Source organism: Pseudorasbora parva, chromosome 21, assembly GCF_024679245.1.
Source record: "Pseudorasbora parva isolate DD20220531a chromosome 21, ASM2467924v1, whole genome shotgun sequence".
In the NCBI taxonomy this organism is placed as follows: Eukaryota; Metazoa; Chordata; class Actinopteri; order Cypriniformes; family Gobionidae; genus Pseudorasbora; species Pseudorasbora parva.
The window spans coordinates 22,546,452-22,834,809 of NC_090192.1; the positions used below are offsets into that span (position 1 = coordinate 22,546,452).

A 288,358-nucleotide genomic window follows, 5' to 3' on the forward strand; every position below is an offset into this window, starting at 1 on the left:
GTTACTCTCATTCAGGGTTCGATGATGAATGGGTATGGACTACAGCTGTGTTCTCTAGATCATTCAGACCACCTGAGGTTATCTCTGGAGTCATCCAATCTCACACACACACAAACTTTAAGACAGTGGACGAGACAGATAAAGATGGTGTGTGTCTGCATGAGAGAGAGAAAAAAAGTGGTGAGAGGTTTCTTTAAAGGAATAGCTCACCCAAAAAAAAATGAAAATTCTGTCATCATTTACTCACCCTTATTTGATTCCAAATGACTTTCTTCCATGGAACAGAAAGATGGAAGATTCATTCAGGTCAGCCTTGTGAGTTAGATCCAAGGATTCATTGAAAAGATCCAATTGAAGAATGATTCGTTCACTAAGTGCAATTGCAACACTGTCATTATGCTGTGTATTTTTAGAAGAAAATATGGTTAAAAATATTAATTACCAATTCTGACATTTGGCTAATGTTTGGTCAGGCTTCTGAATGGAATTGGAAAAACCATCCTGGCTCTGGTGAAAACCAAACTTCTTCGTCCATCTCAGTTCACTCAGAAGGGCTTTAGGGAGTTGTGCAATACATTACAACTTTAATCAAAAGTGTCAGCTCACTTACGTAGGAGTGCTGGTGGAGTCAAAGTTGTTAGCGCTTTCTAGCTCACTGACAGCTCTGCTAGTTGAACAGTGACAGGCGGCAGCTCCCGGAGACAGAGCCCCGAAGCCATGCGTCACAGTAGTTTCCGCAGCACAAGGCCAGCAGTCTCAGAACTAAGGTTCAGGCCAGGGCAGAGTTAATGACAACAGAAGTTATCACACTGTCCTTCACTTCGAAAACTGCACCAATAGTAGTATAAACATATCATCTGGTAGTTGTGTTTAGCTATGTGGTAACTGGTTCAGTCCAGTCATTAACAACAAACAAGCTACAAGTGTGTGTAACCAGCTTCAGGAAGTCAAGCTGGTTTTTGAAACATGGTACCTGGTTGAGTAGCCACAAGCTATGTGTCCATCCAAAGTTGCGAATGTAACAAAATCATAAAACATTTGCGAATAAAGCAATGTTTCCATCCAGTGAGAACATAATCGTCACTTTCTGATAAACTACCGCTAAAATCACGAAGAAACACAGGAAAAGCCACCATATAAATAATCATTTTCGTATAATAAATTGTTTCTTAATAAACTTGTAGTCTTGCTTTCAGAGGCAGATGCTGCTGTTTGTAAGACAGTTCTAATAAGGAAATAAACCGAGCATCTTTGACAACAGACTTCTGAATGACCAAAACAGCATTACGATTTTTCCACTGGTTAGTACAGTTATGCATCAATTAGTACAGTTTGATTAGTTACTTCGCAAAAGTCAAGATTTTTTTTTCATGCGCATTAAAAAAAGGAATTCGGTAAATGTATTTCCATCGTAGTCCATGCGCATGTTTTCATATCGGATAGAACATTTATCACACTCAAACGAGTGCATACATTTTTTATCCGCATATTTAGAATGTATGCGAATCTTGCTGTTTCCATGCAGCATTTTTTTTTTTAAATAGGTGGATGGAAATATAGCTAATGATCAGCTTGGACAAGCTAGAAATTAACCATGCTTCATAACAGGAGCTTAAGATGGATTTCAGGGTCATTTACAGTAGGATGTATTTTATTAAACGCAAAAATAATAATGCAAGCAAGCATCCTAAACTATTTAACTTAAAACGGTTCTTTGGCAGAAAAGTGAAAATGGAAAATGTTCAGCAATCAAGTCCTAAATAACCCAGGCTAAACTAACAGTGTTGGGGAAAGTTACTTGTTGGAAAGTAATGTGTTATACAAACCCGATTCCAAAAAAGTTGTGACACTGTATAAATTGTGAATAAAAAAGGAATGCAATAATTTACAAATCTCATAAACTTATATTTTATTCACAATCGAATATAGTTGTTGAAAGTGAAACATTTTGAAATGTCATGCCAAATATTGGCCGATTTTGGATATTATGAGAGCTACACATTCAAAAAAAGTTGGGACAGGTAGCAATAAGAGGCCAGAAAGGTTAAATGTAAGGAACAGCTGGAGGATGAATTTGCAACTTATTAGGTCAAGGCAATATGATTGGGTATAAAGAAAGCCTCTCAGATTGGCAGTGCCTTTCAGAAGGCAAGATGGGCAGAGGATCACCAATTCCCCCAATGCTGTGCCGAAAAATAGTGGAGTAATATCAGAAAGGAGTTTCTTAGAGAAAAATTGCAAATACTTCTAAGTTATCATCATCTACAGTGCATAATATCATCGAAAGATTCGGAGAATCTGGAACAATCTCTGTGAGTAAGTCAAGGCTGGAAAACCATGCTGGATGCCTGTGATCTTCAGGCCCTTAGACAGCACTGCATCACATACAGGAATGCTACTGTAATGGAAATCACAACATGGGCTCAGGAATACTTCCAGAAAACATTGTCGGTGAACACAATCCATCGTGCTATTCGCTGTTGCTGGCTAAAACTCTATAGGTCAAAAAAGAAGCCATATCTAAACATGATCCAGAAGCGCAGGCATTTTCTCTGAGCCAGGGCTAATTTAAAATGGACTGTGGCAAAGTGGAAAACTGTTCTGTGGTCAGATGAATCAAAATTTGAAGTTCTTTTTGGAAAACTGGGATGCCATGTCATCCGGACTAACACATTTACAAGGACAACCCAAGTTTTTAGAAGCACTCGTTCAGAAGCCTGCATCTCTGATGGTATGGGGTTGCATGAGTGTGTGTGCAATGGGCAGCTTACACATCTGGAAAGGCACCATCAATGCTGAAAGGTATATGCAAGTTCTTGAATAACAAATGCTCACATCCAGACGTCGTCTCTTTCAGGGAAAAACGTGCACTTTCCAACATGACAATGCCAGACCACATACTGCATCAATTACAACATAATGGCTGCGTAGAAGAAGGACCCGATATTGAAATGGCCAGCCTGCAGTCCAGATCTTTCACCCACAGAAAACATTTGGGGCATCATAAAGAGGAAGATGCGACAAAGAAGACCTAAGATAGTTGAGCAACTAGAAGCCTGTATTAGACAAAATGGGACAAATTTCCTATTCCTAAACTTGAGCAACTTGTCTCCTCAGTCCCCAGAGGTTTGCAGACTGTTATAAAAAGAAGGAGGGATGCCACACAGTGGTAAACATGGCCATGTCCCAACTTTCTTAAGATGTGTTGATGCCATGAAATTTAAAATCAACTTATTTTTCCCTTAAAATGGTACATTTTCTCAGTTTAAACGTTGGATATGTCATCTATGCTGTATTCTGAATAAAATATTGAAAATTGAAACGTTTTGTTTTTATTCACAAATTGTACAGTGTCCCAACTTTTTTGGAATTGGGTTTGTAACATTGCATTACTCCCTAAAAAAGAGTTACTAATTACAGTTACTTTCTATGAAAAGAGTTGTGTTACTTTTTCTCACCTGGGCTGGGTTTGCTTTTTGTTTTTATAATAACAGAAGAACAAAAGTTCTATTTTTGGCAAATGTAAAGGCCCTTTCACACCAAAAGTGAAATGAATAAGCCTCACGCTGAAGGAAATGCAAATAGACGTCTGTACAGCTCAAACAAATCTTTCAACTGTGCTGCCATTCTGCATCGCAGAAGAAAAGGACACAGGATAAAAACATTCAACACTTACTTGAGCAATAAAAACAAAAAAGTGTAACCAATGTAATGTATATTAAAATTAAGTCATTTTTGCTTATTAGTATGGCTGAATTGGATAATTGAGGGCAGCAGAAAAGACATTGGCTAAAAAAGTGAGATTCAATATATAAAGTATACAGCTCTGAAAGAAAAGAAAAAAAGAAAAAAAACAACATTATTTCTCAATGTTAAGTGGGCTCTCTTTTTTTTGTACTGTGTACTAGGTACTAGGTGGCCTAAACTACTACTACTAATATTTAAAAATAAAAAAATTGATACAATGCATTTATTATGTACATACATGTTTTTACATTGTACTTACATTAAAAAAAATACCTGCATGTAATTAATTTCTGTAGTTACATTTACACTCACCTTAAGGATTATTAGGAACACCTGTTCAATTTCTCATTAATGCAAATATCTAATCAACCAATCACATGGCAGTTGCTTCAATGCATTTATGGGTGTGGTCCTGGTCAAGACAATCTCCTGAACTCCAAACTGAATGTCAGAATGGGAAAGAAAGGTGATTTAAGCAATTTTGATCGTGGTATGTTTGTTGGTGCCAGACGGGCCGGTCTGAGTATTTCCCAATCTGCTCAGTTACTGGGATTTTCACGCACAACCATTTCTAGGATTTACAGAGAATGGAGTGAAAAGGGAAAAATATCCAGTATGTGGCAGTCCTGTGGGCAAAAATGCCTCGTTGATGCTAGAGGTCAGAGGAGAATGGGCCAACTGATTCAAGCTGATAGAAGAGCAACTTTGACTGAAATAACCACTCGTTACAACCGAGGTATGCAGCGAAGCATTTGTGAAGCCACAACACTCACAACCTTGAGGCGGATGGGCAACAACATCTGAAGACCCCACCGGGTACCACCCATCTCCACTACAAATAGGAAAAAGAGGCTACAATTTGCACAAGCTCACCAAAATTGGACAGTTGAAGACTGGAAAAATATTGCCTGGTCTGATGAATCTCAATTTCTGTTGAGACATTCAGATGGTACAGTCAGCATTTAGCATAAACAGAATGAGAACATGGATCCATCATGCCTTGTTACCACTGTGCAGGCTGGTGGTGGTGGTGTAATGGTGTGGGGGATGTTTTCTTGGCACACTTTAGGCCCCTTAGTGCCAATTGGGCATCATTTAAATGCCACGGCCTACCTGAGCATTGTTTCTGACCATGTCCATCCCTTTATGACCACCACGTGCCCATCCTCTGATGGCTACTTCCAGCAGGATAATGCACCATGTCACAAAGCTTGAATCATTTCAAATTGGTTTCTTGAACATGACAATGAGTTCACTGTACTAAAATGGCCCCCACAGTCACCAGATCTCAACCCAATAGAGCATCTTTGGGATGTGGTGGAACGGGAGCTTCGTGCCCTGGATGTGCATCCCACAAATCTCCATCAATTGCAAGATGCTATCCTATCAATATGGGCCAACATTTCTAAAGAATGCTTTCAGCACCTTGTCGAATCAATGCCACGTAGAATTAAGGCAGTTCTGAAGGCAAAAGGGGTCAAACACAGTATTCCTAATAATCCTTTAGGTGAGTGTATATAATTACACTGTTGACACTTCTCTTACACCTAACCCTACCCTTAAACTTACCTATACCACAACACCTGTCCCTAACTTTACCCTTAAACTAACCGACACCTGCCCATAAGTTTATCTGTATCCCACCTCAATATCAGCAAAAGTTATTTGCAATACAATATGGACTGGACTGCATTTATATAGCGCTTTTATCCAAAGCGCTTTACATTTTTGCCTCACATTCACCCATTCATACACCGACAGCGATGTCAGCCATGTAAGGCGCCATCCAGCTCGTCGGGAGCAGCTGGGGTTAGGTGTCTTGCTCATGGACACTTCGACACTTGGTCAGGTGGAACCGGGGATTGAACCACCAACCTTCTGGTTTGTAGACAACCTACATGAACCACTGAGCCACTGCCGCCAATATGAACACAATAAGTACATTGTACCTAATTTTGAATGTAAGTACGTAGTAGTTAAGGCCACCAAATATAAAGTGGGACCAGTTGAAAAAAAGTTATCTTATTACATAACTTGTATTTGTAATGTGTTACACCCAACACTGATAGTAAAATAGTTTACCATGTACACATGCAGTACATACAATACATACTTGTAACAATGTTCGTATAGGAGGAAGGAAGAGGACACGGGGGTCGGCAGGACTGTTGATGCTCTTTATTTTCAAACTTAAATCACAACGTGCACACTTCAGCGTGTGTCTGTTTCTCATATGCTCAGTCTCAGTTTCACTTCCGGGTCACGCACTTCCGGGTTCTGGATAACTCAGTGGGTCGCATCAACAGTCCGACTCTCTCTCTCCCTGGTCTCCGGTTCCGCTGGTGTTTTATCCCGTCTCCGCGCTCATTACTGGAACAAGAGACAGGTGTTATTAATCTGCGTCCAACCCACTCACTTACCGCTCGTCCCGCGGCCCTCTCTCCCGCTGCAGACCTCGCTGAACCACGCCCCCCTTGCCACATACCCCCACCGCCCGACTCAGGCCGGGGAGCCGTCCGGCCTGCAGCCCCCCCCATTTCTGGAGAGGAAATCGGCCACAGCCATCTGAGCACCCGGCCTGTGGACCACCTTGAACTTAAACGGCTGAAGAGCCAGATACCAACGGGTGATCCGCGCGTTGGTATCCTTCATGCGGTGGAGCCATTGGAGAGGAGCGTGGTCCGAACAGAGAGTGAACTCCCGCCCCAGGAGGTAATAGCGGAGAGTGAGAACGGCCCATCTGATGGCCAAACACTCCTTTTCTATGGTGCTGTACTTAGCTTCCCTCTTGGAGAGCTTACGGCTAATGTACAGCACCGGCCGCTCTCCCCCCTCCACCTCCTGGGCCAGGACTGCGCCCAGCCCCCTGTCCGACGCGTCAGTCTGCAACAAGAAAGGGAGAGAAAAGTCAGGGGAGTGTAAAAGCGGCCCGCCACATAGAGCAGCCTTTACTTGGGTAAAAGCCTGTTGACACTGCTCCGTCCACTGGACCGTATCTGGTAGCCCCTTTCTAGTAAGATCAGTCAAAGGGCTGGTGAGGTCCGAATAATTTGGTATAAACCGTCTATAATATCCCGCCAGCCCCAAGAACTGTCTTACCTCCTTTTTGGTCTTGGGTCTCGGACAGGTTGCAATTGCGGCAGTCTTATCAATTTGGGGACGCACCTGCCCATGACCCAAGTGGAAGCCCAGATACCTTACTTCCACCCGCCCAATCGCACACTTCTTCGGATTGGCCGTGAGCCCCGCTCTCCTCAGCGACCTCAGGACCGCCCTCACATGCTGCATATGCCGCTGCCAATCGTGACTATAAATCACTATGTCATCCAGGTACGCAGCAGCATATGCAGCATGGGGACGCAAAATCCTATCCATGAGTCGCTGGAAGGTTGCGGGCGCCCCGAACAAGCCGAAAGGAAGCGTGACAAATTGGTGTAATCCAAACGGCGTGGTGAAAGCTGTTTTTTCTTTGGACAATGGAGACAAGGGGATCTGCCAATAGCCCTTTGTTAAGTCCAGTGTCGAATAAAATCGAGCCGTGCCTAACCGATCAAGCAACTCATCAACCCGCGGCATTGGATACGCGTCGAATTTCGACACAGCGTTCACCTTGCGGTAGTCCACACAGAACCTGACCGAGCCGTCTGTTTTGGGGACCAAAACTATCGGGCTCGCCCAGTCACTGTTGGACTCCTCGATTACTCCCATGTCGAGCATTGCGCCTAATTCGTCCTGAACTACTTTTTTCTTGTGTTCAGGCAAGCGATACGGCCGGCTGCGAACTACCACGCCCGGCTCGGTCTCGATATGGTGCTGAATCAAGTCGGTACGTCCCGGTAGGGGCGAGAACACGTCAGCGAACTCCGCCTGCAATTTCGATAAATCAGCGAGTTGTAACGGTGAGAGGTGATCTCCCCCAGGGGCCAACGCGACTGATTGCGCCTTAATGCTCGCCTCTGGCCCGAGATCATCCTCTCCCCCGATCACCGTTGCCAACAACACCGATTCCACCTCATTCCATTTTTTTAGCAGATTGAGGTGGTATATTTGACGTGCCCCGTTCCTATCGGATCGTATCACTTCATAATCGAGCTCTCCTATCTGCCGTGCGACCTCAAACGGCCCCTGCCACTTTGACATTAATTTTGAGCTCGACGTTGGGAGTAGGACGAGCACTTTCTCTCCCGGTGTGAATTTGCGTAGTTTAGTACCCCTGTTATATGACCGGCTCTGGCGGTCCTGGGCTTGCAACAAATTCTCCCTAGATAGCCGCCCCAATGTGTGGAGTTTTGTTCGCAAGTCCATGACGTACTGAATTTCGTTTTTGGCCAACGAAGGCCCCTCCTCCCAAGTTTCTCGTAGGACGTCCAGCACCCCCCGTGGCTGTCGACCGTAGAGAAGCTCGAAGGGGGAAAACCCCGTGGAGGCTTGCGGGACCTCGCGCACAGCAAATAAGAGGGGTTCTAACCACCGATCCCAATTTTTGGCGTCTTCCTGTACGAATTTACGGATCATGGATTTAAGAGTGCGATTAAATCGTTCGACCAAGCCGTCTGTTTGTGGGTGATAGACGCTGGTTCGAATGGATTTAATGCCCAGTAATCCGTACAATTCGCTTAACGTGCGTGACATAAACGCCGTGCCTTGATCAGTGAGGATTTCTTTCGGAATCCCCACCCGGGAGATTAAACGAAACAGTGCGTCCGCAACACTCTTCGCCGAGATGTTGCGGAGAGCCACTGCTTCCGGATATCGTGTTGCGTAGTCCACGATAACTAGCGCAAAACGATGTCCGCGTGCGGATCGCTCTAATGGCCCGATGAGGTCCATCGCAATTCTCTCGAAGGGGACCTGCATTAATGGAAGGGGGCGCAATGGCGCTTTTGGGGCGGCCAGTGGATTCACCAACTGACATTCCGGACAAGACGCGCACCACCTGCGCACATTGTCATGAATGCCTGGCCAAAAAAATCGGGTCATTAAACGATTCAGCGTAGCCGCCTGTCCCAGGTGGCCCGCCATTGGGTTAGAATGAGCCGCCTGGAAAAGCATTTCCCGGCGGCTCTTTGGGACTAACAGCTGGGTTGTATCTAGCTTTGTCTGAGTGTCTTGGGTCACTCGATACAACCGATCCTTAATTATGGCAAAATATGGATACGAGACAGGCAAGGCAGGTTGGAGAGACTGACCGTCAATCGATCGGACCTGTTGGAAGGCATTTTTGAGGGTCTCATCTTGTGACTGCTCCAGCGGAAAGTCATCGCGGTCCGAGAGAATCAGTCTCTCGATCCCGCTCGGTTCCGCTGCAGCCGTCCTCAAGGGTCCCGTCTCAGTCTCCCCAAGCTGCACTCGCGCCGCCCCCCTCCTCGCCTTCTTCTCCCAAGCGGCATCCGCGCATAACGACCCCAATAACGCCGAAAAGGCGGGCCAATTTGTCCCCAGAATTAGCGGATGCCGGAGGTGTGGACTAACCGCCACCTCTACACTATGCTTTTTCCCCCGAAATTGTATCGTGACCGGGACAACCGGGTATTCCACCACATCCCCGTGCACACACCGCACCTTAACCACGCGGCTTGTATCCAATGCCCCAGGCTGCATCAGGCTTTGATGGATCGAGGTTTGGTTACATCCTGAATCCACCAAGGCCTGATATGTACCCCCCTTGATACTCACAGGAATTTGGTACTCTCCTGCCTGATCGGGGGTGGTCCGCTGGACGTCCGGGATCCGGATCATTGTTCCGATGTCCATCATCGGACATCGGTCCACAAAATGATCCGGATCGCCGCACCCCCAGCAGGCCAGCCCAGGCCTACCCGCCGCCCCGGCGGCGGGGAGTGGGTTGGAGGATGAGCGCGGAAAGGGGGCGGAACCAGAGCCATTGTCACTACCAGCCCCCAGCGGCCCCGCCCCCCTGGGCGGGACCCGCGAACTCCCAGACGGTCCAAGGCCCATCCCACCCCGGCCTCTGGGGGGGACGCGAGGAGGGCCTGGAGGGCGGGACCTGGGGAGAGGGACAGGTCGAGAGAGAGAGAGAGAGGGGGGAGAGAGAGAGGGAGAAGTTAATGGGGGTTCGCCGACCCCCGGGCACGCCACCAGGTGGTCCTCCGCCAAGTTGATGGCCGTCTCCAGCGACGTGGGCCGGTGGCACTGGACCCACTCGGCGGTCTTCCTGGGGAGCCGAGTGATAAACTGCTCCAGCACCACCAGATCGACAACATGGTCCACGTCGCTGCCGCCGGCCAGAAGCCATCTGCGGCACTCGTCCCGGAGCTGTTGGGCCAATGCGAAGGGTCGACCGGACTCACCCCACTCCAGGGAGCGGAAACGCTGTCGGTGTTGTTCTGGGGTCCGGCCGACCCGCTGAAGTATGGCCCTCTTCAGGTCGTCGTAGTCCAGGAGGTTCGCGACCGGTAGTTGTTGCGCGGCCGCCTGGGCTTCGCCGGATAGAAGGGGGATGAGGCGCACCGGCCACTGTGCCCGGGGCCACCCGCAGGCCTCCACGGCCTTCTGGAATAGATCCACGAAGGCCTCCGGGTCGTCGTCCGGCCCCATCTTCTGGAGGGGCACGTGAACCGGTGCGCTGGCCCGCCCAGCGGCCTCGGCGCGAACCTCCCGGTCCATCCAGCTCCGGAACCGCTCGCGGTCCTCTTGCTGGCCTTGGACGATCGCCTCGAAGCGGCGCTCCTGTTCGGTCCGAAGGTCCAGCAATGCCTGATGGTGTTCCTGGTGGAGGACCGCGAGGGAGTTGATGATATCCGCAAATGGCGAGGCGGAGGGCGTTGTCATGGCGGCGGCGCTGTCCTGCTTCCTTCCCGGGTTTCGGCACCAGTGTAACAATGTTCGTATAGGAGGAAGGAAGAGGACACGGGGGTCGGCAGGACTGTTGATGCTCTTTATTTTCAAACTCAAATCACAACGTGCACACTTCAGCGTGTGTCTGTTTCTCATATGCTCAGTCTCAGTTTCACTTCCGGGTCACGCACTTCCGGGTTCCAGATAACTCAGTGGGTCGCATCAACAGTCCGACTCTCTCTCTCCCTGGTCTCCGGTTCCGCTGGTGTTTTATCCCGTCTCCGCGCTCATTACTGGAACAAGAGACAGGTGTTATTAATCTGCGTCCAACCCACTCACTTACCGCTCGTCCCGCGGCCCTCTCTCCCGCTGCAGACCTCGCTGAACCACGCCCCCCTTGCCACAATACTATACAAACAATTTTCGAGTTAGTTTCATCTAACTCAGAGTTTTTGTCCGGAACAGTGTTTTTGCTGGGAAGCCCTATCCCCTGTAACATCTCACTTGTCAATATCATATTAATTGTGTAAAATCCGAATAGCTTTCTTCATTGGAAAAGATTTAAACAATGTTTTTCATGCTCGTTCAATGAACCATAAACAAAGTTAGGGTAGGTAATTTCGGAGAGGTTAGTTATAGCAAGCTAGTTTTGAAAGCATACGATTTCACTCTAAGATCCCAGAGTCACTGACTGCTGAAGATTCATTTCGGCCTTGATAGTGTTGACATATAAAGGCCTGAGTCGGAGGACATATGAACAGCTCTATGTAGAAAGTCACGGGTTATCATCTCGCTTCAGCACAGCATAAGCTCATTGTTGTGGTTCAGGAGGATCTGTAAAAGGTGCTCTCAAAGGTTTTTGTGGTGCTCTGTGACTGTCTGTCTAGAACCCTGTGTAGCCTGGCAAAGCGCCTACACCGAATGCGAGCGGCTCAATGCAATGCAATGCGACAAGAGACAATATAACCCATTAGAATCTGTGATGTTGTCTACTCTGAATGAGGCGGAGCAAATCCCTGACAGTAAACTGATTCCATTTATGAAGTACCCGAAGCACTCGCGATACTTCTCATAGAGAAGACAAATGGATTTGCAATGGTCACTTTGTCATGTCCTGTGTAGACAGCTTCTAGCAGTCGTATCCGGTGTCGATGCGGTGTTATTGAGCGCGCTGATGACTTGTGATGTCTGTGCAAGCGGGGTGTGCAAATGTATGGAAATACTTATGTTGAGAGGCAAGTTAGGACATCCTATCATTGCATTCTGACATTTTTTTGTTCCTGAGACTTCCACAGAAGATATACAGTACATGTTTTATTATTAAAACCACTTTTATTATTGATTGCTATAAGGATGTGAAAAGATTTCAACCAGTATAACAAAAAGTGTTAATAAAACCAATTGCCTACCCTATCTTTAATGCACATGCACCTATGGAACAGTAATTAGGACAATTAAAGTCAGTTCCAATAACTGAGACCTTTCTACTGACTCTGAGGGTGTGTTAATACTTGTAGTTTGGTTTGCTTGGTTCGGAACAAAAAAAAAAAAACTCAGATTGGTATTTATAATCACTGAACCAGAAGATACCGTACCTAAAGGTATAGGGATATTAGTCAAAACAGCTCTGCTGCATAGAGACACAGTTCTGATGCCTATACATCACGACTATGATGAGAGAGAAAGAACTTTTCCGTGAGCATTCTCTCCTTTTTAGGGCCTCACCTTCTTGTTTTCAGTTTGTTTACATGTCTCTGATCCGTGTTGCATTCATATATCATTCAAACCGCACCAGAGTTCATCTGGAAGCGGACTTAGACCCATCTTTTCAGCTGACTCTTGTTTGGTACGCATTGTTGGGTGCGCACCGGGTTCGGACAGCAGCGTTCATACATGCTTAAATTAACCGAACTAACAGATTAATCGCACCAAACATTAACCAAACATGCCAAACACCCTGAAAAACACCTGGAGGCATGAGGACTGCAGATGTGGCCAGAGCAATAAAGTACAATGTCCATAATGTAAGATTATACTTAAGACAGAACTTAAGACAGTGCTACATTGAGAACAGCTGATCGTCCTTGCAGTGCCAAACCACGTCTAAACTATGTCCCCCCAGATGTGTTTGAGTACCTTGGTGGAAGAGTGGAGTAACATCTCACAGCAAGAACTGGAACTGATAAGACGCACTGTAGAACTTAAAGCAGCTAATGGATACATCAGAAACTGAGTGCTAGCCTAAAAATCTAGACGCACCCTAGCGGCAGCAAATCTAAACTGCCACGAGTATCGTCTAGTAACTTTCAATACACTTCTGAGCTGTAAAAACCAAACTCTGGTCAGGCCAATCGCATCGTGTATAGAGTCGGTGGGCGGGGCTTAAAGGGTTAGTTCACCCCAAAATGAAATCTCTTTCATTAATGACTCACCCCAATGTCGTTCCACACCCATAAGACCTCTGTTCATCCTCGGAACACAGTTTAAGATATTTTAGATTTAGTCCGAGGGCTTTCTGTCCTTTGAATGTAAGTGTATGCCCACTTTCTGTCCACGCCCAGAAGGTAATGAAAACATCATCAAAGTAGTCCATATGTGAATCGAAACTTTATTGGCCTTACAAATGTACAAGTACACTTGTAATGACAATAAACTTTCTATTCACATATGGACTACTTTGATGATGTTTTCATCATATATATGTATATGTATTCATCACAATATGTGACATCAGTTGGTTAGTTAGACTCTTTTGAAGCTTCGACAATACATTTTGGTCCAAAAAAAAAAAAAGACTTTATTCAGCATTGAATGAGACTGTTGGCCTATAGCTCTACTGTCTGGAAGCTGTTGTGACTTATGTGTCCACAGTTATATATCATGGTTTTTATTTGTATTACTTTCACATGCTTGTAACTACTGTCCTCTCAGGGTGCTTCTAAAGTTAGCTATGTAGCTAGCATTTGCAGCTTGCAGTTGATTCTGCTCACAAAGTTCAATTCCCTGAAATAAACAACATAAAATAATATCTGTTATTCAATCGTTATATTAGGCAATGGGGCGGCACATCCCGTGAAAAATTCACAGAAACAGACACCCCACAACGCATTAATCAATGACAATGACACATTTGCAGCAGTGCGTTGTGTTCTGGTGCAACGCCGCTTGCTAGCAAAGATACATGGGGTGTCATTAAGGACAGAGCAGAAAAGAGAAAGAAAACAGGTTTGAACATTTTCAAGGGTAACTTTTTTCTTAATCTGAAAAGCCCAGAGCAGTTGAAATGCCAATCAAAATTGTGGCGGGAAAAAACCCAAACTGTTGACGGAGCTTGTGTTCTTGTTCTGACAGAATGAATGAGGAAAAGCCCCATCCTCAGGCTAACAACTTACTTTCTTTCTTTCTCTTTCTTTCTTTCTTTCTTTCTTTCTTTCTTTCTTTCTTTCTTTCTTTCTTTCTTTCTTTCTTTCTTTCTTTCTTTCTTTCTTTCACTCTCAAGGATTTTTTTAAGCTAGTGGAAAATGAGCTCAAGTCATAATAAGGCAACAGACCAAAATTAAAGCAGCATATAATTAAACTGAAATAGATACAACTTGGAATATTTGATAAAATTCCAAATATGATTCTGAAAATTCAAGTGATACTTTCCATAAATACTGTAATGTTCCACACGTCTCTGAAACGGATAATATACTGTATGGTCAACTTGTATTGCTCATTGGGAAATTGTAAATTAATCAACTGTAGACTTATATTACTGACATTCAAATTAGAGGCATTTGTTAAATTACACAAATGTTCCATCATTCAATAGAGAAATTGATTATGACAGGGTGATTCTCTCTCTAATCCTCCTCCTCCCCATTTCTCTCTCTCCGAGCCTTTCTTTGGTCATCCAGCCTAAGGCACACATGCTTTCCATACATTTGACACAAAAAGGTATGTGTTATTTTCCAAAACTCTCCTACTTCCTGTCTTAAAATGTCAAGTATGAGTTGAGGAAGGGCAGAGATTCATACCTAATAATACAGAGGATCTTTTAAAGTGCTGTTGATCTTGACCGACGTTTGGGATTTGAATAAGCCATGACTTTAATCTCTTGTTGAGTCAAATTCAAAGTAGTGATGAAGCTCGTGCTGCTCAGACAGGCACAGATGCTTTATGGGAGTGATCACTAAAGTAACATACATCTAAGGTGTGATGAGACATGAGTGTACTAACTTAATTTTTGAAGCTTTATATTCGAATGAGCAGCCTAAATGTCAAGATCTCTCGTATAAAACACATCTTAGTGTATCTCCAAGCAGCTCTCCGAAGGAGCAGAAGCTGGACAGGAATGTGTGGTGAATGTTCCCTGACCTGTCTGGGGCCTGGGGTAGCAGGCCAGAGCTGTGGCCTTGTAATGAACTCAAACACAGCTTTAACAAGGCATCAACCTCAAGAGCTCCAGGGGTCGGATGTCACAAACTCACAAGTTCAAAGAGTTTCTTATTTCTTCTGCCTCTGGACAAAAACAGAACACTCAGCAGTGTGCTCATAGACAGGTGCCTCATCTCCAACTTATTTTGGAGAATATGGTGAATGCATGAGACCTGAAAAACATTTGGAGAATGACAATAAAATATGCTTTGTCTAGTACGGAGCCCCGCATATGACGTGGAGTAAAAAATATGTATATCGTGCCCATGAATGAAAAAATCGTTCCCACAACTTACTTATACACGTTTTACTAATTAATTCCCTCGTTTTAAGTAAATTGTGTGCAGGATATAATCATTTGTTCCCTTTGTCTTATTAATTCGTGGTCATGTTGTAATAATTAATTCCGTTGTTTTAGGCCCTAAAACGAGAGACAAATTCTTAATCCATGGCCATGATATTATTTATATATATATATATATATATATATATATATATATATATATATATATATATATATATATATATATATATATGCTCAATAGTCTAGCTTCTTTTATTTGTTTGGCGAGCAAAACAAACAAGGGAAACAAAGGGATAGTTAATCCAAAAATGCAAATTATGTTCTGAAAATTCATAATTTACTCATCCTAATAATGATTCAAACATGCATGACTTACTTTTTTCTATGGAACAGAAAAGGAAACATTTTGAAAAATGGCCTGGTTGCTCTTTTCCATCCTATAACTACAATAGATGGGAACTGAAGTTTCAAAAGAACACAATGAAATCATATATTAAAATTGCTCCTATGATGCATGTTCTATTTAAGTCTTTAGAAGACTTATAGCACATTAATCACAATAGCTAATTTTACAAGATACACAATAATCTTAACTGCGATGACCACATTACTCAGTGAGTTCTCAAGAATCAAATCATTATGATTCACAAGCTATTCTTATAAACTGGAGCGACTGATTCAATACAAAAGAAAGCTTTTTTTAAAGTCACCATGTAATCAAAATTGACACATTATTTGGAATATTGCACTATTTATGATAGAGGATTTATCAGTGCACTTAAAAAAATCCACATGTCCTTAATCATTAATCAAAGTATCTTCCCCTCGCTCTTGCAACGACATCTCTTCTCTGATGTTTACTTGCACTAGAGCGGGAAAGCCTGTCACTCACATGACATCACAGCAATAGCAAACCATAATGATCCAATCAGTTCCTGATGGATCAGGGGGGAAAAAAAGCCCCGTCCTGCTAATTTTTCTTGTTCGAGAAGCAGTTTCACTTAACCTGACAAGCCAGACCCACATCAAGATGTTTGGTCTGGGAACTCACCATTGACAGGGCTCAATCCGAGGGGCAGGATAAACGGTTGTCTTTCAAACTCCCTCTGCACACGATAGGATAGCGCTTCACCAACCAGAGCAACGAAGGTGAAGCGGAGCTTGTTGATAGATGAAACATTCGCCGTATCCGGTCAGCAAAACTCCAAACACATCTTCCCTTTTTAAGAATGACTTCAGTGGCGTTTTTTGTTCTTTTCTCAGAGAAAAGCTTAAAGGGGGGGTGAAATGCTGTTTCATGCATACTGAGCTTTTTACTCTGTTAAAGACTTGGATTCCCATCCTAAACATAGACAAAGTTTCAAAAACTAATGTTGGACGTTTGATGGAGTATTTCTGTGTTAAAAATACTCCTTCCGGTTTCTCACAAGTTTCGGCGAGTTTTTTTCGAGTATGGCTCGACTTGACGTTAAATAGAGCGGAAGGTCCTTGTATGGGCTGTACGGGCTCTTCTCCCGGTAGGGTGCGCGCGCGCGTAACTAGAGGGAGAGAGAGGAAATGCACGCCGTAAACACTCAGGTGCAGATCCAGTTGTCCGTGAACACTTATGACGCGCCGCGCTCCACTTTATTCCTATGGGTGACGACTTCAACGCTTCAGCACAGCATTCCGGGAAGGCAGCGCTGCATTTGAACCGATTTGAACGCAGAAATGACGGGAAGCTTCAAGGCATCGCTTCAGTCGCGTCGCAAAGTGGATTTCCACGGTCACTGCTGTCACAGGACTTCACCAAATCATACCAAAGAAGTGTGTTTTTGACAGAGCGGTCCCAGCGATAAAGTTCAGTCCTGCTTTGGAAGCAGCCGGTGAGTAAATCAACTTCAAATGTCTCTGCTGTTGGCTACCGTCGCATGAGTAAACATCAGTAAACGATACGATCGCGTGCTTCGTCATTCAAATGCGCTAACGGTTACTCCATTGTTGTTCTGTATAACACTAGTCTGACTCTGACGTGCAAAACCGTTTTGCTTGCTACCTCTAAGGTCTAGTCACATACAATAGTCCATAAACCGAATCATGTCCTCATAAACTGCGCGTAAAGACACACAAAGGCCCCTAAATACAGTACATACCACAAAGACGGACATCCTGATGTTGCCGTTTCTCCTGTTCAATTTATTTCAGCCTCAGATTTGATTGTGGATCATTATCTGTTTTAGCTGAGATAGATGGGTTTCTCCACGCTTGAGGACGTCACCGCTTTGGGTGTGCTGGTCATTCTTTAGCTCCGCCCACACGATACGCCTCCAGGCGCTCGGTTTTTTCCGGAAAGACTCGGTACAGCCCATATTTCTTTTATAAATATGATAAAACGAAAGACTTTTCGGAGATATGAAGGATGCAATACTACTCTACAGGTACTCAAGATTGACATGAGATTGACTGGAACTGAGTGTTTCACCCCCCCTTTAACTCCAAGTCTTCCAGAGTCGCGGTCAAAGCTGATTCGAAAGACCGCCGTTCTCCAGTTTCTGTGTTTACTAGAAGCACGCAAACGCAACTTGGCCGTCGTCATTATGGCCCCGCCCACCGACTCTATACACGATGTGATTGGCCTGGCAAGAGTTAGGAGAATACAGCTCAGAAGGGTATTGAGAGTTGCTAGACGACACTCGCGGACAGATTTGCTGCCGCTAGGGTACGTCTAGATTTCTAGGCTAAGTTTCACTCAGATATACATCACAATATGAAGAAAAGGCTATTGCAACTTCCGTCTCATGCCAGCTTCAAGTCAGTAACATAAAAAAAGTAGATGATTACCCCTTAACTGCTAGTTGGTCAGACTAGTTTTTAAGACTAAGGCCGCATGTCTACCAAAGCGTTTTTATCCAGCTGAAAACGCCTTGCTGTGGGCACTTGAGAGCGTTTTGGCAGCGCTGCATTTTTTTTCAGATGAGACTCTTTGCTTGTTATGATATGGAATATCCGCGGAAGTGTTACTAGTATCACATTTCACAGATCGTTTTTTCTGTATTGATTCTATATAAAAATGCTGATACAATGTAAAATATTTGCTCTGGCTGCTTGTTTTCTTCTGTCCTGTTGACCTTGTACAAGCAGAATGAGGTGGTTGGTCCGTGTTGCATTTGTCCCGCCCCTCCTCCACACTGATTGGACAGCTGGGTGAAGAGTGACAGTGAGCGCTGCATTTTATTCAAAGTTGAACATTCTTCAAGTCTCGGCAACCAGTAAAAAACACAGAACGTTCAGCGCTTGTGTGTGAAAAATGTGGCGCTCCCATTGAAAACAATTAAAAATGCCAGCCAGCTACGTGAAAAAAAAACGTCTTAAACATAGTGGCTATGATTACGCAATTGGCCACAGATATCGTTACTTCATTCATAAACAATGCCAAGGAAAGCTGGGGCGAAAGATTTTCAGTAAATAATAACTTAAATTTCATTTTGTTCCTCACACAAAACTGGCTTCTTAAGACTTCAAATATGGTAAATGTGGCACAAACAGTCTACTTATTATGTTTTTTTGTGTGAAATCTGTTAGATTTCAGTCCCTCCATTGAAAACGTTAAAGTAATCATATTATCATTCACAAATAGACTTTGATCTACTCGTATGCATAGAGCACATATAATATGGTAACCAGTGGAACAAATGCTTGTTTGTTGCGTGAGAACCAGTAATGTATGTTCTTATGTGTTATACATGTACATTTGCAAAAGTAAGAAAAAACAGTAGAAAACAAAAAATACTGGTCCTTTTCTGCGAAAACATTATCCATTAAGTTTCTGGACATTTCCTTTAACTCTAAAACACAATACAATGCAATGCATAATTCAAAATATGGAAAAAACAATCTATATAGAAAATTCCTTCATTCCTCCAACACATTTAAATTGATATGTGAATAAGAGTCTAAATTAAATATAAAAATGACTTTATTTATTATCTTAACAACCCCAGTCTTAGTTCACGTCACATAACACTGAAAAAAGATTTTCAAGAGACTTAATGTTTGGGTGGGTATCCCTTTAATCTTAAGCCAATGGCAAAACAAACTCTCTCTTTTTTTGTGTAGAGAGGAATCCCCGCACTTCATAATCCTTGTAGCTGTGATTTGCAATGGCCCATTAATGCTTGCGTCATTATTTTCATCTTGCACCACCCACCCAGCAGCACAGAAAGTGAGCGAGAACACCTGAAGGCTAGAGGAGGCCCTAAACCTGCTCAGACAAGCACCTGCTAGACCCTAAAGCTTCACTGTGTCTCCTTGCAGTAGCAGATTCCAGCAGACAAATTAGCAACTCATATCAACCCTATGTTTGTTTTCCCCGCTCGGTTGTGTCGCCGCACCCTTCTTTCCTCAAAACGGTTTTGGTGTGTATTTAAGCGTTCGTGATCCCTCGACACTGACTCGTTCCTGTTCTCATCCACTTCAGAGTCAATGGTGCACATCACAACCAAAAAAACCACAGATCACTAAGGACGTGGAGCATGCGATGAAAGCACGCTCGGGTCTGTAAAGCATGTGGTTTCGTGATTAACTAAAATCAAACACATCCACATCTAATTAGGAGTCTACCTGATACATAGACACTGTAGAGGGCTGAGAAAGGCTGATCCACAATTCAGCATGACACGCACACACCAACACACTAATCATCCACATGGGTGAGAGATTAATGGACAGCTTCACTGCAAGCAAATGTGTAATTATACCACTTACTCACTCAGCAAACATAGCAGAAAACAGGCTCGGCTTCCAGTAAGCTGCTATGTAAGGGGCTGGGGTTTCTGTCAAACACTTAATCAGAAAACAATCATCTAAACTGATAGGATTAATACATGGTGGAGTAAATGAATGACATTGACATACTATAAAACATGTCATACTGTAACCATGGCTTCTTGGATAAAAAACAGTGGAGCTTACATTAATAAATACAAATACTTATGTCATTCCAAATGCAGGGTCTTCCTTACGTGAGACACAAAAGATATATATTTAATTGTTTTTGTTTTTTGTCCATTCATTGAAAGTAAATGGGGTCCAAATGTTGTTTTGGATCCTATTGATTTTCATTGTGTGGTCAAAAACATAAGGTTGTGTCCAAGAGAAGAAAAAAAGAAGTCATAACGGTTTGGTACGACATGAGGGTGAGCAAAATATGACAACTTTCTTTTTGGGGTGAATTTAATTACATATAAAAAATGAATTCTGTTAAAAAATCTATCTAATTAAAATCTTAAAAACACATGAAATGTATAAGTAATGTATTAAATATATATTAAAGGGGTGGTAAAACACATTCTTTCAAAGGCTTGATTGTTTGCTGGCCCAGTGTGTTGTGATTCGCTAACCGCCTAGTGCACCGGTAGTCTGTAAAGACGGCAGATCTATAGTGATCGCTACTGAATGGCACCTTTTGTATTTTTAGCAACGATTATAGCCAAATATCTGTCGCAAGAACTATTAACCCAAAAAGAACACTAAACATTGGCTTTACTATAGTAGCCAAATCAAACACAGATCATGTTCAGCATGCCTGTAGATAAACAAGCATGTAGATAAGAACAAGCACGCTAATACGAATAATTTACACTAATTCCAAGCAAGTAAGCTGTTGAGATTTAAAAAAAAGTTTGTAACGTTAGGTGTTTGTCGGATAACGTTAAGTATGAATGAGCATTTAACAAACTGGTTTGCAGAGCCAAACAGCATTGTCATTTGTTTACTTCTTGCTACAATGTACAATTAACAATAAAGACTATTACAGGAAAACACGTACACAAAAAATAAATCATACTTACATGTTGTGGCCCATAAACAGCTTCTGTTTTTAAAGTTGGAACTGCTCCATCTTTCAGGACAAGCCGTTTTGCGAATCCTGCATTGAACTCGCGACTATTGTGGAAGCTTTCCTCCGTAAAATGTGCAGCACAGAGCGAGATTTGGGTAATAATTTTGAGGGACAGAGTTAAAAATCAATTTTAACCATTGATCCCTAACTCCCCGGTCCCTAGGAAGGCTGAACAAAGTGGACCTATCCGGATGAAAATAACAGCTTTTCAACGGCATTGCGGCAACAACACTCCAGCCTACTATTCCACAACAACTCTTCTCCACAGCAATAAAAAATGGCCTCAACCCCCTTATTTAATATTCTCGGAGGAGGGGTTTATGTAAATATTGGGGCTGGTGATGTCAGCAAACCTGGAGGAATGTCTGTAGTCCCTACCGGCCATTTGCTGTAGTCGTTAGAAATTGATTTTTAAAAAAAGCAAATATCTCCCTTTGCTTTAAACTTCGAATGTTGTAATTTTGCAGATGTTGTTTATGCTCAAACAGCAACATTACACGCTAGCTAAAGTTTTACCCCATTACCACCCCTTTAAATATATTTTTTAAAAAGTGTTGCAACAGATCAGAAATACAGGAGAAAATATTGTGTGTGGCCTTTGACAAAAAAAAGGTTGAGTACCACTGCTTTAGGGGATGTGTTTGACAATTTCCCACAGATAATGGTAGAATGGAATATTATATAACAGAGAGACATGTAATGTTTCACCTACATACGGACAAACAAAAAAAACCTCAGCGTTATGACGTCAACCCTTATGACAAAGTTGACGGTGCCGTGACTCACCCATGTGATGCATCAAAGGCAGCAAGACAACGCAAATTATCTCAATGCAAGGCTCTCGGCTCCTCTGATACAAAAACTCACCTCTCACACCTACTCTGATACCTGGCAGCCCGTTAACATCTCCCAGCTCTGTGTTCACGGTTTCACACAACATCAAACGGAGAGAATGTACGACTGGAGCGAGGGAGGAGAGCTAAAGAAAAGCAGAGAAGCCTCTGAGGGGGATTTTTCTCTCCTGACTTCAATGATGCGGCTTTTGTGTGCGAGGGGTGCAGCAGTACACTCATCTGTCAGAGAGATTGGCGCTGTGATAGGGTTGCACCCCGCAGGGGGCCTGAGGTCATCATAAGCGGCTGATCTCTAATAGGTGTGATCCTCCACTGGCCCGAAGGGGGAACCAGGTAAACCTTTGGCCCACAAGACAGCTAGCATCTATGCCAACTCTGCCAGGCAGCATATCTCATCATAAAAGCATGGAATACTGTCTTTGCACACTCAGGGCAGCTGTATAACTTAATAGGGATGGAAAAAATACAAAAGACATATATATTATTATATATACTATATATAATTATAGTTCTTCTATTGGGACCCCCATTTATGATCAGTTAAAGGGTTTTCTTGTGTGAAGACTTGAAACTAATTGAAAGTCAGCATGAAAGTAAAATATACACCAATGCAATCTGATGGCAATTCATAGCTATTTTACGTTTTGGGAAATTGTTAGGTAATTAATATTATGTATGTGATAATTCGTGTGATATACTATATTTTACATGTGCATGAACTTCAATGAAATCCTATTCTTAATCCGTAGGGTTTAATATGGAGTGGGCCCACCCTTTGCCGCTATAACAGCTTCAACTCTTCTGAGAAGGCTTTCCACAAGGTTTAGTAGTGTGTTTATGGGAGTTATTGACCCTTCTTCTAGAAGCACATTGTGTAATCTAATCTTTGCGAGGTCAGGCACCGATGTTGGACGAGAAGACCTGGCTCACAGTCTCCACTCTAATTCATCCCAAAGGTGTTCTATCGGGTTGAGGTCAGGACTCTGTGTAGGCCAGTCAAGTTCCTCCACACCAAACTCGCTCATCCATGTCTTTATTGACCTTGCTTTGTGCACTGGTGTGCAGTCATGCTGGAAATGGAAGGGGCCATCCCCAAACTGTTCCCACAAAGTTGGTAGGATGAAATAGTCCAAAATGTCTTGGTATGCTAAAGCATTAAGAGTTCCTTTCACAGGAACTGTGGCCCTACCCAAACCCTGAAAAACAACCCCACACCAGACTTGGTGGGTCCCCCCTCCACCAAACTTTACACTTGGTACAATGCAGTCAGGCAAAAACATTTCTCCTGGTAACAACGAAACCCAGACTCATCCATCAGATTGCCAGACAGAGAGGCGCGATTGGTCACTCCAGATAACATGTCTCAACTGGTCTAGAGTCCAGTGCAGTCGTGCTTTACATCACTGCATCCAAAGCTTTGCATTGCATTTGTTGATGTAAGGCTTGGATGCGGCTGTTTGGCCATGGAAAATCATTCCATGAAGCTCTCTATGCACTGTTCTAATCTGAGCTCATCTGAATGCCACATAAAGTTTGGAAGTCTGTACCTATTGACTCTGCAGAAAGTTGGTGACTTCTGCGCACTGTGCGCCTCAGCATGAGCTGTCCCTGCTCTGTGATTTTACGTGGTCTACCACTTCATGGTTGAGTTGCTGTTGTTCCCAATTGCTTTCACTTTGTTATAATACCCCTAACTGTTGACCGTAGAATATTTAGTAGTGAGGAAGTTGAATGGACTTATTGCACAGGTGGCAAAATATCACGGTACCACACTTGAATTCACTGAGCTCTTGAGAGCAACCCATTCTTTCACAAATGTTTGTAGAAGCATCTGCATGCCTAGGTTCTGGATTTTATACACCTTTGGTCATGGAAGTGATTGGAACACCTGAATTCAATGGTTTGGAAGTGTGTTCCAATACTTTTGGCAATATAGTGTATATTCTTACAGTTAATTTTTTTTATCTAACAATTCTTAATTTACATGTCAAACGCGACCTTCCGGTGAAACAACAGACTTCATCATTTTGACTACATAAACCTGCCTGTCTATTATAATTAACAGCAAAGTTAGACCTGTTCTATAAAATCAATGACCAATTCATAAAAAAACAGGATTTTTGATAATCAGATGTGTCACAATACGGGGGGGGGAAAGTGCTACTTCCTTTTTATTAATAACTTTAATCATGAGGGGTCTTAAACGGCATATTGTTTTATAAATTGGTGGCCACCGAATATAATAAAAGACAGCTGTTCAAAAATGTTCAAAATATAATTTGATTTAATAAAAATCTGCTGTTCATTATCCTAGCTGTAGACTTTTAAGGCTGGCAGGTACTTAGCGCATTAAAGAATGGCACTGGCTCATCCGATCAGAAGTAATAGTCTGAACTTTTGTATTATACATGTTTAAATTATTTTTACAGAATGCGACACAGGAGTCAGCAGGTTCAGAGGTTCATGCAGATATGTTTTATAGCATTGTCTGTGAGAAAATGAGAACAGAACTGCTAATAGATTCCTCTGCTGTACAACTGAATCTTTTCCAGACATTGACAGGATTTACAACACTGAATATTTGACTTATTACAGCTCCAGTCAGAGCGTGTGTGTTCTGCATATGTTATCGAACAGACAGATCACACGCACAGTTTTTAAATATGCAATAATCAGCAAAGAGAGTAAAGGTTACACCTATTATTAAAGTATGCTTCTCAACACAAGGGCGTAATTACAATTGTGTGATTTTATTCTTATATTAGACAGAGAAAGATGGCAATTCAATGAATTATCAGTGTGCAAGTACAATCGTATCTAAATAACTAATAGATTGGGCCTGATTCCATGAAGTGTTCATGAAATCGTTGCCTTACCCACTGTTTGGAGCAGAAGGAAATCTCTGCGGAATCTGCTGTCAGCTCAGCTACTGCACACAACCACACACATGAATACACGCACAACAGCCAAATATCTAATGACACAGACACACACACAAAAAGATTTGGGTTAAAAACTGGATCGGCAAAGACATAAATATCTTAAGCTTTCACTATTTTCCACACAGAGAAAAAAACCCACCTCTTGCAGGGATATAACTGATAATCTATGAGATGGTATAATAACTATAATAATAACTGACTAGATCACTACTTTCCAAAACTAACATTCAATCTACATATAATACTAAACTAACATGCAAACTGTACAAACCATAATAATGGTGTGACAAAAAAATACACATTAAGTCAAAGATTAGATTACGTAATTCCTCTGACTTTCCTCCAGTAGAAGACTTTGTCATGTGTCCAGACGTGGCTCTAATCTTCGCACTTATGTTTCAGGTCCCTGGCCCTTGGGCAGCAGTACTCATCCATAGGATCACAACCCATCCTGTGTGGCTCCATACCTGGCCTGGTGCCAAAACAACTGCGCTTCTGCCGCAATTACATTGAGATCATGCCCAGTGTAGCGGAGGGAGTCAAACTGGGAATCCAGGAATGTCAGCACCAGTTCCGTGGCCGCAGGTGGAACTGCACCACTATCAAGGACAATCTAGCCATATTTGGACCAGTACTTGATAAAGGTATGCGTTAACAGCACACATAAAGTATTTAAATTGCCATTACAGAGAATAATAACTTTCTTTCTACATACCAAAACTGTTTTTAGTCTAGGTGTATTTGCTTTGAGGTCAACCATATGCTAGTAGTGTACTCCTAAAAGTTGCAGCAGGCTAGTAGCAAACCATGGTTTAGTGGCAAGTGAACTTAAAAAAAAATATTATTGTTGATGATATTATGGAGTAATACCGAAAGAAGTAATACCGCAAGACTTTATTGGGCTTACAATGTTTTAAATAATGTAATCATAAATAGACGATTACTCTACTTTAGTTCACTCGATTTACAACTACACATACAATAAAAACAAAACCATATGAGAGCATGCTAGAATGTGTAACAAACTCTCCCAATGCAAGTAAATGTCCTAAAATAGTCGGCAAAACAAGTAAATTAAAGTCATAGTTTAAATTTTGAATTTTTTAGGGTAACACTTTAGAATACTGATCCATCATTAATGAATAACTATATAGTAATACGTGAGTAATGCAGTATTACTACTATTAACTAACAAGAAACTTTGATTAATAAATGAGTTAGTAATAGGGCTAAGTCCAACGTTGTAGTTCACTATTAACTAAATCAATAACTACTATTTGTTTCATACCTCAAAGATAACTACTATATACACAGGCTCATAATTAATGTGAATTATGCATTATGTATAATTCATTCTAAAATGAAGTTCATGGTGATTCAGGTATTATTAAATCTAATTACTTATTATTTGGATCTGTTTTCATGATAACTTTCCAATAATTACTGAAGTCATTGTAAACTTTTGACATTTTTGAAAGGTTTTCGATAGTAATGAGTCAAGTGTTAATACATACTTCTATAATAATTGAAATTAAACATTTTTGCTAGCCTGGATGCCAGCCGAACTTAGCCCCGCCCACAAAATTTTTAGGTCAGTCAAATTCTGACTAGAATTGAATATGACCACATCAGGCCACATTTTTGCATTAATTCACAGAAATTCAAATTGGCTAACTGAAAAATTTAGATGTGATCAGTCACTAGAAAATTTTCAATTAGAGACCTGATTTTTTTTTTTCTGATTTTCTGGGCGGTTAAGATGCTAAAGCAGTTATCCGCAGTGCAGGACCTGGGCAGGAGCAGGCAGTATGTGAAGGAGAGACAGGGAGAGAGGGAGAGAGAGAGAAAGAGAAGGGAGGCCAAATGAGATTACAAGCAATAGAAAAGGGCTAGAGGGTTCACTTCGACCCCTACTGTGCATGAAGGCCAGTATGAGCCATCCCTGTGTGCCTCTTACCGCCCGGCTCCCACGGACGCCCCATTCACACGCCCTTTTGACTGTGTCATGAAAGCAGGCTGAAAGGGAATCTCCCATCCTTCCCCATCATGGAGGAAGAGAGGTGGAAGGCAGGGGGAACTCAAGAGGGGGATAAGGAGAGGATGAAGGAGATGGACAGTATGAGGTGAAGATAAGGAAGAAGGTTCTCTGCTTGCGTTCAGATTGGCCTGATGGGTGCTAACTGGATTTTTTTAATGCTTTGGAATATTTTTGGCATAGTGGCTGGTATGAGATGTATGTGTGTTTTGTGTATGTGTGACACAGGAGGTGGGGGGCGCTCCTTTTTGGGAATGCCAGCCCCTGCTCTGGGCAGCGCTGAACTGGGCTATGGGGTGCGGGGTGCTGGGCCCTTTTGTGTGGGTAATACGGTGTGACAACACAGAGACAAAGGCGGATTCATGGACCCAGCAGGTAGCGGGAGCTGCGCTCTTCTTGGCCCTTGGCCAGGGCTCCTGGGGCCCAGAGCTCACAGTTCTCTGTTGTGGTGAACCCAGCTGGGCCTGCCAGAACCAACTGGGCCTCCTTCTGGCAGCAAACCCAGAGAGGTGCGCGCCCAAACACAACCTTTATTAAAAAAGGACTGTTTGTCTATGTGTGCGGACATGAACTTCCTGCAAGAATAAAACAAGAATACCAGGGGTGAGATGAGTCTGCAAATTCATGAGAAACAGCTAGACAGCAATGGACGTCCGTAGTGTCTTAAAGACCCTGTGAAATTGCTTGATGAACACAGTTTTCTGTCCTGTGCCCATGCATTTCCTGTTGAAACAGGAAGTTTGGGTGGGACAAATTCAGATTTATCCTCAATAGCCTACGGTTTTAGTTATGTAAATTGCGAACCATAATTTGCTACTTGCTAATCAGAGACATTCTCATTCTAGAGAGAGAGAGATCTGATTAGACAAAAATATGTGTAGATGACATCCTGCACAATATTTTTCTGGAAGAGAAAGTATATTTATAAATGTGTATATATGCTAAATGCTAATTTTGTTGACTTTCAGGAGCATACTAGCATATACAGTAGTGTTATGTCCAAAATCACAAACTGAGGAAGAGGAACAAACTTTTGAAGCTGTTAAAAATATTATGTATATAGTATGAATGTGTACTATGAACGAAATCCAAGCGTGCTCCATCTGCATGTTGGCTTTGTCATGGGACTTGTGTAAGCTGCGCCACTTCACTGCCAATCATGGTGAATTCCAAACACCGTTTTTGCACCCTTGAAAGGCACTTCGTGAAGGAGACGCCATTTGTGGGAGCATTCCAAGTGAAAGTGAACAACTGAATCCCTTCACGAAGGGTCCTTCCACAGGGTCATTAGTGAAGGGAACATGCAATGGTCACTTCAAGGAAGTAATTTCACAATTTCAAATGTAGTAGGGTATCCAGGTACTTTTCTCAAACTGTTTTATGAATACTTTTTACTATATAGTAGAGAAATAGGCATTATGGGATGCTTGAAGTTGACTTCAAAGCTACATTGACAAAAAAACCCTGAAAACTCAAATTTGGATTATTGTTCTCGACAATTGTGGTTGGATTAAAATGAAACTCTCTACCGCTTCAATTTGCAGTTTGAATAACAATCACAGATCTTTTTTTTCATGGTGCTCATGGCAGTGTATTATAGATTTAAAGGAATAGGTCACTCAAAAATGTATATTCTGTCAGCATTTACACACATCATTTGAAACTTGTATGAAGTTCTTTCTTCTGTGAACCGCATAAGGTATTTTGAAAAAAAGTCTCCTTTTGTGTCCTCACAATTACCGTCAGTGGTATTCAATGTTGTATTGAGCCTCACTGACTTTTACTGCATGAAAAAAACTGTTGAAATTCTCAAAATACATCCAAGATTTTGTTTAGGAGGAATGCTGGACAGACTTACATAATTAATGTACTAAAACAATACCATGTTACCATGACAACTATAATCTAAACACAACATTGTAAACAGGGCACAAGTTTTGGTCACAAATTCACATTACCCACAATACAGCATATTCCATGTGTGTGGGCGCTCCTTTAGAGAATCTTACACCATTATAGGTCTTACTGATCCCTGACAAACTTGGTCTGAGAACCACTGTGATTATAGGCACTTAAATGTTTGGGGTGATGAATTTGTATTGGCTTGGTTGAGTTGCATTTTTTTCCTGTGGCGACCAAGAGAACTGGTGAGCCACAGTAAGTGTGCTGCGATTGTGAAACGACGGTGTCTGGTTACATAATAAGCTGTTGCATTCAAAGGGGGCGTAACTCCATCTCTCAGCACATGCCTTCAGAAACCAAACACGCAGACTTATTGCTGGCTTTCACACACGTGGCCGCGGGGCTCGGACCGGTGGGAGATTCGGGGAGGGGGGCTCCTGAAACATTATCCAGAGAGAAACCAGCACACCTTTGAGATGACACAACGTCAGCGCAACCTCGGGCTGCATTAGCCACAAGTGACATGATCAACAATCGTCCCGGTGCTGTCAAAGACGTTTACAGCGCAGCACTCAAACACCTCGTCGGTATATTCCAGAGCTCATCACAGAAAATGATACATGCCCTGAAGACACAGCACGGATAGATGAGAGACTTTTGCAAGGGCAGCAGTTAAAAAAGCAGGGATCTCCTTCAAACCTTTTACAAGAGCCTCCGGATAGACTAGCTCAGTTCCAAAACGGAGCGAGCTGTCTTGCAGTCTAACGTAGCATCCTTAACTGTTGTGGACCCTCATAAATGACTGATTTGGAATGCTCTCGATATGCAACACCTCCAATGTGCCATTAGAATTTCTACTTTATTGTCCTTTAAAGGCAGTTTGTTCTGTGGAGAGCAGTATACATGACGAGCATAAGTCCTCAAACTTGACAGCGGCAATCGATCATAGAAACCGATGATCAGCTTGACTCCTTGACAGCTAGAAAAATTGATTTATCTTTTTCTGATTGTTATTGCAGCATTTTGGCCAGTACCGAAAGTCTAATTGATTTTGCGGTAGGTCAGCATGCCGGAAAGTCCAGACCGGACAACTAATGTGAAACTATGGCTTTGAAAGCGCTAAATTATGCCTGTAATAACTTAGATCATGAAAATACAGTAAAGTGAAAGATGTCCAGCATGAGAGAATGAGAGCCGGAATGAGAGTCGGACGCTTTAACAAGGAGGCTAAAGGCTGCAACCTCTAGTGTCAGTCGCTAGAGCATCTCTTGAGGTCAGAGGAGTGAGGTTCACTCGCACAGCGACTAATAGCGGGCCTCTGTTACACTCACCCCCCTAAACCTCACTCCCACCTGGGTCACGGCACCAATGTAACCCCTCCTGTTCGAACTGCCTGCTCAAAGCAAGACTCGAACACGGTTCCGCCGGCATGAGAGTTGGACGCTCTATCAAGGAGACTAAGGCTGCAACCTCTAGTGTCAGTCATTTGAGCGTCTCTTGAGGTGAGAGGAGTGAGGTTTACACGCACAGTGACTACTAGCTGGTCTCCGTTACACTCAGCCCCCTAAACCTCACGCCCATCCGGGTCACGGCACCAATTTAACCCCTCCTGTTCAAACCGCCCGCTCCAAACGGGACTCCAACACAGGTTTACTCGCACAGCAACTACTAGCTGGCCTCTGTTACATAAGCTCTTTGTGCTTTTGTTGCCCGTTTCAACGTTGTTGTTTGGGGAGGAGCGCATCCACAACAGGAGTTACACATTCAGACAAGCATGGTCAAGTTCATATGCACATTTGCATCCTTTTATGCAGATGTAAGTTGTAATATTAATTTTATGTCCTATTGGATTTGATTGATTGGGTTTAGCCTCCACCCTCAACCACCCTCCAAATAATCAATGTATAATTTTACCGAGCTATCCAGTACTCGAAAGGAAAACAAATACCAAAAATGCCCATTACTAACACACATTATAATAAATGATTTAAAAGAACTCCTAACAAAGTTCTACTGTAGCAGGCATACATTTATAGTGCACTCACAAAATGGGGTAAAAATAGGGGTTTCTTTATAATTCATTTTTTGCACAACCCATCCGCCATCTTGGATTTTCCCCTGAGCTCATTGCACTGCATTCTGGGACTGCTTTCTCCAAAAAGAATACACACAATGCTGCTTTTCACCCAAAAATCAAAACATAGTCATCATTTACGCACCTGCATGTTGTTCCAAACCTATATGTGACTTACTTTCTCATGTGGAACACAAAAGAAGATAAATAAAGAAAGTCAAAGTTTCCAGATAATACCAGGGGAAATGGACACTGACAGAATTTTCATTTTTGGTGAACTATCCCTTTAAAAGGCAACATAATTAAGTTGCCTACCTTTCAGAACAGTCTTTGCATTGAAGTAGGGAGCTAACTAGGTTTTTGTCCAGGACATACAGTGTGTCTGTCAGAAGAATATGGAAAACTTATTATAACAGTCATAAGAAATGTTTACACAAACGTCACCAAAGAAAATCACTTCTCTTTCTTCTCTCAAGCCACAAGAGAATCTGCATTTGTTCATGCGATTGCCTCAGCTGGAGTGGCGTTCGCAGTGACCCGTTCGTGCGCAGAGGGGACCTCCACAATGTGTGGCTGTGACTCCCATCATAAAGGCCCGCCCGGAGAGGGATGGAAGTGGGGTGGTTGCAGTGAAGATGCTGAGTTTGGGGTTCTGGTGTCTCGAGAGTTTGCCGACGCTCGTGAGAACCGACCAGATGCCCGGAGTGCCATGAACAGGCATAACAACGAGGCTGGACGGATGGTAAGAACCTCATTAAACAAATTCATAAAAATAAAAAAAATGTTGATTGTAAATATTCTATGCTATTTTATATGAATTATTCCATATGTACACTATAATATTCAAAAGTTATATATATTTTAGGGGGTTCTATCTTAAAAAAAAGTATATTGCATTTCCAAAAAAAATTAAGCAGCACAACTGTTTTCAACATCGATAATAATTATATTAAATGTTTCTTGAGCACCAAATCAGCATATTAGAATGATTTCAGAAGATTTATATGACCAAAGATTAGCGCCATTAGTAATATTAAAATTGGTGCTGGCAAACGGTTAAAAAATTAAAAAACTAATCACACATTTTTCTGTAATAAATCATGATTGATCAAACCTAACATTAAAATATCACATTGAAACTCCAAATGAATGTAAAAGCAACGAAAATGGTGTATTATAATGTGGTTAATGGCATCTTTTTACTAAGTACTGTATGAATGAAGGCCAGTATGACGAATACCAATACTTGCCATTTAGCATTAAATTATAATTGAAATCCATGATTTTTAACATTGAATAGGCTTGAAAAATTACTTATAATTTAAGTAAACTTCAAGTAAACAATCTTTACATAAACCCGTTATAATAAATGCCACATTTAGGACTGGTTCAGATTGTTCTGACTGGCGTTTATGTCTTGTCGAGCTTGATGGTTTAAAAGCACTAGAATAAATGACAACATTTTCATATACTGTAAATCTAAAACGAATGCTGTGTTAAGTACGTGTAACATTTTTAATGCTGTAAACAGGACTTTTTTTCTCTCTTTTTTTTTTTTTACTGTTTTTATTGTATTTTTTAATAAATAAATGCAGCCTTGGTGAGTATAGAGACTTCTTTCAATAATATAAAACATTTTTACAAACCCCAAACTTTTGAATAGTGCCTTGTGTACTTTGTAGTCAGGATTTTAAGCATCATGGATGTCATGTTCACTGAAAAAAAAAATAGTAAAATTAACTTTACTTTTTAAAATAAATTTTACTAACTTGGCCAGTAAAGGGTTGCTTTATTTCTACTTAGTTGAAGTTTGCTTTGCAACACTTTTTACTCAAATAATATCACACTGAATTAAACTGTGAATTAAACTGTGAAGTAAAGTGTATGCTTTACTTAGACACAGAATGTCACAAAAGTGGCAAGTTACTAAACCTAACAACAAAAGAAATGATAAAAAAAGGTTAAATAGAGTTGTAAAACAGTGAAAAATCAAACTTAATTATTCAAGCTCCAGTGCATGATTGGAACACCAGTATCAAAAAACTTGAGTAGTTTCACTTAATTTTATAATGTTGATATTTATGAATTAATTTCTACAAGCTTAAATTGAGTATCATGACGTTTAGGTGCCTAAATACTTTGTGTATTGTGCCATATTGTGTATTCCTTTACTTGGGTATGCTTATATCTCCCTCTGCTTAATGACACTGGATATCATCATTACAATTTGGAAATTCAATATTGTGTCTGCTGTTTACATGCCGAAGGGTGACATATGTAATGTGAAAAGAGATGAGCTGAGAATACACATTAAATTTATGAAATCACTTCAGGTGAAGGGTTTAATTTGTGCGCCACACCAAACAGAAATGCAAAATAATGCCTTCTTTTAAATCCTCCATTTGTCATTGCTCGGACAAACAGGCAGTTCTGCCCCAAACTCGCACGATTGGCTGAGCAAAATGTTGTTTTTGTACCAGATCAGGCCATTGAAACCAATTGTGATTCCGGTAGTACCACAGAAATTACACACTTCACCTTTAAGCCATCAGGTTCATGATAACCAAACAAAGAACAAAGCTGTACTTGTGCCGCTCCTGGGTGGGTCTTACCCCACAGTTCACAAAGGTGTTAATGCACCGCAGATCTGTCAAATATCTCCTGATCCCTTTTCCGAGAGACTTTCAACTTTAAAACTGGTATTTTCATGAGAAATTACTGGGTAATTACCTCTCTTATCCTTTCATGCCTCTCATAACTTGCATCTGTACTGAATCCGTGACAGAGGTGTAAACTCAGTTGGTGGTTTGAAGAAGGTAGGGAGGGAAGAATAACACTGGGGTTCAGGGTTTAGCCCATCACTGCTGCTGTCATGACTCAGAATTGGAGTCTTTTGCGTTAAAGGTGCTTAAGGGGCAATAGGCGAGACCACACTGCAACAGGCCTCCGCTTTGATCAGCGAGGGACCACAGGAGCAGGCACTGAGACAGTCAGGACCCTCGCATACTCCATTGTTTCGACGCAGCCTGAGGGACCCGCTCAGGGCCCAAAGAGTTCGGGACATGATGTCATTGGCCCCAACTAGACCCCCAGGGACCTGCAAACACCTGCCTTCCGCCACAGCTGGGGAATTCTGCAGCTAAATATAGCGAGCAAATTAAGGCAAACAAACCAAAACAAAGACATATAGCGCCGATGGCATACTCCATTAAGCGCGACTTCAGAAGAGAATTAGACGAGAACTGCAAGGGCCTGTCTGCACGCTCAGCACCTGAACAACACCTGTGGCCTGAGATCATGCAGAACAACATGTAGTCCAGGTTGTTGGAATTCTGATTTAAAAATCTGCTTTAGAAAGGGTAGAGGGACAATACAGGCAATAATCAAACCAAATCACATAATAAAGATGCTGTTAGAGTGATGACGTTTGATATGTACTATGACTGTTTAATTCTTAAACAAGAAGCAATGTTTCAGACTAAATGTGATCACTGGTTAAATAAACCCTAGCGATTCCTCGAGCAAGAGAAGACTCATGAGTTCCAAAAAGCAACCTCTCCACTCACATACTCTGGCTTGAAACCCCACAAACACAGAGACTACGACCGGATCGGATTAAGAACGATAATCCAAACATGGAGTAGATTGATTCCATCAACACACCAAAGCTTGCAGTTCTATACTTCTTCCTCGGTCGACATTTTATTCAGTAAAGTAGGCAGTTTTTACATATTTGCTGTTTAATGTTAGAAATGAACAAAAGGTTTAATGTTTGATATATGCGTATAACCAGGCCAGTAAGATCTGGGTAAACCTCACTCCCCTGGCATCAAGAGGCGTTTTAGCGACTGCCGCTGACGACTGCAATCTTTAGCCTCTTTGTTAGCACCAGCTTCGCACGCTGGAGACCCCAGTTCGAATCCCGCTCGGAGTGGGTGGAGTCGAACTGGTTACATTTGGGGCCGTTAATCCGGATGGGAGTTTTGTTTAGAGGGATGAGTGTAACGGATGTAGAACAGTAAGCAGTGTTGGGGATTAACTAGTTACATGTAATGTCGTTACGTAGATTAATTACAAAATAAATGTAACTGTAATCTGTTACAGTTACCGAGAAAAAAAAAAGTGTAATTACAGTAATTTTTGAAAATGTTAACAATTGCAAAGGGTGCTATCTCAATATTTTCTTGTAAAAAGCTAGGATATGAATAATATTAATCTGTTGCTTTGTCTGTTTTTTATGTGCACAATGCCTACTGCCATTAAAAAGGCTGTTCAGTAATGTGGAGCTATTTTGATGCTTTTGATTGTTACATCAAGTAAAAATAGGTGCTCATTTTGTGGTGTGCTTTAAAATTAAATTATCATCATCTTAATTCAAGTGGTGAAGGATTTTAAAAGACAACATAATACTACTGTAATATTAACCCGGACTGGTTTAAATGTTTGAATATGATTAATAGTTGAAAACATCTGTTAGAAAAGTAATCAAAAGTAATCAGTTACATTACTTTTATAAAGTAATTGAAATAGTTACTCTACTGATTACATTTTAAATAGGGTAACTTGTAATCTGTAACCTATTACATTTCCAAAGTAACCTTCCTAACACTGCCAGTAAGAGCATCCATTTTAACACACCTGCCTCCCACGCCAGGGACCCGGGTCAGAAACCCTAAGATCAAGCGGCAACCTCCCGCGATTTCTCTTGAAGCCAATACGGAAGTAATGTAAACTGCAGTTCATCGACTGGCCATTAGGGACAGGCTCCAGAAGGGAATAGAATCTCATTGAGCTCCATGTTAGAGAAAAAACATGTTTACAGCCTGGTACAAATTGTGGTTTTGGCCTATATGGCTAATTTTGACATTCATGACAACTGTGAGGAGGGTGAATTTTTTTTATAACTCATTCGTTTACGTTATATAAAGCCCTAAAGTTCTGCATAATTAGGGGCATGCTTTGAGTGACCGTCTATAGTCATTGTGTCACCAAGCTCTGCCCACATCCCGCCTATTTGCCCATTTTCTGTTACCTGGAAGTGACACGCGATGACTCGTTTGCAAGATGGCAACTCCCAGCTCGCCCCTACTTTGAGCTTCAGAACGGCTTATAGGAATCCTATGGGTGAGGTCACGGACACTACGTCCATATTTTTTTACAGTCTATGGGTTACATGCAGGCAAAGCTTTGATCGCTTGTTTATGCTTCTTCTCTGTTTGGTTCCAGGGAATCTGTACTCTTTCAAAAGATGTGCAATAGCAAGCCCTACCATATAATGGTGGAAAAATGGTTTGCGTCAATGGCAGGGGAAGAGTTAATAATGGCAATGAGACAGGGTCTTTAAATGGCATATGGGAGAGGGATTTTTTTTTTTTTGAGTCGAAGGTTCAATGGTTGCTGCAAATGAGTAAACTTTGCAATAAAACCCAATTTTCCAATGTTTTCTCTTTTCCAGACCATCCTGGAAAACATGCACCTTCGCTGTAAGTGCCATGGACTGTCAGGCAGCTGCGAAGTAAAGACCTGCTGGTGGGCGCAGCCTGACTTCAGGCTGTTGGGGGACTACCTGAAAGACAAGTACGACAGTGCCTCCGAGATGGTGGTGGAGAAACACCGGGAGTCCAGAGGCTGGGTGGAAACACTACGCGCCAAATACGCCTTCTTCAAACACCCCACCGAGCGAGACCTGGTGTACTACGAGGGATCTCCCAACTTCTGCGAGCCGAACCCGGAGACGGGTTCGTTTGGTACCCGTGACCGCGTCTGCAACGTGTCGTCGCATGGCATCGAGGGCTGCGACTTGCTGTGCTGCGGCCGTGGCCATAACACACGGACAGAAAAGCGTAAGGAGAAATGCCACTGCATCTTCCACTGGTGCTGCTATGTCAGCTGCCAGGAGTGTGTAAGGGTCTACGACGTGCACACGTGTAAGTAAGAGCAGCATGTAGAGGAAGAAAGGGACTAGTAGACACTAAACGATGGAAAGCAAGAAAAGGAGAGGGAGAGACTGAGAACACACACACGATAGTGGCACTTCTGTGGTAGAACTCTTTACTAATGTGCCCTTTTTGATCTGCCCCAAAAGAAGCCCACCATGAGCATCATGGTTACTACTGCCATTCCTCTCACTCTATTTTTGTGGCACGCATTACTTCTGCAAAAGAACAAAATGCCTTGTTATCATTCAGTCTTTTTTATCTGTAACACCATCTCTCTGATCATCTCGCCCTACTGCCCAGGGGCCGAAACGGGATATGTTCACCTACAACCAATGACACTAGGCACGCATGAAAGAACAAGAGGAGGGAGGGAGGGAGGGAGCGAGGGAGGACGACGAGAAACTCTCGGTTAACTACTGAATGCTGGGTCTCGAAATATGCCCTGCTATACTACTGAATCCAATGCAATGCTCATCTTTTCCCTCGTGGTCTCAGAGGTTTCCTCATCCAAGGACATATTGTACACTACTACCACATTCCCTATAATCATAAATGTTCAAAACGTGGAACATATTGCCGTTTGCTACATAACACGAAACTTCTGTTAATTTGCTGTATACAGCAGTTGGGATGCAATCGATAAATTAGCGTAGAATGCTGTGGGCGGTGCAAATGGGAAAAGGCATTGTGGGTACCTTTAAGATTTCAGTATAATTTTTTTTGCAGAACATGTACATGCAAAGCTTCTTCTGGCAACTGTTCTGGATGAGCGCATGACAGCAGAATGCGACAACACACTGGGCTCACGTGCACCCGACCAGTAAAATTTGCACTTACAAAACTACTAATGAGCATACTAATTCTAGAGATTATGACGTTTATTTTTAACATATTCTTTTTGATAAAGCTCCTCATATATGACTGTGAAGGCACCATTTCAACACTTCCCTAATGAGAAGTTTGCGTAGAGGAAGGAGAACAAGTGAATAGGAGGAGTATAGGTAAAGAAATAAGAAATAAGAGGGGAAATAAAGGAGAGAAGTGGCAACCCGATCTCATGAGATTTTACGACGTGGCGATATCATATGAATTCATACGGAAACGTACTTTTGGAAAAAAAGTATGCATGACGGTGCATCCCTAAACTCAACCATCAGCGGGGCGCAAGTAGATCCTACGGAAATGAACGAAGATCGTACAATTTCATACGAAGGAGCCACCAATTCGCCAAGACAGCTGAGAGAGTGTGTTGGAAGTGGAGGACTGCTGTGGGTTTGAGTGTGTGATACATGGAGGAAAGACTGGTGGAGGTTTCCATACGACATGTTCTGACAGTCCCACACGCTTCCCGTTAATTAAGTTTAACTACGCAATGCTACTTCACATCCACACCGATCCTTGAGGAGCCCTCTCTCACCGGTCACATCTAGACTCGCTTTTCCATTTCTCCTTCCGCTATATCCAAAGTTTTGTACAAAGCCTTTAAAAGTTCATAATTCCCTTTTTATTTTATAATCTGAAAATGTTATGTTTTTATAAATATTATTTATTACACAATGTATATATCTGTATGACTGAACTAAGATTATATATTTGAAGAACAAAACGGTCTCATGATTTTGCTTTTTAATATAAGATTGACTGTTGCTCTATTGATCTATATATTATGATATATGTAGCCTCCTTTAAAATGCAATACGGATAACACTTTTAACAAGCGATTATTTTCTCCACGGTGGCATAAAAATAAAATACTGTGCTACACTGGCACGCAGCTAAATAAAGGGTTTAATCTACCTGATCACAATTATCTGAACTCCATGTCTGCATCTACTCTGTCATTCCAGCGCTGACATCATCCTGTAGGTTTGCAGGCGGACCTCTGGTGTCTCAACTACAGTAGCTCAATAAAATGACAGAGTAAAGCATGACACAATGCACTATACAAATATTGACTGAAATAAAACATATTTTACCTGTTCATGCAGATTATTCGGTATCATGCAGATATTATTATGGCTCCTGGTGTTGTATGCACAGGACAATTTGAATGTCACACTGTTATTAACCCTCTGATGCCGTTCAGTCATTTTTGTAGATTATATTACTTCATCGCAATGGAACAAAACTTGGTAAATGTTTTAGCATTTGCCTGGTGAAAAAATAATAATCATGGACATGATGAGGAAAAAAACAACAACAAAAAACAGTCACACCTGTACTGTTCACAGTCAAAAATGACTGCATTGAAAACAAATGGGAAGCAAATTTCCCAAGAGGAAACATTTGGTACAGCGCCTCCAAACAAAATCTGATTGAAAGCTCATTTTTTGAGATATCAACCTAAAATTTGAAACACAACATTTTTAGATTTATGGTTTTGATTTTCTCACAGTTCTAGAGTATTTTTTTTTTGGTTGTAAAATATATATTTCATATAAAAATGTTAAAGCAGCACCAGGTAACTTTTCAACCTTCATAATATATTTTCAAGACTCTTCTGATGATACATCGACTTACAATAGGTTGAATGACATGTCTGCCATAGCCTGACGGGGTCTGTATCATTTTTAATCTTAGGGTTTTGGGTAGTAACCCGAGAACAAAGAACTACAAACTTCGACTGCTTTAAGGCATATACAAGTTTGGTAAGTAAATACATAAGACGTACAAAATCGTATTTTAGGATAACTAACATGTCTGTGATATCTGTTTATCAAATCTGTTTATCTGTTTATCAAATTTGCAAATTCATCTATGGTAGCTTGATATTATAACATTGACAATATATGGTTATTACCTTCCACTCAAACATTGAATTGAGGTATCATATAGATTCTGTAAAACGGTAACCAATAGACTAGGCTACTATAATGACGCTGGTTTGTAAACGTGAGCATCGCAAACATTTGGCGTTTGAAAAAAAATTAAACCCATGAAATGATATTCATATGACATGCTGAAATATGTGCCACTGTACCTGGGTTGAAGACATTTCACACGCGACGCCAGAAGAACACCTGCATGTGAACTCCTCCTACAGCGTTCAGGGCTATCATGGTTGTCATGTCAACAAATGTAGGATGACAGCGTTTACGACAGTAGTAGAGGACAATACTGTTTCCCAACTGCAGGGGGACCCCGAGAGCAAAACCTACCTGGTGCTGCTTTAAATATAATTATTGTGCTGAACACAAAACAAGATATTTTAAAGGTGCACTATGCAACTTTTCGTCCACTAGAGGGCGCCTATTTTAAACGGCTCGCGAGTACCGGGACTTTTATTATGACGGGACACAGTCGCCGGGCGCCCACACTTCCGCTTTTTCCGGTCAGGTAAAAACAGCTATTTTTATCATATCAGATACATTTAAGGGGCCAAGGGCTTCGGCCATCCGTCCACTCTCTTCCCTGAGCTGAAATGAAGTAGTGGGCTGTACTTTCCACACGATTGACATCAGGTTCAAGGTTCAAGTACGCCAGGTTGGCTGGTGGTTATGTTGCCCGCACACCGCCTCCCATGGCCGAGACTGGTATTACAATGCCTGTCGGGCCGGGGCTAGTAATGCTATATCTTCTTCTAAAGATATTCTAAAATATCTTCTTTTGTGTTTAGCGGAAGAATTATATTTATACAGGTTTGGAACAACTTGAGGCTGAGTAAATGATGACAGAATTTTCATTTTTGAGTGTACTGTCCACTCTAAGCATACAAACTTAAGCTCCAACCGTTTCAATATTTTGGACATTTAATTTTCAAGTCTATGTTAAAAAAAACATATTAACTTAAGACCGAAACAATGAGCTCATTGAAGTAATGAATACATGTTAACAAATGACTAGACTATATAACAGAATTTAGCATTATAATATAGTACATTCATCTCATTTATATACAAATATATACTGCAGTCATTTTTGACCATCACATGAGCAGAATCAGAGAGTTAAAAACACTGACTGTGAAAAGGAAGCAAGTGCATTCCTTTTCTTCCATAGAATCACATCAAGCCTCAGTGGGGAAAAAAAGCTAATTACAACATAACAATAACGTCAGTCATTTATTGCAATTTTAAAACCACATTTTAATAAGGGAATCATTGAAATCATTGATTTATATTTATATTATCAAGGAAAAATATATTGCATTATTTAGCTCCTTAAAGGGACATGCCATGAAAACATAATATAGCATGTTATACTCCAAATGTTTGGCAATAAGGACATCTCCTACAAAGTACTAATGTGTGGCATGCAGCCCAAGATCCAGAACAAACACAAAACTCTGCATTTAAATTTAAAAAGCAAGACTTTTTGGTGTGGTTCAGTTACTATTACTTTCACAGTTCAACAGTAAAAGTCATAATGGAGTCATAATGTTCTTCTTAATTCTTCTGAGAGAGACAAAGAAAGTATGCATGTAAGCGAAAGAAGAGGAGACTTCAAGGCCAATGTAAAGTATCTCGCCACTGTTGGCAGAGTGGCAGGGGGGAGGTAGGTAGGTCACGGGTCTCCGTCCCGTACACAATTCTTAAGGCCACCATGTTACCTATTCGATCGAGTTGAGGGGTATTTCATATACCTATGGGACTATGATCTTTCCTATGTTCCTGACATGGAAAGTCCAGAGTAAATTAAGAAGGACAGATAGTTCCCTTTCTTAAAAAACAAATGCTCTTCTTGTCAGAAAACAATAAAAGCAATAAACAAACTACAACAATATACTGGCATGATAAAGGCACAGGAGTGAGAATTTCAATATTGTTATTGACGGGCACTGACTAAGATAGTAAGTCCATCCATGACAAAGGGAAAAGTGAGCTGAGGATTTGGTCGAAGAATTTCAGCATTGCTAAATTCTAAATTTACACGTCTGGACAAGTTTAGGAGTAAGGCATCATTGACAGGAATGGTTCACATCAGTAAATACACGTCATAAATGATACATTTTATATATACATAAAAACCCTATTGATCTTCATATACATGCATGTACTATTTCAAAACCCCTGTACAAGTATGAGACCCTATGTACAGAGAAAATCGAGGAGCTAGTGTTGAACGGGGGGCAGTGCTGTGTAGTACACTATACTTGAGGAAAGTGAGGGATGCTGTAGGCACTTCTGCTCTCTCTCAGTTTCTCAAGTGCACTCAGTGCTTTCCTGAATCCTTTAACAGCTTCTGAAAGATATGGTACAAAAACACAAACAGGAAACTTTATAAAACAGTGCACATATATCATTATATTTTTTTATACCTTCTACACAATGCATTCTAGATACCTATATTTACTCAAATTTACTCTAATCTTAGAATATTTTAGGTACAAAATGAATAGTTAGATTAGATTTTAGATTAGATATAGATTTTCTTAGTTTTGACTATGTCACACTGCCTAGGCGATTTGAGTTTTCAAGAGGCTGGTTGGAGGGAAAATGTTAAGCCTTCTGTTAAAATGACTTTTACTGATTGACTGAACTCAGCGTATGTTAGGTTTGCTGTACAACGCAGAGATAAGGTGCAGTTTGCCTTGTTGTATCAGTGCTTATATGCTCTAAATTGGTTTGTTTCTATAAGCTATTAAATGTATGGAAGACTGAATGATGGAGGACTTATAGGCCTAATATTCTTAATATTCTGGAATAGCAACAGTAAATACTTTAATGTATGATCTCGCTTAGATAATTCAAAATTAGCCTATAATTGGATGTGATAACATTGCAGTACAGTGAATGTACTGCAATACATTAATTTAGCTTTCATTACAGGGAAAGCTAAAGTAAAGTTTTATTATGAATAACAGTTATTTTTAGATGATAAAACATACAATGCCGTTTACATGTTTGGGGTTGGTAAGATATTTTTATGTTTTTTTTATGATTTTATGTTCTTATGCTTATTGATCATAAAGAGTAATATTGTGAAATGTTATTTTAAATACCGGTTTTCTATTTTATTATATTTTAAAATGTAATCTATTTGTTTTTAAATCATTACTCCAGTCTTCAGTGTCAATCATTCTAATCTGCTGATTTGCTGCTCAAGAAACATTTTGTATTATCAATGTTGAAAACAGTTGTGCTGCTTAATATTGTTTAGGAAATTGATCCAAAAAATTCACAATACTTTGAAGAAAAAATTTCACTTGATGAAAAAACAATTGTTTGTAACATTATAAATGTGTCACTTTTTAGCAATTTAATGCACCCTTGCTGATTTATATTTATTTATAGATAGATAGATAGATAGATAGATAGATAGATAGATAGATAGATAGATAGATAGATAGATAGATAGATAGATAGATAGATAGATAGATAGATAGATAGATAGATAGATAGATAGATAGATAGATAGAGATAGATAGATAGATAGATAGATAGATAGATAGATAGATATATATATATATATATATATATATATATATATATATATATATATATATTATATATATATATATATATATATATAAGTAGATCGTTCATTCACTTGTCCGAGTAAAAAATTTGCTTGTCCGGAAAAAATATATTTTTTTAAATTGTTGTGTGTGTGTGTGTGTTTGTTTGTGTTTGTGTGGGTGTGTGTGTGTGTGTGTGTGTGTTGTAACTATAATTTTTTCTGAAGCAGTATTCTAACCAGTGTTCAATCAGCTTTGACATATTTAAATCTGCATATTTGTGAATTTTTATTTTTTTATTGAATCATTTCAAATTTGTGATATTTTTACCTTTTATAAAGGGCATTTCCCCCCTAATCTTTTCAAATATAGTCTATGCTTTTAGGTTTAATGTTATACTGTTAAATTTGATCAATACATTAAATTAAATTAAGACACTATAAGGGCTGTTAACAATAAAATTAAATAATTTACACTGAAAAATTACAACTGCATTAAATAATGTTTTGAGATTTGTAGTTTTGAATAGACAAAAAAGAAATGATGGAAAGTATGTTTAAACATGAAACTAAACCTCCAGTAGGTGGCAGCAGGTGGCCGTCTTAATGAGTCATTGAGTCGTTCATTCAAACGATTCATTCAAACACTGAATCGTTCCGTAACACACTTGTTGCTGTGAGACGCGTTACGGTTCTGCTGTGTGTGAATGATTTTCGCTGCTGAAATCGAAACAAAAGCGCTCAATATTGCATCTAAAATGTAAGTGACTTTAAGTGAATGTTAATTAATTGTTTATGAAACTGTCATATGAAAGCAGCGTCATTTTCAGTCGTGATGGTATTAAGGAAACAGCTTAAACGCTCTGGTGTTATAATTTCTCCTCAAGAGGCTGCACGAGCGGCAACAGCGTGACCTTGTTATCGTCATTTCATCATATATTATTATCCACCACTATCGATCGCCACTTACACTAAATTAATGCACAATCATTCTTGCATTTTGGTGATTCGCTAGTTATTTTTTGTTTTAATCAGGATCTTGTCCGTCAGGCAAGTAAAATTCTTTTTCACTTGTCCCTTCAAAAAATCTGCTTGTCCCGGATAAGCGTTAATGTCGAGCCCTGTTATCTATATATTATTATATACTATATACTATTATTTATATTATTATTATTTATTTAAAAAAAAAATTAAATCTTACTGACCCCAAACTTATTATAATTTTTTTAAAATAAAAAATAAAAATTTCTTCTACCTCTGAAGCATTTTGTGCATGAAGGAAAATTTTATTTAACCAATGGGTCACTTTTTACAAACCAAACACCAAAAAAACTATAGTTCCACTGAATGCTGAATATTCTGTTTCGTTCAATATGTCACATTACAGAAATCCAATGCACTTCTATTGTGGTTTTTGATTATTTAAGTCTTTCAATCTTTGATCATCTCTAAATTGTGCACTGAAATATTGACAGACAAAAGTAAGGCTTGGTCTCTACATGTAAGTCCTACCAAAACAGCTTTGGTTTGTCTTCTGCATCCTGAGACTATATGGCCCAATCTTTATCAGTGCCAAACCTGGAGAAAAACATGGACAACATGTTAATGAAAACAATCAGTATAATAATGTATAATAATAATACATTTGAAGCCAAATGAGAAATGAACTTACCCTCCTTCTTCTCTCAGCAGTGCCAGGAACTTGTTAACTCTGTATTCCAGAGGCATCTAAAAAAATAAAACATAAAAATACCCACAGGGGTGAAAATTGGAGATAAAAAGGGAAATGACAAGTAAAAAAATATTGTTTTTTGTTAAACTGCGGTATGTTCCTTCCAAGCCCCCTTTTCTCGAAAGTGGCAAGATGTTGAAAAGACAAAAACCTTGTCAGCTATTTAATGCCTGGAGGGTTCGGAGGGGCCCTGAATTTGTCAGTAAGGAGTTGTGAAGGGGCGGCAGTCCTGTCGGGAACGGGAAGTGACAAGATAAATCCAGCAGGCTGGCGTACCTGTTCACCCGGGACAGGAAGATGACGTAGTCTCCTTATCTCCTTACATATTCATTTTCTTTGGTGATGTTTAGAGTGATATTTATGTTGATCAAATAAAAGAAATAAAATGTACTAAAACATCCCGGATTCATTTAATTGCACCATTAAATTCTTTACGCTCTAATTAAATGTCTACAGGAGATGTACAGTAAATTAATTAAGAAGCCGCATACTCTGACATGTTTAATCTTGGTCATGAACACGAATTGCACTGGTAAAATTCCTTTATAGACTAGAATGTGATTTAAGGACAGAGGAAAGCTCTAAGGAGTGAGAAGGCACCAAGGAGGAAAATTAATGAAGGTGTATGCAATAACTTAGCTTTTCAATTGCCTGAGGCTGTTGAAGAAGTGGAAATTACTGAAAGAATAGAGAGAATGGGAGGAAAAAGCAGCGCGGCTGTTTGCAGCATGTCCCGGCAGAATCGGTCTCATTCCTCTCTGAGGGGAAGCGCTCACGCTGCCACATAACTGCATACCACACCAATTACACAGCATCCAACACAAACACCACTGCAACTCCAATTACGCCACCACAAAAACAAGACAACACTAACAAACACCACTGTAATTCTCTTTTTTTTTTAAAGTACTCATTAAAAAAAAATAGAACTAATGGTTTAGAACGTACTAAAAAAATATGCCAACACTGGCATAATAGAGCAGAACGGTGACTGGACAGTTTTGCAGTGGCCTTGGTTCCAGACGTATTATTTTCTCCACAGGGATTTCAAAAATGTCTTCAATAAAGAGTTTTAACCAATCTGGTCTGAGATAAATCACAACATAAATATTGAAGTAAAAAAAGTATATATATATATATATATATATATATATATATATATATATATATATATATATATATATATATATATATATATATATATATATATATATATATATATATATATATATATATATATATATATATATATATATATATAAATATATAATAATTCATTACATTAGAAGGGGGAATCTCCTCAACCACCACCAATGTGCAGCACTCACCTGGATGATGCTACGGCAGCCATATTGCGCCAGAACGCTTACCACACACCAGCTGACTGGTGGAGAGGAGACCATGATGGAGTGATTAGGAGGCCATGATGGACAGGGGCCAATGGGCAAATTTGGGATTGGGATTTTTAACGACCACAGAGAGTCGAGACCTCGGTTTAACGTCTCATCCGAAAGACGGTGCTCTTTGACAGTATAGTGTCCCCATCACTATACTGGGGTGTTAGGATACACACAGACCACAGGGTGAGCGCCCCCTGCTGGCCTCACTAACACCTCTACCAGCAGCAACCTAGTTTTCCCAGTTGGTCTCCCATTCAGGTACTCCCAACCAGTCTTGGGCCACAGGGTGATATGGCTGCTGGCAATATATATATATATATATATATTATATATATATATATATATATATATATATATATATATATATATACACACATACATATATATACATACATACACACACACACACACACACACACACACACACACACCTAAAGCTATTATTAGGAACACCTGTTCAATTTCTCATTAATGCAAATATCTAATCAACCAATCACATGGTAGTTGCTTCAATGCATTTATGGGTGTGGTCCTTATCAAGGCAATCTCCTGAACTCCAAACCGAATGTCAGAATGGGAAAGAAAGGTGATTTAAGCAATTTTGAGCATGGCATGGTTGTTGCCGCCAGATGGGCCGGTCTGAGTATTTCACAATCTGCTCAGTTACTGGGATATTCACGCACAACCATTTCTAGGATTTACAAAGAATGGTGTGAAAAGGGAAAAATATCCAGTATGTGGCAGTCCTGTGGGCAAAAAAATGCCTTGTTGATGCTAGAGGTCAGAGGAGAATGGACCAACTGATTCAAGCTGATTGAAGAGCAACTTTGACTGAAATAACCACTCGTTACAACCGAGGTATGCAGCAAAGCATTTGTGAAGCCACAACATGCACAACCTTGAGGCAGATGGGCTACAAAAGCAGAAGGCCACTCATCTCCACTACAAATAGGAAAAAGAGGCTACTTTGCACACGCTCACCAAAATTGGACAGTAGAAGACTGGAAAAATGTTGCCTGGTCTGATGAGTCTCGATTTCTGTTGAGACATTCAGATGTTAGAGTCAGAATTTGGCGCAAACAAAAAGTGCCAAAAAAAAAGGATCCATCATGCCTTGTTACCACTGTGCAGGCTGGTGGTGGTGTAGTGGTGTGGGGGATGTTTTCTTGGCACACTTTAGGCCCCTTAGTGCCAATTGGGCATCGTTTAAATGCCACAGCCTACCTGAGCATTGTTTCTGACCATGTCCATCCCTTTATGACCACCATGTGCTCATCCTCTGATGGCTACTTTCAGCAGGATAATGCACCATGTCACAAAGCTTGAATCATTTCAAATTGGTTTCTTGAACATGACAATGAGTTCACGGTACTAAAATAGCTCCCACAGTCACCAGATCTCAACCCAATAGAGCATCTTTGGGATGTGATGAAACGGGAGCTTCGTGCCCTGGATGTGCATCCCACAAATCTCCATCAACTGCAAGATGCTATCCTATCAATATGGGCCAACATTTCTAAAGAATGCTTTCAGCACCATGTTCAATCAATGCCACGTAGAATTAAGGCAGTTCTGAAGGCGAAAGGGCGTCAAACACAGTATTAGTATGGTGTTCCTAATAATCCTTTAGGTGAGTGTATACTGTATTTCCTCAAATAAAGACTGGGGCCTTTATTTACCTGAACTGTAGAAGGGAACCGGCTTTTATTTGAAGCAGGTTTTTATTAGGGGCAGGCCTGTATTTCTAATTCCATCTGTTTGAAAAATAATTGCTTTAGATAAACTGTTTTACATTAATAGAGAATAAAAGCGATAGCGTTCGAGTAGACAGATATCATTGATTTTTTAAGAAACATCCGAACATATCACCATTTACAACAACAGCCAGAAAGGCGACAAAGCAATCTCGGTCAGAATTACTGTAGCCTAATCATAATCACCATTGAGACTATGAAAATAGTAAAATGTTTATTCCATGCTTAATTTTTATATTGGTTGCATGAGAGGTTATTTTAGCCTACTAACCCTACTCAGCGCTTTCTATATTGGTTGCATGAGAGAGAAAAAAAAAGCTTCCTTGCACTTAGAGTTGTGTAGCCTACTTAAGTACTTTTTATTTTAATATATATTTACATGAATATTATTTTATACTTTAAAAAAAAACTATGATTTCATTATTTTTAGGGCCGGGACTCGATTAAAAAATTAATCTAATTAATTAGAGGCTTTGTAATTAATTAATCGCATTTTAATTGCATATAAATATTTGACCTGAGAACAGTGAGAATTTTTGAATGATAATTTTTCACATGGATTTTTAGTATACCATTGAATAATGACTGAATACATAAGCTTAATCAACAAAATATTGTTTATTTATTTTAGTCCAGCAGACCAGAGCAATGTTTGCCATTAAGTGCAGCAAAAGCATATTTGTGATATTTGAGGCCCGATGTGCTGCGGTAATACGCAAATTCCTTGTTGTATAGTTTGCACACAACCATGCTCTTGTCGACGCTCCCATCCTTTCGTTTTTTAAAACAAAATTTCCCATCCACGGGGCCAAGCAAAGCAGTCTCATCAGATTCTTCGTTCATGTTCACACTGGTTTGTTGTTGTCGTGACTCGTGAGCGCTAGTAGTTGTTCCAGTATAATCGGTCCGTTGAAACTCATTCATTGAAAAACGTTCCGCGGTGCAAAAATAAGTGTAGTTAAATTGTTTTTTTTTTGCGTAATTCATCTTAATTAACGCGTTAAAGTCCCGTAATTAATTAATCTTAATTAAAACATTAAAGTCCCATAATTAATTAATCTTAATTAACGCGTTAAAGTCCCGTAATTAATTAATCTTAATTAACGCATTAAAGTCCCGTAATTAATTAATCTTAATTAACGCGTTAAAGTCCCGGTCCTAGTTATTTGTCTATCCCACTTAAGCCCCTTTCACACTGCAATTCCGGCAAATACACGCATAATGCGACCCGGCATTTGTTCCCGGGCCGCTAGATTTGGTCCATTCACACTGCCAGCGAAATACCGTAATATGTGCGCTTTCACACACAATGCTTAACGGTCCCGGGTCGAGTTGACACGTGACATCCTGATGTGACGTATAATGCCGAGCGATCTCAGCTTCAGTGCGGATAGTAAAGAGCTCTCGACTGGTCTCGACTTGTGTCCAGTTTGCGCACATTTCTGCTTGTTTAATTTTAGTTTCTTTTGTATACGAACACCCTCTGCGTTTAAAACACCGACTAGCTCTTCTGGCACTGCAGGGTTGTATTATTGTAAAAACAAGCTCTAGGAGTCGCACGATAACTACGTACATGTGCGGCATTAGTTTCGGCTTTTGTTCACACAGCGCTCATCCCGGGTCGAATACCGCAATATTACTAGGTCCCCGATCCGGGTCGAATTCGGTAATCAATGCCGGGACGTGGTTGCTTTCACACAGAAGGCGACCCGGCAATGTTCCGGGAATATTGCGGGTCCGACATGCAGTGTGAAAGGGGCTTTAATGACGCATCTGCACTATCTGTAGGCTTTTGCGCGTGAGGGAAAAAAAAGTTAACTTCCACTTAAGGATAGTTGTGCACTTTTAAACACTTTTTATTTTACTATATCTCTTTACATAAATATTTTTTATACTTAAACTATAATTTCGTTATTTTACTAACCTAACTAATCACTCAGCGCTTTCTAAATAGGTTGCATGGAGGGAAAAAGCTTTCTTCCATTAAGAAGAGTTTTGTACTTTTAAGCACTTTTTAATTTAATATATTTCTTTATATACATATTATTTTCTACTTTATATATATTATTTTCTACTTTAAAAAACAATAAATTGTTTTTATATTTTCATAATAATTTTTCTAACCCAAATAATGACTCAGCGCTTTCTATCTTTGCATGTGAGAGAAAAACGTGACTTCCTTCCACTCGAGTTGTGCACTTTTTTTAATAGCCTATGTCGCTTTAAATCATTTGTTTGTACTTAAAAACCATAATTTCGTTATTTTTCTGACCCAACTAATTACTCATCTGCGCTTCCAATAGGTTGCATGCACTTTTCTCGGAGATATAACATTTTGATTTTGCATATTGTTTTTTAAACGGTCTTTGGTGTAGCCTAGTTCATATGACCACTTTACAATATTTCATCAACATAGTTTATTTTGAAGCCTATTCTGTTTTCTTGTACAAAATAAAGTATTTTAACTTAAATGCAGAGTAAGATGGATTAAAAAAGACGAGGGGTGAAGATCAATATTTGTGTAGACTGACTGGCACGGTATTTTTACAGACATCACATCTCTCCTATACAGACTACAGTAGACTATTTAAAATGGCATAAATGCATCAGTTATATACTCAATTTAATTTACAGAGCAATCCCAACAAAGTTTTTAGGTTAACTATAGAAGAGACTAATATATGATTAGTGTATGTCACATCAGGATGGTTGCATGATGTTGGTCAGCCTTCACGGCACAACCTTACTGTACATTACGATGCATTGAATGCACATTAAATGAAAGGCACTCAGAAGATTATCCACAGATTTTTTGTTCGTACTGACCACGCCCCTGGCCACTATCAGAGGCCCGGCGTTTAATTGACTACAGGCTTTTATTTGAGGAATTACGGTATATATATATATATATATATATATATATATATATATATATATATATATATATATTCACATATATATACACACACACACACACACACACACACTAGTGACTTATAATGATTGTTTATAAGTATTAAAACCTATTTTGAATAGTAGTTCTTCACCGTGAACCTGGCAAATTAAAAACGTTTTATATATTTTTAATGTATTTTAGATATGCTTAAGCCATTAAGCAGCTAACATTATTGCACAATATTTAACACAAGTCTGTTTTGGCAGGGAAATTGAAACGCTTAAGTCAACTCCACAAGCAGGCCACATACACTAAATTAGATGCAGATGAGGAATATTGAGTTCTGTTTATTTGTGTGTGTCAAGAAAAAAGGCACATCTGGAGGGGCTTGTTTTCATTATGATGCCATAAACTAATTGAATTTGACAGTGACTCAAACCGCAGATGATTTCACAGGAAAGCTGTGACTCAGTGAGTCGTCTAGACAACCCGCAGGGTGAAAAGGTCTTTCTGTGTCTTACCTGCAGTGACATCTCAATAAGCATCTGCAGCTTCTTAATGCCCAGCCACATCTTTTGTCCTTTCACCTCTTTTGCAATAGTTGCTCGCTCTTCTTCCTGGAAGCCCCCAAGAAGCTGAAAGACAGAAGGAAAAAAGTCAGTTATGGATCCAGAGACAATCAATCAAAAACTATGGTCATATTCTAATATACATATCATATGACTTACTTTTGTAGAACACAACAATTGTTGTTGGCCATACAATAAAAGTCAATGGGGTCCAAAACAAAATAGAACCCATTGAATTTCACTGTATTGGCGGCAAATTGTTTTTATTAAATACTGGATTTTACAAATTATATTATTTTCTGTTCAACAGAAGAAATAAAGTCATACAGGTTTTGAACTAGCCTGACAAGCCAGACCCCCATCAAGATGTTTGGTCTGGAAACTCACCATTGACAGGGCTCAATCCGAGGGGCGGGATATACGATTGTCTTGTAAACTCCCTCTGCACGCGATAGGATAGCGCTACAACCAACCAGAGCAACGTGAAGCGGAGCTCGTTGATAGATTAAACATTCGCTGTATCCGGTCAGCAAAACTCTGAACACATCTTCCCTTTTTAAGAATGACTTCAGTGCCATTCTTTGTTCTTTTCTCAGAGAAAAGCTTAACTCAAGTCTTCCAGAGTCACGGTCAGAGCTGATTCGAAAGACTGCCGTTTCTGTGTTTACTAGAAGCACACAAGTGCAACTCTGCTGTCACTTTGTTAAGCCCCGCCCACCGACTCTATACACCAGTATACCAGTATACACCAGTATACAACCAGTTTGGTTTTTACAGCTCAGAACTGTATTGAGAGTTGCTAGACGACACTCGCGGCAGATTAGATTTTCAGATTTTTTAGATTTCTAGGCTAGTTTTGAACAATAATTATGACAGAACTGACATTTTTTTAACTATCCTTTTAAAACGATCTGCTTAATGTTTTCTAATGCTTGTTTTCTTCAAGAACTTATATACAAAGTGGCCCCAAAACATATTTGGATACCTAAGCCATACTTAAAATACATCTAGCAAAATGTCAAGGTGTCTTGTTTTTGATGATTTACTGTTCAAATTGATTTACTGCTAATTTTTTCATGGAATGAGAGTGGTTTAACCTTGTAAAGCCTCACGTGTGAAATAATCTAATTTGGTAAATATACTAAATATTAAACCAATATACAGAATATTGAAGCTTCATACAAAATATTTGGTAACACTTTATTTTACAGTGTCCTTGTTACATATGTTACATGTACTTACCATATTAATAATGCACTAACCCTAATTTTATTAACCCTCAACCAAACCCTAATCTTACCCTAACCCTATAGTAAGTTCATGTAGTTATTTATTATTATGCAGTACTTAAATATATAATTACACTGTAACAATGACACCTTAAAATAAAGAGTAACCAAATATTTTTTCTTTTTTTTATGTGCCTATGTAGTTTATGTTTTGGTTCATATTTGATACATCAGGGTTTTATGAAGCTCACACTTGAGAAAGAAAAAAAATCCATCAAAATCTATCAAATATGATACAGCAAGATTTATATGGCACTTTTGGGCCACTGTAGATCTCTTGAATTCTTTCTGTCTCTGAAAGCCTCACCTCCAGGGCCTCCATTAGATGTTCTCCTCTAGATATATTAGGGACGTGGATTGTAGTGCTGAAAGAGTCCAGCATGCCCATTTCCTGCAGAACATCCTTCCTGCTGGTTGTACCAAGAATCAGCAACTTCCGACCCTGCAGTATAAATACAAGCAATGACTTTTATGGCACTTTTTAAAACAATGTAGGTCAAAATTTCTCATTGGCGAATTTTTTGTCGTGCTAGTATAGCCATGCTATGGTGCCTATGTACGTCAAGTAAAGAGGTGGGCCATTCCCAGAGGCCCCAGCGAGCAGAGGGGATTATGGGTCGCCCCCCTGTGGTGTCCAGTTTATGCTAGTGCATGCAGATGAGGTGCCACACAGGCAGCGGGCCTGCCAGGTCCCGGCTCTCTCACAAACCCTTTCTATCGACTCACCCAAAACTCGACTCCCTGCTGAGTGCTGCTCTATGCAGTCTTGATTTGGAGGAAAAGACCCTCAGCTATTCAAAACACCTTACAAACACAGCACAACACCTATTCCTGCCTGACATACACACTCACTGCCACCAGGCAGGCCAACACAAAAGTAGCTTGTTAGGGGAGGCCCACTATGAAAAACCCTGCAGCAACAGCAGCAAAAAAAAACAAATACAAAAAAACACATTATAATTCTTGAGATTATTTAATAAATGTCTAATGCTCACCAAGGCTGCATTTATTTGATAAAAAAAATACTGTCAGATATTATTTCAATTCAAAATATCTGTTTTCTATTTCAATAAAATGCAATTTATTCACGTTATAGCAAAGCTGAGTTTTCAACAGTCATTACTCCAGTCTTCAGAGTCACATGATCCTTCAGAAATATTGCTGATTAGGTTCACAGTTAAAAAACGGTTATGCTGCTTTGTGGATACAGTGACATTTTTTTCATTATTCTCTGGTAAATAGAAAGTTCAAATGAACAGCATTTATTTGAAATAGATTTTTTTTTCTAACATTATAAATATCTTTACTGTCACTTTTGATCATTTTAAATGTACTCTCGCTAAATAAAAGTATTAACTCCTTTCAAAAACATTACTAACCCCAACATTTTAAGCACCAGTGTATATTGAATAATTTCTACATATCTATGATTTTTGACACGCTGTCTTGTTTTTATATTGTATTTATTATTAATGAAATTAACTAGCCTGCTGCTTTTAGCTAACGCACCTAGAATAATTTACTGTTTGCAAGCTAAAATGCTGAGTCAAACGCATATGTCATAACATTTATGAAATGCGAAAATAGAAACACTTCACTAGACAATAATTTTAACACAATGAGTTAACTACAGAGTCAATAATTTGACTTTGGTAACTTCCAAGTGGTCCTACATAAATAAAATTATTGACAGTCTTCACTGACCACAGTCTGAGAACCACCGGTTTAGGATTATACTTGGGTTGGAGGTTTTTAAAGCCCCTAATATTATGGGTGAAATAATAGATTTTAGCAGACTAAAATAACTCTGACATGTCTGTGAATAAATGACCAATGTAGTGAGTGGCAATTTAGAGGAACTCTGTTTTGTGAGAACGTGCTGCCCCCTATCTGTGGCTGCCATTAATACAGGCCATTAAGAAAGGGCGACGTTCTCACCCGAGGAGGAGGTTTCTTCAATAATACCAGCAGAGCCTGCAGCACCAGGTTGGAGAACCGTGGCCCGATGGGAACAAAATCTGTGGAGTGGATAAACATGATTAGAAGATAGTGTTGGGTAAATTTGAGCAAGACCAAAGGCCATTACATTCTACAATGTGACCATTTGAACTAAAACAAGAACAAAAACGGACAAAAGGAGATGAGGCCCCCTACGAATCCCTATAAATAATAAATAGGTTTGATTCTTTTGAACGTATTATCAATTTTGACAGGAAGTGCATCATCCTCGTAGTGATGGACTCACCCAGCAGCCGTTCTATATCGTCCACCACCACACAGCTCAGCTGGGATTTGTAGGCGTCCTCAAATATCTAGAGAAATGAAAACCATAAACACACTATTAAAGGCCAATGGCTGTAATATCACATCCATGTGAGACAACTGCTTTCACACACAGATCTCTTCATGTCTTGACCTAGAGTGACGGGGTTGTTACCTTCTTGATGGCTTGGCATTTGGCGATCTCTGAATAGCCGATCATTTTGTCTGGAGAGCAGATCTTGATGAAGGGGAACTGGGAGTCCTCTGCGATCTTGGCTGCCAGTGCGGTCTTACCACTGTGAGGAGGCCCTGCGGGAGCGGAGAGCATTCAAACTCTCAGTCATATCAGATTGCAGCATTATGGTGCATGTTTGCTTGTTTGAACTAGAGAACAAGAGCATGGAGGAATGCTATTATTGCAGCGTTTTTGTACATGCGTGCAGTGTATGTGGCAACTGTAACTTGTCAAGCTATAGGATACTAATTTAAGGTTATTTGCAGTCAGATACTCCTATACTAAAAGCTACGATTAAAAAGTAGCTAATTACATTTAAGCTAAGGGGTTGTTTTTAAATATACAGTACAGGCCAAAAGTTTGGACACATTACTATTTGTAATGTTTTTGAAAGAAGATTCTTCTGCTCCTCAAGCCTGCATTTATTTGATCAAAAATACAGATTTTTTTTTAAATATTGTGATATATTATTACAATTTAAAATATTTGGTTTTCAATTTATTATACTTTAAATTATAATTTTTTTCTGTGATGCAAAGCTGAATTTTCAGGATCGTTACTCCAATCACATGATCCTTCAGAAATCATTCTAATATTCTGATTTATTATGAGTGTTGGAAACAGTTCTGCTGCCTAATATATTCGATGAAAAAAAGGTTAAAAAGAACTGCATTTAGTCAAAATAAAAACATTTTCAAATAATATACATCTCCTTTACTATAAATTTTTATCAATTTAACGCATCCTTGCTGAATAAAATTATTGATTTATTTCAACAACAACAAAAAAAAAGACTGACCCCAAATTACTGACCAGTAGTGTATATTGTTGTTACAAAATATTTATATTTTTAAAACATTTGCTTCTTTTTTATTTTAATTTTCTTTATACTTTTTATTCATCAAAGTATAAAAAAAAAAAGTATCACAGGTTATGAAAAAATATTAAGCAGCAGAACTGTTTCCAACTTTGAAAATGAATCATATAAGAATGATTTCTGAAGGATCATTTGACACTGAAGACTGGAGGAATGATACTGAAAATTCTGCTTTACGTCATAGAAATAAATGATCATTTAAAGTATAATAAATTGAAAAAAAAAATATTTAAAATTGTAATAATATATATAACAATATTACATTTTTTTCTGTATTTTTGATCAAATAAATGCAGGCTTGATGAGCAGAAGAAACTTCTTTCAAAAACATTACAAATAGTAATGTGTCCAAACTTTTGGCCTGTACTGTACCTATGTTTTAATTCTGCCAACATCTACACACCCTCTCTTAGGGCTGAACGATTAATCAAAATTAAATCAAAATTGCGGTGTGGATTAGTGTGATTTCAAATCACAAAGACTGATTAAAATAAATATATGAGCAGCGCGTTTCAGAGCACTGTGTTCATTCACATGTGAGCAGCTCATGATCTGGTGTTTTCTGGTTGAGAGTAAATGCTGCTTCACATGAACGGCATCTTTGCCTGTGCTTTGCATGAGTTTGGGTTGCTATTATGATGCTACTAGGCAACGTGGGGAAGAGGACGCTGGCGTTGTCTTTTTCGCCACTTCTCCACCGACAAATCATGTTAACTGTACTATTAGATTTAGATTTTATTATGGTTTTGACTAGTCTAACACTCAGAGCTACAATTGGGACTGTTGCTGATTGCTGGTAGCTGCTGAGAGGACGTTGTATGCCGTTCTCCGCCGCTTCTCAGATGTTTTTATTTGAATTGTTGCGGTTGGTTCTGGTTTGAAGGACATTTGATGTTGCTCGCTGCTCTCTCTTCTGGGTGTCGGTAGTAATATTTCTTATTTAATAATAATCAAATAATTATTATGATTATTTTATAATTATTGGTACATTGAAACATTCTCACAAAATGATGGCCAAATTGTGCAGCCTTAAAAGCCCAGCAAACAAATAATAATAAAAAAATTGCCCCCAAACCATGCAGCCTTACTCTCCCAAAAACAAAGACATATCAGAAAAACGTGTGTCTCACAAAACTCAAATAAGCAGTGACTGACACGGCACACAATGTTTTGAACAACAATCAATTATGATATTAATGCTTATGGCCGCTCACATCAAATTCAAGACACTGGTGCTCGTCTACAAAGCAACCACTGGCTCTGCACCAATATACCTAGACTCGCTTGGACTTACACACCCTCCAGAAGCTTACGTTCTGCAAATGAACAATGCCTCGTAGTTCCATCCCAAAGAGGCATGAAATCTCTCTCACTGACCTTTTCCTGGACCATTCCCACCTGGTGGAACGACCTGCCAATCTCAATTCGTGCAGTTGAGTCTGTAGCCATTTTCAAAAAGCATCTTTAGACACATCTTTTCCAACTGCACCTGACCAATAAAGTCTAGCACTTAACTATCCAATTAAATGTTTTGTTTGTTGGGGGGGGGGGGGGGGGTAAGTCTTCTTACAGCACTTTCAGGTTGTTGCCCTTGAATGTTTCGTTGCTTCTAGTGCTCTCCCCTTTTTGTAAGTCGCATTGGATAAAAGCGTCTGCTAAATGATTAAATGTAAATAAATGTAAATGCTTATTGAATATTTTAATTCTGTCACTGTACTAAATAAAATGAGTAAAGTCACCATTTTAATTAGTTGACCCCTAACATTGTATTTGTATATGTCTATGTTTATGCATGTGAGGTTTGTGTGTAAGACTTGCCCTCTAGAAGCACAGATACTAGCGGTGTGCGTTCACTGTTCTTGGTCTGTTGCACCAAAAGGTTTCCATCTCCCAATACGTCAGACACAGCATTGCCCCATTTCACAATACCATTCATGATGTAACTGCAGTAATCCTCCTGATTAGTGCCAAATGCCTTTAGAGAGAAATGCATTAAATATTAAAGCAATAATAAAATACTTTATTTACTGCTAAATGATCAATAATGATACTGCATAACATTTTTTAAAAAACATTTAAGATTCAGTCTTAGACTTCATGCCGACAGTGAAGTTTGCCAACAATATCTAATAAGGGGATTTTGAGTCAGCCTATCATTATACAAACTGAATACACAATAATAGAGAGGGGACTTACAGGCTTGATGTCATTATTCAGAGAAGCCCAGAAGTCACTCCTGCTGACCTGCAGAGTCAGAGCCTTTTCTGTGTCCACCTCTACTTGAGTAGTGGCCTACAGGAACAAAAACACACAGATTGATCCACAAACTCATCTCACTTAATCAAAATGAAAGGTCTAGGAGCAAGCAAGAGAAAGAGAGACCTATTACACCTGTGTAAACCATCAAATATGGGAGAATTATGTGTCAACACCATCAAATATGGGAGTGTGTGAGCTTGCTGCTAACACAAACACACACATACACACACACACACACACACATTTTATCCATAGACTTCTCGACTGCTTCTAAAATTGTAATCTTGTTCGAGAAGTTGTTTCACTTTGATATGCATCCCAATACTGAAGAAAAGACCTGACGCAATGCCAACTTTATTGTTTGTTGTTTTTTAACTAGAGTTGGTTTAGTTTAAATCAGCCATAATAAGTTATGATTGTGGAGGTGTAGGCATCAATGATATGATGTGATAAGACCTTGATGTGACGGTTCATGGCAGTCGACTGGGCAGCCCGAACAAGCCCTTCCAACTCTGCTCCACTGTAGTTCTTGGTCTCGAAAGCAAGCTCTTTTATGTCAACGTCCTTGGCCAGCAAGTTTGACTGCCTCATCTTTGATGTGTGTATATGCAGGATCTGAAGACGGCCGGTCTCGTCAGGCAGGCCTGGAGAAGGACTAAAAGTCAATCAGTTGTTCAGGCCACCTTGAGTATGTGATCCATGATGGCTACTGTAGTTCTCACCAATCTCCATTTTGACCTCCAGTCTTCCCGGCCTCAAGAGGGCTTCATCAATCAGGTCAGGCCTGTTGGTCATCCCTTAAATAAAGTATGATTAAATGATGAACACAAAAGCCGAAGCAAAAAACATTAAATATGTAACAAAAAAATCATGCATGGTCATTCTTGATGCTGCTCGATCTCAAAGGAAGTTCTCACCAATAACCAAGAGGTTGTTAAGCTGCTCTACACCATCGATCTTGGACAATAGCTGGTTGACCACAGTGTCATGGACCCCAGTGCTGCCCGCCATGCTGCCACGCTGTTTACAGATGGCATCGATTTCATCAAATATGATGATGTGCAGGCCGCTGTTGGCCCCCAACTTCAAAAGACAAACAAAAAAAGACAAAGAAAGTATGTTGTAATGTAATGTAATAAAACATTTTTGAATAGCCTCAAAACTATCTTGAGTTGTCTGCTTAAATGCCAGGTCGGTGAATGGCCTGTGACTGTATAAACTCTGTGACAATGGTCTACAATTAAGACTTATCTCCTTCATCTCAGAGGCTGTCAGAGGCTAGGCCGTAACATTTAGCACAGATGGGAGGCCAGTATGAGTGTGCGTGGCCTCCCGTGTGTCAGGGTGAGGGGTTAGAGATAGCCGAATGCTCTCATTAAGAGGTGACGAGTGAGCTCTTCAATGTCATGTAGTCTCACAGTCTACCAGCACAACATCACACTCAACAACGGCCAGAACCAGCAGTTCTCTGCCAACACTTCATGACACATCACCCTTGGAAAAAAAAAAAAAACTATGATAATGTTTCTAAGCAAACACAAGGCCATTTACAGTAATTCAGTAAGTATATTTTAGCAATTTGGAGTTATTTGTAGAGCTGCTGGAGGGCCCAAAACTGGGAACAGCATCCTTTGAGCAAACCCAAGTTTGCCTGCCATGATTTTTTTTTTTTACTATTGACAGAGCACCCTTTCTTTAAAGTGTCAAATATCAGTGGGTTCCATCACAGAGCCAGATGAATGTAAGGTTGTGCAAAACGTCTGTATGGTCTTTTTAAACGAACAGTGATTTGTGAAGTGCGTGAAAGAACTAAGGTTTTTCCTAAGTGTGTAATGTTTAATAATTTGCATGAAATTCCATATCTGTCTTCGTGTCTTTTCATGATTTCTTACTCTCTTCTGTTCCTCCTCTGCATCAGCAAACAGCTTTCTGATGTTAGCCTCTGACTCGCCCACATATTTGTTCAGAATCTCTGGCCCGTTGACCACCTTTGGCTCTCTAGCATTCAGCATCTTTCCAATCTGACGTGCCATCAGGGTTTTACCACAGCCAGGAGGCCCAAACAACAAGATCCCTTTCACGTGTTTGCAGCCTGCAGAAAGAGAAATTGGTTGGGCGTCAAAAACAGAGGGTATGGAACAACAACAAAAAAACAACACAAAATGGTATAAGCAACATTGAAATACATACTGCATAAGTGCTCTGTATAAGAAAAAGGGAAAATCTTTCAAAATGTCATTACTATAGTATTTTCACTTTTATAGTGTTTTTAACTCTCTTTTTAACACCTTGTGGACATGTGAGTGTACAAATCTTTTTGTCTAACATTTTAAATACCGTCAATCAATTCATAAATATGATTCTATATGTATATCAGTTTTTGGGGAGCTGCACCACATGACACTGTCATTTTATCATTTAAGTCATTTTATAAAATATATACAGTACTGTTCAAAAGGTTTGGGGATGTTATTTTACAATTTAAGCAGTTCTATTTTATTTAACTTTAACATGTAAAGTATTCCTGTGACTTTCTCCAGTCTCCAGTGTCAAATGATCAATTGGTGCTCAAGAAACATTTCTGATTATCATCAATGTGGAAAACAGTTGTGCTGCTTAATATTTTTGTGGAAACCATGTTTTTTTTCCCCCAGGATTCTTTGATCATAAGAAAATTCAAAAGAACAGCATTTGAAATATGCAAATATTAATAATATTAAATAATATAATATTAAATAATAACATGAAATACTTGAAATATTTCATGTTATTATTTTAGTTATATTCACCCATATACAGTGCCTTGCGAAAGTATTCGGCCCCCTTGAACTTTGCAACCTTTTGCCACATTTCAGGCTTCAAACATAAAGAATCAACAACAAGTGGGACACAATCATGAAGTGGAGTGAAATTTATTGGATATTTCAACTTTTTTAACAAATCAAAAATTGAAAAATTGGGCGTGCAAAATTATTCGGCCCCTTTACTTTCAGTGCAGCAAACTCTCTCCAGAAGTTCAGTGAGGATCTCTGAATGATCCAATGTTGACCTAAATGACTAATGATGATAAATAGAATCCACCTGTGTGTAATCAAGTCTCTGTATAAATGCACCTGCACTGTGATAGTCTCAGAGGTCCATTTAAAGCACAGAGAGCATCATGAAGAATAAGGAACACACCAGGCAGGTCCGAGATGCTGTTGTGGAGAAGTTTAAAGCCAGATTTGGATACAAAAAGATTTCCCAAGCTTTAAACATCCGAAGGAGTACTGTGCAAGCGATAATATTGAAATAGAAGAAGTATCAGACCAATGCAAATCTACCAAGACCTGGCCGTCTCTCTAAACTTTCAGCTCATACAAGGAGAAGACTGATCAGAGATGCAGATAACCCAAGAGGCTGCATAACCCATGATCACTCTGGATGAACTGCAGAGATCTACAGCTGAAGTGGGAGACTCTGTCCATAGGACAACAATCATATACACGTATAATCGTATACAAGTCGTATACTGCACAAATCTGGCCTTTATGGAAGAGTGGCAAGAAGAAAGCCATTTCTTAAAGATATCCATAAAAAGTGTTGTTTAAAGTTTGCCACAAGCCACCTGGGAGACACACCAAACATGTGGAAGAAGGTCCTCTGGTCAGATGAAACCAAAATGTAACTTTTTGGCAACAATACAAAACGTTATGTTTGGCGTAAAAGCAAAAATTTCAGTCTCTCGATGTGCAAAACTGATAGAGACATACCCCAAGCAACTTACAGCGGTAATCGCAGCAAAAAGTGGCGCTACAAAGTATTAATTAAAGTATTAACTTAAATTAAGGGGGTTAAAAAAGTTTGAAATATCCAATAAATTTAATTCCACTTCATGATTGTGTTCCACTTGTTGTTGATTCTTCACAAAAAAATTACAGTTTCATATCATTATGTTTGAAGCCTGAAATGTGGCAAAAGGTCGCAAAGTTCAAGGGGGCTGAATACTTTCGCAAGGCACTGTATACTGTTTCATTGAAAGGGTGTACATCAACAGTGTCTTCAACAGTGCTTAGGTGGGTGGTACTTGTCAAAGTAACATCCACATGGAAGGCAGGACCCAAGGTTTCCCAGCAGAACATTGCCCAAAGCATCACACTGCCTCCGCCGGTTTGCTTTCTTCCCATAGTGCATCCTGGTGCCATGTGTTCTCTAGGTAAGTGTTACCGATGCACACAGCCATTCACATAATGTAAAACAAATTGCGATTCACCAGACCAGGCCACCTTCTTTTATTGCTCTGTGGTCAGGTTCTCATGCTCACAGGCCTAGCATTGGCGTTTTCCGCCGTGGACAGGGTCAGCAAGGGCACCCTGACTGGTCTGACATACGCATCCAACTGCGATGCACTGTGTATTCTGACACCTTTCTATCAGAACAGAAACATGATGGATCCATGCTTTCATTTGCTTACGCCAAATTGTGACCCTACCATCTGAATGTTGCATTAGTAATTGAGACTTCTCAAGACTAATTTTCCCGTACTTTAATTGTCCAATTTTGGTAAGCCTGTGTAAATTGTAGACTTGCCTCTTCTTAGCTGACAGACGTGGCACATGGTGTGGTCTGCTGCTGTAGACCACCTGCTTCAAAGTTTGACATTTTGTGCGTTCAGACATACTCTTCTGCAGACCTTGGTTGTAAAGAGTGGTTATTTGAGTTACTGTTCGCTTTCTATCAGCTCAAACCAATCTATGGTTATATGATTATGACATAATGCACAGACAAAAAGTATGGCCAAGTGTCCAATACAACGGTTTTCAGAGTAGGACAAGGGTCTTTTTGATGAGCAATGGCATTTCTGAGACAAGAGCCCTGTTTCTGGTTAACAACATCTGTTGGCTGCCATTTGAAAAGAGCAGGTAGGCTGGAGATAACCAGCAGACCTGAGATGGGAATCAGTATGGCCATTTACACCTGTTGACAGACTTAGGTTGAGGGAGGGCAGACGTCCAGACTTTTGACAGAGGAGAAGAACAAGGCCATGGCTGGGCAGACTGAAATGACCTTTAGGTGGTGGGAGTCTTGGGAGAAACTGGGTGTACTGGTGTAAACTCCCACCCGAGCGCTATAAGACAATAACATACTCAGACACACACCCGCACCTTCCTTCAGCACCTGGGCTCCAAAACGAAGCCCAATTAGGTGCTCACCTTTGTGCTATCAAGACCCGCCATCTCATTAGAGCAGCCAGCTGCCCGAGCCAGAGGCCAACTCCTGCAGCCATCCCACTACAAAGGTCACCTCTCGCACACACACTGAACTCTGTGTGTCTGCATACATGATTAAGTCATCGGACAGTTTACAGGAATATGCCCTTCATAACTGTTAATTTTCGCAGTTTGGCAAGTGCAGAATAGAATAAAATAATAATAACAAAACCTCAAACTAAGTGTTAACATTTATGGATCAACTAACTGATACCACATGTATGCAAAAAAGCAGACTCCTGGTGGCTTTGGAAAACATGGATTGTGTTAAGCTGAAATATTTCGTTATCAGAAATGAAACAAATAAGAGACACTAAATTAAGTCTCATTTCAGAGTTAAAAAAAGTTATAGTTAAACAAAACTGTTCGCACAAATCAGTTGTACTGCAAGTCCAAATCAAAGATCTTTGTGTGTGTGTATGTGTGTATCAAAACTGCATCAGTACGTGATGTGCGAAAAGCCCTTAGATAGAGACAGTCTGGCCATGTATTGCATCATGTTCTAACAAGACGTGACAAGCGATAAAAGGTATCTTTTCCATGTTAATCTCAGTTTTTGACCTAACCAGCCACAACGGTGATTCTATTTTAGAAGAGGTTTCAATTTAAGCGACATGGCAGCTAGAACAACAGCAGACAAATTATTACAATGATCATCTCAAGTACTGATTATGTGTTCTAATAAAAGGCACAATATGCAAGATTTTTGGATTAAAATATCCAAAAACCACTAGAACAGTGTTAGATATTTTGTTGACTTGTGTACTTACATTATCCCAAACGTTTCCAAGAATGTTTAAACCCAGAGAAATAAGCAATTTTAACCAGGACACGGACCGGACATGGTCTTTGGTGTTTCCACGGACACCTCGATCAGGTGTCTGGAAACACCAAAGACACTTTAAAACGCAATTGTTTAGATACATTCATTGACAGAAACCAAATAATTTTATAAAGCTCAACACAGTTAGTCTTATTGTTTAAATCTGGTTTTCTTGATTTACAGCGAGTACCTAGAGCCCTGCAACTCAGTCTGAAAACCTGTTCATTCATTTCCACTGCTCCTGTTACACTTTTGTGGGAACCAATCACAGACTGGCTTATCCACCTGCTGCACTATTGGCGGGTTTAACACGATGACAGATAGAGAACCAATGGGTAGTTGCCCGTAGTTGATCAATCAGATGTGGTCTGATTGGTTGAAGGACAATCCAATTGCATACGGAGTCATTTGAATAATGCTCGTTGATCAAGCCTCTTGTCCTGTAGAAATACAGCCAGCGAGTTTCATGGTTTACCATGCCTAATATCAATCTAGCTTACCACAGTTTGCAACAAGTGTTTTAACCTAACTTTCAACACACTCAAATGTAACTAATATGATAAAACAGCACTGCGTTATACCACATACGCATGACCCGAAAAATCAAGATGGCAGCATCAAGCTACGCCTTTGTTTTGAAAGTTAAAATAATTAATTTTTTATTAAAAAGTAAGATAAAAGTTTAAATATTTCACAGGACCTTTATGGCCATAACAATGGATATTTCACCTCAGATCTTGAAAATAAATGAAAGGAAACTAGAATGTTCAAACTTTGAACAAACAAGTGTATTCAATGAATTGTATCTGGTCTAATGCTTTTTTTTATGGACTATGGACATGGGCTTCCTTATTCAGGATTCATCAACATGAGCACCTGTTGAGAATCAATCTGAAATTCTGTGTATGAAAAATGTTTTTCACACCAATAAGAACACTTGTTCGCAATTACTACTAAAAGAGTCCCAGGGTCTAAATGCTGAGAATGGAACGCAGACAGCAGCTTCAACTGCAAATGATTATAATACTTTCGCTGCAGGAGTCAATCTGATGGGAATTTGTCTGCTGGATAGCATCTTTAACAATTGTTGATCTGTTTAGAGGGTGAATATAAATCATTAAAACACAATCAGACTGCAGTCTGACAATATAATTCAAACTAGGCTTTTGACTGTAAGCCAACAGACAACATAATGTTCTTTCAGGGTTCTATTTAGCAATTCTCTCCTTTATGGTTTGGATGAGGTACTGGGAGGGTCTGAGAGCAGTTGGCCCAATCTTTTAGCCAATCTTATTTAGTTTGGCTTGATTCTCTCTCGTTCGAACTGGAGTCGCAACATTCCGTGATTCATGTCGCTTACAACATGCTGTGCCTCTACTGGCCACTTAAACAGAGAGCGATGTGGTTGAAGAAGGAAAAACAGATATATGTCTTTCCAAGACAAAGACATGGGCGTCACATGTAGCTTCACAGTTTTGTCTTAAAAGCGAAAAAGGGGGAGAAAATCTGAGACTCACCCATCTGCTCCACTATGTCTGGAGGAAAGACTCGTGAGGCGAATGCCCGACGGAAGATGTCCGAGAACTCCTTGTCCAGGCCTCCGATCCCCATGCGCTCAAAGTTCCAGTCGGGGTTGATGATGGACTGCCGAGACCCTCTGGCCTTTGACTTTCCTGGGGAAGAATGAACAAAATCAGGCTGCTGAGGAACACTAAAAGACTAGGGAAAACATATTTTATACGTTTATATAAGGTCATACTCCATGTCAAATTAACTGATGAATAAATCATTGGGGGAAAATTGGGGATAAATCATCATGAGGAACCTGAGGTGAAACCACATGCGTTCTCACTGCCATCTAGTGGTACATTTTGGTTGTTACATTATTTGAAGTCTGAACATTTTACTGCTCATTGAGTTATTCAACAAATCAGGCAACAGAACTGAAACAAAAGTTTATCTACAGAGGAATTATTTTGAATTAATCTATTCAGTCATGTTTAGGTTTAATTTCTCCATTTAAATTTTCCCCTTGCCTTTATCTCAGTCTAGCTCAACACGCAAAATAAAAAATGTATACAGTCATGTCAAATAATAATACATTTAAAAATCTAAAATCAAAATATTATTATGATTTAATAACCACTACAGGATGCTTTCAGATAAATTTCAGCTTCATCAATGAAACAATATGAAAAAATATTTAGTCAATGGTGTTGAAAAAAATAATAATATTAAAAAAAACTTTGTTTCTTTACAATCATTTCAATTGAGCTAACATATGATAGTTGACACAGAAAATAATGACCTACAAATATTTAATACATTTTTAATAATAATAATTACTTTAAAAAAAAACAATTAAACTAATCTGTATCCTGCTTGGTTGCTTTTGTTAACTAAAACGATTTAAAAAATGTATGTTAATTGAAAAAAGTTTAAATTAAATATAAATATCATCAGAAAAACTTAAACTAAATGAAAATGTTGCCTTGGCAATAAACTGAAATATGTTTAGGTTAAAGCACTAAAATTATTAACTAATTATTAAATAAGCAAAAACTAAAACTAACCAAAACTAATAATTAAATAAAAATTAATTAAACCTAAACAGCAATTTAAAAAAACTAATAAAATTCAAAGAGATATCAAATTAATAAAAAAATGAACTAAAATAAACATTAAAACTAAAAATAAAAGTTAATTTTAAATATTTAAACTCAAACTAAAATACTGGTATCCTGCAAAAAAATAATAAACACTTTTTTTTTTAACACTGTTCATGACATTTACTAAAGAAAATGTTAGCAAATATGACAATGAAAAAAAATTACATTTTAAGGGATACATAGAAGATCTCTGACTTTAGGGACATTTCAAACTGTTCTCAAAACAGTTGGTGAGATGTTAACAGAAGACTAAAAATAGAGGTGGTAATGAATGTGTGTGAATGAGGCAAGGTACTGATTATGCTTTTTGTTTTATGTTCTTGTTCTTTCTGTTACATGAAAATAAATGTGTGCATGTGGGCAGTTAACATGTAAACTGACTAAACACATTTTATAATTCTGATAACTCTAAACAGTACATAATATGAAATGGTATAATTCTATAAAGGACATTCCAGTGAATCGTGATTAATATCAAAGTGGTGACTGTCAAAACCAATATTAATGTGACATGTTTCATCCCAAGTCTCAAGAATTAGTGACCTATCTAGTTAAGCAAGCCATGACAAGTTCACTAGCTGCTGAAAATCTTGGCTTCTCCATGGGAGGTCCTTAAGTTAACAAGTCTTGAGCAAAAAATCTTAAGGATCTTCTTGTCATGATGGTCTAAATATTGGTCGTAAGCATCAGAAAGTATTCTGAAGACTCACATACACATTGAACACACTGGTCCAGATTCATTATACCTCATTACTATGATGAGTAAATATGAAGTGCTGTCTGCTTGTGTATGTTAGCCACAATGGTGGTGTGTGTTTGCAGGTTAAACACTAACCAATCAAATTAAGAGATGAGCTCTCTGCTTTCTCAAAAATCACCTGACTGTTGCCGTGCAACAGACCAATCTCGATCTGAAAAAGAGATATACACTATTGAAGGCGCTACAATTCTTTTAACACATGATTTGGTATGACTTGAAAGTAAGCAGTAAAAAGGTACCTTCTGTTTTTTGCTAGAGCTTTGCTCGCCCCTGAGGATGCTGGGATCCATGGCCTCGATATCTTTTATGACCAGTCCGAAGAGCCTGTCACAAAAGCTGAAGGCAAACTGTGTGGAAGACGATACAGACTTTATAATGCGATATACCACTACATTCACACTATACAAAGTTCTCAGACCTCACTGATTGGTGATCTGACATTCCTTCCATTAGCTCTTTAACCATCTCACCTGCTGGCCAATGCTAAAGGCCTGTGAGTTGAAAAACTGGATAAATTCAATGGCCATTTTATCAGAGTCGTAAGGGTTGCTGTCAACACTCTTCTTCTGGAGGAAGTCAATCTCTAGGGTCATGGTTCCCACATACTGTCTTGACGGGTCAAAGCTGTAGATACTCACTGCAGACATGACAACAACAGAGAGAAGTGACAATTTTTCACTGTTTGCATGCACCCTCATAATGCGATTATAATGGAATTCAGGCAATATTGCAATTAAACTTTAGCTTATATAAACACAAAACTTAAATCAAATTGAGACACTTCAGCTCATAGTGGTAGCTACCATAATTGTAGTAAAATGTGACGTGTGCCACATATATACCAATTTTTTAGACATTTAAATATAATTAATATAAAGTAATACAATAGGTTTTGTATACAAAACCTATATATATATATATATATATATATATATATATATATATATATATATATATATATATATATATAGGTATAGTATATATATATATATACACACACATATACATACACACACACACTCAACTAAAGGATTATTAGGAACACCATACTAATACTGTGTTTGATGCCCTTTTGCCTTCAGAACTGCCCTAATTTTACATGGTATTGATTGAACAAGGTGCTGAAAGCATTCTTTAGAAATGTTGGCCCATATTGATAGGATAGCATCTTGCAGTTGATGGAGATTTGAGGGATGCACATCCAGGGCACGAAGCTCCCGTTACATCACATCCCAAAGATGCTCTATTGGGTTGAGATCTGGGGTCTCATTTATAAAACTTTGCATAGATTTCATCCTAAAAGTGTACGTACGTACAAAAGCTAGATTTTGCGTACACAAAAAAAAATTCTGATTTATAAAACCATGTGTATGCCAGAACCTGCGCAAAAATCCCTTGATAAATCCCAGCCAGCAGAAGATTGTGCGTACTTGCATCTCCACCCTGTCTCCTCCCTAAAATCACCATATATGGAGCTAATAACGCCAAGTTTTATTATGCATGACCTCCACGTGACACCATGTTTAACACTGTCAAAGGTACAAGACATTAAAAATATTAATATACAAGACGCCATTTGTGCCTTACACAGTACAGTGCTGACAATCATCCAATATCCCTTTTATGTTTTAGAATAAATATCAAAATATCCATAAAAAATAAATTGTATAAAATACTTCTCAGATATTTTTTTTTAACTAAAGTTTATTTATTCATTTTCAGTTTAGGCTATTTTAATTTAAACAGGCCTACGTATTTATTGAAGCGTAAATAAAATCATCTGACTCAGAGCGTCACTGACAACGTATTTTTAAAAAGGAAACGTGCAAATCTTAATTTTTGTGTTTTGTGTCTGTGATATAGAAGTAAGTGTGCATCACTGATCATCACTCTCACTAAAAATATTTAGTGAATATTGTCATAACATGAGATCTGCAGCTTAGTTTAAAGAGGAATTATTGGAATTAGCCTGTATTTTATCCTTGCTGTCATTAAAACAGCGTGTCACAGGAAACCGGATCAAAAGTAGCACCTCCACATAATCCGTGTATCATTCGTTCAATCGTTTTTTGATTTAATATTGAAAATAGAAAAATGAGCTGTTTTCTCATTTTTCTATTTTCAATATTAAATCAAAAAACGATTGAACGAATGATACACGGATTTATCTAAATTCATATAAAAAAAAAAAATTAAATTCTGAATGACTATGTAATTTCAGTTCATATCGCCATTAATGAAACTAGAACATTAATGTAAGTGTATTTATCAAAATGACAGTTTTAAATTGTTCTTACTTCATTACTTTTCTCACTCTAGTCAAAGAGTTCGTACGCATGGGTCAGAGTTTGCGTGCAGGTGCGCACATTTTCCCGTCAAGTTTGTTTTTATAAATCACAACTTATGCGTCAGAAGTAGCGTACGTCTCTTTCAGGGCCTGTTTTGTGCGTACGCAACGGTTATAAATGAGACCCCTGGTGACTGTGGGGACCATTTTAGTACAGTGACTTCATCACTGTCATTCATTGGTTCAAGAAACCAATTTTAAATGATTCGAGAATTTGTGACATGGTGCATTATCCTGCTGGAAGTAGCCATCAGAGGATGGGTACATGGTGGTCATAAAGGAATGGACATGGTCAGAAACAATGCTTTGGTAGGCCGTGGCATTTAAACAATGCCCAATTGGCACTAAGGGGCCTAAAGTGTGCCAAGAAAACATCCCCCACACCATTACACCGCCACCACCAGCCTGCACAGTGGTAACAAGGCATGATGGATCCATGTTCTCATTCTGTTTACGCCAAATTCTGACTCTACCATCTGAATGTCTCAACAGAAATCGAGACTCATCAGACCACTCAACATTTTTCAAATTTTTTCCAATTTTGCTGAGCTCATGCAAATTGTAGCCTCTTTTTCCTATTTGTAGTGGAGATGAGTGGTACCCGGTGGGGTCTTCTGCTGTTGTAGCCCATCTGCCTCAAGGTTGTGCATGTTGTGGCTTCACAAATGCTTTGCTGCATACCTCGGTTGTAAGGAGTTGTTATTTCAGTCAAAGTTGCTCTTCAATCAGCTTGAATCAGTTGGCCCATTCTCCTCTGACCTCTAGCATCAACGAGGCATTTTCGCCCACAGGACTGCCGCATACTGGATGTTTTTCCCTTTTCACTCCATTCTCTGTAAACCCTAGAAATGGTTGTGTGTGAAAATCCCAGTAACTGAGCAGATTGTGAAATACTCAGACCGGCCCGTCTGGCGGCAACAACCATGCCACTCTCAAAATTGCTTAAACCACCTTTCTTTCCCATTCTGACATTCAGTTTCAATGTTCAGAAGATTGTCTTGACCAGGACCAGACCCCTAAATTCATTGAAGCAACTGCCATGTGATTGGCTTATAAAATATATTGCATTAATGAGAAATTGAACAGGTGTTCCTAATAATCCTTTAGGTGTGTGTGTATATATATAAAATGCATTATATATTTTATATATATATAAAATATATAAGTATTTTAATGCATTAATTATGCCTTGTAATGTACATTATAATATGTACAATATTCCCACAGCAAACGCTGGAAACAAACTCTAGTAATTGTGCCGTTAGCGAGGAGATACCGGTAATCAAATTCAGTGTTGTTTGTAAAGGCTTTTTTTTTTTGGTCAAAACATTAGTAATATGAAACTGTAGACATACCTTCCACATCCTGGTTTAGAGAGAGTCCAGCCCATTTTCTCTATGACACAGAGAGCATATTTGTGAGTTTACATTATGCAGCATTAAGCCTACATGTATAATTAATCAGAAGTTTAGCATATTACAGGCCATACATTTTTTATTTAGAATTTCCAACTAAAAAGCTATACAATGACATTTGTACAATTTTCTCATGATGGATGGTCCTATTGTATAGCACTTGATTCATTTCATGTGAAGTAAGTAGATAAAAGTTTCTCTAGTTTTGTTTTATTTCTTGGTCTCTTGTTCATAAAATTCCACATCCTGCCATAAAAGAAGACCACTGTGAGAAAGTAGTTGTACCTGAGAAGTCTTGCAGCTGTCAAGTTAACAGAGGACGGAGAAGCAGGCAAAAACAATGCAAGATATTAAGAAATAAGCAAGTTAACAGAGGACGGCTGACATAACCAGTCCACTGCTGTACATAGGAGTGCAAAATGCATATCAGCTTTTGTTCTACATGTGTAGAACTAGAACAGCAGTAAAGACACATACAGGCATATGGGACATTAGGGAAGCTTATGATGAAACAAACATGTACCTGAGGTAGACTGAAGGCAATGGTTCCTGAGACGACGCTCGAGTGAGTTTTAACCGTGAACACAAATTTCTGAGTGGGTGTGGTTTTAACTGTCAAATGCCTAGAAAGAATTAGAACAGCTGATCTGACACACGTTCTGATAGTATGTGTTTAAATATAATGATTTCTGATTCATTACACATTAAATACTCACTGCCCAGATTTGAAGTCCTTTTCACTTGCAACCACACAGTTGGTGAGAGAGAGTTCATCTGTTGGGCATCTCGCTACTTGCATTAGCTGTACAGAGAAAAACAGGGCTGATGAAGTGATAGCAAATCACAGAGAGCAAAGTTACATAGAAACTGGCATTTCTATACACCACCAGTCAGAAACTCAAGCATTCCTACTGGATTGTTTATAAAAATTACTAATAATTCTATCGAGGCACCATCTTTGCCTAGATCAGAGGTCTTTAACCTTTTAGCCAAGGACGCCTTGGTGTATGTATGCAGAAATGGATCCATGTGCTACTGTGTTGCATTTCAAGACTGGACTATAAAACAATGCTTTAAGTTCATGTTAATTTATTGACATACTTCAATACTTGTATACATATTTAAATTTACTTTTACATTTGTATTTGCTTACAGATTTTAATGTATGAGGTACACCAGCACTTTTAGCTGAACCTTTGCTTTGGTTGAAATGAACGTATTATTGTATTTTTGCCATATTAAAATAAAATAAATAATCACCAGTTCCAAAGTTTGGAGTCTGTATGATTTTTTAAAATGTTTTTAAAATAAGTCTCTTCTGCTCACCAATGCTGCATTTGTACATAATACTGTAAAAATGTATATTGTGATATATTATTACAATTTTAAAAAAAAATAATTTGAATACATTTAAAAAATGTAATGTATTCATGTGATGGTAAAAGCTGATTTTTCAGCATTACTCCAGGATCAGGATCCTTCAGAAATCATTCTAATATGCTGATTTTCCGCAAAATTAGATATTTTTTTTAATATTATCAATGTTGAAATCAGTTTTACACATTTATTTCCAGGATTCTTTGATTAATATAAAGTTCAAAAGAACAGCGTTTAACTGTCTAAACAGCAAAAAACTGAAACAAAGCTTTTGTAACATTATAATATACACTGCCATTTGGGGTCAGTAAGTAATGTATACTTTTATATTCAGCAAGGAAGCATTAAATTGATCAAAAGTGACAGTAAAGACATGTATAATGTCACAAAATATTTATATTTCATATGAATGCTGTTCTTTTTACATTTATTCAAATACTGTAGTTATTTTAAAATGTAATAATATTTCACATAATATTACAGTTTTTACTCTATTTTGGATAAACAAAATAAATGCAGCCTTGATGAGCAGAAGAGAGAGGCTGCTTTTAAAAAAAACATTTAAAAATCTTACCGATCCCAAAAATTTGAACGGTAATATATATATATATATATATATATATATATATATATATATATATATATATATATATATATATATATATATATATATATATATATATATATATATATATATTCAAATAATAATATATGATTGTGTGATACTTAAGACAGGAGTAACAGCTGCTGAAATTTCAGCTTTGCCAACACAGGAATTAATGAATATATATATATATATATATGTGTGTGTGTGTGTGTGTGTGTGTGTGTGTGTGTGTGTGTGTGTGTGTGTGTGTGTGTGTGTGTGTGTTTTAAGTAAAATATTTATATTTTATTTTAGTTAATGAAAACTATTTTTAATAGTTAATAATAACACTATCAGCAGACATTTGTACGTTCAAGGCTTTGCACATTTATTTAAAAAAAAGTGACAAACTAAAGGCTACATATTGTGCTTTTATCATATTATATTACATAATATTTTATTGCAGGTAGTTGAATACTCATAAATCAAAATCATTGTTGTTGCCTGTCAAAAGGACAGCATTTATTTATCATATTAGCTCTCATTCACTCTTTTATTCAATCATGACAGCAGCCACAGTTTTATCAACGCGCACTTCGCCATAGTCACTCTTCAAGCTGGTTTAAAGACACGCAGGTGTTGTTAGAAACTTTAAATGCCCCGTAAATGTCGTGTTGAAAATGAATTTTGAAGTTTTGTTTCACTGAAAAGTCATGAGATGTGGAACTCGTCTTCCGGTACTGCGTGAGTGTGAATGACGTGTGCAAACACAACAAGTATGAATGGAGCTCAACTTTGTGTCTGCTGAGTAGATTCACGAAATTATGGGTTATCTATGTGCGACTCCAAATCAACTTAATATCATAAAGAAATACTCACCCGACCAGCCATTTTTGCGTATATCAGGTGATCAAGAGGAATTCCGCAAGAGTGGCACAACTAGACGCCGCCCCTAGCGACCGCTCTCAGCTATGACATGAACGTCAAACCGGAAGCAAAAACCCGACAAAATAAAAGCACGAACATTTATTATAATATATTGTCATTGTAATATCATTTAATTACGGCAAGCTTTATATAAACAATTACTTATATATTAATTAATTCAGTGATTATAATAACCACATTTTATTTATAATAATTATTAATTATAATAATGTTATAGCTCATAATATGTATAAACTCATGCCTACCTGTTTGCTCTGGTATAGGTTTTTGTACAGAATAAACTAACTGAGCATATTTTTTTACTGGGTTAATCTAAAAGATAAATAAATTTTCAAAGCTGTCGCATCAAAATACTCAAATTAAAATCAACAAATGGCATGTACATTGTCCAATAGATGGCGCTAGAGGAATATTGAACTTAAACATGAATCGCTAAAGGCCTCAAAGGTGATCAAAGCTGATATTTTTACACATTCCTTCTATTTGACAGTTCATACTAAAAATAGCCACCTTCAGAGGTTGTGCCGTGGTCTTTTTAGACACGTGACTTTTTGCAGTGAAATCTTTAACAATATAACTTATTTTGTCAGTATATTGCAAGATTAATATTTACAGGACTGAAGCAACGTACTTACTTTACTTTAGCTATAACCCATTTTTAGAAAAAAACCCATCATCATTCAATAATATTAATATTAATAATAATAATAATAATAAAATATTTCGGGCTATACGGGTTAAACGTAGATAAGTTTGTTGTTCTGTTGTTAAATTTGGGGGACTTCTTGGTTAAAAATAGTTAAACAGACTCCCTCGCCTACTCGAAATAAAAACTATCACATACATATTTTACATCAAAAACAAAGAGTTTAATCAACATTTACACCAACTCCCAAACCCACATACAAACAGAGTCACACAAAACAAGAGGTGTGGCTTTAATGGGGGGCATTCTACATTCAGAGAAAGTGTCTAAACGGCGAAATATGTCTTTCTGAGAAGTCAGCCAATTATTAGTATGACCTTCTACAATATTTAATATCTAGAGCAGATAATGACACTCTTAAAAAAGATTGTTCACCCAGAGATGAAGATTGTCATCAGTTACTCACCTTCATGTTAGGCAGAATGCCTTTTTCCATTTGGAATGAAAAATGTTTTGTGTTTCACAACAGACAAAGTTCCTTTGGAAGGACATGGGGCTGAGTAAATGACAACAAAAAAATCTGCCTTTGTAAAGAAACTTTTTAAAAAATCTTTTTTTTTTTCTACAAGTCAAACTGTACAGAAAACCTAATAAAAACGTATTTAATTTTAATGTCCCATAGCATTTATGTTCATAAAATACAATCTGAATTGTACACAATTAATGCTTCCATTAAAAATTAAGACTAGCTATACAGGACCCATCCTGATTGAAGCATGTGATATTGTTTTCCAACCTAAAAATCAGGTCATGTGACATTTTACCATGTCCTACCAACCCACCTGCTCTGCTTAACTGGAATTTCAGTAGTTCGACATTCTTGAAAGAAGTGCTAAATATTACAAGCACGCATTGACTCATTCACACATACACACACGCATTTCTGAAACTCATTTCATAAACATTCCACATTAGGATCCAAAACAACGGAATATTTGAAAGAAACAGACACATAAATGAGATTCAGTTAAACAAGGGCCAAAGAGGCTTTTGTGTTGTACAAAGTCAAGCCACACAGCACTGATTTTGCCATGTTCTTTGTTTAAAATTCCAATAGAATATTTCTCACAAATCAAAACCGTGATTGAGAGTCAAAGGTCTATAGTTTAAAAGACTATCTCCATTTAAGGAATTCCCAGTCTGCCAGGATGCAGTTCTCTTAGGCTATGGCATGGTCCGATTCTTGGCAACAATGCCAGCAGCCTGGATAACACGGTAACGTTCTCTGAGGTTGCGCCGTCGGACATGCTCATTGGTGATTTCCAGCACGTTAGCTACAGGAAACCAGCCCTTCTGTCCATCAGATAGACGGATTCCCTCATACCATCCTAAGGAAGGCAAAAAGAGGTAAGTTGAATGGACAAAAAAACAAAAACAAAGTTGGAACATTATGTGCTTCTAATGAATGGAAGGTATAGTGTGACCAAGCCCGCATTAAGAACACATAGGGCTATAGCAAAACCCAAGGGCCCCCTTCATAGCAGCCTATCTTAGTGCCACTACGTTTTATACTGCAGGAATAATTTGTATTTAAAATACCATATCTTTAACACGCATACAGAGATGCAATGTATTATCTCTATATTGAAAATATTCCAGGCTACAACATTAAAAGCATAAAGCATATGCAGTCAAAGCAAACAGGTTTCCAACAGAAACAAATTTTGCACATATGACTGCCTTAAGGAGTTTACTTTTAATATTCTCATCATTAGAAGGTCTTCTTTCTGTCCTTAGAAGAGGAGAATCATCAGGGCTGGGTTGGGGCTAAAATTCAGCCCACCCGGCCACAAGTTTCCCCATTAATGTTTCGCTGGGGTAAGGGCCTTTAAATTAAGATAAATATATGAATGAATGCATAAAGGACAGAAACAAATAATATATTTTTTTAATTCAATCATTATTAATATATTATAATAATAAGTACTATACTGCCTATCCCTATTGTTAATGCGGTCCTGACTTTGACAAACCTTCGTTGGTTTTGCGCACAACATTGATGATCTCCGTGGGCTCCAGATTTAATTCATCAGCTTGTATTGCCACATACTGCTGCACACACTGCACCTGAGGGCAATCTGATGCACAAAAACACCCATGTGATTAGAAAGAAAGTTCTCTGAAGAGAGAAGTGAACATGATTCAAATCAAAAGGCAAGCACTAACATGTCTTGTTGTTCACAAGAGTACAATTCGGAGCTGCTAAAACAAAAGTGCCCACGCTTACCCCAGTCTTCATATATGACTTCTTCTTGATCATTGTTGGGGCCGTCAGGATTCGGGAATGCCGCCAACCACCTGTGCAGGTCAGATCTGATTGAAGAGATAGAAGAAACGTGACCTATGCGACCTTAAAAATCACCATACATCCTTATATAACCCTGGAAACATCTGAAATATTGCTACTATATTACAAATTCACTATATGGAAAAAAAGTAAATCATGGGCTAATTTTCATTTTTGGGTGAACTATCCCTTTAACCCTCCTCCACTAAACTACAGTTTGCAGTCAGGAATAATAATTTGTTACATTTATAAAGCGCTTTTCTGGGTACACAAATCGCTTTACATATAAAAGGGGGTGAATCTCCTAAACCACCACCTATGAGCAGCTATGTGACGGCAGTCATATTGCGCCAGAATGCCCATCACACACCAGCTGATTGGTGGAGAGGAGAGTGTGATGAAGCCAATCAGTATAATGGGATGATTAGGAGGCCATGATGGACAGAGGCCAATGGGCAAATTTGGCCAGGATGGCTCTTTTTCTGAAGGACATCCTGGGATTTTTAATGACCACAGAGAGTCAGGCCCTCGGTTTAACGTCTCATCTAAATGACAGGAAGGGAATGTTCTCCTGGCATCCATTAAACCCAGACTCGCCCAACAGAGAAGCGCTGTTAATTACTCCACTGCTCCAGAGTCCAGTGGTGGTGTGCTTTTCACCACTGAATCTGACGCCTGGCATTGCACTTGGTGATGAGAGTCTTGCATGCAGCTGCTCGGCCAAGGAAACCCATTCCACGTAGCTCCCGCCACACAGTTTTTGTGCTGATATTAATGGAAGTTGAAGTTTTGAATGCTTCAGCTGTGAAATTAGCAGTTGACCGTGGACTATCTAGCAGGGATGACATTTCTGACTTATTGCAGAGGTGGCATCCTATTACAGTACCATGCTTGAATTTATTTAGCTCTTCAATATAGCAGTTTCTTGACAAATGTTTGTAAATGCAGACTGCATGGCAAGGTGCTTGATGTTATACACCTGTGGCAATGGGTCTGATTAAAAAACTTGAATTTAATAATTAAGAGGTGTGGTGTCAATACTATTGTCCATAGTGTACTGTATATATAGGGACAAAGGGCCCTTCACTCTTTTGCCGTTAAAAAGCTACTGTCAGAATTTACTAAAGACACACAGTGGAACAATTAGCACTGGAAAGGTGTGGACAGTATTTTTGCTGTCAGTCAGTCAGCTGTTTATTATCATGCTAAATATGCCTTTTACCCCAAATAGCATACCATACTTTTACATATTCTGTTATTAAAAAAATGTTGTGTATGATTTACATAAATCATTAACAAGACCTTGTCTCAAAAAAATATTCAATAATTTTTGTGATTCTCATTTGCTACTTAAATAACCAAAAAAACAAACAAACAAAAAAATAGAAAAGAGATCAAATTAGCCCAGAATCAACTTTTAGGAAGAATAATTAGAACAACATACATTTAATTACCACTAAAGCCTAACTATTATATTTACAGTATGACTGTAGTTTTTTTTTCATTCTTTATATTAAGATGATACTCAACCCCTTATAGTGCCCCTCAAAACGTCTGTGCACGACCCTGTCCTTGATCATTTAAACGTAGCCTCTGTATTGTACATTACAAAATTTGTATATTTAAATTACCAACAGAAAATGAGCATATGGTTTCAAAACATTACAGATCAATGAGCATAAATCACGGATGAGTGCAATAAATAGTATATGGTGTATTAATAATTCCACGTACTGTGTGGGGGCTTTCATAACTCTCTCCATCAGGCGTCCCTGGTGATTCTCCAGCAGGGTCAGACAGAAGCAGTGCTCCAGGCTGGGGACAGCTGTGTCCTCCTTAAAAGGCTGCACCTGGACCAGGGAGCGATGGGCATGATCAAGGACTACATACCGCTCAGAACTGCAGCACACAGAAAGAGAGGTAGAAATAAATGAGTTAAGTCTGATTCAGTAAAAATCCACAGTAAATGCAAGCTGGTGTGTTACCTTTTACAAAGGACAACCATATAATGCAATTATAAGGCAGTTGTAACCCTTATAAAAATAGACTAAAGCCATAACACAAACAGGTTTTTCAGCTTTCTACCTTTTCTTGCTTGCAATGACAAGCAGGTCGTTGAAGAGAAAGAGGTAGACGAGGCTGAATTTGGGGCGGAGGTTCAAGAATGTTCCACCTCTGTTTATTTCCTGCACCTCTCCTCGTTTCTCCAAGTAACGTGTTTGAGAAATAATTGGCACTGCCTGAATACAAGATTCCAAGATGAGATGATATTTAAACAAATAAATATATAGAAAAATAAATATTCCATATTTAAAATCAAATAAAATATTCTAAATAAATATTTGATTTAAATAGGATTTTAATTTTATTTATTTTTTTTAAGTTATGGCATAATTCAAAAAACATGATTTTTTTCATTACATTACATGATTTTAAAATTCATGTTAATTCAACTTTTTTCTCCCATTTCATTTAGATGTGAATATAATTTGTAATGATATTTTTGTAATGAAAGGCATTTTTACTAGTGGTTTCCGAATTGTAATTGTTCTCATTAATATAACATTAATCAGTAGCTCACCTTTAATTTGTCAAACTCCAGCATACCATTAATCTGAATCAGTTCCTCCATCTGCTTCATTTTTCCAACCTGAGTATTACATTCTTCAATGATCTGTGAGGATGTACGTGACAAGTTAGACAGATGACAACATTTTAAAAAACCACATAAACAATACGCAGCTACACCAAAACATTCTTTGCATGCAGACGAATGAATCAGCATGCATAATAACATTACATGCATGACCTATTATGCTTCTTTCATGAAAATAAAGAAGAACAAGACAATAAACAAGACAATGTTCTTTATTTGTGTTGCTATAAATCCACTTTTTTGTTATTTATCTTTGACTCCATAAAGAAATATGGCAGGCTTATCTAATCGGAATCATAATGTCTAGAGAACCGACCTAACCTTGTGTTGCACTCTCTCTCTCCCCTCTTTCCCCTCACTCTCGCTCTCTTTTCCTTTTATCTTGCTCTCTAATAGGGTATTTTGAACAATGTGAGCAATGACTTTATAATGAGAGGAAAAAACAGCGTGCCTCATTTACTGTGACCTTGGGATGTTTACCTTAGACACAGAGTCATGAGCTTTTGATGCAGTTTGTTCCTTATCCGCCCCAACAGCCGTTCTTCTCAGGATGTTCTGATGGAAAAAGGGCATTTTTAAAAGTTTGGATTGCGTTCATGTTATCTGGATCACGTAAAGATAACTTAGGGTGTCTTGTAACCCATGTAAAAAAAAAATCACCCCGAAACTAACAGAAATTGGTTCAGTGAAGAAGAATTCCAACATCATTTTTTTTTAAGTTCGGGTCAGTAAGACTTTTTTTATGCTTTTGAAAAAAGTTTCTTATTCTTTATTAGATCAAAAATATGGTACAAGTATTTTTGCAATTTAAAATCATTATTTTCTATTTGAATACATTTGAAATGTAATTTATTCCTGTGATAGCAAGGCTGAAATTTCAGCATTATTACTCCAGTCTTCATTTTCACATGATCCTTCAGAAATCATTCTAATATGCTGATTTGCTGCTCAAGAAACATTTATTATTACTATCTATGTTGAAACAGTTTGTGCTGCTTAATATTTTTGTGGAAAATGTAACACTTTTGTTTTAGAATTCTTTGATGAATAGAAAGTTCAAAAGAACAGCATTCATTTGAAAAAGCTGATTTGAAATCTGTTAAAAATGCTTTATTTTTTTGAAGAAGAAGTCCAACATTCATTATGGCCCTGTTAACATCTGACATTAAGATACGCGTATTGGTCGATCGGATCACACGTGGACAAGGCAGACACATTCCCATTTACGTGATTTAATCCGTCTCTTTGGTCCACTTTCAACCACTTTCGTTTCTGCTCTGACAGCCGCAATACCACGCTTAATGTGGTGAGTTGTGTTAGAAATCAGGAATGGTGAGGGAACATTTAGCTTGGCATGTTTTTCGTCTTTAAACCAAAATTAGGTCTTCATCTGAGAATTTGAGAAGTTTAAATCCTGTCTAGCTAGTGCGCTTCCCTAGCCTGGATGCCAGCCGAACTTACCCACGCCCACAACATTTTTAGGTCGGGAACATTTTATAGAGGAGTAATTATCTCTGTAATTATATAAAATTATTATAACTGTTCGGACCAATGAAATCATCAGGGCGGGCTTTAGACCATGACGGACAGATGATAAACAGTAACGTAATCACCTTCATAATTTCTCTCAAAGATGATGATCATGTTGGGTAAGTACTCTGTGTATCAATAAATTATTTTATTTTTTTACAACACTGGCAAAGATCGTTTATTCCAGCACGTGTGCAGACAGGGTTGCCAAGTTTTTACAACAAAATCCACCAACTACTAGCCCTAAACGTGTTATTTTGGCAAGGTTGATTGCTAAAATTCGACTCATGGGTCTATATATCACATAATAGTCGCTTCAACCCTTGGACATAGAAAACAACCGCGGAAAAAAACGCGGACTTGGCAATACAGTGCTGTTGACATTTGACAATGCGTCGCTTCGTTGCTCTGATTGGTTTGCTCCTTTGTAGGTCTATCCAATTGATGTCTTTCCTGGTTCGGTTGAAACACACCTCATAATCACAGCCCAATGGAGCAGTTTCAGACTCATATTCTGACTAGAATTGAGTATGACCACGTCGGGCTAGCGCTTCTCATAATGTTTATGCATGAAGTCAGTAGGTGGAGAGTAGACGGTCTTTTGTGCTGTTTAAAGGGTTAGTTTGCCCAAAAATGAAAATTCTGTCATTAATTACTCACCCTCATGTCAATCAACACCCATAAGAACTTTGTTCATCTTCGGAACACAAAGGAAGATATTTCTGTTGAAAACCGATGGCTCAGAAAGGCCTTCATTGACACTAATATCATTTCCTCTCTTAAGAGCCATAAAAGCCACTAAAGATGTCGTTAGAAGTCCATCTTAGTACAGTGGTTCTACAATAATTTTATGAAGCAACGAGAATAATTTAAAAATAATAAAATAACGACTTTATGTAGTGATGGCCACAGTGAATCAGCAGTTCGGATCGCCAAAGTCACGTGATTTCAGCAGTTTGGCGGTTCGAATTATGATTCGATAAACTAATTCATAACGGTTCAAAGCTCTACAAAGAGGTGTTTTGAAATCGGCCATCACAGAGTATGTCGTTATTTAGTAGTTGTTTTTTTGCACACAAAAACTACTCTTGTCGCTTAATAAAATGATTGTAGATCCACTGTAGTGAGATGAGCTTTATAACGACGTCTTTAGTGCCTTTATGGGTCTTGAGAGAGGAAATGACATTGTGGCCAATTGAGGCCTTTCTGAGCGATCGGATTTCAACAAAAATATCTTCATTTGTGTTCCGAAGATGAACGGGGGTCTTACGGGTCTGGAACGACATGAGGGTGAGTAATTAATGACAGAATTTAAATTTTGGGGTGAACTAACCCTTTAAACACATTCGACCACATTAGTGTCTACGCTATGAGAGCAATCCAGTGTAATACGTTTTCGATAACCTCTGAAAGTGGACAAGCTCAAAAACGACTTCATTTGCACCTGTATTTAGCATCGTCCACTTGTGATCCGATCGACCAAAAGTCATCTTAATACCAGGTGTAAACAGGGCATAGGTGAATTATTCACCCACCTCGATGAGCATTTTAATGCGTGTGATTCGCTGGAAGGGTAGCAGCAGGAAGGACATGAAGGGCAGTCGTTGACACTTGGGCGACTCCTGCAATCGGGCGATAACGGTCGCAAACTGAGTGTTAGTTTGCCTGTGATGGATATAAGGCAAAAGAAAAAGAGAGATTATAAAATACATTTACATAGATGAGAACAAATGAAACAGTTTACAATGCCTCTGCTTATGTGTGTTTCTTACATTAGAGTGCTGTAGGTCTTTTCCTGATAAATCTGATTTCGAACGTAGTCAATATACGCAGGAAAATGATGTTGGGCGTGATAGTGGATGATGTCACAGATGTCAGAAATGATAATGCTCTCATCTAGACGTTCCTCCAGGTCCTTCAGAAACCTGCGGGGGGAAAAATGTTCGCAAATTGATGTTTCTGACTGCTGTGACTTGTTTTACAGGCTACACTGTATCACAGAAGCATTAGACTATTAGTGGATGTAAGACTGGAGAAACTGGAAAGCTGGAGGAGAGGGTGACTCTCTGAGAAAACAAAGGGAGTTAACATCTGAACCATCTCCTGTGAAATTAGCATCCCCACCCGAGACGCAACCACACTGAGTTGATCACTCTAGTATTGCCACAACGTCATCGTGTCGGAAAGGTCATGCAGCTGGAAGTACCGACCCACTGCTGAGAAACTCCATCTCATGTTTTCCTCCAACTTCAAAATCGTCCGACATTGTTGTTTTATCTTTGTTTTTGTAAAGGGCATTCTCTTTAGTCTTTGCACGTTCATTTTAACACTGGTTCAGTACTGCCACGTACGTCACGGCTGTGACCTTTTCGACGTGATGACGTCAAACGCTGTGAAGAATCACAACACCAAAGTCGAGCATTCATGGTTAAAAAGTATTTCAAAAATATATTTTTTCTTCAAGCCCTTCAAGCCTTTTGAAACAGAATTGATTTGGACCTTCAATCGTTGGTTGCCATTGAAATACATTATAGGGAGAATAATCCTGGAATGTTTTCCTCAAAAAACTTAAAGGGGGGGTGAAACACTCAGTTTCAGTCAATCTCATGTCAATCTTGAGTACCTATAGAGTAGTATTGCATCCGTCATATCTCCGAAAAGTCTTTAGTTTTATCATATTTATAAAATAAATATGGGCTGTACCGAGTCTTTCCGGAAAAAACCGAGCGCCTGGAGGCGTATCGTGTGGGCGGAGCTAAAGAATGACAAGCGCGCAAAGCGGTGACGTCCTCAAGCGTGGAGAAACCCATCTATCTCAGCTAATACAGATAATGATCCACAATCAAATCTGAGGCTGAAATAAATTGAACAGGAGAAACAGCAACATCAGGATGTCCGTCTCTGTGGTATGTACTGTATTTAGGGGCCTTTGTGTGCAGTTTATGAGGACATGATTCGGTTTATGGACTATTGTATGTGACTAGACCTTAGAGGTAGCAAGCAAAACGGTTTTGCACGTCAGAGTCAGAATAGCGTAACGTTATACAGAACAACAATTGAGTAACCGTTAGCGCATTTGAATGACGAAGCACGCGATCGTATCGTTTACTGATGTTTACTCATGCGACGGTAGCCAATAGCAGAGACATTTGAAGTTGATTTACTCACCGGCATCTTCCAAAGCAGGACCGCTCTGTCAAAAACACACTTCTTTGGTATGATTTGGTGAAGTCCTGTGACAGCAGTGACCGTGGAAATCCACTTTGCGATGCGACTGAAGCGATGCCTTGAAGCTTCCCGTCATTTCTGCGTTCAAATCGGTTCAAATGCAGCGCTGCCTTCCCGGAATCCTGTGCTGAAGCGTTGAAGTCGCTCGACGTCACCCATAGGAATAAAGTGGAGCGCGGCGCGACATAAGTGTTCACGGACGACTGGATCTGCACCTGAGAGACTGTTTACAGCGTGCATTTCCTCTCTCTCCCTCTAGTCACGCGCGCGCGCACCCTACCGGGAGAAGAGCCCCGTACAGCCCATACAAGGACCTTCCGATCTATTTAACGTCAAGTAGACCCATACTCGAAAAAAACTCGCCGAAACTTGTGAGAAACCGGAAGGAGTATTTTTAACACAGAAATACTCCATCAAACGTCCAACATTAGTTTTTGAAACTTTGTCTATGTTTAAGATGGGAATCCAAGTCTTTAAAGGTGTAAAAAGCTCAGTATGCATGAAACAGCATTTCACCCCCCCTTTCATTTCTTTTTGTGTGAAGAAAGAAAGACATGAACATCTTGGATGACATGGGGGTGAGTAAATTATCAGGAAATTTTAATTTTGAAATGAACTAATCCTTAAATGATCGGACTTGGAATGATTTCAATAAGAATAAAAAGTTAAATAGAATAATCAAATGTGTAGTTAAACTATTATACAAATTACAAAATAACAAATCAGCATTCTAACGTAAATTTGAGGTCATTGTAAAACTGTAAATTGGAATTAAACTACTTTGCCAAGCTGAAAAGACCAAATGCGCAGAAACCTTCACCCGCTTATCACAAACCTTCGTTGGACTGCTTGGGAAGGCCTTACATTGATGATGTATTTATCCTGAGATTTCATATTTAATGGTTTTCTACTCTAATTAATATCAAACGCTGTTACCTCAGCAAATTCTAATGGATTACACCTGGCATCATATTGCAAATATAGTCTGTGGGGTTCATGTAAACAAACAATTAGGCAGTGCTGTTTCAGCAAATCTAAACTGTAAATGTCTTCATATTCATGTCACACACACAGGCCCTCACCTCTCGCTGACCTCTTGGATGCGCAGGATGTTTGAGAAGAGGGTTTTTTTGTCCATGATAATAAGAGTTTCATTCAAGTCACTTGACTCCATAAAATGCTCCGTTAACACACGCAGAGAGCGCAAATATGACATTTCTGATGTAATCACCTCGAACATGCTCTGCAAACAGTAAAGGGAAACATAAAGGCATGTCAGTCTTTCTCAACAAAATATGAAATCTTTATATATGCAATGAAAACTTAGTTTTTTCACATTCACTCTTATCTTCTTTAATGTTATTCTATTTTATTATCATCTTCTTTATTACACTCTATTTATTGTATATTTATATATTTTCTTTTGAAATTACTATACTACAGTAATGACAATAATTCATGAGAATTTGTATTCAGTTTAGCAAAAAACAACAATATTAATATTTCATCAGTTCTTTCTTGTTTTGTGCATGTGTTCATCATTTCTTTGTATGACATCCAGGCAAAAAAATATGTCTGCACAATATGGCATGTTTAATTGTCATCACCAAATGACATCACCACATTCACAAAATGTTTTTTTTTACATTTTGTGAAATGTGGGAACATTCCATAGGCGTAATGGTTTTTATACTGTACAAACCGTATTTTCTACCCCCTATACTGCCTCTGGCCCTAAACTTACCCATCACAGGAAACATTCTGCATTTTTACTTTCTCAAAAAAAAAAATTGGAAAAGTGGGGACATGTCCTCATAAGTCACCCTCTCCTGAAATACCTATGTCACACCCATTTCATTATACACATTTGTGTCCTGATATGTCCCGAAAAACGAGTACACACACACACACACACACACCACTTTCATGAGATTCACTCTCTCCCTACTTCCAAAACTTCCTTTCCCATCTACCCTTTTCCTACATCTATTCTCATTTTTCCATTCCATCATGTCTTCTACATATTTACATCCTGCCTTTCTTCTCTTTTACTCTCAAATCACATTTTCCATATTTCCAAACACACTTTTTCCATAATCCTACTCTAAACCTCAAAACTCAGCACTTGCTCTACCCAGGAGTGCATGTTGTTCTCGGAGTTCCATAGCACGTTCTTATGAAGATTTCTGCTCACCTCTTGATACTTGCACTCCTCTGGGCTTAGCGTTTGCAGGACACCACTGTCTTGCACTGCTGGCTGTTCCCGCCACAAATTGCTCTGCTTGAAACTGAGATCTTGAGTGGATCTTGAACCTTTTTCTCCTTTCTCTGGGTTGCCTGTGAGGTGTGTGTCCATCTGGAAGTCTATGCTGGTCTTACTGATGTTGCGACATACTGTCCTTCTGATCTCCTTGTGTATATATGTTTCTGTGTAAAACTGATACAGCTCTACAAGGGTCACAAAAATATGGACATTCATTTATTCTTTATTTTATTGGACAGTAACATTTCTCAATAGTGTTTTTTTCTTGTTAACTTGCATGAGGTCTCTCTTTCAACCAGTTAAATTTATTGTGTATTATGTCAGAAAAAATGATACCATCAGACGTCCCAGCTTCCAAGTCAACAGACTGTTGGCGACGTGGGATGACTCGTGGAGGCCTGGGGCTAAGACAGAGATTGAGTTACACACAAAGTACAGACAATGATAGCTGTGTGCCTATTAAAACTAAAGAGTGCAGAAACTGTTTGAGCAATGAAAGACAAAAAATTAAAAATACTTCTCATTGGATCCACATTTTTCCCCATCAGCCCCTGCATCATTCTCATCTGGTGATGGTGGGGAAGGAGAAACTATTAAGTACCATAAAATTAAATACTGCAAAAACATTTAACTTCTGTAATATGAATAATTTATGAGTGAAACAGTATGTATTACAAAATGTAAAAGGACTTGATTTTATCGATCAGGATTCAAAAAGTCGGTGTTGCAAGAATTTGTTTTGAAAAAGAAAGTCAGTCATACAGGTGTGAAAACAAACCCTAAAACAAAAACTATTCAAACATGTTTTAATTAACTGAAATGAAGTTGAAATTAAATTAAATATAAAAATTAGATTAAATAAAAATAAATTAAAGCTAAATAAAAATATTTAAAAATAATAATAATTCCAAAAGTACATAACAATATAGCTACATAATACTTCATAACAATAAAACTTCATAATAATAATAATAATAATAATAATAATAATAATAATAATAATAATAATAAATATATATATATATATATTATTTAATACTATATAGTATATAATATATACATAGAGTATATAAATAATACTAAAACGAGAGTTTATGACATTTATATTGTGGACAATGGATAAATGGATTTATCCATTTTAAGCTGCACTATGTAAATTTTTTTGTGTTCAAAATGTGCAAATTGTATATAATGAGCGAGTACATCATGAATCCATTTCCTAAACCGTGTTTTTGTCTTAAAGCACAAGGTAACTTTTCAACCTTCATAATATATTTTTAAGACTCTTGTGATGATACATCGACTTACAATAGGTTGAATGAAACGTCTGCCATAGCTTGATGGGGTCTGTATCGTTTTTAATCGTACTTTTAAACTTTGGGTTTCGGGTAGTAACCCGAGAACAAAACAAACTACAAAATTACGGCATATACGTCACTTCCACCAACACCCACACTTCCTTAAATTCGGATGTGCGAGCCCAACTTTGTTCGTCGGATAATATAGTCATGTCCGAAGCAGCACAGACAAATAAGAAAGAAAAGGTTTTGTTGGAGGAAAGCAACAAGAGGAAACGAAAAAGTGATGGGATTAAAGGCAGGACGAGGATCAACATGTGACTAGCGTTTGCTCGTCGGCGTGAGCTGAAGGAGGCGCGCCCGACCGATGCTGTCATGCTTGTTATGGTGATTGTCTACCACTCAAACATTGAACTGAAGTATCATATGGATTCTGTAAAACGGTAACAATAGACTACTATAATGACGCTGGCTTGTAAACGTGAGCATCGCAATTATTTGGCGTTTGAAAAAAATAAAACCCATGAAATTATATTCATATGACATGCTGAAACATATGCCACTGACTGTACCTGGGATGAAGACATTTTACACGCGACGCCAGAAGAACACCTGCATGTGAACTCCTCCTGCAGTGTTCAGGGGAACTGTTAGTGCTGCACCAACCCGCAGGGACGCTTTTATGAAGTTTTTGGCCCGCCCCGCACAACTGTATAGATTTTTACAACCCGTCCTGCACCCGCGACCATTAAATAGACATACGGGGTCCGCGGGTTATGAGACGACCTGCCCATCACTAGTTCAGGGCTATCATGGTTGTCATGTCAACAAATGCACGCGCGATGGCATCCCCTGTTGCAGGATGACAGCTTACGACAGTAGTTGAGGACATTATTTTTTCCCAACTGTAGGGGGACCCCGAGAGCAAAAGTTACCCAGTGTTGCTTTAACCAGAATAACTATGATATACTTTTAATACAGTTTTGTATTCTGACCGGTTGGTTTGCCACTGCTGCGGAGTAGCCCAGACTCGTCATTGACATAAAGTAGAAGTAGCTTCGTCTACAATGTTCTTTCGCAAGATTATTTTGCAGTTTTGTTTATTAACCGCTAGAGCGGCAAAAGTTAGGCCTGCACAGTGCAGCTTTAAGAATGTAAATAGGATCTATTTTGATTCCATGTGGACTTTAAATGTTTTTCTGTACCTATAGACTTGAGAGAATAACTGCTGAGGCGTCTTCCGTTCTCATACGTCTTGGCTGGTGGTGGTGGTGGAGTTCTTTGTAGTCGAGGACTGCCAGGTGGGCTGCATTTAGGGGGCAGCAGAGGGGAGACAGGGCGTGCTAAAGGCTGAGGCAGAATAATGCGAGGCGAACACCTGTTATCTAAAGGCATTCTGGGAGGAACGGCTGGAGGGGTCTCCTTGCTTTTTACAGTGTCCGAACCCTTTTGAGGTCTAGGTGGAGTGACCAACTCCAGGCTAATGTCATAGATGGACTCTTCCTGCACCTCCAAAGACTGGGCTTTGGGGACGTTTAGAGGAGTCTGGGGAAATGGGACAACAGAGTTGATCAATGCCGGAGGCCCAGGGTCAGATTTCCTCCTCAGCTGCTGCTCTAATAAGTTACGAGTCTCCTGAAACTTGTCTTTTTTAATTTGCGGTTCCTCTTTCTTGTTTTCACCTATAGCTAATGACTCGCTCAAAGACTCTGCTTCCTTATTTGACTTGTCTTCATTTTCGCACTCTCCTGCTCTTTCATTTCGGTCCTCTGTGTCACTGTTTTCGATCTCACCGTCCTCATCCTCATCCTCAGCCTCCTCCTCATCCTGCTCACTTATTGGCACCCACACAAGCTTCATACCAGGCCTCTGCAGGTGACACATACAGTCGCAGTTCTTCTCACAATGAGGATCTGGAATAGGACTGGAATCCCGATCTGCTTTCAGTTTGCTGCCTTCTTTGCCATCGGGAGCTAGAAGAGGACATGGATTAATGTCAGGGTTAGGCTTTCTTGCTAGTTCTAATATGAATACATTTTAAGTTAGGTCAAAAATGTGATGCTAATTGTGTGTCCTGATTTTACCAAGTTATAATAATAAAATTTGTTATATTTATATCTGGGTCCTCAAATTGCTTTACATTTAGTAGTATCTCCTCAACCACCACCAATGTGCAGCATCCACCTGGATGATGCGAAGGCAGCCATATTGCGCAGGAACGGCCACCACACACCAGCTGATTGGTGGAGAGGAGACAGAGTGATTAAGCCAATCATTATATGGGGATTATTAGGAGGCCATAATGGACAGGGGCCAATGGGCAAATTTGGCCGGGATGCCGGGGTTACACCCTTAATCTTTATCAAAGGACATCCTGGGATTTTGAATGACCACAAAGAGACAGGACCTTAGTTTAACATCCCGAAGGACAGTGCTCTTTGACAGTATAGTGTCCCCATCACTATACTGGGGTGTTAGGACCCACACAGACCACAGGGTGAGCGCCCCCTGCTGGCCTCACTAACACCTCTACCAGCAGCAACCTAGATTTCCCAGTTGGTCTCCCATCCAGGTACTGACCAGACTCAGCCCTGTGGGAAACCAGTCTTGGGCTACAGGGTGATATGGCTGCTGGCAAAGTTAGACAAGTTCCTGGGTCAACATATTTTGTTGATCCTGGAACAACATTCCTGGAACAACATTCGAAAATTGAATCCTAACCATATCCCTACCCCTAAACTTAAGATGTTGATCCAGGGACATGTACTTGGTGAAATCATTATGCTGTTCTGCTCTCAAAAATACATAAAAAATGCAATTCATACATTGTTTGACTTACACCTTTTTCTATGATGAGCATGTCTTTAATTTCAGTACTAAAAAACATTCTGAAATATTTCACAAATGTCAGGATGATATAACTGTCTTGATATCATAATGGAGAAAAAAAGTTATTAAATGGGAAAAAATACACACTCAGAAAAAAAGATACAGTGGAAAAACATATAACTGTACTGTTAATGGTACACAATTGGACCGTAGGAAAGGGTACCACCCCAGTGACAGCCACTTGTACCTTCCTTAAAAGGTACAATTTTGTACTCTTTTTTTGAGTGTGTAGTAGCATGCAGTAACAGTATACATATGCTTTTTTTAATTACTTCAGAGTGAACCGATGAACAACTACAAGCAAAAAATAGACCTAGTCAGGGTAGCACCATTTTTGTCAGGAACTAAAACAAGGTTGTGAGAGATATGCAGTGCATTCCATGGATTCAGCTGACGTCACGTCTTTCCAAAAAGAAAAACTTAGACGAAAATAGATGAAAGCTCCATAAAAACAGTTTTAAAAGCTGTGAATTTCTTTTGAATGTTTACAGTATTTTCTGATTTATGTAGTGGTAAAAACAGATATCTAAAATCCTCTCAGTGAAGAAAAAAACACGCTAACTCTAGTGTGTCGACAAAATGAAACTTGAAAAAGAATGAAAAAGAATTTTGAACCTGGCTTTATCCAATGTTCAGATTTCTGCTCTGGAAATGTCTGTAAAAAGTGCAACTGTAAAAATGCCTGTAAAAATGTACTATGATTATTAACAGGAGAGGTATGGTGATATGCATTAAACATTTTACCACATGCTGATCTACAAGCCTTAGTAGCCCAATGACTGTATGTCACTGGAATACACTAAATGTCAGGTTGTTGCAGAAAAGCTAAATATCCTTTTATATCTCCACTGATTACAAATCTTTGATTACCATCTCTTTTTGCTCCTTTCTTCTGCTTTGATTCATTCACCTCAGCCTTTGAGCCTGCCGTTATTAGAGCCGTCAACTTCTGTATGGAACCTTTGCGCCGTGTTTGTCCCTCCTCCCCTTCCTTAACCCGTAGCTCTTCTATCGCCCCAAATACATTTTGCTTGATCTTCCCAAATGCTCGTTTGAGCCCTTCTGCCATTTCACTGCACCGGTGACTGACCTGCTATAAAATCTCCCTCTCTGAATCTGAACTAGTTGAACACATATGTCACATTAAGGGTGGGACTCTGGTTTATTACCCCAATAATCACATAAAGGCTACTACCATGCTATTTCCAAGCCTCAAAGTCACACTAGCTCAGTTCACATAATTGTAACTGTAAAAGAGTTTTATGAACAATACAACTCAGATGATCTCCAACAGGAATGTAAGAACCTAAAACCAAAAGAAAGTCAAGCTTTTTCCTATATAGCCCTACTTGCTCTTACTTAGGACTTTCAGGACACATTCTCTCAGTTCCAAACATTCTCTCTCAAATCCAAACAAAAGGTGTCTTTATAGGCTAACATCTATAATTGAATCATCTTACTAACAAAATGTAATAAAGTATTCATATGACTTAGTATTCATATGAAGTATAATTAGTACAGCACATATGTTTAAAAGTAAACATACATGCAATCCTGATGATATGTATCCAATTTATTTTAAACAATTAGGTTTTTCTTATGCTCACAAAGACTGTGTTTATTTGATTAAGAAAAAACAGTAAAATAAAAATTAAAAACTATGATATTGTGAAATATTACTACCATTTAAAGCCGCACTTGGCTACTTTTGCTTTTGGGGTCCCCCTACAGTTTGGAAAAAATAATGTCCTCAACTACTGTCGTAAGATCTGTCATCCTACAACAGGGGATGCCATCGCGCGTGCATTTGTTGACATGACAACCCTGATAGCCCTGAACTAGTGATGCGTGGGTCGTCTCATAACCCGCGGACCCCGTATGTCTATTTAATGGTCGCGGGTGCGCGGCGGGTTGTAAAAATATATACAGTGTTGCGGTGCGGGCCAAATAACTTCATAAAAGTGGCGCCGCGGGTCGGTGCAGCACTAACAGTTCCCCTGAACACTGCAAGAGGAGTTCGAGTTCTTCTGGCGTCGCGTGTGAAATGTCTTCATCCCAGGTAACGTTACAGTCAGTGGCATATGTCATATGAATATCATTTCATGGGTTTTATTTTTTAATAAAATAATCACGATGCTCACGTTTACAAGCCAGCGTCATTATAGTAGTCTATTGGTTACCGTTTTACAGAATCTATATGATACTTCAGTTCAATGTTTGAGTGGTAGGTAATCACCATAACAAGCATGACAGCATCGGTCAGGCGCGCCTCCTTCAGCTCACGCCGACGAGCAAACGCTGGTCACATGTTGATCCTCGTCCTGCCTTTAATCCCATCACTTTTGAAAACATACTACATAGTGCACCTTTAAAGCAGCACTAGGTAACTTTTCAACCTTCATAATATATTTTTTAAGACTCTTGTGATGATAAATCGACTTACAATAGGTTGAATGACACGTCTGCCATAGCCTGATGGGGTCTGTATCGTTTTTAATCGTACTTTTAAACTTCGGGTTTCGGGTAGTAACCCGAGAACAAAAAGAACTACAAAATTCGACTGCTTTACGGCATATACGTCACTTCCACCAACACCCACACTTCCTTAAATTCGGACGTGCTAGCCCAACTTTGTTCGTCGGATAATATAGTCATGTCCGAAGCAGCACAGACAAATAAGAAAGAAAAGGTTTTGTTGGAGGAAAGCAATAAGAGGAAACGAAAAAGTGATGTGATTAAAGGCAGGACGAGGATCAACATGTGCCCAGCGTTTGCTCGTCGGCGTGAGCTGAAGGAGGCGCGCCTGACCGATGCTGTCATGCTTGTTATGGTGAGCTACCACTCAAACATTGAACTGAAGTATCATATAGATTCTGTAAAACGGTAACCAATAGACTACTATAATGACGCTGGCTTGTAAACGTGAGCATTGTGATTATTTTATTAAAAAATAAAACCCATGAAATTATATTCATATGACATATGCCACTGACTGTAACGTTACCTGGGATGAAGACATTTCACACGCGATGCCAGAAGAACTCGAACTCCTCTTGCAGTGTTCAGGGGAACTGTTAGCGCTGCACCAACCCGCGGTGCCACTTTTAAGAAGTTATTTGGCACGCACCGCAACACTGTATATATTTTTACAACCCACTGCGCACCCGCGACCATTAATTAGACATACGGGGTCCGCGGGTTATGAGACGACCCACGCATCACTAGTTCAGGGCTATCAGGGTTGTCATGTCAACAAATGCACGCGCGATGGCATCCTCTGTTGTAGGATTACAGAGCTTACGACAGTAGTTGAGGACATTATTTTTTCCAAACTGTAGGGGGACCCCAAAAGCAAAAGTAGCCAAGTACGGCTTTAAAGTAACAGTTTTCTAATGTATGTAAAAATGTAATTTATATTTGTGATGGAAAAGCCGAATTTTCAGCATCATTAATCCAGTCTTCAGTGTCACATGACCCTTCATTTATTATTATTATCAATGTTTAAAACCGTTTTTGCAGTGGCATTTTTGTGAAAATACATACTTTTTTCGTCAATTTAATGAACTTAATGAGTTTTTGAGTCAGACGGCACACTTATCAATATTTTGTTTTGGTTTTGAGTGCATCATGTTGCAAACAAAACAATTTTTTTAAAGTAAATTCCAGAAATTGGGGATTCCACCAAAAATAACAATTCGCCATTTGGGTAATATTGATTAATTACTTATGCCATGAAGCTTAGTCCACCATTACTTAGTCATACTGTCCATTACCAATGTAATTGGTTCCAAAAGGTCTTCTTTTATCCCCTACAACCCATCTGTCTGTATGTTCAGCAGACAACACACACACACTATAATCCCACTGACTGACCAACAACAAACAAAAAAATGACCTCTAATGTGCCTGAATGATGGTTCGGTGAATTAAAAAACTAAAAAGCCAAGTACAAGAAAGTTGGAAAGTTTTAATTAGAAACTGAAACTGAAACTGATTTAAGTTTTAGAAGCACTACCGTATGTCACACAAATAGCTTGCATTTCTGAAATATGTCTCTCTCACACACACACACACAAAGCTATATTGAAAAAAATCAAATTAGCAATTTACATTCCATCCCTCCAAGATTACCAGCAACACTAACAGCAAGCAGCAGAGTATAGCCTCAAAACACGCACTCAGATGAAGATCAGATTAAAGCTGATTAAAATATGAGTTTAGTAGCTGGTGCCCTTACTTCAACCCTGCAAACGCTACTTGTTCTTTATCTAAATCTTTGCCTTTATTTCCACTTTATTATAGCTTTATTTATATCTACTTCTCATGCATTACTCACAGCAAACAAAAACAGCCTGGTTTCACAGACAGGGCTTGGATTAAGGCAGCAATAAGCCTTAGTTTAATCAGGGCATTTAAGTAGCTTGAAGCTTGCCTTGCTTGAGACAAAACAATGGCACTGAATAACTTAATAACATTATCCCTTAAAATTCATCTTGGATCACCAAAATGACATATTTAAAAGTTCATGTTAAAAAAGCTTGAATTTAACCTTTGCTTCATTTAGTACAAGAGGATCTGTGAATATGCAAATTAGCCCCGTCTCCCCTCACTCACACCAGCTCAGAGACCAACTCGCTCAACTCAACTCAAGTTACTGTAGCAAACGCCGCCAAAGGTATCGCTCTCTACAACGGTGGAAACATAACTGAAATTAATATGATTAGCCTTTTGCTTAACTATGTTATCAGCTAATAATGTGTTGCTAATGTTACACAAACCATGTTCCAAAAATGAGCATCCTAGTAAGATAGTCTTTGAAAAGAGTCAGTGGAGAAAGGCATATAGTTCATCACAACATCGAAATATACATTATGTACATAATTCACTTGCTATATTACTTAATGTATGGGATTTTTCATATCAATAGAAAAATAAACCTGGATAACCTGGCTTCTCTTGAGACTTCCCTGCTTCGCAGCATAGTTAATGATATGCTAAAGCCGGCCCACGGTGATGATTGAACCATATGATTGGTTACAAGGTAGTTTGTGACATCAGAAACACCAGCGATTTCAAACTCTGTTTTTGGTTGATTGCACTTTTAAGGAGAAAATACTCAGCCATGGTGTTGACTTATGAATTTGCACATGATTTGTCTGACAGCATATTAAAAACACCACATAGATATACAAACAACATTAAAAGCTAAAAAAATTCTACTTTAATATAAGTCAGTGCAAGTTGCTTTCAGTTAAAACAGTTCAAATATGCAAGTCTGGGACTAGGCTTAAGCTTTGTCTGTGAAACCGGGCAAGAAGGTTATAGACCTTATGACTACAAACGCAAACACTTACAGGATACTTGAAATGTTGTACCAGTTATAAAACTGCTTTAATGTTTCAGCTTGCAGCTAGCTATTCTTGTTGGGGCAGGGGTGACCGATATAGATTTTTTTGATGGCCGATGCTGATGCCAATATTGGGAAGACAGTTATCTGATGATCAATTTAAAGCAGATGTATATCATATCAGGCTACTTAATTTAATCACAGTAAATAAATTATTGTGATTATGTTTATATATTTTACATAATATTTACTAATTGAAATAAATTATTAGAAAATCTATCAAAAATGTATTTTAACTTTTTTTCTTTTTTTATCTGTAAAATAAACTGATACTTTAGGTAGCAAATTCTTAAATCTGTAATCCTATTAGGGTGTTTTCAAATCAAAAGTCAAAACTTGAAAACATGGATGTAAACACTAACCAACAGTGCACTCTGTAACCTGGTAAATCTATCTGCATTGGGAATATTCTCAAATAAAGTCCAGGGAACACAACATACTGTACACCGTGAAGATAACGTGACAGCGGGAACCTGGATGTTGGGCCATAGTTTCAAGTTGCTTCCTCATGCCTGACCAGTGACAGCCAAAGTCATCCAATTCACACAGCTTGGATTATTCGCACAGAAATCATGTCTCATCATGTCGACTACTAACTTTGAAAGTGAGAAGTGAAAATGAAAGTACATCCACAGTACCTGATCGGCCTCCATCAACAGCACTCAATGTTCCTTCTTGTCTCTCTTGGCTGTCCACCTCGTCTTTCTGTCCACTGTGATTCTGCCTGGTCTTTGGAGGCAGAGGCGGCGCCTTGTCAGCAGTGGAGAGTGACGAACTTCTCATTTTGCGCCTGGGCTTTATCGTAGGGGGTCTTTTTTGTCTCCGTTCTATGCTGGGTCTCTTTGCTGTGTCTTCAACAGGAATCTTAGAGTCTGGCTGGCTGAATTTGTTGACTATCTTTTTGACATTCCCAGGGCTCCGTGAGGCTGCACCTTCCCCAGATGAGGTGTCTGGGGTATTATTGCAGGGCTTGGTGGGAACCGGGGGTCTCTGTTTAACCTCAGGTTTCGGAGGCAGATTTGGAGACTCTTGAGAAGACATCTTGATTGGTTTTGATGTTTTAAACCAAAGCAACCTGGCCAATATGCGGCCAGGCAGCAGGGTCACCGAGGGCCTTCAATCTTCAACCTGCAGTAACAAACAATAAAGACTACAAGCATGAGTGATGCATTTTATCATTTCCATCTTATTTTCCATGAATTTGACTAATCCCAGATCATCTGACATGACTTGTGTTTTTATTAGAGATATTACAATTCTGTCCGATCTTGTACTTATTGAACTTACACTTATTTTCAAGTTATGGCCTATGAATGGGCAATATGAAAGTCTTGATGAAACAGAAGTAGCAACAGATATTTTCTTCAATATTGTGTGAATGTAACAGGTTTGTCGAAAAAGAAAAAAATATACATGGCAGGGACTTGGTTCTATGCATCAGTTGTACATTGGATTTTGAGTGCGAGTTTAAGCGGGTCAAATGATTGGAGAAGTCCTGCATACATCACCAGAAGGAATGGTGGTTTTCACCAGAAGATCCAGATATGACAATTTGATTAAACAATAAAAGGTCCAAAAAGAATTGAAAAATAAATAAAAATATGAACAGATAAATTGCTCACAGTCACAATAAGATCTACAACATGCATTTAGAAAACAGATGAACAGATCATTTTCATTTCACCCCGATTTTAAAACATACACTATTTGTGCAGCTTTGCCTAAATAAATAAAAATAAAAAAACACTAAAAACAAAACAAGTAATTTTAAATGCTACACGTGAATACATTTAGACATCACAATGTTTTAATATACAGAATTTAGAAATTGAATTGCTAATTTAAATAAATGTAAAAAAAAATGTGTTTTTAAAGATCAAGTTTAAGCAGATGATGACAAATGTCATCTTAAATGTAACAAATAATGCATATTTTACAATATTGCCAATATGATAAATTAAAGAACAAATCTCTGTAACACTTTAGTTTAGGGTCTAAATCTCACTATTAACTAGTTGCTTATTAGTATGCATATTACTATGATGTTGTATTTTTATCAGTACTTATAAAGCACATATTAATGCCTTAAGCATGACTATATACTCTACATCGCTTAATCCTACCCAATACCTAAACTACTTTACTAACTATTAATAAGCATTGATCAGGATTTTATTGAGGCAAAAATCATAGTTAATAGTTAGTTTATAGTGAGAATTAAACCCTAATCTAAAGTGTGACCAAAATCACTAATATCTGTGAATAGCTGATAACATAACAATATAATGTCCAACCCTAATTGTCATTCTTCCAGTTTCATATCCTGCAACCTCAGAAGAAGACATATTTGATGTGACGATTAGCATCTAGTAATTTGTTAAATAAAATAAAAAGCACAGTGACCTTTGTACTGGAATTACCTCACACGGTACAGGTTCAATGCATTGGACTTTGCTCTTACATATCAGACTTTTAAATAAAATATGAGATGAACTTTCAATCAGTCTGGTTCTTTGGTGAAACAGCATACTAGAAATATAGTATGAAACATAGCTAGAAAAGTGCTTGCATGTCTTGTTTACAGTAAGTGCCGTGTACTTTGACCCAGATTCCAAAAGACTATGCATGTCTTAGAAATGCATAATGGGATTAAAACCACACAGTTAGCAGTTTATAAGTATTTAGCGTTTTATGGCTTACTTTTTCCCTCTTATGTAAAACTACAAAAGCATTGTAATGACCTAATTAGCTTGCTTAGTTTGCTTGGCTTGGAACTAACCCATTCTGAGGATATTGTATGGGAAAGGTGTGTCAAAATGACTTCCCGACAGGTTGAACTCTGGCGTCAGTGACTTCATTTGCACCCCTCAGACAAACTGAGCAGGTCTGTCAGGTTCTTTAGTGTGCTCTAATTTGATATCCTGGAAATACACCGCACAACATTACACAAAATGAAATGCTTTTCCATGGGGTGAAATGGGAAGGCTGAAATGGTTCCAAATAGAAGGGTGAAAATGTTTCTTAATTGTTCATGTCCTTCTGACATGTCAAAGTTCAGTAAACATCCCCTAAAGCAACAGGACACTCAAGTATTCCCTAATGGCCAGTTCTTTGTAAAAAAAAAAAAAAAAAAATGTATACAAGACACTTCCCCTCCAAACTACAACCTATCTTGGGATCGGAATCCTCCTTTCCTGTTGTGAACCTTGGCTGTAATTGCTTACAAATTCCTTAGATACACTGGGATGTTATGTTATACATCAGAAACATTTAATATTTACACAAACATAGGTGTAGGTTAGGGTATTTAAAACTACCTGTATATAAAAACAACAAAAGAATATACTATATGGTAGGGGGGTAACCAAATGTACAATGACATTTTTGTATTAAAATCCAAAAGTTAATCCTCCTATGTTGTTCACATTATTATGCAACATGATGTAACCTGTTATTAATTTTGAATCATTTTTATATCTGACAGTAGGCTGGTTAACACTAGGTAAAATGCATTAACGTTGTATTCACAGTTAGCTGAGTTGATTACAATTCACATCCGACTACTCACCAAATGTGTCTCACTATAATCCATAAAGAAAAGCGAATTGCTGAAAGAGCAAACCTCCACGTAAAAATAAAAACATAGAGTCGTGTAGGTAGCCTAACTCTCACAGTGCATATGAACAAATAATAGTTTCGTAGACATCCATGTAAATGCCTTTAAAATGACAGCAACAGATCGCCACATTCCGGCATGAACTGCATATCCGTACGGATTTGATCAGACGTTACTTTCGTATTTCCTCTTTTGTTGTCCTCTCCGGTAAATCCACGCGCATCTCCGGCTCTTTGTTTTCCTGCTCGTGAGCATGTGTGTAGGAACAGCCGGACAGGGACAGTGTGATTAGTGCATACCCCTCCTCCCATCCCACCTCATCCCATTCCTGCCTGCACACCCTCCTTTGGCTGCCACCCAGTGGAGACTATCAGTGTGTGTGTATGTGTGTGTGTGTGTGTGTGTGAGTGTGCGTGGATACATTTTACCCTAGGCTTACCAAATGTCACCATAAAGATGGCAATATCCGAAATCCTTGTCATTGTAGATCCCCCTTGAGGAAAGAAGTTCATACCGTGCTGGAAATGTAAATGCAGAGTTTACTGCGATGGGTTTAACGTTAGGGCATACATTTTTTTTTGCAAAATATAAAAATAATTTCTTTGGAATGTCTCCATGAATGAAAAAAACAGTTAAAATGGTTTAATAAACAAAATAATGCCTTCTGTGAGGACATTACTAAAAAAATATTTTTCTTAAAGTGACTTAATTATGTTTTAATCGTTTTTACGACGGGCAGAAATAGTTCTAATTAATAGCAACGAAATAATTCGACGGGACGTGAAGTGTAAAACGGGTTTTGAACACCATTTGGAACTTGTCTGACGTCTTTTATTTTGAAAAAAACAGCAGGGGTGCGTTTGCAAATATACAAAATTAATACCAAAAAATAAAAAAATAGGAATAAGGGGAAAGAAAATAAGACATGAGTCCAATATGTAAAAATAAGGACATACCATTTTTTTTAAATCATAAATATACAAAGCAAATAGGGTTCGTGAACGCAAAAAATAATGTTACTTTTGCATTCAAATAATGTTTTTTATTAAAATAATTATTTTTCCATAATTTAACATTGATGACCATATATAAACAATTAACAAATAAATGAACATAAAAATCATAACATACAATTGTTAACATCTTAAAAAATTATAATTAATGAATCAAAGATTCGACTCAGTTGAAGATTCGATTCTCAGCAGCAGTGTTTTCTGTCAGCAGACCAGCGGCTACCCTTTTCCCTCTGATAAGGTGATCAGTTGTTTTTGTTTCCTTAAACGTGCTACTTATCGCACCGTTTTGTTGACTGAATTAACATATCCGCGTTTTCTGTAATTAGATTATCGTATTTAAAAGATAGACAGACAGTATCTCTGCAGCTAACGAGCTGTTAAGGTTACATGTAGCAGATTAGCTGGCCAGCTAAACTCAGATATTCTGAATATATTTTCTGCTAGCTATAATATTTACTACAATGTCTACCACCACGATACAGAATGCATTTCTACCACACTTTGATATTTGAGGTTTTAACAGCTGTTTTTTTTACCGGCAATTGCGCTGTTGTCAGGTTGTGGCGTTAGCATGTATTTGTTTACACAGATCTACTGCTCTGCATCGAGCTTGCAGATAATAGATCATGCATGGAGCGTGCTATAAGCATTTTATATAGTGCGTTAATAGACATCAGAGCACTAAAATTGCATATATTGTTATTTTTTGTAATATTGAGCATACATGATATGTATGTATATATATATATATATATATATATATATATATATATATATATATATATATATATATATATATATATATAGTGGCTTGCACAGGTACAAAATATGAAATGCTTCGTATATAAAGGTTTTTTCTCTCTCACACTTATCTACCACACGTATCACCGTAAGAGCAGATAAAATTACACTCTGCAAATAGATCTTCATAATATTAGACAATAACAAATGGCAAATGTCAGCCTAATAGACCATATCTTTATTCTGCTACACTGGTGATTTGCCTCTCACTGAGTGTTAGATGGGTATGTATAAAATGTGTCAATCCCATGTGTAAATATAATGTGTGTGTCTGTATTTTTGCCGTCACTACAGTAAGCACAAACACCCACACACCAATTAGACACCTAGTCACCTGAGAGTGAAGAGAATACTATCCTTAGCACCACATCTAGCTATCGCCTCCCACAGGACAGACCACTGTGACTCGGTCCCCCTCCCTGGTCAACCTCAGAGGGCCTTGCCACAAGATGCTGTTTTTTTTAAATGCTGTGCATGTAATCACAAGGCTGGTTACGATCTCTCTTTGTTAACCTCACCCACACAAGGCTAAACGAACAGACTGACACTGAAGAGTTCTCAGTAGCATCCACCTGGACGGACTTTCTGGTTTTCGACCCTTTGCAGGTAGGTGGTCTTTTGTGTTGTTGTGTGTATTAAGGCGTATTTAAGGCGAGAACCTTGCACACTCTTGAATAATTTAATACAATTTGTTTTAATACATGCGTGCAGTTTATGAGCTGCAGCGTCATTTTCTGAGGACTGTTTACTAAATATGGGACTTCCAGTGCAAAATATCATATACTTTTCATAGTCACCTCTTTCTTAGCAGTTACACTTGTTTTAGATCAAGGGCTTGGACACTGGGCTCCGTAGACCCCCAGGGGGCCTCAAAATGGCTCATGAAAAGGTTTAGAGAAAAAAATTATGAATTAATAAATAGAAAAATGATTAAAGGTGCAGTGTGAAATATTTATGAGGATCTATTGACAGAAATGCATTATAATATACATAACTATGTTTTCAGTGGTGTATAAAGACCTTACATAATGAACCATTATGTTTTTATTACAATAGAATGAGACTATTTATTATTTACATACACCGCAGGTCCCCTTACAGTGAAGTCACCATTTTACACCGCCATCTTTCTGCAGTAGCCCTAAATGGACACTGTTGTCTCAGACGACATCTTTGTCCTGTGTCGGCCACTCTATGTGCTTCGAAAGGGAGGGGTGAGCTGTAGGGGTTGCAATTCACAACCTCACCTCTAGATGCCGCTAAAATTTACACAGTGCACGTTTAAAATAAATGAATTAAATTTTGATTCCTGTGAATATAGGGGTGGGTGATATACCAGTAGAAATTTATCAGCTAGTAGAGATTTTGGACTATCCCCTCTATTGCAGTCATGTTGCTTTGCTCCGCAGTCACAAAAGCTATTCGTTTGCATGCATTTTTAGTGATTTTACTGAAATGCAGTAAGCAGCAAACGATAACTAATTTCAATATATGTGCATGCTTAAATACATACTTAAATAGATACTTGTGTGTCAAAGTGAAAATGTATTGTATATTTGCAAATGAATGGAAACAGTTGAGAAAGAAAACTGATAAAAAATAAATTATAATGGATATGTGCAGTCGGTCTAAAAATGCATTTACATTAAGCAGTATTATTATTTTCTTTTGTTGCATTTTTTTATAATTTTTTTCAGATAGGCCTATTTCATTTGTGTTTGTTCTTTTGTAGTTTCTTTATTCTTTCTTCATCACTTGTTTTCAGTAAGCTTAAAATTATATATTTTTTTCCAAAGTATTAGTTTTTCTGTGATTATTGAATATGGTGACAAGAATTATGAAATTTCAGTTTTATCAAAAATTGTGATATCATAACCTTATTTAAAGCAAAAGTAACTACATTGTGATGTATTGTTATATTGAAATAAAATTACTTATATCGGGATGTAAGATTTTTGTCATATCGTCCACCCATATGTAAATACATAACAATTAGACCAAAATAAGTTAAAAAAAATTATAAAAAAAATTATACTATAAATTAGTAAATAAATAACAAAATGTTTTAATATATATTATAATGCATTTATTTTATATATATATATATATATATATATATATATATATATATATATATATATATATATATATATATATATGTGTGTGTATATATATATATATATATATATATATATATATATATATATATATATATATATATATATATATATATATATATATATATATATATATATGTGTGTGTATATATATATATATATATATATATATATATATATATATATATATATATAATAGCATTTAAAATTGGGGTTTGATACAAGATATATATATATATATATATATATATATATATATATATATATATATATATATATATATATATATATATATATATATATATATATATATATATATATATATATATACAAGATTTGTATATATTGTATTTTGTATATTTTGGGGTATGCTTTTTAAATTAGGATGGTGATTCCACACGAGGCTGATCATATTTGGCATTTAAAAGATTGAAAATCGTTTTAGACAACGATCAATAATCGTTATGTTAGTCAAAGTCACACAATGCTTTTGTCAGCTTTCACAGCTGCAGCATCTTTAATTGGAGAGCTCAGGTGGGGAGAGATGCTGTTGGGCTCAGGGAGATGCCGGTGTGTGTCGAGGCCCTGCTGGGCTGCTGAAACCACAGAGAATACAGAGCTCAGCATGCACTTTATCACTCAAGTCAAAGTAGTCCATTACTGCTATGCTCTTTTGGATAGTTTTGTTTAAGGCTGTGTGTTTGGACTCGATATTCTCTGCTGTTATATTTTAGTTTTTCTGTATTTCTTTCTACATGTCCCTCCTCTTCCTCCTGGTTTCTACAGGATAGCGGATCAGGTCTTGAAACATGAGCTCTGTGGCAGTGTTGACTCAGGAGAGTTTTGCGGAGCACCGCAGTGGCTTGAAGGACTTTGAGATCACGGGTATGACAACTGTAGCAAAATTAGGGGTGAAAGTATTTTTACTTTTGGCAGGAACTATAAAGAGAGCTGCAACAACTAATCAATAAAACATGTAATAATTAATAATGAAAAAGCTCAACAAAAAACTCTTTATCTTTAGGAAGTACCACAACGTTATTATAAAAAATAAAGTGACAACTTATGTACATTTCGCAAGTCTTTTTTGGTTACACTTCATTTTAAAGTGTCTATGTTACAAGTACTGAGTGATATTCATTGACATCACTGACATCACATATTTTACAGTATTATTGTTTTTACTGTATTTTTGGTTAAATAAATGCAGCCTTGGTGAACATAAGAGACTGCTTTCAAAAACATAAAAATGTGTAAATGTGTAATGTTTCCAAACTTTTGCCAGGTACTACAGGTTTGGTGTAGGGTTAGTTATATGCAATTATGCATCATTTACTGTTATTACTACAGTAAGTACATGTAACATATGTAACAAGCACACTGTAAAATAAAGTGTTGCCTTCTTTTCTCATTTTCTGTCGTTATTAGGTAGTGTGCCTGAGGATGAAGCATATATTCCCACCTATCTGGAGGCCTTTCCACCTTTGCCGGACAAGGGCAGTCCAGGTGAGAAGACAGGCGAGCCAGCAGGTGCCTGGAGCAAAATCCGACCCATCAAAGCCTCTGTCATCACTCAGGTAACTATAACTACTCCACAGATTGTTTGTACAGTTCAAGGCCTGAAGTTAATTTTGGAAAATGGTGAGGGATTCTTTTAACTTGAGAGGGGAGTTGCATTTTTTAGACAATTATTTTAAACAAATTTATCTCACCTAAAATGTTTGCTCACTCATTATATTTGAGTGAAACGTTTTTTGGGTAGGTCTAACACTAGTATTCAGTGTGTAAGCTGCTAGTGATCTGGAAAATATTCTTCGTGGCAATCAATGACATGAGAACCTGCCACACTTTTTCTCCTTCAGGTGTTCCATGTCCCTCTGGAGGAGCGGCGGTATAAAGACAACAGTCAATTTGGTGAGGGTGAGGAGGCGAAGGTGTGCCTGGATATCATGCAGAAGACCGGGGCGCATATCGAACTCTCGCTTGCCAAGGACCAAGGCCTCTCCATCATGGTGACGGGAAAATTGGAATCGGTCATGAAAGCGAGGAAGGAGATTGTAGCCCGACTGCAGACTCAGGTGCTTGTTTGATTCTTGCTCTTCTTAGTCAACCTCTTTTTCTGTTTGGAAAAAAAGAGTTTCAGTTCATATTGATTTAAGGTGCCCTAGAATGAGTTAAAACAATATGTTTAAGTATTCTCTGATATCTACATAGAGGGGATGTGGCTTATTTAAGGGCAAAAATTGTCAGTTTTACAGGTCCATTTACAACCCTAGAAAGTGTCCCTAGGATGTAATGCTCTGTTTTTGCCTTATTTGGAAGGGTCATGAATATTAATGTTGAGCTCTGCTCTGATTGGCTTATTTCAGCCGCTCTCAGCACACATCAGTTCAGTTGTTCAGCAAAGCGGCACGTGAGTCCTGACAAAACACAGACCGACTGAATGACACTTTAAGCAGAACGTCTCAAATGGAGATTGCTAAAATGCAGCGTACTTGTTTATTGGTGTTTTCAGATCATCCGCTCCGCGCTAGAGAGAGCTTGCATGCATATGGTTGCCAGATTGCAAATGTTTAGGTAAAACACCAGATAGTATACGTGTTCTTTTCACAGAAATGCTCTGATTGGCTTATTTCAGCCGCTCACAGCACACATCAGTTCAGTTGTTCAGCAAAGCGGCACGTGAGTCCTGACAAAACACAGACCGACTGAATGACACTTTAAGCAGAACGTCTCAAATGGAGATTGCTAAAATGCAGCGTACTTGTTTATTGGTGTTTTCAGATCATCCGCTCCGCGCTAGAGAGAGCTTGCATGCATATGGTTGCCAGATTGCAAATGTTTAGGTAAAACACCAGATAGTATACGTGTTCTTTTCACAGAAAAGCTCTGATTGGGGGATTTAATTGACTGAAATCCGGCAACCGCACGACCGCTCTTCTTTCCCCCTAACAAAACCCAAACCAGTATACTATCCGGTGTTTTGGTTATTTATGGTACTTGGAGTTTCCTATTGTTACTCTACCAGCATCTTTCGTTATCTAGACAATGCTGTCTCTCTAAGAAACATTTTAAATTTAATCCGAAATTGTTTAAACAGTCAATAAGTGGATAAATTACTTACTGCTTGCAGGAATATAGTTGTAATTGCCCCTTTCTCCAGTTTAAGACGCTGAGTGAAGCTTGCTTGAAATGGGCCGAACAAACGAACAATTTTGAATTAAATTGTTGCGGTATCCAATTATAATAAACATCAACCAAGACTGTTGACATTTTTAATCTGTGGGAAGGCTATGAAAAGCCCTCACGTCCCCTGCACTGCCTAGAACATGACATTTGTGTCTATGAGAGCTGCCGTTTTTGCTATCCTCGTGTGACGCTTGTTTACCTGCAGTCCCGATGATTCGGCTCCGTCACTTCCGCCTGACAATGAACATGTTACAGATGCAAATATTGGGGGTGTACATATTAATGATCCCAGCGATTGCGTCACAGTTGCCGTTATGTTGAGAATCACTTATTTTTCCGTAGTGTTTTTCATGCATAAGATTTATTTCTTATATAATAAGAAGTAGGAGGTAATGGTGTTTGAGACTCACAGTATGTGATGTCCATGTACTGAACTCTTATTATTTCACTATGGCAAGGTTAATTACATTTTTCATTATAGGGCACCTTTAATCTTTTTATGAATGTTTTGAACTGTCATAGTTTTGGGTGAATAGACTTTCAATGGAGGGACAGAAATCTCTGATTTTTTTGAAGATGAATGAAAATCTTATGGGTTTGGAATGACATGAGAGTGAGTAATTGATGATAAAATTAGAGTTTTTGGGTAACTTTTCATTAAACTAACCCTTTAATGCTTAACTTCACAGGCCTCAGCGACTGTGCTTATTCCGAAAGAACATCATCGGTTTGTGATCGGGAAGAATGGAGAGAAGTTGCAGGAGCTGGAGCTGAAAACAGCCACCAAGATCACCATCCCCCGCTCTGACGATCCCAACGCCAACATCCGCATCACCGGCACCAAGGAGGGCATTGAGAAAGCTCGTCATGAAATCCAGCTCATCTCTGCAGAGCAGGTAACCATCAAAGGCGGATGAGATGAGGTTTTATATTTCATTCCATTAACCTCATTATGTCCTCACTGTCTGCTCCAGGATAAGCGTGCCGTGGAACGTTTGTCTTTTGAGAAAGCTTTTCATCCATTCATCTCCGGTGCATATAATCGACTCGTTCAAGAGCTGAGTCAAGAGACTGGAGCTCGTATTAGCATCCCGCCACCCAGCGTACCCAAAGATGAGATTGTCATTACTGGCGAGAAGGAAGCGGTGGCCATGGCAATCGCCCGCATCCGGACCATTTATGAAGAGAAGGTGATTTAATTATGCTACTGTGCTGTTTTTTTAAAACTTTGTATTCATCAAAGAATCCTGAAAAAAATATAGCACTGTTTTGCTAAAAAATATTAAGCAGTACAACTGTATTCAACTTTGTTATTAATATAAATATTATATATTAATAGCATATAAAAATTATTTCTAAAGGATCATGTGACTGAAGACTGGAGTAATGGCTGCTGAATATTCAGCTGTGCCATCAAAGAAAGAAATAACATTTTAAAATATATTCAAATAGACAAGTATGGAAGCCTGTTTCCGCCACTAAATAAAAAAAAATAAGACGAGTAATTGTGACTTTTTATCTGAGAATTCTGACTTTTTTTCTCAATTGCGAGTTATAAAGTCAGAATTCTGAGATATAAACTTGCAATTGTGTGAAATAAAGTCACAATTCTGAGATAACAAGTCACAATCCATCTTTTTTTTTTTATTTAGTGACGGTAACAGGCTTCCATAGAAAATAGTTATTTTAAATTGTAAAATAAATTGCAGTCTTAGCATCATTTTTTTTTTAATCGTACCAACCCCAAACCTCTCAATGGTATTGTATTTTAATTGCAATATTTTGTGTACACACATGCAAATATGCATCTGATGATGTTTCCTGACCACCTTCTTATTATTTACAAGCAGAAACGAAAAACGACCACAATCTCAGTAGAGGTGAAGAAGTCACAACATAAGTACATAGTAGGCCCGAAAGGCAACACTCTGCAGGAGATCTTGGAGAACACTGGGGTGTCTGTGGAGATGCCTTCTCTGGACTCTGCATCGGAGACCATAATCCTCAGAGGGGAACCTGATAAGCTAGGTCCGGCTCTAACGCAGGTGTACGCCAAGGTCAGATGTACTAAAGATAATAGATTTGTGTAGATCCACAATGTTTGGCCTTATTTTTAATAGAATGCAAAGGCGTCTTTCACATGGCACTTGTTTGTTCTGCAGGCTAAAAGTGTGATAGTGGTGGAGGTGATTGCTCCGGCCTGGCTCCATCGATTCATCATTGGCAAGAAAGGACAGAACATCGGTCGCATTACACAGCAGCTGCCTAAGGTATTAAAAAGCGAAATGAGAACTCTTACTTAAATGAAATGAGAACTGTTATAAGATACTAGAATAGAATATGGCAAGTGAGAACTGAGAATAGAGGGCTGTAGGGATGACGTATTTTTGTAGGCCAACACGAAAGTTAGCCTCACACTGGATTTTTTCATTGGCTTTTGAATTCTTGTAGAAAATAAACACTGACCAACAAATGTTTTTGATGTTTTCTTGATAAAGATAATCTTCACAATTAAGAACAACTTTAGTGCCTAAATACAATCAAGAAGAAATAAAAAGATGAAGTTAGGATGCATCACGGTCACACAACTTCAGCATCAGCCCATCTAAGCTTCTTACAACTCTTTCAGTCTTCATTTAAAATCTACAATTTTTAAAAATTGATTTTAATGGGGTGATGAATTGAGAAATCATCTTTCCCTTGAGATTTTGATATATAAAAGGTCATGATAATATAAGAATATCCTCTAAGTTTCAGAGCTGAAAACTTCCTTTTTAGTCAGAGAAAAGCTTTTATAGACACCAGGCCCAGAAAACTATCGTAGGCTTCATTCTTATGTCAAAGCACTACGAATGTATTTGTTATAAAGTTCCAGCTCACATGGGGAAGACCGTATATGTGTGTTTGCTTCATTTCACTGCGGAATCGTTTGTAAACAAGCCTCAAGTGCTGGATTTGCAGACACAATGTTGTGCCTTCTATATTGGATCCGACAGGAATGGTGCAACAAACTTATATGAGTAAAATGTCTTTTTTAAATGTAATAGTACTAGTCCTGGGGCTGTACCAAACCAAATTATCTGAATTACCAAATTATAGAAATTATCTAATGATCTTGGCGCACACGTATGTGTGTGTGTGAGCGTGCGGTTCGAGCTTATATCGAGCGATTGTGCGGGTGCAGGCCATGTAATACAATCGCGGGTGGATGAGAAATAAATCATTGGGTTTGTTTCATAAAGACAAGTTGCAGTTGCCGCTTTCAAAACAATCTCTCCCTCCCTCATGTGAACTGAACTGACAGGGGCTAGAGTGTAAAAACCACACGAACATCATTAGTTGACCTCAGACAACAGTATAAAAAAAGAAAAAAAAACAGTTCATGACACCTTTAAAGGAATAGTTCACTTTAAAATAAAAAAATCCTGATATTTAACTCACCCCCATCTCATCCAAGATGTTCATGTCTTTCTATCTTCAGTTTTTTTTTTTTGAGGAAAACATTACAGGATTTTTCTTCACTTAATGGTTTTCAATTGCATCCAACTGGTTAAAGGTCCAAATCAGTCCAGTTTCAAATCGCGTCAAAGTGCTGCATGATCCCAAAAGTGAAAGATTTTCATTTTGAAGAGAACTAATCCTTTTAAAGGCAGTCCTAACTCGTGGCTTAATGTTTAGAGTCACACTGGCAACCCAAAGGTTACAGGTTCGATTCTCAACCAAGTTGGAAATGACTGAGGTGCCCTTGAGCAAGGCACCTAACCCTGAATCGCTCCCTGGACGCCACAGCATAATAGCTGTCCGGGTGTGTGTCCAAGGTTTGTGGTGTCTGTTCACTACTCCTAATGTGTGTTCATTAACTTGGATGGGTTAAATCCAGAGGACAAATTCCAATAATAGGTTACCATACTTGGCTTTCACATGTCAATTTTACTAAGAAAAGTTGGTTTGAAATAGTTTACAAGAGCATAATTATAAACACAACGGGACTGAAAAAGCAGACAAGTGACTAGATTAGTTCAGCGTGATGACATTTAATGTCACTGGCAACCTGTAGTCCTATTTAGCCACGATTCACTATTTTTCAAGACGCATAAAAGCTAAAAAATGTATATTTTCATAGGATAAAATTAATTGTTCCCATCATTATTTTCATTTATTATGTGTTGTTCCAAATGGAACTCAGACTGGAGTTTAAAAAAAAAAAGGTGCAAAAATGCTTATTTGTTTTGTTTTTGTGAGTTTTATTGTTCCTTATTCCTGCAGCACTGTATGCCTAAATCCTTGCATAATGAATAATAATATATTCAATCACATTTTAAGCATTAATAATATTAAAACACTTAAGCATTATCATAAACAATGGGCCTTATATTGTGATTCTGTGACTGTTTCTCATCACTAGGTTCATATAGAGTTTACTGATGGAGAGGAACGTATCAGTCTGGAGGGACCGACGGAGGAGGTAGAACAAGCCCAGGCTCAGATACAGGAGATCATCAAAGACCTGGTCAGAGAACATTTGATATCTTATTATTAGGTTATTTGTTTTTTAATGACGATAGAATTGTGATTAAAACTAAATAAAAATGTCAGGGGATAAATGTTTGGTTGCTAAATCATTTAACATATGCTATTATGTTTTCATTCTTTCTTCAGTTTTAGACTGGATTTGTGGAATCTTAACATAGTATTTAGGTTTAGTGCTTAAGCATTTTATGTTCCTTTATTCAGATGGCGAGAATGGACTATGCAGAGATTAATATTGACCAACGTTTCCATAGACATCTCATTGGCAAAAACGGAGCCAACAGTAAGTTTAGAAACTTTTAGAAATGTTTAATTAACTGTTGTCATGTCAGAGCTAGACAAAGTAATGTTTGAATAGTCAAATTATGGTTTTACACGTTGCTTGACTACAAGCAGCGCACAATGTCACAATTCAGCAGATGCAAATGTACTTTTCTAGCCTAGAAATCTAGACGCACCCTAGCTGCAGCAAATCTAATCTGCCGCGAGTGTCGTCTAGCAACTCTCAATACACTTCTGAGCTGTAAACACCAAACTCTGGTCGGGCCAATCACATCGCGTATAGAATCACTGGGTGGGGCTTAACATAATGACGGCCGAGTTGCGCTTGCATGCTTCTAGTAAACACAGAAACTGGCGAACGGCGGCCTTTCGAATCAGCTTTGACCGCGACTCTGGAAGACTTGGAGTTAAGCTTTTCTCTGAGAAAAGAACAAAGAACGGCACTGAAGAAGAAGGGAAGATGTGTTCGTAGTTTTGCCGACCGAAAACGGTGAAAGTTTAATCTTTCAACTAGCACTGCTTCACCTTCGTTGCTCTGGTTGGTGTAGCGCTATCCAATTGCGTGCAGAGGGAGTTTGAAAGACAACCGTTTATCCCGCCCCTCGGATTGAGCCCTGTCAATGGTGGGTTTCCAGACCAAACTGGTCTGTCTTGTCAGGCTAGTACTTTTCCCTCACTATACAAATGTCTAGTTCAGTCACGAAACTCTAGAGGACGCAGAAAATCTACAAGCAATCACTTCATTACTGCATGGTGCCAGCTGATTGGCCTTGACGTTAATAGAACGGAAGGTCCTTGTATGGGCCGTACGGGCTCTTCTCCCGATAGGTTGCGTGCGCGAAACGTACTCATAAAATGCGAGTAAACACACACAAATGTTGACAGGCCACTAAATACAGTACATACCACAGAGACGGACGTCCTGCTGTTGCTCTTTCTCCTGTTCAATTTATTTCAGCCTCCGAATGATTCTTGATCATATATCTATTAGCTGAGATCGATAGCCATGAGCTCCGCCCACACGATACGCCTCCAGGCGCTCGTTTTTTTCCCGGAAAGTCTCGCTACAGCCTATATTTCTTTTATAAATATGATAAAACGGAGATATGAAGGATGCAACACTACTCTATAGGTACTCAAGATTGACATGAGATTGACTGAAATCAATTGACTGAACCCCCCCCCCCCCCCCCCCCTTAACATTCAAATAGTCTGGATCAGTGATGTAGGTTGTTGTAGGTTAATACTGCAGCAATCATTCATCACCAATAAACTGATGTGTAGTGGCCGTTTTGCTGCAAAATGACTGTCATCGCACCATCCAGATAACTACTGCTCATTTTGGGTGGGGATTCTCCCCTTCCATATGTAAAGCGTTTTTGAGTACCCAGAAAACCACTATATAAAATTTACAAATTATTATTATATTTTACCTGCTCACAGCAGTGTGTCTGTGTATCTATTGGCTGTAGCAATTCCATACTTGCTCTGTAGCAGCAACAATAACCAGCATCAGCATTGTAACAAGAGTTGTCATGATTTAAATTAAATATTTCCTGTGTCCATGACCACAGGACCTGAGAAAAATTATTGATTGTGTTACACACTTAACATATTTATTTGGTGCTTTTCCCTAGTAAATCGGATAAAGGAGCAGTATAAGGTATCAGTGAGGATTCCTCAGGACTCTGAGCGCTGTGGGTTAGTTCGTATTGAGGGAGATCCTCAGGGAGTACAGCTCGCACGCAAGGAACTGATGGACATGGCCCAGCGTATGGTGAGGCATACTATATATGGTAGTACAAAAGCACTATGTATGACATGAACCCATCTGTATGGTTTCAGATTATTAATTTTCTAGCATTTTTGATGCTCTAGGAAAATGAACGCACAAAAGATCTGATCATAGAGCAGAAGTTTCACCGCACCATCATTGGGCAGAAAGGAGAGAAGATCAGAGAAGTGCGGGACAAGTTCCCTGAGGTGCTGACAAATATATTTTTGTAAAACACAGACAGTCATATTCTGCTATAGGGTTTTCATAGCATTACATGATGGCTGATTTCATATAGATGCCTTTGGTTTCATTTCTGCAGGTCATTATCATCTTTCCAGACCAGCAACAAAAAAGTGACATAGTGCAGCTCCGAGGGCCTAAAAACGAGGTGGAGAAATGTGCAAAGTTTCTGCAGAAACTCATCGCTGAGCTGGTACATGTGTAATTTCCTCTTGCTTCCTTCCTGCTCTCAAATAAAATTTGGTTAGTGACTAATACAAGTTCACAAATACAGTAGCTGTTATGTGCTCAGGCAACTGTGGAATTATTATACTCTGCCTACAGATAACAAATGTGTTTTTTTATTTCCTGCAATTAGGGATGCTCATATTGAACTAGGGGTGTAACGATACGCGTATTCGTATTAAACCGTTCGGTACGAGGGTTTCGGTTCGGTACGCGGTACGCATTATGTACCGAACGGTTCTTGGACTAATTAATTAGATTTGGAAAATAAAAGTGTGTGAAATAAAATAACATGCGTTCAACAATAACCAAAACGACATAACAGGCAATGCCCCTGACACCACCGAAGTGAAAGAAAAGAAAAAAAACACCAAATATGTTTTAGGCTGCTCAGTCAGGTGCTCGCTTACTCAGTAGGCTACGCGCTGAATGCTCGTGGCAAAATGGCAATTGTGTTTAACAAACCAGAAATAGAAGATCCACCAATAACCAACAGGTCTGGTGTTTGGGTGAACTTTGGATTCTTGGTAAGCTATGATGGTGTTGGCAAGAGTGATGGATTAAAAAACAACGGTATGTCGCATTTGCTGATGGTACAGCAGCGGGAATAATTCATGTCATGTCAATCAAAGCCGACAACAAGACGATCTTGTTGTCTTTACGCCGACAACAAGACGATAAAAAGGAGAAACAGCCACAAACTATCCCCGCAGCATTTAGACAGACATTTCCAACTTATTCAAATGGCAAAAGACATCACCGCGGCGAGTGGTCCATTTATAGCCCCGGATATGAGACTAACGCCCGTTTCACACATACTCCGTCTGCAGCGCGTGTGCGGTGCGTATTTTTTCCCGTACCCATGTTAACGGATGACAGCTTTCAAACTGCACGCGGGTGCTGTCCGTCAGTCTGTTCCAGGAGCGTTGCGTCTGCAGCAGTGCACGGATCGTTTTCGTACCGAGTCTATTTTTTGCTGCGCTGCGCTGCGTTGCTGCATTAAAGTGGTAGAACATTGTTCGCATTAAAATAAACATGTACTGACGCGAAAATCTAGTAATTTCACCACAGATGCATCTCATTTAAAATATACTCTTGTTTCAAAGTCAACACATGGCTTTTTTTTTCTCAAGTAAAGCAACAAAACAACACCATACCTGGCATTTAGGTTAAAAAAAGTGCCATAATGGATAGCACTCGTACTTTCTTGGAAGTGAAAAGCAAAGTTCTTTTTGACCTGCAGGATTTCTTTTAAAAGGGTGTAAAAACGAAAGAAAAGACGAGAGTCGGCTGTTTTTGAATAGACTATTTCTAATTTAAAATGTTTGTGAGGCTATAAACTATGTTTAAATGTTTTGCCACTTTGTGTGAGCTAAATCTAAAGTATATAAATATGAATAAATGAATTTAATAAAATGTTGTTTAAATGTAGTAGGCTACGTAACCTGACTTCTATTAAAGAGTAAACAAAGAAAATTGGAATTCTGACGAGGCATGTTCAGTAAAAACTTTTGGATTTTAAATAAAATATAATGAATAAATGCTGTGTTTGTGGTGTGCAACAGAGGATCAGTTGCGGACTGCAAACGCAGCATGTAAAGCACTACAGGGTGTGGGGCTCCTGCAACGCACACGCAACGCACATGCTAATGTGAAGAGCTAATGTCTTATTCCTGTAACTACATAGAAGATGGGTAAAATCATACAACAACAAAAAATCATACTTTGTTAGTTTTAATAAAAAAATAATTAAAAAAAGGTAATTTCTGCCAATTTTTTCTTTTTGCTGTATCTAAAACATACCGAACCGTAGCGAACCGAACCGTGACACCAGTGTATCGTATCGAACCGAACCGTGAATTTTGTGAACCGTTACACCCCTATATTGAACGTTTAACCGCTAACCGATAGTAGGAATTTTGACCGATTAACACTATCAGTTAAACGGTTAAAAGGTTTTTTATAACAAAAAGTTGCACATGCAGTGAACCACACGTGCCGACACAGACATATTTTGCAAAATGAAGCAAAGGGAAAGAAGCATACAGTGTGGGACTATTTCGACAGAAAGGGTGATGAAGTTACGTGCAAAATAAGCTACGTGGTATTACAATACAGCAGTAGTACAAGCTCCTGACTGGTGGAGGAAAGCAAATGAAAGTCGCTTCCCGAGGCTGGCTGCTCTAGCGAGGCGTCTCTGTATTCCTCGGGCATCAGTGCCATCTGAAGCCTTGTTTAATGCTTTTCGTAGTGTGGTTTTGTCCGACAGCAAAAAGTTTGGTCCGAGTCTGACTGGAGAGTGTTTTTTTTGGCTTACATTGGCTTACATTGTTGCAGCCATTAAAATAGTTCAGTTTTGCTTTTAATGTCAAAGTAGTTATATTTGGTTTAGTTTCTTTGTTAAGTTAATTTAGAAAAATGTTTAGAGCAATTTTTTGTTTGTTAAATTAAAGTTGTTGTTTTTTAAGTGATGACCAAACGACCAGCGGCCGACTGAGTTAACCACATGTTTAATCAATTTAATCTCTCAAATCAACTCTTGACTTGTCTCACCTATAATGAAATCCGTAGATATAAAACACTTCAAGCATTACAATGTTAGTTAATTTAGCCTACTATAATATTACTCCACAGTAAAAAGGCATTTTTGACGAGCTACGGCAGGCTGATAGGCTACGCTATGCTCACAGCTCGCAAATAAAATGAGCTAAATCTAAACAAATAAAACAATAAAAGAACATGCAGTTTGTCTTATACCTTAGGTTACACCTACGCAAAATGAATAGCCTATAAATCAGATCTTCAATTCCGACAGTATAGCCTATATTTAATGGAGTTCACAGCAACAAAAGTAAAAGATTCAAAGATTCAAAAGATTGCATTTTATTCAGCAGCTCATTTCAAATTCAAAGACCGTAATATGAGAGAGCGACCTAAGCACTGGTAAGATCTTTTAGTGTCATTAATTTTTATTGAAGATGATTGTGTTTTTGAGTAAGTTTCATTTACAGCCATTGCATTGGCTTGCTTTACTCATTCGCGGCGATGTGTGTTGCAGCACCATCATATCTATCTGAGTACAACATATAGCCCATAACACACTCTCACACACGTTTATTTTTTTAACCATTTGCCTGGAGTAAAATTTACATGTGGTTTAAACAACCAGATATATTTACTATTGTCCGGTTTTGTCTGAAATGTTTTCAGACCACCTTCTGAATTGGTTTGTTTGGGTAATATGAATTAAATACGTCTCGAAAGAATCTTGGAAGGCATTTAGACCTACTCCTGGTCATTTCGCAATCAGATAGATGGTCAGAGAAAATTAATGAAGGAACCAGTTGTAAAAAAGCCATAACTCTAACAGCTGCGCTGGAGAAACATGTGCTGCTGCTGGCGTGGACTCTATAACCCTGTGCGAGCCATGTCTTGACAGTTGCTTAAGCTATTATGTCCTTACATAATGCCAATTCAATATTATAATCTTATCAGTTAACGGTTAAAAATCGATTAAAGGGATCCCATGGTGTTGAGACTTGTATGGCTTAATATAACATAAATGATGTCTCTTACTGAATTATGTAGTAGAAAACCCATGAAAGATCTACGTTATTTTAAAAATCGATTTTATATTTGGACCATGGGCGGCGCCATTTTGTTTGCGTTCTAGGTTGATGACGTAGAGTGGTTGAACTCCTCAATCAGCTGGCATTACCCGTAGCTATTTTTACCACAACGCAACTCGAAAATTGTTTCAGAGTTAAACAAAACCAATGAATTCCTTTGTAATTATACTTAAAACACACTCAAACATACATGTGCACACAAACTCACCTACACAAGTCACAAACAGATCGGCGGGCGCGCACACGACAGGCTCTGTCTCAATCGAGATGTTGGGCTGCTCAGTCTCCACGACAGGGGCTGAATCTGAAATCGACCCTATACCCTTAAATAGGGCATTATTTGAAGGGACGGACATTTGTAGTGTTGTCCGACACCATAGTGGACATGTTCGAGTGCAGTCATTCAGTCTCACGTTCCACCGCAATAACGAGTAAAGCCGATTTACAAACAGCTGTCCGACTTCACGCACTCAAACATACATGTGCACACAAACTCTCTCTCTCACACAGACTCACACACACCCCAACAGATCGGCGCGAACACAGCAACACACACACACACCAACAGATCGGCGCGAACACACACACACACACGCACGCACTGCGCGCGCATACATAACCCTCAATCTATTCCCTGTGTATATCCTGTTCAACACATCCTGTTCCCCAGATAGACTGTTGATAGTAGATTAACTATAATGCCTAATGTGACCAGCAGAGGGAAATATCTAGGTAGGACGATGGGATAAAGTAACGTGAGGAAGAGAGGCAGGATGTTTTGGTGATGATGCATGCGATTGAGACAGAGCAGTCAGGTGTGTGTGTGCGCGCCCGCCGATCTGTTTGTGACTTGTGTAGGTGAGTTTGTGTGCACATGTATGTTTGAGTGTGTTTTAAGTACAATTACAAAGCAATTCATTTGTTTTGTTTAACTCTGAAACAATTTTCGAGTTGCGTTGTGGTAAAAATAGCAACGGGTAACGCCAGCTGATTGAGGAGTTCAACCACTCTACGTCATCAACCTAGACCGCAAACAAAATGGCGCCGCCCATGGTCCAAATATAAAATCGATTTTTTAAATAACGTAGATCTTTCATGGGTTTTCTACCACATAATTCAGTAAGAGACATCATTTATGTTATATTAAGCCATACAAGTCTCAACACCATGGGATCCCTTTAATGAGCATCGGTTGTCAGTCGGGAAAATTAACCGAAATAAGCATCCCTACCTGCATCCCTACCTACTGTAGTCTTTTTTGAAGGTATATTGACTGTTGCTTACAGTCGAGAATTTTTTTCATTTTCTCATGTCTAATTATATGTTCATATTATTAGGTTGAGAGCAGCTTCTCAATTTCTGTACCCATCCACAAGCAGTTCCACAAAAACATCATTGGCAAAGGAGGTGCCAACATTAAAAAGGTAAATTTTATTTAGATTTGTAAAGTTCACTTTTTTAAATACTGTAACATAATTAATAATCCTTTATAGTTTTTGTTCACGGTATTATTGTCTTTTTTTGTGTTTAAAAAAAAAATGTCCATACTATTATTATATAATTTATAATAATGTATTCATTACATTTTTGTATAATTTATTATATCCATTAACATTTCATATTTTATATAAAAATATATTTTTTATTCATTTTAATTTATTTTAGTAATTGTGTTTTGTCTTTTTTATTAGTTTTATAATATTTATTTATAGCTTTAATTCATTTTTCATTTTTAATTTTAGTACTTAATGAGAAAAATATTTTTTAAAAAGGCCCGTGAAAGTTCTGTGGGGAAAACAATAACATTCAGAGTGTGCATAAATAATTGCGGTACAATTTCTTTTTTTTCTTTTTTTTTTGTTGTGCAAATATTTTTTCTTTAATGAGAGAGATAATGTTGCTGTGTCTATATAGATACGTGAGGAGACCAACACCAAGATTGATCTCCCAACGGAAAACAGCAACTCTGAGATGATTGTGATCACAGGCAAGAAGAGCAGTTGTGAAGCCGCACGAGATCGGATCATCGCCATTCAAAAAGAGCTGGTGAGAGAAACACGAAGCTAGAGAATGTGTTAGAGGTGTTATTACCAGTACTCTTAATTTTTCTTCTCTCTCACACTCACTTAATCTTTCAATTGTCCTAGAACAACCTGAAAGAGGCTGAGGTTTCCATCCCAGCCAAGCTGCATAACTCTCTGATTGGATCCAAAGGCAGTCTGGTGCGCTCCGTAATGGAAGAATGTGGGGGTGTCCATATCCACTTCCCTGCAGAGGGCTCAGGGTTGGACAAGGTCACTATCCGAGGACCTGCAGAGGAGGTGGAGAGAGCCAGGAGACAACTGTTGCAACTGGCGGAGGAGAAGGTGAGTAATGGGATGAAAATGTACAAAAGAAGACAGCAGTGCAGGAAATGGTATTATATTTCAAGTCGTTCAGTCTATGCGAGACATTTGTCTTTTGTCCCAACAGCAAGTCAACAACTTCTCAGTGGAGCTTCAAGCCAAGCCAGAGTACCACAAGTTTCTGATAGGCAAAGGAGGAGCTAACATTCGACGCGTACGGGATCGAACCGGAGCACGGATCATCTTCCCGTCACCAGATGAGCCAGAACAGGAGCACATTACCATCATGGGTAAAGAGGAGGCTGTATGGCTTGCCCAGAAAGAGCTGGAGACCCTCATCAAAAATCTGGTACGACAAGAGAAAAAGTTGTGTATTTGACATTTAAATTTCATTAGTATATTTTTATGCACCTTCTTCAGTTCATTTGTTCTTCCCCACAGGACGATGTGATAGAGGACAGTATGATCGTGGAGCCCCGGCACCACCGTCACTTCGTCTGTCGAAGAGGGCAGGTGTTGAGAGAGTTGGCGGAGGAATATGGCGGCGTAGCCGTTAGCTTCCCTCGCACGGGCACACACAGTGACAGCATCACTGTGAAAGGACCCAGAGAGTGTGTGGACGCTGCTAAGAAACGCATACAGGAGATTGTTCGAGATCTGGTGAGTCTCTACTCCAATTTTGGACTTGTTGCTGAAACGTGAACTTATACCTATTGTGATTTAATATTGTAATAGTTTCCTGTAGAGGTCGACCGATTGATCGGTTTTGCAGATTAATCGGCACCGATAACTGATTGCTGGAACGATCGGTTTTTGGCAAAAATCCACACAGTTCGTTTTTCATGTTCCGTTACCGGAGCGGCTGAGAAGAGTCCGCTGTCATTATACAGTACAAGAGCATCCTCTAGAGGCGAAATAAAAAAATAACTGACGCCTAGTGGAGTTTGTTTTGACACTTGAAGCTGCACGCTGTCCACAAAATGGGACACTTCAGATGCAGATTTAAAAACTGACAATAAAACAGTATGTTATACAGTACACAACACTGTATATGTTATATTTTTTCATATAATTGTAAATTAATTAATTTGTTGACTAGATGCTGCATTAGTGTTGTATGGCTATCACCAGACCAAGCTCAATTTAAAGGGTTAGTTCACCCAAGAATGAAAATTCTCTTATTAATTACTTACCCTAATGTCGTTCGACACCCATTAGACCTCCGTTGAACTTCGGAACACAAATTAAGATATTTTTGTTGAAATCTTATAGCTCAAACAAGCCTCGCTGACACCAATGTAATTTCCTCTCTCAAGACCCATAAAAGTCAATTTCTCTCTTACATTAGTAATGCACTATGAACGAACATGAATGATCAAGCTATAATAACTATATTAATATCTTTTATATTTAAGAAAAAGTACAATACATTTTCATGGTTCAGTACTGTTTTTTGTAATAGAGTATAGCGCACTTTTATGTGTTATGTTTGTTTTTATTTAGTATCCATCTGAAAAACTATTGGTTGATTAATCAGTCAACTATCGGTTATCTATAAAATCCACAATCGCTCAACCTCAAGTTATACAGCACTGTTCAAAAGTTTGGGGTGAGTAAGATTTCTTCAAAATATTCTCAAATAAATGCAGCCTTGGTGAGCATAATAGATTCCTTTCAAAAACATGAAAGAATCTTACTGACCCTTAACTTTTGAGTGGTAGTACATGTAGCCTACTTATGAAGGAAACATCACAGAAGAGACACTAACACATTCCACTCATTGACCGTCATTATCTGCTGGTGTGTTGTCAGGAGTCACAGGTGAGTGTGGAGGTGATGATTCCTCAGCGGTACCACAGAGCCATCATGGGACCCAAAGGCTGCAGAATACAACAAATTACACGGGAACACGAAGTTCAGATCAAATTTCCAGACAGAGATGAGTCTGCAGGTCTCTTCCTTCTTCTCTCAAATTAGTTCAGATTTCATTCTGTTTGTGGATGATGACGGTGTTTACGAGCTGTAATTTTGTTTTATTTGTGGCTGGCAGCTCAGGAACATGCACCTCAGGAGAATGGGGATACGGACCTCATCCCTCGGAAATGCGATATCATCAGTGTGACGGGTCGGGCAGAAAAGTGCGAGTTGGCGAGTGCAGCTTTACTCGTAAGGAATTCTGTAATTTCAGCTCTCTTTTGTTCTTTTGTGGATTTGGTTTTGATCCTCTTTACCCTGCCTCTTCTTTTTACACTCAAGGCCTTAGTTCCTGTGACGATTGATGTTGAAGTTTCCTATGACCTTCATCGATACATCATAGGACAGAAAGGAATTGGAATTAGGAAAATGATGGAGGACTATGAGGTAGAGATATATTGAATGGTACTTTATGTACATTACTGTTCAAAAGTTTGGGGTCGGTTTGGAGGTTTGATTTTGAAAGAAGCCTTTTATGCTTTTATGCTTAAAACCTTGTTAAAGGGAAAGTTCAACCTAAAATGAAAATCCTGTCATCAGTTACATCAGTTACCATTATTTCATTCCAAAGATGTATGAGTTTATTGGCTTTTGTGGAACACTGCACTTTCCCACACAGAAACTGTTGACTGCAGGCTATCAAGCAAAGCTCATCTCCTTTTGTGTTTAATGAATGAAAGAAAGTCAGACTGACAAGTGAAGGTGGCTGATTGTTCTTTTCTGTATAGGTGAACATTTGGGTTCCTCAGCCTGATCAACAGTCAGATATCATAAAGATCACAGGACAAGTGGACAGTGTGGAGCGCGCCAAACAGGGGCTGCTGGAGAGAGTCCAGGAGCTGAAGGCGGAGCAGGAAGATCGGGTACAAAATCTGACATAAGATGACAACATAATTTCCTTTATGATAGATTTACTTCTTGAAATAGAGTATATATTCATTTATTGTTTACTAAATCTGTTGTAGGCCTTACGGAGCTACAAGGTGTCGCTCTCTGTAGAGCCCAAATATCACCCCAAAATTATTGGCCGCAAAGGAGCTGTCATCTCTCAAATACGCAAAGACTATGATGTCAATGTGCAGTTCCCTGACAAGTCTGATGAGCTGCAGGTATGTATGAGCAAAGAATGTGTCTCAAAAGAGAGGATATTTCCTCATTCTTTAACATAGACTGGTTCTTCCCTTGTCATTTTAGAATTCTTCAGCTTTTTCTGTCACTCATACCTTTCATACCTGCTATCCTATTTCTGTCTCTCTTCCAGTCAGTCTTTCTTCACGTGTCTTTGTCTCCTTTCTAGGATGTAATCGTGATCTCGGGTTATGAGAGGAATGCTAATGAGGCCAAGGCAGCTATAGAGCAGCTGGTGGCAGCGCTACAGGAAATGGTGAGCGAGGACATCCGGCTGGACCGGCGGGTCCACGCACGCATCATCGGAGCCCGCGGCAAGGCCATTCGGAAACTCATGGAGGAGTTCAAAGTAAGAACAGTTTGTGTGTTTGCCAACAGTAATAACCATGTAACATCTGAACTGGAGTACATAGTCATAATATTTAGCATCATAATGTTAAAAAGTATATTAAAAACAAGAAGTTATTACAATAGTTATTTTAATATTATTAAAAAATATTATCTGTTTCGATAAGAATTATTAAATATTCTTGTTATTATTAAACCAACAATACCGTCAACAATAATAATAATAAATATAGCTGCAAGCAGCCATTATCAGGGCCAATTATATGGACTGCCATAGACTCAAGTGCGGAAGAAGGAAAAATAAAATTAATAATAGGAACGCTAACGGTTTCAATAGGTGCCTTCGCACCGTTGTTGCTTGGCCCCTAATAATAAATATATTTAAAGCAATAATAATAATATTCTAATTGTTAATACTATTAATAATAATAATAATTAATAATGATTATAAAATATAGATTATTTATTATGTATTATTATTACTTATATTCCTGTTATTTTTGTTTAAATTACTGTTTTTAATATAGTGATAATATTTATCGTAATAATTATTTTTTGTTTGTATTATTATTAAATAATTATTAAATACATTATTATTAAATAAAACCTTAATAAGAATAAATCTGAAAAATGTTTTTAATATTGAAAATGAATAATTCTGCCTTAATACTTATGATCTTTATTCCAGGTTGATATACGGTTTCCTCAGCCAGGTTCTGAGGACCCAAACAAGGTTACTGTCACAGGACTGCCGGAGAATGTTGATAATGCCATCGACCATCTGCTTAACCTGGAAGAAGAATATGTGAGTTTCTAGACAGATAGCTTCCATCTCTTTTGTTTTTCTTTCTCTTACATTCACACTCCCTAATTTTTCCTCCTAGATGTTGAGTGTCACAGAGACAGAGACTCTGGCAGCTTATATGAAGCCTCCTTCAAAGACGATGGGGACAGGAGGAAATGATGAGGATAACAAAGCCCTGGCTAAAGGCTTCGTTGTGCGGGACGCCCCCTGGAATGCACAAGGGAACAAGGTCCTTTCTAAAAGAATTATTTTACCATTGTGTATTACAAAGCTTAATTGCCATCGTAATCCTTACCTTTTCCTCTTTGCGACATCCAGGCACCGGACATGAGCAGTGCTGAAGAGTTCCCTACATTTGGATCTGGAATCGCACCTAAACAGGCATCTGCATGGGGACCCAAAAAGTGCTAAACAAGTGGATTTGTTGTGACTCCAGATCTCTCATCTCTGGCACTTAAGAACAAGAACATTCCATAATATTTGCTCTTGTCTTTCTCCTGGTGACTTTACAGGACTTACTTCTGTCCTCTCCCTCCTTTGCCTGAATAGTTCCTTAGCATTGGTGGATAGATGTTCTTCAACACTCTACAACTGCCCACAGGTGGTCACACGTCAGTTCCTGTTGTCTTTTTTAAAGGAAATAACAGAAATGGAACCTAAGGTAGCAGTTAGCGTCATTATCCACCTATTGTTTTGAATCGGACAACAAATGGCTAGGCATTGGAGAACAGACAGATGCTTTTTGTTTTTCTTATTTTATTTATTTGACTGTTTATTGCAAGAGAACCCCTAGTTCACTGTGTATGAGTTCTTTTTTTAAGTCCTTGATGGTTTTTACTGGTTTTTAATCTGTGTGCGCGTGTGCGTGTGCGTGTGTGTGTGAGATGATCCATCTGAATGCACTCGTTTGCTGAGTTTTCACTCAATCTGTACTGTGAGAGATGAAGGCTGATCAATACTGATCTCTTTTTAATATATTTTTTCTGTATTTATTAGTGTATTTATATGTCTGTTATTTATTTATTTTGTTCAGTGACTGAATATTCAAACTGATGGGTGTGGATGGTTTGAAGCATAAAAAAGTTTTAGGAATTATTTTGCATTATGCTTGGTTTCTTTTGCTTCAGGAGTGTGTGTGTGTGCGTGCGTGTGGTTGTGTGCGTGCGTGCGTGCGTGCGTGCGTGCGTGCTGTTTATATATAAAATATTTTTCATTTCATCTTTGCTTTTAACTCCTCAGAAGCGTAGGAAATGAAGTGTGTGATGTTATTTATTAAACTCTGTGTTGATTAACAGATGAGCATTTCAAAGGAAAAAACTATTATTGACACAAATGACAAAAACACACTCCTGCAGATTGCTGGTTCTCAATTTGCATATATTTACTTAAAGGTGATATGTGTAATTTTTTAATGTTAAAATAATTTCACCTCACCATTCATAAGTGGCTCTGTGGTGCTATCAAAACATTGTTCTGTTTAAGCGTCTCAACTAGCGCTGGCTCAACCAATGGCACGAGTTTGGGGGTGAGACTTTGTTTGGCTGACTGACGGGGAAGTGTTTCATGAAACCTATTTGGTGACGCTAGTGCCGCAGAAACTTGTACACACTTCACCTTAAAAATTCTGATGTCTTTTGACTAATGAGGGTCATTCCCTGTTCTGCTCGTTGAGTCTTGTGAATCGTTGTATGTGGTGTGAACGTATGCTTGTGTATATGGTTGCGTGAAGAACCATCTAAAACGAACCCTAGATGGGAACACTGTCGGCCTTATGAAGTTATTGCCATAGGATATTTTTACCAAGATTTGATGACATTGATATGCAACACTGCAATAACATGACAAGTGGCAGAACTTTCCTACTCAAAATAAAAATGAAATGGAATTTTGCTGTTCTTTATTTTGTTAAAAATGATAAAGATGACGGTTTGAGAGCGAGAATATGACATCATTTGTTTATGACTAAAAAGAAAAACAATATGTTATCAAAATAACATCAAATAACAAAATAATCAAAATCAGTTCAAGTGTTAAAATCACAGTGATAATAAATCTCTCAAGACCTTACATGTCACATTTTACCCCCCAAAATAATTAAATACATGTGTGTGCGTGTATATATATATATATATATATATATATATATATATATATATATATATATATATATATATATATATATATATACCAATCAGGCATAACATTATGACCACTGACAGGTGAAGTGAATAATAATACTGATTTTCATCACATGACCTGTTAGTGGGTGGGAGATATTATGACTGGGTCAGAGCATCTCCAAAACTGCAACTGATACTGATAGATACTGACCACTGCAGACCGGGAACCAGTTGCAGTTTTGGAGATACTCTGACCAAGTTGTCTAGCCATCACAAATTGGCTCTTGTCAAACTCACTCAAATCCTTACGCTTGCCCATTTTTTCTGCTTCTAACATCAACTTTAAGGACAAAATGTTCACTTGCTGCCTAATATATCCCACCCACAAACAGGCTTTGGGATGATGAGACAATCAGTGATATTAACTTCACCTGTCAGTGGTCATAATGTTATGCCTGATCAGTGTATATACTCTGGGGTAAAATGTGACGTAAGGTCTAGTGAGAGTTACTCATCTATTCAAATAACTAATGTGATTTATACATACACACACACACACACACACACACATATATATATATATATATATATATATATATATATATATATATATATATATATATATATATATATATATATATATATATATATATATATATATATATATATATATATATATATAACCACTGCCACACAGTATATCCACTGAACTGGCAAAACATTATGACCTAATATTGTGTTAGTTATATAGATTTATTTTTGCCTAATAGCCCCACTTTATATTAGGTGGCCTTAACTACTATGTACTTACATCAAAAAATAAGTACAATGTACTTACTGTGTTCAAACTGTATTGCCAAACACCTTTTCTGATATTGAGGTGGGATACGGGTAGAGTTAGGGGCAGGTGATGTGGTATGGTTAAGTTTAAGGGTAGGGTTAGTAATGTAACTACAGAAATTAATTACAGATGTAATTAAATGCAGGTATTTTTTAAAATGTAAGTAATGTAAAAATATGTACACAATAAGTGCATTAAAATGTTAGTACATAGTAGTTAAGGCCACCTAATATAAAGTGGGTCCAATTTTTTTAAATGTCAAAATTTCATGAGAATCACCTAGAAACAATTGAAGACACATTTTTCATATGTTGTGCATAACTGTCTCTTTTTTGGATTTTTATTTTCTTACAAACCAGGAAGTTAATGTTAGTGTTATGTAACAGGCTGTACAACACAATGTAAAGACATAAAAAACAAAACAAACATGAACAAATAATACAAACTGAAAAAGCAGCAATGGGCCGACATGAACCCTGTGTTTTCACATTTTCCAATTTACATAGCAAGCATTCATTCAGACATCGCCCTTGGCAATAAAGCAGGATTACTAATGCAAAATGTACACTCAAGTATGTCATATTGGCAACAAAACAAAAATAAAAAATAAAAACACCTCAAATAGATAGATATGCCTTCACAGAGGGTATTGTAAGTCTAGATACAATCAGAAGAGAATTGATTTTTGTTGTTGTTGTTGTCGTTTTTCCAGCAAGGGCTTACAATTGTGCAATCTTAGTCATAAGAGAATACAAAAAAAAATGGCAAGAAGTAAACAATCGATTAAAAACATCACATTCCCAGTGTAAACACCAATCCTGGGGTCAGGTATTCGAGTAGACGACTTTGATTCTCACGATTCCTCGTGAGTTCAGGCACATCAACCTGATAGCTGAATAAACAGTCCTTCCTGCTGAACAGGATGTTGAATGTAGAACATAAACAGACCTTTCCATTTTCTTGTACCTTCCACCATTCATTTCAGAAACACTCGCACCCTGGTTCTTACAATAAAGATTGCGAGTAAACAAATGGGCTTATCAGCACACGTTACTTCAGAATAGAAGACAAACCCAAACACAACACGTGTAAACAACGTCTAAAGCAGTGAAGCATGTCAAACATAAGAACTCACAAAGGTGACTGCCCTTAAATAACGGGCAGCGAATGATGCAAAGACCGGGACGTGCATTTGGCCAAAACAGACACGCAAGCACACATACAGCTTCATAAATCTCTTCTCCATCTCTTTTTAGAGTGCTTTGGGGTGGGGACGAAATTCTGTTTGTATGCATTATTTCAGTTAAATTGTGTACTTTAGCACAATTTAAAATAGATTTAGTTAGGGGTATAATGGGTCAGATGGAGAGTCTCACTCCATATATGGTTACAGTTATATCTGTGTATTAAAAAAAAGATATAATTTCTTGCCGTCCGAGACATGTCCTAGCTTTCTGTCTATATGTAGCCATTTTAATACACTAAACACTATTTACTGTAATTTGTGAATAAATACACAGCTATAAAACCAAATATAGAGCAGAATCTGTAAAGCGAGTAAACAAAGCGAGGAAATAAAAACAACAGTAACACTGAAATTCTTCCTGATTAGGTGATTTTGCTGACATGTCTTCACGTTGTTGTTAAAACAGGTCTTGGTTATTTCCAGGTTGATTTGTCCGTTGCAAGTCTTAAGAAAAACACGAGTATAAATCCAGGGCTGTGCTATGAACGGGTGGTTTCATGTTGCTTCGGTCCAGTTTTATTTCTGTGAGAACAACAGGCTTCCAAAGCAAAATATAATCTGAGGGTGATACACAGATGTATGAAGAGACAGAAAAAAAAGTCATGGAAAGCCTGCTGAGCGAGTGAATTTGATGAGAAAGACTAAAAATCGCCCACCAGTGTCCGAAACATAAAGTGCAGGCAGTGTCTTTGTCTCTGGGGATTATCATCACCATCCTTCAAAATGCAACGAACACAAAAGTATGTCTGAAACATGCAGAGATCAATGAGCCGGGGCAGCAAAACAATGCTAAATCCTCAACGCCTCAGTGCTGAATTTTGGTTGATAGTGAGGAAGATGATGCTGATATCCTCGCTCGAGTCTTTTTACTCCACCCGTATGAGCAGGCCGTACAGGAGCGTGCCTCCTTTCTCCTTAGTGATCCACTCGATTTCTGCGTTACTGAATCGCGGGTCGAGGGGCTCGGTGATCCCCAGCGACGTCTGGCCCACTTTGTAGGAGCCTGGCCGCACGCACACCTGGAAGCCAACCTGGGCCTGGTGACAGCGGAGGGAACGTGGGTCTCGGAATCTGCACAGAAAATGGTAACTGTCGTTATTTTATGCATATGTGTAAGTGCCCATATTATGCTATTTTAAAGGTTTCTAATTTTGTTTTGAACGTCTCCTACAACAGGTTTAAATGTATCCAAGGTCAAAAAACACTTTAATTTTCTTATAATATTAAAGGTGCACTATGTAGTATTTTTGCAGTAAAATATCCAAAAACCAGGCCAGTGTTATATATTTTGTTCAGTTGAGTACTTATGATATCCCAAATGTTTTCAACTATTTGTAAATTGTGAGAAAATTGCTATTTTAACCAAGGAGCCGGGACGTCTGAGGGAGTTGCCTGTCAATTGCGTCATATCTGCGTTACCCTCGGTTTCCAGTTTTATTCTGCAGAAGCGATTTACTCTCCGCAGTGTGAACAAGTGTCACAGCCGCCGCTGAGTGAACACACAGAGTAACGTCATAACATCATTTTAAACACACTAAAATGTATCTAATATGATAAACAGAGCTGCGTTACCTCATACTCATGACCAGAAATGCGGAAATAGTGACTGTGTCCTGTCATAATAAAGGTCCCGCTGCTCGTGAGGTGTGTGTTGCATAACAATCACTCCAGCGGCCTTGCTCAGCTCCCTCAACACTCGGTCCTGCTCTCCTTCATACTACAGTAACATTAATAATCACATCCATGAACATGATTTCTGCCCGAGTCCTATTTTCCACCGGCTGTGAGCTGAGGACTGTGTCCCCAAGATGCTGCGCTCAAACTTGACGTCATCAAACTACACCTTTGTTTTGAATAGACGACCTCTAGTGGACGTAAAAGTTGCATAGTGCACCTTTAAATTGTTGGACGCCTCAGATTGTGTTCTCTTATAATATAGAACATCACTTCTTTTCTCAAAGTGTCTGAAACAATTCGATAAAGGAATCAGTCTCTGCTTTCTGAGAACCTACTCTGCTCTGATCGGTCAGATGGCCCAGTCTAATGTGATTGGTGCTTACATCACATGTCAGAAACAAAACGGTCATTACCATGTGAATTTCAGCTCTGAAAGCTTCCTCAGCACTTGTATGCACAGTGAGACGTACAGTAATGATGGTGTCGGTTTTAGAAGTATCAATATGAGCGTGAGTCTTCATCTTTTGGAAGTGCATGCAAAGTGTATTTGCATTTGCAGCGCAAAACCAGCACCTTTTTATCCATGGCTCGGGCGAACTCGGCTTAAATCTCTACATTAAAGATCTGGACAATAGCTGCTGAGAAGATCTCAAAGTATACTGCACAAAGCAATGATCAGGACTTAGAATGAATACCTTAACACACTTTGTCCCCTCCCTCCCTTTTTTGATTGTAGAAATGTATGTTTTATGATACCTGTGGCTTTGTTTTTCTGTGAAGTGTCCATATTATTATAGTTTTTCGAATATTCCCTTTCATGCAGTGTGTAATATAGCTGTTTGTGAATGTAAATGTTCTGGAAAGTTGTAAAAAAATGCAACCTGAACCGCCTATAAGAGTCGTTTGTATTTGAATCCCGTTGTGTTAGTTACACATCAGTCCGGAAGAGAAGGTCGTTTTTACTGTCGACTGCTTCTTAAATCTCGGGTTTCAACGTGGGACTCACAAAATGCTCGCTCTTGAAAGATGGGTCAGTACCCAGTTTATTTGGGCCAGCATGCTCCTCAGAATCACAACCTGTAAGTATAAATAATTATTGATGCATATTTTCTCCATTTTCTATTTTTGTGTTATATAATGTTTCCGGCATTTTGCGTTATTACTCTTACTGAAATACTTCTGCTAAGCAGTTGGCCGCTACTACCTAAAACTGTCTATTAATGCAGATTGTCTGTTGTTATTACTACTTTGAGTAATGCTAAAGGATGGATTTGTTTTACACACGTTTGTTACATCAGTCAGTCCCGTCAGTGTTCGGCTAATGTATCCTCAGTTATTGATACAGTTCCGGGATACGCACTGAAATAAATTCAAAATAAACACATGGGTTTGTTGCTGGACGTACACTTGTTAATGCTGATGATGAGGAATTACAGTTGCAACATCTCATAACGTACCTCAATACGAGTAGCGAATCACTGAGAAACGTCCTGCTCAAGTCGTCCTTGTGCTGGAGATTCAGGTTGAATAACTAGTTCTTCCAATGTTTATCGTCGGACTAACCTGATATTGATATAACTGATATTTAGTCAAATTGCTGCTGTTATCACTGTCTTTACAGTGTGTACAATCCCTGAGTTTAGGAATCTAAATCTTTAGTTGAAGTACATTTATGGTCATGTGCGTCAGCTTCCAAAACACGCTGTACGCTGTAGACCAATCACAAAAGACTGGGCCATCTGGCCAATCAGAGCAGAGTAGGCTTGTGAAAAGGAGGGATTTAGATTGATAGACTGATTCATCCAAAGATTCGTTTGAGAATCATTGAAACACGTAGCGATGTGCAATGTATATTATGAGAAATTGTTCTTGAATTGTTGTTATTGAGAATTAATGTCTTTTTTTACCTTTGATGCATGTTAACCTGTTGTAGGAGAACTCAAAACAAAATTAGGAGCCTTTAAAATAGCATAATTTTGACATGTCGACAACACAAACTAAACTCTTCCAGGCCTCAGCCTCAACTACAGTGTTTGAGGTGGGTCAAAATAGATGGTGTTTGGGAGCAGCCAATGAACACCATAGGCTGGCATTAAGCAAATGTGTTACAAACCTAGGTAAGTTTGAGCAGAAATGTAACACTGGAATTACGGATGACTCATTTCAGGCTGTTCAGAGTCGGTTCTTTCTTCCATTTATCATGCACTTTAATCTTTGAAACTTTTACATTCACCAACAGCTATATGAAACTACATGAAAGGTAAGAATATGTTAAAACGCATAATATGGGCACTTTAAAATCACATTTCTAGACAATCATGTAGTTTGTCTGTTCTTTTTCTTTAGAAGCACTGCTGTTGACTTACTGCACTTTGGGGGCAAAGGCCTCCAGGCCAGAGTAGCGCATTGTTGGAGAAAGCTGCACACGGGGAATCTCTCGCTCTGGTGCGCTGTTCTCCTCGGGCTCCCCGTAGCTGCCGTGACCCTCTGTCTTCACCGTGGAGGAAGAGAAAATGGAGGACGATTCTGCTCGGGAAGAAAACAGAGAAGCTCAGCTGTGCAAAAAATATTCTGATTTCCTCTAATTCACCATTTCATTATCAGATCAACAAAAACAAAAAGTTTTGCTTGGCAGTTACTAACCTGACAAGAGCTGGTTGTGGTCCAGGATGCGCCTAAGGGAGCCGACACTAGTGCCATGGTACGCAATGTGCCATTTCTTGAAGGCATTGGAGACTTCACAGTGGGTCTTGATCCTGTTAAAATACAGACGAGAGCTCTTTGTAAGCAACTGATACTAAATAATTTGCACATTATCAGATTACTGAATTAAATAAAAATAACTGACTGGAGTGCAAAGCGGCACCAGCCGAATGGCAGAGCGTAGTCTCTAGGAGGCTCCCCTCGTTTGTAATAGGCCTCATCACCCCTTAATTTGTGACAGGACTCACAGTAACACAGGTTGTACTTAGCATCCTCATTAAAGTAACCATCTGAAAAAGAGGACGAGGTGGGATATGGAGAGAGAGCAAGACTTTCAGTATATATACCGTCAGCAACAATCTGAAAAGTGCTGCACAAATTGCAAGTGAGCAGGTCCACGTTCAATCTGCGACCCACAGAGTTTTATTGTTATGTGTGTCAGTGTAATGCAGTCGTACCGGGCAGTGTGAGCAGGTCTTTGAATCTAGAGCAAAGCGCCTGATACTCGCACGTCTTATTGGGGTTGACCTCAGGAGGAGGCGTCCAACAGACACTCTCCTTTATACCTGTCACAAACAGACAGCACACATGTATGGGTAAAGCAGTGAGACAACAAACACGTCACTGTAAGACAGGTCAAAATTTCACGCACCATCCACCATATCGGCCTTCTCCATGTCGCCCTGACAACGCATGTCTTCTCGTTCCCCGCCAACCACCGGCACGTGATTAGTCACTATAGTCACCTAAGAATACAACAACAGGAGAAAGTCACTTCTTGCGCATCTAAACAAAGCTTTCATAAGGAAGCTAATATGGAGGGGAAAAACTTGTGTTTGCAATGTTGGCAGGGCAGACTGATTGAATCAATGAATTGTAATAAAGATGGAATACTATTAGTGCTGTCAAATCGATTAATCACATCTAACATTAAAGTATGAAAATATATAAATAAATTCATATACAAATGTGTATAATGACATGGGTATGACATGACCCATGTCCCCCATTTTTTAAAAGGCGTATAAATGAAATGTTTTTTTGTTGTTGTTGTTGTTGTTGTTGTTGTTGTTGTTGTTGAGAAAGTAAACTATGCAGTTTCCTGTGTTGGGAACGTTTAGGGGCAGGGGCAATGTAGGGGGATAGAAAATAAAATTTGTACAGTATAAAAACCACTACGTCTATTAAATGTCCCCACAATTCACAAAAACAAATGTGTGTGTGTGTGTGTGTGTGTGTGTGTGTATATATTTTCAAACTTTTATGTTAGATGTGATTAATTGATTTGACAGCACTAAATATTATATTAATAATAATAATAATTATCATTAATATTATTATTATTATAACAACAACAAATATTTAATATATATATATACATATATATACATACATACATACACATATATAATGTATAAACATATGAAAATATATTATTTATAACATTTTCATTGTGATGGGACCTGTGGAAATGACAATCTATTCATCAATCAATAAAAATGTTAAGAAAATCTTTTTTTAAAAACATGACTCAAAATCAATTCTTGTGGTGCAGCATGTGAAAACATTGGCAGGTGAAAACAAGAAAGCTTTTTGTTGAGGCCTAATCACTAACTTTGATATTTCTGTTATTGGTTCTGACCTGTTCACACTGGCCGTAAAGGTCAATGAGTGGGTAACAAGGGCTCGGGATGTCCTGTGCTGCTACGCCCTGATCCATGCCATTAACAAACAGATGGAGACAACCACTGCTGTCCACTAACAGCCCCAAAACGGTCCCTTCAGGACAGGTGTCCAGGTTAGGACCGTAGTTCTCACAAATCTGAGGAAATAAGAGGGAGGATTAGCTTAGGAGGTTAGGAACGATACCAATAGTGAAAAGAAATAAAAAGGGAAATTGAACATTAAAAGGGTTAGTACACCCAACAATTTCAATTCTGTCATTAATTACTTAACAAAAAATATGGTAACACTTTACTTTACAATAAGGTCCCATTAGTTAAAGGAAATGTATGTAAGAAATGTATTTTTAATTAATCATAAAATGGCCCTGATATGTCACTAGACATTAAGAAATCATGTTCATTTCAAATACTTATATTCCTGAAAACAATAGTCCCGCCAGGATATTGTCATTTTACTACGTAACTACTTAACTGTCAATTACTACTAAACTTTGTTCATCTTTGGAACACAAATGAAGATATTTTCGTTGAAATCTGATGGCTCAGAAAGACCTCCATTAGCTAAAATGTCATTTCCTCTTTCAAGAAATCGTTAAAAAGCCCATCTCTCTACAGTGATTCTACAATCATTTTATGAAGTGTCGAGAATAGTTTTTGAGAGAATTTTTTTACATTTTATTTAGACTTTATTTAACAAGTTCTTGTCTTCCGGCCTATGGCTTGAATTTATAAAACACTACGACGTGATATTTTGTGCGCACAAAAACTATTCTCATCACTTCATAAAATTATTGTAGAGCCACTGTCGTGAGATGGATTTTTTAACGACGTCTTTAGTGCCTTTTAAGGGTCTTGGGAGAGGAAATTACATTTTGTCCAATGGAGGACTTTCTGAGCCATCGGATTTCAAATCAAACAAAAATATCTTAATTTGTGTCCTGAAGATGAACAAAGGTCTTACGGGTGTCGAACGACATGAGGGTAAGTAATTAATAAAAGATTTTTTCCTTTTTGGGTGAACTTACCCTTTAAGCACACAAAAATTAGGAAGTTAAATGAAAAACATAAATATAAGAGGAATTAAATAAAACAAATAAAGCACAGGTACAAAACAAGTAAGTAAATATCAGGGAAAGGAGGATAAAAGAACCATACAAGAGATGTGACATTACCTTCAATGAATTGTGGAAAACAGAGTCTCGTTGCAGCAGCCAGACTGAGCGTTTAAGGCAGCAAGCTGTGGAAGGAAAGTTGAGACGGTCTGGCGAATGACCAATCACACCCAGTGACAGAGAGGACGTCCATGATGGGTTCAAACGGTCTATCTGAAACTGAGGAATGGATAGAGGAACCATAAGCATCATCCAAATTTTGGGTTATCACATTAAAAAAAACACCAAGTTTTTTTTCAGATAAGGAGACATGCACATAAACTACGATGGAAAGACATTTACTGAATTATTCCTCAATGGGCACGTGACTTTGCCTCAACAGAGAAGGTGATTGGATAACTGGACTAAACAGCAGACTAATTTCATTGCACAACATCTCAAACACACACCTGGAAGAGCTGTTGGCGGGGCAAAGCTTGCGCTGTGACCAAAAGTCCCTGGTTGTAGCTGGACACCCGGGCAGCGGTCAGGTTCTGATTGGACAGCTGAATATTTTTTCCATGATTCTCTAAAAACGTCATGACCGTGGGAGCCAGTGAAGGCTCATTCTCACACTGAGTTGGAGAAGGAAAAAAAATTAAGTGCAAGATTAAAATACAACCGATAAAGCTTCAAAATATAATGCTTTGAGATGGCACACCTCTCTGACAGGAGTGCTGTCCTCCTCTCCCTCACTGCAGCTGTCGGACGAGAGCGAGGGAGCTTTCACACTTTCTGAATCCTCTACTAGCGTGGAGCTGACAATGGACACGGCCGTCACCTTTCCATACAGGTCCAAAACTGCATATACGTTCTGAAACAAGCGGTATAAATGCGGGTGAGCAGCCCGCACAACTGAAAAAGTAACGTTTACAACTAACAGATATTGAGAAATACAGGTACCTTCGCCACTGCAGTGGCTGCTGGTCCCATGTCTTCTCCATCAATGAGAATGTGCATGGTATCGTCACTGCATCTCTTCACCCCGACACGATTTCCCACCTATATAACGATAAAGTAGGGATGTGTAAGAGAAAGTAGATACCCATTATTCACAAATTCACTTAAAACATCCACCCTTTATGTTGGTTCATTAAATTGTTTGAGCAAATGACTATATTTTCAACCAATAAGAGTGTAGTACGTTTTGCTCCAAGGAACACTTACATTTTGCACAATTCAGCATATTATTCACATAATTTAGTATGACTGTATACAATGTTTTCCTAATGGGGACCAAAACATTTCTAAACATTTTGAATATTGACATTTTGGGGACATTTTGTCCCACACACACAAGATAGATTCAGCTTTGTCATCACTGCAATAAATCATATTTAAAAATGTGAAGATTTTTTTTTTTTAGTTTTAAATAATAATAATAATAATTCACAATATTGTTGTTTTTACAAAAAAAAAAAATTATCAAATAAATGCAGCCTTATGCAGCGTGAACATAAACATTTCTTATATAGAACCTAAACTTGAGTGTCAATGTACAAAAAATTATATCTGGGCCTTTTATGGGCAACAAATGCTTTTTTAAAGGTGCACTATGCAACTTTCCGTCCACTGGAGGGCGCCTATTGTAAACAAAGGCATAGTTTGATGACGCCAAGTTTGAGCGCAGTATCTTAGGACATGTGGTCTGCACCTAACAGCCGGTGGAAAATAGGACTCACGCAGAAATCATGTTCATGGATGCGGTTATTAACGTTAGGACAGAGTGTTGTGGAGCTGAGCACGGCCGCTGGAGCGATTGTAATACAAACACCCGCTTTGCGAACACCGGGACTTTTATTATGACGGGACGGGACACAGTCGCCGGGCGCATGCACCATTTCCGCTTCTCATAAGTATAAGGTAAATCAGGTCAGTTAATCATATTAAATACATTTAAGTGTGTTTAAAATGATGTTATGATGTTACTCTGTGCGTTCGCTTGGTGCTGCTGTGACTTGTTCACACTGCTAAGAAAAAAGCTCTTCTGCCAAATAAAACCGAGGGTAATGCAGATATGACGCGATTGACAGGCGACTTCCTCAAACGCTATGCTGACACGTCCCGGGTCCTTGGTTAAAATAGCAATTTTCTCACAATTTACAAATAGTTGGAAACATTTGGGATATTGTAAGTACTCAACTGAACAAAATATATAATACTGGCCTAGTGGTTTTTGGATATTTTACTGGAAAAATACTACATAGTGCACCTTTAAGGACCTGTTCACACCAAGAACGAAAACTATAAATATAACTATATTGGCGTCCATACTAGCGCACAATAACGCATTCGCTGCGGTTATGTGGTCTATTGTCTTAAAATTTCTGTCATTATCTAGCTGTGGTGTGGACTTCGCTATTCTCATTAAATTATAATAATTATTAAAACATTATAATTATCATTCTTGCCGTGCATGGGCCTTTAATTTCTTACCGTGAGCCGATCTAGAGAGCAGCCGTAGTTCTGTCTCTGCAGCACTCCGTTGCGTCTGACCTCGGAGCCAGCCAGGACCCATGTGACCTTTGACCTGAGCTGGGTAAGCGAAGGCGAGAGGCCGCTGAGAGGGCAGGATGGTAGGTCAGGGGGCTGCAGGGTGGTCAAACCCACATGAAGTGAACCGGACCATCTGTCATCTACCTTGTTTATTTTCACCTGAAAAAATATCATGATCCATATATGAATAAGACAATCACTAAATAATAAACTTTACAATCAGTTCCCATTCTAAATATTAGCACATTATTCAACACAAACTAACAATGTAAAATATATTAACACTTAATTTTTCAGATTTAATATAGTTACAAATTAACCCTAAATCCTAACTTTATACATGTACATGTTAATTAGTTGTAATGATTATGTATTAAATTTTAACAAAGACACCTTAAAATAAAGTATAACTAAAATCGAAAGTTCTATCCATTAATATTATTTAATGGACCCAAGCAGACATTAACTAATAATGAACAGTTCACACATTTTCATTAATAAACTTTTTATATTTATAAATATTAAGAATAATTAATATTGCTCAATGTTAGTTAATGCATTAAATAATGTTAAAGGGGGGGTGAAAGGCTGTTTCATGCATACTGAGCTTTTTACACTGTTAAAGACTTGGATTCCCATCCTAAATATAGACAAAGTTTCAAAAACTAATGTTGGACGTTTGATGGAGTATTTCTGTGTTAAAAATACTTCTTCCGGTTTCTCACAAGTTTCGGAGAGTTTTTTTCGAGTATGGCTCGACTTGACGTTCATAGATCGGAAGGTCCTTGTATGGGCCGTACGGGCTCTTTTCCCGGTAGGGTGCGTGACTAGAGCGAGAGAGGAAATGCACGCCCATAAACACTCAGGTGCAGATCCAGTCAATCCAGGCGCCGCGCTCCACTTTATTCCTATGGTTGACTTCAACGCTTCAGCACAGCATTCCGGGAAGGCAGCGCTGCATTTGAACCGATTTGAACGCAGAAATGACGGGAAGCTTCACAGCATCGCTTCAGTCGCGTCGCAAAAGTGGATCTCCACCGTTCACTGCTGTCACAGGACTTCACCAAATCATACCAAAGAAGTGTGTTTTTGACAGAGCGGTCCCAGCGATAAAGGTTCGGTCCTGCTTTGGAAGCAGCCAGTGAGTAAAACTGCTTTAAATGTCTATGCTGTTGGCTCGTTGCGTGAGTAAACATCAGTAAACGACATTCGTCATTCAAATGCGCTAACGGTTACTCCATTGTTGTTCTATGTACACTAGTCTGACGTGCAAAACCGTTTTGCTTGCTACTGCTAAGGTTTAGTCGCATACTCATAAACTGCGAGTAAAGATATACAAATGTTGACAGGCCACTTAATACAGTACATACCACAGAGACGGATGTCCTAATGTTGCCGTTTCTCCTATTCAATTTATTTCAGCCTCCGAATGATTCTGGATCGTTATCTGTATTAGCTGAGCTCGATAGCCATGGGTTTCTCCACGCTTGAGGACGTCACCGCTTTGCGCGCTTGTCATTCTTTAGCTTTAGCATTCGTATCGCCCGATACGCCTCCAGGCGCTGGTTTTTTTCCGGAAAGACTCGGTACAGCCCATTTTCTTTTATAAATATAATAAAACTAAAGACTTTTCAGAGATATGAAGAATGCAATACTACTCTATAGGTACTCAAGATTGACATGAGATTGACTGAAACTGAGTGTTTCACCCCCCCTTTAAAGGAAATGTATGTAAGATTGTGGCCAAAACTGGTACTACAATCACTTTCAAATGACTGTAGAGCGGTGTACCCCATCTACCCCTCCCCCTGACTCGAGGTTGCCAGATAGGCTGCAGGATCAGCAGGAACATTTGTAGCTGCAGTTGTGGTAACTAGAGCAGATCTGGCAACCCGGATGCCGAAACGCTACTGACTATGCAATTGGTCGATAGGTGGAGGGTGGAGCTTCAGGCCAAAACACAACATGTCGACATCAACATCAGTTGAGGGCTGCAACAACAACTTTAAAATGACAATATCCTGGCCGGACTACTGTTGTCAGAAATATAAGTATTTGAAATGAACATGATTTCTTAATGTCTAGTGACATATCAGGGCCATTTTATGATTAATTAAAAATACATTTCTTACATACATTTCCTTTAACTAATGGGACCTAAGTGTAAAGTAAAGTGTTACCATATTTTTTGTTAGTTTTTCAGCTGTAGTTTTAAAGCATGTTCCACATCTTACCTCGAACAGCTCATCCGTTTTGAGCTCCTTTGCGCTAAAGACGATTCCATGAGCATATCCCCCGACCCTCAGTGCTTGGCAACCATCTCCTAATAACACCACGTTCTTACCATGTTTGCTGTGCAGACGATGAGCAACCCCCGCCACTAGAGAGTGACAAAGACACAAAAGTGGACCAAAATATATAGTCCTGTTTACAACCGGTATTGGTTTTAAAATCCTGACATGAATTTTAAATAGGTAGATCACAAAATAAATAATTAATTGCCTTCATTTATTCACCCTCAAGTTCCAAACCTGCATGAATTTCATCAGTTGATATTTTTAAGATTGTCTGTAACCAAACAGTTGATGGGCCCCATTGACTTCCATAGTGTTTTCTTTCCATACTATGGAAGTCAATGGGGTCTATGTTTGGTTACAGTCATTCTTCAAAATATATTTTGTGTTCAGCAGGAGTAAGACATTCATACAGGTTTGGAACAACTTGAAGGTGAGTAAATTACAGAATGTCCATTTTTTTTTAGCTATACCTTTAAGACCAGGTTTAAATGATAACTCATTTTAAAATGGTTTCTCAAATCTTAATAAATTAAGTCTCACAAGCAAATATAAAGTGAAAATACAATACCTGGGGAGTGTATGGGGAAGCTCTTCTCTGTGATGTTACTGGTGCACAGACTGTTATCCAGTGGGCCGGAAGAACTTGTAATGGACACTTGCACACACTGGCCATAAAGATCAATCACAGCATACACTTCTAAAAAAAGACAGAAGGAAAGAAAGACAAGGAGGAGGACAGAACATGTTACTAAGATCTGTAATAATATGAAGTCATTGACAATAGCTATGTTTCCATCCAAACTCATGTATTTAATTTATGTACAAAAAATGGAATATTGCAAGAAAAAAAAAATCACTTTGTTAAAATGTAAGTTGCTGCAATTGCAAATTTCCTACATCACAAATTGCTTGTGCCTCAGAGTGCACAGACTGAACGCAGTAAACTCGGTCATGTTATCTGGCTTTCAGAGGCGGACGTGCGGTGTTTGGAAAATCAATAGTGCGAGAGTTCTGGGAGGTCATTATACGCAACCATTTTGATGACAGACTTTGGCTCAGGCATTTCAGAATGATCAAACAACATTTGAGATGTTGTGCAATGAAATTAGTCCACTGTTTAGTCCCATCACATCCTCTGAGGCAGTTTTTTGTTGCGCATCGAGGAACTGATTCAGTAAACGTGTTTCTAACGTAGATTATGCCCTTGTCTTCACATAAGATTAATTGACCGCATACATTTTTATGCGCATCTTGGCATTTCCATCCTGCATTTTTGAATGCGATAACCCCAAAATTCGCATTAAAATCAGTTGATGGAAACATAGCTAGTTACACGAAGCTGGGTGAACTAGTTCCCTTGAAAATTACCTGATGGCAGCCCGGTACAAGCTACACCCTGGTCAAGCCCGTTGATGAAGTAATGCAGGTCTCCAGAAGCTGTACGCATCATCCCGATCCTGGAGCCCGTGGTCAAAGAGTCCAAGTCACAGCCGTAGTTATTCCTCATGGTATTCCCATCCTGCATGATCGCGGTGCCGCTACAGAAGAGAAAGAATATAACGCATCAGTCTGATCAAAAAAAGGATTTTCATGCACTTTATGTATAATTTTGAAATCCATTAAACAACTGCTGACCTCAACATCCATGTGTCATAGTCAATGTCAGTCATTGTGTTAGGGAACTCAAGTTCCTCTGGTCTGATCGCTGTAACTCCTACACACAATACAAAAATTAACAACAGGTTCTTATTCAGATCCAGGCTACATTTTAATTTTTTTGGATTATATTAATGCTTCGATAACCAGTATTTTTCTACCGATATAGACGGAACACTAAGCGAAGCGACTCTTACAGTGTTACACCGGTAAAGCAGTGGTATTTCTTTACTGAATAAGTAGTGTTTCTTTAGACAATCAATGGTACTTCTTAAAGGGATAGTTCACTCAATTTCAAAATGAAAATCCTGAAACTAGTATGAGTTTCTTTCTTCTGTTAAAAACAAAAGAAGGTATTTTGAAGAATGTTGGTAAGCAGACAGTTGATGGTAGCCACTGACTTTCATAGAAAAAACAAATACTATGGAAGTCAATGGCTACTGTCGACTGTCTGCTTACCAACATTCTTTAAAATATCTTCTTTTTAGTTCAACAGAAGAAAGAAACTCGTACAGGTTTGACACAACATAAGGGTGGGTAAATGATGAAAGAACTCTCTTTTTTGGGTGAACTATGCCTTTATGTGAATCAGTGGTATTTCTGATGCGAATCAGAGGTATTTCTTAAGTAACTCGGTGGTATTTTCTTAGTGAATCAGTAGTATTTATTTAGTGACGGGCTACAGCCCCCACAAAAAAACATGAAATATTCTCCATTAATTTTATCCAATCAAAAAACTGTCTGAGATTCGGGAACCTGTCTGATTGGTGGATGTCACATCGGGTCCTAGCAGGTCATAAATACACAAAATTTTAACATTTTATTTAGCATATAGTTATTTTTCGTTTTTTAATGTGATAACCAAAATAACTTAACAACCTGAAACAAAAGCTTATTTTCTGTTTTTTTTTTTTTTTACAATAAATTACATAATGAAGTAAATACGCGAGAGAGTGACTCATGAAAACACTCATGAAAAGAATGTGTGATTTAGTTTGGTTGGTAAACATAGGCAGAAGGTTATCCAACTCAAAACACATTCCTTGTAGCTTAAAGAAACACTCCACTGTTTTTAGAAATAGGGCTTATTCAACTTCTTTCCTATATTTAGATATGTGGGCAAATGCATTTTTGTCTCAGTGCATGCATCGTTTTAGTTTGGCTAGGTCGCTGCTAGCTTAGCTTAGCATAATGAATGGAATCCTGTTTCCAGCTAGCATGTCCCGAGTAAAAGTGATCCAAAAAAAACACCCAGCTAATTACTTCTTGTGGCCTGCGTATTCACAACGAGTACAAATTGTGATGCAGATTAAGACGAGGCGATTTCCTAGGCAGATATTGACATGGGACTATATTATGGCGAAGCACTGCTACTGGGGCGCAGAGATATCATGCAGTACATTGCGATCGCTCAACAGCCAGAGGACGTGAGGATGAGAGCCGTAATATCTCTGCACCCAAGTCGCCTAGACTTAATCTGCATCGCTATTTGTACTCGTTGTGAATACGCAGTAAAGACCAGTAAAGGCCACAAGAATTAATTGGGTGGGTGTTTTTTTTTTTGGATCACTTTAACATGGGACATGCTAGCTGGAAACATAGGATTCCATTCATTATGCTAAGCTAAGCTAACGGCGACCCTGCTTAACTAAAACAACACATGCACTGAGACAAAAATGCATTTGCCCACATATCTAAATGCAGGAAAGAAGTTGAATAAGCCATATTTCTAAAAACAGTGGAGTGACCCTTTAATAGTTTCAATTTACATCCCGCCGCACAACCTACACATCCCACTGTAAACTCTCCTGATACATTTGTTGTTTTAAAGTGTCTACTACTACTGTTAATTTTAACAGAAAAAGCAAGTATACTGATGCGGGTCATGGCATGGCAGAAGGCGTGCAGAGCGCTCCCTTTATAATCACAAATCTGTCACTCTTATTTTCACTTTGTTATTATGAGAAGATTTGTAAGCGTGCAGAACTCATAATGCACTCACTGCTCAAAACGCCAGAGTTTATGTTCAGTGCTAACTTAAACACCTCTGATTGGCCATTGAGTTCAAGAAATCAACAGATATGTTTGTGACTGGCTACATTTCTCAATGCTGCAAAAGACGCTGTAAATAAAAAAACGTTGACGCTTTCTAGAGTGCAAACACAGGGCCTGACACCTGGTCACAATGCGTTTTCTCTGACCGGATAGCTTGTAAAAAGACCAGGTGTAAATGCATTCCGAAACACTTTCGAGACGGATTTAAATCTCATCACTCAAACCACTTTAGAAGGTGGATTGAGACGCATTCCAGATGAAACTGGAGTGTAAATGTATCTGGATGTCAAAACCACTGCCAAAACATTAAAAAATAAATAAACACGAGAGAGCGTGCTATAGGCTATATGACATGTTACTATAGCCAGATATGACAACGCTACAGCAACTACGCATCACAGAGTATCTCTTCAGCAAGCCGACGCGAAAACTGCCGCAAATGAAACTGAAAGCAAGTCACAGACGCTCAACACACAATCATCTTTATTAAAAGTAGTGAGACTTAATGATCTTACCAGTACTGATGCTGCTCCTTCTCCTATTGTGGTCTTTGATCTTGAAATTCGCTGATGATAAATGAAATGCAGCTCATATCTGTTGTTTTCGTTGATGTGAATTTTCATACAGCGTAGGAATTGAAGATCGGATTTATATTCGTATTACGTCGCCAAGTGTAAATGGAACCATTTTAACAAATCAGATCAGTCAAAACGCATGGAGTGACCAGGTGTAAACAGGCTCACAGTCTTAGACACGCACTGGATCGTTTGCCAAATCTGTACCAATACGCTACTTTTTATGGAGAAAACTGATCCTAGACCAGCCGTTAAAAGCAATCAGAAGCAGCAGCAGGCAGTGGTTTGAGTGAGAAAATTCCACACTAGTCTCAAGTTCGTAGCCAGGGGATGGCTAACCCACCGGCAGAAACATAAATCGGCGGCTATGATCAGTGTTATTGATTTAGTAAAATATTTAGTTGGTGTTTCTTTAGTGCATCAGGGTGTTTTATAACAGCTCACCTGCTTCTATTGAGCCAGACCAGCGATCAACCATTTTCTGAATCACAATTTCGAAGAGCTCTCCATCCCGAAGGAACCTGTGCATGAAACATAAAATATTCATTTAATCGATGTCTGAGCCATTAGAATGAAGCAGCATAATCTAGGAGCACTTCATGCTAAAACAAAAGAAACCTGTTTGAAATGACGATGGCATCATTAAACTCGCTGCGGCAGTTCTGCCTAAGTGCCGTTCGTCCACCGTTAGTGATGACTGCGTTTGTGCCGTGCAGCTGATGAAAGCGCAGGTCGTTGGCACCTGCAGCCCCTGATACTGAACATGGGCTACCAGGAGACATGGCAGTAGGGCCCTCAGAACTGTCATCAGGCAATGGAGGGAGATCGGCTAAAAATAAGACATAGAAAGAGATTTTTAACTACAGGTCTGTAGACACCTGAGTATTCCGGGTGTCTACCATCTTTTATTTCTACTCCATCATTGCTCTCACCCATATCATCCATGATGGTGGCCTGGGCAGCCTGTCCATACAGGTCCACCACTGCATACACGCTGGTTGGAACATTCCAGGCCGCGGGGCCTTGAGGCACTCCGTTCACAAAGAAATGCAAACTCCCATCCTCCTTTCGAACAACTCCCACTGTATCTCCAGCCTGTAAAAATTCACATGAGGCATGTGAATATAAAATTCTCTAGAGCAGCTAAACTAGAATAAGTTCATAATAATATGTACTTATAATTGTTATGGCAGGCATTAAAGTCTCATACAACTCACCCTGGTAGATATCAAGGAAACATTTAAGGAATAGTTCACCAAAAACTCTACATTTGGTAATTATTTAGTTGGTCACATCATCACATCGTTTCCAAACTCATATGACCAACTTTCTCCCGCGAAAATAAATTTTTTAAAGATTAAAATGATTAAAATAGGAATGAGGATATTCCCATCCATTAAAGCAGTGGTGTTTCTTTAGTAAATCGGTGGCGTTTCTTTAGTGAACCAATATTGTTTCTTAAATGAATCAGTGGTGTTTCTTTAGTGAATCAGTGGCGTTTCTTTAGTGAATCAGTGGTGTTACTTTAGTGAATCAGTGGTGTTACTTTGGTGAATCAGTGGTGTTTCTTTGGTGAATCAGTGGTGTTAGTTTAGTGAATCAGTGGTGGAACTTTAGTGAATCAGTAGTGTTACTTTAGTGAATCAGTGGTGTTACTTTAGTGAATCAGTAGTGTTACTTTAGTGAATCAGTGGTGTTTCTTTGGTGAATCAGTGGTGTTTCTTTGGTGAATCAGTGGTGTTTCTTTGGTGAATCAGTGGTGTTTCTTTGGTGAATCAGTGGTGTTACTTTGGTGAATCAGTGGTGTTTCTTTGGTGAATCAGTGGTGTTTCTTTGGTGAATCAGTAGTGTTACTTTAGTGAATCAGTGGTGTTTCTTTGGTGAATCAGTGGTGTTTCTTTGGTGAATCAATATTCGCCTCTCAATATTTCCACCAAACGAAATTGCACACTGTGCTGACATGTTTTTGCTTATCCACGTGTGCACAATTTAGACAAAACAGTCAGAATTGTTTCTATTCGGGCTGAATAGACAGCATATTGATTTGGAACAACATAAGAACAAGTAATTCTTAAAGGTCCTGTTCTTCGTGATATCATCTTTCAAATTTTAGTGTGTAATGTTGCTGTTAGAGCATAAATAATACCTGTAAAATGATAAAGCTCAAAGTTCAATGACAAGCGAGATATTTTATTTAACAGAAGTTCCCTTTCAAAGCCTACAGCGAACGGCCGGTTTGAACTACAGCAGGAAGTGCAGGGATGTAATGACATCACTAGAACAGTTTGTTGACTAACCCTCCGCCCACAAGAACACGCAATAAAGGGGCCGTGGTCTTGTTGCTCTCCCATGTGGAGAAGAGCGCGTGCATCTCCCCGTTTTGGTAAGAGGCGGGACCTTTCCGAGCAATGTGTGCTAAGCTGCTGTTGAATCACAACACGGGAGCCGCTGGCACAATCAGAACTCGTTAGGTATTTCTGAAGAAGGGACTTCATAGAACAAGGAAATCAGTGTTTTTTCACATGTGTTCTTCAAAAACACATGAAAAAACGGGACTTTTAATTTTAAACTAACTTTCTTAAAAAGGATGAAACAGGAAGTAAAAAGGTTACGCTGGGTTACTCACTTTTAAACGGTCCAAGTTGTGCCCGTATTCATCAAGAATTGTAGTTCCATTGTGCATGACACCATTTCCTGTCATCATCCATGTTCCTGTGGGGATAACATTAAATTAAATTAGTTATCTGCCAGCTCTCATGAATTTTGTATTTAATGCTTTAATGTAAGATGGCCTTGACTCATGGGCACTTTATTCAGTCAGCTGAGATTTCAGTTGTGACCTGTGGGTAACAATGGCAGTATCTTACCTGAGCGCAGGTTGGTCATGGTTGATGGAAGCTGAAGATAGGTGGGGTTATGAGTTGTCACACCAATTTCTATAGAGCCTGCCCATTTGTCCACCATTTTGTCAATGCGCACCTGGAAAACCTCATTGGAGTGCAACGGACGGTTGCTAAGCACAACGCCATGGTTGAAGTCATCCGTCGCACTGTGCCAGAGATCAAAATTTAATTGAACTGCCCCAACAATGCAGTGGCCCTATTAATTCGTTAAGTTGAGATCAGTTAATTAAAATGGTAATTTTGGGATGAAATTAACTCACTGAGGCCGTAAAGCAGTGCGACCATCACTGATGATTGCGGCCTTCTGCCCACAGTTTGAATGAAAAAGCAAGCGGTCTGGGATATCAGGCTCTGGAGTCAATGAGAGAGCAGGCCGAGGACGGCCCACATCAGGTGACAGCGCCCTCATGATGGCATTGTTGCGGCGTAAACGGTCACTATGGTTATGGTTGTGGACAATTGTGACCTTGACTGCCATGCCATAGAGATCCACCACTCCATACACTACGCCAGGTGTCTGATTGGCTGCAACCCCTATAAAATAATTTTGCAATATTATTTTAGGAAAGTTTGAACTAATTGTGAATCACATTGCTGAAATCTGAAGTGCCACTCTCACCTTGATCAATGCCATTAATATAGAAGTGCAGCGCTCCACTGGCTTTCCTCATCAATCCTATGTGATCTCCCTCCTACAAAAGATAACAACATCTTGAGCATTAGATTGCATAAGATAAACATAAGACTCACAGATCCAGCAGCCAACTTACCTGGAGTTCATCCAGGCTAAATTCACAGTATTCCCGACGAGTCCCCTTCCCATTGGTTAAAATCCCACAACCACTCATCATGATAGTGCCTTAAAGAAACAAGAATGAATGTGATTTAGTTATTTCAGCAAGCTGTCGGACACATTAGCTACCTCCAAAGCATGCATCGTTAATACAAATGTGCCTGCTATGTACATTCAAATAGTTGTGTGAGAAATGCTTATTGATAATAAAGAGTGTACCTGAGCGTAAATTGGTCATTGTTGCAGGGTAGTCAAGATTATTTGGGTTGTGGGTTGTCACTCCAATCTCAATGGATCCAGACCATTTATCCACCAGTTTGTCAATGCGAATCTGAAATAAACAAGTGTAGCAAATATAATGTCTGAAGGATCATTGATTTGTAAATAAATAATTTCTACACGCTGCCTCGAAAGTATAGTGAATGAAAATTTAAATATATGAAAATCGCAAAAAATGGTGATTGAAGACTATATTCTAACTTTTTGTTCTTTAAAGGTCCCATTCTTCGCGTGTTTTTGAAGCTTTGATTATGTTTACAGTGTGCAATATAACATAAGTTCATGTTTCGCGTGTAAAAAAACACATTATTTTCCACACAGTTGACTTATCTGTACAGCGCTGTTTCCTCTGTCCTAAAAACGGCCCGATGATTTCCTTGTTCTATGAAGTCCCTCCTTCAGAAACACGTAACGAGTTCTGATTAGGCCAGCGCTTCCCGTGTTGTGATTGGACAGCAGCTTAGCGCACTTTGCCCGGAAAGGTCCCGCCTCTTACCATAACGGGGAGATGCAAGCGCTGAATGCGCGCTCTTCTCCACGTGGGAGAGCAACAAGTCCACGCCCCCTATTTTGCGTGTTCTTGTGGGCGGAGGGTTAGTCAACAAACGGTTCTAGTGATGTCATTACATCCCTGCACTTCCTGCTGTAGTCCAAACCAGCCGTTCGCTGTAGGCTTTGAAAGGGAACTTCTGTAAAATATCTCGCTTGGCATTGAACTTTGAGCTTTATAATTTTACAGATATTATTTATGCTCTAACAGCAACATTACACACTAACTAAAGTTTGAAAGAAGAACGGGACCTTTAAATAATAATTTTGTAATAACTAAATTCAATTTACTTTAAAAATGAATAATAATATTTATATATATTAATCTCGTGATTTAAATTTTAAAAGCTATTTCAATAGTCAGTTTTAAAGTAAAAAACACATTTACTTTTTTTTTTTTTAAATACACTGAACAAAATTATAAACGCAACACTAGTTTTTTTTTGCCCCCTATTTTTCAAGAACTGAACTCAAAGATCTAAGACTTTTTTGTACACAAAAGGCTTATTTCTCTCAAATATTGTTCACAAATCTGTCTAAATGCGTGTCAGTAAGCACTTCTCCTTTGCCAAGATAATCCATCCACCTCCCAGGTCAAGAGGCTGATTAGCATGATTATTGCACAGGTGTGCCTTAGGCTGGCCACAATAAAAGGCCACTCTAAAATTTGAAAATTGAATTTGACCAAAATTGACAATTAAATGTGTAAATCTTTACTTTGTTTAAGCCTAGAAACTTAGATATTAAATTAGGTAAAAATGTCACACTTTCCCAGTACTTATTAAACTTCTGCATATAACTATACATAGTTTTTTGCACAGATCCTCCTAAAATATCGCAACTAACCCATTTAATAAAGGCTGTCATCACATTTAGATTGTAAGGCTCATACCTCAAACATTTCATTGTGTCTGAGTGGCCGATTGGTCATGACGACTCCATTATTGAACTCATCCAGCGGCCTCCTTCTTTCCGCTGTCTTATTATTGTTGCTTAGTTTGATCAGTGTGCCACACTTCTCATGGAACAGCAGTGCGTCATTGGTCGTCATGCCGCCAGCGGCCACCCCCAGCCCCGCTGCCCCACCAGAGCTCCCCGCTGGGCTGCTATTGCTGCTACTGCCTCCGCCTGTCCCTCCACCACCAATTCCACTATCACTTCCTGTTCCTCTGCCTCCACCGTTACTTCCTGTGCCACCCCTCGAGGAGTCAGAACAACCTCCTCCTCCCACCCCCAAGTCCTCTCCACCCTCATCCTCCGAACGATACAGGGAGACAATGGCATTGTTGAACACATCAAATAACTGATGCTCAGTCAAAACTGTAAGGAGAGCAGGGAAAAAAAGAGAGAAAAAGATAGAGTGAACCAACATGACATGACAGATTAACAACGATTATTAACTAGGCTGGTTTTAGAAGTGACGTACCACTATCAGGTTCAAAGTTGTTTGGAAATTTGTCTGGCCGACTATGCGTCCTGGACACCTCAGGCACTGAAGAGAAAAGAAAACTGTTCAATTTCAGAAGGATCATGTGACACTGAAGACTGGAGTAATGGCTGAGTATATTGGAGTAACTTTGACCAGTATGTATTTTTCATATATCATGTATTTATAAATAAATATCATATCAAGTTTTTTGGGAATCATAATGCATATTTCTGCATGTTGCAACGCACCATGTGGACAAAAGTTTTTCAAATATTAAAGGGTTAGTTCAGCCAAAAATGAAAATTCTGTCATTAATTACTTACCCTAATGTCGTTTGTCACCCGTAAGACAACACAAATTAAGATTTTTGTAGAAATCCGATGGCTCAGAAAGGCCTTCATTGACACCAATGTCATTTCCTCTCTCAAGACCCATAAAGGCACTTAAGACGTCGTTACAAAGCCCATCTCACTACAGTGGCTCTACAATACTTTTATGAAGCCACGAGAATAGTTTTTGTGTGCAAAAACAAAAAAACAAATAACGACTTATATAGTGATGGTCCTTCTTCAAAACAAAGATTTCAACTGTGATGAATCATCGTATCAATTCATGATTTGGATCGCCAAAGTCACGTGATTTCAGCAGTTTGGCGGTTTGACACGCGATCCGAATCATGAATCGATACTTTGAGACATAACCTTTCGAAGCCTTATTTTAAAATTGGCCCATCACTATACAAGTTGTTATTTTGTTTTTTTTGCGCACAAAACTATTCTCGTCGAGTTATAAAAGTATTGTAGAGCTCCTGTAGTGAGATTTTTTAACAATGTCTAGTGCCTTTTATGGGTCTTGAGAGAGGAAATGACATCGTTGTCAATGAATGCCTGTCTGAGCCATCGAATTTCAACAAAAATATCTTCATTTGTGCTCCAAAGATGAATGGAGGGTCTTATGGACCTGTTGTCGGACAACATGAGGGCAAGTAATTAATGACAGAATTTTCCTTTTTGGGTGAACTAAGCCTTTAATAAGCAAATTTTGTTAAATAAACTAATCTTAAAAATAAATATAGAAGATTATACCAAACTATTGTATAATAGACACAATATTACATTATTATTGACCCAACTACTTATGAAGACCTCTCGTCTATACTATGTGGTCTAGTTTTACCTTCCTCCGCTGATCCATTCATCACGGCTGTTGTAGCACCAGCTGCAGACAGCACGACAGATCCAGCCCTGTCATCGTGGCTTCGGCAAGCATCTGCCATTATTGATACCGCTTGCATCGACACCATCTCATCCTCCACCTCTTCATTCTCTTCCCCTTCCATTTCAGGTGGGGGTTCGCAGCTTACCACAGTCACTTGGGTACACTTCCCATAGAGGTCCACCACGGCCCACAAACGCGAAGGAAGTCCACTGGCCGCTGCGCCGCAGTCCTGGCCGTTCACCCACAGGTGAAGCTCTCCTTTCCCATTTCGCTGGATCCCTACACGGTCCCCTTCCCCCAGCTGGTCCAGGTCGCGACCGTACTCCTCCAGGACTGAGCGGCCGTCCTTCAGCACAGAACAGCCGGACACGATCCACGAGCCCCCCTTTAGCCCTGTGGCGCTGCTGGGAAATTCCAGACCGGCTGGGTCCAGCGCAGTCACGCCGATCTCTATAGAACCGCTCCAAGAGTTAACCTGGACCAAAGCGAAACGAAATGGGTGTAAGGTAGTTAGTAAGTTCATTGGCTTCTCCCTTTGTAAAAGATCTCAGACGTCTCATAACCATGGTACAGTGGTTCGTGCATGCGATCATGTTATATTGAGCCTTGGTGCTCATTTGAGTGGCACAAGTTCAAGCCAGACCTGCAACATATTATAATTCTATGTCTCATAATCCTATGCTCCCCTGCCCTTCCGCAATAACTTCCTATGAATTGACAAAATCAGTGATAACAATATCTAATAGCCTAGATAAATTATTTTATTAATACATAATAATTATAATAATAATGCCTTTTCAGTTTGCTGATAAACAAGGTATCCTAGTTTTGTTATGACGTGAGCAGCTTATATTTTATAAAACACTGGCTTTGAAATTCGAGCTGTTATTAATGTCGTAGCACAAAATTGATGAAAGTTGCTGCCTGTATGCGGATGCTAATTATATACTGCTTGTTAGCTTCACATCCACCTTGAGGAAGCAGATAGTTTAAATCAGACTGTAATATCATCTTACAAGTTTCATAATAATGAAACATTGATCTGATGTTCTCAAATTCTCTCAGTATTGATTCAAACATTTGAATCACTGAATCAGCATGTTAGAATGGTTTTCAAAAACGTTTGAATGGAAGTGTATTATATATTTTCCCTTAAATCCCCTTTTTTATATCAGGAAAATTGTTATATATGTTATATAATTGTTAAAAACCTAGAAAGATCATGTTTAGAGTAATCCACTATTGGAGTCTATATGTAACTCATATTTCTATTCAAAAAATTATGTTAATGCTTCTATTCAAAATTGTGTTATCGGAGCAATAAAAGCTGTCTAAATCATCCTTTTAGCAGTGGGACTACAGTTTGAGACAGAGGATGTATTTCCTGTGTGGAGTTAGCTTCAAAAGAAAAGTACTTTGAGATTGGTTACTTCCCTTTCTGGTATCCTATCGCACATTTGTACTAAAGTTACTAATCATTACATAATCAATACAGGAAAGTCATCTGGCTACTGGCTAGAGGCTAGACCTGCATGACTCTGGATAATATGAGAATCACAATTTTAAAATTGAGATCACTATTCTTCCACGATCCTGAACAGACACCTAAACAAAGCAACATGTGATTTACTATGGTTCTGACAAATGTTAATTGCTGCAGTTTATTTAAAATGTTAATTGAATCTAAATTATTTTTTTTAATGAATGACTCAATGATTCACTCATACAGGAGCTGGCCAAATAATTAGAATATCATCAAAAAGTTAATTTTAATGAGCTGTCTTTAAAACAGTCGTGAGAGGTCTACAGACACTCTCTTATTTTTATACTTTCTTTTTTAGAGTACTTACATTTCAATTATGTATTGATATAAAGAACGTTTTAACAAATGTGAAAAAAAGTTTTTTAACCAATTCTTACCTACCCTACCTTTAAGTCAATGAGACCGTAAGGTTTCCCATTTGCCATTTTATGTGTCAGAAGGGTGCTTGTGAGTCGTGAGTGACCCCTTTGTGGTCGATATGCGCCCTCGATGCACATTTTTGCTGAGTCCGCACTGAAGCAGTCTCCGCAACTGACTTTTTCCCATCCGCAGAAAGTCTGCAAGTATTTAGGGTGCCATTTGGGACAGGGTCGTAGTGTATTGAAACTCGTGGGTATGGTAAGAGCTGTGACATTTCTGAAACACGCTTGAAGCAGTTGACCAATCACAACACACTGGTCCAGCTGACCAATCAGAGCACACTGCGCTTAATAGAGACAGGAACTAAACAGAATGTTATTGACCCACTGAGAAGTGATTTTTAAAAGGCTGTAATATGGCCTCTGTCACAAACAAAGCCTTATCGCCCTCTCTTTGCTTGCTTGGGGACCTCACAATAATTACAGATAAAACTATAAACTTTAAAACTCTCCTCATAGCCCTAACCATTGCCAAGAAAACTATCCTCATGAACTGGAAAACTCGTAACAAAATACACATTAACCACTGGAAAAATCTTCTCACCGACTTTATTACAATGGAATACACATCTCTCCCCTATAATCCCTCATCTGAAAGCGACCTCTGCCATCCAACACTTTCTGACCTCTTACAACTCTGAATCCTCTCTCTCTCCGTAACTCTGTCTCCTCCAATCTCTTAATCAATCCACAGGCATTACTGCATAATTCCAATTATTGTCAATATTGTTTCATTGTTTCATTATTGTTATTGTTATGATTGCTATTATTTATTATTATTATTTTTATTATTGTTGCTGTTTCCATTGTTGTCTTTGCTTTCATCATTGTCGTCATCATCATCATCATCATTATCATCAACTATTATTATTGCTGTTTTGGAATTTCAAACCTGGTTTTCATTGTCACCACTACTACTATAGTAAAATCGATTGATTATTTCTAATTTTCCCCCTAATCTTTTCATGTGTTTTAAATGCACCACAATGTAGAAGAGAAATGTGTGTTTGTATGTATATTTAAATTGGAAAACCTCATAAACACTAAGGCAGGTAGGACAGGCGAGAAATGGTTTCTCTAGGACAGCATCTCTGTCCTAAGTTGAGACACTCGCACAATGTCCCCCTTCTTTTAATGCACCTTAGACACTACACACAACATAAAAATAAAATAAAAAATAAAATAAAAAGTATAGGGACTGAAAAGATGTGGGGGGAGGATTATCTTATATTATTATTATATTATGTGAAACTTATTGACCCATTGAAAGTGGTGACAATGATAAATATTACATAGGAAAATAAAAAAAATAAAAAAAGGGACACTGATTATTACAATGATGATGATGATGATGGTATGATGATGATAAGTGGTAGTGATAATATAATAAATAATAAATGTGTAATTTTGCTTTTGAATACACACCCACACCTACACTCACCCACACACACCTTATACATTAACACACTTTTATTTCACTTCTAGAACTATGTAATTACTCGATTGTCAATTACTGCACTATTGTGGTTTGTATGTCTGTATGTCAATAAAAAAAAAAAAATAAAAAAAATAAAAAAAAAAAACAAAGCCTTAGGTGAAATTATTTTCATTGGTAATTAACATGCCACAGATAATGTTAATAGAGGAACATGTCATTAAAAAAATCTCCATCTCACACTGTTTAGTGAAATTTCTCTAGATTTTGCATTATCACTGCATTCCTCAAATGTTTATGGTTATGGTATGTAGGTTGTCAGTGGAAAAGGGCCTTGTGTATCTGGGTTAAGGCAGGCTGAGAAGAGGGACAGGCGGCATTGAATGTGATAAACGCATTTCTCTAATCTTGTTACGTAAGTGACCAGTAATCTACTTCATTGTCATTTTCCCTTCTGTCTAGAAGTGAGGAAACAGAACGAGCGAAAACATTCAGGAAACAGGAATAATAATCAAGACACCATAAATAATATTGTTTTGCTGTGCACTTCCCTTATCAAGCCTCAATATCTAGTTCATAGCCACATTAACTGAAAGTCAATTTATAAATTAGACTCAAGACTATCATAAAATAGTTTAGAAAGCATTTAAAATGATCAAATAGGTCTAAAACACAACCTCTTCTAAATCCAATATTCTAACCAGCACTTTGTCTAGGTGCTGACTGGAAGGAGACACAGTTCATAAACATGAAAAAATACACAGCAGTAGTCTATAACTGCTAAATGTTTCTAGAAAACAATTAAGTCTATGATGGCAGTACCATAATTTGGTACTCATTCACTAGGGGACTATTTAGTTTTTGTAAGGAAAACTACTCACAATAAATTACAACACCTAATTCACAACATGTGTGCAAAGTGCACACATTTTTTTATGGAACATGGCAGTATTTATTATTAGAGGTGTGAATCTTTATATGCCTCACAATTCGATTGCGTTTCAGAGAGTAATGATTCGATTATAAGACTGATTCTCAATGCGTCACACTGCGTCTTTTCCTCCAATTGATTTATTAATAATGCCTTTATGAATAATTGCAATAATGTTTTTTTGTTTTGTTATTTTTTTATTTTTGTCATTAAAAATAAGTAGAAAAAATACAAATACGTAAACAAAAATGTAAAGCATCTAACCTAACAGTGCTTTACTCTTTTTCTTCTCCATTTTACATCTAACAGAAGCATTCAAGCAAGAAATAATATAATCAGATGTAAAAAAAAATACATTTAAAAAATGATCACAGCATATTCTTAAGTATAGTAACTACAAAAAGAAACTGATTATTATTAAAACCACAAAAGTTATTCAGTAAAGAGCAGTAAGTGATTCCCTCTTTTTTTGGTTTGATTAACATGACAAAGACACAGACAGCAACAGGTTAATTAAATTAAGACCAAATGCGAGGATCTAATATCCTTCTCACACTGATCACATATCAGATTTTCCCCCCAAATGTGTATGTACATTTAAGAGTTTAAACTTACTATGTAAGTGAATACTCAGACAGATATTTTGAAATGATTCTGTGTAGCTGAACGTTTAAGCGAAATACGACGCAAAAGATAACTGAATTCGGGATTGCATGCTGTCTGAGAGACGTCTTTCTGTGCACGTGCTTCGGGTCTGTCAAGAGAGTATGAAACCAAAACATCAGACACAAGTGCTTTACTTCTGAAGGACATACAGTTTTTTATTAATATAATAAGAGTACTTTATTTACAATTATTACACGGCTCTGTAAAAATCCTTGATTCTGATTGGTCAATCGTGCATTCCAGCGGTATGTTATTTCCAGATAACAACCACTCATACGGTACTACGAGTTATCTTGACCAGTACTACTTCTATGCTTAACGCTGGCGCCATCTTGTGGCTTAAACAGCCGTGGGTTACAATGGAAGACTTCAAGGCAGGTTTCCTTTATAACGTTTTTAATATAGATATTTTTTCTTACACAAACGCATCGATTCGAATCAGAAGTCTCTATTAACCCATCTGAGTTGTGTGGAGCACGTTATTTGACAGACAGCTGCATTTTTTATGGACTTCAAACACAACTACAACAACTGCTTGGATTAACGTTAGCCTGGACTTTTTAAATAGAAACTCCGATTGTATTTGTCTGAAAGAAGATACACCTATGATGACTTGAGAGTAAATCATAGGCTTGCTTTTAATTTTTGGGTGAACTAAACCTTTCAGCATTCATTTTCAACATTTAGCAAGGGCATATGGCAAATCTTTAGCATAGATAAAGGCTTAAAGCAGGTTGGAACTGTTTTTCTTTGCGGAATCTTTGCGTAAGAGCTAATAAAATATTTAATCTCAAGACAATATTTTGTGTCTAATAATTATTTTTTTGAGACTAGTAGCCTCCGCTTCGCGTCGGGGTCCTGATCACTCTGTCGGGGTTTATTCTATTGAATGCTCTTGTTTCAATGTGTTTAATTCCAAGATCTGAGGTGAGTTATCCTTTGCTGCTTTTAGTATGACAAAGCTGGGAGCGCTAAATGATATTCAAAGTAACATTACACATTTTTTAAATTAAATAAAGCACATAAACACTACCTGCAATTTACATTGCCATGTTTTGTATTGTTGTTCCAGCCGCGACATCGCACAAAAATAGAAACGTTTCTAAAATAGATTAATCGTGCGTCACCGTCTCAGCTGGTTAGGACAAAAACTCTCTAATTAACATGGAAAAGATACCTTTTATCATGTGTCGCAGCGTCGCGTCGTGTGTAGTTAGGACACGGTGTCAGGGTGGGAATCTTTTGGTAATTTACGATTCAGTTTAAATTGCATAATATGAAAGTCAGTGGGTGCCGTCAATGGTCTGAGGTACCAACATTCTTTAAAATATCTTCTTTTGTGTTCAACAGAAGTAAGAAATTCATACAGCCATGAGGGTGAGTAAATGATGCCAAATTTTCATTTTTGAGTTAAAATATACCTTTAAGTCTTCTTTCGTGGCTTATTGTGATTAACAACAATCTAAAATGTCAATAATTTCAAGTAGTACTGTGTACGGTGAACTGATGCAAATCGGTTCACCAATGCCAAGTGTAGAAGATAGAATCGCAATTCAAATGGGAAGAAATTGTTCCCCTACCCCTATAAAAACGTACCTTAAAATGTACGACAGGCCTATTTAATGACTTTTGTTTTGTTTTAATGCATCAATGCAGAATCGTATCATAAAAATGACAGCACTATTTTTTTATAAATGATTTATCCATGCAAAAAATAAATAAATGTGCCCTCGTAATAAAATATTAACTTCCCTTCCCTCTTGATATGACATCTCTTCTCTAATGATGTTTTTCTGCACAAAGGACAGACAATCTGTCGCTCACATGAGATCACAGAAATAGTAAACCACATAGTAAATCCAATCAATTCCTGAATCTCCCGATGGACAAGAACGAGAAGCCATTTTACTTGGATATCACAATCGGGAACAAAAGACTATCGCAACTTCTGTTTCATGCTGACTTTACCATAATTATAATGTTAATGAATTTTGAGTATTCTAAATGAGCAACGGTCAGCGGTCATGTGTCTTTCCTCACTCTCTGCAAACATATGACGCTCTCTAAAGATGCCCTCTTCCCTGTCAGCAAGGTCCTCTACCAATGCCAAGTGTGCCATCCTCAAAACAGTTCTCTAACACAATAAACACCTTTATACAGACCTCTCATTAGCCAGTTGTATAAATATGCATATCTGCGCTGTTATACACAGAAACCTTAAAGCTCAAACTATATAAAAACAGTTTTTATTGCTTGTTGATATATTTATGATAAATTATCATATACTATTTTATATATATATGTGATATATTATCATACTTTTCTTGCTTTTTCATATACTTCAATATATTTATGATAAAATATGTCAGATTAAATACCTAGGTAAAAAATGTCAATAAGGTCATAAGGCCACCATGAGCATTTGATTTTTGCGTAGTTTGAGTTGTTCTTACATTTTTTCCTATATAGAATAAAGCTATTAGAATAAAGAACAAATTTGTACGGACACATACTTATAGAATGTGTTAAGTATAGTTACTTCTTTTCCCAGAAAACTTTCTGGAATGCTTGACATCTGTTCCCTATTACACGATAAATGTAATGTTCAGGCTTTTAATATATAGCACCATTCTACTCTGGTGTACTTCTAAGCTAGTTCTAAGTGAGAAAGAAAACACAGTTTGCATCTACATTCATTATGACCTTGAATTGATTAATCAAATCATCCTTGGTTTTATTTCATTCACTATTAAAATCATAGCTTCTTTAAGACACTTATACACTGCAAAACAAAGCAAATGGAAGTGGCAGTGGCAGTGGCAGTGTGAGAGACGTCCTGCTGTAAAGCCATAAGGTACATGAGTGGACAGCAAGGTCATGCTTAATGAAAAATCCATTGACACTACAGACTACTAACATGAACTAAATTCTGCTCAGCCATCTATTGAAATGCATTAAGAGGGATAAAAGTAGGATATCCTACATACATTTAAAAAAAAAAAAACATGTTTAACATGATGTTCACATGAATCAGCTGACTGTCCATCAGTCTCCAATGGTATGAAACGATACTTAGAGAATTTGAGAGCAGAGAACAAACATCAAATAAACTTTTCATCCTTTTGAATTTAAACTTGTAAAATCAGATTACACATGGATTTAAATCTGCTGGCAGCAACTTTAACGCTTCTGTTCATTAATTACAAACATCTCAAATGTGAATTTTTAAATCCAATGTTAACATTTTTTGAAGCTGCTAACATTTTACAACAAAATTGAGATACCTTGTTCGTGAACCAAAAAGGCTTTATTATTACATATAGTAATATGTATTATTTATCCAGGGTGTTCCCATTGTTGACATAAATTTTGTCTCACAGTATTTTGGGGGGTGGAAATAATTACAATTTGTAGGGAAGATGTGTTTGATCCTTAAATAATCTTTTTAAACCTTGTAAATAAAATACTAAATGCATGGAGTCTGGGACAAATATTTTGTGTGGCCCCTCTTCTCCCTAGTCCCAATGAGTGTGGCCCTTTCTTGTCACAGGCCCTGTTCTTCTCTGTCATCATGCACTGGTTGTTTTGGTCATCTCACTGTTTTTAACGAATCACCTAAGTGATTCAATGAATCACTCATTATACGGGAAAAGACAGTCACTTGATGTAACCTGCGAAACGGGTCATTGAACAAACCGGATTTGAAAGAATTCAAATGAATCGATTCACTGGAATTCGAACATCAACAGCACTGACAAACCATGACAGATCACTGCAAACCTGCAGCACACGCACGTCCTGACACACAACTAACACCGCACATGACCTATGAATAAGCTCGGACAGACCTTCATGCTTAAGTAATGCACCACTGCAGACGATCTGACACAAACTCACACCCTTTTCTCGATCCCTCTTTCCCTATCTCTCTCTATCTCTCGCTCTCTCTCTCTCTAGTGGGACATGCTTGTTTACCTTCTTGTCGATGCGGACAGTGAAGACATCGCGGTCCCTCAGCGGCTCCCGACTGAGGACCAGGCCGTGATTGAATTCCTGTACCGGCTGATTCCGTTGAGCGGTTCTATTAGAGTTAGACAAACCGATCAGTTTTCCGCTGCGCGGATGCAGCTCAGCCGCCATCTTCGCACGGGCGGCGCGGTGCACGACACCAAGCGTCGTTTTGCGACAGTAAAGTGCCGCTTGTGGGCAGTTCGCGCTTGATAATAGGTATATTTGTTGGCATATCGGTGGTATTGGTATTTGATTTCAGTGTTTTACACACGGAGCACGATTTTTAGATGGGGCAGCAAAAAAATAATACTTATTTTTCATTTGAATTAGAATACAGAGAGCGAGCAGGGGCTGATAAAACTTGATAAATGTGTTTGGAGGTAGGTTAAATGACAAATACATTTTCAAAGGCCACATGTCACGTCACAAATTACGTTAAGATTAAGTTAGAAATAAATTAAACAACATGCTCACACGAAGAACTATATTAATATAATTATATGATATAACAATATCTATTATATTGACGTTAACAACTCTATCAATGGCTAGGCCTATTATTAGGAATTGTTAAAAGCTGTTTCTTTCCTAAGGAAAATAATTTGAACAGAAAATTGATTAAAATATTGCCACTATTAATTTTTTTTATTTGTTTGGCACTATAGTATGTTAGTTGAAAAAATCCTCTAGGTGGCAGTGGATTACAGATAAACCCTCAACTGATTTGTATCCAAAACATTAGATTATTTATTTTCCATAGGTTTTAATATTAATATATGAGATTAATATTATACAGGTCCTTCTAAAAAAAATCACATATTGTGATAAAGTTTTTTTTCCATAATGTTATGATAAAAATGTAACTTTCATATATTTTAGATTCATTGCACACCAACTGAAATATTTCAGGTCTTTTATTGTTTTAATACTGATGATTTTGGCATACAGCTCATGAAAACCCATCTAAAAAAATTAGCATATTTTATCCGACCAATAAAAGAAAAGTGTTTTTAATACAAAAAAGTCAACCTTCAAATAATTATGTTCAGTTATGCACTCAATACTTGGTCGGGAATCCTTTTGCAGAAATGACTGCTTCAATGCGGCGTGGCATGGAGGCAATCAGCCTGTGGCACTGCTGAGGTGTTATGGAGGCCCAGGATGCTTCGATAGCGGCCTTAAGCTCATCCAGAGTGTTGGGTCTTGCGTCTCTCAACTTTCTCTTCACAATATCCCACAGATTCTCTATGGGGTTCAGGTCAGGAGAGTTAGCAGGCCAATTGAGCACAGTAATACCATGGTCAGTAAACCATTTACCAGTGGTTTTGGCACTGTGAGCAGGTGCCAGGTCGTGCTGAAAAACGAAATCTTCATCTCCATAAAGCTTTTCAGCAGATGGAAGCATGAAGTGCTCCAAAATCTCCTGACAGCTAGCTGCATTGACCCTGCACTTGATAAAACACAGTGGACCAACACCAGCAGCTGACATGGCATCCCAGACCATCACTGACTGTGGGTACTTGGCACTGGACGTCAGGCATTTTGGCATTTCCTTCTCCCCAGTCTTCCTCCAGACTCTGGCACCTTGATTTCCGAATGACATGCAAAATTTGCTTTCATTCGAAAAAAGTACTTTGGACCACTGAGCAACAGTCCAGTGCTGCTTCTCTGTAGCCCAAAAGTGGCTTGACCTGGGGAATGCGGCACCTGTAGCCCATTTCCTGCACACGCCTGTGCACGGTGGCTCTGGATGTTTCTACTCCAGACTCAGTCCACTGCTTCCGCAGGTCCCCCAAGGTCTGGAATTGGTCCTTCTCCACAATCTTCCTCAGGGTCCGGTCACCTCTTCTCGTTGTGTAGCGTTTTTTGCCACACTTTTTCCTTCCCACAGACTTCCCACTGAGGTGCCTTGATACAGTACTCTAGGAACAGCCTATTCGTTCAGAAATTTCTTTCTGTGTCTTACCCTCTCGCTTGAGGGTGTCAATGATGGCCTTCTGGACAGGGTCGGGTCGGCAGTCTTAAGCCGGGTGCACACTGCGATTTTGGCCACGATTTGGCCGTCTGAGACAGATTTAGCAAATCCTAAAAGATTCCTCTGATCCTAGGCTAAAATTTGACGTCTTTGGTCGTTAGTTTGACATGTTCACCGGCAGCCGATTAATGAGCGCTGCGATCAAATATTACCTCAGACAAAATTCTGGCAGTGTCAGAAGATTTGGCACACAATCCTGCAGTGTGACTTCTTCTACGATGACAGTCAAATATCTCAGTTTTTCAAGACAAACTATGACCAAGACGAGAGCTAGAGATTTCTTTGTAGCCAGCATTTCAGTCCCGCGTGTAATGCAGCTCACTATCGAACGCGTCATTCATTGATATAAAACTCCGGACGAGTTTTCTTGTGCGCGTCCGTTATTAGCGTGCCTTCACTATCGTGCAGTCTGACATTAATGCCAACTGAGATCTTACAGTGTGACATGGCTTACATTGGGGATCATGTTCGTACAGTCTGACAAGGGACATTCGCAAAGGATTTTGAAAAATTGCACAGTGTGCAGGACCCATTACCCATGATTGCGGTTTTGATTAATGAACCAGGTTGGGAGGTTTTAAAAGCCTCAGGAATCTTTTGCAGGTGTTTAGAGTTAGTTGATTCCGATGATTAGGTTAATAGCTCGTTTAGAGAACCTTTTCATGATATGCTAATTTTTTTAGACAGGAATTTTGGGTTTTCATGAGCTGTATGCCAAAATCATCAGTATTAAAACAATAAAAGACCTGAAATATTTCAGTTGGTGTGCAATGAATATAAAATATATGAATGTTTATTTTTTATCATTACATTATGGAAAATAATGAACTTTATATATAATTTATTATGAATTTACTTCATTTATTTTTTTCTCATTTACAATTTATCTTTTAATTATAGATGTATAGTGTTGACCTAGGCAAAAACTTTAAGGCTTGGTTTCACAAACTGGGTTTAGATTAAGACCGGATTAGACTTCAGTTCAATTAGGGCATTTAAGTAGCTTCTATAAACATGCCTCAGAAAGAAAAAAAACATGACTGGTGTGCATCTTGAAACAAAACAATAGTAATGACATATTTTGCGATAAGTCGGTGTAAATTGGTTTCAGATAAAACAGCTCAAACATACATGCATTTTATTCTGGGACCAGACATAAGCCTTGCCTGTCAAACTGGGGGGTATGTTTTAAAATATGACAATCCACCATGCAAACATTAAGTATTTAACTATGATGAACAGAGACATAAAAAATAAATGATTTCAACAGGTTTTTGACCCAAAATGGTGTCATTTCCACCACAACAACATTTCCGGGGAAATATTACTTTTTTTGAACTCGTGTTAAGCAGTAATGTTATAAAATTATACAAAAAGTTTCAAAATAGTATTACATTTTATGTATTTAGTATCCATACATTTCTATATATTAAATGATCCATTGTAAAACAAAGAAGTTGGGTTGGAAGAGAATAGACTTGCTTATCAGAGGTATTGTCAGACTAACACATGGCTTCATGAAATTATAAATTAATGAAACTGCATATTTTATTGATATTTTATTTAAAGATGTTTTCCTTGTTCAGTCATTACGTGCCATTTAATTTCAAATGTATTTTCTGGCTCAATGTAATATAACAGCTGATCAGTACATATTTGGAGGTTATTGTTATTACTGGGTCACTTGAACATTCAGCATTTTTAAATAGGCCTATCTATTACAGATATAAGATGAGTGAACCACGAAGGTAATTTTAGAATTTAGCCTGCCAAGATGATTGCCTTGAATTTCCATTAAGTGAGTTCATTCATTGCTTCTGTAGGACAGCTGTGAGATGACACCGCCGTGTGTTTGTACAATGCCCGATCAAGATCAATGACCTGGCCCTGGACGAGGATTTTCTCCAGACATCCACGCAGGTGATTTGTACTTTTTGCCGCCTCGCTGTCACCTGAAGAAAAAAAAAAAAGAGTTCAGACAGAACTAACCTAAGCAAATTCTCTACTTCTATGTAAAGTAGCAAGATTTGTTAAAGACTAGACACGATTGTCTACTTGACTGATGCAAGTGAAATATCAAGAATTCAACACAGAACATAGTGGATATTGGTGAATGGAAGAGTACTTGAGCATGGAAATTCTTGCTCACTTCCACCTCGCAAATTTACCTGGCACTCCCCCAAAAGTCAGGAGCATCCCCTTTTTCCACATGGTGAAAAAGTCCAGACTTTCCGTTTCAAGCTCCGATTTGCTGTTTACTACAAGTGAATGTTTCAGTATGGTAAAAATAAGTGTTGCAGGTTCAGGGGGAAGGTCAGAATTTTCCGATCCCTCTTTCAGGCCCAACTGCACCTCCTGTTATAGTGCAGATAATACTTAAAGTCCCATTTAGTTCATGTATTATCTAAAAATTACAACTGTTCATTGTTAGTTCATGTCAGCATAGGCTCATTAATAAATATTAACAGATACTCCTAATAATGTATTAGTAAATGTTAAAATTAATATGAACTTATTAATAAATGCTTTAGTGTTATTTCTCATTGTTAGTTCATGTTAACTAATGTAGCTAAGTGATGTTATGTTAACGAATGGAACCTTATTGTAAAGTGTGACTGAGATGTTATGAAAAGGTTGCTTATACAGTATACCTGTATACTTTTAAATGAAAGTAAGAGGATCAGGCGTTAATATACATCACTTTTCTGTTAAATAATCATCAGCAGCTTCATCATTTAAATGCTACCATTTAATTAATGATGCAATAGATTTTTGTTTATTATATTCATACCTTGACATCTTTTTGCCCCTCTAACTCTCCCAAAACATACTCAAATCCTGGGCTTTGGAGACTCAACGTTGTCCCAGTCCAAGATCCAAAGATCTCGACTGTGATACCGGCCTCTTCTGTCTTAAGTCCAGGAAGATCTGTCATGATATGTGCAAGGAAAGATAATGTCAGCTTATGCAATGCAAGTTTATACGCATCCATTTTCACTCACCAGTTGTGTTAAACACAGCCACTCCAGTTCCTGGAAAATAGCTCCCTCTCTTGATCTCGGAGAAGCAGGGCCGGGGTTCCCACGTTGAATCTGTATTCCAGGGGGTGCTGAGATTTAGCCAATGTCCTCCTCTAATACAGGCATCCATTTCCGGTTCAAACTGACAAAAAAAAAAAAAAGAAATATACGCTTGTTTTATATGGTCAGTCAGTGTTACTTTTCCCTCTTTTCAATTAAAGTATTATTAGAAAACACAAATAATCTTACTGGATGGAAGAGCTTTTGTTTGTCCACCAGCATGCCACCAAGAGCCAGACGTATCTTCCCTGTTAGTTCATCTTCTGCCAGTTTAGAATGGAGCCCGACTAGAAGCTCTTCCTTGTTGTTTACCTCTAGCACCACAAATCTGCCCTCACTACGCAATTCCAGCTGTCCAAAATCATTAGAGAATACTAAGATGTTTGATCACATAATGAAGGTTTATGAAATGATATTTGTTCTAAACAGAGCCCTTATTAGCATTTCATAATGCTATGTGTGTGTGATACTGTATATATATACACACTACTGTTCAGAAGTCAGTAAGGCTTTTTTTTAAAATCATCATCAAATGTGAAAGTAGACATATATAATTGTATTATAATGTATGTCATTTCTGTTTTTTAACTTTTTTTTCAGAGTCCTAAAAATGTATCACAATTTCCACACACACACAAAAAAAGTCATTCATTTTCATTCAATTGATAATCAAAATAAATTATTATTTATCACCAAATCAGGATATTATTTGCACTTTGAGATTCTTCGGAATGAAAAGTGCATTATAAATAAAATCTATTATTATTATTATTATATTAAAATAATTTTCTGACATGTGACACTGAAGACTGGATGCAGACTACAATGCTAAAATTGCATTTTAAAATGTATTAAAAACACAAAGAAGTTATTTTAAATTGTAAAAATATTTCACAATATTACTGTTTTTGCTGTATTTTTGATCAAGTAAATGCAGCCTTGATTAATATAAGAGATATACTTTTTTTTTTTAATTCACAAAGCCCAAACATTTTAACAGTTGAAGCATATACAAAGGGTTGTTGCTTTAAATCATTAGAGATTAAAAAAGATTTACCAAGTGCCAGGCCCCATCATTAAGTTTGCGACCTCCCTTTACGCTCACTAAGATGTCTGCTTTCCCAATCTGCATTTCAGGTATGCCATCACGTAATGAAAGCACAAACCAGTCCTGTCCTTCTTTGGTGTCTCCATAAAAGATGGCCCCCTCTGGGTCAAGGGTCCGAAACTCAAAGAAAGATCTGATGCTGTAAGACAGTGAATTCTGTATTAAATACACAATGACCAACTACTGCAGCCAAGCACGTAAGAGTGAAGTGAAACCTACAGATTTCAAATCCGCTCACCTTGTGATTTCGGAGAGATTTGCACTCGTGTGCATTAAAGGGGTCCATTTGGACTGTCTGTGTGCAAGATTGACAACTCCCTTGCCAGATATCTGTCTCAATCATCCCAAAAACCAGAGAATGCTTTTGACATCATACATCAAATATCATACAGCAGCCAATCATGCTCAGATTACATTTAGACATATCTCTCTCACTCTCGCTAAAGGCTAGGTAAACACAAGTATCTGCAATATCCCAGACAAGCCGCCAGTGTAAATACTGTTGCCCCAGGGCAAGGGTTCAGCGAATTAAGAGTCGAATACGAATACACCAGCGGTGCAATTACTTTTTCAGCGAAAGTTACTTCCTGACCAGCCAGTCAGCTCAAAATGTTCATTGCCTGTGATGTTCTATCTTATGTAAGGTTCTCCATGCAAGGATTTTGGCACATTAGCAGGTGCGTGGGTTTGTTTGTTTAACATCCCAATAGTGGTTCAGGATTTTTTTATTTTTTTGCAATGAAATGATTGATTTAACCAATGATAGGTTTGAATAATTTAGCTTTAATATAATATTTTCATTACATAGTATTTCACTTTACATTTTATCCAAACTGACTTAACAATGAGGATTTTAATTTAATTTAAGAATTTAATTTAAAGAAAAGGCAAAAAAGTTTATTTTCTTCGGCATTCATTGATCTCATTTCATACATAAAAGTTAAGCTATAGTTATAGTATAGCTATAGTAATAAATCTAGTTTTTCTGATGTTACCAGAAGTAATATTTTTGAATGTGTAAAGTAAGTGAGGATCAAGCAAGCAGGCAAGCCTCAGTTTACATAAAATATGTATAGTGTGTTGTCAACATTAAGCCTTTCCTTTTTCAATTTCTGATGATTAAATTTGCACTGGCATGTTATATGTAATAGTAAAAGGCACGAGTTTCTCAACATAATTGCATAGTAAAAAAAAAAAAGATAACACTTAACAATAAGGTTACTATTTAATGCATTATTTAACATGAACTATCCATGAACAACCCCTTATTAGCATTAGTTAATCTTTATTAACATTGGTTAATAAAAATACAGCTGTTCATGGTTTGTTCGCATTGCATTAACTAATGTTAACAAGATAATAATAATGCATTAGTAAATGTTAAAATTAACATTAACAAAGATAAATAAATGCTTTATTAATGCAGTTCATTAATTCGTGTTAACTAATGTAGTTAACTAATGTTAAATAATTAACCTTATTGTAAAAAAAAAAAAAAATGGTCTTGGTGATTATTTATATATATATATATCTTTTGTAGCTTGTAAAATGCTAGTTACATTTTTTTTTTTATACCTGTCTTTTAGAGATCTCATACTCACCTGATCACCTGACACTCTCCTGCACAGCAGAATCAAGTACGGCCCTAACAATAGTATGACCGCTTCCTTGAAATATTTCATTCTCTTTTAGCTCCAAATATTAGAGAATTAGTAGAAACAAGATGTAATGGAATCAGAACATAAACTAGAAGGCTTTGGTTTAGCCGACTGCCATCAGACTACCTCTCTCACTCTTACTCTCTCTCTCTTGAATTAACTCCCAAGAAGACCAGAGGCTAAAGATGTCGACATCACAGAACCGGAAAATATTGATTTTGGGCTTGTTTGTTTGAGTTTATAGTTGTTTTGTAGGCTGATAACATGGTGATTCATTTTACCAGTGTATTATCGCCGTAGCATTAATGGCATTCAGTCATATGCTTTTGTTATGGTGTTTAATGACTACAAAAAATTAAGTGGGTGAGAGTAGGGCACAAAATTAAAAAAAAAATAACGACAGAATGGATGTAGAGTTTGAGATGTAGAGAGTGATATTACACTGTGCAAAAATGTTATCTTTAGAGGCACCATGAGTAAATGGTTTACTTATGTTAAAGGTAAAAATATTGCAGATTTATTTTTAAGTTTACCCCTAAAAAAAGTATAAAAATAAAACATTAAAAAAAATAGTAGAGTATCATTATATATATATATATATATATATATATATATATATATATATATATATATATATATATATATATATATATATATATTTGTGTACATTTTTTTAGGATTCTTTGAAGAATAGAAAGTTCAAAAGAAAAGCATTTATCTGAAATATAAAGCTTTTGCAACATTATAAATGTCTATACTGTCACTTGATCAATTTAATGCATCCCTGCTAAATAAATGTATTTATTTCTTTAAGTTCTTTCCCCAAAAAAATAAAATACAATTCTTACTGACCCAAACATTTAAATGGTAGTACAATGTTTCAAAAGTTTTTTTTTATTACAGATAAATACTGTTCTTTTGAAATCAAAGAATAAAAAAATAAATAAAAAAATTACACAACTGTTTCAACATTGATAATAATCATAAATGTTTCTTGTGCAGTAAATCATCATATTAGAATGATAAATGATAACATAAATCATATATCATATTAGAATGATAACATAAATGCAGCCTTGATGAGCAGAAGAGACTTCTTTAAAAACATTTTAAAAAACGTACCGTTCTAAAACTTTTGACCGGTAGTGTATATATTAAATAATTAAAGTATATATTTAAAAAATAATAATTATAATTTTAACATAATTTGTATGTTATTCTGGGTTTTTTATTTTTTTGGTGCAGACTTTACTTGCCCTATCCTCAACCTGGCAGTTTAGTCAGATTGTATAACAAATGAACTTTGAAAGGTCACTGATGTTTGTTCATCCAGTACAATGAAACCTTGATGTATTAGTGAGGCGTAGGTGTTTTGCACTTAGAATGCTAATATAGCACCTGCATGTTTAGTTTGGTATATGTCATGCTAAAACTAACAATTACTAGAATGAACAGTTGTCAAAATAATTACTGAATACTTAAAAATTCCTCTATTTTAAGTATTTCATACATTAAACTTGCACATCATTTTTATGTGACCTTGGTTGACTTTCCAAACAGCATGACAAGTCCCAAGTCCCAATGATGTAGGGTGAATTCAGGTTGATTGAATTCAACCCATTCAACCTGAATTCACCATAGCGCCCATTTGGGGCGCATTTAAGCCTGAAAATGACTGCGTGCGACTGTGAAAAAATATGTAGGCTCACCGGTGCGAGTGACCCGATCGATTCTCATGAATGGATGTGTAATACAAATGGAATAAAACTACAACTCCCAAAGTGCATCAACACTGTTAGACTACGTTTCCTACAACAATCAACAGCTTTTCATGCCTTCAGTCGGTAGAATAAGTGCAAAAACGTGTGCGACCGACAGACTACACTTCAGACAAAGATTGTTTACAAGGTGAAGCGGGTGTGATGACGCCGACGGCATGACGCCTCGCGCTGATTTACAGCCAAATCAAAATGAACTGGAAATACCACATTAGGATTATCATAAACTCACAAATGAACAGATACTTGGGCAAAAATGCTATCAAAAAATAATTAATTAACAATACCGGTACATTTAAAAAAATATAAAAAAAGCCATTGAGTTCTTGAGTTTAATCTTATCACACATGCTGTTTAAAAATGACTACATGTATAATACGCGAGTATATCATGAACATTTTTTCCAAACCATGTTTTTTGCCTTATCCGTATGATACACTCTTAAATTTTTATAGAGAAAACTTTAGAGAAAAGTACAGGTCCTTCTCAAAATGTGATAAAAGTTCATTATTTTCCATAATGTAATGATAAAAATTAACCTTTCATATATTTTAGATTCATTGCACACCAACTGAAATATTTCAGGTCTTTTATTGTTTTAATACTGATGATTTTGGCATACAGCTCATGAAAACCCAAAATTCCTCTCTCAAAAAATTAGCATGTTTCATCCGACCAATAAAAGAAAAGTGTTTTTAATACAAAAAAGTCAACCTTCAAATAATTATGTTCAGTTATGCACTCAATACTTGGTCGGGAATCCTTTTGCAGAAATGACTGCTTCAATGCGGCGTGGCATGGAGGCAATCAGCCTGTGGCACTGCTGAGGTGTTCTGGAGGCCCAGGATGCTTCGATAGCGGCCTTAAGCTCATCCAGAGTGTTGGGTCTTGCGTCTCTCAACTTTCTCTTCACAATATCCCACAGATTCTCTATGGGGTTCAGGTCAGGAGAGTTGGCAGGCCAATTGAGCACAGTAATACCATGGTCAGTAAACCATTTACCAGTGGTTTTGGCACTGTGAGCAGGTGCCAGGTCGTGCTGAAAAACGAAATCTTCATCTCCATAAAGCTTTTCAGCAGATGGAAGCATGAAGTGCTCCAAAATCTCCTGATAGCTGACCCTGCACTTGATAAAACACAGTGGACCAACACCAGCAGCTGACATGGCACCCCAGACCATCACTGACTGTGGGTACTTGACACTGGACGTCAGGCATTTTGGCATTTCCTTCTCCCCAGTCTTCCTCCAGACTCTGGCACCTTGATTTCCGAATGACATGCAAAATTTGAGCAACAGTCCAGTGCTGCTTCTCTGTAGCGCAGGTCAGGCGCTTCTGCCGCTGTTTCTGGTTCAAAAGTGGCTTGACCTGGGGAATGCGACACCTTTAGCCCATTTCCTGCACACGCCTGTGCACGGTGGCTCTGGATGTTTCTACTCCAGACTCAGTCCACTGCTTCCGCAGGTCCCCCAAGGTCTGGAATCAGTCCTTCTCCACAATCTTCCTCAGGGTCCGGACACCTCTTCTCGTTGTGTAGCGTTTTTTGCCACACCTTTTCCTTCCCACAGACTTCCCACTGAGGTGCCTTGATACAGCACTCTGGGAACAGCCTATTCGTTCAGAAATTTCTTTCTGTATCTTACCGTCTCGCTTGAGGGTGTCAATGATGGCCTTCTGGACAGCAGTCAGGTCGGCAGTCTTACCCATGATTGCGGTTTTGAGTTATGAACCAGGCTGGGAGTTTTTAAAAGCCTCAGGAATCTTTTGCAGGTGTTTAGAGTTAGTTGTTTCCAATGATTAGGTTAATAGCTTGTTTAGACAATCTTTTCATGATATGCTAATTTTTTGAGATAGGAATTTGGGGTTTTCATGAGCTGTATGCCAAAATCATCAGTATTAAAACAATAAAAGACCTGAAATATTTCAGTTGGTGTGCAATGAATCTAAAATATATGAAAGTTTAATTTTTATCATTACATTATGGAAAATAATAAACTTTTATCACATGTTACTTTTTTGAGAAGGACCTGTAGATCCGGCTGCAATGTTCCTCCGCAAGACGCATGCAGCTCTGTTTATGAAGCGCCAGAGCGCCAAAAATGATGGCTTGCTATTGCTCTGAGTATTGGCATGATTGCATATGTGATACTGATCTTTTATAAAAGTTCAATAGACAAGTTGATATTAATTAACAACGTTTTAGCCACAGCACTATTTCGTGAAAATCAAAGCCACACCAGAACTGATTCGCATGTCCAAGCGATTCGATTCAAACAAATCTGTGTTTTGAACTAACTGAATGACTTCCTGCCACCTACTGGCGGTTTTATTTTCATATTTATACTTTACATGGACTTTTTACTTAAAATATTACCTTTAAAGTTTAATTTGTACATATTTCTAAATTCAAAAATGTGCATGTAAAGCATTCATACAACATTGTTTACCCATGAGCTGCATTAAATACTATGTGAATGTGTCTAAATCACACTTCAGATAGTTTATGTGCCACTTCTGCTGTGGAAAGACGGATCTTTAGATGCATATCTCATTTGATAAACTGTCTGATTGTGTCTATTTGTTCTAACTGAATTTATTGTTTAAATTAACATTTTCAAAACAACTTTTCTATTTTAATTTAAGAAATTGACAGATGATGCATACATTTAATAAGATTAGAAAACATTGCTCTTATCATGGTAAAAATGCCCCTGGACATTAATTTAAAGGGACAAATGTCATCCTGTAATGGGAAAGTTATAATTGGAATGTGTTTGATGGATTAGAAAGTGCTCCTAAATTTTTGACTGTGCTCCTAAAAAATTGTATTAGGAGCACAAGTGCTCCTCAAGAAAAAAGTTAATGTAGATCCCTGAAAGGGGCAGTGCCCTCAAAGTAACAACTTCGTACCTTATCTACCAATAAAAGGCACATATAGCTTAAAGGTAACCTGGACACTTACTAATTAGATACTAATATACACCTTTAGAAGGATACAAAAATGTACCTTGAGGGTACTGTCACTGTTTCAGTGACAAGCTGATGTACCCCTGAAGGGCAAAAAAAAAAAAAAAAAAAATCTGACAGTGTGTAAAAAAAGATTTTGAATAGATCACAATTGAGAAAATTAATGAACTGACATTTTTTGCACTTCAGAGCTCCATTTTGCACCTCTGTATTGCATTTTGAATGTTGTGCCAACACTACATATTGATGATGAATTCAGAGATATTTTGCACGTCATCAGGTTAATACTTTATTTGTATGGTTGTAGTGTAGACAGAGGGAGAAAAGAGAACAGGAGCAAAGAAATTAACTGTTGATTGTAGACTTGAATCGGCAATGTATGCCAGCAAACCTCTGTATTAAATGGTCACAAAGTCAACAAGACACAAATAAAGTTTTCAAACATTTCACTTTTTTGAAACTGCCCGAATATAATGTGGACCTCTAAAACAATGGCACAGTATAACATTGTCACAAAATACCAGACAATTTAGTCACATGCCTACAACTATGACCAAGTGCAGAACATATGTAGCTGGTAGATTTTAGTCACTTTGATTGAAAATTGAAGCCTCCAAAGAGTTCTTGTTCTGGGTGGACCAAGAAGATGCATTTTTTTTTTTTTTTGTGGTTCAGGTATTGTTCAAAACCAAACATACTGGACAGTTCTGTGATTATTTCAGTACATATGCCCCCAAAAGGCGTACTTATTAAATATTTATATAGTTCTGTGCAAATATTCAGTAGTCTATCCAGATTCTGACTGATCTTTTTTTTTTTTACGTAGGAATTGTAGTAGTAATAGTAGCCGACAGTCACAAGTGACCACTTTTAAGCATACTATCCACTGAATTTCATTGAAAGTTTGCTGATGGATGAAACAGGAAAACGAGAACTTAACTCGTTTTGATGTTCTTCAAAGTAATACTTAAATAGGATGTTCTATAGAAAATGGTATCACAATTTCTTCTTTGTAAGGTGCGTTCAGATTATGTGCATATAGTTATTAGCTTATTTAAATAAAAAGGCCTCTTGTATGTAAACATCAAAATTTTAGATTTAGTAATTTTAAACCAGTTACTGATTCAGAACAATTGATTCAAAACAATTAACAATTGATATTCGGGCCGATATTTAAACCCAATCAGACTTAAATACTCAGTGGAGACAAAAAAATAAATAAAAATACATTTACAAACCCAATGTTATCAATTCTCCGAAAATAATTGTTATATTTTTATGTGAACCTCTCAACATTATAGGTTGTTACTAACAGTTTTTACATTCGTTTACACAAATTTAACAAATAATTTTTTTTTTTACCAGTCACTGGTACAGGTAGTTGATGCAGTTCATTCATTTATATATTTCTAGAATTTATGCAAAAATTTTGTCATGGTGGAGAAAATACAGCAAAAAGAAGAGGTCAAACACAAGTTTGTTGGTGGCTATGAGATTTGGTTTCCTTTTCCTTTACCACCACACACCCTTTCTCTCACACACCACACTTTTATAATGCAAACAAAAGGCTTGTACTCATACCCGAGTGAAGCTACGTGATCCACAACCGTTCATTGCATTGTGTTTTACCCTCAGGAAATGAACAGTGCTGCGGCTACATTGCACAGTTTCACACTTACTTCAAAGGAAGAAGGTAAAATATTGAGAATAGACAGGGAGAGGGTGTTGGAATGAGAAAGAGGTGGAGATGGAAGGGCAGTCTGAAAAGCTTCCATAATGCTTGGGGAAAAGAAATAAGGCAACATAGGAGTTTCTCTTTTTGGTTTTAGATTAGAAAATTTTGATACTGAGGGGTTAAAAAAGAGGGTCCAAAAAGTTTTGTGAGGACAAGCCTCAAGAGAAAAAAGCAGGACAAAATTAAATGAAATAACCACATATGAAGGTAAATGAGTTTTGTAACAACACCAGAAGATACTGAAGAAGCAATTGTTGCTCATGCGTTATGGTTATATTGAATCCAACTTCCTTGACATATCCCTAAGACTACTGTATATATATTTATATGAATACCCCATAGCGGTTCCAATATTACATGTTATTTTTCAAGTCAGCGTACAGAAATGATCTATCATACTGTCTTTATTTTTTTAACCTTATGACTAAATTACATTCATATTCTTATGTACTTGAATGAGCTTCAAGTACAAGCCTTGTCTCACTACCAAAAAGGGAAAAATATATAAAACAAACTAATAATATAGTGAAAAACAAAAGAAAAGAAAAAAACAAGAAAGTACAAGGGAGAGCTCAAGCCACTCCAGTGCTATAAGTCCCATAGTGCAAGCCCTGCAGGGGCGTCAGGACTGACTGACGTCCTCTCCTTCTCTTCTCTCTGCTGCGGAGGAGAGAGAATTTGCTAACCAACAGAAATGGTGGCTTGCTTGTAGTAGATTATGTTTTCCTAAAACTAACATTCACCAACCGCTGCTTCTTACAAGTATCCTATACGATTCTCTCTGTGCTTTTCTCCACTTTACTCCCAAATTTTGCTCACACTCTCACACTATTTTAATGTCGGTTTGTCTCACTTTGTTTCACCCATTCTGTCAAGTCTCAAATTCAGTCAGTGAATGGAGTGTCTTTGGTGGACACCAGGGGGCAGTGGGGAGGAGAAGGCCACAAACATGAAGTCGACTGGAACGTATGTTGTTGGAAGAGATGAAACAGTTGGCAGGAGTACTGGAAGTACACAGACTTATTTCATAAATGATCAAGGATTAATACCCACATCCTACCAACGAAACTATGTGAAACACAATCTGTCTCTAGACATAACATGGTCAAAAGTAGAGTGGATTCTATATCACTATACATTTGATCTTGTCATGGTAATCCTGGTTAGTGAAGGCATCACATAATAATATGTTTAATCCATATGACATGTAGCTACACCATCAAGTTGCTATGCTATGATTTACGAAAGAAGAACTTCATCTATGTTTTCTATTTACTGACCTATTAAGATTATAACACCTTTTCCAGGAATGATGTTTTTACTTGAACTTCCAAGGAACTGACCAAGGCTGATGCAGCACAAATGATTATAAGTGTGCATGCCTACACCCCCAACACACCCCACAAATACACTTACACAAACCTGCAGGCACACATAAAGCCAGAATACTGAAAAACACATGACTGGAGTACCGATGTAAGATATGACACTATGAGCTACCCCAAAGTCTCCATGCATTACCTCTATACAAAATTGCACACTGTACACACTCATGCATGCTCTGTCTCTCTCTCTGTCTCTGTCTGTCTCTCTCTCTCTCTCTCTGTCTCTCTCTCTCACACACACACACACAAACACACACACACACACACACAACTGCTTCTGCATCTTGCTTCCCTGTGTGTTGAACATTTTTCCTTTTAATGATAAGCCACCCTTGCATTACTATAAGCAGTATAATTAACACAACTATTATTATCATTATTATTGTGGTTATACTGTCCTTATTATGGGAAACAGACATAATTCATTAAGAAACACACATCCTGTTAGCTGTTATTGTTCACGTGTTATCCATAATATTGTAATGACTCTGAGAGGATGGTTATCCAAGCTCTAATGACACTACAGAAGAGGCAAAGAAGTGGTGTGTTGGAGGTGCATCTTGGCAGTGCCTGAAGGGGGCATTATATATTTTTGTTCTTCGTCCCCTTATAACCTTTCCTCCTTGTCTTCAAGACACCCCTCCATCTTTCCATCACATTTGATTCCTATGTATGCCTATGCATTTGCTGTGTTACAAAAGAAAAGTAAGAGCTGTGCAAGAGTGTTCAGTTAACAAACAGGAAAACATAATTTCCACCCTTGATGGCCTCCTCTGCTCTTTTACAGGTATTACCTTGCTGCCATTGTGTACTCACTTATGGGTTGTCCTGCTTTGTGCTACTGCTGCCGCCACTGTTGTATAGGCTGGGGTTCATTACTAAATGATGGGGCACTGTGCCTGTTAAAGGGGCAGCAGTGGCAGCGTAATTGAAAAAAGGCAAGAAGGGTAAGGGCTCTTTGTCCCCTGATGCCATCATATTTAGAGTCATTGGAAGGGCAGCAAGGTTATAGGGGTATGGCAGTAGCTGTGGGCCATACAGTAGGTGATAGGGGTCGGGGTAAAAGGGCAGTTTAGCAGAGTCAGGGTGGGGTACCATCTTCCCAAGTGATGGAAAATGTAGGGGTCCAGCAGGGTAAGACATCAGGATTTGCTCCTCCTGTTTCTTACCAGAGCAGTACCCTCCAGGTATGACCAAGGGAAGCGTAAGCTCCTGGACAGGGTAGCCTGAGCCCCTGTGGTGTTCTGTAGGAGTAAGAGAGGTGTTTTCTTTTGATTCAGGCTCTGCTGTGGGCACTTGAGGATGTAGCAGGGTGTGACAAGAAGGCTCACTCATTCCAGCTGAATTCACTGGCAACATAAGACCCTGTTTTTCAGTGTTGTGCCTCCCTCTATGTAATTGGCTTTGCTCCAGCTGTGGTCGCAACTGTAGGTCCAAGGGTCCTGGAGAGTGACATGGTGACTTTGAATACCTTTGAGAAGGTACTTTTGGAGTGGTTTGAATGACAGAGCATGTGGGAGATGGTATAGGACTGAGTGGTTCCTCTTTGGGCACTACCAACGACACCTCATTACAAGTCTGTTCCTTTGAGATTTTGGATGGATGTTTATTCTGTTGATCAAGTTCTCTCTTTTTTGCCAGTATTGTTGGCATGGATAAGTCTTGGGCTTGGCTGCTGGACTGAGGAAAGATTCTTAGATCCTGAGCATCTTGTAAATCACTGAAATCTTCATTTGGATTAATGTCATCTTCTCTACACGCATAACTTCTGCCTGTTTTTAGTGATATGTGTACAGGTGGAGTTGTTTCTCTTCTAATCTGAGGCTCTGTCAGCATTTGAGAAACCGGGATTTGCCTGTCACTCTGTGTTTGGCTTCTTTTCTGTTGGTTTAGTGTGTCTAAATTCCGTTTTTCTGGTGTTCTGTAGTCTAGGCACTCTGCACCATTCATTACTAGTACACTAGGGAGGTTAGGAGAGATGACATTAAACCTTTCTAAAGTGGGACTGTGCATAATTTGGGAAAACTTTGCACACAATGGACTGTGGACTTCGTCATTGGTTGCCACTTTGGGACTTTCACAATTTCTGACTCTTTGGTGTTCTTCCATGTTCTCACTCAGTTTGTTGTCTGCGATTTGACAGTCTGGTTTGGAGTAATATATGACAGACACTGGCTGTACTTGCTCACAATTGGTATCTAAACCTTTGCTTGGTATAGTTTCTGCTGCAGAAGGTGCGTAGCTTGGCATGTCTTGCTTTTCCTGTGTGTCTTCAACCTCGTTTGAACTGCCTAACTCATGTCGCTTGAGGTGGCAATTGAGTGCAGCAGAGGTTTTGCAGACCTTATCACATTGTGAGCATGCATATCTGATTAAAGGCCTCCTTCCCAAGCGAACTGGGCTGCCTTTCTCTATGGTCTGTCCATCCACTCCATTCTCATCTGCTTTCATTTCCACCTCACTTCTTGATGACTGGGAAGTGAAGAAAATAGGGGCAGACAGGGGCTTGTTTTTCGGATGCTGAGTTCTCTGATGTTCCTCTAGCTTGGATTGTGAGGGGAATGGAGCTCTGCAAAGCATGCACACAAACTCAAACAGATGTGTCAACTCATGCTTGTCTCGTTTCCTTGGGCTGGAGAACCAGCGGCCACATGTTCCACACTCAGATGCCTGATCTTCTGACCATCTTTGCTTGATGATAGAAGATGCTGTGTGTTGAGGATTGAGTGTAGCTTGAGCAACAGATAAAGGCAGAGGGAGATCAGGCTTCCCATGAGTTCCCTTTTCTTTTTCCTTCTGTTCTGTCCTTGAAGAGACAGGAACAGTGTGTGATGGTTCTTTGACTTCAGCTTTCTGTGGATCAGTAATTTCTCTCTGCTCTTTCTTTACTTTTTGTCTCCTTTCCTCTCCATCATTTGCATCTTCATTTTCAACTTCTTTATTCAAATTTTTTATGAGTCTCTCAGCTCTCCTCATAGGCCTCAGGGATCGTTTGTAGTGCATTTTGCGTTTCCAAGCTTTAGCCCCCTGCATATGAAGTGCCTTTCGCTTGGGTTTGTAAGAATAGTAAGGCCTCCATAGGTTATCCTCCATATCATGGTCATTTCTGTCCTCCCTGACCTCCTGCCGGAAGAAATATTTCCTCACCTTGCCTTTGAGTTTAGGGTTTTTCCATTTGAGCTGCCCCTCCTTTCCTTCCTGACTGGAGTTGCGGTGTTTACGTTGGTGATGATGGGTGTGTCGTTGCTCTCTCTGGTCCTCTTGTGTGAGGTTACTCTTTTTGGGTTTGCTACGTGTAGGGCTTTTGTCTCTCCTTAGATCTGTTTCTGAGATGCTCCGTTTGACAATGGCCTCCTCCCCTATGCGCACAGTAATCTGACAAAGTGGGCCGCTGCCTTTGACTTCTGATCCCACTGCTAAAGGTATTGTCTTAGTTGACTCTGTTTTATTGTGAACTTTTCGTCCCTTGTGAAGTTTCTCGGTTGGCTGTCTGATTTTCAAGACCTCTGGGTCTAAACTGACAGCATCCCACTCCCTGTATGCCTCTGTGTGCTCTCTCTCTCTATGTTTTCTAATTTGTTTTTGGCCTGTCTTTGAACGATTTTCTGGACTTCTTTTTCTCTCCTCAGATTCCATCTTATTTCTGTGAACAATGACAGAAGAAGAAACTGCAGTGCTGTGCATGATGACTGAAGGTTTGCTGTGTGCAAATGCAATGACTGAAGAGACGGCTCCTTCTGGGCACTTTGGAGTTTTTCCTTTGCCATTGTTACTACCTGACAGCCATACATCTGACCCCTCTGTCTCACTAGATTCTACTGCCATGTCTGTTTGGGGAGAATCTAGTTTTTTACCCTGCTCTACACCCATCCTGATAGGGAATCCCTCAGGCTCAGCCTTGATGTCTGGGTTTTGAAGATCTTTCAGAAAAGACTCCAATTTCTTTGTGTCTAGAGGTTGTGGGAGGCTGTCATCCATCGATAAAGGCAGAGTAACTGATGAATCAGAAGTGAGTAGTCCATCAGCCATTGGCTGACTATATGTTTTGTAAGGTCTCTTTAGAGATCGCATGGGCAACAGGCGGTACAGTTTAAGGGCATTGACCTTCTGCTTGTAACCACCATTGGCTGTTTTCTCACTTGAGATCAAGCCAGGATTGATACCATGGAAAGCCTTTTGGTGTGTTTTAAGGTTGTAGTAGGTAGGAAATGCTTCCCAGCAAAAGATGCATTGGTAGCGTCTTTCACCAGTGTGCCACACCTCATGTTTGGTGCGGTACTCAGCCAGAGCAAAAACCTTGTCACAGTAGTGACAGGGATACTTCCGGCGCCATGAATGCACATTAGAGTGTCGCTTCAGGCTAGACAAAGTCATGTAAGAGCGCTCGCACACGGAGCAAAAGTAAATGATATGTCCATCCACCACTTTAACAAAGTGATCCTCTTCCCCTAGGGCATCCCTGCAAGTCAGTGTTCCAGCATGACGGGCATGAATGTCGCGCACTTTCTTTATGGGTCGGCCAGGCCTTGTTTCATGTCCAAGCTGTTCTGGCTCTGCAGCCTCATCTGCTCTCTCCCCCTCCACTTCACCCTCCTCCAGGGGCTCTTCTTTGGGTGGCACTGGAAAAGCTGGCAGCCCTTGCCTGCAGGTGGCCTCATGGGATTGCAGTCTTTTATTATGGATGAAGGCTTTGCCACAGTGGCGGCAGCTGAGTACTCGTCCCCCCCGATGGAGACGCATGTGGACAGTGAGGGACGAGGCAGTGCTGAACAGACGGTGGCACACCCCACACAGTAGTTCTGGCTTCGGCACTTCCCGAAAGGAGTCATGGAAAGATGGCGTGGGGAGAGTCAAGGGGGAGGAAGTTAGAGAGGCAGATGAGGGTGAAGGAGGAGGAGGAGGGGTTGATGAGGATGAGTGAGGGTTGATGCTAGGGAGAGGAAGGCTCAGTTCAACATGGAGGCTGTTTGCCTTGCGTTTTTTGCCTTTTGAACTCTCTGGATCTTTTATACCTTGGTCCTGGTATGCTCTTGCACTGAGGTTGAAAAGAATGTGTGCCGTTTCTGTTGTTGAATGCTCTTTGTGCCCATTATTGAGACTGACCCCAGCTGTCTCTTTTGAACAGTCCAATTTATTAGAGTGTTGTAAGGGAGATGTTGGGTATCGGGAACCACTGCCATCAACCGAAAATGACACAGATGACTTGCAGTTTTTACTGACTGGAGCAGTTAGATCAACTGGGAAGGAGGAGGAAGAGCATGGCAGGCGGTCAGTTTTTGATGATGTTTTGGATAGCGGTTTGTCTCTGAATGCTTTCCCCTTCCATGCCATGCCATCTGAGCTTTCTCTGTCATGGACGTCAGAGGAGGAAGTGGGGTGAGATGAGGAGCAGTGTTTCTGTGCAGAAAAGCCAGACAATCCAGCACTGAGGGGAAAACTGAGCGATATCCTCGTAGTTTTGGCACCATCTGCCTCCTCCGTGCCCTCTCCCATCCTGTCTCCTCTCATGTGTTTATTTCTGTGTTTCATTGGATCCTTGTACAAGTCCTCTAAGATGTTCTCCAAGGCTATTGTTGGCCAAAAACAGAGCACTAGACAAAGGGTTTATCTGTAGTCCATTAAGGTCCAGAAAAAAATACTTGTTTCTGTCCTAGCTATATCTTTAGTGCAGAAGTTGAGAACAGAAATTTCAGATCAAGAAGATGAAAGTTCATGGAGGTCAAGTCCAGAGATGAAGACTCCTAGATGTAAGTAACATTGTGCATCTTTGATTATCTTGGTATAAGACGGGACGGGATTGCCATGCAGTGCACGTTCAGCTCCAAGAGTGCAGTGCAGGTGTGGAGAGGGTCCCAGCAATCCTCCCCAGACACCATGACCCCGTTCTTAATCCTGCAACAAAATGAAAATAATTTGTATTCAAATATTCTGTTTTAATCACTGGAAATATTGTAGATTTTTTGACAACCACAAACACCAGAGGCTGTTGTACTAGTATTATACTGATCAGAAGTGTGCATGACAAAAAGTATGCGTTGTGTGGTGGCAAATCAGTGTTATACGATTTAAAACTAGCTAGCACCAAGTAAGCAATCCATTATGGTAATCATACACATGCAACTTAGTCTGACAAGACTGGTTGCAGTCATCTCAGTTTCCAAATTTCGCATGACAAAATCTGAAAGTGTGGAAAGAATCTCAGCAATCAACCCCACTGAGTCACAGCATTTGCTTCACCTAATTGAACACTGCTAAGATTTAATTAAGATTTCCCCAACAGGGTGTTATTTATAGTTAAAGTGCTCCAAATATGCCTAGACTGAAAAGGTACCAAAATATAGATGGCCTTTTGAACTGAAGCGTCTTGTATTCCTGATAAAGTTATTTGGATATATGTATAAATATGTATTTTTTTATAGAGAATGAAATGCAGAGGACCACATCATTTATACTGTCATGTCAGTTTTTCCGCTGAAGTATGAGAGCGAACTGTCCACATTATTGTTGCATTCATAAACATTTATTTGCTTATTTAATGATAATATTGGTTGCTTAACTTGCTTGTTAGCCATAGAGAAAGAGCATTCTTAGCTAGCACTAATGATGCGACACCAGAGAAAATCCCCAGTCATGGTTTTCTGCCTGCGTTTTAGCCAGGCAGGCAGGCAGGCCTCTGTAAAATTCCACAAGCAGCCCTGAACACACTGAAACTAGGTCAGCACTGTTATTGCAGAGAGAGAAAGAGAGGAGGAGGGAGAGCAATGGAGAGAGAGAGAGAGAGAGAGAGAGAGAGAGAGAGAGAGAGAGAGAGAGAGAGAGAAAGAGAGAGAGGTGGGGAAGAAAGCTAGATCCAGGCCTTGAGACAGGAACAGCCACAAACACACACTTACACATGCACAGAATCACATATATATACACACACACAGGCAGTCAACAAGCTGCACACACACACACACACAAGCATTCTCCTCTCAACTCGCAAACACATTTGCAGGCATGCAGGCACATATGAACCGGTCTGTCTGTAAACAAGTGGCTTGACAGCTAACGTTAGCCAGCACACCACAAATGCAGCTGAGAGTGTTCAAAGGATGTATACCAGAACTCCTGCATAATAATAGATGTTACATAAGAGTATATTTAGACAGGAAGAGTCAGGAAGAGTTAGACAGGAAAAATATTTAAACCTGTCCGGCACTTGTTGTGACTGGCCGCTATGGCGTAAAATGAGGCCTAAGAATGACACAGTTTTACATGGTGCTCGCATAGTGAATGGACAAACACATCTGCCACCCCCTCATTTTCTCTGTACGTCTGTCCCTATTTATCTCTCCCTCTCACCCTCCTTTTCTCTTCGCATATGACGCACACACTGCCTCTCAACAAACAGTTCCTGGCGCAAGAGGCTGGCCAAGCGTGACAGGGCCTTTGCCTCCCCCCTCTGACTGCCCCTGTACTCAAACATGCAACCTACTGAAAGAGTTAGAGCTGAAGTATTAAGGTGTTGCATCTTGCAGAATCAATTTAAAACCGTTGCCAAACTGAATTTCTCCCAAATGTCGGAAATTCAAAACGACTGTTCACATCTGCGTCATCAGCTGGAAAGCGGAGTGCAGGCAAGTCATCCAGGTAAAGATTTAGAATTTACGCACATGAGACCACTAGATTTATAATGCTGTCAACGCTGTTGGGTTAGGAACTGAGAAGAGGCTCGGAAGAAGTCAGTTAATGGGCTAAAGGTCTTGAATTTAGCTCTGCCAGTAAAAGAAACCATGGACTGAATGGCAGTGGAAAAGGGTAATGAGTGAAGGCCGCCTGTTTCCGTGTGGCCGTGACGGGGCCCACCAGGGTGAGGCTGACTGTGAAAAGGGGGCTGTCGCTAGATACTGAACTCTGCACAACCCCCTGCCAAAAACATAGTGGAGCCAGCCAGAGGATAGATGAGGGGTAGGAAAAGAGTAAAAAGGAGGAGTGGGCTGTTTTGGAAGAGCATGAGGGAAGCAGTTGGGAGATGGAGAAGGATGGCCCGAGGATGGTTGAGTTTGTGGTAGGATAAACTACCACAAACTCAGCCATCCTCGTTTGTGGAAGGATAACCCCCCCACCCACCCATTTGGCATGACAGGCCATGCTCCAGTGAGTCTGCCCATGTTACATGCTGTGTTCGACATGGTCGACTGAGTTTTAACTTGACAAGTGATTCCCATGAATCTGTTGCTGTAATGTGGTCAAGGACGATATTCTAAGTAGAGCAAAACTAGGAGAAAATGTCATCACTGATAGATGAGTGAGAAACTCCTGGCTAAAGCTACTTCCTCTAGATCATGCCTGAATCTGCTTCCATAATGCTTTAGTTTGTTTAGAAAAACGAGCAGCCCTGCCATGTTTCCATTCTAACATTGATACCTCTGTTGTTACAATATTCCAGAAACTTTATGCTAACATATGCCAGAGTTTAAATGACAAATATCCCATGCTAGCTGACTTAGAAGAAAATTACATTTGACCCTGGCGTATATTCAACTCACCTCAGTAAAACTTGGCTGCTTGGCTTCTAACGACCTAATGACCCTATGGCCTTGTATGGGCTGTTAATAGTGTACTACTAAGTATGCTACACAGAAAAAGACAGTGTAAACAGAAAAAGTGAATGTGCATCTTATAATATCGTCCACCTTACATACACATGGGTAGATGCTGTTTTTTAGGACTCCATATTCCAAGACGTCACTTGGTCGTTAATTCTAAAAACCGAGTCCATTGCTATTGAGATAATTTCTTCAGATGTGAACTTGCCACAACAGAAAGTATCCAAATCCAGCATAACAGAAATATGGCAAGAGAACGCAAAAAGTATAAAGCTTTATTCTCATTTTACTTTAATCTTGGAGCGACTCACCAGCCCTGAAAAAGAACTGCGTGGTTCAGCCACAACAGCGGAGGATAAGGGAGACAGGCCTTGATTAGCACACACACAAACCCACACACACACACATTTCTGGTGTCTACACAGAACCAAAACAACATCGATATGATATGAGAGTGGCACAGAAATGCAAGAAGCAGGAAGAGGTGAAGACAGAGAGATAGATCAGAGGAAAAAGTCTCTCCCTCTCGCTTCCATTCTCCGCTAGGCAAGCACACAACAAGACAACGTACCTCGGAAAACCTTCTGCTGCATCTCGGCTGCGATGTGTTCTCTCTCTCACTCTCTCACTTTCCCTCCCTCGGTCTGTGTGTCCTGGTCTGCGTGTTCCCGTGTGCGTGTATGAGTGAGAGAGAGAGAGAGAACACAGGGAAAGACAAGCGCGTGCATACAGGCAGCGCTATGTAGAGGGCAGAAACGACTCTCTCGCACTCTGACTCTCCCCCTCCTTCTGCCGCTCTATCTCTCCTTCCCTCGCCCGCACTCTCGCTCACTCTCTCTCTCTCTCACACTTCAGTTTGCCACTGACACATGATTCTGGGCTGTTTTTGCATTTTTTATCTCCCCCAGCCTCGTACCCCTTACTCACCCACACACACCCCCCCAGCCTCATTTTAATTCCAATTCTCTTTTTATTCCAAATTTTTTTGTTCATTAGACACACACTTTCACCATTGCACACTCTACATACACCAAGCCTGATGATAGCAAGGAAGGGAGGGAGAACGGGAGTGAGGGAGAGAATGAGCGAGTGAGAGGACGCCATTTAAGCAGTTTGTTACGAGCACTGCCAGTCCCCAAAATGGCTGAAAACAAACAGGAGCCATGCCAACAGAAAAAAAGCTTGGCCATAGAGACATGAAGGGAAAGAGATAAAGAGTAGGAGTGGGGAGAAACAGAGAGACGCCAGACAATACTTGGGTTAAATTCTTTAAATAAGTGAGGTAGCCAAAAGAGGGATCAAAGAGTGCAGTATGGACATGCACTTTGGTTTCCATTTTCTCCTCTCTCTACTTCCCTGACTAAAAAGAAGGACGTTTATGGGAAAAAGAGGTGGACCAGAGGAGTAAACATTTGAGTCTTTGGCCGAGATGGCCCTCTATGACAGTTTTGGCCTTCTCGCCATTACAGGGAGCAGAGAAATAGCACCTCTATGTACTTTTTGTCCTGCCTTCATTGCCTAATCAATTAGTCTGGCATTTGCTGGATGGATCAATCCAGTTCACTCACACTCAGTGAGTACTCTATCTATAGCTATTGAAAAGTTCACAAACCACCTGTTTTAAAACTGTTCTATAGAATTTTGTGTAGAGGACTATGATTTAAAACTCTGTCTTGACATTCAGAAATATTTTGGACCTGCAGAGAAAATGAGGGTTTATACTGAAGCATTTTTCTCTCACTTCGCTCTTCCTCTTTTAGCCACTTTTTTTTCATGGCCAAATTTCTGCCGAACAGCTCATTATACCCCCCATCCTACGTTCCTTTCCCCTGTGCCCCTCGGTCCTTCTCTCTATTTTTCCTTTCTCTTTCGCACTCCTTCTTTTTCTCTTCTATTGTATGCCAGCCCACTTGTCTCCATGGGAACTCGGTTTGGAAGGGGTGTTGTTCTTATGATCTCTCCGACTTGGTGGAACTTTGTCACTTTTCTCACACTTTTCTCCGATTTTGTTTTTCTAAGGGTTCTTGCTGTGTGCTTGATAAACGTTAATTTCACGTGTTTGTATTTTGTCGTTTGAAATTATTAGTTTCTTGCAAAATGTGTTCTGTAATTCATAAAAGTTCAGGTAACTTTTAAAGAGGTACACCCCAAAGTGTTTTTTTAGTTATGAGCTTTATGAGCTGTTTTGAAATAGGTCATGGAAATAAGCAACTCAAAATGAAACCTGACCATGAAGCTTAAATCACCATAAAGACATTTCACTATAGTCAATATTATGAGCATGGTGCCAGAAAATGTGTTAAGATATGTAGGCATGTAGATACGCATGTTTTATCACTGGGTGTGGATAAGGAAATTTTGTTTATTTTTTGTTGATACTTGATTTATTTGATTTAAAAGTACTTTAGGACAATAATTAATTCAAGTCGAAGTCAGTTTGACAGCTAATGTTGTAAAAGTTACAGTTAGTGCAATGATTATGCATTAACATTTAGCAATTATATGTTTATACTATATTATATTGTGTTATTAACTGAATTATGTTATAGCTTTTTTTTCTTGCTCAAGCAAATTCAGAAGTAGGCCAGACAGAGGTGGTCTTCACAAAATGTTCCTCTGGAATCAGCCATTCAACTCTGCAACAAGCTTTGTCATATTCCAAATTATTGTATTTGTCATTCGATTGCCTCTAATCTTTGTCTGCTGTGAAAATAGGTGGCTCAAATGTTCCCCTGTTCACTGCTGATCAAAGGCCGTCTTTAACATGACATATGGATCGGCAGACACTAATGAGAGGGCAGTGGCCAGCTGAATCTCCACAGTAACAAAAGAGGCTGGGACATCTGGAGTCAGCCACACACAGACTCCTGGTGAGTTTTGGGGAAGAGGGGGCCGTCAGATGTCCGCCTGCAATGGGTGGACTGGATAACAAATATGGCAGTGGGGCAGATGAATGAAATGTCAATTTAACCCTCTGAGGCTTGGTAGGGTTTTTTTTTATCAGTGCGAGTAAATGTTCAGTACAAATAATCCATGTTCACTTAAGGTTAGCATGACTTCCCAGATTTTAAAAAATAATAATTTAAGTGAAATAATGAAATTTTAAATTTTAAAATCACTTGTTTTCTAGTAGGGAATAAGTTGTAAAACCAGATTTTATGCAATTTTACGTTAGAGCAGCTGATAGCATTCTTCGCTGTGTAATTGTTTTACTTTTCTATTTATTTCAAATTTTCCTTTTGTTACCCCTTGTCTGTGCATTGTCTGAGTAATTATCTAGATATGCCATTTTCTTCTCAAAAATATTCTAATTATTCTAATTATTTTGTTATATTATAAAGAGGTGCTGGTCATATAATTAGAATATCATCAAAAAGTTGATTTATTTCACTAATTCCATTCAAAAAGTAAAAATTGTATATTATATTAATTCATTACACACAGACTGACATATTTCAAAAGTTTATTTATTTTAATTTTGATGATTATAACTGACAACTAATGAAAATCCCAAATTTAGCAATTATATTGTTATACAACGTGCTACTATTAAATATATATTACTTAAGACCGATACAAAGAAAGGAATCTTGGCCAACTGAAAAGTATGAACATGAAAAGTAGGAGCATGTACAGCACTCAATACTTAGTTGGGGCTCCTTTTGCCTGAATTACTGCATCAATATGGTGTGGCATGGAGTCTGTGGCACTGCTCTGGGGTTTTGAGAGCCCAGGATGCTCTGATAGTGGCCTTCAGCTCTTCTGCATTGTTGGGTCTGGCATATCGCATCTTTCTCTTCACAATACCCCATAGATTTTCTATGGGGTTAAGGTCAGGCGAGTTTGCTGGCCAATTAAGAACAGGGATACCATGGTTCTTAAACCAGGCACTGGTTGCTTTGGCCCTGTGTACAGGTGCCAAGTCCTGTTGGAAAATGAAATCTGCATTTCCTTAAAGTTGGTCAACAGAAAGCATGAAGTTCTCTAAAACGTCCTGGTATACGGCTGCATTGACCTTGGACCTCAGAAAACGCAGTGAACCAACACCAGCAGATGACGTGGCACCCCAAACCATCACTAGGTGCATTTACATGGATCACTTTAATCGGTTTAAAAGTCCAATCTGAATGAAAATGCTCCATATAAACACCTCAATCGTAATAAAAATCGGTTTGAGAGGAGTGGGATAAACCTTTTCATGAACCGATCAAACCAAAAATTTCACCATGTAAACAACCTGGCCCGATTACTTTTGAGTGTGCGTCCTTATATGACGTGGTATACAACGCGCCTCCATCACTGAAGAGCACGCGCTGCGCTCATGCACACCAGGCTATAATGCTGAAAAGGAAAGTTCATTTTTCTGAGGGGTAGCGTTAAACTTTTTATTAAGTTATATATAAGTTATGAAGATAATGTTGGCATAATGGCATAGACATAGCCTGGCTACGTCCTCATCTTGACAGCGTTTGTCCCAGGCCCTTTTTACTTCAACTGCGCCTGACAGAAGAACTTATTTTTCTGAGATGATTATTATACTTTACAACAAATAAATAGCTTTTATAAAAACATATAAGTCCTGGTGGTTGTTAAAAGTGGCTATCCGTGAACGCATTCCAGCTGCTGGAGAGGACAGTGTCGACATTTCTGATGGAAGGGGTGACACACACCGGACACGAAGCCCAGCGCCGCGTCTCAGGTATCTCACACCGGACGCGGACATTATATATACGCGCAAGCTCAGTTTTGAATTGACTTCTGACTGAAGAGCTGCAGGGTGGGTGTATCTTGTAGCACAGAGTCAAATCACTATATTGACGATTTGAAGGCAATATAATATAAATTTTATATAAAATCTTGACATGGCGATCTGGCAGGATTTTGAACAACTTCCTGAGTCGCCGCGGACAGGGACTGAATTCCGCCGCCGGTGTGCGTACACTCATTGAAAACAATGTGTTTGAATTTTAGAGACGTGGCATGGCGCTGTGCTGCGCTTCGTTTCGCGTCTGGTGTGCTACCCCCTTGATGCAGCAGACAAACTGCATGTCACAAAATGATTGCGATTGAAAGTCAGCACATGTAAACACCAGATCGGTTTAGATAACGTCTCATGTAAACCGTCCACTAAATATTTAAATCGGAATGATTTTAATTGGAATGACAAAAAAGTGTGGTTGTAAACATGGCTGCTGACTGTGGAAACTTTACACTGGACCTCAAGCAACGTGGATTGTGTGCCTCTACTCTCTTTCTCCAGACTCTGGGACCCTGATTTCCAAAATAAATGCAAAATTTACTTTCATCAGAGAACATAACTTGGGACCACTCAGCAGCAGTCCAGTTCTTTTTGTCTTTAGCCCAGGCGAGATGCCTCTGATGCTTTCTGTTGTTCAAGAGATTCTTGACACAAGGAATGCGACAGCTGAAATCCATGTCTTACATATGTCTGCGCGTAGTGGTTCTTGAAGCACTGACTCCAGCTGCAGTCCACTCTTTGTGAATCTCCCCCACATTTTTGAATGGGTTTTGTTTCACAGTCCTCTCCAGGGTGTGATTATCCCTATTGCTTGTACATTTTTTTTCTACCACATCTTTTCCTTTCCTTTGCCTCTTTATTAATGTGCTTGGACACAGAACTCTGTGAACAGCCAGCCTCTTTTGCAATGAACTTTTGTGTCTTGCCCTCCTTGTGCAAGGTGTCAATGGTCATCTTTTGGACAACTGTGAAGTCAGCAGCCTTCACCATGATTGTGTAGCCTACAGATCTAGACTGAGAGACCATTTGAGAGTTAATTAGCTGATTAGTGTGAGGCACCAGTTGTCCTCAATATTGAACCTTTTCACAATATTCACATTTTCTGAGATACTGAATTTGGGATTTTCCTTAGTTATCATATATAATCATTAAAATTAAAAGGAATAAGCATTTGAAAATATATCGGTCTGTGTGTGATGAATGGATATAAGTTTCACTTTTTGAATGGAATTGGTCAAATAAATCAACTTTTTGACTATATTATCATTTATATTATCATTTTGTCCTTCGGATGAGACGTTAAACCGAGGTCCTGACTCTCTGTGGTCGTTAGAAATCCCAGGATGTCCTTTGATAAAGAGTAGGGGTGTAACCCCGGGATTCTGGCCAAATTTGCCCATTGGCCCCTGTCGATCATGGCCTCCTAATAATCCCCATATCCTGATTGGCTTTCGGTCTCCTCTCCACCATAAACTGGTGTGTGGTGAGCGTACTGGCTCAATATGGCTGCTGTTGCATCATCCAGGTGGGTGCTGCACATTGGTGGTAGTTGAGGACATTCCCCATTCTATGTAAAGCGCTTTGAGTGCCTAGAAAAGCGCTATATAAATGTAACAAATTATTATTATTATTATTATTATTATTATTATTATTATTATTATTATTATTATTATTATATGAACAGCACCTGTAAAGTAGTGACCAAAAGTGATCTGTCTGCAGTGAATATTTGTTTTTAATGACCCTACAAGTTTGATTTAACTGTCAACATATGATCAATTAGTAACACTTTATAATAACGGCACGCTATGCATTATTAGTTAAGCATTAGTAAATAGTTCATTCATATATAAATCATTAAAGGGTTAGTTCACCCAAAAATGAACATTTGATGTTTATCTGCTTACCCCCAGTGCATCCAACATGTAGGTGTCTTTGTTTCTTCAGTAGAACACAAATTGAGATTTTTAACTCCAACCGTTGCTGTGTGTAGGTCATATGAACATGAAGGGGTAACATTCTAAAGCAAAAAAACATGCTTGATCAAAACAATCATATATCCAGAGCGTGTATTTTGACCTTACCAGTAGTGAAGCCCAGGCCATAAATAGTCCTCACTTTTGATGAGCTCACAAAAATAGTTAACTTGCAGCAACTACATGTTTTTTAACTACCTGAATTAATCATTAATCAATAATCAATAAGATGTATAGATGTACATTTATATAGTTTGTTAATCATTAACTTTCACTTTCTAAATGATCTTATGAACAACTGACAACTCCTAAATAACTGGTTTGTAAATAATGTAATACTTAAAGGTGCATTATGTAAAAACAAATCAGTAAAATATCCAAAAACCACTAGGGCAGTGTTATATATTTTGTTCAGTTAAGTGCTTACAATATCCCAAATGTTTCCAACTATTTGTAAATCATGATAAAATGCTATTTTAACCAAATGAACTGGAGCGTGTGAGGGAGTCGCCTGTCAATCTGCGTTACCCTCGGTTTCTGGTTTTGCAGAAACGTTTGCTCTCACTGCAGTGTGCAAAAAGGGTCACAGCAGCCGCCGAGCCAACATCTTTTTCACACACTCAAATGTATCTCATATGATAAGCAGAGCTGCGTTACCTCATTCTTACGACTCATACTATCGAAGTAGAAATGGCGCCCGTATTTACAAATTTATGTAACAATGAGTCCACTGCAGGCAAGTTGATAGAACCCAGGTGCAGCTTTATTTACATCAAAACATGATCAAACATAGAACAGAAATTTGCCGTGGCATGGCAAACATGGCATGAAGAAAACTCAACAACAGTGGTTAGTTACAGGTAACAATCACAGTACTTGACAAAGATGCATGGCAAATATGAGTGCTTAAATGCACTGGCCCTGTGTCCCAATTCGCATACTATCCATACTAAATAGTATTTGAAAATAGAATTAGTATGTCCCAAATCGTAGTATGTTGAAAAGAACATTCCAAAGACACCCGGATGGTCTACTATTTCCGGTCAGAATTTGAAGTACAGATTGACGCACACTCTAATGGCTGATATTGGCCACAACCCATTGAGAGTTAGACATGGATTTGATTCCATGTTATCCACAGTATATTTCACAAGCAGCAACATTGTGAACTTTTGTAATGATACGTTTGGCTATCAACTTTTAAAGGCATCATTATATTTAAACTGCAAACACAGAGGAGAGTCTCTGCATTAAAATTCCACACATTGTAAATCAACGTGCTACTACATTTCTCTCTGATACAGTAGGAAATTAAATTGAAATTAAATGTGGAGGATTTTAACTGTGACGATGATTGACAGGACACTGAGGGCAGTTTAAACCATGGTTTAAACGGTGATGGGATGCATGTAACTAAGCAATAGAGTCCGTTAAAGATAACAAAGTAGTATGTCCCAAGTATGTTTTCTACACACAGCAAGAGACTAATGACTAACAAGACACACCTGTGAACAATCAAGAAAATGAGTCAATAGGCTTGTTTGAGATGCGCCTTGCCTTGCCTGAAATTCAGCTGAGACTAGGCGGCTGCAGTGAAGGGAGGAATGAAAAAAAGTGCAGGCAAGACGGACAGTTCTCTCTTCTCGTAGTGGATCCGACACCTGCGAGATCAAAGGTGTATTCACACTTGTGCGCTTTGTTGCTGATAAACTGGATGTAATTTTATTTCTGATGCTTTTATATAAAATAAATATGATAAACAAGACACCCAAATGTACATGTTTTTATTTTAATTTTTTATATAAATATGACAACAATCACATAACCCACAGAGAGATCACACTGTTCGAGGGTTTGGGAATATTCATACATAAAAACATGATATCAGAGTTTTAAATCAAACATTTAAAAAAAATAACAACCATACGTCACAGTTGTTTAAACCAATGAGCATTAAGCTGTGTCATCAATAAGTAGTTAACCCATCATGCTTCTGGTCAGCGCAGTCGGTAGAGAGCAACTCCACTCCAGTTCTGCACAGATTTTGCTCATCTCAAACGAGCCTAAAGACAGAACTGAACTGAGAACACATGACTAAGGGTGCTTTGAGATGAGAAGTCTCAATCAGCTCCCTAGTTCAGTAGTCAGGGCACTCATCAGGGAGTCGGACCATTGACTGAATCCCTGATCATTGCCCTGACTACTGAACTAGGGAGCTGATTGAGACGCACCCTAAATCAACCAATGACAACATAACACAAGAGACTAGGGAAGCACATGACATGATCACATGAGGGCACTATGGAATCAAATGACAAACCAGGAAACACGAGTGATTAAACTCAAACAGAAAACATGAAACATGAACATGAAACAAAACCAAGACATTAGACATTACAGTATAGCATATATTTACTATTTACACAGCCTATTGTGAAGAAAATACAGCTATTTTTACAGTGTAAATATGGTCTGTCACTATTTTTACAGTGTAAATATGGTCTGTCACTATTTTTACAGTGTAAATATGGTCTGTCACTATTTTTACAGTGTAAATATGGTCTGTCACTATTTTTACAGTGTAAATATGGTCTGTCGCTATTTTCACTTAGTGTAAATAAAACCTATTGCTATTTAAACTTATTTTATGATATTTATATATTATATTAATTAGATACAATCAGAGGCTTCCTGTTTCCTCCAATTTCTTATTTCTTAAAATGCTGTGATTCTTGGTTAATCCCCTTTTTAAAGTTTACAGGATGTATACCTAAAAACTATATTTTTTGGTGTTCTTATCTCATAATAAAATATTTTTTTTATATTTGATGAGTTTAAAAATATTTTCACACGCTGTCCTAAGATTGATTTCTCATATTCATCTTCCAAGAATATTTCCGCCAGACAGTTCCGATTTCTTTTATATTTGTCTCCCACATTTCTTAAATATTAAGCTTTTTTTTTAAAATCAGTTTTATACATTTATCTGATTAAAACTGCTAAATCTGCTAAAAACATTTGAATAATCTCTTGCAAATACGTATTTATTATATAAAAAGTTATAAATTACTTGCTAGGAAGTCCATATTTTATGGCTTAAATGTATTAAGTTTCTTAAATATATTTATTTTATACATTTGACATTACTTGCCCATATCGTCATTAAGATCAAAACGTCATTAATGGAGTTTGGTGTAAAGGCTCTCATGCTCTATTCCACTGATCCAGTTTTCATATACTTCCATTTTGATTTGCGCTTATTATCCAATACTGACCTAATATGTGCTGCATAGTAATAATAAAACAAATTGGGAACTGCATCCATTCATTTCAGGATTTTAAATCTAAATCTTTTTTTTTTTTTTTCATTGCGGAAATTTAATGTTTTGGTATTACGGCTTTTCCATTTTTGTTTACATTTATTGGTATATGCATAAGCTTCAATGCTGTAAGTTAAAACTTAATACTGTCACATTATCTACATATAGTTTTTATTTTATGTATCGCTTCATCTACTTTAAGACCTTTTATTCTTTTTATTTAATGCTCTATAGATAAAGCAGACTCGTATAGTGATAATGGCTCATGTTTCTCTCAATATTTAAAATGCGTTAATAATATCGACCGATCGTGTGAGTGGGGGCCATGTAATACAATTGCGGGTGGATGAGAAATAAATCATTGGGTTTGTTTCATAAAGACAAGTTGCAGTTGCCGCTTTCAAAATAATCTCTAACTCATGTGAACTGAACTGACGGGGGCTAGATATGACAGCGGCACTGAAGCTCATTAAATATGCAAATCTTCTCCGTGGGCGTTTACTTCCAAGTCTCCAGTGCCCATCAAAACCCAGCGTTCAGAAGACAGCCTCAAAACCAGTGTAGAAAATAGCCTATTACTTATTAGTTATGATGTTTTTGAATGTAAAAACCACACAAACGTCATTAGTTGACCTTATTAGTTATACTGTTATACTGTTGACAACAGTATAAAAAAAGAAAAAAGCCAGTTCATGACACCTTTAATGGATTGGCATATGACACAAATTGTATACAGCATACATTAAATCAACGTACATAACGTACATGACGTACATAAAGTGACAGTCAGGTTATCATTGCACCCTCGAGTCGTTTAAATCCTGTATGCCTTTATATTATTGTAGAACACAAAATAAAATACATTAAAACTGTTATTGTCCATACTGTGAAAGTCAGCGAGGTCCAAAACAACAGTGGACTACATTAAATTTCATTGTATGGACATAAAATGGAATCAGTTACTGATTCCAAACTACATGACACAAATTGTTGTTAGTAACGTGATCTAGATTACTAATTTTAGGTAATGTATTCTGACTACTTTTAGATTACTTTTGACCTGACTTGTTTTTCACTTTAATTTGAATAGAATTACATTGTTACATTGTCAGGTGTTTGTGAGTTTAATAAAAGGCTATAAATTAAATTATATAAAATGTGATTATATTTAGTAAATAATAAATATAATCATTAAATAATTTAAACATTTCACATTTGCAAAAAAATATTGTTTACCTGTCATGCGACCATCAACTGACCTAAGAGTACTGTGAACTTTTTTAGGGGTTCAAGCCTGAAAGGCTGAAACCCTATTGTTATTGTTAATTTTCCCATGATGCATCATTCTCCATCTAAAACTGATCGGGCAGACCAAACCGTAAGTCATAGAGACTTGAAACTTTCAGGCCTGGTGGTACTCACACCAACTACCTACGTCACTGAGGCACGCCCCGATCGGCCTGAAGGGGGCGCTACAGCGAGCAAAAGTACGAAACGGCTCATAACTCCTTAACCGTTAGGCGTGGGCTCAAGTGTCTTATACCGTTGGAATCCCTGGCTCGGGACGGACAAAACGCATCTTTTCCCTGATTGGAACCAAACCACTGTAGAAATGTTCTTTGGAGCGAGACTATTAATAATTATGAAAAAACTTCCATTTTGCAATTCATGGTCGCTAAGGGGAACCAAAATGTTCAACTGGTCGGGGGCCACTTTATGAAAATGACTATAACTTGTGAATGGAAAGAGATATTTTCGCAAAACTTGGATCACATGTCTATGAGCTCAAACTTCGGTCACTTGAAAAAAAATGCGATGATTGTCCACTTGGTGGCGCTATAACATGAAAAAAACCACAAAAACGGCTATAACCACACGACCGCTAGTCCAATTGACTTGAAAATTGGTATGCGGTGTCTTGGCTCAAGGTACCATTTATGTCTATGAGGACATTGCCGTATGTCAAAAAACATGGCCGCCATAGGCCAATGAAATTTGAGCACCTATTATGTTTATGGCTCTGTAATCACGTGGTGTTGCACACATCCGCAAAATATGCATATAATTTGATAGATCTCTTCATGTTGAACAACTTTGCCTCTGGGGCCATTGCTGTCAATCAAATCGTTAATTAAATATTCGTAATTATGTTAAAAACCTACTTTTGTGAACTTGTCCCTTTTTGCCCGATCAGAACCAAACCAGTCTAGGGACAATTCTCTGGACTCTCTAGATCAATAACTATCAAAAAAAAGTTGAACTTTTGCATTTGGATGGCTATAACAGGGCCATTTAAAAAAGAGCGTGGCAAAATACACTCAAAAGCCTAAAAATCCTAAGGGGAAACTCAAAACTTCAGGAAAATTGTTGGGTACATGTGGCATAACATGCTGATGAAGCATGCAATGTTTTAAAGAGATCGGGACTATAGGTGGCGCTATAACTGTGAAAAAGCTTTAAGAACCATGGTAAATTGCCTATATTGGCTGTAAATGGACTTTTCCATCTATTATTTCAGTGTTTAAAATCTTGCTAAATAAACTTAATGTCTTTAATGCCTCTGTGCTTAAAAGGCCTTAAAAGCTTGAACCCCGCTAAATGCTGCTTGCAGCTTTAATTATTATTATTATCTACATTTATTATTAACCAAACTTTTCACTTAAAATCTAAGGGGGTACTTATATTAGAGCAAAGTTAAAAAAAAAAAAAAAAAAAAAAGGTGTACATTATATGCAGTTACATTAATTTGCACATTTTAATGTATTTAAAAGACAAAAGCCTTTATACATGGTTAAATGACTTTATTGGGTGATCATTCAAATAATAATTTATGTGTTTGTCAGGAGCTGATTAGATATGCCATATTGCAATGAAACATATTAAAAGCTACATTATTTTTGTAAATGCAGTGGTAAAATGCTGTAGGTCTCACTTTTCATTTAGCTGCTCATGACTAGGGTCTGGTCTGTGTATGCAATTCAACAAACCTGGAAGACCTTCTGAACTTATAAATGGAAGACTTTTATAGAAAGGAAAATTTAAATAGCTGTAGCAAAGAATTAGTTATGAATAATTTACTGCAATTGTGATGAAAAATTTGTAATCATGCAATCAATAGAAAATAGTAGTCTGATTACAACTACTTTAAATGTAATTTTATCTAATTGTAAGTATTTACGAAATGCAGATTACATGGAGTCAGTTACTACCCAGCACTGTGTACTTGTGCATGTGTTGCTGATGCATGTGACGGATGGGGGAATTGGTGTGAATGCCTTGTTTCCTCATTCAGTCTGCATGAATGTAGGAGGCAAATACAGGTTGTTCGGAATACTTTGGCCAAAAAAGTTCACGCTATGTGAATGAAGATTTTTTTTTTTGTATCATTGGTAAGCATGTACATTAGAAATCCTTACACACTTCTTTAAATAGCGTGAACTTTTTTTTGCCAAAGTGTTCCAATCAACCTGAATACATTTTTTATTCAATATATTGCCTTCCAAAGCAATCATATTGATCCTTCACCTTTTCAGACTATTCCAAACGATTCCAAACTACATTACAAAATTTGTAGTTAGTAATGTTGTAATCTAGATGACTAATTTACCATAATGGGTCAGAATATTTGATATCAACCCAAATCATTCTGTATTGTAGCATTGTATTAACAAAGGTTTAAACAATTTATTTATTTATTTTTTACAAGAACATGCTGATTCAGATTTGTTATGTTTTTAAAAGACATGTCTTATGCTCGCCAAGGCTGCATTTATTTGATAAAAAGAGACATTTCAAAGGCAATATTGTGAAATAGTATAACAATATTAAAATAAGTGTACTCTATTTTAATATATTTTTTATTGTAATTTACTCCTGTGATGCAACGCTTAATTTGCAGCATCGTTAATCCAGTCTTCAGTGTCACATGATCATATGCTGATTTTGTGCTCAAGAAACAAATTATATCATTTATTTGAAATAGAAATCTTTTGTAGTGTTATAAATATGTTTACTGCCACTTTTCCTCCATTTAATGTCCTTGCTGAATAAAGAAAAATGATTTCTGTTATTTTTTGAGTTTGTAAGTGGTGAATTTAAAACTGATGGTTTTACAAGTTACCCCACTTTACATTCATTCTCGGTCTACCCTGTTGTTGGCTAGAGAAGGTATAAAATGACTGCAATCCCAGTTTGGGATGATCAGTGTTTGGAATAATCAGATACAAACTATAATTTAGACGAGAAGTGCCGTTTAGTTTAATTACTTTAGCACTGCATTTTATTTACTTTTTTTCTTTCATTTGACATTCAGCATTTTTTTCACAGTCATCATAATGATATGTTGTGTCAGTTCTCACCGGTCTTAAATAATAGAACATTTTGATGATTAAAATATAGGCTTAGAAACTTTTTTCTGCTTGGTGAGCTTAATTTTGTAAGACTTACTTTACCATTCGGTCTTTTCCATCTTAAAAACATATCATTACACTGCCTTGGTAAATGTGCTTTTTTTTTTTTTTTTTTTTTTTTTTACCAAACAAGATTACTTATGGAGCCTTGTGATTACTAAACTGGAACAACGGGGCTTCCTTGAGAGCTCATGATCAAAGCACATCCCATTTTCTGCTTGATTTTGGCTTCCGGTTGGAAGAGAAAGGCCATGTCTCAAATGGCACACTTCATGTGCACTTTCGGTCTTGTGGACTTGCAATGACCATTGCGTGCGCGTGTCCGCTAAGTCCACAAGACCGTAGTGTGTCCATTCGTCATTTAAGCTTAAAGAAGGGTGCTCGTAAGCGCCCTCCTTTGCGGCTGTTATGCGCCCTCGATGCGCACTTCAGCTGAGCCTGCAAGTTTCCGAGCTACGCAGAGGACTTTTACCTGGCAGTCGAAGCGGCATTACGTTGTGAAATTGCGGACTCAGAGGAAGACCGTGAGGGTTTAGGGTGCCATTTGGGAAAGGGCCGAAGATCCAGGCAGACTGGTGAATTAACAGGAGCGTTCAGCTGTATGAAGTGCGCTCATAGCTTCCATCTAGTGGTCATGTCTGTCCTCTGATCTGTAAGCGCGACGACGCTCTCAGCATCTCTCAGCTCTTCTGCATTTAAACATGACTGTCTGGAACACCTCCATAATATAACATGCTACATAAAACAAAATACTGTATTAGAGATAATCCAATAACTCAAAGTAAACAAAAATCTGCACACTGCTGATGCTGGTCCCAAAGATTTATTAAAAAAGACAACGTTTCAACCCAAAAGGTCTTTGTCAGGCAAACAAGCACAAACAGGTATAATTTGTATCAGTGTGAACCATCACACCCAATCTCATTAATTAATTAGTTATTTAATTAGTAGCTAATTCAATAATTTAGAGTCATAGAGAATCTAGTAATTTAACATTGACATAACTTTTAATCCATTAACACCATCAGCAGGGGACTACGCCATGAAGCCGGTTTAGCTGGCTATAGCAGATATGTTTATGCTTAGTTTGTGCCAATCCTGGGTTTTAGGTACCATTAAAGTGGTTTGGCTTTTAGCTGTGTTCATCGCCATAGTAACTTACTGCTCCAAGGCAGGTTATGTTCCGGATAAGAGAGCTCAAATTAAAATTGTACCAATCAGCTGTGAGTAAAGTGACACACCTCTGATGCAATAGTCACTCCCCCTGTTTCACTCCAAATTAAAGGTCACTACATAGCAAATGATTTTTAAAGATTAAAGTGGCTTTTAACAATGCTTATTTATAATAATAATTTTGAATGATTTGGATATAATTTATGTAATTATTATACCCTTAATCAATTACACATTTATCGTTTTAGTTAATCAATTAATAGGCACTTTGTTAAAATGTATATAAATAGCATAAAGTCATACAAATAAAATCAATAAATTAAGCTATTCAAATTAGCTTAAATGTTCAATTCTCTATCAACTGAACTAACTTCATAACTTTTACTTGCATTGACTTATAATATTTTTTCTTTAAGTTGTCCTCTTTCATAGACAGCTCTTTTCTTCTTGCTGTGTAAATTTGTTTAAATTCTTCATATTTTTCAATTATTTAATAATCTGGAGAAGAGAGAAATGAATCTCACTGCTTCTCTCGCGAGAAGTGAATCTCAGTTGATCCACAGCCTGTGATTGGCTGTTCACTGCTGATGTCACAGCTAAACTCCTGAACTCAGGATCAAAGCCTGAGTTGACAGAGAAAGCTGATGATCAGTATCATGGTACCAACTAAGTATAAATAGATTGGTTTGGTTTTGTCAACCAAAACTCAAAAATGTTCTGCAGCTGGTTGCCTTATTTTCTCAACTTTTTTTTTTTTGACAGAGTACTTAAATGCCCTAATTTAACTAAGACCTAATCCTGGCTTAATCTAAAACCAGTTTGTGAAACCGTGCCCTTATGTGGTAGCCAATTATTAGGTGTCATATGATGTTTACGATAATATTTGGTCAGGCTGCTATTAATATTTTCTTGTTTGGCCCTAAGTGAGATGATATTTTAAGTTTAGTTCTGGGATAGCCTTGGAATAATAATAATGGCTATTATTGTTTAATTATGGGTGAGGACGCAACACACACTTTTTGGATATTTTGTTTATTGTGTGTTTTGATGTTTTATTGATTGCCTTAAAGGGTTACTTCAGCGATTAGCATATGGCTTTGTATCAGTAGAAACCCTGGAGAATATTCAAATTATTGTACTTTCCCCTCTCATATCTCCCTGAGACGAGAGATTTATGCATTTTATTTCTGGAAAAATTCCTCCTATGATGCAAAATGACGATTTTTGCATCATAGGAGGAATGTTTGCCCAGAGGCTAAAGACTACAGCCAGCAGAGGGAGCAATTTCCGCATGTTTTGAATCCGGCATTGGGGGATGGGAGATTACACTCAGCTTGCAGGGAGAGCTCAGCTTGCAGACAGGATCATTTAAACGGAGCTATGGTGAGCAATGTAAGTCTTTTAACTTCTCAAATTCATTTCTATGAAAGTTAAGCTTGCAAAGGCATGAACTGAAACGCGCCAGACTGAACTTGCGTTGTGAATGTATGCCGCGAGTGTAGTCGCGATTACCTCAGCTCTCATCACTCCTGCAGTTAGTGCTCAGTGCTGTGAGACTCGCGCGGTGACTCACTCATTATATTGAACATACACGTTCAGTTTTTAATTGTAGTGTCTCTAACTCAGTCACAGTAATGAAGTTGTTGGCGTTGGGAATGGCCTCACAGGGCAGCGAAGCATTCTGGGAATTGTAGTCTTTCATCCCCATGGGACAAAAATACATTTTCTGTCTTTTCTCAGTCTAGAAGACACCAAATTCAAAAATAATTTCACATTTCTACTGCATTGATGACCCAGTTTAAATACAGATTCATCTTCCCAGCGCTGAAGTACCCCTTTAAGTATGGAGTATGGATTGCTGAATCTCCTGTCTGCACAACAAATTTAACCTTGGCTACTAATAAATACAACTTGACCATGACCACATATCGGTCCCACTTTATTAGGTGGCCTTAACTATAATATGTAAAGTTTACTTAGTGTTTATATTTTATTCAAAAACACCTTTGCTGATATTGTGAGGTACATACTTACATGCAAGTATTAAAAAAAAATTAAGTACTATGTAAAACAACGTACACAATAAGTGCATTGTATCAAATGATTAATTTAAATATAAGTACATAGTTAAGGCCACCTAATATGAAGTGGGTCCCATATTTCTAAATTGCAATTTGCAATGTGTAAGAAATGGCAACTATCCTTTAAATAAAGTTTTTAAACATGTCAGTACCTAAAGATTTTATTTTGGTCCACCATGTTAAATTCCACAGAACCGACATGCAAGTTTAAAAATACCTTAAACAGATGTTAATGACTTGTGTTCTATTAAAACGAAAACTTTCTTCAAATCACAGCAGGCTAAATAAATGTATGCTGCAGTAAAAGTATTCCAGAAAGAGTCTGAAGGCATGAACTACGTAATTGCGTCTGCCATAAGGTGGTGCTACAGCTCGGATTGAAGTGAACTACAACACTACCTGGAAGCAAAGTGTACTTGAAATATTTAAAGTAATACATTCCTGTCGTTTCTGTGTGGCATTCAGCATCGCATACATATACCTATATTAGTACACCCTTTTTGTCTTAAGGGACTCAGGTGAAACCAAGAATTGGAATGCAAATCAAGTTTATTTATACACATAATACTTAGAAGAACATGTAATGATATACAAGAACATTTCAAACCATTCGGCGTTGATTTTAGTGACAATTGTCTAAATGAAAACAAATAAGTGAAACCTTTCCAATCTAGAACCATAACATCAAATACGACACATTTAAAGGGACAGCTCTCCCAATAATCAACCTCATGTGATTTACTACATCATACAGGTCTAAAACAACATGAGGGAGAGTATTACAAGTTTTATTTCGGAGTGAACTAACGTTACCCTTTCAGTTACGGTTGTAAATGTCATTAAGCTGTCCACTTTATTACAGTCAAACGTGGTGTTTCGGTGCGAATATTGAAAAAATACTATTCTGTGTAGAAACCAGCAGGGACTCCTCCATGTTGCACCGACATGAGCGGCAGACAATGATACTTATTTTGTGTGGTTTAAGATCAATATCTACAAAGTACTTTTGTCCAGAAACAGAGATACTGCCTTCAATGTAATCACCACATCACATTAGATTTGTTTTAGTGGAAGAATGTTTTCACGGTGAACATAAAGCTAGTGTTAGCTAGCACAGGCTTTCACTTCAATCTAGTTACGCAACTACTCCGCTTCCTTTCTGCCCTGTAAACCCGCCCAAGTACACAAGCACCAGACTCCATGTTTGTTCATCTCACCGCCACTGTACCCGCCATAAACTAGATGATCCCTCAAACAAATGTATATCTATTTTGTATTACTTCTAATCACGGATCTGATTTAAATTAGGAAACCGATTCAGATCTTGGCCCAACACTCGATATTCTCTCCAACAACAATGAGGGGTTTTACTGTAAACGCATTGGGAGGATAATGTAAAGCTCTTTGAAACGTCAATAACTTATTTTATTTTTTTATCCAAAACAAACCGACGGTTTGGACAATTTTTCCGATACACGTGGGATCGAATGAGTCGATTTGGATGCGAAACATAAGCTAAACAAGCTCTAGCTCGATTATCCGATTAGCTTTGTTGAGATGTCCGTAATAAACGAACTATTTTCCCATATAAAACACATTTCCGTACTAAGCAATCAATGCGATTAATTAATATGAAACGAATTAGAGATTATGTATTTTGTAATGCATGTGCATACGTAACGTAACCAACCAAGCTAGATGCTAACCGGCTAACATGGACGTGATATAAGTAACACATGATCGGTTAAGGGACATCTAAAATCTAAAACCATACAAAGACCATGATCAACGAAAATAGCGTTTTAAACCCAAAACTGGTAAACCAATCATAACGCTTTTGCACGTTATATTTTCATGTATTTATCGCGTCAATATTAACAACCATCTAAGAGACTAAATCACGTATATAATGTGATTGAGTTGAACTAATAGGAACTATTTCAAAGACGTTTTTGTGCTTTTACGTTACTTCCAATCTGTCTACACTGTCACCTTAATTCGTGACTATTTAGCCGAGCAATGTTTCCTTTTTATCCTGTCATAAACATATATACTCAATTATATAAACATTGACGGGTATTTCAATGGTAGAAACTAACATTTAGAAACTACTAACAAAGAAAATGCGCTATAAACGAGTGGGGTTTAGTTTCCCCTAGCCACAAAGGATGGCGGCTAACGTTAGCAAAAGCTCACAACAGTCGCTAGGTAACATCGTTACATTACTAAAATTTCTTCCTTACGCTTTACACCTGCGAGAAAAAATGACTAAATCAAATTATCAAATTAAATAATTTACGAATCATTGACTTGCGCCTGTTTATATGAAAACTAGTAACAAGAAAACTTAAGCTATCGGCTTTCTGTTGAACAGCATGGCCTAGATGTACAATTATATTATTTTATTTTATAGTGAAGTGCAACAATGCACAAATTCTCGAAATAGTTTAAAATACATCCAATGCTTAAATCTACAACGTTTCTCGAGTGTTTTTTCATTTAAAAATGCACTGTCCGAAGACTTAGGCTTTCAGCGGAATTTCCAGCTTATCATACCGAGAAAAGCGCATGTCGTCCAGCCATTGTTTTTACTCGACCTCGTGGATTCTTGCATTTTCCCGTAGAACACAAATAAATCGAGGAAAATCATAATAAATTGTTTGGGAAACATTAATAAATGGTCAAAATAAGAGCAAGATAATAATTTGAATGACATAAAAATCATATTTAAAACAAAAATAATTGTGTTAATCCTCGACGGTAGGTGCAGGCCTCTCACACGAGCTTCTTTTCCAGCGCTCTTAGCTGATCCAGAGCGAGACGGACGGAACAGCACAGGTTTTTTTTATTTTTGCTCATAGGGTGAAAAAACATCAGTCGGGTAAAATCGGCAATGCTCGTAAAGAAGGCGGGAAGTAAGAAAGTTATTTTACCGCCGTGAACCGTGTATTGCAATTGGTCAAACACTCTCTGCTCATGAATATTTAGAAAACCTTTGACCAATAATGTTTTCTATTACCGAATGCACTATAATATTCATGTGTTGAGCATCCACGGATCCGCCCTTGGTTTATACGGACCTATGGAATCGCTTCATACGTTATGTCCCACCTCTACCTACATGTGATTCGCAGGAATCAAAAGCGAACATCTCCATTGGTTCTGCGTCAAATTATATGAATTATTCATATGCTGCAGTCTCACGGCCAATAAACGCTCGGAAACATCGATTCATAACCCGCCCTCTGACTGTTCAGCCCCTGCCAAGCAGGCTGTGTAAACCTGTAGCAAAGCATACAGTCTATATAAAGACGTGTGAGAGCAATCTTCTCTCAGATGCGCTTAGAGCGCACTGGCGTGTAGATCGGGGAAAGGGAAGGGGATTGTTGGTCGCTACTATAGTTAGTATATAAACACAAATTTAAAAGCACATTGAGTAGCAAGACACGGTGGTCACTGGGAAACCGCCATCGGACAAGTTCCGGTCACCATTGGGTGCCAGGAGAGTCTTGGTGGCGTTTCAGAGGTGTTCCTTCTTACAAAGCGGCGTGCCGGGGGAGGACGCGTCTCTTTGAATAGACAGGATGCACGGACCGCCTTCCAGCGACAGCGCATGCCCATTGCGCCTCATCAAGAGAGTGCAATTCGGCGTCCTCAGCCCAGATGAACTTGTAGGTTTTGCTCTTTGGAAGGGGTATTCTCTTACTTCTTTGAGTATTGTTGTATTACTCAAATCATCATCGTGCTAAAATCCTATTAAATATGAATATTAACATACAGTGTCTTCTGTGAGCCTGTGTTTTGCTAACTTAGCCGGCTAGCCACTTCTGCCTCTAGTAAGAGCATGTGTTTAGAAAGTTGAACAAACACTACACAAGAGTCCTACTTTAACAATTAGCAACACGACACGGAAACGTCTTGTTTGAAGTTCTAGTTTTAACTCGTTGTAATGCTTTTAGTTTGTTTACTTTATTTGACCGTTTTGGACCCAAAGTTACTCCCAAGTTTCCACATTGTTCCCTGTGTCTCCCTTATTGGCAATAAAATATGTGAATATTCATGATTCATTTAATGAAAGAGCTCAATGAAGTGCACTTATGTTTTACAATAAATGTGGAGAATTGCATTTAGAGCTGTGATGCTAATGAGAGGCGTTTTCAGTAATATAATTTATTTTCATAACCTTTTAAGCCTTGTTACTCCTCTAACTATTTGTCAATAAATGCATTTGAGCAGGCACTATTTTGTGGTTAAACCTACTATGAAATTATTAAACCGCTTCGTTTACATTTCAAGCTGTTTTCTGAAGAATTATGCATTTTGCAACCAAGATCATTGCTTAATGTAAAACTGCTGTTGCTCTTGTTCTTGTATTTCCCAAACTTCGTTAGAGAATATTATTTGTTTTTATTAATGTTTCATCACTCAAGAAATCAAGACATTTTAATGCCGTTTCCATTATTGTTTTCAGAAACGAATGTCCGTTACTGAAGGGGGCATCAAGTACCCAGAGACCACAGAGGGAGGACGCCCCAAACTGGGGGGACTCATGGACCCCCGACAAGGGGTGATTGAGAGGTCAGGCAGATGCCAGACATGTGCAGGTATATAATCATAAATTAGATTTTTTTTAATCCTATGTTGTGTAGCATTTGTGTGTGTGTGTGATCTGCATTGTGTGCTTATTTACTTGTTGTTGTTTAGGTAACATGACTGAGTGCCCTGGTCATTTTGGTCACATTGAGCTGGCTAAACCAGTCTTTCATGTTGGCTTCATCACAAAGATCATGAAGGTCCTCCGCTGTGTGTGTTTCTTCTGTTCAAAGCTCCTTGTGGACGCGGTATGCCGTTTTTTTAAATTTGCCTTTTTGTTAGCATTTTTATTTTTATTTTACAATGTTCCTTTACTGTATGATTAACTTTTTTAATGTGCTTTTATCCAGAACAATCCAAAAATCAAAGACATCTTGATCAAGTCGAAGGGGCAGCCACGGAAGCGTTTGACCCATGTCTATGACCTCTGTAAAGGCAAAAACATTTGTGAGGGTGGCGAGGAGATGGACAACAAGTTTGGAGTGGAGCAGCAAGAGACTGAGGAAGACCTCACCAAAGAGAAGGTACAGAACTGATTATTCTCCAATCACACATGCCCCTTTTAAATGCTCTCCTCTGCTTTTAACACTCACTTTGGATGGTTTCATGCTTGTTTAAAAACTAATCTTTACATTTCAAGGGTCACGGAGGTTGTGGCAGATACCAGCCACGCATCCGTCGCTCTGGCCTGGAGCTGTATGCTGAGTGGAAGCATGTGAATGAAGACTCTCAGGAGAAGAAGATTCTCCTCAGCCCTGAACGTGTGCATGAGATCTTCAAACGCATTTCAGATGAAGAGGATATGATCCTGGGCATGGACCCCAAATATGCCCGTCCTGAATGGATGATTGTCACAGTTTTGCCTGTGCCCCCTCTTGCTGTGAGACCGGCTGTGGTCATGCAGGGCTCTGCTAGAAATCAGGTTAGCATTTCTTATTGAACAGTGGGGCAAAAAAAGTCTGATGTATTGCAGAGGTTTGTACAGATGGCTGTTAGATTTTTCAATTGTACGCTCGTTCTTTTTCCCCTAGGATGATTTAACACACAAATTGGCTGACATTGTGAAGATCAATAACCAGCTGAAGCGAAATGAGCAGAGTGGAGCTGCAGCGCATGTTATAGCAGAGGATGTCAAGCTGCTTCAGTTCCACGTGGCCACCATGGTGGACAATGAACTGCCAGGTCTACCTAGGGTAAGATTTACACTATACCTTAGATATACAAATATTTGGGAGAAGCCTGTATTAATGATGAGCAACAATATGCTTAACTGTATTATATATATATATATATATATATTTAGTTATAAATTGAGATGTGAACAATTAAATTACTATTTTTATTATCAAATGTATGCATTCAATGTAATTGACCTTTTATGCATTTTTTTATTTGCATTTACTTTATGCAAGCCTTAAGTCTGTCTACTCAACAGTTGCAGCCAATCAAAATATGATATTTAATTTATATATATAGCCTTTTGGAGGTATAGCCTTTTGAAGTTTATGAAGGGACTTAATGAAGACTGTACTGTCATATGCTCTTGTCTCAGGCAATGCAAAAGTCTGGTCGCCCTCTAAAATCCATCAAGCAGAGGCTAAAGGGTAAGGAAGGACGTGTCAGAGGTAATCTGATGGGGAAGCGTGTCGACTTCTCTGCCCGAACTGTCATTACGCCTGACCCCAACCTGCAGATCGACCAGGTGGGAGTTCCCCGGTCCATTGCTGCAAACATGACCTTCCCTGAGATCGTCACACCATTTAACATTGACAGGTATTATACTTATTTTCTAATGAATTACACATCTCATTTACAAATAGTTTGACACTCTTTGTCATAATGACTACGTAACCCTATGCTCTCAATTATTTTCTTTATTCTTTGTTTCACTTTAACTTTACAGACTCCAAGAGCTTGTGAGGAGAGGTAACAGTCAGTACCCTGGAGCCAAATATATCATCCGTGACAATGGGGACAGAATTGACCTGCGATTCCACCCTAAACCAAGTGACCTTCACCTTCAGATTGGATACAAAGTTAGTCTCTTGCCTTGGTTAATGTTAGAGTATAATCTTACTTTGTGGTTTTAGTGAGCACGATATTTAAAAACCTGTTTTTCTTTCTAGGTTGAACGACACATGTGTGATGGGGACATTATTGTGTTCAACAGACAGCCCACACTGCACAAAATGTCTATGATGGGCCATAGAGTACGAATCTTGCCTTGGTCAACATTTCGACTTAACCTCAGGTATGCTAGATAAGGCTTATCAAGTCCCATCACGTTGTTTATTGATACATGGGTAGTAGGGATGCTCATAATTAACTGGTTAACCAGCAGTACGAATTTTGACCGATTTATACGTTCCCTTAAATGGTTTAAAAAGTGATTTTCTTTTTCCAGATTGACAACGTTTGCTGCACGGTTAAATATTCTACACCTTTAAAATGGAAAGTTGTATTTTAATATTACATTAATGTACAATACCAGCAAATAAAGCTAAATGTTTATAAACACTAAAAAGTGTTCCCCTCATTCCAAAAAAATTTTTTTTCAAATGTAACAGTATTCAGAACAGAACAAGCATCAAATAAAAGCTATAAAATTCAAGCCAAAACTAATTTAATGCAAAGCAAAGTGGCGTTAGGCGTCTGCACGATCACTTGAATTGTTAACTTAAATTACGGAGTATTAAGCAGTTTCCGCTATTATATGATCCTACAGATAAGTGCAAGAGAAACTGTTAAGGGTTTACTTTACGTTCGCAGAAAAAACATTATGCTTTTGTAAAATAGAAAACGGATCAATCACGAACTGAAACGGTGCACTTTTACTTTCGTTTTGTTAATCTGTTAAAGTAAAACACTTAGCGTATTCATTTTATATATGATTTTAATGTGTTTTTCTCCATTCACAGAAGCGCTGCAGGTGCGTGATGTGATGAACCCTCATGTTCTGTTCTTTATGCTGCTATTTGCGCATGTAAAACTAAACCCCTGGAAAACCGATTTTGTTTTTAATGGGTCACAAACTCCTATTCATTCGAATTTAACAATCTTGTCGGTTAACGGTTAATGATCGGTTAACAAGCTTTGGTTGTCGGTTAGGGAAAAAACCCAAAATGAACATCCCTACTGGGTAGGTACTTTATAGAGTTGGTATGCTCTACCATCCATTATAATTGCTGAATCAAATCGTTATAGAAAGTTAATGCTCATATTTAGCAGCATTTCTAATATAAGGGTGTTTGGTTTTGTGAAGATGGATTTTTTTAAAGTGAAAATCCCTTTTACCTCCAGTGTCACGACCCCATATAACGCTGACTTTGACGGAGATGAGATGAACCTGCACTTGCCGCAGTCCCTGGAGACCCGTGCTGAGATCCAGGAGCTCGCCATGGTGCCTCGTATGATTGTCACACCACAGTCCAACAGACCTGTCATGGGTATTGTGCAGGACACACTGACAGCTGTGCGCAAGTTCACCAAGAGAGATGTCTTTTTAGAGAGGGTGCGTTTACAAAGCGGTGGGACGAATTTCAAATTTAATGAGCTGTTTAGGATGTATGAGTATATGAGATTCATGCTAATGAAGCGCTTTGCACTCTTCTGTTTCCTTTGGTGTGCTTTTTAGGGTGAGGTGATGAACCTCCTTATGTTTCTCTCGACATGGGATGGCAAAGTGCCCCAACCGGCTATATTGAAGCCTCGACCCCTCTGGACAGGCAAACAGATCTTCAGCCTGATCATCCCTGGGCACATTAATGCAATCCGCACACACAGCACTCACCCTGATGAAGAGGATAGCGGCCCTTATAAACACATCTCCCCTGGAGACACTAAGGTGCAGTAGTGCAGTCCCAAACCTGGACATAACTTTCATGCAGAAATTAGTAATTTTCATAAGTTTTCCTTATCCAATTCTTTTTGCAGGTAATTGTGGAGAACGGTGAGCTGATCATGGGGATCCTGTGTAAGAAGTCACTGGGAACCTCAGCTGGCTCCCTAGTCCATATCTCATACCTTGAGATGGGCCATGACATCACACGACTCTTCTATTCCAACATCCAGACTGTCGTCAACAACTGGCTGCTCATTGAAGGTAAAATAAATCGGGATTAAAGCAGTTTTTATAACTGCAAATTCTATAACTTGCTTAATCTACTCTTGGTGTATTTACCATCTTGTCTGCTGTAGGTCACTCTATTGGTATTGGAGACTCCATTGCTGATAAAGCTACATATCAGGACATTCAGAACACTATTAAGAAAGCCAAGCAGGATGTGATAGAGGTGAGTTGGCATTCTTACTAATACCAAGGCTTTCATAAGTCTCTCGTACATGAACGCAGTCATGCATGTTTTGATTTAATTCTCACAGGTCATTGAGAAAGCCCACAACAATGAGTTGGAGCCCACCCCAGGTAACACTCTGAGACAGACCTTTGAGAACCAGGTCAACCGCATTCTGAACGATGCTCGAGACAAGACTGGATCCTCTGCCCAGAAGTCACTGTCAGAGTACAACAATTTCAAATCCATGGTGGTGGCTGGTTCAAAAGGCTCTAAAATTAACATTTCTCAGGTAAGAGAAGACCGTTGATGGTGTTGCTCTTAAATTTAATACAAAGACTCCTCAATTTTAAGTGTAAGCCTGAAAATGTGTCTCTCTCTATCTCTATAATTTTTTTCTTCTGTCATCACCCCTTTAGGTTATTGCTGTAGTGGGGCAGCAGAACGTTGAGGGTAAGCGAATCCCCTTCGGTTTCAAACACCGCACCCTCCCTCACTTCATTAAAGATGACTATGGTCCAGAAAGTAGAGGATTTGTGGAAAACTCCTATCTGGCCGGTCTCACACCAACTGAGTTCTTCTTTCACGCCATGGGAGGCAGAGAGGGTTTGATCGACACAGCCGTCAAAACTGCTGAGACAGGTAATGAACACAATGACTGTCAGCTATTTGTGGCAAACCATAAATGTAATCTGAATTTAAAATTGGATAATTATTTCTCATCCAACTAAGATGTGTTATGCAAATGTTTGTCGGATTTGTCTTGGTTGAAATTGTATTCATGGCATTTGATGAATCTTTTCAGGTTATATTCAGCGTCGTCTGATCAAGTCTATGGAGTCGGTTATGGTAAAGTATGATGCTACAGTCAGAAACTCCATTAACCAGGTTGTCCAGCTGCGATATGGAGAGGATGGGCTGGCAGGAGAGGCCGTGGAGTTCCAAAATATGGCCACACTTAAGCCATCCAACAAAGCCTTTGAGAAGAAGTGAGTGCTCTGTTCACTTAAATGTTTTCAAGAATGTTAAAATATTACCAGTTGTTCAAGCTAATTAAAGCGCTATTAATCCAAATCAGCAAGGACATGGATAGTAAGCCATTTCGTTATCAGCTCAGAACCGATACACTGGTGATTTTAACGTTGATTTAACTTTCCACCTCTGTTTAATTGCACAGGTTCAGGTTTGACTGCACCAACGAACGAGCTCTTCGCCGCACTCTGCAGGAAGATGTGGTGAAAGATGTGATGACCAATGCCCATGTCCAGAGTGCTCTAGAGAAAGAGTTTGAAAAGATGAGGGAAGACCGAGAGATCCTGAGGGCTATTTTCCCCACAGGAGACAGCAAGGTATGCATCTTGAGCAACATATTTAAGCATTATCAATATCTTATGTTCATGGACCTAAACTGAAATGTTTCCCATAGGTGGTACTACCGTGCAATCTGGCGAGAATGATTTGGAATGCTCAGAAGATTTTCCGCATCAATCCTCGGACACCAACTGACCTTAACCCAGTTAGAGTAGTTGAAGGTGGGTTAAACGCTGGTTTATAAAAGGGTCTGTAAAGGGTTTAGGGGTAGCACTGGCATAAGCCAAGTTATTTTTGCTTGTCACATTGGCATCACACTTAACAATTGTACTCAGCAGTGCATCTGTGTCCTTCTAATGATCAAGTGTGTATTTTCTGATTTTATTTGTAGGAGTTCAAGAGTTGAGTAAGAAGCTGGTTATTGTAAATGGTGAGGACCAGTTAAGCAGGCAAGCCCAGGAGAATGCCACTCTGCTGTTCAACATCCACCTGCGTTCCACCCTCTGCTCTAAGAGAATGACTGAGGAGTTCCGTCTTAGCACAGAGGCTTTTGATTGGCTGCTGGGAGAGATTGAGACCAAATTTAACCAATCCATTGTAAGTAATACTTGCTGAGTTCATTTGAATCTCTTCACCTGAATAAGTGATAAAATTAAGTAATGACATCTTATCAATTAGTTAATAAGCATTATTTATTTATTAAGTGGGCGCATTGGCTGAATTGACACTTTCTCTTTTCTTCAGGCTCACCCTGGTGAGATGGTAGGTGCTCTGGCTGCTCAGTCTCTGGGAGAGCCTGCTACTCAGATGACCCTGAACACATTCCACTACGCCGGTGTGTCCGCCAAAAATGTCACTCTCGGTGTGCCCCGTCTCAAAGAGCTTATCAACATCTCAAAGCGACCCAAGACCCCCTCCCTGACCGTCTTTCTCCTGGGCCAAGCAGCCCGTGACGCAGAGAGGGCCAAAGATATCCTGTGTCGGTTGGAGCACACAACCCTGCGCAAGGTCACTGCCAACACGGCCATTTATTATGACCCCAACCCACAGAACACAGTGGTGACTGAGGATCAGGAATGGGTCAACGTGTACTATGAGATGCCTGACTTCGACGTGACCCGTATTTCACCCTGGCTGCTGCGTATCGAACTTGACCGCAAACACATGACTGACCGCAAGCTGACCATGGAGCAAATTGCAGAGAAGATCAATGCAGGTGGGCCTGAGATTAGAATTGAATAAGTACATGCATATACAACACTTAAATGACAAACAGAATGGACTTTGAGGGGTACTTGAATATCAATCCTTTCCTGTCTCCTAGGATTTGGTGATGACCTAAACTGTATCTTCAATGATGACAATGCTGAGAAACTTGTATTGCGAATCCGCATCATGAATAGTGATGAGAACAAATTCCAAGAGGTAAATTTATTGTAATTTGAACTTGCTGGTGTGTACGCGCAACTGGCCTCTTCTCTTTTGATATTAAGTCCTAAATGTTGGATCTTTTGTCCAGGATGAGGAGGTAGTGGATAAGATGGATGACGATGTATTCCTTCGCTGCATTGAATCCAACATGCTGACAGACATGACCCTGCAAGGCATTGAGCAGATCAGCAAGGTATTTAGCTTTCCCTCTCTAACAGTATTTAAGTGGGGAAGTGCAGGCTTATAAAAAACGTACAGAACACTTGCTTGGGTGAATGGAGACCGTAATGGGGAGTTCTAATTGGTACCCGCCTGAATTATAAAATGGTGAAATTACTTCAGATGGTCATGAGATTGGAGCTTAATTTCTTTCTCTCTCTGCCTGTAGGTGTACATGCATCTACCACAGACCGACAACAAGAAGAAAATCATCATCACAGAAGATGGAGAATTCAAAGCCCTACAGGAATGGATCCTGGAAACAGATGGAGTCAGTCTCATGAGGGTTCTCAGTGAAAAGGATGTGGACCCTGTCAGGACCACCTCCAACGACATAGTGGAAATTTTCACTGTAAGGATTGTCTAATAGTTCTAACCCACTGGTTAAGCTTAAGCATATAGTCCCCCTAAAATGCATGTTTAACGAAAAGCAACTTGCACTGACGCATCTTAATGTCAATGCAATTGTCTCAAGATGCATATCAGTGGTGTTTTTTTGAGTCATTTTTATAAAAGGAACTTAAATATCCTAATTGAACTAAGGCATTTTCAGGCTTAATCTAAGATATATTTGTGAAACCAGGCCTAAAGGTTGTGACTCAAGTCAAATTCAAATACATGCTCTTCGCCTGCAGGTTCTTGGTATTGAGGCCGTGCGTAAGGCACTGGAAAGAGAGTTGTACCATGTCATCTCTTTTGACGGTTCTTACGTTAACTACCGCCATCTTGCCTTGCTTTGTGACACAATGACCTGCAGAGGTCACTTGATGGCCATCACTCGTCACGGTATCAACAGGCAAGACACTGGACCTCTCATGAAGTGCTCTTTTGAAGAGACGGTAAGATTTAATAATTGGCTCTATTTTAACATGGCAATAAAGATGGTCTTGTAAAGAACTTGATGTTTAATGGTGTCCCTCTATTTTATAGGTGGACGTGTTGATGGAAGCTTCTTCACATGGTGAATGTGACCCAATGAAGGGAGTGTCTGAGAATATCATGCTGGGACAGCTGGCTCCTGCAGGCACTGGCTGCTTTGACCTGCTTTTGGATGCTGAGAAGTGCAAGTATGGCATGGAGATCCCCACCAACATCCCTGGGATCAGCGTTGCTGGACGTAAGTAAAACTCATTGTATGGATTAATTGTTTTATAGCTTTAAATTAAGCCATATGCTCATTTCTCCAAATGTAAATGTGGCGCCTCTCCAGTTGCAGACTCTGCTGAACCACGTCCCCCTCGTCACAGTAAACCTTTGATTAAACTTAGCTTTTTCCATCCCAGCCACAGGCATGTTCTTTGGCTCCGCCCCCAGCCCTATGAGTGGCATGTCTCCAGCCATGACACCCTGGAACACAGGAGCCACTCCTGCGTATGGTGCCTGGTCTCCCAGTGTTGGTGAGTGAAGAAATGCTACATTAGGTTTTGTTTTATAGCGGCCCTTATTTACTGTGCATTATCTCGTTTGGGTTTACAGACTCTATTTCATGCCCTTTTTTTTATACAGGAAGTGGAATGACACCAGGTGCTGCAGGCTTCTCTCCCAGTGCTGCCTCTGATGCCAGCGGCTTCTCACCCGGCTATTCTCCTGCCTGGTCCCCTACTCCTGGTTCTCCTGGATCACCTGGACCAGCTAGCCCTTATATTCCCTCACCAGGTTACTCCACTTTTCAATTTTATCTTGTCCCGTTTTTAAGAATAATGAAGATTTATTTGGTAATATTAGTTGGTTGCAAACCCAACTGTTCTCTTATGCACATTTTTGTTTTTTTCTTCAGGAGCATTGTCTCCCAATTACTCTCCAACCTCTCCTGCCTACGAGCCTCGTTCTCCTGGTGGATACACCCCTCAGAGCCCTGGCTACTCACCAACCTCTCCATCGTACTCGCCAACTTCACCGTCTTATTCTCCCACCAGCCCGAACTACAGCCCCACATCTCCGTCCTACTCGCCCACCTCACCCTCCTACTCTCCAACTTCGCCATCTTATTCTCCAACATCTCCAAGCTACTCTCCGACTTCACCTTCTTACTCTCCGACTTCACCTTCTTACTCTCCGACTTCACCTTCTTACTCCCCGACTTCACCTTCTTACTCTCCGACTTCACCATCCTACTCACCAACATCCCCTAGCTACAGCCCAACGTCTCCATCTTATTCCCCCACCTCCCCGTCTTATTCGCCAACCTCCCCGTCTTACTCTCCCACTTCTCCAAGTTACTCTCCAACCTCCCCATCCTATTCCCCAACATCTCCGAGCTACAGCCCCACTTCGCCCAACTACACGCCCACCTCACCCAGTTATTCCCCAACCTCTCCATCTTACAGTCCCACTTCACCGTCCTACTCCCCCACCTCTCCCAATTACACCCCAACCAGCCCCAATTATTCACCCACCTCTCCTTCATACTCTCCCACTTCACCATCCTACTCTCCATCCAGTCCGCGCTACACACCGCAATCTCCCACCTACACCCCGAGCTCGCCCTCTTACAGCCCGAGCTCTCCATCCTATTCTCCCACCTCTCCGAAATACACTCCCACCTCCCCCTCTTACAGTCCCAGCTCTCCTGAATATACCCCAACATCCCCCAAATATTCCCCCACTTCTCCGAAGTACTCCCCCACTTCACCTAAATACAGTCCCACCTCTCCGACCTACTCTCCAACTACGCCTAAGTACAGCCCTACTTCCCCTACTTACTCTCCAACTTCTCCCACCTACACACCAACCAGCCCCAAATATTCTCCCACCTCTCCGACTTATTCTCCAACTTCTCCAAAATACTCTCCTACATCACCTACCTACTCTCCAACTAGTCCCAAGGGCTCCACCTACAGCCCCACTTCTCCCGGCTACAGCCCCACCTCACCGACCTACAGCCCAGCCATCAGCCCTGATGACAGCGATGAAGAAAATAACTAAAGATAGTTGGTGCCAGAGGTTCATGCTACTTCCCTGATAGGCACTCTGACCCTGGGATAAAGACTGAAGGAAAGCCACTCAGCTGGGGTTGTTGTGATGTACAGGGAAGGCTTAGGAACCTGGGATCCCATATGTGACATCCTCCTTTTTCATTTTTCCCTTTTGGACTTCTTGAACTGTTCTTAAATAGCCTCACCAAACGGGCTTCAGTGGTTGCATCTGTTATATCAGAGGTTTGAACTATAAGCCAAACAAGGCTGCCTTTGTATAGACCTTTTTGGGCACTCTAAGTTTAGAGGGAAAACTAACTCAAAATTGGTGGAAAGATGCAGGAGGTTGACTGCTTTTGGAAGGGAATGTTCATTCATAGTCCACTTTCCATTCTGTCATTTCTATCTCCCTTACTTTTTTCTCTAAAATTCAGTGTTGAATATAAAAGAAATCTAAAGTATTGCCAAAAGCCTTCAAAAAGAAAACAGTGGATTGTATCTGAAAAGTTTCAAATGAAACCTTGAAAAATCTCTAACATAAATAGAAAGGGTGGAAACTGACCTTTCTCACATTTTATAGCATTTTTTTTCTTTCTCCGTGTAAATAAGCGCTTGTTCCCAGTTTTGATATTTCCATGTCAGAACTGAGAACTGTTTAAATATTAATGTTGATTTTGTCTAATTTGCGTTCACATATAAAGTTATTTCTGAATAAACAGGTGATTTGAAAGTGGCTGTTTATTAGAAACGTGTTGAACCTGACACACATTGTGCAGATTAAAAATGTCTTGTAATACTGTAGTCTAATGTATGCCAGCCCATAACATGGGTAAAAGTGTTGTGTAGTGATTGCCCTCTTCTGTAGGAATCAGAGAGGGAATGGATGCTTGATTTAAGGCATCAAATTTCTATTCAATTGTCCCCAAAAGATGCAAGCCTTATCCTTCACCAGCATCTGCCCAGTAATTTACAATTTCAATAACTGCAAAAACAAAGGTAACCCCTGAGCACACAGAGGAGTGTGATGTTACCTTTTTTGGTTTTATTTTTATTTTATCCTAAGAGTGGTGTTAGAGCATGGCTTTGCATAAGCTGCACCATGTTAACGTTTTTAAACCACCTAGGTCTAAATCTGACGAGACCTTCCCTGTCCTTAGCACTCAACCCTTTAATCTAACAAGTGTATAATTGGTTTTTCTGATATTTGCAAAGTACAACTGAATCTCTAGTGTGAATTACTGAGGAAAAGCATTTATTTTACACTATTATTCTTGCGCTGGCTTTATTGTCATTTAGGTCAGCTTTGCGTGTTGGATAAAGTGCTTGGGGTGGGGGAAGAAGGTGCAGTTTGGTTTTTCATTTGAATATGCACTGTTTCATATCTGGCGTCATTACGCCCTTTGACCTTGTGGTCATTTGTGAACCTAAATTTCGTCAGCTAATACTGACTTAGTCATCTAATGCTTGAACAGTAGGGGGTGACAGAGACTAATTTGACTTGGGCGTTAGAGACATTTATTTTTTTTATTATATAAACCTGAAAGCAAGTGGTGCCTGTGGTTCGCTCAACTCACTTCCAACTGGATGGTGGTAGTTGCAGGTGGTTTTGTTGACTTGTAAAAGACATTGTTCTTGCAAATTTCAGCTTTAGATTTAAGGCCTTAGATTGCTTTTAGGGAGAGCAGTTCTGACTGTCTCTTTAATGCCCTTGTTTGCCTTCAATTTCATGGTTGTTTCAAACAAATCCAGTTAATTCTCTGTACCCTGGCTCCCAGTAATTTTGTGTGTGTGAGAGAGAGTATGCAAGTGTGTGTGCATGAGGGTGTAAATGGAAAAGACAGGGTTTTCTTGAGTTTGAGTTATAACTGAGTCGGGTTTATGGGGAAAGGAGAATTTAAATTAAGAGAAATTGCCACTGTATAGAAATCAATCTGATTACTTCATTCTCTGTATCTGTTTTGTTTGTTTTTGACTTAAAAAATAAAAAGTTTGAATAAACTGTGTGTTTGTGTTTCTTTAAACATGGGTGAAAATGACTGTAATAAATTGATGTTCCAAACCTGTATGACTTTTTCTTCAGTGGGACAAGATTAATTTTTCAACTGTTTTTGTTCATGTGATTAGTCTGTGGTTTAATGTTTTGCAGAAGTGAGAAACTTACTGGTAAGGAAATGTCTTTGAGTTGGGTAACTGGAAAATTAAGTCATTGTTCACTTAAATTTGTCATCATATGACTTTTTTCAATAGACTGTGTTTAGGGTAACAAAGATATAGGAAGGGTGATTTCCATAAGTGCTCCACTTGATTTTGTATCCTCATTTTAAATTTCTATAAGAAAATGCACAAATTCATCAGAGATGCCTCTTGCTTTTAGGAGCTTGTGCCAATGTTACAGACATTTTATACTAGTTCTTGTTTTTAATAAATGGCTGAAACCACAGTCTGACACCTGGATTTCCTTTATTTTTTTTTAAATAGACAACTTTCATGTATGATTTGCAACTCTAAGATCATAATAATAATAATAATAGATTTTATTTATAATGCACTTTTCATTCCGAAGAATCTCAAGTAGTGATTCAAGATCTTATATACATGCTATCCAGGTTTTAGGCTTATCTATTTTCTGTTCATTTGGTTTGTGTCCATAAGCAAGCCCTGACATAATCATGAATGCGTTTGTTACTGACTGCTGGGTGTGACTCGTATATACAACAGAAAAAACGAAAACCCCTCTAGCTAAACATAATTTTTTAAAAAATATTGTCTTCCCTCTTTTAAGTCCGCACAACCCATGAGGGTTTTCCTGTAGTAAAATGTATTCAAAACAAGCAAATCATTTGTTTTACTATTAACAAATCTTAAATTTCTCTCTTTCGTGCTATTGCAAATTTTTTGCCTCATTCTCCAGACATCTGTTTGTTTAGGTGGGGCTGTATTTAAAGGGGCTGGGCCAGAATTAATGCAGGAAGTGGTTTTGTACACAGTGTTACTCTTTACAAAATCTCTTCCTTTCTTTCTCGAAACTTTGCAAGGTGCTCTAACTTTCACAGCAGCAAGGTAAGCACTGAAAATCTGTAAAAATGCTCAGAAATTCACTAATTATACACACATAACATCCTCAAACCAGCTATTTGCGGCTGCGTCCCTGTTGTGGCAAATACATTAATTTATAGAGCAAATAAGTGACTTAAAGCAGTGTGAAGTTTGGGTATAGGAGACACTCCCAAAACTCCACACCTTTCACATCTGGCGTATTTCTTAAATTAGAAGTAGGCTTTGTGGAGTTTAGAAATGCTAGCCTACAACATTTTAACCTCAAATGTTAGTACAAAAAATATTTTGCACATTTTGATTTTTACTTGGTCTTGGACTTTTAGTAAGTAAACTTGAGCTTCGCAAATGAAATGAAATGCACTAACATAAATAGCTCACCCTTTTGTACACTATAGGCTACTTACCGTTTTTTCCCTCAAACTTAATTGCAGTTCTTTCTGAGAATTTATAAAATGTACCCTTAATTGTTTCTTGCAATTTATCTGTTCACGGTCTACTTGCATGTCTTTCTAGCGGACGGATGTGACCAACTTATCAGTTTTTCATCTCGCTTTTCTGTTTAATCCTATGTTATGTGATAACTATTATTATTTATGCGATAATTTATATGTTCATTTGCGTGTGTTTTGTACGTTTATTAAAAAATATACCAATAACTGTTTTTTTTATGGTTTTGCGTGCTACCTCGCAAGTTCATACGTTCATAGTTTCTGTAGTTGACATAATTCGCGTTTTATAACAATAACTAGGCCAAGCTCCTATATAGGCAACAATCTATTAAAAGTGATATGCTAAAATTATAACATTTCAGCAAAAAGGTCAAAAGTAATATATGACAATTAAATTAAAAATAAATAAAATAAAAGCTGGTAGTTCCATCTCTTTTTGGACACTAACTTTTTTTCTTTTGAAACTAAAACCTCTTACCGTGTTTCCTCCATCAACTCCCTCTGATGACTGGAGGAAAGATGGATGGTGCGCCTTGCAGTAATTATCACGCTAGACTTTAGCGTTTGTCAGGCAACCCGACTCTCCTCGCTGTGGGGCGTCCTCGGCAGGGCCGCTCGGATTATTCCCCCGTGTCCAGTTACTGGACACATATAAGCTAACCAGGCCAGGTGAACTAACACACACACTGAAAAAGGCAGAATGGAGCCGGACTCAGAAAGCATGCCGGAGCAGGCCGAAGGGGTTTTGCAGTTAAGTGGACTAGTGTTTCTAAGCTTTAAGTGCTCAGCACACACTTTACTTTTAAGGGGAAGCTGTGAGTTTATGTTGTCATCACTACCTGCACATTAGGCGCATAGACATGCTCCACTATACTGCGATGTACCTGTGTTTGTCATATTTTATGTTCTGTTTTAGATATAGGAGATTGTTTTCAGTGCAGTCTTGATTCAGTCCGTGTGATCATTTTTAAACCTAAAGTTGTGTATTTTTTTAATACTAAAATGCTTCAATTAACTGAATGTGTAATTATGTGATATCAGTGATATAGGCCTAAAATAAAATTATATTTTATATCACTCATGTCATATCTTAACATGCAGAGACAGCTATAAATAAACAGAAATAGATGGTTTACAGAAAAAGTGTAACACTGTGGAACTTTGGTAAGTTTTTGATTTGAACATCATGCCCAGTAGCGGCACTCAGTCCCGCCCCCCGTCACACCATTGGCTGACTATGTCGGCCAATAGCAGATGGGGGAAGTGTTCAGGAAACATGTCTGAAAACAATCCCCAGATCTGATTATGCATACTTTTCTAATATAGTAAATGAAAATTAGTATGTGTGACTTCGTGGTATTCACAGATGAAAAATACCAGATCGAAGTGTGCATTTAATGTACAACTTTGAATGGCAGGGAAGTCATGTTGCAGATCACATAAAAGTGCACATGGTGAATGTAGTATGTTCATACTGTTCATACATACATTATAGAACAGTTGCAAATTAGGTTTTTCTTAAAATGCCATACCTACTATGACCGGTAAGCTACATCTGAAATCGCATACTGTTTGATTTGGTTCTTGTGACCACAAAAAAAGTATGTTCAATATAGTATAAATTTGTGTAGTATGAATGATATCTAGACATATTAGTATCTGCCGTGTTGTCATTGTCATGTCTTGTCATGGAAAAGTAGAGTGTATGTTTGCTCTGGACCTCAGAGTCTCACTGGAAGAGGTCAGTTATCTGAGTAGCCTACCATTTGGATCATTTTCTATATAAATGTTCCGCCTACTAAATACATTCGGATACAAGGTGACAGTATGCAATTTCAGACGCATTCTTTTTGAAATGATGCTTAGTGAAGCTGAACACACACTCTTCACCATTCATTATTTATTTATTTATTATATTATAGAGGTGATGATTACAGTAAATTCCTTCTGAATGGTAATGCATATGGAAAGAGATCCTTTGATCCATACCTGTTACATCCAGTTAAGAGTCACATAAGTGTATTTGGCCCTTGTCTTCCCTAAATTTTCAATAAACTTTTTGTCTGATCAGAAACTTGAAACAGGAAACAGATTGTGTCAGCAACATGACTCACTGTAGTTGGGCGCTTCATACACGCTACTGGTTATTTTTTGCTTAAACATCTTGACACTTTAATATTTGCTTCCTTGATAAACCAATTAATTTTACACCTTGCTGTAGTGTGAGGGTGGGGTGTTAGAGCACTTAATTAGGTGGGACATTGTGAACGGCCTGTTGCTTGTTCATGAGTCATGACATGGAGGACACGTCGTCTAATCAGACGAATTGGTTAGTCGGTATGAAACGGAAGTCGTGATAGTCTTTTCTTTCCTATTGTGGCTTATAGCTGACTCAAACAGGTTCTCGAACAAAAGAAAAATGTAGAGTGGGACTTGATTTCGTCCCTCTGGAATTGATTGGATCATTGTGGTTTGCTATTGCTGTGATGCCTTGTAAGTGACAGGCTGTCCCGCCTTGGTGCAAGTAAACGCTTAAATCAAAAAAGGGAAAGGAGGTCATTGCAAGAGAGAGTGGAAGTTATTTTGATTAAAGATTACGAGGTATTGTTTCATCAAGTGCAAATACCCCACCTTGTTTGAAATTTACACTAACTCCGCCCACCTCTGATATGCAATCAGTGTTGCAGAGGCGGGTAGCGTCATCTTTTGACACGACCAGCCCAACTTCAAATCTGCCTTTTTCTGAACTCATTCTTCTCCCTTTTCCATTCGGAGTAGCATTTCTTTTTAATTAAAATATTCAAAAAGTGTCAATAAAGTGTCAATAATGAGTGTTTAATTGTGATGGAAAAGTGTTAAATGGTTATAAATAGCATCTTACTACTATTTGCACTACTGTTTGGCTCTATAGGACCAGGTTAACAAAAATCTTTACTCAACACTCTGCTCAAAATAATAAATTATTAGTTCAATCAAGTGAACTTTTATGAGTATTTAGAACTTTCTTTTTATTTTGAGGTCACACAACTGACACATTTTAAGTCGGTGTGAACTTTTAGACCAACTTAAATCTAACTGAAACTGGTCACTGCCAGTTCTGCTTACTCAAACATTTAATTCATGTTTTAATGATGTTTTATGACTGAAACTCAATGACCCTGTTTAGAATTCATTACAATACATCTAGCTTAGACATTACTTACTTGTGTAATTTAAATTTAGCCTACATCTGATTTTAAAACCGGCCATGCATTTGTATCATAAAGTGAACTAGGAATAGCTACAAATGAATCATAATATTTATTAGGGGTTGTTCCCTATTAATGCTTCCTTGCAGTTTATGAGGTGTCATGCCAACAGTGACTAAACAGGATACGCAGCACTGAATGAACAGATAAAGAGGGAGGAGCAGCGAGCCATGCAATTGAACTCTGCCATAGTTGTTTCATATGTGTTCACAACAGTAACTAGGAGAGATAGACGTGGACGTGTCTGACTTGCTTTATGGCATGTCTTGGAGTGACATGAGAGGGCTCTTCTTTAAATGAGAGTGAAGTAATGCAGCTCTGTTCTAGAGCTCCTATCAGTGTCAGACCATTACAACAAGAGCCTAATTAGACTGATTGATATGTTTGTGTACCATGCCAGTTTATTTGCAGCGCCAATATCCATGTTGTAAATCACACGGCCTATCAAAGATGATATCCTATCTTATATTAGCAATGATTTATTTACCTTAGCCTACATACTAATCAAAATATTTGATAATAATGTGCTGTTTTTCAGTCTGTGGTTCAGTTGCATATGGCTCAAGCTTCTCAACAAAGAATAATAGAACTGGACTCATCCTCATGCTTATGTATCCTTATTGTCTTGAGTGTTTTATTGGCAGGAGTATGCTGGAATCTACATGTTTTCATGTTTACAACGACACTGTTGTGTCCAAACAAACAGATTTCCAGAATCCAAACCATGTGTTTTGGCAGTCAAGTTACTGACAGGTCAAAGAACCAATCAGATAACAGTAGTCTTTAACTGATAGCTCTCTTGGCAAATTAGTGAGAGGAGTCAAGCTACAATAGAGTACCCATCGGCCCAGGAGCCAAATGACTAGTAGATGTGCTGCTTTATTTGTGAGCAAAATGTTGTGGAAAATACATTTAAGAAAGAAAGATTACGAATTTTTAAATCTCTTTTTAATATAAAAATAATACACTTTATGTACTCCTAAATATATAATAGATTAATGTTCAAAGGTTTGGGGTCTGAGATTTACAAAAATAAAGAAATTAATACTCATTGTATTCTGTAAGGCTATATTACATTGATCAAAAGTACAGTAGAACTATAGACTTTTACAAAAACTTTCTATATCAAATAAATGCTGTTCTTTTGAACTTCGATGCAGATTGATGATGTGACAGCCTTGATATGCAGCCTTAAGGCCCGTTCACACCGAGGATGATAACTATAATGACGATAAAGATATAGTTCTAAAAATCATTCTCAATATTATAGAATAGCAGAGCTATTCTTACAGCTATAACGATAACCACACAGAGAACTCTATATATATATACTTACTTATATGTATGTGTATGTGTGTGTGTGTGTAATATATATATATATATATATATATATATATATATATATATACGTACATACACACACACACACACACACACACACACACACACACACACACACACATACATGCATATAAGCTGTCTGCCATATTGGAGTGGTCTGTCAAAATTCAAAAGCAAGTTGACTGAGTGCCTGCAACCGTAGTTAGACACATAAATATCTATTATGAAATAGACCTTAGCAGATGATTTTGCTAAACTAACACAATACAACAAGACAAAGGCACGAAACGGCTTTAAGAATGTAACACAGTAAAAGTAAATGCATTAAAGGTCTGTTTGGATTGGTCGAATGTGGCATCTACAGGTCCTTCTCAAAAAATTAGCATATTGTGAGAAAGTTCATTTTTTTCCATAATGTAATGATAAAAATTAAACTTGTATATATTTTAAAATTTATTGCACACCAACTGAAATATTTCAGGTCTTTTATTGTTTTAATAATACTGATGATTTTGGCATACAGCTCGTGAAAACCCAAAATTCCTGTCGCAAAAAATTAGCATATCATGAAAAGGTTCTCTAAACAAGCTATTAACCTAATCATCCGAATCAACTAATTAACTCTAAATACCTGCAAAAGATTCCTGAGGCTTTTAAAAACTCCCAGCCTGGTTCATTACTCAAAACCGCAATCATGGGTAAGACTGCCGATCAGACCCTGTCCAGAAGGCCATCATTGACACCTCAAGCGAGAGGGTAAGACACAGAAATACATTTCTGAACGAATAGGCTGTTCCCAGAGTGCTGTATCAAGGCACCTCAGTGGGAAGTCTGTGGGAAGGAAAAGTGTGGCAAAAAATGCTGCACAACGAGAAGAGGTGACCGGACCCTGAGGAAGATTGTGGAGAAGGACCGATTCCAGACCTTTGGGGACCTGCGGAAGCAGTGGACTGAGTCTGGAGTAGAAACATCCAGAGCCACCGTGCACAGGCGTGTGCAGGAAATGGGCTACAGGTGCCGCATTCCCCAGGTCAAGCCACTTTTGAACCAGAAACAGCGGCAGAAGCGCCTGACCTGGGCTACAGAGAAGCAGCACTGGACTGTTGCTCAAATTTTGCATGTCATTCGGAAATCAAGGTACCAGAATCTGGAGGAAGACGGGGGAGAAGGAAATGCCAAAATGCCTGACGTCCAGTGCCAAGTACAGTCAGTGATGGTCTGGGGTGCCATGTCAGCTGCTGGTGTTGGCCCACTGTGTTTTATCAAGGGCAGGGTCAATGCAGCTAGCTATCAGGAGATTTTGGAGCACTTCATGCTTCCATCTGCTGAAAAGCTTTATGGAGATGAAGATTTCGTTTTCAGCACGACCTGACACCAGCTCACAGTGCCAAAACCACTGGTAAATGGTTTACTGACCATGGTATTACTGTGCTCAATTGGCCTGCCAACTCTCCTGAGCTGAACCCCATAGAGAATCTGTGGGATATTGTGAAGATAAAGTAGAGAGAAGCAAGACCCAACACTCTGGATGAGCTTAAGGGCCGCTTTTGAAGCATCCTGGGCCTCCATAACACCTCAGCAGTGCCACAGGCTGATTGCCTCAATGCCACGCCGTATTGAAGCAGTCATTTCTGCAAAAGGATTCCCGACCAAGTATTGAGTGCATAACTCATTCATTTTACATGTCCATCTTGTCATAGCAGCTTCATCTGCATCTGTTGAGAGAATCTTTAGGCTAAATAGGGTTTCAGGAAAGATCTTCAGAGCAGAACGCTGCAGACTCAATGATAAAACATTTGAGGAGTGATTGGGAATTAGATGCATCAGTGTCGCTCAGTGAGTTTTGCATTGGATTAATGATAACTACATTTACAACAACTTTGAGTTATTTTACTTTGAAATTAAAATACCATTGGAACAAAACTAATTAAACAACATTGAGGGGTTAATTTATTTAAATTTATCATAATCTTTATTTTAGAAGAAAATGTATGCAGGGTTGAGGAGTGACACTGTAAAAAAAGAATCATTGGTCTTGTAATTTTCACAAAAAAATTAAGGTGATAATTAAAAATAGTGTGTATTTTTTTCTGATGAAAATTGTGGTTCAGTGTTGTAAATAAATAAAACCAAGATACACTTTACAATTTTTTTTAAGGAAATGTAAGCAATTTTGAGGCTTGAATTGAGGAACTGATTAAGCTGATAAAATGAAGGAAAATAAGATTACGTGTTTATATTAAGAGAATTAGCTTAATTATGCCGTGTGTGTGTGTGTGTGTGTGTGTGTGTGTGTGTGTGTGTGTGTGTGTGTGTGTGTGTGTGTGTGTGTGTGTGTGTGTGTGTGTTTTCTTCCAAAATCAACTTAAATTGAAAAAGCCAATTCCACTAATAAGATTTAATGAATCATAAAAACTACTTAAATACTATGTGTAATATTGTTACCATAATTTTTTCAAGTAGATACTGTGTAATATTTTTACAGCGTAGATGTGTGTAATGAAATTGTTATTAAATTACAAAATTAATGTAATTGTTGTATTACTGATGTATAATGTGTAATTCAATTAGTTACTAATCATATTAAAAGAAAATTGCTTTGCATTAATAAAGTAATCCAAACCACATTTATAATGATTAACTTAACAGTAAGCTGAGCATTTACATTTCCAAAGTAAGCTTCCTAACACTGAATGTATGTGAGATTCAACACATTCTTTCTGTTGTGTGACTGTGGAATTTCTTTGAATTGTCATGAATTTAATTCTACTTCCTGTCATTCAACTTCCTGTGAGGCGGAGTCAATTCAATTCAAATTCCAATTCATAAATTGAACGGCGGCAAAACCTGAAATTCTGAATTTTGCACGAGTCTGGTGGTTATATATCGTTATTGTTCTTGGTGTGACCCGGGCCTTTATAAGACGCAGCCTTGAAATTGAGAACCAATGTTTCCTAACCTTGTTCCTGATTCAACTCATTGGGATACATAACACTGTAATTCTCTAGGAACAGGACTGGGAAACACTGACCTCAAGTCTTCTTCAGCTTTCAAAACATCATTCAGGACAAAGAATTAATCTTTTTATTAATCTATAAATTTGATTCCTGCTGCCTGAAGTCCTCTTCTATTGTTTTTTGATCCTCCCCTTATCACAATTTGTTCTCTCTCTGCAGAATGCTCCGATTTCAGGCCGCTCCAGGACAGTTTGGGGATGAGATTAGGCAGCCGGGACTGAGATGCTGGCGAGTGGAGAAGATGAAGGCTGTTCCTCTGGATAAAGCTGAAGTGGGAGCTTTCTTCAATGGTGACTCCTACCTTGTGCTGGATAACCGGGGTGACCAGGGTGCCGATCTCCACATGTGGATTGGTGAGATGACAGCTCATGATTTTTTCCATTGGTTAATTTTGTCGCCTTCAGCTATGCAGTCTGAAAGACACAGAATACACAATTTAGTATTTGATGACATCGTACTTTTAATGATTGGCATAATACTGATTATAGTAGGGTTCTGTATTTTTTTAACGTTTTATAAAAAAAGTTCGGGAGGAACACATTCAAATTGCCTATCCAAGCAGTACAAGATGAGTCATATATACTGTATATACATAGCCGACTCGCCTATGTTCCTCGACAGTTTCCTGCATCCCACCACCACCCCGTCTCCTCACACTTACTTGGTTAACTATCCTAATCAGAGATACGGGGGGAGTACTCTGGGTTCAGGACAAAATTCAGAGCTCGGAGCCTTCCCCTCAGATAGTGCGCCAAATACGCATCTGATTATTTGTAAGTGTGAACTCATGAAATTAGACATGAATCTCGTGGTTCTAAAGGGACAGAACATGTTGCCTGAAAAAACATTAGAATGCATCAACGTGGACGATTTTCAGCTTGTTTTGTATTGTTGCAATGTTGTTAATATATGTAAATAAATTAACAATCTTTCTCTGTGTTACCTGCATCCAAATATCACAGCTTGTCAGCAAAAGAGGACAGCATGATTTTACATAATCTGGTGGAGTTTTGACAGCTCCAGGGATTTCGAAACTACATATCAAAATTATGCATTTTTGTGTTCCTGCCCAAGGACAATTGAATCCACAGAAGGGTGGTGCCAAAATCAAAAGTTCAAGAGTTTTTGGTAAAAAGGGAACACCACAGCCCTTTCTCTAGTCATGAGAATCGATTTTTTGCTTTTCTATTGGATAGAAAGCCAAGTTTAATTTAAAAGTAGTGAATTCCCCCTTTCATTCACAAAATTCACCTTCATGCTAATGACTTAAAGGGGTACTTCAGCGCTGGGAAGATGAATCTGTATTTAAACTGGGTCATCAATGTAGTAGAAATGTGAAATTATTTTTGAATTTGGTGCTTTCTAGACTGAGAAAAGACAGAAAATGTATTTTTGTCTCATGGGGATGAAAGACTACAATTCCCAGAATGCTTCGCTGCCCTGTGAGGCCATTCCCAAAGCCACCAACTTGATAAGTGTGACTGAGTTGGAGAAGACACTATAATTAAAAACTGAACATGTCTGTTAAATATAATGAGTGAGTCACCGCGCGAGTTTCACAGCTCTGAGCACTAACTGCAGGAGTCAGATAAATGAGCTGATGAGCTCTCGTGATGAGAGCTGAGGTAATCGCGACTACACTCACGGCATACATTCACAACGCGAGTTCAGTCTGGCGCGTTTCAGTTCATGCCTTTGCAAGCTTAACTTTCATAGAAATTAATTTGAGAAGTTAAAAGACTTACATTGCTCACCATAGCTCCGTTTAAATGAGTGCCTGTAGCTGCCAGCTGAGCTCTGAGTGTGATCTCCATCCCCCATGCGCGAGTTCAAAACATGCGGAAATGGCTCCCTCTGCTGGCTGTAGTCTTTAGCCTTTGGCCAAGCATTCCTCCTATGACGCAAATATCGACAATTTGCATCATAGGAGGAAATTTTCCAGAAATAAAATGCATAAATCTCTTGTCTCAGGGGGATATGAGGGGGGAAAGCACAATCATTTGAATATACTCCAGGATTTCTATTGATACAAAGCCATATGCTAAAGTAACCCTTTAAAGAAAATTATGTAATTATTTATTTACAATACTAATATTAAAAAATACCCCAAGTCTATGTTTTTTTAAACTTCATTTTTGGATGACCTGAAATGAATTCATTGTACTGTTATTTATTTATGTTAGTTGTAACTTTTGAAACTGGGCAGACATGGTCACTATGAACTTGTTTTATGGGGAAAAAAATGTACAAAAAGTCTTAAATGTTTTATACCACTTTTTAAAATTAATTTAAATAATTAATTAAAAATAAACTTTTGAAGGTGTTTAAGACATGGCTATTTTATGGGGATACACAAAGATTCTTCTTTTTTTTTTCCTATAACAACATTCCATATGGCTTGAGGATACACAGTATATAGTAAGAAGTGAAGCCAGGGTCAGGGTCAGTCAGTCATGATTCATGCTCATCGTATGGGGTCTAAAAGACTGAAACAATAAAGCCTGCTGAGATAAACAATACGCTTGATCACACAGTCGAGTGGGCCTGACCCGGTCTGTGTGAGTACACAGAACGTTAGGATAGAACGGCTGATAGACAGGAGAGAGGGATGAACAGGGATGAGTCCCAAGGGAAAAAGGCATGGGTGAGTGTTTTCATAGGTCATTAATGTTTCAGCAGGCCTGTGACGGGACTTCAGTTAGGTCTATTGTCTTATGGTGTATCCGGCGCTTTAGATTACACTAAGCTAGCTGGTTGTCATCATGATGAGCCATCTTCTCTCATGCCTTTTCATTAAGCATCCAATATCCATAAACACCCCCATCTCTTCATTATTCAGAATCCCTTGTCTCAGTTCCCAACCCCACCATATTATTCATAATGAACCTTCTACTTCAGAGACAAAACCACCATGTTCTACGTATTTACATAATAGATTGTGCATAGTGTAGGGGCTTTTGTCAACCATTAATTCAAAATGAAAGTCTTGTGTTGGTTGAGGGATTATTTTGATAATCCAAGAAATTACCTCTATAAGGTTAATGTTAAAGTATTTATTTTCAAAAGAAATAAATAAAAAGGTTAATAAAGGTCAATCAAACTATGTGTGGTTGAAAGCTGTGCTTTCACCACCTTCACACCTGACTCCAATCTGCCAGTCACCTTACAAAATAAAAGTTATCTCCTTTAAGTTCATCAAAAACATATTTAACCATAATAAAGTCAACAGTTAAGTTATAAATACAATTCCAGCATAAAAACCTGGCTCCAACACGTAGTACCACTGCTTGATTATGGGGGGAAAAAACTAAATCATGATTATCCTAGTCAATATTGAGATCACAATTTATTTTCTTTTTTTACAATTACTCATTGACTTTGTAATCATCATGCATTTATTTATTGCATTTATCTTTTTAACAGCACATTACCTTGAATCTTAAGGGGAAAAATATATAAATAAATGTAAAAGTAATATATATATATATATATATATATATATATATATATATATATACACAAACATTTATGTTGATTTCACTGCATAACAAATAAAAAAATAAATGATCAAACTAGGTTGTAAGGCACTTTAACAAGCTACTGAAAATGGATAAACATTTAGGAAGGGGCAAAAGCATGCCGCTGTAAAGGAAAGGGTGGCGTTTGGTTTATAGACGTTTGCCATGTTTCTGTCGCAAGTGACAATAATGCAGGAGAAAATAGGCCATAGACATGTATTAGCTAGCATACTTTATGTTTGTTAGTTGGATTCCAGGCAGCGACAAGACAAAATGAGCATCATTGCTCAACGGATCATCAAACAGCTCAGCTCAGAAAACTGTTGCTCGGTGGTACAGAGGAAGTGGCTATGGTGGCATATCACGCAGGGCAGAATTGTGCAAAATTGCACTCATTGTTAACACACACAGGGTTTCCGTCGTCTTATTTTTGTTTGCTGACTTTTTTATTGGCATGTAAAAGAAGAAGTTTGTAAAGTTATTTATAAGTGGATTCTATATGGGTAACACTACAATAAGGTTTCATTTGTTAACATAAGTTAACTACATTAGTGACATGAACACTAACTACACAGAGTACATGAACTAAAAATAAACAATACAGAAATTGTTTATCTTAGTTAATGTTAATTTCAAAATAATCAAAAGATATAACAGCTAACATAGCATAGGTTAATGCACCATGAACTAACATGACCAGACAATAAAAAAATCTATTTTTATTAACTAATATTAAAAGGTTAATAATATTCTGCTCAGTGCTCAGTTACTTCATGCACAAAGAAATGCAAGTACTAATGCTCAGAAATGAGACCTTATTATAAAGTGTTACCGATTATGGAATATACACTATATTCATTTCCAGGAACATGATTATGATGTCCCCTTTAGATATTCAGTTGTACTTCATTTTACAGTACTTGCAATTACAGTGTACTTACCTAAGAAAGTAATAAGGTGGGTACATGGGTAAAAGTTAGGTTTAGGTGTAGGTTAACTAGGTGCCTAGTTATTGCAATTGCTACAATAAGTACATAGTATGTACATGGGGGACAGGACTGTAAAATAAAGTATGTTGCACCTACATGTCTCATTAGAATGTAAGTATTTTTAATACTAATTAAAATGCTAATTTAATACTAATAAAAAAAATGTTTGCTTAATATCTGCTTACATTTTTTATGGTCCCCCAACAATTTAATTTCTACTAACCCTAATCCAACCCCTAACAGTACTACTAACACTCTGAGAGTTAGTTGACATGCATGTACGACGTTACTTATAGATTGTCTAAAGGTGACCATCATACTAAAGTGTATTTTCTCTCTTCCTCTTTCTTGCTTTTAGGAGAAAAATCGTCTCGTGACGAGCAGGTAGCTTGTGCCATGTTGGCTACGCAGCTGGATAACTTCCTGGGTGGAGATCCAGTCCAGCACAGACAGGTTCAGGGATACGAGTCCCCAGAATTCATGAACCTCTTCCCTCGAGGAGTCAGCTACAAGGTGAGATGTGGTTATGTGTGTTTACATTCTCTCACATGTACACAAGCTTATTGTTGCAGTAATACTGTATGGATAATTACCTAATGATTGCTCATGTTCCTTTCATAGTCACGTTATTCTGTTTGTGCAGGAGGGAGGTGTGGAGTCCGGCTTTAGAAGAACACAGTCTGGATCTGGACCTGTTCAGAGGTTATACCAAATCAAAGGGAAGCGCAACATCAGAGCCAAGGAAGTGGATTTGAGCTGGCAGAGCTTTAACAAAGGGGACTGCTTCATACTCGACCTGGGCGAGGTGTGTGCCTGTCTGTTTGACTATGTATATCTCTCTCTATACGCTTCTGTTCAAAAGTTTGCGGTCAGTAAGATGTTTTGGTTGTTGTTTGTTTTTTTGAAAGAAATTAATAGTTTTTTTCAGCAAGGATGCATTCAAATGTTCAAAAGTGACAAAATATTCCTAAAAATATTTTTTTTCTTTCTCCAGACGATTGTATCATGGATAGGATCTCAGGCAAACATCTTTGAGAAGCAGAAGGTGCGGGAGATCGCCACTCTGATCAGAGATACAGACAGACACGGCAAAGCCCAGATCACTAACATCAATGAGGGAGAGGAGACACAGGAAATGCTACAGGTAACAACAGGCCAGTGGTTTTTGGCAAAAACCTAAAAAATTCAACTCTGTATCAACTCTGCCCTTCTGTGTTCATTTAGCTTTACACTTCACTTCAATCCTTTAAATCTGATGTCAAGTGTCACAATTTGGGACATTCAGGTCCCAAAAGATCAATAAAGAGCAATAAACTGTGCAAATATACACCCACAGTGAGCTGTAGTAAAACCGAAAAACCTTCTCCATACCGAAATCTCCATAGGCCAGACAGTGATTCATCTTTTCTGAATTCTTAAAGGGGTGATGAATTGAGAAATTTGTATATTTGATATATAAAAGCCTTGGCTATATAAAAGGTCACGGTAACATAAGAATATCCTGTACATTTCGGAGCTGAAAAGTGAAAACTTCCCCAGAAAACGAGGCTCTCAAATCAATGACGTATTAGAAGGGGAAGACACCACCTCTACAGATAAATATGTACGCCTGCTTGTGTAGCCCCGCCCACAGACTCGTGCAGCTAAACGAGCAATAAATATGCCGAAGATAGCAAGATTAGTAAACAAGTTAGTAAACAAGACACAGGTCGAAACTGGATTTGCAGACATATTGAGATTAAAACACAATGCTGTTCCTTCTATAGTGGATCCGACAGGAATGATGCAACACACTTATGTGAGTAAAACATGTTGTACGTATTGATTATGTTTGCGCGTCTAACAGAAAATACCTTGGCATGCTTTCACATGCTGGAGAATCCCTTGTTTGTTGGTTCATTGCGATTCGGGATCAGATCGGACATGCAATGTTATGGGCCAGGGGGCTCGCAAAGCCCAACGTCCCAGGGCTATGTGTTTTCCAGATGGGCTACCAAAACATAAGCATGTCAGTAGGCTGGTGAATCTGAAATAGTGAAATAACAGTCATTCCTTGATCTGTGTTGTGTTTGAAGAGTGTGTGTAATTTGCACTTATATCCACCGATTGGGCGGGCCAAGTAATACAAAAATAAATAAATCGTGGGTGGATTATAGAGAGAAATCATTGTGTTTGTTTGAGAAATACGTTTTGAGAGACCTGTCAGAGAACCATTCCGGTTGCCGCTTTCAAACCAATCCCTCCAGTGAACTGACAGGGTAGTTGAAGCTCATTAAATGTGCAAATCTTATCCAATCCTAGCCGTGGGCATTTACTTACAATTTTTCAGTGCGGCACGTCCATCAAAACCCAGCGTTCAGGAGAGAGCCTCAAAACCAGTGTAGAAAATAGCCTATTACTTATTAGTTGGGGTGTTTTTGAGTGTAAAATCATTAGTTGACCTCAGACAACAGTATTAAAAATTAAAAAGCCAGTTCATAACACTTTAAAATATTGTTGTCCGGAGCTGGTATTGTACACTGAGTTTTTAAAATCTTAGCTTAAATTTGTGATGTAAATGAATGGCTCTTATAAACAGCTGAATTTTTTTTTACACTCAAAGCCCAGATTAAAAATCTGAAAGAACTGCATACTTTAAATAAGTAAAAAGTGAGTAAGTACATTCCAGAAAATGATTAGTTAATATTAGTTATTTTGCCAGGACAGACATATTTCAGCCAAAATTACTAATAACATATAGAATCTTGAATATAAATCTGGAACGGACAGCAACATAATATGCACATTTTCCGAATTCATCACTATTTTTTTTTTTCCTTTACTCTTTCTGAAGTGCAAAAACCCACACTTAATTTTTTTGCTTAGAATATGCCACTAAAAAGGTGTGCAGATTAAGATGTTATTTACAGATGTACTTCTGTAAATAACATCTTAAACTGTACACCTGTAAATGACATATCAGTACATTCACAAAACTTGCCATATATATCTTTCTGATTCTGAAAAACAAAATGTCATGATTATGAAAACTGTTTTAGGCAATGAGCTCTGACTATGTTGCTCTTCTACCTTCTGTTATAATCAACAGGTTCTTGGTCCGATGCCAGAGCTGAAAGAAAGCACTCCAGAGGAGGACAGTCAAGCAGATGCATCAAATTCCGCCTCCCTTTATAAGGTACCACAACTACATTATGTGTTAGGTTAATTTTAAACCAAGAGTTCCTGGAGGGAACAGAGTTTTGCACAACCCTGCAGCGTTTAATTACAACCCAGCTCTAACACGTATACCTGTAGTTTTCAAATAAACCTGAAGGACTTGATTAGCTGGATCAGATGTGTTTATTTAGGGTTGAAGCACTCCTGATCTAAACTGTGGAAAGTCCATAGCTGTGTTTGAAATGGCCCCCTATAACCTAATTCACTCTTCCCTACATTATTCCACTAATATAGGCCATTTGAAGAAGTGAATGAAAAGGAGTGCACTGGAGGGGATGCCTTGTGCTGGCAGTTTATTGGCAGCTCCAGTTGTAAAGAAAAGATTTATAAAAGATGTATAAACCTTTAACCCTCTAGGCGCCACGGTCGAGTTTACTCGACAAGATGCGTCATAGAATAAAACGGCCGATTTTGTCAAATAGGGTGTCAAATTTAATTCAACCTCACCTCCACTAGATGGTAGACATGTCGTACTTCATTCCTGACTCATACTAACTCATGATTCTATACAAAATATACGATCAAGAGCGCATTGAATCAGTGTAAACAAAAGCGGAGCTGACGTGCGAGTGAGCTGTTTTATCAGAGCATTTATTAGTAATGATTTACACAGTTTGTTTACTATTTACCTGAACATTCAGTATTGTGCAATATAGCACACAGAAGGTGAGGGACATTTTGGGGGGAAAGAAGTGCTGCATTTTATCATTTAAACGTGTGGCTTTTCATAAAAATTCTATAATCCAAGATTGCCCCCACTTTATGACGTCATAATATGCTAATAAGATGGGAAAATGTAATCTCTACATAAACTTAGGGTCCTAATTAATATTTCTCTAATTTACAGAAAGTTTCTATCTTTTATCACTTTTAAGATATAGCCTTTTGAAATTAAGATGTCAAAATCGAACGTTTTAGGAAAAAAACTCTGGCGCCTAAAGGGTTAAAAAGGAATTTATACCTTGTGGTAGATTTTCCCCTACGCACATAATTTAAGTTAAACCGGGTATGCCAGGTACCTATGAATTTATACTCTACTAAGCTTACTTCAATACCTGTGTGGTCAGCCAATATCTCAACCTTTTTGAACACTATAATTGGGAATAAGGTCTCTAGTGCTCCACTAAACACGATCACTTGAGAATAGAAGATCTCTGGTGTCTACAATAATCAAACAGACTCCAGACAATGCCTTAGATTATGCTTATTTAATCACGGCCGGAGGACCTTAGACAAATTTTGGAAAGAATCCCTTCAGCAAAAAGAGTGCAACAGTTTTTATAGAATAGGAGCCGCAAACCCGCAAAGCCGCAACACTTTTTTTATATTAAAAAGTATAATTCCGCAAACCCTTCTTTTACTAGTCTAGGGAAAAGCAAATCCTCATTTCTTGATTACTTCACCTTGTTACTCAAAGGCATGATTTTATATATTTAGATATCGGTCTCGTTTCATTTCCCCTTTTGTTATGTTCAGATATGATTCAGACACACACTGACTTTGGTCCAAGGTTTTAGGACATTTAGTTTTCCAAAGCATATAAATGTTATTCCTGCAAGAAAAATAAATAATAGTTATGATTAAAATAAATCCATCACAACCTGTATGTTATTACATTGTACCCACATTGGACCAGTGGTTTGGAAAAAGGATAGATGAAGCATTCAGCTACGGGCACCATCTTCTAACAAGATGCAGGAATTTATTCCGAAAATCCCACAGTGCATTGTGGGTACACTCTAGCCGTTGTACTCTAGCATGGTGTACATCGGTTGTTGTGATGTATTTTGGGATTGAATGAGTGCACTAGATACTGTCGAATGTGGTTTCAGACACCAATACAAATGCCTGTTCCCTCCAATATTGCTCTATATAAATGTATAGGGGGCGATTTTAAACACAGCCCTTGAGACTACATGTGGATGTTCAGATGAATCCTTGCCATTAGGAATCTAATCCATACCTATACTTGCTCAATGCACATTTATCTAATGTTTCCAAAATTCCTAAAAGATCTAACAAACATACCTCCCACATTTCATGTGCATTCAATCTGAAGAAATGGTCATTTCTTTATAGGTATCAGATGCAACAGGGTCAATGAAGTTGACCAAGGTATCAGAGAAAAGTCCATTTGCCAAGGACTTGCTGGTACGTGATGACTGCTTTATCCTGGACAATGGGGCCAATGGAAAGATCTTTGTTTGGAAAGGTGAGAAAAATTGTGCATGCATGTCACAATAACACGATAAGTGTCTGATGAACAAATCACTTGTATTCTGGATATAATTCAAATTTTTCACATCTATTTGTATTGCGCTTTTCACAATGCATATAATTTCAAGGCAGCTTTACAGAAAAGGCAGTGTCTACATTACAATTTAGAGTGATTTGTTATCAGAGGTGACTGTGTCCAAGTTATGGATTTCAGAAATGCACATAAAACTTAAGATCCTGGAGGGAATTTAGATGGAAGAATTTAGTACGATTTTTTATAACTCCCAAATTAACAGCACTACGTACAGGCACACAGAGCCATGGTTTTTGTTGGAGGCAGTGTGAAACCCCGATGGCTAATCATTACCATATTTTCTGGCCCTGCCCAAAAAATAAAATCCTTTTGGCAAGAAGTAGTGGCAGAGATTGGGAAAATTATGGGAGTGGAGAATGATACTTCGTTCACTACATTATATTTAGGCAAAATATCAGAAAATGTGTTAGACAAGGATAAATACTTAATTAAAATATTATTAGCACGCTGTAGGAAAGCAATAACCCGTAAATGGTTGCAGGTTGACCCTCCAACAAAGGTTAGGGATGGTTAGGGATAGTAAAAGAAATATACAGTATGGAGAGCCTTACATTTTATATTAAGACTCACATCTGAAAAATTTAACAAGCTCTGGGAAAAATGGATTATGCATGTAAGCCAATGATGAAAGTGTGATATTGTATATGAAGATGTTGGAAATATTCTATGTAATGAAATTGTAACATCCATGATAACTGTGTTCTCTGTTTCAATTTTTAAAAAAGTATTTAAAAAAAAAGAAATGTACATATACAAATCACACAGTTAGCTTGAGCTTATTGAAGTAAAGAATACAATGTATATAATATACACTATTATTCAAAAGTAAGGACAACAGTAAAGACTAATATAATGTTACGAAAGATTTATATTTCACAGAAACACTGTCCTTTTAAACTTTCTGTTGATTTAAGAATCCTGAAAAAAAAGGTTTCCACAAAAATAATAAGCAGCACATCCATTTTTTAACTATGATAATTAGAAGAAATATTTTGTGGGCAGCAAATCAGCTTAATGATTTCTCAAGGGTCATGTGACACTGAAGACTGGAGTAAAGGCAAATAAATAAATTACATTTTTAAATATATTAATGCTTGGTGAGCATTAGAGTCGTATTTCATACACATTTCACGGATGCATAAGTGTCATAATAGAAATGTTATTTCCTGTCATTCTCAGGAAGTGGAGCGAACGCAGAAGAGAAGAGGGCTGCTCTGAAAATGGCAGATGACTTCATCCAGAAAATGAATTATCCCAAGATGAAAACACAGGTCTGCACTAAAATTATACCCTTGTGACACTTACCAGAACTGGAAAACCAAATGCCCTTGGTTGAGCTAATGTTATTGTGCCTGACCCGGTCTGGCTGTTTAAACAAACAGCGATATGCACATAAAATTATGATTCTGACATGGGTAGGTGGGTGGACGATTTATGAAAGTGAATATAAAAGTGACATGTGAAGGCCAGGTATGGTAACCCATTCTCGAAATGCCCTCTGCACATATTGGGAGCAGTGAGTAGTGAACACACACACACTGCTCAAAAGAACTAGACATCTGTTGAGTTTATTCACATGTGAATAGATGCCAGATCCTCTAAAATGTAGTGTGTTTCTGTCTTACAGGTGGAGATTTTACCACAGGGCAGAGAGACTGTTATCTTTAAACAGTTTTTCCAAAACTGGAATTAAAGCTCATTTCACTGCATGATCAAAGAATAAACTGCACTTAACCAGTGGTCAAAGATTCTGTAATTTACTTATAAAAGGTCACAGAGATGTTACATTATAAACAAATGTACAGTTTTATTAATTAAGATCATGCGTATGGATGAGAGATGCTTTGCTATTTGTCTGTTACCATATTTTTATGGCTTTTAAAAGATGTTTATATTGATCAATACAAAATTTAAAGAACTTTTATTTTCTCCCTTTTTGATTGAGAATGTCAAATCTATGTTGCAACCTTGAGAACCACAAACCGCTGAGTGGATGCCACTTCTACTTAAAAACAGAATAATGTTACTAACCATTTTTCAAGCCAATGCACTATTTCACAAACTCTGTGGAGACTCGTGTGCTTGTTGCTTCTACTTTTTTACTCATTTTGTGTATGTAACTGCAGCATATAAATAAAAATGCATTTGCAACAAGAAGAAAGAATTCTGGGATTATTTCTCAGACGTGCATCCGTGCTAAAGTGCTGGAATTCCCACTTATGTTACATAAGGGCAGTTAAGGGTCATTTACCTTCATGGCATAATTTACCATGGTTTACATAAACTCATAAAAACACAAGTAATAAAAGTTTACCAACTTCAGATTTAAATAAAGCGACATTCAAATACACATGTAGCCTGCTGTGTTATGATACTTTTTATTTTATTTGTATAACTATAAAGTTTGTGAAACCATTGGTTCTTCAAACGTTGGATAGGTGGAGAAATGACATGGTTTATCGACTGGTATCAGAAAATGTTCACCTACTTTTCACGTGAACTGTTTTATGCTGTGAACTGAATTATGCTGTGTGATTAGGGTGTGATATGTAGGTTGTGATAAGCAGGGTTATGAAAAAGTCACAATTTAGGAATACGCCCTTTTCAGTTGAGATGATTTGCAGCACTCCACATAATAATGAATTGGAATGAAAGAGGAATTTACTGAATTGCAATTCAAATTCAACAGTTATCCAACTGGTCATTTTTACTGGTGCATTATGCAAAAAATTATGGCAAACGATTTTAAACTCCCCCATGGTGCATAACATTTTTATTATTCTTTTAAATGTAATAAAATTTAAATGATGACTAAGTACAAATGTGTTACATGTAGTTACTTATCCTATATAAAATGCATGTAGTTCATGATTATTACGCAGTATTTAAAGGGATAGTTCACCCAAAAATCTAAATTTGATGTTTCTGATTACCCCCAGTAGATTGGGTAAACCCAGCCTGATCTGCCGGTGATTTGATTTCGCCCTGCAACTCAGTCTGGAGACCTGTACATTTTTTTCTACTGCTTCTGTTACACTTTTGCAGGAACCAATCACAGACTTGCCTCCAGTGGTCTGACTGGTTGAAGGGCTAACCAATTGCATATAGAGTCACTTGAAAAAAGATCTTTTATCACACCTCTTGTGCAGTAGAAATTACAGAGCAGACTCCCCAGACCAATGTTCAATTTTAAATTGAGCTTGGTCTGGTGATAGCCAGATACCCCCCAGGGCATGTAGGTGTGGTGTTTTTGTTTCTTCAGTAGAACACAAATGAAGATTTTTAACTCCGTTGCTCATATAATGCATGTCAATGGGGTTTAATTCTATGAAAAAAAACATGCTCAAACAACTCATGACGACACATTGATGTCTTAAGGCACAAAAATCGGTTTGTGTGAGAAACCGGACAATATTTCTACTATTTTTTATCTCGAATACAACACTATGTCCAACAGCCGCGAGCGCACCATCACTTCCGCTGGGCTTATCTCAATGGGATACAAACGGCGGAAGTGTCTCGCGCACATCATACGCCATTTCATGTCATTTGACCTTACCCAGCGGAAGTGATGGCGTGCGCGTGGCTATTGGACATAGTGTTGTATTTGAGGTAAACAATGATATAAATACTGTTCAGTTGCTCACACAAACCGATTGTTTCTTGTCTTAAGACATCAATGTGTCGTCACAAGCCGCAGGGTTTAATATTGATTCGTATGTCTGTGTTTTTTACTTTTAGTGACTCTCAGAAAAACACCCCATTGACATTATTTGAGCAATGGTTGGAGTTAAAAGTTATCTTTATTTGTGTTCTACTGAAGAAACAAACACACCTACATTTTGTATGCCCTGAGGGTAATCAAACATAAAAGTTTCATTTTTGGACTATCCCTTTAATTGTATAATTCCACTGTAACACAGTAACCTTAATATAAAGTGTAACCAACATGCCTATAACGGTTATATGATTTAAAAAAAATTAAAATTTATTTTATTCTAATTTAGTTAAAATACATTACAATTATGCACCCAGTTTGCTACCCTAAATTCTTAAATTAAAATTCAGGAATTTAATTGAAGATTTTTTATTTCTTTTTATTTTAATCACACCAATCCATTTATATATGTTGTTAAAAAAATTCAACTAAACACATAGCGAACACAAGGAGAGGTTTATAAGATTAGATTTTAAGATTGAAAATGTCAATTTCCACAACAAAACTCTTTCTCATCTTTATGAAATTGTAGTTTGTGAAACAGCATGTTACTGGAATGAAGTTAATGCCAATCCTCAGCAGTTAAAAAAACACAATTTTCCCCACAAAGTTCAAACGTGTCTTTAACACAACATGTCAATCCCATCACATTTTTGGTTGTGAAGATATAAATACATGCTTGTAAACAAACAACGAGAAATTATTAAAAGGAATTTGCAAGAAATGCATTTCATGTAGGAATTTCCTTTATTGGTTTATAAGGTGACTCAGAGTTTTTTCACTTTGTTTACTGGTATTTACCATCATACGTTACAATCTTTTACTATTGAACTCTCAGACATTTGCACAGCATTACATTTTTGAAATTACATAACCCATTTATAGTCATATCTATCCATAACCACCCATATTTTATATCTGTGTGGAGGAAGAATGCTTACACAAATATGAGGTATTTTGAGTTGTATGCAAAAGTTTACTGAATTAAGAATGCTCTTATACATAATAAGCAAATCTCGTATACATATATACTTAAACATAATAAGTAAATGTACATGTGGCATTATACGCAATGCGTGACTGTATTTATTCCTGGCATCATGCCATTTTGACTGTCTGAATCATTGCTGGGAAAGACTCTCATATCTCCTGTCATAGCTTTTCATGACCTCCACCTCATAGAATCAGGATGGCCGTAATAATTCAGGTCCAAAGTTCAAACTACGCAGGCAATCAGTTAAAACGAGGGCTGAGAGAGCGCCAATGTTCAGTTTCACCAAACACCTTCAGCGCTCACCTGCTTCCCAACACTTCATCATGGGTAAGTCTCATTCATAGATTTGATGTCAGTTACAATGTGCCATTACTGAGAAATACATATTATTGTTAAGGGATATGATAGAAGTATTATGGTTATGATTACATTTATACATTTGGCAGACACTTATCCAAAGCAACATATTTTGCATTCAAGCTATAGCCTACATCAGTTCATGCATTCATTGAAATAATCTTTTTTTGAGCATGAGGAGTAATCTTTATTTGTATTGTATTTAAAAAATAATAATATAAATATATTAATAATTTAATATTTACATTTTTATTTATATTTTATTTATAATTGTTTTATATATATTTTTATAATTATTATATCATATTTCATTAATATTATAGTATATGTATATGTATTTTAATATTATTATTAATTATTATATTATCATTTTATGTTCATCATCGAGATTTAATTTGCATTGATAATATTAATAATATGTCCCTCTAAAAATATCCCTCTCATAGGAGAACAGGCAAAGCCCAACAAGATGAAGAGCATCCTGAAGGACAAAAGTATGTTCACACAGTTTTTAATATAACAACTAGAGCAGCTGTACTGCTTGTGTGTCTGTTTATTTAACATATTACATTCATTTCAAACTGCTGTATGAGATTTTGACTGTGAAGGCATGGTCATACTAAACCAATTCAAATCCAACCGAGTCAAAAACCTTCCCTCTTTCTATCCCTCCGCAGGCGTGCCCCAAATGCAGAGTAACTCTATCGGGGCCGTGCGCTGGACGCTACCAGAGGAATCTGTTCAGGTCCACAGTTCTGCCCCAACCATCCCCTTCAAAAGCAGTAATGCATTTTCTACCCGTTCACAGGTAACAACTGTAACTGACTCAAGGATGTTGTGTCTGTGATCCATTCATGATCACAATAATTCATGCCCCACACTCGTGGTAAATATTTCATGCTTTATTCCAGCAAAGGCAACGTCAGCAGGGCCTGCATGACCTCCGCAGCTTGGAAGAGTGCATCAGATTCATCAACCACTGGAAGCAACAGGTGGCACAAGTTTCTAAGGTCAGCCATGGATTATTTTACAATTTTAGCAATAATTCAAGCAATAGCCGTCATTTCACCGTCTCGCGGCTATGAGTAACCAGCCAAAATAACCTTGAATTTGGTCATTTTTACCAAAATAACTTGTGAGATGTATTAAATTCGATCATGTACGAAAAGGGCTGTGGACCCAAAATTGCTTGCTAGGACCTGTGTATATATACATATATAAATAAAAATAAATATATATGTATTATAATACTATATATATGTATTATAATACTTATATCCAAACGCAGCTTTGTACAACTTTTTATAATATATATTTTTATATCAGCACATTTGAGATAAACATTATGGCACTGTACAGAAAACTGTCTTAAAATCTTTCTGGAAAATATTTGAATGTGGAAATGCCAAGTTTAGATTCAGAGAATTACATTAAATTCCTCAAAAGACAGATGTGTTAAACAGCCCAGGTAATCATTTCTTGGCAAACTCCTCTTTGCGTGCAAACTCGGGAGACCAATAAATGTTTATAATCCATGCTATCATATGATAAGCGTTGTTATGCAAGACATGCACGGTGCCAGAGGTTTATGTGACAAGAAGATAACTGATAACACCTATATCAATAGCCTAATTCTGCGTCTCTGGTTGGAGGGTTGTGGTCTAGAGAGGTTAAGGTTTATTAGAAGTTTATTTTATTTTTTTTAAATTATTTTTAAAGCATGAATAAATGAATGCATCAGGAGATGGCAGAGGTAGAATGATTTTAGATGATTTTAAAACTCTGAGCGATACAAATAAGGTGATAATTATTTTCATGTTATAGTTGATTACAGATCAATTAAAACAATATCTAAACTATTTGTCTAAATAACTTAAAATTAAAACTAATTAATATAGGCATTACAACATTATAATGTACAGTATGAGAAATAATACTTATTTTGTAATTAACAATTTTATTAAATTAGTGTTTTAAAAGATGAAGTGCATTAGATGACGACAAATATAATAAAATGCAAAAGTAGGGTAAATAAACAAGAAAAATTCAATAAACAACATTTACTAATATTGTAATATCACCCGATAACAGATATGGTACATGTATATTGTCCATCCATAAATGTTTTGTAAATGTGTGCATGTGATTTACAGAATGAGGATGATCCCGGAGAAGGGTGCAGCGCAGCGTCAGAGCAGCAGACGGACCGCAAAACTGAGCGCAGCATTGAAGAAAGCCGCAAGCTAATTATGCAGTGGGCCAGTGAACTTCAAAGTGTAGACAAGGTGAAAAAAAATACATAAACGTTTCAGTCACATTGTACAGTTCTGGAGTGCACTGATCCAGATCAAATTGCTCAAAACAAACTTTCTGTGTGTCTGCGTGATCCTCAGCTGTCTAAAAAACATCCTTGGATGAAGGAGAGGATTGATCAGGAGGAGGAAGAGGACACCAAGCAGGATAAAGATCAGAGCGAGGCGGTGCAGAAGAGGATAACGGAGTGGGCAAAAGAGATTCAGAGTGTGTCAGAGGTGGGACAGCAAAAATATCTATATTATCTAGACTAGAGCAATGTCTTATCTATTGTTGGTTGCCAACACATTGAGTGGTCCAAAGTCCAGTTGTGCTGCTCTGCCTTCTTAGAATCAGTTTATCTTTCAAAGTATCCAAAAATGCAAAATGATTCTTTAATATACAATAATGAATATTTAACTGATAATTGTTCTTTCTGTCTGAATGCAGAGCTGTGGAATGCTGGGGGATGAGCTGGCACAGATGTTGCGTCTCCTGGGACTGAGGAAGAAGAGGCTGGCTTCCCTCATGCCACTGCTGGAGTTCATTACTTGGAGTTTGCTGAAGGAAGACAGCAAGGTGGGATGGCTACCAATGCATTGCTTTCAGTGTTTCTGCTTGGGTCGTGGTGTAGGATACAGTCATGCAAAATATTGGGGAAGTTTTGGAAAGTGGTGCCATTTTTGTGAGGAAATGCTGAATTTATAACTGAAAAACCACAGGTGAATATTCTGTCAATTGTAGTGATTTTTACTTTTGTCCACCCAAGGACACTAAGTAAGGAAGTTATTGGTACTCACGTCACCGCTGACGTTATGATTTTTGGATCACACATCACTTAAGGTATGGTTATAAGTACATCAGATGACCACCTTCCCCCCTCTAAGTTTGGGACACTAGTCAAGGTCTTTTACCTTGGCTGTATGAGAACACTCCGAAACGGAGGCTATCCAGTCATTTAGAATGAATGTAAAGTGGGGAGAGTTGGTCAGCGGCCATATCACCCTGTAGCCCAAGACTGGTTTCCCACTGAAGCTAAGCAGGGCCGAGCCTGGTCAGTACCTGGATGGGAGACCAACTGGGAAAACTAGGGTGCTTACCCTGTGGTCTGTGTGGGTCCTAACACCCCAGTATAGTGATGGGGACACTGCACTGTCAATTCCCAGGATGTCCGTCGATAAAGAGTAGGGGTGTAACCCCGGCATCCTGGCCAAATTTGCACATTGGCCCCTGTCCATCATGGCCTCCCAATAATCCCCATATCCTGATTGGCTTAATCACTCCTCCAATCAGGTCTCCTCTCCACCAATCAGCTGGTGTGTGGTGAGCGTACTGGCGCAATATGGCTGCCGTTGCATCATCCTGGTGGATGCTGCACATTGCTGGTGGTTGAGGATATTCCCCCTTCTATGTAAAGCGCTTTGAGTGCCCAGAAAAGCGCTATATAAATGTAATGAATTATTTTTTAAAATTATTTATCTGAAAGATTGGTGAGATTTCTAACTTGTAGAGCCTTTTCTGTATTATCAGCACAAGACAATTGTAATAAAATAGATTTATTAACAAAAGGTAAACATAAAAATTAACACAACTACTAAATTAATACAATCAATGATAAAGGAATAAAGTCCATAAGATTCATAAGATACATGTGAGTAAGTTAAGTGTGGCTATAGAAGAGTAACGTTATCTTATGGAAAGATAAACGGTTGTTTCTCTGAAACTAAGGTAAAAAACATTATGTATCAAACAAATAAACGAAAGATTATTTGTTATTAACCAGCATCAGATATAATTACCTCTAATTTAAATTCAGAAAATCATATACTGATAATAATCAACAATGCCAAGGTCTCTAGAAAGAGGTTTGGTTCAGTGATATTTACGTTCCACGTGGTTGAGTAAGCCTTCCACTGGTTTTGCTTGGAGACAATGCAGTGGGGAAAGGAGCTGGAATCCATTTCAACTGCCTTGAACGCGAAGATCTGTGGGATGCTGATCTCCTGGGGCATCAAAGGGTCCTAAAATCTGGAACACGCAGATGAGGCCCTGAAGTAGGTGCAGAAGGTCCTTAATCTGGATCACGCAGACGAAGGAATCTTGAAGTGAAGGTTTGCTCTCCTGAGCTTAACCTTGTTGCAAATGTCTCTGTGTGTCTTCTGCCTCTTTGGACCAGACACTCAGAAGTTGGTCAATCCGCTCTGGTCTCTCGAACATGGAGACTCAGGACGTGCTGTAGTCGTCTTGCTGGACTAAAACTCTAAACGTAGTGTTGATTAATGTCTCTTTCCTCACAGGCTGGAGGCTCAGAACGTTGTCGTATCTGTCACTGCCTCACAAGCTGTAGATTCAGATCCTCGGATCTTGTGTTGTCTCTCTGGTTAAACCAGAGGCTCAGAACTTGGTTGCTCTGTCCTAGTCTCATCCTCGCCGGACAGACTCAGAACTTGGTGAACTGTTTGTCTCTCGCGTGGAGACTCAGAACCTGGTGAACTGTTTGTCTCATGAAGGAGACTCAGAACAAGGAGTGTCTATTGAAAGGGTACCTTTATCCTTTTCTGAATAGGAGGAGATTGCAATTTGGCGCTTCTCCATTCCAGTGTTGCTATTGGCTGCTGGCATCAGAGGGGGCACACAGTGTGGCCCACGCTTCTTTCCCCATGGGAATTAATTTGCATACTGTACGCAGTTAGAAGTCTTTAAAGTGTCTTTAAAGTTTATCAATGCATTTCTCACTTTCCAAACCACCATCAGAGTACCCTTGGCAATATTCTAAATAAATAGACACCAAACATGATGGGAAAAGATCGAACTGTCATGCGTTCATCAATTTGTTCATTAACAGCTGATTATGTGTAAGATAGCAAATAGCTGTCATTGAGAATACTTATTTCTCTGAATAAGTATGAGATGGATACGTGTAGTTTACATCAGCCTTAAGGTTTCCAAACCTAGTTGTAAATGGATTTGGATGGATCGTTTTGGTCTTTCTTTGTTTCACCCACTAGTGCTGAGGTCCTGAGGAATGTTTATGGCCATCACAAATCAGGACATTGGGGATCAGTCTCTAAGTGGGTGAAGGGCAGAAACTGCATGTAGACCAATGAGAATTCCTGTCCTTCCTGGGCTTGGTACTAGAGGTTTTCTTCTTGCCCTCAAAGAGATGTCTGGCTCTTGTCCAAGCATCTTTATTCCTGTGGCGTTGGACATTTTGTTTGTGCTAGTCCAACAAGATCCCATTAAAATGTAGCAAACCTTTGTCCACTGTTACAGGCAAAGAGGGGCCCGGCCATAAATTGGGCCCTGGAATGTGCTGTCCACTACACAATACTGCAGCACTTTATCTTATTAAGGCAATTCACAAATAAACAATAGTTCCACACTTAAGATAAGTTCTGTTATCAGGGGTGAAGTGTGAGACTATAAAATGAAATAGCCTAAATAGCTTCAAAGATAAAACAGTTTTGATAAACTTATGGATGGAAAAATGTAAACATTACGGTTGTTTAAAGAACAAAGTTCAAGAAAGCATTTTGGTTTACTGTACGTTGACCAGTTATTTCTATCTGTGACATAATTTTGAGCATTTGAGACATTTATTATGTACAGCACAGCCAGTGAGAGAACCATGTGATGAAAAAAATTAAATGACGGTGAAATTATAAAATATATAATATACATAACAAAACATCAAATGTGATGTGTCATCTGTGTGGTAACAGTTTACCGACATGTTCGCTTCTTTAATTTGCAACTTAAAATCTGTAAATACATCATATATCATGAAATTGTAACCTCAATGTACAGTATAAGAGATAAAGGGTTGCTCATAGGATCCCTTTATTAAAAGTTTTGCTAATGCTTATTTTTGTATTTTAGGGCATGGTTCCTCATCTGTGGCTTTCAGCTAAGCAGCGCATCTGGAAAGCTGGTAAGGGATCCAAAATCTAACCTATTATTATTAGTAATTTAAAAAAATTAAAGTACTTAAAGTAATAGTCATAATTCTCGGTTCTCTTTTCTCAAACAGGCATACCAAGATACATCCCTAATTCAGGTAACTCTTTTATAACTTTTATCAGATGTTTAACAAATCACTAGTGTATGACTGAGGTGGAGATTTCATACATTTGTTTGAATTTTTAAATGATCAAATTAGCTTCTGATTCGCCAAAATATAAAATAGTTACCATATGTGGTAACACTTTAGTTTAGGGTTCAATTCTCACTATTAACTAGTTCCTTATTAGCATGCATATTAAAGGTGCACTATAACTTTCCGTCCACTAGAGGTCGCCTATTAAAAACAAATGTGTAGTTTGATGGCAAAGTTTGAGCGCAGCATCTTGGGACATGTGGTCTTTCACCTCACAGCCGGTGGAAATTAGGACTCGGGCAGAAATCACGTTCATGGATGTGGTTATTAACCTTACTGCAGTGTGAAGCAGAGCAGGACCGAGTGTAGTGGAGCTGAGCACAGCTGCTGGAGCGATTGTAACACAAATACCCGCCTTGCGAACACCGGGACTTTTATTTCCGCTCTTCCGGTTATGATTATGAGGTAATGCAGCTCTGTTGATCATATTAGATACATTTAAGTGTGTTGAAAATTATGTTATGACGTTACTCCGTGCGTTCTCTTGTTCACACTGCTAAGAGTAAAGCACTTCTGCCAAATAAAACCCAAAACCAGGGGTAGCGCAGATATGGCGCAATTGACAGGCGACTTCCTCAGACGTTATGCTGAAACGTCCCAGTCATTAATTAAAATAGCAATTTTCTCACAATTTACAATTAGTTGGAAACATTTGGGATATTGTAGGTACTCAACTAAACAAAATATATAACACCGACCTAGTGGTTTTTGGATATTTTACTGCAAAAATACTACATAGTGCACCTTTAATAGGACATTAGCTGTTTATTAGTACTTAAAAAGAACATATTAATGCCTTATGCAGCATGACAATACATCCCTTTATCCGGCCCCATCCTACAGTTAACATCTACCTCACTGACTATTAATAAGCAGTAGTTTATTAAGGCAAATTCATAGTTAATAGTGAGAATTGGACCCTAATCTAAAGTGTAAATGAATGTTTTAGTCTAGCAGTTTAATATTCTTAGCAAGCCAATTAAGTAGTGGTATCTAAACTCAAGATTGAGATAATTTTCTCTTACTTCTCACAGTCTGGGGCTGGATTGTCAGTGCAGGAGGTAAGTTTATATCATATTTAAATAAGACTCTCCATTCACTCCAGCATTAACAAAGTGTTACATGCATTTATCCTAACACCTTCATGTCTTTCTCTCAAATAGCTGATGTAAGTCTTGACCCCTTGACCATCAACCCTTGGCTGCAGCTCTCGGATGATCACAAGAAGATTCAGGAGGGCCTGACTGAGGCGGATATGCCGTACAGCCCTCAGCGTTTTGATAGCTTGCCCTGCGTCCTAGGCTGGGAGGGCTACATGAGTGGCCGCCATTACTGGGAAGTGGAATTTGCGAACAACGGTTATTGGAAAGTTGGAGTGACAACTGGCGCTTCAAAGAGGCATGGCCGCTTTTCAATGAATCCCTCAAATGGTTATTGGGTCCTGTGGCGCAGCACACGGCAGTTCTTCGCCTGCACCAATCCTGAAACGACCCTGCCACTGCCGCTGGTGCCCCGGAGAATGGGAATATACATTGATTATGAGGAGGGACAGATTTCTTTCTACAACGTGGAGAACAAATCACACATCTTCACCTTCACTGGACACTTTCGTGAGAAGCTGTACCCTTTCTTTGCCCTGCTGGATGGCAGGTCTGTTATAACTGTATGGTCTCCTAATGACCATAGCCGCTTTTAACAACAAGGCAGGCTTTCGTCTTTCATTCTGCACTTTCGTTTGAACATTCATAACGTAACAAATGATTCACTGGAACCGAATCTACCGTCAACTCCTAATAGCAACCTTTAAATTCAGAGGATTCAACACCGTCGTGGGCTGGACCCACATAATGAGAGCTATTAAAAATACACTGCAAATATTCCTATTATTCCTTACTATTTAAATGCACCGTCAACATAATTGCTACACCTGTATCTCTTTATCCATTTATAAAATGCAGATAAAAATCTTTGTATATTTTATCTGGCTCAATAATTGCACGGGATGATTATAGCCTACATATTTATTAATAAAACAAAATACAGGTCACAGTACGTCTCATTTTTGTTCTGCTGTACTGAGAACACATAATGTAATGCTGTATTTAGTTGACAGTTTCAGCCTTTAAGCTCTGGGACAATTTTTGGGGGTTTCCGCCTGGATTTGGCCACCCCAAATTCAAAAGCTTCCCATACCACAGTTGTCTAAATGTACAATTTAGATGTAATTTTACAGGAAACCCTTTTTAAGTTACATAAAACCCTGTGATTAAAAGTGATAAACATTTATGTATATGTTGTCTGAGTTGTAAATACCCCCCATATACAGTGGTATAAATGCAATATCCCAGTGTCAATAATTTTTTTTTGCCAGTTATTGCTGACATATGCTGGAAACAGTGTTGAGTTAGTTACTCAAAAAAAGTAATTAGTTACTAGTTACTTCTTTAAATTGTAAATTGTATTGATTACTTTACTAGTTACTGCATTTGAAAAGTAACTTCACTACTTATTACTTTACTTTCCCGTTTCCTAATTTAGACTGTAGATCATGTATCTACACTCTAAATTAAAAAAAAAAAAGTTTGACAAACATCATAGCCTTATCATAACAGCCTGTCAGCATAGTATAAATGTTTACAAAATGGCATGTAAAATCATATGTAAGAACAATATCCCTGTCTGCACAAAGAAATATGCCTCATGTAAAATCCACAAACAACAGGATAAAGGAGGCTATAATGGGGTCATTTTAAAATGTCAACACACAGTTTCAAAACACAGGCTTTGGGAAACATAAGAACAAACCTCTTCCCCTGAGAACAAAACCAGCTTTTCATTAGATTCATGGCACACACAAAAAACAAAATAAAATTAAGTGGTCAATGAAACATATAAAAATAAAGGTCACTTTATGTTTAAAAGAGAGAATAAATGTGATTCAAGGCAAAATCTTAGCCTAACGTGGTCATACTCAATTCTAGTCAGAATATGAGTCTGAAACCGCTCCATTTGGGCTGTGATTATGAGGCGTGTTTCAACCGAACCAGGAAAGACATCAATTGGATAGACCTACAACCAATCAGAGCAACGAAGCGACGCATTGTCAAATGTCAACAGAGTTCAACTGCACTTTGTTGTCAAGTCTTTGTTGTCAAGTCTTACTGTTGATCATCTGTCCATCATCATCGCCCTGATGATTTCATTGGTCCGAACAGTTTTTGTGTGGAGATTACTCCTTTATGGATCGAGGCCAGACCGAACCGCACAACCTAAAAATTTTGGGGTCGGGCTCGGGACTAAGCTCGGCTGGCATCCAGGCTAGCAAAATCTTGCAGATAGTTGAAAACTCGCTCATTTAAAGGTATCACGCATGAACTGGCTTTTTTTTCTTTATTTACACTGTTGTCTGAGGTCAACTAATGATGTTTTTGTGGTTTTTACACTCAAAAACATCATAACTAATAAGTAATAGGCTATTCTCTACACTGGTTTTGAGGCTCTCTCCAAAACGCTGGGTTTTGATGGGCGTGCTGATCAAGACTTGGAAGTAAACGCCCATGGCTGGGATTGGATAAGATTTGCATATTTAATGAGCTTCAGCTCCACTGTCAGTTCAGTTCACATCAGGGAGAGATTATTTTGAAAGCTGAAATTGCAGTGATTCTCTCGACCACAGGACTGGTAAACATATTTATCAAGCAAACAATGATTTATTTCTCATCCACCTGCGACTGATTGGAATATTATTTCTGTATTACATGGCCTGCAGGCAGTGTTGCCAGATTGGGCGGTTTTGAATTTGATTATGCGGGTAAAAATGAGTTTGGGCGGGTGGACAAAATTTGGGCTGGTTTGGGGTCAGTTTGGCGGTTTTCGAACATCTAAATTTTATAGTCTAATGGGTTAATGAACTCAAATGTGCATGTACTCCATAAAATCAGTCATCATGACACACACAGGCCCAGCATAGAGTCATCTGGCAGGTGTTGACGACGCCAACGAGCATGTATTTTCAGCCAATCAGCGATCAGCAGGGAGACGCGCTCATTCATGACAGGTTTTTAGCATGAAATTGTAGCTATTTAAGTGATCGCTATGCAAAAGTGACATAAATATACAGTAATGAGTGGAAGAGTGAACCAACTCTCAAAACATGGATTACACCTGTGACACATTACAGCCAACTCTAAGAGCACAGAGGAATGACTCAAATATACTGTATCCTGTCCATCATGTGCACACTGGCCTGACATGCACCTTTTAAACCGAGACTGCGTTCTTCTCGTCCCCACAGCTTCTGAAAGAGGTTTGAATCAACGATTAATCAATTTGTTCTGCGTTATGTTCTATAAATATGTACTTCACGAAATACATAACGTTACTGTAGTTCTGTCTAAAGAAGCACAACACAAAGATAAACGCGTTCTTGTTCATTTTTGGTTGTAGGATAATACAGTATGTAAAATACAGTATGTATCAGTGAATGACACATTTTGGCGGTGGTGTGCGTGCATTAATGTGTGTGTAATGCCTGCTAATTACGTTGTTTATTTCAATCACTTATATTGGGCACTTTTTGCACATAAATTAGTTTATTCTTACTGTTGACATTTGAAAATGATAGCCTACATGTGTCATCGTCGGTTAATTTTATGATTTTGACAGTCTCCACTTGGAAATTTTAGTCATGGGAAATTGATTTTTTTTTTTTTATCATTATTTTGTTTTAAGGAAATAAAATGGTCTTGACTGACATGGCAATACAATTATATCACATTATTTTATTAGTAAAAATTTTTGGCGTTTTGTTCTTGGATTGGGAGGGTTTTAGTGAGCTTTTGGGCTGGAAATCGTCAACCCAATCTGGCAACACTGCCTGCAGGGTCGGTCGATATAAGTACGAACTGCGCACACACGTGCGCAACCAGATCAAGAAATAATTTCGGCCAACAGGCGTACGTTTTGGTAGCCCATCTGGAAAACACACAGCCCTCAGACTACTATTACTATAAAAAAGACGTTTCACTCACAGTTTGTTGCACCATTCCTGTGCATCCAATCTAGAAGGCACAACATTGTGTGTGCAAATCCAGCACTTGAGGCTTGTTTACAAAAGATTTTGCAGTAAAATGAAGCGAACACACGTATAGGGTCTTCCCCACATGAGCTGGAACTTCTTTAAAAATAAATGAATTTATCGCACTCTGGGACAGGCTGACAGGCAGGGACACTCACATGAACATTAACAGACTAGACAAAGTCTGCAGACAAAAACCGAGATTATTAACTAAACACAGAACAGAACTTAACTAAGGATGGTAAACAAGGAAACAGACAAGTGGCGGGAAACTAAGACGAAGGAACGTGACAGAATCAAAACACAACTGAAAGACCAAAGACAGACATGTGACAGTTTAAATATTCCCCCCAAAATAGAGGACCAGGATCAATCAATCAATCAACTTTATTTATAGCGCTTTTACAATGGTGATTGTTTCAAAGCAGCTTCACAGTGTTAAACAGGACAATATTGCAACAAAATGTTATTTTGCTGTACAGTCGTTCTCGAAAACTTGTAAATTTAATTTATCATATAGCGACAATGTTGGCAGATCAGTATTATAGTTTATAGAATTAAATAAGAATTAATTAATTTTATTTGTATATTTAGTTGAATAACTTAGATCATAATTTTAGTGTCCCCAACTGAGCAAGCCAAGCCAAAGAGGACAGTGGCAAGGAACCAACATTCCAAGGCAGTGTGATGCTTTGGGCAATGTTCTACAGGGACACCTTCGGTCCTCCATCCATCAAGTGAATGTTACTTTGGCACCTACCACACTACCTATTACTTAGCTATACAGCACCTGCTACTTTAACTATTTTAAATCTAATGATTCAAATTAGAATATCATATCAGTTATATTAGCCAAGATATAAGATATCTTAGTTATATCAATTGTGCTTGCATTTTCTAAAGATAAGGCCAGACGTGCAGACTTTTGTGAAGAAGACACACAATGGTCTTTACACCAAGAGTAGCGGAGTCAACAGCTGGCGGTGAGACAGGGGCTGGATTGGGCAAACAAACTGTCAACTCATTGGTATAACAACCAATCACAGCTCCTCTTTTAGCCAGAGGCAGGATATTTCGGCAAAATCATTCCAAGTGTGAAAAGCTTTCAGCCGGTTTAAGTCACTGGTTTTTCTGGGCACAGCTTTTGTTATCAGGCTTTGTGTATGTTAATTGCATAACTGCTCATTATTATCAAATCTTCCAAAACGATTTTGCTTCACGTAGTAGGCTATACGCTAATAAAACTGATTGAGTCCAAGCGCACGGACGGGAAAGAAACAGCGCCGATGTCCCTGCAAAGGTTTGTAATGAGTTATGAAATTATTCATTTTTGTTTGTTACGCTGGGTGGTGCTGATTAACATCATAACTACTCTTTAAAACCACAGGAAACAGGGTCGTGCACAGACATGTTGAGGGTCAGTGGCCCAAACCAAAAAAAAAAGGGCACTATAAAGGGGTTGTGCCATCATCTTAATAGCCAGATTAATAAAAAAAACCTTTTACTGTAAATATAATTGTTAGGCTTTAGTGCTAATTACTAATTACTAATTACTAAATCTATTTTCTATTTTTATTTTTTATTGAAGATTTAAGGAGCAAATGAGAATATATTTTGAGACAGAGGTCTTGTTAATGATTTATGTAAATCATACACAACAGTTTTTTAATAACAGAATATGTAAAAGTATGGTAGGTGTTATTCGGGGTAAAAGGCATATTTAACATGATAATTAACAGCTGACTGACTTCCATTTGTTGACATGGCATGGTTAAGATTCAGCTGGTAAATATCTTAAGTTGGGTGTCTTAGAGGTAACATCATATTTATAATAAAAATATGATAATAATCATATCATATAATAATATATTTCGTTGTTACAATGATAAAACTCATGGGATCTGATTAATTTCAATGTTTTCAGATTATTTATTTTAAAATGTGTTTCTGTATTTTAAAAATATTTGTATACTAACATTTTAATATTTACTGAACAATAATTCATTATTTTATTCATCAAAATAAACAGAAAATACTGCAAACGTTGCTAGAGATTTTTTTGCACAAGCATTTTTCTTAGGGTTGCTTTAGCCCAGATACAACTCATTTATTTATAATAGCCTTTATTACCTTTTTTAATTGTGTATACAATTAATATGGTCTAAATAAAATATCATAAATATGATGTATGTTATAGATACTATAGTAGCCTATTAACTTGTAAAATTGATTATAATCAGGAATCTATTTTACAGGATAGAGTGAAAAACTGTCAGCTAAATATTCCGTATACAGTAGGCTATATGATGATTTACCCTCTGGCATGCTGGAGCTTTGAATCCATGTTTGCACTGTTGAAACAAACAAACTAGCCTACTAATCCCGCAGATCAACCACTGTCTGTAATGTGGATTGTAGTTTGTAATATACCTGTTAGATTCTTTAACTGCCGTCTCCACAAAGAGCAGACACAGCCGCAGACTTTGAGCGATGCTGCGGAGCGAGCGGGAAAACATGGAACGGTAGCGGAATTAGTGGATTTTTAGAGGAACAGAACGTTATTATTGGAGACAGATCTAACTGCAGAACCGCAGAACCCATATATGTCACTCACAACAGTCTGAGGACGACAACAGCGCCACGCCACAGTCTAATGCCGGAAGTGGGCGGAGCTGATTTATCTTCGCATGCATTGCTGCATTTGGATAGCCTTGACAAGCCAGACCCACAACAAGATGTTTGATCTGGAAACTCGCCATTGACGGTGCTCAATCCGAGGGGCGGAATAAACAGCTGTCTTTCAAATTTCCTCTGCACAGCACGCACGCAATTGGATAGCGCTACAACCAACCAGAGCAACGAAGGTGAACCAGAGCTAGTTGATAGATTAAACTTTCGCTGGGTCGGCAAAACTCAGAACACATCTTCCCTTCTTAAAGCTGCAGTCCGTAACTTTTTGCACTCTAGTGGTTAATAAACAGAACTGCATGTCTTGTGGAAGAACCAAGGGGGTAATCTAGCGCTCGGAAAGCGTTCCACCCCTAGGGGCTGCCATTGCTAACCAAGCCATCACCTGCTGTTAGCATCCCATTGACTCCCATTCATTTTTGAGTCACTTTGACAGTGAATAACTTTACATCTGAGACGTTTAAAGACTGCATTTGTCCATTGTTTATTTCTAAAGAAACACGACAATGCATAAAAGGCTCCGTTACCTTGTATCACACTATCGCCCCGCAGAAGCTGTTTTTGTAAAAATAGGCTAACGATTGCGTCATAACCAACGCGACTCTGTCGCACAGTTGATAAATTACCGTATAGACAGGAGGAGACGCTCGCAAGCAATCTTTTACTGTCTATGTGACAGTCGGGGGGGTGGGGGGTGGAGACATAAAGTCTGATAAAGTCAAGGGGGGAGAATGGGGAGAAGCCCATAGTGAGCCAAAAGCAACGGGAGAAAATATTTAAACAACGTGATTCAGCTTTCACTTTCCACAACTACTAGAAGACCTACAGCTGTCAGACAGGGGGCTCACGTCACATCTACGTCCTCAAGCTCAGTCTGAGCCTGCGCAGTTCGCTCAGCCATCAGGAAGTGAGTGCCCCTAGGTTGACTTCATTATTTCGCCGTTGACGTCAATGGGATCGCTCGGTCCATTTCTTTTACTGTCTATGGGAAGAACATTGCAGCTGGAACTGGATTCTCTCTGTTTCTGTCTATGGCGGATCACGCAGGGACTGTGCTCCTCCACAGTGGTACCTACCAATCTGGCCTGAAATAGTGCCAATATAAAGACTTATTTTAAGTGTACCATAATGATTCAGGGTAAGACAAAAACATGATTTGGAAAATGGATTCATGTTGTACATTTTCATTATATAATTTTTGTAAATCTTGAACACAAAAAAAGTTACGGACAGCAGCTTTAAGAATGACATCAGTGGCGTTCTTTGTTCTTTTCTCAGAGAAAAGCTTAACTCCAAGTCTTCCAGAGTCGCGGTCAAAGCTGATTCAAAAGACCGTCGTTCGCCAGTTTCTGAGTTTACTAGAGATGATAGATATAGGCTAGATAAATATCTCACTCATATAGTTATCATATACATACATTTTAAAATAAACAATACTGGATAACAATACAAACTAAAATCATTTACGTGAAAACAAATATTTATTAAAAAAACGTAACATTTTTAAAGTAAAAAGTAGCTATTTATATTATTTGTTATTTATATTATGTCTTAAAACCTATTAGATAAACTGAACACAAAGCTTAACACACTAAAAATGAAAACAAAGATTGAGCATTTGAACATTTATTTTTATGACAATATTTTTTTTTTACTCAAACATCTCAGAATAAACCTTTTTTTCATAGTACATAACATACATTACACAATTCTACACTGTAATGCATGATTCAAGCTGATTCAGATTAATCAAACCCCAAAAACACACAAAAATTGTTTAATTTTATAAAATGTCCCCTTAAAAATCCCCTTAAGTAGCAAAGGCATGATATAATTGCTGTAGTTTGTTTAAAAAATACACAATCAGACCAAGGGGAATAAATTGAACTAAGTTGAAAGTTATTGCACAGCAGGTACATGACAAATTAAATCTATAATAAATTGAACCTTTATAAACATTGACAACTGTCTCTTTGGCCAGTTGTCGGTCAACCATTCAGCCTGTGAAAGTTGAAGGGCTTTTTCCTATTCTTCCACTTTCAAATTTCAGAAATCAGGGCTCTTCCACTAAACCTTTGAAAACTTTTGGTTGTTCCACAGTCTTTCAACTGCAGTGCAGAGGTCTTCTGTGATCTGTGGCTCCTCCATTAGACAAAAAAATAGGATAAAATGTTGGAAGTGTTTTAACAATATCGTGTGTTGAAGTCAGGATGTAGCATGTATAATAAAGTTGTGAAATTCAGTTTTTCTCATGTCTATATTTCTGACATTAATCATACCCTGTCACAATAAAATTAAAGGGGGGGGGGGGTGAAATGCTGTGTCATGCATACTGAGCTTTTTACACCTTTAAAGACTTGGATTCCCATCCTAAACATAGACAAAGTTTCAAAAACTAATGTTGGACATTTGATGGAGTATTTCTGTGTTAAAAATACTCCTTCCGGTTTCTCACAAGTTTCGGAGAGTTTTTTTCGACTTGACGTTAATAGAACGGAAGGTCCTTGTATGGGCCGTACGGGCTCTTCTCCCGGTAGGGTGCGCGCGTGACTAGAGCGAGAGAGGAAATTGTAAGGCTGGAAAAAGCTAGTAGATGCTGGAAATGTCTAATCGCTCTGAGAAAACAAAGGAAATTAGCATCTGAACTCATTCATACAGTTAGTGTCTCTGTCCGAGACGACATCACACTGAGTGAACCATCTATGAATGACTCTAATTTACATGCCTTTCCTTTCACATGAAACTTCCCCCAAACTACTGCTCCCCCAAACTTGAGATCACCTGAAATGCACCAGAAATCTCTTTGTTACAATGTCAATCCTCACGATACAGTATTATATGTGTTTGATATCATTTGAAATGTCTCAGTGCGACTGGTACAAATATCTCTACTCCACAGAAGTAAACTAGAACATCATAAATGTTTTAAGGGTTTAAAGATATCTTTCCTTGGTGTATGGTGGGTGTGGCTTTCAGCCATTTGGCCTCTCTTCTAATCAGGTCTATAGGACCTGATCAATGCAAATTCCTATTGTGAACTGGTGTTTCCATTTGAAAGAGTTTCAAATGGTTCTGGGTAGGTATCTGGTTCTGGGTATTTAAGGAAATGTTGCAAAGAGCTCAGGGCTTGACACTTTAAACCGGTCAGCCCGTAATGTTGGATGTCTCAAGATAGCCAGCATTATGTAAACACTCTCTCAGCTGCAGATCCAGTCGTCCGTGAACACTTATGACGGTTATAGTCCGCGCTGTGCTCCACTTCATTCCTCCACTTTGACATTAAGCGACTTCAACGCTTCAGCACAGCATTCCGGGAAGGCAGAGCTGCATTTGAACCGATTTGAACGCAGAAATGCTTCAGTCGCATCGCAAAGTGGATCTCCACACTCCAAGAAGTGTGTTTTTGACAGAGCCGTCCCAGCGATAAAGGTTCGGTCCTGCTTTGGAAGCAGCCGGTGAGTAAAACTGCTTCAAATGTCTGTGCTGTTGCTTATTGTCGCGTATGTAAACATCAGTAAACGACACGATCGCATGCTTTGTCATTCAAATGCACTAACGGACTTCATTGCTGTTCGATGTATAACGCTACACTAGTCTGACGTGCAAAACCGTTTTGCTTGCTACTAAGGTTTGGTTGCATACAATAGTCCATAAACCGAATCTTGTCCTCATAAACTGAGAGTAAAGACAAATGTTGACAGGCAACTAAATACAGTACATACCACAGAGACGGACGTCCTGCTGTTGCTGTTTCTATTTCAGCCTCCGAATTAGATTCTGGATCATATCTATTAGCTGAGATCAATAGCAAGGGTTGCTCCATGCTTGAGGATGTCACCGCTTTGCGCATTCGTCATTCTTTAGCTCCGCCCACACGATATGCCTCCAGGCGCTCGGTTTTTTCCGGAAAGACTCGGTACAGCCCATATTTCTTTTACAAATATAATAAAACTAAAGACTTTTCGGAGATATGAAGGATGCAATAATACTCTATAGGTACTCAAGATTGACATGAGATTGACTGAAACTGAGTGTTTCACCCCCCCCTTTAATTAACCATTTTCAGTTCAAAACGTATACAGAAATCAAAGGCAAGCACTTCATAGGGCTTTTCACACTGTGCATTATAAACAATAAATTCAGCGTTGAAGTATACCTGGAGTTTACTATTTCATGGGAATCCTCTGAGGGTGAGGGAGGTGGGCAAGGAAGGGGGCAAGAGGGACACCTTAGCCAATGAGGGCAGAGGGGCAGTGGCTCTATCCACCGGGCTACCCCCCCTGTGCACGGCCCTGATAGTAAATTAATATAAAATCTCTTTCAAATAGTGTTAGGAGACTTCACTGTCTTTTTAGAAGTTTTTTCTTGTCAATTTTTTTTTTTACATCGGTGACTAGTAATATTAACATTTAACTTGTTGATGAACTTATTTTACTTTTTTATTTATTTAATCTGTTTGCAAACGGATATTAGGCTACATGTTTAAAGTAATTATGGAAATGTATTATTTTTATAAGAATTATCTTAACCAGAATGTCAAATTAATACGGTGGGTGAAAAACAGATTGATGCTCATTCATAATGATTCACCTCTCTTCAAAGAAAATTTTTAGATTTTTTTTTTTTTTTTTTTTTGATGTGATGTAGTATAAGGCAATTTAACACTTTGAGTTTGTTCTGTGCTTGGTGGTCAAAGATGAGAAAGAAATTTCACACAAGTAATTAAATCCACAGGATAAAAAGCAAACTGTATCAGTGTCGTCTGCATGTTTCATCTTTATCTCACAAGCAGAAAGGCTTCTGAAAGGCTGCCATGTCATATTATTTAAAGTGTGACCTTCCTTTGTGATTGTTTTAGTGATTTGTTGTCTTTATTTCTTTGGTGTTCCTCAATCAAGTTGACTTTATTTATGTTGATGTTGAACGCGTCAGCACAATTCTCTTCAGATGCACCTCTTCAATCCTATTCATCTTCACAAGCTTTCACATCCCCATGTCTTTCAGCATTGTCACTCTTGCCCTGTCTATACACATACAGTTGCTATTCTAAAGTGTTGTCTTGTCAATCTTTTGTATTAACTCTCACTAAAAAGGCACTCTTTCAACCTGCTCTTTACATTTTATCCTTGGTCAGCAATAACAATGGAAGACCGTATTATTGAATAGAGCTGGTTTTATTACATTGGTTGCTAGAACCTTATATATGGAAAAAAAATAATTCCAAGTGGACAAGAGAAAAACATAGTGGGTGTGGTGGTGGGTTAAGCCGGCTCTTGTGAAGCTCAACAATCTGTTGATGTTGGAACTTTGCCCCCGCCCCCCCATCCTCATCTCGACTGGAACTTTAATTACATAACGTGTATTATCTTTTATCAGTGTGTTGATTTAACTACATATTTTTGTTCACTGCAGAACAACATTGCGGTTCTTTAAACATGCATGCCAGGAAACGATGTGCAGCCAGACAAATAGTTTTAAACAGTGTTCGAACTATATCGTGGCCTTTGGGGGAGCCCACTTTTCGGGTGTGTGGGGGGGGGGGGGGTGCGCGTGGAAGAGAGGACGTGTATATTCCTTCGAACGGGTCAATCTATTGCTTAATGCATTGCGGAGACTCTTAATATACAATTTACAATCATTAAAGAACATCTTTGATTTTAATGAAGGAAGAAAAAACAAGAATTGATAGGTCAAAAAGCCCACAAATAGTCTATAAACAAAGCTTCCGGCTGTCTTTGAGTTCACATGAACGGTTGAAGTTACTCGTCATACAGAAGAATACCATAATTCCTCCATTTAATTAACGTTAGTCTTATTAGGACATCGATAGTCGCGCAGACCTATATCAACCCAGCCACAACACATAATTGGGAATAACATGCCTTATCACAGAATCGACCACAGAGGCCTGGGGTCAGCTTCCTTTGCTGTTCTTCCAGAAATCCAAGATCAAGAAGTGGATATTCGTTTTAGTTTTTTCTACGAATCTTTGCGTTGACATGTACTAAACATGAGTGGAATTTGCACCGCAGCGCCACCACACCTTGATGGTCATGACAAGAACAGCATGTATAGTTATCTTTATGAAAGTGAATTAGATTTAAATTGCCGTCATGCATGAATTAATTATATATTTTTAGCAATTTTACATATAATAATCCACGATGATCACATTACAGAAAACTGAAATTGCACCTCAAAATAACACGGTGTCAATATTTTTGAGACCCCCCAAAATTTCTCAAATCACGTTTTCAGGGGAGCCCATGTCTTATTTAGGGGAGCCGAGCTCCCCCTAGCTCCCCCTTAGTTCGCACCCTGGTTTTAAACAGCTCAAGTAGAAACATATTTGGCGTGTTAGAGCAGTGATTCCCAACCAGGGTGCCGCGGTGAGAGCAGGGGTGCTGAATAAAAACGTTCAAATATTCTTTAAAGGTGCACTATGTAGTATTTTTGCAATAAAATATCCAAAAACCACTAGGACATGGTTATATATTTAGTTCAGTACTTACAATATCCCAAATGTTTCCAACTAATTGTAAATTGTGAGAAAATTGGTATTTTAACCAAGGACTCGGGATGTGTCAGCATAGCGTTTGAGGGAGTCGCCTGTCAATTGCGTCATATCTGCGTTACCCTCGGTTTTATTCTGCAGAATCGATTTATTCTTAGCAGTGTGAACAAGTCACAGCAGTGCCGAGCAACGTCATAACATCATAACATCATAACATCATTTTAAACACACTTAAATGTATAACAGAGCTGCTTTACCTTATAATCATGACTGGAAACGTGGAAGTGAGGGCAACCTGCGACTGTGTCCTGTCCCGTCATAATAAAAGTCCCGGTGCTCGCAAAGCAGGTATTTGTGTTACAATCGCTCCAGCAGCCGTGCTCAGCTCCACAACACTCTACTTCTCTCCTTCATACTACAGTAACGTTAATTACCGCATCCATCAACATGATTTCTGCCCGAGTCCTATTTTCCACCGGCTGTGAGATGAAGACCACATGTCCCAAGATACTGCGCTCAAACTTGGTGTCATCAAACTACACCTTTGTTTTCAATAGGCGACCTCTAGTGGACGGAAAGTTGCATAGTGCACCTTTAATTACTAAAATGTGTATGAAGCATTTAACAAATCGTAATAGAAGGTCTTAATTTTCAGCAATGAGTTCAACATTTACATTCCCACGCTCACATCCAAAGCGTATAAACAATAATAATCTGTTACATTTATAAAGTGCTTTTCTGGATACTCAAAGTGATTTACATATAGAAGGGGGGAATCTCTTGTCTGGCTACCACCAGACCAAGCTCAATTTAAGATTGAACATTGGTCTGGGGATTCTGCTCTGTATTTTCTACTGCACAAGAAGCGTGATCAACGAGCATAATTAAAATGACTGTAGGCAATTGGATAGTACTTCAACCAATCAGACTACACCTCTATCATCGTGTTAAAGGTGCACGATGTAGTATTTTTTCAGTAAAATATCCAAAAACCACTAGGCCAGAGTTATATATTTTGTTCAGTTGAGTTCGTACAATATCCCAAATGTTTTCAACTTTTTATAAATTGTGGTAAAATTCCTATTTTAACAAAGGAGCCGGGACGTCTGAGGGAGTCGCCTTTCAATTGCATCATATCGTTACCCTTGGTTTTCGATTTTATTAAAATAATAGTAATACATTTTATTTGTATTGCACTTTACATTTGGAACCAATCTCAAAGTGCTACAGCTAAGATCATTTAAAAATGGTAAAATAATAATAGATTTAATAGCTAAAAGACATAAGCACTCCCAAAAAGAAATGTTTTAAGTCCTTTTTTAAAAGTCTCAAGAGCTTGAGGTGCCCTCAGATGGTCGGGTAGGGCATTCCAAATCTGAGGAGCGGCAGAACAAAAAGCCTGATCACCCATAGTGCTGAGCTTAGTCTTGGGAAGATGAGGTGGTTTGAGTTTGTTGAACGAAGTGATCGTGCTGTAGTTGAAGGTGTGAGTAGTTCTTTCAGATAGGAGGGGGGAATTTCCATAGATGCACTGGTGAGTTAGAAGTGAGACCTTATATTCAATCCTGGTGGGAACAGGAAGCCAGTGAAGTGAATGGAGAATGGGTGTGATGTGATCGTATTTTCAAACTCTCAACAGGATCCTTGCTGCACTATTCTGAACACACTGTTAGGGATCCCGATGTGAAGTGCATTACAGTAATCCAGTCTGGAGGAGACAAATGCGTGGACCAGTTTTTCAGCATCTGCAGGCATGCCCAGGTTAGTGTTGGACGGAGTTTAGCAATATATCTGAGATAGTAGAATGATGTCTTGCAAAGGTTTTTGATATGGGCTTCAAAGCTGAGATGTGGGTCAAATCTTACACCAAGATTGGTAACAGTTGTAGAGAGGGGAATGTCCTGACCAGAGATAGTTATACTTGTAATGGAGGAAGACTGTGTTTGATGTGGTGTGCCAACAAGAATTGCCTCAGTTTTAGAGCTATTTAACTGGAGGAAGTTGTGCTTCAACCACACCATTATCTCCTCCAGACAGGCAGTGAGTGTTGAAGACGGAGATGATGTTGGGGAAATTGCAGAGGTGTGTGTTTCTGATTTCATGTACAGTTGTGTTTCATCAGCATAACTGTGAAATGAGACTCCATAGCGACTAATGACATGACCGAGAGGGGGATGATGCAAAATGATGAAGAGAATGGGGCCAAGCTATCTGCGGGGTACCTCAGGGGTCAGTCCCTTGAGGTACCCCGCAGATAGCTGTTTGTTGCCGGGACCTTGCACTTCCAGGTGAAATGTACTCTGATCTGTTAGTGAGGTATGATTTAAACCAGTTTAGTGCTTTACTCTTAGCAGTGTGAAAAAGTGTCACAGCAGCCGCTGAGAACGCACAGAGTAATGTCATGTCCAGTGTTTCATATTTATAGTCTCTACATATGACAATGTCAGTATATGGGTGTTTTAACATTGAAAATAATATGCACTTTAGCTTTAAGTGATATTTATAAGTGGGGGTTTTTTTTTGGGGGGGGGGGGGGGGGCTGATTGCATTATTGTGTTTTAAGGCTGCCTGTCCACTGTGTCTAAATAATTGTAAACATTATCAAACCATTTGCTCAAAATCTACTAAACAGATAAGAAGTAGTTATTAGACCTATTTCTGGAAAAACTTGAATTGCACATAATAATTCACATCTTGCTCTCAATCATATCCTTCTCTCAAAGTTTCTTAAATGCATTAGAATAGAAAGAAAAAAATCCCCAAATGTTTTAACACTACAGTCCACACTTTTTTTCTTTTTCTCCACAAATCAGCGCACATACAATTTGAAGCAAACTTTGTGCAGTTTATCATTTTTAATAACAATTCCAAGTCTCGCGCGAGAACTCCGGTCTGACGCACGTGTGATCTCGCGTTGTTGTCACATCGCACGTGTAATTGGGAAACGTAGTTTGGCCACCGGAGAGAGAGCGTTATCGGCGATTCTTCCTCTTGTTCAGTCATGCAGTGTGAACTCCTCTGTCGTCAAACCATCGTGCAGTGTGAACACAGCAGTGACTGAATGATACCCCAGAGAGTCATGCAGTGTGAAAAGAGCAGTGACCTGACGAGTTTGAAAATCGTGCAGTCTGAACTAGGCTTAAGTTTTCTGACTGCTAGTCCTCCTTGAGCTTTAATGCTAGTCTCGCATAGACCAACGTCTACGTGAGCGTGACGTATGAAACGTAAAACCTAGGTGTGTTTGATCCGAGATTCAATTTAATTTCAGTTTCAGAGAGAAATGTAGTAGCACGTTGATCTGCCATGTGTGGGTCTTTAATGCAGACTCTCCTCGTGTATTTGCCATTTAAATATAATGAAGCATTTAAGGTATAATGGCCAACTGTATCATAAAAGTTCTGGTGCAGGAGGTGACATATAATGTGGATAACATGGAATAAATATCTTTCAGTCTGGTTAAATACTCATAATTGATCACTCAAGGCCCTTAATCTAAATCTCGTTTGTAGTTCTAATCTAATCCTAGTTCAATTTGCAACGGGTTGTGGGCAATATCAGCCATATTGCGCGTCGATCTGCACTTTGAATTCTGACCAGAAATAGTAGTAGACCATACGGGCAGTGGCTTAACTTTGTATTAAAAAGTGGGTGAGAGGGGTGGGGGATGTCCAGAAATCAATTCAATAGTTAATTTATTAATATAAACCTCATGTTTAATTCTTGCATCTATACCAAATATCATCAGTGGTTGTATATCAAGAGCAGGGACAGTTTTTATGCATTTTATTTAAAGGGGGGGGTGAAACACTCAGTTTCAGTCAATCTCATGTCAATCTTGAGTACCTATAGAGTAGTATTGCATTCTTCATATCTCCGAAAAGTCTTTAGTTTTATCATATTTATAAAAGAAATATGGGCTGTACCGAGTCTTTCCGGAAAAAACCGAGCGCCTGGAGGCGTATCGTGTGGGCGGAGCTAAAGAATGACGAGCGCACAAAGCGGTGACGTCCTCAAGCGTGGAGAAACCCATCTATCTCAGCTAATACAGATAATGATCCACAATCAAATCTGAGGCTGAAATAAATTGAACAGGAGAAACGGCAGCATCAGGATGTCCGTCTCTGTGGTATGTACTGTATTTAGGGGCCTTTGTGTGTCTTTACGCGCAGTTTATGAGGACATGATTCGGTTTATGGACTATTGTATGTGACTAGACCTTAGAGGTAGCAAGCAAAACGGTTTTGCACGTCAGAGTCAGACTAGTGTTATACAGAACAACAATGGAGTAACCGTTAGCGCATTTGAATGACGAAGCACGCGATCGTATCGTTTACTGATGTTTACTCATGCGACGGTAGCCAATAGCAGAGACATTTGAAGTTGATTTACTCACCGGCTGCTTCCAAAGCAGGACCGAACCTTTATCGCTGGGACCGCTCCGTCAAAAACACACTTCTTTGGTATGATTTGGTGAAGTCCTGTGACAGCAGTGACCGTGGAAATCCACTTTGCGACGCGACTGAAGCGATGCCTTGAAGCTTCCCGTCATTTCTGCGTTCAAATCGGTTCAAATGCAGCGCTGCCTTCCCGGAATGCTGTGCTGAAGCGTTGAAGTCGCTCGACGTCACCCATAGGAATAAAGTGGAGCGCGGCGCGTCATAAGTGTTCACGGACGACTGGATCTGCACCTGAGTGTTTACGGCGTGCATTTCCTCTCTCTCCCTCTAGTCACGCGCGCGCGCACCCTACCGGGAGAAGAGCCCGTACAGCCCATACAAGGACCTTCCGCTCTGTTCACGTCAAGTCGAGCCATACTCGAAAAAAACTCGCCGAAACGTGAGAAACCGGAAGGAGTATTTTTAACACAGAAATACTCCATTAAACGTCCAACATTAGTTTTTGAAACTTTGTCTATGTTTAGGATGGGAATCCAAGTCTTTAAAGGTGTAAAAAGCTCAGTATGCATGAAACAGCATTTCACCCCCCCCCCCCCCCTTAATGATTTCACCAGAACAAATAGAAAGTCTCTGCAACGGTGTTAAGCGATTGAAGCGCTCTGTGTGTAGACTGCACATGTAGGCCCTACGCGCCACTGATAACAGCGGCAAGAGCGACAAGAGCGCCAGATCGCCTCTTATATAACAAACAAATTGAATGATGCTCATCTAGTTAACCAGAGATGTTTTGTTTGTATTAGTTAGGTTCATCCGTGCAACAAGAGGTTTCAGTGTTTCATTATGCTGACGTAATGACGCAATTGGTCACAAGGCACACGACAGCCAATGCTGTCAAAGCTGACCTGACGTTTCTTCCAGTGGCAATATTTGAAATCTATTATTAATCTTTCTGATCGCTTTTTGGGATTTTCTTTACACAAATCAATTATTTGGCCTCGGAACACTTGGAGTATTTGTACTTTCTGAATAAATTGTGCCTTTAGTCAGATCTACCTGTTATCCTGTTTTTTTATAATACACTAATAAACAAATGGGTAGGTTTAGGGAAGAGTTTGAGATACGCTTTCAAAATGTGTCTGTCCACTGTCTGTGTGTGTCCACAAGGTAAATGGATTTATAAACATACTAAATTATGTTTATTTGAAAAATGTTAAAATGCAGAATGTTTCTTGTGATGGGTAGGTTTAGGGGCTGTGTGTGTGTGATGGGTAGGTTTTTAAGGGCTGTGTGTGTGTGATGGGTAGGTTTAGGGGTAGGGGCAGTGTAGGCGGGTAGAAAGAAACGGCGTTGATAAACATGCTAAAAAACGATTATGCGTCTTGATAGCACGCCAAAATGGCATACGAATTGGAGTGTCATACATACGCCATTTCATGAGATCAGTCTGCACGTACAATTAAGGCAGTTCTGACAGCAAAAGGGAATTGCGTTCGCCGCGACGGAACCCACAATTCAGTTCGGCAACGGATGATGTCACCCATTCAAAGTAAATGGGAAGCGTTAACGCCTACGCCCCGTGTGAATGCGGCGTTAGCTATTCGCGCCTGTCAGAAGAGTGGCTCAACACACGCACACACACACACACACACACATGGTATAGTAAGCTGCAGGTAGAAATCAGCCCATCCCCCCTCCACACACACACACACACTCATAATAATAATAATAATAATAATAATAATAGATTGTATTTATAATGCACTTTTCATTCCGAAGAATCTCAAAGTGCAACAAAGGGGGGGGGGGGGGATAACAACAAAAAATGAATAACAAGTAAAAATATAGAATACTACAAACAATCAACCAACACAGAAAACAGAACAGAAACAGAGCTGATGGTGAACAGAAACAGAGCTGATGGTGGACAGAAAACAGCTGATGGTGGAAGTCTCTGTTAGCTCCGCAGCACACTGTGGTCCACTCCATGTTTCAGATTTCTCCCAGCGGCAGTGTCCCGATGACATCGCCGAGGCATGACAGCTGAAGACCAGATGATGGGTCTTCTTCATGATGATTCAAACGATGGGGATCGCTGCAGCACCATGCAGGAGGCAGAACATTCCTCCGGGCACTTCTGTGGACACACCGGGGCCGGCGCAGATGTCGCTCCACGGTCGCAATGCAGGACGGAACAGCGGCGCAGCCGAGAAGCAGAACATCCCAACATCATGCCGGACGCCGACGACGAGAGCCCGGATGACGCTAGCCCGGTGCAAACTTCAGCCACCATGCAGCTTAAGCCCAAGGGAGACCACCAGTGAGCAGTGCTCACTGAGCACCCGCGGCGAAAAACATCAAATGTCCTCCAAACCAGAAACCAACCGCAGCAATTCAAACGTAAACATTAGAGAAGCGGTTGAAAACGGCGAAACGACGAACAACTAGGGCTGGTCGATTCCGAAATTTTTGGAATCGATTCCGATTCCAATTCCTGTTTCCGGAATCGACGGAGTCGATTCCAAGAATCGATTCCCCACTGTTGTTTTCGATTCCTTTTCGATTCTTCTTTTTTTAACAAAATCGATGGTGAACCTAGTTCCGGAGTGACCGCAGGATACAAGGATGTAGAAAGTATCCTTCTCTGAAACTTTATTTGTAAAATGATGATACGTTTCCATAACTCTGATGAATTTTAAATGATGGATTCTCCTGAAATGGCCCATATAGCCCAGAAGTAAATACGATTTAGCCTAATAAATCAAAAGGATAGCACATTATTCATGGATGTGCATTTATTGCATGTTTAAAACTACATGACATGTCTAAAATGCATGTGCACAGTTAAGTTAAATGACTACATTCAAATAAGTGCTTGCACAGAATGTACTGTGAGGTAAAATAACCACAATATTAAAGAAAAAAAATTATATAAGAGTGCGCAGTTTATTTGTCAATCAGATGCGCAAGCAAGTTGCGTTCATTACTATAGCAACATAGACTCGGTCATTAAGCTGTACTAGGCGCATTTTCTTTCTGTTATCAATGGATTAATGAAAATAAAAGAAAATAGAAAATTAAAATAAGACCCTCACATCTGCATCTGTAAGCAGCGCTCAAAACCTACCGTTGTGGATAACAGAACCATTTCACAATTTAAAATTATGGAGTTTTTGTGTGCAAAATGTAGCAAACTTGTCCACGATGCAGCATCACAGAAGGAAACAATGACAATAAACACTATTAAACTAAGTGAAGGAAAGGTATAGTAATAATCAGCGATATGCGTTCTCATATGGCTCGATTTGAACGTTTCATACCATAAAAATAAGTAGTTAGAATTACGTTCTAGTGACGCCATCACACAATGACGCAAAAAAACGCTGAATTGCTTTATTTTTAACTCGTAATTTGAAACTAAGTGTTCAAAAGAACCTTTTGCTAAAAATAAATAGACTTCCAATCATTATTAATAAGCGAGAGACAAGTGAATAAAGAGGAGTCGATTCCCCGAGATGGAATCGATTCCAAACGTTGGAATCGACTCTCGATTCCCAACGCCTAGGAATCGAGGAATCGATTCTTTTTGGAATCGATTCCCAGCCCTACGAACAACGACTTCTCAGTGGCTGCCAGCAATCAGCAACAGTCCCAATTGTAGCTCTGACTGTTAGACTAGTCACAAACATAAGGAAATAAAATAAAATGTAAATCTAATAGTACATTAACATGATTTGTTGTGGGTGGAGAAGCGGCGAACAGACAACGCCAGCGTCCTCTCCCCCACGTTGCCTAGCCAACTCATGTCTGGTTCACTATCTTTCTGGGACTCGCCATAGACGTAATGGTTTTTATACTGTACAAACCATATATTCTGTCCTCCTACACTTCCCCTACCCCTTAACCTACCCATCACACAAAACTTTCTGCACTTTTAAATTTTCGAATTATTCTGAATGAACTTATTCAAGAACTTATTCTGTATGATTTATACGCTTTTGTACCCATTGGGACCTCAATATAGGTCCCCACAGTGATACGTGTCCCCATGAGTCTGTGCATTTAGAGTGAAGTCCCCATCAGAATAGAAAAACATGTACACACACACACACACACACATACTCAGGGTGGAATAGAGAGTTAATAACTCAAGAATAACTCAATGCTTCCATCTTTTGGTCAGTGAAGATAAATGCTATTTGTTTGAGGACAAAACAATCTGCTAGTGTGATATACAGAATAACCACAAGATGGGAGTATAGCCTTATTTGTGAACCAGGCACGTTTCTGGCTCTTTTGTGTTTTTTTAGTCTTTTGCCATGGCAAGGGCGTTTGAGAAATCCATTATCCGTTCGCATTTTAGCATCTTCCGTATATTTACTTCATATTGTCCGAGTTTGGAGGAGATTGAATGAATTTTGTACGAGGAGAACACAAAAACTCATAGCCCGTTTTCAGTTGTTTTTTTTCCATCTTCAAACCACATTATCTGACTTCCTATTGGTCAGAGCTAATGACAGTAAATTAGAAAGTTGTCCAGTTCGAAAATTACAATATATATTTAATACTATATATATATATGAAGTTTGAAGTAAATCGGGTGAAAGTAAGACAGTGATTCAAAACATTTTCAAAAAGTGACACACAGCCTGCGGCCAGTTGGTGGCGATATTACTTTGACTGAATATTGACATGTAGATGTCTTCAGGCCAGGACTCTTGTCAAACATGTGAAGTTTGAGGCAGATCGGACATTGTATGCCTGAGTTACAACAACTTCCTGTGTCATGGCGAAACATCAACATTAGTGAGGCCGCCACGGACACACCCTTCAGGGAGAACTCAAGATCTTCCCAATTTAACGCCACAAAGGCATTTAGATTAGACTGTGCAAATACGATGTTGATATGATTAAATCTCTAGGAGGAGTTTGTTAAAGTACAATGTCTGGCAATGGCAAAAACTGCACCAATTTATCAAAGAAAATTCAAAATATCTAATTCCTGTTGGTTTTTCAGATTTGGCGCCCAAGGTCTTTTTTGTAGGTATTAGGCTGTTGAATGCGTCTACCGAATTTTCATACTCATACATGAAACATAGCGCGAATGACGCTTAATTTAAATTTTGTAGGTGGCGCTATCGAACCATTTTGCCACACCTAATTCTGAAACCCATATCAGTCAAAAGATGGCGCTACTGAGCTCCTCCACCACGCCCCTTTTTAAGTCTTTGCCCATATCTACTGGACAGCATGTCTGATGTGTGTGTCGAGTTTCATGTAATTTGAAGCATTTTAAGAGTCTCAAAAGCAGTGAAAAAGAATGTTATAGTTTGACGTGTTGCCATGGCACAGCATTTACAATATCAAGAAGTGCTTACCAGCTTTATATCTGCTATGTTTTGACATTATACTGATGAAGTTTGAAGTAAATTGGGTAAAAATAACATGGGGATTTCAAAGCATTTTGAAAGTGACACCTCCTGCTGCCAGTTGATGGCGCTATAACTTTGACTCATGATAGTCATGACGTCATATTCATGTGATCGGCCTCTTACAATGAACACACAGCGGAAGTTTCATCCAAATCAGTCAATGTATGCAGAATTTATAACACACTTCCTGTTTCCCATTTCTCGCCATAAATTTGTCTCTTCGCCACGGCCAAACCGTTTGAGATATCAAAAAGTTGCTCGCAATTTAGCATCCTCAGTGTCTTGACTTCATGCTGACCGAGTTTGGTAAATTCCAGAACATGCGTTTTCCAAACAACCCAAAATAGCTCACTTCCTGTTGGGCTAACACATAATTTAGAGTACGAAAGTTGTTCGGCCCGATGAGCTCTATATGTGTACCGAGTTTCATATATGTACGTGCAAGTGTGTTTGATTTATAGACCACGTTTTCAGACCCCACTTTAGGGGGGCGCTGTCGAGCCCCCTTGTCACGCCCGGGTACCAGCCTCAGCCCGGCCCTGATGGCCGCGCATTCTGATGCGTGTGCAAAGTTTCAAGAGTTTTCGAGCATGGGAAGGGCCCCCAAAATGCCCAAATAGTCGGGTTAAAATAATAATAATAATAATTAAAGCTGCAAGCAGCGATGACGGGCCCAAGCCGGTGGCACCGCCACCCCGGTGGCATTAGCTTAACTGTGCACAGCAGGCCAATAGGCATTTAATATGGGAAAAAATAAATAAAGGGACTATGGCAAAATCATTTGAATTCACCTCATTAACTGCAGCAACTGGTGTTGCTATGACCAGGAATCACAACAGTCACATCTATGAGATCAATTACATTTTATTTATTAATTTTATGTCAGGTGATGTCAAATGTCAATTCCAAATGAGTGCAGAATACCGTCCAAATGCTGATGTTGTATAATCCTTACACTTCTCTTTATGTGTTTTTGACCTACCGTAGCCTCTGTTTGTTCACCAATTTTATGCAGCAAAAAGCATGCTTATTTTTATTTCAATATGTGTGGCATTCAATATTTTTTTAATAAAATAAATAAATAAAGCCAAATTACACAAAAAACGCAAAAATGATTTTAATATCAGTGTCAGGTAAGAGTAATATGCCTGCATACATTTTATGGAAGTGCATTATAAACATCCACTTTTAAATGTTTAAATGTAATTAAATGTAAAATAACAATATCAAAGTCATCTGAATATGCCATATTTACTAGTTAAAGTCGACCTCTCTAAAACATGCAGCATGAGAATGTGCACGACAGGCAATATGCATTTAAACAGAAGAATATTTGAAAATTGCTCGAATATGCTACATTTATCACAGCAGCTGGTGCCACTATGACCACAAGCCACACCTATTAAGTAATTTAAATATTTATATATATATATATATATATATATAATGTATTAGGATATAATGGGTCACTTTCAATTATGTGCAAATGTATCTTTTGCAGCTCAAAATTTTGTAAGTTCAAAAGACCAGTATATTTTTTGTTGTTTTTGACTTATTTTACACACTAAAGTGATAGTTATTTGTGATAGCCTATGATAGGAAAGGTTTAAATTATGACAATCAAGAGACAAGGTGACACACACAAAGAGTGAGAGAGACCCCCTCCACACACACACACACACACACACACACACACACACACACACACACACACACAGTGAAACTCAGAGAGGGAGAGTGAGGATGGAGGGGAACGACAGAAAGAGTATGATTCTGATTGAACAAGATTTGAAAAAATAAATAAAAAATTCTAAACAGTGGGAGAAGGTTTTTTTTAATTTCACTGTCTGAAAACACTGTTTTGCAATAACAACAATAGTTTTATCTTCAAAATGGTGTTCTCAAGGTGTCACGATTCTCTGAAAGAGGACTCAAATGCAGGAATGAGTGATCAGGGGTTTATTGACATAACAGATGATGAAGACAGGGAATGGTGAGGAGGAGCACACAGTCCAAACAGTGGCAGATAAGGAACACAATAGCAGGCAGAAAGAGCAACCACTATAACCAGCTCCAGTAGATTGTAGACTGGAGAGCAGAACTGTCAGAGCACAGCAAGACCAGAGGAAACCAGCGATGGCTAGGCAGGAATCCTAGGGCAATGCAATCAGGTATCTCAGGAAACACACCAAACTGCTGCTAGACCAATAGAACAGGCTGCCAGGGAAGCTCTGCTTGCAGGACAGAAATTAGAGACACAGGAAACAAGGCAGGACCAAACAGCAGTACTCACATATAGCCTAACAGCACACGTAGGCACAACAAATAACGAACCAGCAACACATGAGGGAAAAAGCACACATTATAAAGGGAGCAGAGGACATGAGGAACAGGTGAACACTCAGACAACCAAGGAGCAGGGAAGGGTGAGCACACTCAGATAAGGAACAGGTGAGCACACAATTAGTGAAACAAGGACTAAACAAGGGGGTGTGGTAACAGGAAACAAGGAGGTGGGACACAAGGAGCACAGGGCAAACACAAACTAAGACAGAGACATGTGTTCAAGCACAACACAAACAAAGACACACTAAACAGAGACAAAATAGACAGAGCTGTCAGAGGAGAACCCTGACACAAGGACATATCCAACCTGGTTCATAACTAAGGCTACACTCCCACCTTCTTGTTATTCTATATAATTTGCTCTCATTTTCGTCCTCAAATAAAAGGCATTAATCTGCTTATTTTTAAGTTACACAAACTTCATTGTTTGAAAAGGAAACTCAAATGTGTTTTTTCTATTGTAACAAATTAACTGGTTCTATAATTTTTTTTATTGTAACCCAGAATAATATATTTTTTATCCTATTTTTTACAACAATAGCTTTATCTTCAAAACATTGTTCCCTAGGACATATCCAACCTGGTTACTAAATAAGGCTACACTTCCACCTTCTGGTTATTCTATATACCGGTAGCTTATTGGTTCTCATTTTTGTCCTTAAACAAAAGGCATTGATCTTCTCATTTTTAAGTTACACACACTACTTTTTTTTGAAAAAGACACTCAAATGTGTTTTTTCTTTTGTTACTAATTTCTTTTGTTTTATATTTATATTTTTTATTAATTATTATTTGTATTAACACAATTATTTAACTAAGACACACACACACACACACACACACACACACACACACACACACACACACACACACACACACACACACACACACACACACACACACACACACACACACACATGTCGTGTTTCCCTGTTTTATGGGGACTTTCCATAGGCGTAATGGATTTCATACTGTACAAACTGTACATCCTATACCCTTACACTGCCCCTGCCCCTAAACCTACCCATCACAGGAAACATTCTGCATTTTTACTTTCTCAAAAAAACTCCATTTATAAGATGTTTTCCTCATGGGGACCTAAAAATGTCCCCACAAGGACAAGGATTTCGGATATTGCCATCTTTGTGGGGACATTTTGTCCCCATAACGTAGGGATTACCAGGTCTCACACACACACACACACACACACACACACACACACACACACACACACACACACACACACACACACTTACACTCATGTCTGGTTCACTATCTTTCTGGGGACTCACCATAGACGTAATGGTTTTTATGCTGTACAAACCATATATTCTGTCCTCCTACACTTCCCCTACCCCTTAACCTACCCATCACACAAAACTTTTTTGCATTTTTACATTTTCAAAAGAACTCATTCTGTATGATTTATAAGCTTTTGTACCCATTGGGACCTCAATTTAGGTCCCTACAGTGACACGTGTCCCCATGAGTCTGTGTGCATTCAGGTTGAAGTCCCCACCAGGCTAGAAACACACACACACACACACACACACACACACACACACACACACACACACACACACACACACACACACACACACACACACACACACACACACACACACACACACACACACACACACTCATATCTGGTTTATTATCTTTCTGGGGACTCATAGATGTAATGGTTTTTATGCTGTACAAACCATATTCTGTCCGCCTACACTGCTCCTGCCCCAAAACCTACCCATCACACAATTTCTGCATTTACACATTTTTCAAAAGAACTAATTCTGTATGATTTATAAGCTTTTGTACCCATTGGGATGTCCCCATGAGTCTGTGTGCATTCAGGTTTAAGTCCCCACAAGGCTAAAAAAAAAACATTCACACACACACACACACACACACACACACACACACACACACACACACACACACACACACACACACACACACACACACACACACACACACACACACACACACACACACACACACACACACACACACACACACACAGAGGCAAGTTTTTTTTGCTTGAAAACGTATACAATATTGCCCTCTACAGGTCATTTAAGTGAGAGCATAAGTGTTGAAAAAACACACACAAAAAACAGTGTGATATATAGAATAACCAGCAGGTGGGAGTATAGCCTTATTTATGAACCAGTTACTTGTGTCTCTCTTTTGTCTTTTTTAGGCTTTTGCTAAGGGAAACCCGTTTGAGATATCCAATAACCGTTCGCATTTTAGCATCTTCTGTATAGTTACTTCATGTTGTCCGAGTTTGGAGGAGATTGAATGAATCGCTTTTGACGAGAAAGTAAAAACTCAGAGCTCGCTTTCGACTTTTTCTTATCTTCCAACCAAATTATCTGACTTCCTGTTGGTCAGAGCTAATGACTGTAAATGAGAAACTTGTCCGGCTCGAAATGTACAATATATATACCTAGTTTGGTGACTCCGGATAAAACTAACCCCCCACTTTGGACAAAAGATGGCGCTACTGAGCCCCTCTACCACGCCTGAGTACACACACACACACACACACACACACACACACACACACACACACACACACACACACACACACACACACACACACACACACACACACACACACACACACACACACACACACACACTTACACTCATGTCTGGTTCACTATCTTTCTGGGGACTCACCATAGACGTAATGGTTTTTATGCTGTACAAACCATATATTCTGTCCTCCTACACTTCCCCTACCCCTTAACCTACCCATCACACAAAACTTTTTTGCATTTTTACATTTTCAAAAGAACTCATTCTGTATGATTTATAAGCTTTTGTACCCATTGGGACCTCAATTTAGGTCCCTACAGTGACACGTGTCCCCATGAGTCTGTGTGCATTCAGGTTGAAGTCCCCACCAGGCTAGAAAACACACACACACACACACACACACACACACACACACACACACACACACACACACACACACACACACACACACACACACACACACACACACACACACTCATATCTGGTTTATTATCTTTCTGGGGACTCATAGATGTAATGGTACCACGCCCGTTTCTGAGTCTTTGCTTGCGTCTTCTGGAAAGAAATTCTGATGTGTGTGTTGAGTGTCATGCAATTTCAACATGGTAAGAGTCTCAAAAACACCCAAAAGGTGTAATGATTGGGCCCTAATGATTGATCGCCATAGGCTTTCAATAAGGTATATTAAAAGTTAGCGCTGTCAAATCCATCAATACAGAATAATTTAATCAAAAATAAAAGTTTGTGGTATGTGTGTATATACACACTGTATAATGTGATCTATCTATCTATCTATCTGTCTGTCTGTTCGACAAATTGTAAGGGGCTTTTATTTTGAAGTGTGTGTTTGTGTCAGCTGTCGGTTTTCGGTTTCTCAGTGCTCACGTGACAAACGCTCTGAATTATTTAAGTTTACGCTGATGAATCAACAGCCCCACGATGGACTTTAGACTGTGCGTGAAACAACACTGCTCTTAACACTAGTCTGCTTCTAACAGCTGGAATGGGAATATTATGCTGAAGCCTGAATGCGTTTCTGAGCATGTGTTGTGCAGCTTCAGACAGTTTTCAGTCAAGTTAACTTGATTTTAAAGTGCATATCAGTTTAAAGAACTGTCCTTCAATGAACCCGTGTCGTCGTTTAATTTTCGCACGCTGCGCAATCGCTAATAATGTCACTTGTGGAGTCTGACGAAAACACGCCGCTTCTCAGAGGCGATATTACAAGGTAATGTTAAGCTGTGATAATTGCATTTGAAATGACGCAGGATCTTGTTTATTAATGTTCTGAAATTGTCTGCACTGAAACCATTTGGCTCGACCAGTTGAACTACAACTTTGCCTGTGTGTCATATCACAAGGGAATTTCTGTCTCTATAATGCACAGCACGATGATAAATTCAAAAAATATGCCAGTGTGGAAAATTTAGGCTTAAAGTGGAGAGTGTATTGAATTATGCAATATCTTGCATGAGCTGTCGTTCTAATTACACAACGCGAATAATGCATGGAAGTATTGGTTAAACTTCTTAAGTGTAAACAACCTAGAAAGAGCTGTAATTGTTATTTGTCAATTTTTGTCTTTTCCTCTTTAAGTGATGGAGTTGCAGACAGAAGCCGGTGGAGGTCCATCAGGGTCATGTACTTTACCATGTTCCTCAGCAGTGTTGGTAAGGAAAACACTATCATCCATATTTCTGCACTGATCAGATCCCACTAATGCTGCGCAGTTATGAAAATGAATTCTGCTGTCTGGTTCAATGAATATTAGGTATCCATTAATTTTAGAGCTGAAAACCTGCTGTAACGCACAACGGTGTGTCTGTAATGTCAGGACACGTTATGCTTATATCTTAATTGTATGTTATACAACTCAGTTCAACATTTTATGCCTTCTAACCTTGTATATAAAAAAACAAAAAACAAACAGTAAATGTGTAACTTGAAGGGATCTATCTGTACAGCTATTGAAATTATATTTTCCTAATTAGTAGATAAATTAATGCGATTTGCATTGTTTGTACAGTTTAGAGTAAATGCACGTTATATATAAGTGATTGCAATGTTTTCTTTCTTAGGTTTTACAATCGTCATCACGTCCTTATGGCCCTATCTGAAGAAAGTAAGTATACTTAACTACTATTGTACAAGCTATACATTTTATAAGTATATTCATGCATTACTTGGGATCATTCTTTCGTGCAATCATAATCATGGCCTTGGTGTTTCTAGCTAAATTCTCTTCTGGTTGATCAACAGTAACAAATACATATGCAGTTGCGATCTGAGTGAAGTGAACATTCATTAGCATTTGGAATCTATAAATGATCCCTGTGCAATTTTTGATTCACTCAGCTATGCTTGATTTAAAACTAGAAGTGAAATGGGGAAGTAGTTATCGGTGCATTTCTAAGAAATGGCTAAGAATTGACTGAAACCCATTTGAATTTTTAAATGTAGCGATTCCCCTGAGAACGTTATATCTTCCAAAGCAATCTGTAGGGGTTTAAATTCTGTGATTGAATATATATAGATATAGATTCTGAGATCCTCTTTTCAAGAACTTTGCAGAAGTGTACCCCGGTTTCACATACAAAGCTTAAGGCTATAGTCCCAGAATAAAATGCATGTGTGAGCTGTTTTAACAGATCTTAAAGGAAGTCAGTGCCATTGTTTTGTTTCAAGATGCACACCAATAATGTTTTTTTTAAGGCATGTTTATAAATGTTATTTAAATGTCCTAAGTGAAATCCTGGCTTAATCTTCAATTTGCAGATTTCCAACATGCTTCATAATGCTACAATGCCAGTACTATATGTCAATTAAAGGGGGGGTGAAATGCTGTTTCATGTATACTGATCTTTTTACACTGTTAAAGACTTGGATTCCCATCCTAAACATAGACAAAGTTTCAAAAACTAATGTTGGACGTTTGATGGAGTATTTCTGTGTTAAAAATACTCCTTCCGGTTTCTCACAAGTTTCGTAGAGTTTTTTTCGAGTATGGGTCGACTTGACGTTAATAGACCGGAAGGTCCTTGTATGGGCCGTACGGGGCTCTTCTCCCGGTAGGGTGTGCGCGAGCGTGACTAGAACGAGAGAGGAAATGCACGGCCGTAAACACTCTTTCAGCTGCAGATCGAGTCGTCCGTGAAAAACTTATGCCGGTTATAGTCCGCGCCGCGCTCCACTTCATTCCTCCACTTTGACATTAAGCGACTTCAACGCTTCAGCACAGCATTCCGGGAAGGCAGCGCTGTATTTGAACGCAAAAATGCTTCAGTCGCATCGCAAAGTGGATCTCCACACTCCAAGAAGTGTGTTTTTGACGGAGCCGTCCCAGCAATAAAGGTGCGGTCCTGCTTTGGAAGCAGCCGGTGAGTAAAACTGCTTCAAATGTCTGTGCTGTTGCTTATCGTCGCGTATGTAAACATCAGTAAACGACACGATCGCGTGCTTCATCATTCAAATGCGCTAACGTTACTCCATTGCTGTTCTATGTATAACGTTACGCTAGTCTGACGTGCAAAACCGTTTTGCTTGCTACTGCTAAGGTTTAGTCGCATACAATAGTCCATAAACCGAATCATGTCCTCATGAACTGCGAGTAAACACACACAAATGTTGACAGGCCACTAAATACAGTACATACCACAGAGACGGACGTCCTGCTGTTGCTGTTTCTCCTGTTCAATTTATTTCAGCCTCCGAATGATTCTAGATCATATCTATTAGCTGAGATCGATAGCAAGGGTTTCTCCACGCTTCCGGACGTCACCGCTTTGCGCATTTGTCATTCTTTAGCTCCGCCCACACGATACGCCTCCAGGCGCTCGGTTTTTTACGGAAAGACTCGGTACAGCCCTTATTTCTTTTACAAATATAATAAAACTAAAGACTTTTCAGAGATATGAAGGATGCAATATTACTCCTATAGGTACTCAAGATTGACATGAGAGTGACTGAAACTGAGTGTTTCACCCCCCCTTTAACAATATATAGGGCCAGAATTACTAAAAGTTTATGCCAGTGCTAACCCTCTTTTGGCATTAAACTACTGTCAGGATTTACCAAGACGCGCAGTGAAAAATTACAGCTAAAAAGATGAGGACTGAGTAATTTTTGTGGTTGACCTTATGGCATGTACATTTGTACATGTTCCTTTCAGAGGCTAAACTTATGGGAGAGTGATTAAATTAATCATGCAAGGTGATTTGTTATTTCCACCATTAGTTACTGCCCAAAAAAGCATGTTTTAAACCAGATGCTAACTGATTTTCTTTAGTCAGATGCTAACTGGTTTTCTCCTTTTATTTCTTTTTTCTTTTTAAAAAAAGTCAGGTAACAGATTTATTTGTTCCATTTATTTGAGCCATTTTTGTGCCTCAATATTACATGCTGAAGTAGGCATAATAAAATTAAACTTATAAATTATAACAATTCAGGAACATGGTATGAGTCATGACAAAGGAGTAAGGCTGGGCGATATGGCCCCAAAAAAAATATCACGATATAATTTTCTATATGAGTCGATATCGATAAATGTAAAATCTTTATTTCTTTAAAGTTTAAAGGCATATTTTTGCTCCTGAGTGAAAGATGTAGAAAACAGACAGATATCTTTTATTGTCAAAAACATGACAAACACTTCCCAAACAGATGAACAATTTATTGAAACTAAGGTAGATTTATTTATTAAAATCTTAATTGTGGTCAGCATTTTTTTTTACTCTACACTGTAAATCAATAATATCATTACTTAATCGTGTAAGTAGTAAAACACTAAAAACGCAAACGGGCAAAAAATAAAAAATTGGTCCACTGTGCATCTCACTCACTCACTCACTCACTCACTCACTCACTCACTCACTCACTCACAGTGAGCAGTGAAACACTATGAATAAAGTTAATGTAGATTTACCGCTGTGTTGGGCTCAATGTTATATGGAAGAACTTCGAAGAAGCACGATCATTTAATAATTAAATCCCGTGTGGTGAACGTGAACCTATGATGAGCAGTCCACGTACGTCGCTGTTTTATGTCGGATGGGATCGCCAAAATATCTCCAAACCACTGAAGTTGAGCGAACTAACTTGTCAACGATATCTGTGTCCTCCGAGCTGGTCGTGAGCTCTGAGTTTCTTCACTATCGCTCCACTTCACTCCGATCCTCCAATCCTGTCAGCCACTGACTGTAAACAACAGCACGTGCAGCACCCAGAAGCCCGGTCTGCAATACGCATGCGCAGCATTACGCATAGCGCGTATAATTTAATTTATCAAACTGTTTTTATCGTTTTATTGAGGAAATTTTAACTTCCGATTAACCAAATGTAATTTGACAGGCTGCAATTAAAAGACAGCTGTTTATGTTAATCTGTTTCACTTTGTTAGCACTCAAGGTAAAACAGGTTAACACCAGGTAAACACACACAAAAATGTTGGTGCTTGCTTGATTGACCGAAGGCATGAAAAGCAGTCAAACGCAGTGTGAAATGTTACTGTTGGACAGTGTAGATTCAATTTGAGTTGTAGTTGTATTGTTACACTGTAATTTGTGATTGCTAGATTGCTAGTTTGTGACTGTGTTGTAAGTCCATTAATCGTGTTTTTATTTATTATTATTTTTTAAAGATTGATTCAAGTGCAGATGCCAGCTTCTTGGGATGGGTGGTTGCTGCCTATAGTTTGGGTCAGATGGTGGCCTCGCCCCTCTTTGGATTGTGGTCCAATCACAGGCCCCGGCGAGAGCCTCTAGTCTGCTCCATATTGATCAACATCTTGGCTAACATTTACTATGCCTATGTCAACCTACTTCCTTCACACAGCCATATTCACATGCTATTGTCTCGCACATTTGTGGGTATTGGAGCAGGTGAATAACACACACACACACACACACACACACACACACACACACACACACAATTCTAATGTAATGATTTGTTGTTAAACTTTTTTTTATTATTTTCGATGTTGAAAACAGTTGTGATGCTTAATATTCTTGTGGAAACGGTGATACTTTTTCAGGATTCTTTATTGAATAGAAAGTTGAATGAACAGCATTTATGTATTTAATACATTTCTTAAAGGAACACTTCAATGTTTTTAGAAATAGGGCTTATTCAACTTATTTCCAACATTTAGATATGTGGGCAAATGCATTTTGTCTCAGTGCATGCATTGTTTTAGTTTGGCTGGGTCACGGTTAGCTTAGCATAATGAATGATCCTACGTTGCCAGCTAGCATGTCCTGAGTAAAAGTGAAAAAACAAAACAAAAAAACATCTACCTAATTACTTCTTGTGGCCTGCGTATTCACAACGAGTACAAATCATTGTACTCGTTGTGAATACGCAGGCCACAAGAAGTAATTATGTGTGTTTTTTGTATCTCTTTTACTCTGGACGTGCTAGCTGGCAACATAGGATCCCATTCATTATGCTAAGCTAACCGTGACCCAGCCAAACTAAAACAATGCATGCACTGAGACAAAATGCATTTGTCCACATATCTAAATGTAGGAAAGAAGTTGAATAAGCCCTATTTCTAAAAACAGTGGAGTGTTCTTTTAAAGCATATATTAAATAAAAATCTTTTGATCAATTTCATTTAAAAAAAATGTTTTTTCTCTTTCTAAATCTTACCACAAATGTTTTAATGTTAATGTTTCTATTTTAGTAATAGAGAAAAGTAAATAGTAATAATACTTCACAATAGTACTTTATTTTGATTAAATAATTACAGCTTTGGTGAACATAATATACTGTTTTTAAATAGTAAATTCTTTTAAATTAAAAATCTTCTTTTAAATTGATTAGGAATTGAATATAGATATTTTGAAGAAAATAAAATGTATCGTACATATATCCGGCAAATACAGATGCTGTAAAGTACTTAGGATTCCAAATTGAATTAATTTGCAGTGTTAAGGTCTGTCATTCTGTCCTGTAGGTAATGTAGCCGTTGTGAGGTCTTATGTGGCTGGTGCCACTTCCCTGACGGAGAGGACCAGTGCGATGGCTAACATGAGCGCCTGTCAAGCTCTTGGCTTTATTCTTGGCCCAGGTTTGCGTGAAGTCAATAAAAGCATTTTATTTACAGAATGCATTTGATGTGAAATTGGTCTGTAAGAAAAGGTTTTTTTTTTCACAGCTTTGTTTGATAGTGTCTTTTTATATACTTTATTAGGACTAATTAACATTAAAAGATGTTTACTATCTTTATTTTCCAGCTCTGCAGGCTGCTTTGTCATTCATCGGAGAGATCGGCATCAATGTGAAATTTATCCAACTTCAGGTTGATATGTACACTGCTCCAGCACTGTTGGCAGCCTGCTTCGGGGTCATTAACATTCTGCTGGTTATATTAATCTTGAGGTAATGATTTAACTGGAGTCTTAAATGTAAAATATATTTTATTTGAGGTCTGTGTATTTTCTCATCAGTACTTGTATATTACCAACTTATGTTTAACCTAACACTGTGTCTTCAACGGAAGTGACAAAGCAACCATTTCAAATCCATTTGTCCTTCTATGAAAAGTATGCGGGTGCTTGAAGTATGTCTGTTATATGTTCTATAAATAGGTGTGTCATATATAAAATGCTATAAAAAAAACGTGTCAGTTTACTATAATTGATTTGTCATGTCGTGCAGCATCCAATGTAGACAACGTCACTGATTATAATGGGTTTCGGTGTAGACATGTTGTCAGGCTTGCATCCTATTTGACTGTACTTGAATGAAGCAAAGCATAGAATTGAAAATGTTTTCATTTTTTTAGGGAGCACTGTGTGGATGACTATGGAAATCATATCCCTGCAATTAACTACACCCCAGAAGGTAAGATATTTATTTTCTGAATATGTTTATACATGTATTCTTTAGCGGTGTACTGTTGCTTAACCATGGTGTCACTGTACAGTCTGTTTTATAATAATTAATGTAAATGAAAACACTTTAAACAGTACTTTTTCTTTCTGCCCTCAGAGCGAGTAAATGTGGCTCCTGAGGTAGAAGGTGATATTGACCAGTTTGCAGTGTTAACATCTAACATCCTTTTCTTCATTATTCTCTTCATTTTTGCTGTTTTTGAAACGTAGGTGGAGATCCTTAGATCTTGACTCGTATTTAAAGTCTAATCTGCTCATATTCACGTGAATTTGTTTGCCTGCAGTATATCT

The 288,358-nt window shown here is 38.6% G+C and overlaps 12 protein-coding genes across 18 annotated transcripts in view; 6 read left to right on the plus strand and 6 right to left on the minus strand.

Moving 5' to 3' along the window:
- Positions 1-37,249, plus strand: part of wnt3 (wingless-type MMTV integration site family, member 3) — a 41,809-nt gene extending 4,560 nt beyond the window's left edge. The window contains exons 2-4 of the mRNA XM_067430742.1: positions 25,345-25,586; positions 31,430-31,695; positions 36,409-37,249. Of these exons, the coding sequence (XP_067286843.1) occupies positions 25,345-25,586; positions 31,430-31,695; positions 36,409-36,888 (988 nt within the window). The 3' untranslated portion in view covers positions 36,889-37,249. The remainder of the gene's footprint in view (positions 1-25,344; positions 25,587-31,429; positions 31,696-36,408) is intronic.
- On the minus strand, positions 6,041-10,735 carry LOC137055939 (uncharacterized). 2 transcript variants are annotated; one of them, XM_067429852.1, is made up of 2 exons: positions 9,424-10,735; positions 6,041-6,117 (listed from the first exon to the last, which is right to left on the minus strand). In XM_067429852.1, exons 1-2 carry the CDS (start codon positions 10,699-10,701, stop codon positions 6,115-6,117), a joined length of 1,281 nt encoding a protein of 426 aa, XP_067285953.1. In that variant the 5' UTR covers positions 10,702-10,735; the 3' UTR covers positions 6,041-6,114. The 2 variants fall into 2 exon arrangements, with proteins under 2 accessions (XP_067285953.1, XP_067285954.1); XM_067429853.1 differs by having other exon boundaries at positions 6,085-6,117; positions 9,642-10,735.
- Positions 37,250-40,940: 3,691 nt separating the features above from the next.
- nsfb (N-ethylmaleimide-sensitive factor b) lies at positions 40,941-74,772 on the minus strand. Of its 4 annotated transcripts, none has more exons than XM_067429663.1 (22): positions 74,667-74,772; positions 72,541-72,626; positions 72,348-72,447; positions 71,765-71,804; positions 68,533-68,699; positions 68,302-68,409; positions 68,138-68,213; positions 66,151-66,306; positions 60,454-60,653; positions 59,479-59,644; positions 59,284-59,358; positions 59,018-59,205; positions 58,499-58,594; positions 58,121-58,277; positions 55,366-55,499; positions 55,174-55,240; positions 54,867-54,946; positions 53,236-53,370; positions 51,592-51,705; positions 44,961-45,016; positions 44,801-44,866; positions 40,941-42,070 (listed from the first exon to the last, which is right to left on the minus strand). In XM_067429663.1, the coding sequence occupies exons 1-21, from the start codon at positions 74,676-74,678 to the stop codon at positions 44,836-44,838; spliced, it is 2,244 nt and encodes a 747-aa protein (XP_067285764.1). In that variant the 5' UTR covers positions 74,679-74,772; the 3' UTR covers positions 40,941-42,070; positions 44,801-44,835. The 4 variants fall into 4 exon arrangements, with proteins under 4 accessions (XP_067285764.1, XP_067285763.1, XP_067285765.1 ...); XM_067429662.1 differs by having other exon boundaries at positions 40,941-42,073; XM_067429664.1 differs by lacking the exons at positions 40,941-42,070; positions 44,801-44,866; positions 44,961-45,016 and adding exons at positions 45,135-45,698; positions 47,402-47,458.
- Positions 74,773-75,588: 816 nt separating this feature from the next.
- On the minus strand, positions 75,589-100,906 carry arhgef15b (Rho guanine nucleotide exchange factor 15b). The gene is made up of 16 exons (XM_067429962.1): positions 100,568-100,906; positions 97,638-98,127; positions 89,909-90,676; positions 87,923-87,971; positions 87,742-87,809; positions 87,337-87,590; positions 86,225-86,385; positions 83,687-83,839; positions 83,450-83,579; positions 80,865-80,939; positions 80,310-80,402; positions 79,814-79,968; positions 79,463-79,627; positions 77,669-77,754; positions 77,415-77,519; positions 75,589-76,769 (listed from the first exon to the last, which is right to left on the minus strand). The coding sequence occupies exons 2-16, from the start codon at positions 98,038-98,040 to the stop codon at positions 76,606-76,608; spliced, it is 2,829 nt and encodes a 942-aa protein (XP_067286063.1). The 5' UTR covers positions 98,041-98,127; positions 100,568-100,906; the 3' UTR covers positions 75,589-76,605.
- A 900-nt stretch (positions 100,907-101,806) lies between these two features.
- Positions 101,807-126,896, plus strand: hdlbpb (high density lipoprotein binding protein b). Of its 2 annotated transcripts, none has more exons than XM_067429280.1 (28): positions 101,807-101,869; positions 102,960-103,038; positions 105,336-105,434; positions 105,978-106,126; positions 106,412-106,627; positions 108,428-108,634; positions 108,713-108,928; positions 109,589-109,795; positions 109,901-110,008; positions 112,144-112,248; positions 112,473-112,551; positions 114,188-114,327; positions 114,429-114,533; positions 114,647-114,760; positions 119,759-119,845; positions 120,336-120,467; positions 120,569-120,787; positions 120,894-121,115; positions 121,208-121,426; positions 122,579-122,717; positions 122,817-122,932; positions 123,023-123,127; positions 123,469-123,603; positions 123,706-123,849; positions 124,038-124,217; positions 124,905-125,021; positions 125,101-125,250; positions 125,340-126,896. In XM_067429280.1, exons 3-28 carry the CDS (start codon positions 105,359-105,361, stop codon positions 125,430-125,432), a joined length of 3,780 nt encoding a protein of 1,259 aa, XP_067285381.1. In that variant the 5' UTR covers positions 101,807-101,869; positions 102,960-103,038; positions 105,336-105,358; the 3' UTR covers positions 125,433-126,896. The 2 variants fall into 2 exon arrangements, with proteins under 2 accessions (XP_067285381.1, XP_067285382.1); XM_067429281.1 differs by having other exon boundaries at positions 121,092-121,115.
- Positions 126,897-128,282: 1,386 nt separating this feature from the next.
- Positions 128,283-162,218, minus strand: neurl4 (neuralized E3 ubiquitin protein ligase 4). 2 transcript variants are annotated; one of them, XM_067429104.1, is made up of 30 exons: positions 161,664-162,218; positions 152,653-153,169; positions 151,474-151,539; positions 150,940-151,367; positions 149,439-149,550; positions 149,197-149,285; positions 149,046-149,118; positions 148,687-148,960; positions 148,391-148,572; positions 148,150-148,235; positions 146,456-146,618; positions 146,142-146,352; positions 145,968-146,044; positions 145,464-145,514; positions 142,873-142,951; positions 142,606-142,775; positions 141,806-141,934; positions 141,175-141,320; positions 138,881-139,099; positions 137,348-137,446; positions 137,106-137,258; positions 136,855-137,019; positions 136,466-136,624; positions 135,251-135,430; positions 134,261-134,354; positions 134,067-134,174; positions 133,754-133,898; positions 133,549-133,661; positions 133,272-133,431; positions 128,283-130,299 (listed from the first exon to the last, which is right to left on the minus strand). In XM_067429104.1, the coding sequence occupies exons 1-30, from the start codon at positions 161,826-161,828 to the stop codon at positions 130,095-130,097; spliced, it is 4,818 nt and encodes a 1,605-aa protein (XP_067285205.1). In that variant the 5' UTR covers positions 161,829-162,218; the 3' UTR covers positions 128,283-130,094. The 2 variants fall into 2 exon arrangements, with proteins under 2 accessions (XP_067285205.1, XP_067285206.1); XM_067429105.1 differs by lacking the exon at positions 145,464-145,514 and having other exon boundaries at positions 161,664-162,216.
- A 2,727-nt stretch (positions 162,219-164,945) lies between these two features.
- On the minus strand, positions 164,946-169,739 carry shbg (sex hormone-binding globulin). The gene is made up of 8 exons (XM_067429679.1): positions 169,524-169,739; positions 168,161-168,252; positions 167,872-168,061; positions 167,004-167,165; positions 166,737-166,896; positions 166,526-166,662; positions 165,903-166,089; positions 164,946-165,686 (listed from the first exon to the last, which is right to left on the minus strand). Exons 1-8 carry the CDS (start codon positions 169,602-169,604, stop codon positions 165,529-165,531), a joined length of 1,167 nt encoding a protein of 388 aa, XP_067285780.1. The 5' UTR covers positions 169,605-169,739; the 3' UTR covers positions 164,946-165,528.
- Positions 169,740-174,600: 4,861 nt separating this feature from the next.
- Positions 174,601-186,847, minus strand: zbtb4 (zinc finger and BTB domain containing 4). The gene is made up of 2 exons (XM_067429851.1): positions 186,604-186,847; positions 174,601-183,336 (listed from the first exon to the last, which is right to left on the minus strand). The coding sequence occupies exon 2, from the start codon at positions 182,971-182,973 to the stop codon at positions 178,261-178,263; it is 4,713 nt and encodes a 1,570-aa protein (XP_067285952.1). The 5' UTR covers positions 182,974-183,336; positions 186,604-186,847; the 3' UTR covers positions 174,601-178,260.
- Positions 186,848-207,098: 20,251 nt separating this feature from the next.
- Positions 207,099-220,509, plus strand: polr2a (RNA polymerase II subunit A). The gene is made up of 28 exons (XM_067430517.1): positions 207,099-207,421; positions 208,222-208,354; positions 208,455-208,591; positions 208,694-208,867; positions 208,984-209,265; positions 209,375-209,536; positions 209,896-210,116; positions 210,247-210,379; positions 210,470-210,594; positions 211,644-211,854; positions 211,978-212,187; positions 212,277-212,445; positions 212,541-212,635; positions 212,724-212,927; positions 213,055-213,277; positions 213,441-213,624; positions 213,813-213,984; positions 214,062-214,167; positions 214,338-214,543; positions 214,691-215,162; positions 215,271-215,371; positions 215,466-215,570; positions 215,766-215,948; positions 216,232-216,435; positions 216,527-216,713; positions 216,880-216,993; positions 217,103-217,252; positions 217,374-220,509. The coding sequence occupies exons 1-28, from the start codon at positions 207,335-207,337 to the stop codon at positions 218,519-218,521; spliced, it is 5,898 nt and encodes a 1,965-aa protein (XP_067286618.1). The 5' UTR covers positions 207,099-207,334; the 3' UTR covers positions 218,522-220,509.
- Positions 220,510-221,469: 960 nt separating this feature from the next.
- capgb (capping protein (actin filament), gelsolin-like b) lies at positions 221,470-241,821 on the plus strand. Its single transcript, XM_067429367.1, has 9 exons — positions 221,470-221,571; positions 229,783-229,976; positions 234,489-234,643; positions 234,774-234,935; positions 235,125-235,274; positions 237,219-237,305; positions 239,426-239,558; positions 240,837-240,928; positions 241,285-241,821. Exons 1-9 carry the CDS (start codon positions 221,474-221,476, stop codon positions 241,348-241,350), a joined length of 1,137 nt encoding a protein of 378 aa, XP_067285468.1. The 5' UTR covers positions 221,470-221,473; the 3' UTR covers positions 241,351-241,821.
- A 2,767-nt stretch (positions 241,822-244,588) lies between these two features.
- Positions 244,589-253,108, plus strand: si:dkey-219e21.2 (E3 ubiquitin-protein ligase TRIM39). The gene is made up of 11 exons (XM_067430010.1): positions 244,589-244,696; positions 245,173-245,220; positions 245,404-245,534; positions 245,638-245,736; positions 246,880-247,011; positions 247,120-247,257; positions 247,469-247,597; positions 250,898-250,949; positions 251,049-251,075; positions 252,209-252,235; positions 252,338-253,108. Exons 1-11 carry the CDS (start codon positions 244,639-244,641, stop codon positions 252,868-252,870), a joined length of 1,374 nt encoding a protein of 457 aa, XP_067286111.1. The 5' UTR covers positions 244,589-244,638; the 3' UTR covers positions 252,871-253,108.
- Positions 253,109-281,059: 27,951 nt separating this feature from the next.
- The window catches only part of mfsd8 (major facilitator superfamily domain containing 8), a 9,631-nt gene continuing 2,332 nt past the window's right edge, over positions 281,060-288,358 (plus strand). The window contains exons 1-9 of the mRNA XM_067429236.1: positions 281,060-281,400; positions 281,769-281,842; positions 282,251-282,294; positions 285,808-286,048; positions 287,128-287,241; positions 287,408-287,552; positions 287,959-288,017; positions 288,165-288,273; positions 288,352-288,358. The exon at positions 288,352-288,358 is cut by the window's right edge and continues 128 nt beyond it. Of these exons, the coding sequence (XP_067285337.1) occupies positions 281,345-281,400; positions 281,769-281,842; positions 282,251-282,294; positions 285,808-286,048; positions 287,128-287,241; positions 287,408-287,552; positions 287,959-288,017; positions 288,165-288,273; positions 288,352-288,358 (849 nt within the window). The 5' untranslated portion in view covers positions 281,060-281,344. The remainder of the gene's footprint in view (positions 281,401-281,768; positions 281,843-282,250; positions 282,295-285,807; positions 286,049-287,127; positions 287,242-287,407; positions 287,553-287,958; positions 288,018-288,164; positions 288,274-288,351) is intronic.

Coding starts and splice junctions, on each gene's coding strand:
- neurl4 (XM_067429104.1), bottom strand. CDS start 161,828: ATGGCGGCTGAGCTGCATCCGCGCAGCGGAAAACTGATCGGTTTGTCT. Junction 146,619..148,149: donor ACAACTTGGACCGTTTAAAA/GTGAGTAACCCA, acceptor GAATTTTTACAG/GCTGGAGATACAGTGGGAGT. Junction 145,515..145,967: donor GTCTGGCTCAATAGAAGCAG/GTGAGCTGTTAT, acceptor ATTTATCATCAG/CGAATTTCAAGATCAAAGAC.
- zbtb4 (XM_067429851.1), bottom strand. CDS start 182,973: ATGAAACACAGAAATAAACACATGAGAGGAGACAGGATGGGAGAGGGC.
- si:dkey-219e21.2 (XM_067430010.1), top strand. CDS start 244,639: ATGTTCAGTTTCACCAAACACCTTCAGCGCTCACCTGCTTCCCAACAC. Junction 247,258..247,468: donor AGATTCAGAGTGTGTCAGAG/GTGGGACAGCAA, acceptor GTCTGAATGCAG/AGCTGTGGAATGCTGGGGGA. Junction 251,076..252,208: donor AAGATACATCCCTAATTCAG/GTAACTCTTTTA, acceptor TACTTCTCACAG/TCTGGGGCTGGATTGTCAGT.
- nsfb (XM_067429663.1), bottom strand. Junction 59,645..60,453: donor CAGAGGAGGAACAGAAGAGA/GTAAGAAATCAT, acceptor TGTCTTTTGAAG/TTGGGGGCCAACAGCGGCCT. Junction 58,278..58,498: donor TGAATAATGACATCAAGCCT/GTAAGTCCCCTC, acceptor TTCTCTCTAAAG/GCATTTGGCACTAATCAGGA.
- polr2a (XM_067430517.1), top strand. CDS start 207,335: ATGCACGGACCGCCTTCCAGCGACAGCGCATGCCCATTGCGCCTCATC. Junction 207,422..208,221: donor TCCTCAGCCCAGATGAACTT/GTAGGTTTTGCT, acceptor TATTGTTTTCAG/AAACGAATGTCCGTTACTGA. Junction 215,571..215,765: donor GCATTGAGCAGATCAGCAAG/GTATTTAGCTTT, acceptor CTCTGCCTGTAG/GTGTACATGCATCTACCACA.
- hdlbpb (XM_067429280.1), top strand. CDS start 105,359: ATGAGCTCTGTGGCAGTGTTGACTCAGGAGAGTTTTGCGGAGCACCGC. Junction 106,628..108,427: donor TAGCCCGACTGCAGACTCAG/GTGCTTGTTTGA, acceptor TTAACTTCACAG/GCCTCAGCGACTGTGCTTAT. Junction 114,761..119,758: donor AGAAACTCATCGCTGAGCTG/GTACATGTGTAA, acceptor TCATATTATTAG/GTTGAGAGCAGCTTCTCAAT.
- arhgef15b (XM_067429962.1), bottom strand. CDS start 98,040: ATGTCTTCTCAAGAGTCTCCAAATCTGCCTCCGAAACCTGAGGTTAAA. Junction 77,755..79,462: donor GTTATGAAAGCCCCCACACA/GTACGTGGAATT, acceptor CTCTTCAATCAG/ATCTGACCTGCACAGGTGGT. Junction 77,520..77,668: donor AGTCATATATGAAGACTGGG/GTAAGCGTGGGC, acceptor TTTGTGCATCAG/ATTGCCCTCAGGTGCAGTGT.
- shbg (XM_067429679.1), bottom strand. CDS start 169,604: ATGAAATATTTCAAGGAAGCGGTCATACTATTGTTAGGGCCGTACTTG. Junction 168,062..168,160: donor AATCTCTCCGAAATCACAAG/GTGAGCGGATTT, acceptor ACTGTCTTACAG/CATCAGATCTTTCTTTGAGT. Junction 166,663..166,736: donor GGCTGTGTTTAACACAACTG/GTGAGTGAAAAT, acceptor ATATCATGACAG/ATCTTCCTGGACTTAAGACA.
- LOC137055939 (XM_067429852.1), bottom strand. CDS start 10,701: ATGAGAAACAGACACACGCTGAAGTGTGCACGTTGTGATTTGAGTTTG.
- capgb (XM_067429367.1), top strand. CDS start 221,474: ATGCAGGAAGTGGTTTTGTACACAGTGTTACTCTTTACAAAATCTCTT. Junction 234,936..235,124: donor TCATACTCGACCTGGGCGAG/GTGTGTGCCTGT, acceptor TTCTTTCTCCAG/ACGATTGTATCATGGATAGG. Junction 239,559..240,836: donor AAAGATCTTTGTTTGGAAAG/GTGAGAAAAATT, acceptor TGTCATTCTCAG/GAAGTGGAGCGAACGCAGAA.